General features: G+C 37.9%; 1 protein-coding gene across 1 annotated transcript; it reads left to right on the top strand.

Annotated features, from left to right (window-relative positions):
- Window positions 1–99846: 99846 nt before the first annotated feature.
- BANK1 (B cell scaffold protein with ankyrin repeats 1) lies at window positions 99847–266183 on the top strand. Its single transcript, XM_083367862.1, is given in 15 exon segments — window positions 99847–100006; window positions 133532–133930; window positions 151195–151328; window positions 152306–152444; window positions 154353–154495; window positions 165521–165644; window positions 174087–174283; window positions 247962–248061; window positions 248979–249272; window positions 251394–251657; window positions 254999–255067; window positions 258365–258540; window positions 265918–265968; window positions 265972–265998; window positions 266004–266183. Coding segments are annotated over 15 exon segments (2190 nt in total). The 5' UTR covers window positions 99847–99990; the 3' UTR covers window positions 266061–266183.
- The last annotated feature ends 10034 nt before the right edge of the window (window positions 266184–276217 follow it).

The following is a 276217-nucleotide window of genomic DNA, read 5'->3' as shown; positions in this document are numbered from 1 at the left end:
CAGGGACGGTTTTGCCCCTCACACCTTCAATCTGCTGAACACAGTGCTGTCTAATGTCTATGTGTATTTTCGCACATAATATACCTATTGTGTTATTTTTTATCCTTATTGTCTTTCTTACTTCTGCCATCTTAATAGTATTATTATGGTAATGATGATTATCAATATTTTGTTGCTTTGCATGTACACTGAAAGCTTCTGCAAATTCTTTGTATTTCTAATCATATATGGCCAAATTCAATTCAATTCAATTTCCCCAATCTGCACTTTCCCAATACAACAGGCCTAGCTGTTCTCAGAATGAAGAATAATACTTGCTTACCTGCTACACATTTCTACAGATCAAAAAAACGTTGGAGGGGAAAAGATGGTAACCGTGCTTCAGCATTATAAATCTATCTGAAACTATAGACATTTGTATTTAGACGTTTAAGAGCAAAGCATTGAAAATAACTGAATGTGAGGAAATGTCATTTTTATTTTACTTGCATGGTTGCATTTGTTTAAATGTAGTCATTGCCTGTGAATAAAGAAATGCACGAACACTGGTACAATTCTATAAAACAAAAATTCAGCATCACTAAATGGTAGCAAAAAGGAACATTGCTATAGCAATTCATTCAGCGCAGCTAAGACAGCAAAACTCATTAAATACCCCACATATTTTATAGGTTTGTAATTATTGATTTTTGATTTTCTGTCTAGAAAAAATTAATAGAAAAAAAAGAAAAACTAAGAATTTTTTTTTAAAAAAAGAGTCAGTTTGGTTTAGTGGTTAAGGCTAGAAAAACAGAAGACTGAATTTTAGTCCTGCCTTAAGCATGATGCCCTTGGGCTACTCACTTTCAACCATAGGAAGTGGCAAACAACTTCTGAAAAATCTTGCCAAGAAAACAGGGACTTGTCCAGGCAGTATCCAAGAATTGGACATAATGGAACAGATGAGGAAAAAAAACTACTATTTTAAAAGCTGTTTTATGAATTATGTTATACATTTTGATATTTTTAGATTGTATCTCCCATGATACTACTGCCAAGACTGTAGGCACAATGTTTCTTATCCTTGACATTTTTTAACTGAAAGGACCTTAACCCATAAACATTGTGAAGTCAGCTACATTGTACATGCAAACATGTTTGCTTTAGCAGTTACCACAAATGATAGTAATAGTATTTGCAACAGAAGAGAATACTGTATGGGTAGCTCAGGATTGAACATGCTTACTAGCTCTGATGAAATTGCCTGGTCAGCAAACAACCAAACTCAAGTGTTTTTATCTGTTGATACTTTTATCTGTTCAATGCTTCTTAAATAATTAAACCATACCATTTCTCAACAAAAAATGTGCAACTTTTTTGTTTAAATCAGACGGCCAGTAAATGCTTGGCTCCATCCAGTCACATTGACTCTACCCCAGATTAAGGGATTACAGGATTGTAAAAAAGGGAGTTTTAAAGAATTAGAAAGTAGGCCTTTCAGGCGTGCTTCTGAGAGACAAACTGGCAGAAACTTTATTTTGTTCGTTGACCCTTAAATAATGTTTGCAGCTGATATTAAACCACTTGGTATAGTAAGATTAGAGGGACGCGGTGGCTCAGTGGGTTAGGACGCTGAGCTTGTCGATCAGAAGGTTCAACAGTCTGGTGGGTCGAATCCCGAGTGCCGCATAACAGAGTGAGCGCCTGTTACTCGTCCCAGCTTCTGCCAACCTAGCAGTTCGAAAGCACGTAAAAATGCAAGTAGAAAAATAGGGACCACTGCGGTGGGAAGGTAACAGCGTTCCGTGCGCCTTTGGCGTCTAGTCATGCCAGCCACATGACCACGGAGACGTCCTCGGACAAGCGCTGGCTCTTCGGCTTTGAAACGGAGATGAGCACCGGCCCCTAGAGTCGGAAACGACTAGCACGCATGTGCGGGGGAACCTTTACCTTTACCTATAGTAAGATTAAAAGGATATTTTAATGGCATTACAAATATTTCTTCATCCAGTCTGACTATATGAGCCTTAAAATATCAAACTTCAGTGAAACCATTGCAAGTCATGCATGTTGATACAAAAGATTTCAGACTTCACGTATACTGTGCACTGGTAAGACTTGAACCACAAGTGACCGATCAGAAAAGGGATCTTGGCAGATAGCTCAGTGGTATCAACCTTTCCTCCACTCTACCCCCAAATATTTATAGAGTGATTGGTTGCTGTGCTTGCTTTGCATATATAATCACTTCAGAATGTATTTACTGTACTGCAGTATTTGTTTATTATATATCTGCCAACTAAGAATGATAAATCATGCTTCTAATCAAAGTGGACTTTAGACCATAGAAGTTCCATGATAAATTTACTTTTGGTTCACAAAATTCTATATTGTAATGCAGAGGTTCTGACATACATACGCTGGTAAAGTCCTTATCCAGATTTTATGCTTTTTTTCTTTTTTAAAAAAAAAGAGATCTAGCTATATATTTAGTATACCAGAATTTTCAGAACTCACATTTTCAGGACCCACATATCATTGTCAAATAATTCCATATAAGCAGAACTAAGTCCAATAAAAATTATTTGCATATTTTCCCCTTCTCAGAACAAGAATTTAGGTGAGGAACCAACAACCTGATAAATTGAGTTCAGGCAACTCAATGGCTAGCTACCAGACCACACTATGGTTTCATGTGACCATAAATCTAATATAAACCAGATTAGAACTTGTATTTCTGCTGCATTCTACTCCATTGTAATAGAGAACACAAACACTACACATGATTGAGTTCATTTTGATTTCCTGATTATTTCAAGGACATGAAGGTAGTGTCTAAGTCATCTCTCCTTCATATTTACTAAACAACCCTTATTAAATTGAAAACATAATATCTCTTATTAAATTACTTCTCTTCCCGGTCATTTCCCAACCAGTGACCTTTGGCATATTTTAGTATTGTATCCAAACATTTTCAAAACTGTTTAAAGCCTGTATTTATATTTATTTATTTGCTTGAATTTGTACATCACTCAACTTTCAACAGAGCCAAATGATGGCTGGATGACTAAAAGATGTTACAAACCACCAGGAGGAATTCTGCCTCTCTTGAGAACAAGAGATGAAAAACAAGTATGCCTTTGATAAGGAAGGAAATACAGTTGTATCTGTCAGAAAAGTGAATATAATCTTAGAAAAAGGGCAGTGTACAAATGCACTGCTAAAGCTATATGCTGTAGTAGTGTCATCTCAACAAATACATTTATTTATTTATTTATTTATTTATTTATTTATTTATTTATTTATTTATTTATTTTGCCTTTAGTTTAGTTTAGTTTATTAGACTTATATACCGCCCTTCTCCCGTAGGACTCAGGGCGGTTCACAAGGTTTTTTTAAAAGAAACAATACTACAATTACAAAAGTTAAAACAATTAAAATGATTATATTAAACCTTGAATATAAAATAACCTAGTTAAAAACCAGTTAAAACCCCAATTAATACCCTCAGTCCAGGCCAGAAAGCTCAAAGAGCCAGGTCTTCAGGTCCCAGCGGAATGAACGGAGGTCAGGGGCAGTCCTAAGCTCTACAGGCAGCTGGTTCCCAAGGGCCGGCGCACCCACAGAGAAGGCCCTCCCCCTGGGTATTGTCCGCCGGCAATCTCTTACCGGCGGTACCCTGAGAAGACCCTCCCTGTGGGAGCGCACAGGATGAAGGGAGCAGGTGCTCCCTCAAATATCCCGGACCCAAGCCATTTAGGGCTTTATAGGTCATCACCAGCACCTTGAATCTCTCCCGGAGGGCAACTGGGAGCCAATGCAGCTCGCGGAGGCAAAAAAGCATGGACCCTTCCTCCAGACTTCTCAGACTGTAAGAGACAGCAGGGAATTTGTATAGGTAGTCCTCATAAGTAACACAAGACATATCTAATAGTCCTTCTTTCTTCTATTTTCCCCACAACAGCAATCCTGGGGGAGGGGGGGTTGGACTGAGAGAGAGACTGGCCTAAGATCACCCAGCTGGTTTTCGTGCCTAAAGTGGGACTAGAACTCTCATCTCCTGGTTTCTTGCCTGATGCCTTAACCACTAGAGGGCTCTATTGGTTTCCATTTTGCATTGGTTCCATAATCCTACAGCAAGAAAAGATACACAAGGTCAATATATAAAAACATTAAACTATAAAATGAAGCAAAACTTATAATCAAAGTGAACAGCAGGCAGTTTGTAGGCAGGCCCTGTCTTCTAAGAATGCAAGAATTGACAAGAGACAGGCCTCTTGTCAATTTCACCCCTGCTCCCCTTCTCTGGATTACAGGCAGTCCTCAACTTAGACCGCAATTGAGTCCCAAATTTCTGTTGCTAAGAGAGCCAGTTGTCAGGTAAATTTTGCCCCATTTTATGACCTTTTGTGCCACAGTTGTTAAGTGAATCACTGCAACTGTTAAGTTAATAACATGGTTGTTCAGTGAATCTGACTTAATAAATGACTTTAATCTTGCTTGTCAGGAGGTCACAAAAGGTGATCACATGACCTGGCACATTGCAACTGTCATAAATATGAGTCACTTGCCAAGCATCTGAATTTTGATCATGTGACCACGGGGATGCCGCAATGGTTGTAAATGTGAAAAATGGTCATAAGCCAGTTTTTTTCAGTGCTGTTGTAATTTCAAATGAACTATTGTAAATTGAGGACTACCTTACTGTGCCTATAGAAGGAGTTGCAAAGACCCTGGAAGTCAATCTCAGCTGCATTTTAAAATGAACCTTTTAGAGTTTGTCTATTAGTTTAGGATTTTTTTTCTTTCCCCCTCTCCAGTCATTATAGTGGAAGACAGCTTTTACTTGAATTATTAAAAACTGCAACTAGTGGTAGTTGTAGATGCAAAAGTGCAAAGATGGTATTAGACATTTGGCTGCTTTTATGCACAGTGTAGTGATGGTAGTACAGCAGCTTAAGTGCTTTTAGTATTTTTATTTTTATTTTTTTTAACAGAACACCCTCATACAGCTTTTCATGGGGGTTAGCAATTTATTTCTTGTGTTGAAAAGCTGAATGAAGAAGGGGATTTTCAATTCCTCAGGAGCTGCAACAACAGCACAGGACACTGATTGAGCCTCTTTTCCACCTTTGTACTGGTCAACTGGATGGAGCAAAGATTGGTCAGTGATTTTCTCAGCATGTTCCCTGCATTTTAAGACAGCATCAGGGTAGGCAATTGCTGGTCATTTTCAAACTGCTTTGAAGGATTTGGTGAGTGAAAGCAGTGGCATGAAAGGGCCTATTGTTTCCAAAGAAGTTCACATAATTTAAAAAAGAAAGCTAGGAGCTTTTCCTATGCTCATAATCTTAAACTGACAAGACAAAGGTAGGGAATGAAGGGGAAAGATCTGTTCGTACAGAGGAAAGAAGCAGTAATTGGGAAGCTAGATTTTTTGTGTGTATTTTAGACTCAATCTTTCCTATTGTTTGACTAGCAACTTATGCTCTTGTTCAAAGAGGACAGAGTGTGCTGTCCTTCACTGCCATAGTACCAAAATGATAGTTAAGTGGCACTGGAGATTCAGTTTCGCAGATGACAGAAGCAGCTCCCTGGATTCGGTTGGTCACTTCTTGCTGTGATGGATGCAGCATCCCAGTGGGTTAGTATCCAAGATGAATGTGTTCAAAGTGTTCTGGCTTTCAGATCTTTACCTTGGGATAACAGTGAATGCTGCATGTTCTGTTGGCAGTGAGAAATAAGGTTGTTTTTTAAAAAATATTTGCAATGTGTGCTCCTCAGCTACTAATTAATCCTTTAAAAAAAAGTAGAACAGCAGCAAGTGTAGGATTACAAAAGCAGTTTTTTTAACGTGACATTCCAGAGATGTCTTAAGATATTACAGACTTCTTCAGTTCCCTGTAAGCCTGGAAGATTAGCTTTAGATGCACATACACCTATGTGCATGTATATATACAGTATGCAGTATATATCAAATTACATCTCAATGTTTAAGGTTACAAAAATCAGGTTTCTGAAATATATGTGCAGTTTAATATTTCAATCAATTTTTTTTCAATTACTTATTATTTCCACTTGCAACTGCCCCTTAAATTGTTCTTTGGATCCAACTCTCTTTCAGTTAATCCACATTTTGCCCTTTGGTGGCCCTCCATGATTAGTGTTTTCTGGCTTAGAAACCAGAAAATGTAGAAGTGTTTCACCAAGTCTATCAGAGAAGCAGGAGATAATTTCCCCCTTTTAAGATCTTTTCTGAATTCACAGAAATTCTATGATCTTGGAAGTCATATTAGCAAAACATAATGAACACAATGGTTTTCATTCAGAAGATCAAGATATTCAGAAGTTCAAGATACTCCTGGTACTAAGTGACAAAGAATCATCAGTATTCATGTCTGTCTGGAAAAAAGGGGCTTTCTACTGGTAGCAATGAAATTCTGCAGGATTTGTGGGAGATATTTCCCTTTGGCAAGAAATCTTGCCTCATGTTGTGGATTTCAAGCACCAATTGATTTAGCATTTTGTTCAAAGGTAAAATAATGTGGCTTCATCATTTTGAAGAATCTCTTTGCAATAACTTTTGCATATGCTGATTTCTTTTGCATATGACCTGGAAAATACACACACCTGGCCTGACTCCTCCATAAAATAAACTTGTTGCAGATTCTTACAATTGTTCCTACATGCATAGTCAACCAGGGAAGAAAGCTGGGGTGAAATTTGATACTAATTCATCTAAGATTATATTGAGTTATTTCCAATTACTAAAAATAAACTGCATTAGCTCTTTTCTTAGAAAAAAAAACCCAGTAGAATTAACCAGTGGCATTTGTAGCAAACTACTCTACCAAAATGATGGGACAGAAAGGATTACGCCATCACATAAATACCACCATTATATATTAGCATCCTAATGTCAGACCTAAGTACATAAATTGGATCATTTGTGTGATGAGGTTAGCTAATGTATAATTTGCTGCTTATTATTTCTTCCTGAGGGTGTCCATGCTATTTGATGTGGGGTTTGGGGAAAAAAAACCTCTTGTTTATCTGGTGGATTCTTTCACACTGCAATGCTTTCACTTCCAAATTCCTCAAAAACAGCTTGCCTTCACTTTTCCAATATTGCCATTCTGAGAAAAAGAAACAAAAATAATTGCCCAGCACTGATGTATCACATCTGCTACAGAAAAGAAAATCTCCCTATACTACTGCATGCAAAAGGAAGGAAATAAAAAAAAAATGTCCATGCACTGCCATCCTTACTTCACATTGCATTTATTTATGTGACTATCTGCAAAGACCTTTAGCTGTTTCTAAGAAGGTGAAACTGAATACGGTAATCAAGCAGCACTGTGAAATAGTGACTAGACTCAAGAAGCAGGGAAGCATGGTGGGATCAAGAGTTTCTGCCAATGGAGAAATTCCTCAGATCTACAACATCTCATCCTTCAACCAAGTATATTTCCAGAGATTTCAAGCAGACACCTTATGAGCTGGAAATAAATTAGCATCATTGTGTTAGGATAATGAATTTGAACAGTATTTCAAATTCAGATATTGAGCAGATATTGAACAGTAAAGTGTACAATAGACCAGAACACATAGTTGTAGTTGATTAGTTAGAGCAGGGGTGTCAAACTGCTGGCCCACAGGCTGGTTGCATCATACAGAAGCCACACCACCCCAGCTCTGGCAATGCAAAAAAAGTCACAATGTGTCACGGCATGTCACGTGATGTGGCAAGTTTGACACCCATGAGTTAGAGAGTGCTGACTCATGCATGATGCAATCTACCCTATGTTTGGTTGCTATAAGTATAAAAGGGGACTTTCCCTTTTTCCCTGCCTTTTTTCTGTTTGACCTGTATTCTGTATGTTCTGTATACTGTTCTGTGTGTTCTGTATACTGTTAGATTTACCTCATGATGTTCCTGTGTTCCTTATGTTTTTTTCCTTATCTGGATGATGACAAAGACTGCTGTAAATTTGAATATTAAATATATTTATATAAAAGACTACAAGTTTCTGTCAGTGTCTCTGACATCATCTGGACAACTGCTGTGCAATTCAATAACATGTTTTTTTTGTTTTTTTTTTATTGAAAAGTTTTAACATACAATTTTTCCTTTAAAAATCCCCCCTCCCCCTCCCTTCTCCCTCCCCCCTACCTCTCCCCCCTCCCCCCCTCCCCCCCGACTTCCCAGAGCTAAATACAAGGTATATATATATAAAAAAACAATCATAAACAACCATATACTAACAACCATAAACTCTAAAATCCATCACTCTCTAGCTTATATAGGATAAAACAAACCTTAGTAATATTAAGTATATATAGAAAAACTAAAATAGAAAAAGAAAAAAAAGAAAGAAGACTTATTCAAATGCTACATAAAACTTCTTAACCCTATACTTGTTCTGGATAAACTCAATCCATTTTCTCCATTCCATAATATAGCGTTCTTGCGAGTGATCTTTCAAGTAGGCCGAAATCTTTGCCATCTCAGCCAGAATAACATGTTGTTAAATGGGAATGATGTGAACGGATTCCTTGTTTAGAGATTCCCTACGAGTCTTACCTGCTGTGGTTTGGTTTTACAGTACAGAAGTGCAACATGGAACAGAAGAATTGGCTAAAGATTGTTGCGTTCCATAGAGGCATGTTAAGAACATGGAGCAGCATGACCCAGATAAATTAACAAAGCTTTGTGAGATAGGATTCCTTTCCATGCAATGCTTGCAAATGAACGTTATGCTCCATTAAGTGCGTAGTCAGCTCTTGCATTATATATTATTTTTGCTTTACACATTTGTGACAGCTCTGAAAGTTTGATTTTTACAGCCCAAACAAACTTCTCTTATTTTTATAATGTCTCTTTTGTATAGCAAGTCCAGTAAACTCACTTGCTAGATAGCTTTATCCTTGCCTTGTTGCTGCCATATATAGTCCCATTTACTTCTATAGATGACCAGCAATTATTTTTTTCTAACAGACTGCTGCTGTTGTGCATTACCTAACAAGACACATAGAAGTAAGTGTTTTAAGCTTCCTAATGTTTTGAGTAATAACAATTTGGGCTCTGTGTAGGAGTTTTGTGTGTTAATGTTTGTTTTGTTTCTTTTGAATATTGAGTCAGTAAGGGAAAGCTGGGTTGATGCCTATGAATCACTTATGAAATAATCATGTTCAGGATATCTAAATAAGTGTAATATGGAAGGTAGTATCTGCTAAGTTCAGTCAAAATGCCAGCTGTAGTTTGCTAATCATTTTTTTAAATTGTATTCATAAAACACACTGAGCTGTATTCTCAGTAACCACAATGTGTAGACCAACACATTCTACACTGGCAAACCACGTTGCCGAATTAAACCAAAAGGAGGATTGTTTTATGTTTAGTTAATTAATCAAGCCTTGATAAACTGATTTGTGTTTAACAACAAACCATAACCAGTAGATTCGTACATCATGCAACGTCATTATATGCAAACCAGATGCATGTAAAACAAAGCTACCTTACAAGGATGAGTTCATTCAAGAAAGAATTGCAGCCAGTTATGGAAAACTCAAAGTAATGCTGTATGACATGTTTATTTCATATATTGAATTATAAGATGAATACATAAATATCCATTTTGAATGTCTGCTAAAATAAAATAATATAGCCTCCAGTACTGTATATGTCTGTGCATGGGTATTCATAATCAAGTAACTCTATGTAGTTAGCAAAGTAGTGTGCCAGTTTTATGATCACCCAAGATTAAAAAGTAAACCTTATTTAAATTATGAGAGTATTAATGAACGGCTGTACATATTCTAATAAATGACTTCTCCTCCCTACACCACCCCAGGCAGACTTTTCATAGTACCTTGTAATGGAAAATAAATGCTGGAACAGCCAGATCTCAATCTGTTCCCATAAAAGTCAAATATTTACAAAGCAACACACTGAACCTTGAAGGTTATTGTCAAGTCTAAAAAGCTTTAATGAATATAATTGATTTGAAACATGCCTATTATAATGTTCTTTTCAGAGTCAACTATATGTTATAGTAAAAGAAGCTTTAATACCAACAACAACACAGATTGAAGATAAGATGATTCTCCCTTGATGTGCCCTTTTCCCCAAAACCATACTCAAAAAGGTAATGGAATCCTTGCCCCCAACTTCACTCACTTTCTTGTTGTGGCTTGGAATGCTAGCCAAGTCACATTTACAAAGGTAAATATCATACTCTATAAGTTGATGATTCAGTACAAAAAAATTCCACTCTTTTAACCACTTCTCCATATAAATACAAATGATGTGTAATAATATGAATTATGCCACTGATAAAGTGTGTAAAACATCTAAACACTGCAAGAGAATGCAGTAAAAGAAAAAAATGTAGCTTCATGATACAAGTGTTCTCATATTTTTCATCAAGGGGAGCAGGTTTGGGAATATAAATTATGTACGTTTAGCACAGTATAATTTTAGCACACTTCTCAAAATTGTTACTACAGTATCTATGGTGATTCCCAGTCATTCAGGTCATGGTTGCACTGAAAGTCCTTTTTTTTTCTAAAGACAACTGAACTTGAAACACCTTGAAGACTTCTTCAGTTCTAAATATAAATCCTTCCATTCTCCACCATTCACTCAGAACTGAAGAAGCTTCTTGGACGAAAAGCGAAATGTCTTCAAGGAAAAACAAAGTCCAGTTGCCTTTTTATAAAAAAAGCACCTTTGTTGTTTTTTTTTCTTATCTGTGTTTTTAAGTATACCATTTATAGGCTGCAGTTTTCAGTGCTGTTATGTTACCAGTTGCTGGCATAATATAATTAGTTAATTAAATATGAAGTACAAATATTTTTACACGAACAAGAATTTTCTCTTAAGCAAGTGGTTAAGATATTTTTTTTGTTTTTGTGAAAAATATTTGTACTTCATATTTGATTAACTAATTACCTGCAACTGTCAAGGCTTCTTGTCCATAGGCTTTCTGTGTGTGTGCATGGTGTGTAAGCCTTTAAAGTAAAAGTTTAAAGTCTCAGACTTCCTCTCCCAGGAGTCTTTTAGGTCAATTCAATTTGGTCTATGTTTCCTTTGGTCTATGTCTTAATAGTTTTTCTTGTCACTATCTGTCTTCTAGGAAATGCATCACTTGGAAATATTTTTAGGAGAAGCCATTTTAAAAGCAAATACCTTATGGTTCTCAGATCATACAGGAAAGTATCCCCTAACAAAGATCTGATGACAGGCACTCCAAGTTTCAATAAGTCAACTATGATCCAGGTTCCTCACTGTTGTTTCTCTTCTTTAATTACAAATTGATTTTTTTTCAAGTAGTCTATTAAGTATACAATTAACCTAATGTTGTCTTCTGTTTGTCTAATTTTTATAAATCTACTTGATCATTCTTAATAACAAATTATATTACTTGCCATAATCTATTTGCCAACACTACTGTTAACATCTTTGTATCAACATTAATCAGAGATTAGACAACAATTATTTATTTATTTATTTATTTATTTATCTATTTAATTAATTATATTTATATACTGCCCTTTCCCAAAGGACTCAGGGCGGTTTACAGGGTGGTTAAAACAAAAAATACAAAAGTTAAAAACAGATTTAAAAAAATTATATCCGTCCCTGAACAAATAAAACCCCAGTTAAAATTAAAATTAAAATTAAAATTAAAATTCTCAGCCTGGGCCAGAGAGCTCGAAGAGCCAGGTCTTCAGGTCCCGGCGGAACGAACGGAGGTCGGGGGCAATCCTAAGCTCCACTGGCAGCTGGTTCCAAAGGGCAGGCGCCCCCACTGAGAAGGCCCTATCCCTGGGTGTTGTCCGCCGGCAGTCTCTTACCGGCGGTACCCTGAGAAGACCCTCCCTGTGGGAGCACACTGGACGAAGGGAGCTTGATGCCTGCAGCAGGTGTTCCCTTAGATAACCTGGACCCAAGCCATTTAGGGCTTTATAGGTCATCACCAGCACCTTGAATCTCACCCGGAGGGCAACCGGGAGCCAATGCAGCTCGCGGAGTAGAGGTGTTACATGGGAGTATCGGGAAACCCCCATCACAACTCGTGCGGCCGCATTCTGCACCAGCTGAAGCTTGAAGCACAATATAAGTGGTTTTTACCTGATATGGTATAATAATACTACAAACTGATTAAATGTCACTGATAAATTGTCTTATCAAATATCTCATCATTCAATTGACAAAGTTTAGCTACCAAAAGATCTATAAATACTTTATATCACTCTATAGAGAAGCCATTCAATCTTAATGTTTTACCACTTGCCATTTTTAAATCTCTTCCTCAGATAATTTTACATACATATCTTCTCTGATACATTTTCTGGTTTGCTATATAATTCCGAATATAATTCAGTTCTTCCCAGTTTTGTATTTTTCATCTCTTTCTCCTCTAATAATTGGAATCATTGCCCTACCTTTCTTTTGTTTTAAGTGATTAGTTTATTTCCCTGTTCTCTCAGAGCCTGTTATAAACACATTAGCATAAATTATGTCATGTGATATTATAGTATTTAGTTTATATTTCTTTTTTATATTTTTCCTTGCAAAATAATAGAAGGGCATGTAACCATCTCTGTCCATAACCTTTCAGTTCATCTTTCAAATTATTTCCCTTTTATTTTTAATCTTACTTTTGCATGATACATAAGCAATAATTAGATTTTGATGTAAGTTCTATATGTTCCCATTCAAAAATGTGAGCACTTGATATTTCTGAATTCCAATCAAACTGTTGTAAGAGCTTTACCCACATTTGTTGTACAAATTCTTTATTATTCAATAAGGAGCCATTAAAATACCAATGTCTCAGTACCTTCAGCAGTTTTGGAAATGGACATTTCAAAGTAATTGTACTATTGTCTGATACATAAGAAATATGTTGTATTACATTCTTGAATTTGAAGATATAAAGGCAGTGATGTTAAAAAATAATCACTTGAATAAAATGTATATTTTTGTTGTATATATCAAATGCTAGAGGTCTATTCAATTCAAGTCTTCCCTATTTTCTTAATTGTTTTCCCCACTAATGATTGGTGTTGTCCTGGTGAATTTCTATCAAGCTCAGGATCCAGTGTTTCATTAAAATCTTCTCCTATTATCACTTTGTCATAAATACACTCATCCAAGTATCATAAACTTCCATAAAATGTAATAGAAGTATCAAAATTTGGTCCATAAACATTAACCATAGCTATTGCAGCCCTTGCTATTTTAGCACATACAATTAAATAACAAATGTCAACAATAATCTGTTTTACATCAATTGAAAATCACTTTTGAACTAAAATGGCCAAAACTTTACCCTTTGTCAAAGTATCTCTGAGGTAAACTTCTCCACCTAAACCACAGGTCTGCAACCCGTGGCTCCGGAGCCGCATGCGGCTCTTTTATGGCTCCCAGTCCTCTGCCATGTGCAGTCCAAAAAAAAGTGGGACTAAAAAAGTTCAACCAATCAATTGAAATATCCAGGGTAGGTGCATATCTCTCCTTGGCTCCACTCTTCAGCCAAACGCATGTATGCGCATGTGCACACATTTTCTTGCGGCTCCCAGTTTTTCCTTTTGTGAGGGAACCGGTTCCGAGTCGCTCTTTCACTGTTTCAGGTTGCTGACCCCTGACCTAAACCAATTAGATCAATTAATAGAATATCCTGCTATTTTACTAAAAGTATCTGTCATTTGCTAACATTGTAATTCTAGTGTGAGATTTAGAAATAAGCTGAAAAAGGTCATTGGTAGAGATTTATCCTGTTCCATATTAAGTCTTTTGTAGATAAGCAATGTCTGCCCTTAACAATTTTAAGTAAACTGAACTTGTTTCTTAGATTCTCACAACTCTTTCACATTAAGACTAACTTCATCCATATACAAAGATGCTCATACATACTATTAATTGTTCCTGAAATCCTTCTGTCATATAAGTGACAGTTTTCCATTTCAGTTTCCCCACCAAAAAACAGCACATGTCCAAAAACACCAATCTTCAGGATTGTTCTCAGAATATCTTCAGATTGAGGAAACCCCTGTATTATCTGCCTCCTTATGACCTTTTTGGTATTAAGGTAAAATACACTATTATGTTTCTTCCAAAACTCTAACATGTGGCTCTCATCTTTCCTACTCAAAAATGCACCTTGTCTCCTCTGCACACCATGGCTCCAATTTCCATTTCATGCATTCTAGTTACGTATTTCTTTTCTGTAGGATGCTACTGCCAAATATTTAGCATTGGGAAACTTCTATTATATTTCTGATTTTTAAAAATCTGTGAAATTATTGAAGACTGCTAGAACATGTTGCTTGCGTTCCCAAACTTTGTTTATTTCCCTTAAGATCATTCCATCTGTTGTACTCAGCTGCTCAACAATTTTTTCCGTATTTTACAGTTTTAACTTTGGCAAGGATCATTTTTTTCCTTCTGCCTTTCCAGCCTTAAAGCAATGGCTACAGTTCCAACAGCATTTGGTTCAAATGGAAACGTAAGATCCATTTATCAACTGCTTTACTGAAGCTTAGTCTCCTTTCTTTGTGCATTGTACTTCTGTAATGAAATTAATGTTGCTTCTTTGCTTCCTGTTTCGAAACCAAGAATTCCAAGAGGAAAATTTTCCTTAAGTCTTCTTTAGGACTAAGTGCTTAATATAGCTAAGCGGTATTCTTAGTTAGGATAATTTTCTTGGATTTATCAAGGGAAATAAAAATAACCTGAAGGTGATTGCATAATAAAAGAAGAGGTAAGTCAAGCATGAATGAATTCTGATTAAATACAAAAGTGGGTGGCAATATAAAATACTTACTCTGAGATAGTTTAATCATATAGAGAGAATGAGTGAGGGTGGAACACAAAACAAATTCATGAGGGAAAAGTGAAGGATTTGAGAGGAAGAAGACCAGGAGACCAGAAGGAAAAAAATTATCCATTAACAATTTTTTACAATCTTCACACAGGGAGCCCGTACCCCAATCCTATCCAAGAGCTGGCAGAAAGAGTCATATCTTTAAGGTACATTTAAATATAAGCAAAGTCAGGGCTGTTCAGATCTCTTGAGAGGATGCTATTCCAGAGGGCAGGTGCTATGATAGAGAAGGCATCCATTCCAATTCCCCTTAAATAGTTAGGGCCTGAGCATGCCAGTTCTATATGATCTTACAGAATGAGCAAAATAATGGGACCAACAGAAGAGAATATTTATAGCTCAGAATTGAACTATGGTGCTTTCTGAGCTTGATAGTTTTCTTGCAGATGTTTCAATACCAAACTAGGTAACATCACCAGAAAGAAAGCCAAAAAAACCTTTAGCAAGCACCAAGAACCCTACAGAAACAGTGGAAGAAAGACAACTTCTCGAATAATTACGGTAGGTCCCATGTCAGACCTATGGCTTTGTAAGCAATAACCAGTACTTGGAAGCCTATTGCAATCCAGATAACTTACGTGGCAAATATGTTACTTAAATACTGCAGCATTCTTCCAATTGCTCATGACATGTTGCCACCACATTTTGGTCCACCTGAAACTGCCTAATGGTTTTCAAGAGGAGTTCCATGTTGATTGCATTGCAATACTGTTGTGCAAGGGGCCCCAACCTATGGTCTGCGGCCCGGTACCTGGTCACGGCCTGTTGGGCACCAGGCCCTGGGAATAGTTGGAGAGCCCTGCCCCACTTGTGGTAGCACTGCTGTGTGGGCACTAGCATGCGCGGGGATGCTAGCACAGCCGCCAGCATCACATGGGCGGCGACTGGTTTGCGCATGGGTGTGCGTGGCCCACTTGTGCATGAATGTGAATGCTAGCGCCACCATCGTGTGCATGCCTGCTTGCACATCCATGCACAGCCCACACACGTGCATGCATGTGCAGCCCACAAACACACACATTTCCCTACTGCTACCTTTCCTTCCGGCCCACCAAGCCAGAAAGGTTGGGGAACTCTGTTGTAGTGCACATACAAGATGACCAAGGGACGAGTGACTTCTAAGGGCCTCCCAATCCAGCAATAAGCATATATTTGGTACATAGAACTAATTTGTGGAAGGGCCTTCTTGAATACAGCTACTATCTGCTCTTTGAGCAGGAGCTAAAAGCCAAAAAAATCCCTGAATGGCACACTGATCCTATCTGGGGAAGTGTGAACCTTCTTAAATTAAAGATGGAGACTCCCATTACCTGGATAGTCTCATGTATCAGGAACCACTTGCTTTGGTGGTAGTAGTGGGGAGGGGAGGAAGAGGCAGGTTACGTCTTCCTTTGCTTATCTTCCTTGACTCCTCCTCTTCCTCTGCATTTTTAGTTGCTTCCTGACAGTTATTCCAAGGCCCATTTTGTGACATTTTGATATCTCAATGTTACCATCAGTTAGGTAGGCTTTTTGTTATTCTTGCTCTTGTCTTTGTATTCTTGTTGTCTTTTTCTATGTACAAAAATATCTTCATTTATTTATTTCAGTATCAAAAAGGGAATCCAGCATTAATTTATTTTATCATCTTTTTGAATGAGTATTCTGGACTTAGAATCGAGCTTTTAGTTTAAGAATTGGTAGGGTCCCAAGATATGATCTATGAAGAAATATATTGCAAATTCCTTCTACTACACTTGTTTAGTGGTACAGCTTTAACTTCAGTTATTTTTTTTTTATTGAAAAGTTTTAAAATACAATTTTCCTTTGAAAAACCCCCCTTCCCCCTCCCTCCTCCCCTCCCTACCTCCCCCTATCTCCCCCCTCCCCCTCTCCCTCCTCCCTCCCCTGCCTCCCCCCCCCTCTACTTCCCCTCCTCCCCCCCTCCCCCCCGACTTCCCAGAGCAAAATACAAGGTATATATCTAAAAAGCAATCATAAACAATCATATACTAACAATTATAAACTCTAAAATCCATCACTCTCTAGCTTATATAGAGTAAACCAATCCTTAACAATACTAAATATGTATAAAGAACTAAAATAAAAGAAAACTAGCATCATTCCCATCTATGTTCTTCCACAATTCACTATTACCTAGACATATTCTCACTTACACATCACAAGCACCTATCCCTATTAACCTCTCTAGCCAAAATAGGCTATAATAGATAGTTCTTACACAGATTAACCCGCATTAACCCACAAAACTTCTTCCTCTTCCTCTGTAGTAAATTGTCCATTAATTCCAAATTGAACATTCTGTTACCATACATATCATCCCAAAACTCTTAAAAACACAACTACCACTTGACTATAAGTATATTGTGGAAGTTCCATAGATTTCTACTGGTCTTATTTTTTAATCTTTTTTGAGCGTTTTAAGGCAGCACGCGTCACCCTCTGTTCTCTAGGATCATCCAAAAGAGTTGCAGCTTGATCTCCTCCTGTACCCTTCTCGTCTATCTGTCCATCTTCATCCTCTTGATGTTCTCCTTCTCCAGATCCCTCTGCAGCTTCCAGAAGTGTTGATGGGGTTGCTTTTAAAACATTGTTGTAAAAATCATGCGCTTGCTTCACAGTACCCAAACAGTACCTTTTGCCATCATACATGAAGCTCAACCCAGCTGGGATCTCCCATCTGAACCTTATATCTCTTTGCTTGAGCTCTTGCACAAGAAATATAAAGTCCTTCCTTCTCTTTAAAATCTTTGGAGGAATTTCTTTTAGAACCAAAACTTCTTGACCAGCAATCACAACTTTAGTATCATAGGCAGCTTGTATAACTTCATCTCTAATTTCCCTTTTTACAAAATAAACCACCACATCTCTAGGCAACTTTCTCTGCTTAGCAATCCACGAATTCACACGAAACACTTTGTCCATGCCTTGTTTTATTTCAGATGCTGGATGGTTCAATACCCCCTCAAAAGCCTCAGAAACCAGCTGCTTTAAATCTTCCTTAATATTCTCTTTTAGGCCTCTAATTCTAACAGCAAACTGCATCTGGTAAAATTGAGCCAAACTCTGTTCGCTATCCATTTTGTCTTTTAAATCTTCAATTTCCAATACTTTTGCTTCTAATATAGCATTCTTTTGAGTCAAGTCTTCCACTTGGTCATCCAGCACCTCCACACATTTAGCTACTTTATGCACTGAGGACAAAATGTCTACCTTCATCTCTCTAAGTTTCTGCTCCATCCTTTCTTCCATTCTCTGCTCCAATTTCTCCAATTTCTCCTCCATCTGTGCAAATTTAACACCCATTGACTCCAAAATTAACTGGGTATGTTTTTCAAGATCCTTCGATGTCAATACATCAGGAGAATGCAACGCCTGCAGTAATGATTGTTGTTGCACCGGAGAATTTCCAGCACTCCGAAAAGTTCTAGGGGGAGGTTTAGCCGCCATCTTTTACTTACAATTGTGACGCACTTTCACTTTAAGTTTTAAGCAAAGTCCATCAAGCTTGAGAGTAAAATAAAATAATCCTCTTCATCTCTTCATCTTTCCCTCTTGTACTGCTCTGCCTGCTCTTTTCCTTTCATAGTCTCTCCTTCAAGCAGGGATGGTCGCAGACGCCTGGCTCTGCTCCATAAAGTCCGGAGCAGAGACGCTAGCCAGCTGGGAGCAGCCCAGGCTACGGGGGAGTTCAATCCTTCAGCCGCCCAAGCTCCAAGCTCAGGCGGCCCCGGAGAACTCGACCCCTACCTGGGGGCTCACCCCCTCCTCTTCTCCCGAGGAGGGGGCTTCAAATTCGCCCGAACAGCTGATCGGCGCTGTTTCGGGCGAAAAATCACACAGCTGAGCCGCGGGCAGCCCGGGAAGGCTGTCTCCGGTGCCGCGGAGCCACCGGAAGTCCCAGTTATTATGAGGACTAAAAAGGAGCGCTACTGGGTGTAACTGATATTTCGAGAGAGAGAGAAAAGAAGTGTTGAGACAAGTGGGAAATGAATAACAGAAACAGGATTAACCAGTATGATCATCCTGCTTGCTTAGCTGGCTTGACTTCTCTGCAAAAAAAAAAAACCTGCCAGATGATCTGGCAAGAGTTCTGGAGTAGTTTTGCCTGGTTAATCCATTTCAAAAGGAATGAATCATCAAATTACCACTGTGATTTGATTGTGCAAAAGTGCTTTGTTTCCTTTGATATTCCATTTTTCTTTCTTAAAAAAGATTATTCTCCCCAAAGAATGAATGGAAAGTAGATTAAGGAAAAAGGATGTGGAACCTGTTTGTAACAAAGTGATAAGAATTATGTAAAACATCTTAGCGTTTCTGCTAATGGCAATAATGAAAAGGATGCAATGGAAATAATTGTTTTGGAAATGAGTGATGAGAACTGAATAAGGAACTCAAAGAGTATGTGAAATAAAAAAATATAAAACATGAAATTCTGAAGTGAGAAAATGTTGGAAGGAGCACTTTAGATATTTTATAAAAATGATAGTCATATGCAAAAAATAGAATTGAGGCAAATTCTATAAATATTAATGTCCATGGGAAAAATAGTATTGAAAAATAGTAACTCTGAAGATATAACTGTGGAAATATTAAATTGTGAATTTAGTTTGTTATATAGTTGGGCAATTTGTTTAATTTGTGCATAAGACTGCATCTGTATTTGATGACTAGAAGTATTTCTGTAGTAGTAAGTAAGCTGGAATGCAAGAACTACAGAGTGATTGTTAAGGAGGTCTTAAAGTGTCTGAGCAGAGTTCTGATTGAGAAAATACCGGAAGTGACAACATGCAAAACCTGGCAATGCAGTTTTATCCTGAGTTCTTCAGCAGGTCATTGAGAAATAAATGAATGTGAAAAGAAAATTTATTATACATTTATTCATTTAGAGAAAGCAACAAATAAAAATGAATAGGTTTGAATTACAGAATATTTTGCCTGAATGTGAGCTCAAAATTTATACTTGCTAAATAGTATTAGAGCGTAATATGATGGAAGAAAATATGCATGAGAATAAGTGGAAGACTTATCAAGTGATTCATTCCTGAATAGGGAATAAGACAAGGAAGTTCATGGTCCTTTATTGCATATTAGTACAAGATGCATTAATGGTGATGTTAGAGATCAGTTGACTAGAAAAGATAATATGCATGTACTTTTGTTGCATTGCTAGCAGAGAACCTGAATGAATTGGACTGAATGTCAGATAGATTGTATGATCCAACAAGGAGTATGGATCTGAAAACTAATCTATCAAATTATGTTTGACACAGAAAATGGAGTAGATAATTGCAAGTTACATGTAAGTGGCAAAAAATAATCCCTGGAACAGCTAGATGAATTTGGCAGAATGTTTACTAAAAATGGGAAGACGAATGAACTGATTTTAAGATTTGTGAACATTAAAGGAAAGATAGGGGATGCCATCTATGGGCCATTTAAAAGACATGCCAAAGGTCAAACAAAAGGAAACCACAGCCCAGATGATACAACACTCCCTCTTTATCTTCCAACTATTCTGTAACACCCCGATAAACTGCAGCATAAAAAAAACCCTGATAATAATGCGACAGTCACATAGAAAACCACATCCAACAGCACAGCCGTCCAATTATATACAAACTGGGTATGACAAGCAATTATATATTGCATTGCATTTCTCCAACAGCACAATACTGAAGATGTTACCTTGGTAGTTAATGAAATGTCTACAGATGAAAGCCAACCTGAGAGCTCCACAAACCAATATATCAGTCCTGGGCTGTTTATATTCCCTATCATCACAATCCCAATTATTTCTTTAAACTGAGATTATTTAGTGGAGAATTTATTTCCTTTAGAGGTAGTGATAATTAAAACTATTATGCTTGTTAAAATATTAGAAATTCAGGTCATCATGGTGACTGGAATTCTCTTATGCATTTTTTGTGTAAAAATAAAAAAATGAACTAGTGATTTATAGTTTTTATGATTACATAGGATGGGTTATAGAATGAAGAGTAGTATGATGTCACTATAGGGAGAGATATTAAAATACATTTGTAACAACTACTGTGAAGACTTTCGAAAGTTATTTATATCTTTTCTATTTTTCTTTTCTTGTACTTTTTGGGTTTTTTCCCATTTCTTTCTTTTTCTTTTTTGTTCTTTAGTTTTTACTACTTTGTATCAGTTTGTATGTTCTTGTTTAAAAGTTTTAATAAAAAAAATATAGAAAAATGAAATTGAAATCTTTTTAAAAAGATCCTTACTGTTTCTTCGCTAACAAAAGCAGAATAATTTTATAAAGTTAGCAAATGGGCATATAAGGATAGTCATTAATTTGGAATACCAATTATGTTTGTTGAAAAATTATGATTAATGCAGAATCATGTGTTTCCTAATGCAAAATTATTCAGTTCTAATTATTTTTATCACTGTTAATAACCTACAGACAATATTTCTTTGCAGATATATGAACCTTAATCAAGCTAAGTCACTAGAAATGTCCATTATTTTCTTTTACCTGGAAAACTAACATTAAGCTTCATTCTTTTATTAGAGATGTAATTATCAAGTTTTTCGTTGTAGCTGATCACAATTTTTTAAATGAAAATCTGGTAGCTTTTTACACTGACTACTCTTGATGCTTCAGTTCTACCCTTAAAACAGAAAATCCTTAAATGTCATGTCAATTGTGTTGGTTCAAGATGATCTGGCTTTTTGGTCAACAAACACGCAATTTTTCCTTATCACGTAAAACTTTTCAGAAATGTCTTCATATCACATTATGTAGTGTAACAAAGTGTAGACTAACCTCTTGACACTTGCTTTAATTTTATCAAGATCTGTTTGCAAATTTAAACAAGACTGACATAAATAGCTGTCAACGCTTACTTATTACAGCAATACACCCCAACAAAAGCATTTGATTATATATAGTACATGGAAAGCACTACAGTCTTATCACCAAGCTATTTCTTTCTTTCATCATTTCCTGGTTAGTTAACAAAATCTAAACATATCACTCTAGATATTATTACTGGTTCACCAGAAAAGAACAGCTGGGGAATGATAACCCCCATTTGTTTTATGTCCTTGACCTAATAAAGTAAACTAAACTTTTCCTTATCTTAACAGGTAAAACATTTTCTATAAATCTAACAAACAGATTATCAGTTCAGGTTAGAGTATGAAAATGTGTATTTATAGACTAGAAACACAGAGTATGCTCAATTATATCCTAAGCCAAAATTAATGTTAACTATGGGTAAGCCATTCACCCGTGCTATATAACAAGTCCAAACTCAGACACTAATGGTTTCCTGATCAGCTATTATACAACTACATTTATTGAGACTGGCTATCTTCCAAGTCTAATTATGCTCTACCTCCTTCTCCTTCTTATAGTTCAGTAAATTTAGAATGTGTCTGCCCAAGCCACTTCTGTTGTTGTTGTTAGCTGCAAAGTTGTGTCCGACCCATCATGACCCTATGGACAACGTTCCTCCAGGCCTTCCTGTCCTCTACAATCTTCTGGAGTCCATTTAAGCTCAAGCCCACTGCTTCAGTGACTCCATCCAGCCACCTCATTCTCTGTCGTCCCCTTCTTCTCTTGCCCTCAATCTTTCCCAGCATTAGGCTCTTCTCCAGTGAGTCCGTCCTTCTCATTAGGTGGCCAAAGTATTTGAATTTTAGCTTCAGGATCTGGCCTTCTAAAGAGCAGTCAGGGTTGATCTCATCTAGGACTGACCGGTTTGATCGCCTTGCAGTCCAAGGGACTCGCAGCAGTCTTCTCCAGCACCACAGTTCAAAGGCCTCAATTCTTTGGCGCTCAGCCTTTCTTATGGTCCAGCTTTCAGAGCCATACATTGCAACTGAGTGTTATCTAATTGTTCTGTATTAAACAATGCTTCAGACCCTTTTGTTTAGGCAATCTCCATCATGGTCCATACTATTATATCAATATTTCTTTTCCTTTAAAAAGATAGTAACAGTAATAAAATACTTGTGGGTCTAAATGTTTCAAAGATACAATAGACTAGGGGTATCGAACTGCCAGCCTGCGGGCCAGTTGCATTATGTGGAGGCTGCACCCACCCCAGTTCAGGCAATGCAAAAAAAGTCACATGATGTGGCGAGTTTGACACCCGGGCAATAGACAGTTTGAAGGAAGGCTGAAACTTCCATTCAGTATATTGAACATACTGATTTTACACACTGGATTGTCTTTTCATCTGTATTGGGACTCTTTACCTGTACCCTTTAAGGGGAAGCAATCTTGAAGCTTCTAGCATGAGAACTAGACCAGGGGTAGGCAACCTTGGCTCTTTTATGACTCATGGACTTCAACTCCCAGAATATGCTGATATGCTGGCTCAGGAATTCTGGGAGTTGAAGTCCTTGAGTCATAAAAGAGCCAAGGTTGCCTACCCCTGAACTAGACCAATCAAAATCATGAAACTCTCTAGTATAAACAATATATATATATATATATATATATATATATATATATATATATATATATATATATATATATATATATATATGGCAGGGACACTGTGGCTCAGTGGGTTAGGATGCTGAGCTTGTCGATCAGAAGGTCGGCAGTTTGGCGGGTCGAATCCCGAGTGCCGCGTAACAGAGTGAGCGCCTGTTACTTGTCCCAGCTTCTGCCAACCTAGCAGTTCGAAAGCACGTAAAAAATGCAAGTGGAAAAATAGGGACCACTACGGTGGGAAGGTAACAGCATTCTGTGCACCTTTGGCGTCTAGTCATGCCGGCCACATGACCACGGAGACATCCTCGGACAAGCGCTGGCTCTTCGGCTTTGAAACGGAGATGAGCACCGGCCCCTAGAGTCGGCAACGACTAGCACGCATGTGCGGGGGAACTTTTACCTTTTATATATATATATATATATATATATATATATATATATATATATATATATATATATATATATATATATATATATATAATAAAAACATGCTTGTAGTGATATCATAATAGGTATTGCAAATTATGGTTCAATTAAAGATACCATACTAGATACTAAATTTTAAGTAAATCAATAATCTTTTAATCTTTTACAAAATAATATTTTATACTGTAAAACCCCTTCATGGATTACTGCCTTGTCGTGGCAAAGGGGCTTGCATAATTCAATGAAGCTATGAGCTATGCCGTGCAGGGCCACCCAAGATGGAAAGGTCATAGCAGAGAGTTCTGACAAAATGTGATCCACTGGAGAAGGAAATGGCAACCCACTCCAGTATCTTTGCCATGAAAACCCTATGGATAGTACCAAAAAGCAAAACGAAGATGAGCCCCTCAGGTTGGAAGGCGTCCAATATGCTACTGGGGAAGAGCAGAGGGCTAGTACTAGTAGCGCCAGAAAGAATGAAGCAACTGGGCCAAAGCCGAAAGGACGCTCAGCTGTGGATGTGTCTGGTGGTGAAAGTAAAGTCCGATGCTGTAAAGATTTTTTCTCCATAGGAACCTGGAATGTAAGATCCATGAATCAAGGCAAGCTGGACGTGGTCAAACAAGAGATGACAAGACTGAACATCGACATCTTAGGTATCAGTGAACTAAAATGGACAGGAATGGGTGAATTTAATTCAGATGACCATCAGGTATACTACTGCGGGCAAGAATCCCTCAGAAGAAATGGAGTAGCCTTCATAGTCAATAAAAGAGTAGGAAAAGCAATACTGGGATACAATCCTCAAAATGACAGAATGATCTCAGTTCGAATCCAAGGCAAACCATTCAATATCACAGTAGTCCAAGTCCATGCCCCAACCACCGGTGCTGAAGAGGATGAAATTGACCAGCCCTACAGCACCTTATAGAACTAACACCAAAAAATGATGTCCTTATCATCATGGGGGATTGGAATGCTAAAGTAGGAAGCCAAAAGATAACCGGAATAACAGGCAAGTTTGGCCTTGGAGTGCAAAATGAAGCAGGGCACAGGCTGATAGAATTCTGTCAAGAGAATACGATGGTCATAGCAAACACTCTTTTCCAACAACACAAGAGACGGCTCTACGCATGGACATCACCAGATGGTCAACACAGAAATCAGATTGACTATATGCTCTGCAGCCAAAGATGGAGAAGCTCTATACAGTCAGTAAAAACAAGATTAAAGGAATTAGATTCATACCTGAGTGTCCTAGTGCTTTTCCCTACTTTCTTCAGTTTAAGCCTAAATTTTGCAATGAGAAGCTCATGGTCTGAGCCACAGTCAGCTCCTGGTCTTGTTTTTACTGACTGTATAGAGCTTCTCCATCTTTGAATGAGGTGGCTGGATGGAGTCACTGAAGCAGTAGGCGTGAGCTTAAATGGACTCCAGAAGATGGTAGAGGACAGGAAGGCCTGGAGGAATGTTGTCCATAGGGTCGCGATGGGTCGGACACGACTTTGCAGCTAACAACAACATACTGTAAAAAAGCAACTAAGCTCTATAGCAGGGGTATCAAACTGGTGGCCCATGGGCTGGATGCGTCACGTATTCCCTGGCTCTGCAAAGGGAAAAATGTTGTGATATGTCACTATACGTCACATGACACAATCGAGTTTGACACCCATGCTATATAACATTTAAAGGTTAATACATTGCAACCTGATCTTTTATACAGTATGACAGTATGGTTCATGAGATGGACAATTAACAGTTTTTTGAAATCAGGAAATTAATATATTTGAATGGAGAGCCAAGAAAGTCTTCAGTGATCACATCTTTTCCATTTTATTTTCTCCACATTAACTAAGAATATCTGATAGAAAATTACCACAATTTGGGATTGCGGTTAGTAAGATGACTCAAGTCCACTCAACTTTATCACAATCTCCTTAAAAGCGTATTTGTTTGTGGTGCTGTAGAGCACATGACTATATTAGCACTCTATGTAGATAATAAGAATTTTTGACCAAGAATTTAAAAAGGTCACAGTTATTGTCTTTGGAATTTGTCCTCAAACAAGAAAGCACTATTGTTCTAATGAAGAATTGAGGGCAATTTAAAATGTTGCCAGCAAAACACACTCAAAAGATAAGAAACTACTCCCATATCCTTATGGATGCTATGAAAATCTCACTTGTATGGTGAAAAAAAAATGATACTGCTTCAGTAGCTCTTGCTAGGTTTCAATGATATTTATTTTTTTCTCATATGAAAGGAATCCTACAAATATTGGCTCAGAGCAATGGTGGGATTCAGCCAATTCGCACCAGTTTGGCAGAACCGGTGGGCTAATTTTTTGTTACCCAGGCTCAGAACGGACTTCTGGAAGCGGCATCCACACAGAGAACCAGTTGTTCACATATTTGAATCCCACCACTGGCTTAGAGATCTGAGACATAGGTTAAGCCTAGGACACATAAGAGGCAGCAATTTACTTCCTTCCTTTTGCTTGTTTCAGCAACTGGCAGGGCACTGTTAGACTGAAAGTACACTTGATTTATTTACTGGAAAATAAATTGAAGTATTATATTCCTAAACAACCTAACTATCTCAGTTCTCTGGAAATGGAGAAATATGTTAAAAGCATACAAAATATAATAAATATAATAATATAATAAAAACAGCAAGATTGTACAGATAAAAATAAGAGCAATCATTACCATTTACTCTATTTTTTTGGTGGGGAGCATGTGTAGCTGAAAAGATTGTCATCAGAGAAATCCTAAATAGGCCTGTTTGGGATGGTCACTCAATGAGTAAAGTGCCCTTTCTTATACCAAAGGTCACTGCCCTTTCCTCTAGAGGCAGCTGGAGAAGGATTCTGAACATTGCAGTCATAAACACAATGTCACATGACTGTGCCCTTAGCCACATTAGTTCCGGCAAGCCCTGATTACTGCTATTAAGTGAATCTTCACAAATCATTAAGAGAAGACTTCATGTGACCACCACTTCCAACATCCTGCCATCTTTTCCATTAACTTTGCTTATGAGAAGTTAGCAAGGATCGTTGGAAATCTTGATCATGTGACCATGGGATGCTGTGATGGCTGGGACTCTGAGGAGAAGTCATACGATTTCCTCATTTAATACCATTGCAAATTCAAATGATCACTGAACGAATGGACGGAATCCACGGACTCAATAGGAAGGGATCTCTGAACCTCTCAAGATTCAGTTCAACAATGAGAATCAAAAGTGACAAATAATATTTTAATTTTAGATTCAAAAGGCAAAATTAATTTGACTGAAATGATAATTGCAAAATGTTGAAATAATATGTATGTATGTATGTATGTATGTATGGATGGATGGATGGATGGATGGATGGACGTATTGAGCTGCCATCTATCAAAAAGAATTCTGATATATCAACAATATTCAATAACTTTTATGAGATCTCATCTGAATCAAATTACTCTTCTGAGCTATACAGAGCTGTAATAAATGACATCATCCTTATTGTAAATTTATATGAGTAGGTAGTTAAATAGAATTCAAAATCTCTGTAACTCTCTAAAATCCATGATATGATTAAGGTGGTTCAGATTATTTAATATAATCACATCCTTCAAATAAACTATTGGATATTTCCTTTAATGCCAGGACATTTTTTATACTGAGCTTTTTTATTACAGGAAAAACTTTATTAAGAAATAGTTATTCCTGAAATTTCTAATATCTAATTTCAAAAGTGTTGTACAAAAATAAATAAATTGTCACTTGCATTCAATTTCTTCATGAAAGTTTCAAATGTACCTTTTGATTGTTGTGTCCTGCACTATTATATAAGCTGCAGGTACAATCTCTTATGTTAAAACTTGAGAATATGATTCAATATTGAAAACCCAAACTCTGAAGTTCTTAATGTTCTTACGTTAATAAGCAAAAGTTTGCCAGACGTTTGCAATGAGGATGGGTAGAACATGTGCACTAACAGTCTTAAAATAAAAAGGAAGTACTATTTAAGTTCAAGTACCACAATTGACTATGTACATATTTTATAAATCTGGGACTAGAAGTGTTTACATACCTACACTGCTTTGCTTCCCAAATTAAATTGGTAGGTGCGAATACTCTTTCTGAGAGTTATTTAGGCCACTTGGAGGTTCATCAGTACAACCAGATGACTGCAAGGAATATAAATCCTTTCATTCTCCACCATTCAGTCAGAACTGAAGAAGTTTCTTGGATGAGAAGCAAAACATTTTCAAGCAAAACCAAGAAAGTTCAGTTGCCTTTTGGAAAAGCTCGTTTGGGCTGGTGTACGGGGGCTTGCTGTGCCACAGTGTTCACACCTATATTCTCCTGCTATGTTTTCAAGGGTGCAGGAGGACATACCAAAGAAGTGGAAATGGAAAACATAGGACATGTTTTCCAGCAGTTTGTTTCTGAATTGATTTTAATGAAGAGTCTAACGTGGGGGTGTAAAATATAAATCAATGTGAAATATCTGGAAAGCATCTGATGAATAATTAACATCAACATTTTTCAGAGAACTACTTTGAAGAGCCTTTTATTGAAGCAAAGTGAAATTGTTTTTTAAGCAGAGAATAGGAGTCATTGTCTTAGGCTGCCTACTGTTTCCCTGGCACCCTTAAATATATTGTTGCCCTAAGCAACTGCTTGGGCTGTCTGTGAGGCCAGGCCTGCCAAATTCTGTTCCTTGGGTGCTGATACATGAATGTCACAATGACACTCCACGGGGAAGATATCTGTTATGTGTGGGTGGTATTTTACCAGGATATTGATAAAAAAAATATGGCTATATGGTATGCACTGGCAAGCTTATCAACAACTGTTTTCAACAACTATGTATAATGTGCCCAGAGAAAATGCCATTCAGACATTTTGCATTGACCTCAATTGCTTCTTTTGTTACGATGCCAGTTAAATAGCAGCATATTTTGAAACCTGAACTATGCGGAAAGAGAGCTTGTATATCACTTTGGATGATGTTTTTAAAAAATAGATTATTTATGAGTAAGTAAGAATTCCAAAAGATTGTGTTAACATGATTTTCACAATACGGTACTATCCAAGATGTTAAGGACATCGAATGTATATCATGAAATTCTGTGGCTAAATTCACATACCAAATTATTATGAGCTATAATGGGTTGTATTTACAATTGTGCAGTGGCATGTTTTTAAATTACATTTTGTTAAATAAGCCACTATGGCTTGGTTCATATAACCTGGTGATAATTTTTGGTTGGCAAAGTACAAACTAGCTGGGCTTATTGCACAGGTTATGCTAGAATCAAACAAACCACACTTAGTGTCAGGGGTTAATCCAGTCAGTATCTCAGTCTTTTAATATATCTTAAAACACAATCATATAGTAATAATCCTGTGTATGTCCAGATGATCAGAACAAGGGAACTGGGATATGTAAAAACATATTCTCAGTGATTACCTTGTTCCTCATGCTATGAAATATAAAATGCTAACAAGAAGTGGAAATTGTAGTCTATTAATTAAAGCAGTGACAGTATGTTTCTTATTGTAGATAAGATAACCTTTATTGTCATTTTTTTTACTGCGGGCACAATGGCACACAACTGATGCCCTGACCAATAGAAAACTTAGCATTCAATGGAAACTCCTTATAGATTTAACCATGACAATGAGAAGTGAAAATGTGGAAGTAAGCAAGCAGGCCTAGGAAATTTATTCCTTATCAAATGAAGTCTTTCTGCAGCAATTGCATCCTCTCCTTCCTGAGTATTAAAGGAAAGCTGTCCTTAGATGATTCTCTGAGTAGAGAATATTTATGGGTGAGTATCTGAAGGGCATTGGGTATATAATGATGCAGTTATTCAAATTTCCAGCATAACTGCTTGATGTTTAGTGCCATGTGATATGTCAGGGACATGGAGAAGAGCAGGGAATGAGAATGATGCAGAAATAAATATAGAGGTAGTAACTGTCATGGGAAGATACAATCAATCAGAATAGAGCTGGATGTTGTGATTCAGGGTCAGCCTGTGGGTTTGGCAGTTGGGTCGGACGATTCAGAGGAGGAGGAGGGGGGTGTTGGAGAGCCTCCAGAGGACAGCCCTGAGGCTCCGCAGAGCCCTCAGCCAGGCCCCTCCCATCCGGTTACGACGCAGACCCAGCTGTGTGAGCCTGACAGCGTGGATGAAGATGACCCACAGCTGTTTAAGGACGCCCAACGCAGGAGGCAGTCAATCAGGAGTAAACAGAGGAAGGCAATGGGGCACCTCGGAAGGAGGCAGAGAGAAGCCATGCCTTGAACTGTTTAAAAGGGGAATGTGTGGGAGGGCTGGTTTGCTGAAGGCAACCGTTTGAATAGCTCCTGTTTCATGGTTCGTGTTTCTGTTTGCTCTGTTTGCTCTGTTTTATGTCAATCAATTTGGCAGGCTTAGTTCCAGCCTCTTGCTGTTTTGTAAAGGGGTTGTCCCTGCCTTTTCTGCAGGGCCGGTAGTAGGCTGGTACAGAACACTGGAAGAGACCTTGGAGATCTTCTAGTCCAGGGGTGTCAAACTCAATTTCATTGAGGGCCGCATCAGCATTGCAGTTGCCCTCAGGGGGCCGGGTGGGTGTGGCCAGGGTGGGCGTGGCCTACTGGGTGGGCATGGCTAGAGTGCGTATGGCCTACTGGGTGGGCGTGGCCAGCTCTACATTGTTCGCATCAAGGGTGCCTATGGGGGTCTGGGCAGGAGTGGGACAGATCTGGGGGTCTCTGGCAGAAGGAGGGTCTCTGGGCCAGGGCCAAGGCAGTGGGGGCCGTTCCCTCACTGTTTCCAGGATGGCTTCGCGGGCCACATGAAACCACTTCGCGGGCCGGATCTGGCCCCCGGGCCTTGTGTTTGATGTGTCTGTTCTAGTCCAACCCCCTGATCAAGCAGGAGACCCTATACCATTTCAGACAAGTGGCTGTTCAGTCTTTTCTTAAAAACAACCAGTGGTGAAACACCCACGACTTCTGAAGGCAAGCTGTTCCACTGTTTAATTGCCCTCTCTGTTAGGAAGTTTCTCTTAATTCCAGATTGCTTTCTTCCTTGATTAATTTCCATCCGTTGTTTCTTACCATGTAAACAAACATTGTTAGGGTGGTGTGAGATTTAAGCCAAGGGCCAGGGAAGATACATCAGTTGTGTAAACAATCAATAACCAATCAGTTTCAGGGCCATGAAGCACCCAGCTAAAAATTCTCTGAAATGTATCAGGAAAAAGAAAGAATCATAAATACCAAGAAATGATTTCTGACTTTCTTTTGTAATAGATATAAGTGTAAATTTACATTACTTCTTATTATAACTTTAAATATAACTTTCATTTTTCCCCCAACATCTACTATTTTTTCCAATCATCAATCCATACATCCTAATTTTATTTTATTTTTTTCTGTTTCATATAAAAAGCCCAGAAGGGACTTCCAATTAGCATTCAAATTAATCAATGTCATTTCTCTAATTAAAGCTGTCAGTTTTGTCATTTGGGGCAGCTCCATCAAGCTCACCATCCATTCTTCCATTTTTAGGCAAAGTCAATATCTTTCCACTATTATGTATATGAAAGTTTCACTGTTGTAAATGTATAAAAACAATATTGCAAGAGTTTTTCTCCTCTCTACTTGTCCACCTCTCACTATGGGGGGTGAACTATTACCCCCCGTAGATAGGGCTCGCAACTTGGGAGTCCTCCTAGATTCACGGCTCACCTTGGAAGATCACATGGTGGCTGTGACTAGGGGGGCTTTCGCCCAGGTTCGCCTGGTGCGCCAGTTGCGGCCCTATCTAAGCCGGGATGATCTATGCACGGTCACTCATGCGCTCGTGACCTCTCGACTAGACTACTGCAACGCTCTCTACATGGGGCTGCCCTTGAGGACCACCCGGAAGCTCCAACTGGTACAGAATGCAGCCGCGAGAGTTGTGTTGGGAGTCTCCCGATACTCCCACGTTACACCTCTGCTCCGTGAGCTGCATTGGTTACCAGTTGCCTTCCGGGTGAGATTCAAGGTACTAGTAATGGTATTCAAAGCCCTACATGGCAGGGGTCCGGAGTACCTGAGGGAACACCTGCTGCCGGCATCGACTTCCCTCCGCCCTGTGCGTTCCCACAGAGAGGGCCTCCTCAGGGTGCCACCCGTCAGAGAATGTCGACTGGTGGCCCCCAGGGGGAGATCCTTCTCTGTGGGCGCCCCGGAGCTATGGAACCAGCTACTGGTTGAGCTCCGGACGGCGCCCGACCTTCGCTCCTTTCGCCGCGAGCTAAAAACATACTTTTTTGAACAAGCTGGCCTGGCCTGATGAGGGGATTGGGGGGGTTGCTATTGTTATTTTATTAGGTTTTAAAGATGTATTTTAGTATGTGGGCATTTATTTAATCTTGTTTTAACTTTTGTAATTTGTATTTTTATTCTTGCCCTGTTCACCGCCCTGAGTCCTTCGGGAGAAGGGCGGTATAGAAATAGTATTAAATAAATAAATAAATAAATAAATCCCAAAAGAATATCTCTGGTTTCAATTGCATATGTGTCTTTAATATATTCTGAATTAATGTATGTATTTGAATCCATTTTTTTAGCTTTTTTTACATGTCCATTAAGCATGATAAAAAGATAAAAAGATTTGAAGTATCTTTATACAACTTATACAACTGTCCAGTGATAATACCAACGATACATCATTTTATAAAAACTCTCTTCAAGATTTTAACCAAGTGTAAATTTCAATTTTTTTCTAATATATATTCTATATAGATTGAAGCAATCTGATAAAATGCAAATCAATCTGGAAAAAAAAATCTAGCAGGAAGAAAAAGCATCAACTTTGAACTGTCTAAAATGTTAGAGGGCAATCTGGCAGAGGGCAATTAACCATTTTGTGATATTTCATCCTCATATAGAGTAAAGATTCTTATCCTAACATGTTGTGTGTCTGAAAACATCTAGCTGAGTTCCAACCCAGCAGCCTAGCCAACTAAGCCATGCCAAATAACACGTCTGGAAATTTCTGCCAAGATTTATAATAAGAGGATGCAATAAGGAAAAGAAGCAAAAATGATAGCAAAAAAATGCACCATCAATCCAAAGGTCATGATTCTTAATGCCAGGTCAGTGGTTGATAAAACATGTACTGTCTGGGACTTTATCTTTGAAGAAAGTGATGACCTGCCATGTAATAGAGGGCTGCGGAAGGAAGGAGAGAGATATTGTCAGCTCTATCTGCCTGGTTATTCTGTGATGGAAGAAGATAGGCTTGAAGGATGAGGAGGTGGTGTAGGTGTAGTTTAAAGTATGTTCATCTCACTGACTAGAAGCTCCATATAACGATCTGCCTATACTGAGAATTTGCTGCTGCAACTGGGAAGCCAAATCACCTTATAAGCCTTACATGGCTTGTGGCCAGGTTATTTCAAGGAGTGTCTTTTCCTAGTTACATTTACCTGACCCACCAGAGTGGGTATGTTAGAGGTCCTGTCTCTTAGGGTGGTCTATCTAGTGGGACCAAGAAATGTTTTCTCTGTGGTGGCTCCCTCTCTGTGAAACATCATCCCTTGGACCCCACCAACACACACTTTCAAAAGTCCCTGAAGACAACTGGCCTGGGGACTCTAGGGTGATATGGAGTCTATCAAGTAGTATGTTTGATTGTTGTTCCTGGGGGTGGAAATTTGTACTTGGATTTTTACTTCTATAAGCCTCCTGAAGTCACCATAAGTTGGGCAGCCAAATAAATTTTCTTAATAAATAAATAAATAAAATATATTTGGGAGAGATGACCATCTACTTATCTGGCCATTTCCCTTTCTACTTGGTTTTTCCCATTAAGTTGTATGCTCTGAGAAGGTAGGATTTTGCAATCATTATCTACAGTTCACTTTATTTATAAGGACTCAGTTATAGCTGTCCATGCGGTTAGTTTATCTGGAGCTACCCTTGGAAAATATATAGAAATTACAGTTGATGCAAAACGTGACAGCAAAGCTGCTAACAGGTTTAAGGTACAGTGCGATCCTAGATGTTACAGAAAGCTGCTAATTCTAGTGTGAAATATTTAATGCCATTGGGAATTTTTTCTTCATAAAGATGAGTCAGAATTTTCTGCTTATAATTGAAAATTTATTTGAAATTCTCTTAGCTATAAAATAGCTTTGTCCATTATCTATGCATGAACTCTGCACACCCTTACAGTGGCTATTATATCATCACTTAAGGATTCCTTATCCAGGCTAAGCTTACTCTGCTCTTTGAAACTTCTTACAGAATTATAATGTGATTTCTTCTTTGCCCTGTACTTAATTCACTGAAAGTCAACAAATAATAGGGAAGTAAAAATATCAGTGCCTTGATCAGATGAGCCTTGAGCCTTATTAGAAAACATTTGACAAATGGTAACATGATTCACAGTACAACTGTATAATTGGAACAAAGAGGAATGTTTTGAAATAAAGCTTGATTCATATGCCGATACGGAACCCTGCAGGACATCGATATGTTTGATGAGATTGATGAGTTGCATCAGCTGATGATTCGATATCATACTTTGGCATCAAACATCCATTTAAATAGAATCTAGAGAGATACAGGTACTGTACGGAAGTTAATTATTATTATTCTGTCACATTTCTGACAGCTTAATTTGTAAGAATGATGAATTTTCTTAGCATAGCATTACTTCCTTCACATCATTTTTGTAACCCGTTTTTGTAAGCTGTTTCACATATTCTGATAGCTCTGTTTAGCACTTCAGCATTTAATTGATTTCTTGATAGATGAATACATTTTAAAATGCACATTTGTCCAAATAATTGGTCATCTAGAAATATTTGATACAGATTAGAGAAATTCTGCAGATGACAAGCAATAACAGAACATCTCTCTAATCCAGGGATGTCAAACTCTCAATGTCACATAACATGTCGCGATGTATCACGATTTTTTTCCCATTATGGCAATGGGGTGGGCGCAGTTTCAGCATGACACATACAGCCTGCGACCTGGCAGTTTGACGCCCCTGCTCTAATCTCACTTAGAATGGGATGATCCTTCTAAAAAGATGGTTTCTGTGATCCATTATCACAAAAACAAAGAAAAATATTTCAGAAAAAACATTACTGTACTAAATTTTCAAAACTTGTAACTAATCAAGTATTTTTAACTCTATCAAAGCACTATATTCCCCATTTGAAAGGTTTAACATTTTAATCCTTGATCTCTTTGCTGTTATCCACCCATCCACTAGACTAAAAATATATTTATTCTTAAATATGCACTTATACAGGTAAATTAGTTTATGCATATTTGTGTTCCTTTTATAGTTATGAGTTAAGTGGCAATCCTAAGTAAGGTTGAAACTTTAAGACGTACATTTGTCCTTCTAAATGTGTATTTCTACATGCATCTATGTACATATAGAAATTTAGTATCTCAGAACATGATCTAAAACACCTCTTTTCCTACTCAGTGAGTCTAACAGGAAACCTGTAATGCTACAGCAGACTTCCTCAGGGAAAGTGATGGGTAGCAGATTTATTTATTTATTTATTTAAAGCCCTTATACTCTAAATGGTGGAATGTGAATATTTTCAAGCCTTAGTTGTTTGGCAAGACTGATTTCATGCTTTTGAGTCATCAGACTTATTTAGCTGTTTGACCCAGCTGAAATCAAATTCATTCATATATCCTTGGCCGCTTGAAGACACTGATAGGTTTGGTGTGAATGCTTGCAAGAAAGAAGTCAAGTGGGGTGGAAATGGGCACTTTGGAATAAGCTATTTGTTAGCATGAAGATGAAACAATGCTAAAGCAAAATTCAAGACTAGACTCCAAATTTGATATTATTCTAAAGCTAAAGGTGAAAAATTAATAATCAAAGTACATTGTTGCAATACACAGCATTCACAGAGGATTTCAAAAATGTTTTTCCATTGCCTTCTTTCTAGACCTGAGTGAGAATAACTGGCCCATGGTCACCCAGTTGGCTTTGTGCATTAGGTAGGAGTAGAAATTACACTCTCCTAGTTTCTAGCCTTATGATAAAATAGCTGTGGTGGCACAGTAGTAAGAATGGAGTATTGCAGGCTAATTCAGCTAATTTTGCTGGCTGCCAGCAATTCGAGTCTCACTGGCTCAAGGTTGACTCAGTCTTCCACACTTCCAAGGTCGGTAAAATGAGGACCCAGACTGTTGAGGGCAACATGCGGACTCTGTAAACTGCTTAGAGATGGCTGTAAAGCATGTGAAGTAGTATATAAGTCTACTGTAAGTGCTATTGCTAAGTGCTATGCCTTATAACAAACTGTCTCTCTTTAAGAGCCATACTATAATACTGAAATATCATTTCATTAATAATTTACAATATTATTTAAGAACTGCTAAACAATATTTTATCCCAATGGGCCTTTTCAGTGATTCAAAGTAACAATCAATAATGCATTCCAAGATCTTTTCAGGTGGGGCTTTTCAAACTGTGATCCATTGAAACAACCTGCAGCAAGACAAGGATTACCATTTAAAGAAGAAGAAAAAATCCTGACCAATCTAGTACAAGCAAAATACGAGTTCTGTTAAAACACCCTTCAGCATTGTTATAACAGCTTGCCTTGCAAATGGGAGAGAAGAGTTTTTAGAGATAGCTAACATGTATAAACCATTTACCAGTTATCTGACAACAGTTATTTTTTGTTTAGTCTTCATTATTTAGTTTTATTTATAACACGAACAACACAAATTCCAATCTTTTAAATAAATGCATTTCATTAAATATGAGAACCCTGTTTTAGGGAGCTAATTACCCACAACTGAAGTACTTTATTCTAGACTATATTTTCAGTTTCCGAACAAAAACTGAAGAAGTTTATAGCTGATGCTATTACTAATGTATCATGTGACTGAGGTTAGATATTTGCCCCCCTGCAGGCAGTGATTAGAAAGACATTGCTGGATTATATACCATTATAATTTTTCTTTTACATTTATTTTTCTTGCATTCATTGCCTTATCATGTTGATTATTAACTCCCCAGTAAACCAGACTGTTTTAAGATTTTATATGTAAGTCATCTCATTTTTGAAAGGGGACAAATGGCTAAAAAAGAGCCATATGCTAAAAAAAATTGAACTATAGGAATGGAATACTTGATTCCATATTGTTGTCATCAGGTAAAAGTTGAAGAGCTCTGTTTCATTAAAATCTAACTTGCTCAAATACAAATGAGCAATAGAAATGATGATGATGTTTTCTGCAGGAATTGACTTAATATGTTGCATGAACCTAGCTATTAGCCAATTGTACCTTATTTAATAAATCATAGCTTACAGCAATGAGCAAGTCCAGCCATTTTAAAACATCTTCGATCTCAAGGGGAATGATGGTTGATTGTTTCCCCTATTTGCCAAATACAATGATTTCATAGGCAGAATGTAAAATGTATATCGTTAGAAAACATCTGTATAGAACTTCAGCATTCCTGATTCAATCTAATAATGAAACAAGATGGAATAAATATAATGTTGCCTAAAATGAGAATCAGAACAAAACTGAAGCATCAGTGCTCAGTTTTGTATTATGCCGTAGACTTTTCACTGAGATTTTCAAATGCTGACACCTTGATTTCTAGGTCAATGCATATGTCAGTAGTTTTGATTGGATGCTTCCAGTGTCACTAACAACTAGGTATGATTTCTAGTTCATTATTTCTCCCTTTTGCAACTTCTGTGAAGTTTGAATTAAATTTGGTTTCTTATTATTCCTTACTTTAGGGGTCTGAACTTGATTTTCCAATCTAATGCATGTTTCGGTTTTAAGATTAACAATAAATATCATTTTACTACCATAGTAAGATTGTTAAAAGTTGTAATATGAGCTAAACATATTTTTAGTAGTACAAATATCCCAGTATTTATATTCAGTTAGGTAGGTGAGCATTAATACCATTAAGAAATTCCATGACCTGATTTTTCTTGAAATAAAACTTTTTTTAATTAAACACTTGGCTCCCTTTCTCATATTTGGCAAGGATAAGGATCTGAAGGTTCTGTTGAGATAAATACAATGTAGAAGTGCATGTGCTATATATTAAAACTCTCCCATTATGAGTTAAATACCAAAGGTGGAAAATTATAATATCTTGCTAAAATCTGTCCTAGTTTCCTCCCAAAGTTTCATCTTCTGCAGAATAGACTTCTATTTTTCTACCTTAGAGCATTTACACATTTCCTTACAATTTATTTTCACAATGTCAGCTTACTGTTAATTGCTTCAAAAAGAGTGAAGACTACTTTTAGTGTAGACATAACATACCCAGTATGATCTAGTTGTTGAGGCACAGGCTAGAAAATGGGAGACTGTGAGTTTCTTAGGCATGAAAGCTGGCTGGATGAGTTTGGGCAGCCACTCTCAGCCCAACAAACCTTACAGGGTTGTGGTTATTGAAAATAAAATAGGAGGAAGATGTGTTGGATATATTCACTGCCGTGAGTTATTTGTAAAAATAATAAAGGCAGGACACACACAGACACACACACATACATACCATACTTGGCTATTGCTGTTTTGGTAGTATATTTTTATCCATCTCCCTATCCAGCTAAAGTTGCCACTATTTTGCTTCCTGATCCTAAAAATTCCCAGAGCAGGAATTTCCCCATAACTGTCTTCCCCCATAACTTACCTTAAGCCACATTTGTAAGTGAACTGTTTTTGTCTTGCAGTAAATACCAAATAATTAATTCTGATAACCATCCTCATACAAAGGGTTCCTCAATATTCAGAGAGCAGTTTTGTACTATATCTAACCAAATCAGCAATGGAATTATTCAGGTTGATCAAAATCACAGTCTTCTTTTTCAATTTACAATAAAATCCACTTTAAACAATGACCGTCTCTTAGATCTCACCTATTCCTGATTTTAAAATACTTAAGGGAGAATTCACAGATTATCAGATCTCAGTTATAATAAATAACAGAGAGTGAGGCTGATAAGAAAAGAGACATCACAGAATTTGGGGGATGCGGAAACAAATAAACCTTGCACACATTGAAACAGCAACCAATGGCTGCAACTGATCTTTTCAACAGCTATTTAATATTGATTGCAAGATATATTAAATACTGACGGAGATCTTTTCTCTTTAAAATGCACAAGGATAAGAGATTGAGTGAGAAAGAGACAGCCAGGGGCATTGATAGGGTTAGGAGAAGCTGAAGAAGTAATGTGCCTCATTCCTTAGGAATGTTGTTTGGCTCCAAAGGAATCTGCCCTTTCCCAAAGGGTATGAGCTGACCTGATGAAATCAAAAGCTAAAGACTAGCTCTCTGGATTATGATGTAAATGGCAAATGGATTTAAAGGCGAAAAAGATCAGTTTGAATTGAGCCTGCAGGTGTCTCTGGCTTCCAACCCTTCTTTTGGCACAATATGTTTGATAAGAGAGAAACTAAACTAGCAACATAGAGATTTGATGTTCAGCAAGGTCTCTGAGTAATTAGAGATGGACAGGAACTGTTCTCCTGCTGAGCAGGTCACTGCAGTTCAAAATAGTATTCTATGCTGTTGAAGTGTCACAGAGATATAAAGCTGGCTGAAGAAATAGTCCTACTTAACGGTTCCCTATCCATGAACTCTCTCCATCTCAAAATGCAGTTAAGAGTTTTCTTGTTGGTGTTTTGAACCATTTTCTAAGATTTGTGTTTGATATCAGTTTGATTGAGTTTTCAGTTTTGTAAACTGCCCAGAAATTTTATTGAAGGGTGAAATATACTCTAGTTACCGAAGCATGTCATATAACCACCTAGCATTATATGATGCAGTTGAAATCTGGTATAGATGAGCAGAATTGGGGTAAAAAATCACTCTTCCTTGTGAACAGATTCACATGGACACTTCAACCCCAGAATGTTGGCACAATGCCCCCACACACACTAAAAACTCCACCGAATGCAAAATGATGCCCTGCCCACTCAGTCTCAGATTTGAACTGCTGGAGAAAATATTGTAAACAAGCAATTAAAACCTCAAGTAAATTTTTGGGGGTGGTGGGGGAGAGAAATGCATTTATCATTTTGTAATGGAAAATAATAATGATTGCTTATTATAGAGATGCCCAGCCACCTGCTTGATGTCTAGATCATTGTTGTCTTGTAAACAGCCTCTGGGAGAAGGATAATATAAAAAGGCCATGAATTATGAGATGTTATGGTGAGGACTGGATCATGGTAACATCATTTCTCTTGGGATTCAACACTCAATTGAGTGTTGACGGTGGTCCTGTTTATTATTGCCCAATTCGCTTCCAGTTATTGGACATTTCCTTGGCTATGAATTCTGGGAGTCCACATATCTTAAAGTTCCTGAGATTGAAAAACACTGTCCTGGGTGACCCCCAAACCTATAATCATCACAGCAGCTTTCCTGTCACCTAGCATCAGCTTTTTGATGTAGTGCGGACAAGAAATGCCAATCATGAGTTTTTAACATTGCCTTTATTATTTATTAAATTATTATTATTTATTAAATTTATTAAGGACTCAGGGCGGCTCACAACAATAAAAAATTAAAAAACATAGAATACAAAGATTAAAAAAGAATTAAACAATAAATAAAAAATAAAGGACAATTTAAGCCGATAAAAACCAAATTTAAAAAACCATGATCAGTCCAGGCCCGCTTGTTGGAACAACCATGTCTTCAGGTCACGGCGGAAGGTCCGCAGCTCTGGAGGCAGTTCATTCCAGAGGGTCGGCGCGCCCACAGAGAAGGCTCTCCCCTTGGGGGTCGCCAGCCAGCATTGCCTGGCCGACGGCACCCTGAGGAGGCCAACTCTGTGGGAGCAAACCGGGCGATGGGAGGTTGACATTGGCAGCAGGTGGTCTCGCAACTACCCCGGGCCTAAGCCATGTAGGGCTTTAAAGGTAATTACCAGCACCTTGAATCGCACCCGGGGGCAACCAGAAGCCAATGCAGCTCGTGCAGGAGTGGTGTAACATGGGAGTATCGAGATACTCCCATAAGCACCCGTGCGGCTGCATTTTGCACCAGTTGAAGCCTCTGGGTGCACCTCAAGGGCAGCCCAAATGTAGAGAGCATTGCAGTAATCCAGGCGAGAAGTGACAAGGGAATGGGTGACCATGCATAGGGCATCTCGGTCCAAAAAGGGGTGCAACTGGTGCACCAGGCGAACCTGTGCAAAGGCCCCCCTGGTCACAGCAGTTAGATGATCCTCCAAATTAAGCCGTGAATCCAGGAGGACACCCAAGTTGTGGGCCCTTTCTGAGGAGGGCAATAGCTCCCCCCATAAAAAGAGATGGAACATGTTGGACAATACGAGATGCCGGTATCCACAGCCACTCGGTCTTGGTGGGGGTTCAGCCTGAGCCTGTTCCTTCCCATCCAGACCCGCACCACCTCCAGGCACCGGGACATCACGTCAAGGGCATCACTGGGTTGGCTTGGGGTAGAGATAAACAACTGGGTATCATCGGCATATTGGTGATACCTCACCCCAAAGCCATGTATGATCTCACCCAGCGGCTTCATATAGATGTTAAAAAGGAGGGGGGAGAGAACCAACCCCTGGGGTACCCCACAAGAAAGAGGCCTCGGGGTAGATCTCTGTCCCCCTGCCACTCGAACTGTGAACGGCCCAAGAGGTAGGAGGAGAACCACCGTAAAACAGTGCCTCCCACTCCCAACCCCTTGAGCCGTCGCAGCAGGATACCATGGTTGATGGTATCAAAAGCTGCTGAGAGGTCAAGTAGGACCAGGACAGAGGAGCAACCCCTGTCCTGGGCCTGCCAGAGATCATCTACCAGTGCGACCAATGCTGTTTCCATGCTGTAACTGGGTCTGAAACTGGACTAGTATGGGTCCAGATAGTCCGCTTCATCCAGGAATTGCGGAAGCTGACACGCTCAACAACCTTCACTACAAAGTGAAGGTTGGAAACAGGATGATAGTTATTCAAGGAGGCCAGGTCCAGAGCAGGCCTCTTGAGAAAGGGCCTCACCACCGCCTCTTTTAAGGGGAAGACACCCTCCATCAATGAAGCATTGACAACTGCCTGGAGCCATCCCCTTGTCACCTCCCCAGTGGCCGAAACCAGCCAGGAGGGACATTGGTCCAGTAAACAAGTTGTAGTGCTCAGTCTACGCATGATCCTGTCCACATCATGCAAATACACAGGGTAAAACTCACCCCAAATGGTATAACCAAGACCTGCCCTCTCCACTCCACCGGATTCCACCCAGTCAGAGTCCAAACCAGTCCGGATCTGAGCAATTTTGTCCTGCAGATACTGTACAAATTCCTCAGCCCTACCCTGCAAGGGGTCATTCCTCGGTCGCTGGTTGAGCAGTGAGCGGGTCACTCTAAACAGGGCAGTTGGGCAGTTATCTGTGGACGCAAAGAGAGCGGAAAAGTAAGCACGCTTTGTCACTTCCATCGCCACTAGGTAAGACTTAAGATAAGTTCTTAGCCATGTTCGATCAGATTCGGATTTGCTGGACCTCCAACAGCTCTCTAGGCGTCTTTTCCGGCGCTTCATCTCTCGGAGTCCCTTGGTAAACCTGGGGGCCACCTGGAATCTGCACTGGGTCAGAGGCCGCAAAGGCACAACTTGATCCAAGGCCCCAGCAGCAGCCCTATCCCAGGCTACCACTAGGGCCTCGGCAGAGTCATGGGCAAGGGAAGCAGGAAATGTCCCAATCTCCGTCTGGAACCTCTCAGGATCTATCAGGCGCCTGGGGCGGAACAACCTGGTCGGTTTCTTGTAAGGTTACAGTAACAGAATCTTGAAAGGCTCCTTCTTGTCACCTTTACAGTTCAAGAAACTAGGAGAGTCTTTTCTAAGATCTTTGCCAATTCCCCATTACTTCTGTAGGCTCAACTGCACTGGTGTGATCATTGCCTAGTCTGCAGTTCTTCCTCTGTGTCTCAGGGATATTCTACAAACCATTACATCAAGTCATCTTCTGGTTTTCTGCAGTCCATGTACCATAACCTAGATGAAATTGACACCTTTGTCGGTTTCTGTCTTGATTAACCTATGTAGTGATGGGGGAGGCAGAGAAATGAAGAAGTATTTGCTATTAGATAGCCAACGATGTTTTCTCCTTCATTAACATAATTATGCTCAAGTTTTCTTCTTAATTGAATTTTTACAGGGAATTAAGAATTATTACCCTCTGTACAGAATTAAAACCCACAGTATTAGGTGGATTGGGTATAAATAGACTAAACAGACTAGCCTATCCTAAATTACAGAATAAATGGGAAGCAATTAACTAAGATTGTTAGTCTATCTTAGTGTTAGCTTCCCCTTGGCTTTGGTTGACTGCAAAAAAAACATGCTTTCAATAACATAAGGAAGACAGATTCCCACTGCTAAATGGCAACAAATGAAAGTACCGTATTTTCCAGCGTATAAGACGACTGGGCGTATAAGACGACCCCCGACTTTTGAGAAGATTTTCAAGATTTTTTGTGTTATATGCCAGAAAATACTTACATGCCAGTTGCCAAGTGTCCAACACAAGCCCGATTCAGCCCCGTCTGATGCAGATGCTGCAAAGTTGCCCTTTTGAAGCCCAAGGGGGCTTTTCCTTCCACCCACCCTTTGGAATACACGCAAGAGCTGCATTCACACGATGCGCTCTTCCAGGCCAGACTCTGCAAATGGCATGCCAGAAGCCGCAACCACCGTGGGAACTGCAAGTCCCCACCTTTCGGCAGCTTGCACAGCCGAGCGCGATCCGGCTTTGAGAGCGCATTTGCAGACAGAGCAGCTGCCGCGTCTGGAGCCAAGCCCCGCCTGGGAGGCAGTAGGCCAGGCGGGCCTGGAAGATGTGCTGGAGAGCCGGGCTTGGGGCGGCCATGCCGAGGCCGGCTAGCGAGGGCCACTGCATGGTCTGCGGGCAAGAGGGGTGCCAGGCCACCAAGTACTGCTGTCCAGGCTGCCGGGAGAGATAGTGGGTAGCAGGGCGCGCTCTGCTTATGCTCAGATGCCGCTTGGGTGGGGGGGCTTCCTGCCACTCCTGGGGTCTGGCGTTTGCAAGGGGGAGGAGAAGGAGCTTAGAGGCTCTTAGGGGTGGGAAGGGAGGGTCACGTTGGAGGGGGGACTGGACTAAGGAGGCTTAAAGTTGCTTTGTAAGAACGGGGGTGCTCGATTGATTTATGTACTAATTTCCGGCGTATAAGACGACTGGGCATATAAGACGACCCCCGACTTTTGAGAAGATTTTCATAGGTTAAAAAGTCATCTTACACGCCGGAAAATATGGTATATGAATGAAGTCCTTTCCCCTGGAAAGGAGGGGAAAAATAAGTGTGGGAAGGACAGTATAAAGCTGTTCAAAATGAATTTATTTATTTCAGCTATGCCAGACATAGGATTTTTACCAGGCAGCCTTTTGTCATGAAATCATACTTTGGTAGGAGTGAAAAAAGCAAGATGTGTAATCCATGATAAAACTCCATTTATGAGAGTCAGATCCATAAAAAGGGTTAAATAATTATGTGCCCTAAGTATGCATTTGGTTTTTCACAAAATGTTCCCCTCTTCTAGCTGATATTATCAGTATGAGAGTCTAAGAAGCATGACCGTAGATAATTTGGCCTGACTGACTAATCTAAGCAAACAGCAGGGTGTCAAGCCTGGAAGTAGATTGTTACAGCTACAGCCTCAGAAACATCAATTAAATAATCTCGGAATTCCATCCTGAAGTTTGGGCAGCAAGCCATAATGATAATAAAATAACATGTGCATCACCAGTATTCATGTCCTAACGTCTGATCTCTACTGTACCTACCCTACCTACCTACCTATCTAATTTTAGGCTGAGCACACAGAACAATCCAGATGCCTGAATCAGTATGTAAATTTCAAAATTTCAAAATATTTCAAAATAATTTTTTGTAGAATTTTGACTTGTCTATCAATTAACACCGTATAAAGTGGGAAGTATATTCATATATAGTCACAACAAATAACCTAATACCAGAGTACTCTTCAGTACACACAAAAAAAGAGCCAAGTGAAGACCATTTGCTGCATAGTGTAATGTCACTATCACTGTGACATTACACTGTGCAGTCGAGATGAAGAGACACAAGAATATGGACCCTGAATTCACTAAAGATAGGGCTGTGGTTAACTAGTCCTGGACACACTTCTGTCTGGAATACACCTCTAATTTGGACATAGAATTTTAAGGTGGATATCAATTTGAATATAAGTTTTTAGATATGTTGTTGAAATGAATTTGACAACAACATCTTGAAATTAATCCCAAAGATGCTTTTTCATGAGGCAACTGGACTTTCTTGCTTTTCTTCTCATCCAAGAAGCTTCTTCAGCTTGGAATGGATGGTAGGGAAATGGAAAGATTTATACTTCTGCAGGCAGCTGTTCATTTGCATTCTTTTAGCGAGTCGTTAAAGCTACCTGGAGGCTTATCTGTGTCTTGGGGGGGGGTTCATCTGAGTAAATGTAAATATTGATCCATGTGAGTGAGTTTTCTGTATTTCAATGTTAAGGCTTCTGTCTTCCTTAATGTATACAGCACAATCCAGGAAGGCTAGACTATTTTCCTTAACATCTTCATGTGTGAATTTGATGTTTCTGTCCAGTTTCCTTTGGGATAGATCTGGTTTCAATAAAAACTATTGAATTTGTTATTATGAGCTTTTCTTTGCAATCATATATGTCTGTGTATTATATATGTAGGGACACACAGTGGCTGAACAGTTAAAACACTGGAAACTAGCAACCTCGGTTCAAGACCCGAGTGCCACATGATGGTTGCCCCACCTCCTGCCAACCTAGCAGTTTGAAAGCATGCAAATGCAAGTAGATAAATAGGTATCATTTTGGTGGGAAGGGTGACAGCACTTAGTTCTAAAAACATATATTTGGCTTTATTTATGAGAAAATGTGTGTCTGAGAGAAAAAAATCAAATTCAGGGGAAGAGAGATGGCATAGAATTAATAAATATCCAATCTCTAAATAATTGCTATGAATTACAAGTTGCATTGATAGCAGAAGGTGTGGGCATATAAAACATATTTGCAAATTAACTCTGAAACTTTTCGTAATAACACCTCTTGTGTATCAGAACCCTTTTCTTTTTATCCCTCCCCATTATTTTTTTTCTCCTCATTTATCATCTAATAATAAGCCTAAAAAGTATAAATCATGCAGACAGCTATTATCAATGGTTCAGTGTCAGTAGGGACCAACCCCTTGATGGAATTTTATAAATGAATGTTTTTAATTACTTTAGGATGGAATAGTGATTATGTTAAACTGATTTGAAAGCAGGATAGGAAAGATTGCAGGTAACATGGGAGATGAGATTAAAATGATATGAAAGCTAAATAAATGGCAAGACTAAATTGCAACCTCAGAAAAGTCTTATAAATTCAGTGATAACAAGATTAGAGAAAAAAAATTTCTAGAGACTAAATTGGGTTGCAGTATTATGAAATATTATGCATATATTTATTTGAAACATTTATCCCTTGCAACATAAATAAATATATCTTAAGGAACAATATTGGCTACTTTTTACATATTTTAAAAATATAATTTTATAAACATAAAAGTAGGTGACACTGAAGGTACCTAGAAGCCAGGCTTATAACCCAACAATCTATACTTTCTAACAATTTGGTATACCCACGTATAGAGATTTTGGTTGCTTTTGCTTCTTTATGGGAAGAAACCTAAACATTCACTAAAATACAGAAATTTATTCATTTAAAGACCAATATGGAATATAGAAATTGTTTAAAATAATAATGTTGAGGGATCGCCTCTCCCTATTCCATCAGGTCCAGGAAGAGGGGCCCATCAACCAAGGAGCTTTGTGCTCTCTGTGGTGCTCATTCACCCCTGAGGTAAGATTGTCCCAAACCCAGTGCTTTTTTTGTAAAAGAAAAAGGTGCCGGAACTCACACATGTCATACAACCTGCCTTGCCTACCCTACAAGGTTCCATCCAAAAAAGGTGCCGGAACTCCGTTATGAGAAAAAAAGCCCTGCCCAAACCTACTGGCTTTCTGAGAGGTCCTCAAAATTTAGTTATGTCATCAGGCCTGGAGATCCCATGAAAGTCCATTAGATGGCCTCATTGTATATATGTTTAGACTTCACTCTTCCCTGTCATTTTAATATTAATATTTCTAATTGTTTTTCATTGGTTTTAATGATTGAATTATGTTGGTTGTTTAGGCTGTGTTTTAATTGTGTAAACCACCCTGCCAGAACCAATGAAGCTTCTTGGATGAGAAGTGAAATGTCTTCAAGGAAAAAACAAAGAAAGTCCAGTTGCTTTTTGAAAAAGCATCTTTGAGACACCCATAGTCAGTGCAAGTGAGATGGGTAGCTGTGTAAATTTGATAAATAAATAAATGATGAATAAAAAGAATAAGCATATACCCATTGAGCCATATGGAAGTTTATTTTCCTTGCGTAAAGGGCTACAATAGATCATCTGTTGGTTTTTAGATTGTTTATGCCTTTCCTGTATTTCTGTAATTTGATGTTTCTTTTTTCTTCATCCTGTGTCATTCTGACTTTGTCCTTGAATTTTTTGTTCTTCCCAACCTTTCATTTCTTTTCACATTCTCTTCTCCTTTTACCTTCAGAGTGACAGTTGACCTCTGGTCACCATGTTACCCATTCCCAAAATCCTAGGAGTGGCCAATAAAAAAAAATATGCATTAATCAGAAGCTTGAATTGTAGAATGCAAGTTTACTCTATCTGTGTGCTATGTTTGCCTTAGAATTCTTGTGGTCCCAGAAGAGAGTAATCTCATTATGCATAAGACGGCAGTCAACATATCATGCAGAAAAACAAGATTAAAATGAAGAGTTAAATTATTTGGCAAAGGATTGCTAGTGCCAGTAATCTGCTGAGGAAATCTATCAAAAATGGAATCCAAAGATAAGAATCACATGGGATCTCTGTTGCTAAGACACGAAAATACATTACATGAATGTAATACTATAACATTATTTTTCCTGACTATGGGTTGAGTTTGAAGCTTTTTTAATTATCTCTCAGAACAGAAATGGAGACAATCCTTTTCAAGGCTAAGCTGTCATTAGAGATTTATTATAGATGTTCCTTTTGGAGTATGCTCTTCTATGACATGAGAAGGTTTAAGTGGGACTGAAACAGATTTAAAAAGTGCTTGCAACAAAGCAAATTCAGCAAATGGTGGTTGCATGTGATGATTCACAGTTACATACTTTTTCCTAAAAGTACCAGATCTTTGCCTGGCAAGAACCATGCTTCATCCTTTAAGGCAGAGACAGTAAAAGAGAGATGGAAAGAACAAAGATCATATACATATATATATCATTAGTAATGTTGTGCTAGCCACATCTATTTCTACTTTGTTGTAGCCTGGGTATAATGTATGTAGCTCTGGCTAAAACAGTGGGAGAAAAAAAGAACTAGCCTACCATTAGAAGAATGCTTGTCAGCTTTCTTTGTTGTCAGTCTATATTCATATGAGAAAAGGCAAACTGCAATGATCCTGGATCAAATGTCTCAGCTTTGGAAGAAGAAGGACATGGATTTGGAGGAAATATCAAAACAGAAAGGCTTTTCCTTCTAAATATCAGAACAGGAAGTATGCATAGATAGTATTAGCAATAGCACTTAGATTTATATACTGCTCCACAGTGCTTTACAGCTCTCTCTGGAGCTATTAGCATGTTGCCCCCAACAACCTGTGACCTCATTTTACCTTTGAAGTATGGAAGGCTGAGTCAACCTTGAGTTGGGTCAGGATCAAACACCTGGCTGTGGGCAGCACTAGCTTGAAATACTGCATTCTAACTACTGTGCTACCATGGATACTATTGCCCCTGAATCTGTATCAAAGGGGATTTTGCTGTCACCTCTCCAAGCCCGAATAGAAGACATTGCAGTTCTCAGATTCTAAACCAGAAGGCCACACTTGAATTTGGATCTTCTTTCCTTATAAAGTCTTTCTTGAACTGAACAGGATTTGGTCACCAAAGGTGATGCTATTTGAAGCTGCAATCCTATCAAGCATTAATATGGGATACCTTAAGTGGTGATTTGAGACCAATTTTGGACTTTGCCTTGTTAGAACATGGAATCTGCTTTACTAGATTTTGGCTGACCAAAATTGGATTGCTTATTGCTGTACTATATCTTATTGGAATCGGCCCTTGGATTATACTGTCTTTGTTTAGTTCTGGAAAATCCCTTCTAACTGAAAACATTGTCTGGTATAGAACTGATATATAGTCACCTATCCATAATTTTCATCTCTCATTTATAAATGTTACCAGTTACCATTAATATAGAACAAAGAGTTGAATCATGCTGATTAACAGACCCATTAAAGATCTGTTACTAAAATATATTGAGTGATAGTCAATAAATCATTTTCTGTTTAGCTGTAATTAGTCATGCAAGATATAATATTGTCTCTCCTCACTTTAACTTTAAGAAATATTTTTCTTAGCTTGAAGCTAATAAAAAAGGTGGACATATAATTCCTGCCTGCCTTTACAAAAAAGCAGAAATTATTGAACATAAATCTATATTTAACATAATAGCTTTATATTATATAATAATTATATATTATTATATATTTTTACAGTAAAATAAAATACAAAATAAATTTAAAGAAAGAAATCAGAACAGAAAGGAGTAAAAGATAATCAAACAACAAATCAGTGAACACCTTGATGCGAACAAAGTTATCACTAAAAGTCAACATGGGTTTGTCAAAAACAGATCATGCCAGACAAATCTTATTGCATTCTTTGACCAAGTGACAAAACTAGTGGACCAGAGGAATGCTGTAGATATAATTTACTTGGACTTCAGTAAGGCATTTGATAAAGTAGATCACAACCTACTACTTGATAAGATAGAAAAATGTGGGTTAGATAGCATCACCACCAGATGGATTCGTAGCTGGCTGACAGGCCGTACTCAGCATGTGGTCCTCAATGGAACTGCATCTACATGGAAGGAAGTGTGTAGTGGGGTGCCCCAGGGCTCTGTTCTGGACACAGTGCTCTTCAACATCTTCATCAACGATTTGGATGAGGGGATAAATGGGGAACTCATCAAATTTGCAGACGACACCAAGCCGGCAGGAATAGCCAATACTCCAGAAGATAGGCTTAAGATACAGGAGGATCTGGACAGATTTGAACACTGGGCGCTATCTAACAAAATGAAATTCAATTGTGAAAAAGTAAGGTTCTACATTTAGGCAGGAAAAATCAAATGCATAGGTATAGTATAGGTGGTATCTTGCTCAATAGTAGTAACTGTGAGAGGGATCTCGGAGTCCTAGTAGACAATCACTTCAATATGAGCCAGCAGTGTGCTGCAGCTGCCAAAAAAGCCAGCACAGTGCTAGGCTGCATTAACAGAGGGATAGAATCAAGATCACATGAAGTACTAATACCACTTTACAATGCCTTGGTAAGGCCACACCTGGAATACTGCATCCAGTTTTGGTCACCACGATGTAAAAAAGATGTTGAAACTCTAGAAAGAGTACAGAGAAGAGCAACAAAGATGATTGGGGGACTGGAGGCTAAAACATATAGGGAACAGTTGCTGGAATTGGGTATGTGTAGTTTAATGGTGAGGGGTGACATGACAGCAGTGTTCCAATATCTCAGGGGCTGCCACAAAGAAGAGGGAGTCAAGCTATTCTCCAAAGCACCTGAAAGCAGGACAAGAAGCAATGGATGGAAACTAGTCAAGGAGAGAAGCAACCTAGAACTAAGGGGAAACTTCCTGACAGAACAATTAACCAGTGGAACAACCTGCCTGCAGAAGTGGTGAATGCTCCAACACTGGAAGTTTTTAAGAAGAGACTGGCCAGCCATTTGTCTGAAATGGTGTTGCATACTGACATTATATGGACAATCTCCCGGCCCGAGAACAACCAGGGAATCCCTAACACAGCAGCCGTTGACAGATGACAGCTGTCAAAAGGCTGCTGGAAGAAACCGCACACGCGCACAGGCCAGCAGCAGCCACTGACAGTGACAGCTGTCAAAAGGCTGCACAAGCGCAAGAATCGGCCCGGCTGACAGCCACGAGCTGTCAGAATGCCAGCTCTTGAACACGCCTCCCCTCAGTTGGTAAGCCAGCCAGCTGACGGATTCCCCGGCCAAGCCGCGCAAGCGCAATCGTCCGGGAGCTGTCAAAGCTACCAGCAGGCTATTGGTCGCTGCCCTCGAGGCGGGAGAATACTGTTTCCTGATTTGTTGTTACAGTTGACAGTTCGCTATAAAAGGACGAGTTTCTCCGCTTGTCAGCCATCCGGAGCTGAAGCGAATAAAGCGTTTGGAACCCAGCCTGCCGTCTCTCTCTGATCATTGTCTGAGATAATTTAAATGGTATAGGGTTTCCTGCCTGAGCAGGGGGTTGGACTAGATGACCTCCAAGGTCCCTTCCAACTTATTATTATTATTATTATTATTATTATTATTATTATTATTAGTAGTAGTAGTAGTAGTAGTAGTAGTAGTATTAGGTACAATAAAAAAGAGAGAAGAGAAAAATAAGAATATAGTAAAGAAAAAGAAATATATAATGAAATGGCTTCCAACCTTAGTCATGTATAAACAAATTTAGTAACTCTTCATTGCCTCTGAAGTTACAAACATTTATGTCTTCATCCCATATCCCATCTCTTATCTATAAAGAAATCCATAAAACCTAATAAAAAGAGCAACAATGAAGACTGGAACTAAAAAGAAAAAAAATCATATTAAAGCAACCCAGATTACAAAATCTCTGTGTAGCCATTTGTTTGGTTCAAAATTATAAAGGTTTTACTGGTGATTCCCCCTCCCCCCATCTTTCATATCTATTTCTATAAATCTTTCAATATAAAGTCTACCCCAGTGTTCCCCAACTTTTCCAGGTTGGCAACCCTGTGCAGGGGGGAGGGGCGGGAAGAGAAGATGGTTTTGTGTGGGGGGCAGGCATGCATGTGTGAACAGTTTCATTTGTGTGAGTGGTGGGTGCATGAGTAGGGCTGTGAATGGCAGTGCTTGCCACGTGTGTGAGCGGGGCTATGTGCATGTGCACACACAATGGTCCACCACGCATGTGGCCCGGTTGCAAATAGGCTGCAGCCCACTAGTGGACTGCACAGGTTGGGGACCTCTGGTCTAGCATACTGTAAAGAGATTATCTATTAAGTCACTTTTGGTCCTGGATTTAATGCTCTTATGCAGTGATGGGATTCAAATATGTGAACAACCGGTTCTTTGTGTGGATGCCACTTCCGGAAGTCCATTCTGGGCCTGGGCAACAAAAAATTAGTTACCGGTTCTAGTGAACCGGTGCGAACTGGCTGAATCCCACCACTGCTCTTATGGTAGTCCTTTCTTTGCAGGGTAATGTGTATGGCTTTGCTACTTCCAAATATGCTTAGCCAGCCTCCTATATTTGGGCCAACAGCTCATTCTCCTCAGATGCCTATCCCAGGGGTTCTCTTGGAGTCCTATCCCAAAGTCCTAGTCTGATAGCTCATTGAAAGTGACTCTCTATTCAATCCTAAATGTCTGAATCCAATATCTGTTGTGGAGCACTCAGTCTGGCAGAGAGAAGGGATCAAGCATGGAGCTAGCCTGTGTCACTATGCAACTGTAAAAGGACTAGGTTTGGCTCCCTAGGTTCCTTGTATGTTACCAGACTGGTGGCTGGTGACATTCCTGTATTATAAGCAGAACATAATAAAGTGGTTAGCTCAAGTCTGTGGGTCTGGATGTTCACTGGAGAGATTAATCTTCCCAGTCTGGCAGCCTATTCCTGGGGGAAGTTTAGGGGGGTTCAGACCTAACCCTTTTGTGGTTGCACAATGACTACAGCCTAGCCCTGTGCTTGATGTCTCCTCCCTGCCAGGTTGGGTTCTTTCCAACAGTTACACATTTTCACAATATTCAAAGGGAAAAGCACTTTTAATAATTCTCTTGGGAAGATAAGGCTAGGAATATATTTAACAATAAGGTAGACCCCTGTTTCCCAATATTATATCTCCTTTGGGGGAATTGCAATATTGCCGTTAAACATGTGGTTGGTTACATGATGCCTTGCTTTACAACTGTATTGCTTAGTAACCAAAAAACCCATCCCAATAGTTGTTGAAAGTCAAGAACCACTTGTAAAATCATTCTTTGGTCATAGAACAGTTAAGTTTTTAAATTAAAAAAAAGTTAAATAAATTCCAAACTGATCTCTGAGATGCTTCAAATATCCAACTGCCATACTTAATAGCTGACTAAAACAAAAAGAGTTATTGCATTTTTATTCTATTTTTTCATAAGCAAAAGAGAGACAGAAGAAATCCAAATTACTTTTCTTTCACATTTATCATGATGGTCAGGTTCTCATTTCACAAATATACATTGATGTTTATTGATTTCAATTCAACATCCTGATTTTTCTCATGTGTGTGTTTGTATAATTTTGATTAAGAAGTTTCTTACAGAGTTAAAAACAATACAAATTTTGAGAAACAAAATAGAAAGAAGTGATATATAAGTGAAAGAGATGCAGAAAAAAAACAAGGGAAAAGAAAAAAGGAAAAATAATAAAGAAGTGGCTCCCAGTCTTCTTTTAATAGTAATTTTATTAAAAATTAAAATAACAAAGATAAAAACTCATACACACTAAAAAGAAAAAAGAAAAAAACCAGAAAGTGCAGAAAATAAAAAATAAAAAAAGAACGTGTGTGTGTGTGTGTGTGTGTGTGTGTGTGTGTGTGTGTGTAAAGGAATTACTTCAATATTTATCACAAGTACAATTTTAGTATTAGAAACATCCCTTAAAATACAACCAATGGTCTCTTTTTCTGATATTCTATTTCTTATTTATAAGCAAATCCTTAAAGCCTCACTATTTCAATAATGATCAGCAAAATTCCCTTAAGGATTACCAAAAGGTGGTGACCAAAAAAAAGACGACAATCTGGACTGCAGACAAAGAGAGAATTATAAACTTTAGAAAAAAAAATCTTTTTTGTACCCTTTGGATTACAAATATCTATTTAACTGGGACTCTAAAGCTATTTTCAGATAAGAAGGAAAACTCCAACTTTTGGCCATCATGGATCAGAGACATGTAGACAGAACACACTAAGAAAACATAAATACCTCTCAGGAGGAGATATATAGTATACTGCAATTAATTCAAATAACACTGAGTTGAAATCACAAAGAAATCCAAAATAACTTTGAAAATACAAATCAATCTATCTCTAAGTTAACTTTACAACAACGAAAAAAAACTTCCAGGAAACAACAACAGAGAAGGAGCAGACAAAACAAATAAGTGAAGATAAAATTGAAAACAGAGACTCAAAGATGGAACTTAACAAAGCAAGAAAACATGATTTAATCCTAGTGGGGGGAAATTTACAAGAAATGGAAAAACAACTCATCCCTTAAGACTACAAAATAAATCTGAGGACAAAAAAACAGATTGGATAAAATGGAATGTAGAGAAGTTGAAAACATCAGAGAGAAAGGAAGTCATAAGAGAAGCAAAGAAGGAGAGAGAGAGAGATTTTCAAGACACATGGAAAGGCAAAAACCTCACATAAAGTCACTTTATTCAATTTACTTCTTATACCTACAGCAACCGTCATGAATATATGGAAAACCTTTTTGATTCAGCAAAACACATTGATCAAGAAAGATACTGGTCAAAGGAAAAAGAGCAAAGTGAAAATTAAGAATATAGATGATGGAATATATCAGACAGAATATTTAAAAAAGAAACATTTATTTGAATATGGTTAAAAAAATAGAAAAGATTCTGAATACATATGTCATTCTAAGAGATGAATTCCTTAAATAGTACTGTATGCTTTTTCCCCCTTTTTTATTTTATTTTTTGATATAAGTAATATAATACTGCTGAAATGGCCTAGATGAAGGAAATGTTTTAGATAATTAAATGTGTCTGAATTTAGGGAAATTATAATGTATAAAAAAGAAAAAAATGTTTTGAATAAGAGTTAAAGGGTTAGATGACTAGACACATTAAATGGAATATTTAAAGATTAAATATATTTCTAATCATGGTTAAAAAGAATAAGAAATTTTGGGAATGAATATATATTATCTTAGGAGGAATATATATTTTAAGTAGTATTTTACTTTTTATGTTTCTTTAATCTTGCTCTTTTTTCCTTTTCTTTACTATTTTTACCTATTCTTTAAGAAATGTAAAAGTGTTGAGATGGTTTATAAGGGAAAAATGGATTTAAATCTTTAAATGTAATTATCTGTTGAGAGAAAATCTTAACCAGCAAGAATACTTTGAACTTTATGGGAGAAACAAATCTAAATAATAACTGTAACAGGATATAAGATGAGGCAACCAGAATGATTAGATAGAAAAGAAATATTATATTAATGTGATCATTAAGAAAGAGCCTTGGTGGCGCAGTGGGCTAATGCCTCCTTAAGTAACACCAGCTGCCTGCAATTAGTGCAGGTTCGCATCCCACCAGGCTCAAGGTTGACTCAGCCTTCCATCCTTCCGAGGTACCGAGGTACCGTAGGTAAAATGAGGACCCAGATTGTTGGGGGCAATTAAGCTGACTTTGTAATAATGCCGCTTGGGGGGGTGTATGAAAGCCCTAATAAGCAGGCATATACATAGAATGAAGGCTACTGCTAAGTTTGTAAGCCGCCCTGAGTCTTCGGAGAAGGGCGGGATATAAATGGAATTAAAATAAAAAAAAATTATTTCTAGGAATATTTGGAAAAAATCATATATGTAATTGTTATTTATCAAAATAATAAGAACTGTATTATTTCAAGGTTTGCAAAGAAGACATTTTGGGGAAAAGGGGAAATCAACTAAATGTACTATGTGGATTATGGATTATAGAAACTAATTGTTAATGATTTTTCTTTACAAATGTAAACCCAGCAAACACACTGTTTACCAACTATTAAGTGATTTATGTTTTTAAAAAATCAATAAAATATATGGGAAAAAATATTTTGTTTCCTTATTAGTAAGTCAGATTTAAGTGGTTTTCTCTTTTAATTATAACCTTTATTTCCTTTGCTGACTGGGGTTTTAGCAAGATTACTATTCCCTCATCTCTCAGAACTTTAGAATCCACCAAAAACAGCTGTCTGGCAGTCTCCTCATCAGGAGCAACTGGATGGAGCACTTGGGGTTATCTCAAATCATCTCCTTGTCCAGAAAGGAATGAAAAAGAATCAGTCTACTTGCCAGCTCTTCATTTCACTTCAGTCATTGGCTGTGCTTTTAGTAGAGCCATCTTTAGTTTGCCATTTCTTCCCTGGAAGTCAGAATCTCAGCTTCCTGTGTTCTTAACAGCAACAATAAGTACCTTTATATTTTGCCCTCTCTTTCATCAAAGTTTCCTTCTTTTTAATCATCCAGTCCATAAATCATCAGTTCACTTTTTTTTTCTTTTTTCATCCAAGGTCCATAAGGGGTTTCCAAGTGCTAATAAATATAATTTATTGATCTTTCTCTAAGCAAACAAATCAAATTTACCATCTCTGCTACATCCATCATCTTCATCAACCTTTCCTCCGTTGTGGGTATTTCAGAATCTTTCCATTTTTTTTCCTCATTTTTCTTCACTGTCTTGCAGCAGTGATCTGCCATGTGTTTTTTCTTAAAGTTGGCTGTCCATTTAAAAAATTGTTCTTAGACTTTAAAATTCTTTATATCAGTATATATATTTGATTTCAAAATGTTCTGCTTTTTTTACCAGGTCATCCTTTGTATTACCCACATTTCCAACATAAATTGGAAGTACCTTCATACATTCTAGATAATTTTTATGGACTCATATACCAATGATCCATCATTTTATTAAATATTCTCTTCTAGATTATAACATAACATAATTTTTTTATCTTTTCAATCATGTTTTCCCACTGATCCATTATGTCCAAAATTCTTAACCCATTTTACCGTGCACATTTTTACTGTTCATCCTTCATTTTAAATTTCAGTAAGAGATTATACATTTGGACAATTAGATGTTCATCATTTGTACATAATTCAACTTCGAATTTTGTATTCTGTTGTTCATTTCCAAATATCCTGTTTTCTGCCATAAATCTTTCTCTTAACTATGCATATATAACTATTGAAAACTAAATCTTTCTGATGCCAGTTGCTCTCTTTATTTCAGCTAATATTCTCCATTCCTTAGTCTAACAGATTAATCATTTATCTTTTCCTGCTTCCCGCCCCCCATAAATGCTTCATGTGCAGAGACCCATAAAAGCATTTTCAGGCATAGTCTGGGTTTATACCTATTCCATATTCTCCATTTAGCATTTCTAACATAATGATTTTTCTAATCTATATTACCCTATCATACAATAAGTGGATTGATAATGCTGGAGATGGACTCTGCTCCAGCAGTTCGAGTTTTACTACTGTGTGGTGGGGTGAGCTGCCATCACTTGTCTCAGCTTCTGCCCACCTAACAGTTCAAAATCATGTTCTATGCGACTAGATAAATAGGTACCATTTTGATGTGGAGATGGGCTGGTGCTTCATGTAGGCAGTCAGATTCCTGCTGGCTCTGAACCTTCCAGGTTGCAATGCCCATTTGCAAGGCACCTCCAGTGGAGGGAGGAAGAGAGGTTTTTGGATGCTGCAGGAACAGCCACTTGTAACTCTTTCTGGTGAGAAGCTCGCTCGCCCTCCTGTGTCGCACCTTAGGAAGCACACAAGTGTGTTCCACAACAGAGCTAGTAAATTGGCACCCAAATTATACTCTGCATTAGCACTGTAGTCTCCTGGCTAATATAACAATGCCATATCATCATCATCATCATCATCATCACCATCATCATACCATAGAAAGTCATGCCATCCAAGCTCTTCAGATTCTAAAATTATTTCTCAGCAGAACACACTCTTTCGTCCAAACCAAACAGCAGGCTGAAAAATATCATTTTAAATCAGGCAATCCCAATCATTCGCATTACTTCACATCTTGGAGGAGTTCATATTTAATCTTTGGTCTTAATGTACCATTTTTTCTCAACAGTACTGTGGACACAAAATGGTGATACCATTATTAAATCATGATCTTAAAAAAGCCTTTGTTCTTTTAAACATTGCCTGAAGTACAATATTTTATAAATATGTCACATACTGAAATAATATTATCAGACTCCCACATAACATCTGAGGTACCATGGAAAAACATACATTATTTTGCATATTGTAATCATTTTTATCTCCTGAATATTTGGAGTTATTAGAAAGCTGCAACGCATTCAGTTTCAAACTTTTGATGTGCTCTTATTGCAAACTTCGTTCAGAAGAAGTTAAAGATGAAATGAAGTGATACATTTCTGGTAGGCTGAATCTAAAAGCTAGACATTGTACATATGAACCAAAGCAGAATTTATCCAAAGCAGATTTTATCCTAATCAATACTTTCCTGAAGTTTGCTCCTGTTGGTAGATTCAGAGATTTTTTTTTGAAGGAAAGAAATACACACAGAGAGATCTCAAAGCTTTCTATAAAATCCCAGGTGGGGAATAGGTGAGAAGACAGGACAGGAATAATTTTAAAACAGTCATCCTCAGAGGACCTTTCCAATTACAGTGCAGGATTTAAAAGAAAGAATTTTGAGAAAGTAATAGTAAGACTATTCTCAAATCCAGAACTCTTCGCTAATACCCTAGATTAGAACATGTTTATGTGTGCAGGGACGCAGTGGCTCAGTGGGTTAGGACGCTGAGCTTGTCAATCAGAAGGTCGGCGGTTTGGCGGGTCAAATCTCGAGTGCCGTGTAACAGATTGAGCACCTGTTACTCGTCCCAGCTTCTGCCAACCTAGCAGTTCGAAAGCACATAAAAAATGCAAGTAGAAAAATAGGGACCACTATGATGGGAAGGTAACAGCGTTCCATGCGCCTTTGGCGTCTAGTCATGCCACATGACCATGGAGACATCCTCGGACAAGCGCTGGCTCTTTGGCTTTGAAACGGAGATGAGCACCGGTCCCTAGAGTTGGAAACGACTAGCACGCATGTGCGGGGGAACCTTTACCTTTACCTGTCACATTCATAAATGTATGGTTAAAATATTGTGCCTCCCGGGATTCTGCCATACTGGTAGAAGGAGGGGGGATTGTTTATTCAGTCTATCTGTAGCTGCTTTCAAAGAACCCTTAATCTGGGGGAACAAAGGGGGGGAAATGATCTGTCTGTTGGGGCTGTAGGAAGAAGACAATCAACAAAGGAATGCAACAAGTCCTATCTTCCCATGGAGGGACCTGACAACCAAATTGATGGGATCCTAACCAAATGGAGTTTTGAGGGGAGTGGGTTGAACCGAGAGTGCTTATATAAGATTTGAAATGTGACTCGAGACCAGATCCTGTCTCATATCTCCACAACCAATTTATCCTTAGTAAAAATTTTCCTTTTGGACAACTCAGCTCCAAGAGTCCTTATTTCCTAAGATGTGAATTGGGGTGGGTCCTGACATTACCTTCATGATGTGCCCATGTACAGAAGAATTGAATCCATTATTCTCCTCCAAAAAAGTTAGAAAACCTTTTTGTTCTTCTGAATTTTCTGAGGCAGCATTAACTTTGAAATGTACAAAATATAAAGTAGTTTTAAAAATAATAAAACTGCATTTATTTAGTTATTACATTTAGTTATTCATTCAATCATTTTGACTGAAATTAATTCACTGGAGGGAAAGAGCCAATTGAGCTGGCCTTTCTGGCTAGCTGATGGAGATGGAACTGTTTTTTTTCCTATTTTCTTCTTTGTGTATTGCAGTCAGGCAAAATGATTGCTGGTGGCTGAAAGCTGAGAATATATATATGTATGTATGTATGTGGAACAAACTCAATTAGACCACTGAAATAGACCTGAAATCTCCATCACTACATGTAGCTGCATTGGCTATTGCTAAAATTAGCCTTTGCTCCATAAAGAACATATATGCTAATCAAACTCCGAAGTCTGATTCTTCAAAGATATTGAAATTCTACTGAAATTATACAGTAGAAATGCCCGTTCCATCCATCTGGGTGGGACGGTGATGGCAAGGTTGGGAGAAAGGAGAAGAAACTACCATGGCACATGGCATCTTGTCAAATATTGCAATTTGCAATTTAAAGAAGCTGCAGTACTGAATTATATGTTTGTTCTCAAAGACATATTGCTAGGTGATAAAGCTAGAGGTGGCATAACATTCCTGTCATCTATATTCTGAGGTGGCCCTAGGAGGACACCAGAATCTGGAGATATTAACAGCAAGAGCACTTAGACTTATATAATGTTTCATAATGCTTTACAGCCCTCTCTAAGCAGTTTACATTGTCAGTATATTTTCCCCAACAATCTGGCTCTTCATTTTACCGACCTTAGAAGGATGGAAGGCTGAGTCAACCTTGAACTAGTCATAATCGAACTGATGGCGATTGGCAAAATTAGCCTGCAATGCTGCATTGTAACAATTGCACCACCATGGAGATGGGCAGCGAAGTAATTGGAAGTCTGGAGCAAAGAATGGGAATAAAAATAAATCCAAATGTAGGACAACAGAGGACCTCATAAGTTGGTTTCTTGTGGCTGATAATTGTGTTCTTAATTTTATCTCTGGAATGCTTTATTTAAGAATGTCTAGTACATTCTCATTTTATCAGAATGAGTATGAAGCAGAAGCATTTATGATGTTTATGGTTAGTTTTATTTTGCTTTGTGTTTCACATAACTGATTAGCTTGTTGACTGCAGCATATGCCCAACCCCTTTTTATTTTAAGACACCAATCTCCAGAGAATATCCTCTTGTATTAATAGTTTATACTTTTTCTTTGAAGAGAAATTGAGAACATATCTGCCAATTGGGCCATAGTTTATGTTTAGTTTATTTAATTTGTCAGCACAGAATGACTTTACCTAAAGATATAAAACACAGGAGGAAAAACTCACCACCTTAATATATATATATATATATATATATTTGTCCCATGTCTGGGACCAAGCAAGTGTATTCTGAATGCTTAACAAACATTTAACACATATCTTCCTTGCTTCTCAGCAAACAAAGAGAGAGAGAGAGCCTGTGGCCTAGGGGTTAAAACAACTGCTTAAGATGCAGTCGGCCCAGGTTCGAATCTCAGAAGGGTATGGCTGACTGATGAGAACAAATAAGTTTGAAATGATCATATCGGTCTCCCTTTATTCTTTGTTAGCAAGCCAAAAAATTTACACAAATATGAGCTGCCACTGCTGTGGCTACTGCCTGTAGATTTATTTATTTATTTATTTATTTATTTATTTATTTATTATTTATCAGGCCAGGCCAGCTTGCTGGAATAGGTAGGTTTTTAAGTCACGCCGGAAGGTGCGAAGGTTGGGGGCCATCCGGATTTCAGCTGGCAAGCAGTTCCAAAGGGTTGGCACACCCACCGAGAATGCTCTCCCCCTGGGGGCCACCAGCCGGCATTCTCTGACCGGTGGCACCCTGAGGAGGCCCTCTCTGTGGGAGCGCACAGGACGGGGGGGTGTTGACGCTGGCAGTAGGTGCTCCCGTAGGTAATCCGGACCCATGCCATGTAGGGCTTTGTATGTCATCACTAGCACCTTGAATTTCACTCGGAAGGCAACTGGAAGCCAGTGCAGCTCACAGAGGAGAGGTGTAATATGGGAGTATCGGGAAGCCCCCAAAAGTGTTCGTGCAGCTGCACTCTGTACCAGCTGAAGCTTCCGAGTGGCTCTCAAGGGCAGCCCCATGTAAAGAGCGTTGCAGTAGTCAAGGCAAGAGGTCACAAGTGCATGGGTGACTGTACGCAAGGCATCCAGGTCCAGATAGGGTCGTAGCTGGCGTACCAGGCGAACCCGAGTGAAGGAGCCCCTGGTCACAGCTCCTATGTGATCTTCTAAGGAGAGCTGTGAATCTAGGAGGACACCCAGGTTGCGGACCCTATCAATGGGGGGCAATAACTCACCCCCAATATTAAGGGATGGAATACTCTGAGTATCCTGGCATGCCGGTATGTACAGCCATTCAGTCTTGTCCGGGTTGAGTTGAAGCCTGTTCCTCCCCATCCATTCCCGGACCGCTTCCAGGCAACGGGACATCACGTCGAGGGCATCACTGATGGCCTTGGGCTAGGCTGAAACAGGAAATAAGATTTGTCCCGTGTCTGGGACTAAGCAAGTGTATTCTGAATGCTTAACAAACATTTTATATATATATATATATATATATATATGTGTGTGTGTGTGTGTGTGTGTGTGTGTGTGTGTGTGTGTGTGTGTGTATGTATGTATGCTCCATTTAATAATGGTGCCTCTCTTTCAAGGGGGCAGATGTACAGATTAGAACTATATGCAGTTTTATGTCATTGGGTGAATTTGTCAGTTTTGGGAATTCAGTATGTTTTTATGCAGTGTCTTTTGGGAAATCTTTAGCTTGAGAACAAATTATGTGTGAATAAGAAAATAAGGAAAGAAAGTTTCAGCAGGTGCAGGGAAGAATGGAAATAGTAGTAGCTTCCCTTCTTCAGTAGAAGATCTCATGAGCTAGTGTGGTTGAGTCTCTAGAATCAGAGGAAGAAAGAATGGCAAAAATACAAGATGATTTACAACAGTTTATTTAGTGAATATTCAAAGTTATAACGGCACTTAAAAATGAGACTTACAAAATTTGGATGCTCGGCAACTGGTTCATACTTGTGACAGTTGAAGTGTTCCAGGGTCACGAATTAATATTTTTATATTATATGCTGTAAAATAGTTTTAAAAGGTACAAGGAAGATGAGTGAAAGCAAAATGAAACAGTTCAGACAGAACTTTCACAAGTACACCTGGGTGAATTGTTGGATAGACATCTCTCAAACTGAGTTTAGGTTTCTTATAATTGCTCTTTTTTCTGGCAAACTATCATTTTGAGACTGAAGTGCCTTTCAGTTGTTAGTGTCCAGGATCTCTCTGTAGTTTTTGTAAAATCTGATATGTCCTTGTGCACATTATATTCTTTTTCTTCCAATGCTTTCATTTGGCTTATTTTCAGATACATGCTAACATTTGCCAGGGAATTGGTTAATCTTCCTTTTTTCATGAGCTTTCAGTGTAAACAAATAGCTTAGTTTATTTTAGCAGTGCCAAATCAGTCATTCCATTTAGGACAGGAAAATTAATTTTCATTCAATCAATAATAATAATAATAATAATAATAATAATAATAATAATAATAATAATAATAATAATAAGAAGAAGAAGAAGAAGAAGAAGAAGAAGAAGAAGAAGAAGAAGAAGAAGAAGAAGAAGAAGAAGAAGAAGAAGAAGAAGAAGAAGAAGAAGAAGAAGAAGTTGGAAGGGACCTTGGAGGTCATCTAGTCCAACCCCCTGCTAAGGCAGGAAACCCTATACCATTTCAGACAAGTGGCTGGCCAGTCTCTTCTTAAAAACTTCCAGTGTTGGAGCATTCACCACTTCTGGAGGCAGGTTGTTCCACTGATTAATTGCTCTAACTGTCAGGAAATTTCTCCTTAGTTCTAAGTTTCCATCCATTGCTTCTTGTCCTGCTCTCAGGTGCTCTGGAGAACAGCCTGGCTCCCTCTTCTTTGTGGCAGCCCCTGAGATATTGGAACACTGCTATCATGTCACCCCTCACCCTTCTCTTCATTAAACTACACATACCCAATTCCAGCAACCATTCCCTATATGTTTTAGCCTCCAGTCCCCCAATCATCTTTGTTGCTCTTCTCTTAAGGAATGCAGTGCATGGGCTGCCTTTAATATCTTCATTTTTCCTCCACCCAAAGTCATGATTTTGCAGTTCTGCTTCTATCAGAATAAGTGATTCCAGTCAGTAACTATGCAGAATCAAGAGTTAAACCTGGGTTGAGGTACCACAGGCTTTCCCCTATTATTATTTTACTAGAAGACTGGAAAAGAACTGATGTGATTCCAATCTACCGAAAAGGTGGAAAAATGGATCCAGGAAATTATAGACCCACCAGCTTGATAACAATACTTGGAAAAATTCTTGGAAAGATAATCAAGCAAAGGATTTGTGAGCAAATAGAAAGAAATAAGGCAATTACTAGAAGCCAGCATGGTTTATAAAAATACAGATCATGCCAGACAAATCTTATTGCCTTCTTTGAAAAAGTGAATAAATTAGTGGATCAAGGAAATGCTGTGGACATAGTTTACTTCAACTTTAGTAAGGTATGCCAAAATCCTCATTGGAGATTTTTAAGAATAGGCTGGACAACCATTTGCCTGGGATGATATAAATTCTCTTGCCTTGAGCAGGAGGTTAGATTAGAAGATCTCTGAGGTCCCTTCCAGTGCTGTGATTCTATGCCCTATATTATTAAACATTAGGAGAAGTCATATGTCACTTTGGAGTGAGATATCATCAATATGCTGATGCCACTTTGTTGCATCCTGATCCCCAGAGCTGAACTGGAGACGCTGTAGTAACATGAACCTGTTTTAAGAGGCTTTGAGAATCTGGCTTAGAATCAAGCTTAGACTAAACCCTAACACCATACCATTGCTATATGTCTATAAACATAGGAATTCTTTGGTAATAATCCTGCCCTCTTTATCAGTTGTGTTTCCTATAAGTATTAGCCTTCCCAACAGTTTTAAGTAGTCAAAATAAAATGCAGTAAGCAAGCCAGTAGATTGACTTTCAATGCCCAAATTTCCTTGTTTTTCTATTATTCCTTTTTACCTTGAGTTGTGCCTGTTAGACTGGAATACTGAGCCACACTATACTGTTTTTCTTAAAGCTTGTGGACTGCTTATAAAACTTTACATGCTTCTAAATGAAATACATTTTTATGAGCAGAACCATACTACCACTTTAATTTAAACATTAAAAAAGTGGGATTCAAAGATTTTCTCTTTAATGCACAGGTATGCATTAATTTATACAGTTAACTGCATTGGTGTTAAAAATGGAAATAATTAATAATAATAATAATAATAATAATAATAATAATAATAATAATAATAATAATAATTTTAATTTTATTTATATACCGCCCTTCTCTCGAAGGACTCAGTAGGCAAAGAAGTGCAAGTATTACTGATATTTAAAAGTGAATATCCAGAAATGTCATATTTTTTCCTATTAGTTCACAGTTCCAGCTATGTCTAATATTGTTGGGATCAACAAAATAAAGGAAGTGCAGAAGATTGCACATTTCTTTTTTTTAACACTGAAAAAAGATTTTTTTAAACACTGAAAAAAACCATAATGTCTTTTGTTGCAGTAACACAGGAACATTTTGAAAAGTTCCACAGATTACCATACCATATCATATTGGCAGTAACATATCTTTAATGCAACATAACCAATATCCTATGCGTTACAATTCCAAGCTTGTAAAAACTGAATTTGCTAAAGAACATCAATTCCTTGACATTGCTTTTTTAACAGTATACTAGCCATGTTTATGTGTATATTTACATTTATCATTTGCTATATTGCATTTTAAACTTCTTGTATGCATTTGTTTGTGATCTAGGGATCCTCCTGGGTTCATGGCCAATGCTTAAACAAGAGGTGAAGACACTGGTTGGGGTGTCTTCATCCAGCTATAGATGGTGTATCATTTATGACTCTATCTGAACCAGGATAACTTAGCAACAGTAATCTGTTCCTTCAACACTACTCTTGCAAGGGTCTTTATTTTGAGCCACCTTTGGAGACAAGAATCTGCAGCTCCAGATTAAAGGAGACAGACTGCTGATTTACCATTCCTTCCACTTCAAGGCAACACCATTTTAATATCCTACATTGGCTCTCAGTAGGCTTTGGGGCCCAATGCTGGTCATCACCTACAAAACCTTATATGTCATAGTATCAGGACTCTTCAGGGCCCACCTTAGCAGAGTTCAAGCTGTCTTTCCAGTGATTTGCTGACAATCCCCACTCATCATGAGGTTTGAAGCAAATAGCTAGGTCGTAGGCCGTTTTATTTGGTTTCTACAATAACTTTTAGAACGACTTATCCCAAAGCTTTAAAATTTTCTCTCCTTTATAAAGCCACTGAAAATTATTTAGTGGCAACCATCTTGGGAGAATCTTTACTTTGATGTTTGTTTTTTAAAGTCTTATTTTGTTGTACTCAGACTACAATGATTGGGACAGATTTCAAAAAACGGGTATAGCAATTAAGATGCTGGACTAGAAGCAGAGAATATACAAGATTAGTGCTCTCTCTGTAATGGTATGTAGGAATGACTTTGGAGACAGGGAAAAAAGTAGGATATTGGACAACTGGCATGTAAAAGATCCTCAGAAGGAGACAAGTGTTGGTAAGCATTTAAGAAAGGACTCTAGTTTTCCCAAGAGTAAAAAGTGAGGAGGGGAGAAATACTTGCTTTCTTACAATATTTTGATAATGTAACATTACAATAAATGTGGAGCTAGGCTTCATTATTGGGCTTCTGGTCTGGTCTACCTTGAAGGGCTAACACTCCCTTATGCATAGAACATGACTAGGTGATAGCAATAGCACGTAGACTTATATACCACTTCAGAGTCAGCATGCTGCACCCAATAATCTGAGTCCTCATTTTACCAACCTGGGAAGGATGGAAGGCTGAGTCAACCTTGAGTCGGTCAGGATTTAAGGAATTGAACTCCTGACAATGTGAGCAGAGTTAGCCTGCAATACTGCATTCTAAGCGCTGCACAGCCATGGGTCTTGATATTGGGCTAACCACTCAATCCAAATCAGGTTGAAGATCTGCAACCAACTGGCTCGGGGAAAAAACTTCATTGCATTATGCAGTAAGAGCTTTACTGTAAGAACCAGATGACTGCAGTGCAAAAACAAGCAAACCCTGCATCCATATAGGATAAAATCTAAAAAGAACAAAAGCTGTAATAGAACACTTAATAATCTGCATTATGTTAAAGCAGGTGTTAGTTTTAGATTCTTTTGATGCTACATCTACATCTTAGGGCTGATATTCATTCTTATCAACTCTTATTGGTCCATATTCAACCTCCTACATCATTTTAGCAAGCAGATCAATTATATCTCCTTTTTTCCCCACATGAAAAGGGCCAATCAGAATACAAAATGCAGGATGATTATTTAAGACAGACCTCAAATCCAAAGGGGAGATCAGGTTTGATTTTTTAACACTTCTCAATAATACAGATAACTGTTTCTATAAAATAATCTTTGGTGAGTGGAGTCATCATTCAATGAAAGCATTAATATGACATGTGGCTACTGTGAAAAGGGGAGAAAAATTGCTGGGGATTATTAGGAAAGTGTTTGAAAATAAATCTGCTAACACTATAATACCTTTCTTCAAATCTACTGACTGATGGATTGCAGCACCAATATACCTGTGGACAGCTTCCTTCATGCCCACCAGACCTCTTACTTTTATTCCTTATAATAAATAATGCCTAAATCGCCCACTGCAAAGTTTGATCTTTGAGCATCATCTTTATTTTGAGTCATATTCTTGTCCCCAAATTGGCCACATGGGCATTAGCAATTGACCCAAAAGTTGGGGAAACCTTTGATTTGGTCATAGCTACAATACTTTCAGCAATGCCAGGACCATATATTAACATTACAAAGTTGCTCCACATCTTCAGAGCTACAGCAGTTCTAGAACATCCTGATACTTTGAGAAAGATATATTGTTACTTTCTTCATCTATGTCCGGGGTGTCAAACTGCCGGCCCGTGGGCCGGATGCATCATAGCAAACCGTGCCCCCCCCCATTGCCGGCAATGGCAAAAAAAGTCACGATACATCACGACACATCACGTGATGTTGCAAGTTTGACACCCCTGATCTATGTTTTCAGACTTGGCTCTGTTGTATTTAAGAACATATAAGAAATCTGCTATTTGCATAGAAATCCCTATTTAAATTAGAGATTATGGCATATCCCTGGAGTTTTGCAGCCAACTTTTTTCAGCCAACATGTTTTCCAGTAGTTGCCATCATGCTTGTAGGCTGCAGAGTTGAACCTGTACTTACATGGAGGAAGGTGGCATAATGACTTAGTTGAGTCCCAAAGCTGAGATGGAATGTGACAAGAGTTTCATAAATACTTTGCTTGCATAAGGAGTGATAAATCAAGCCAGATTTTAATTGTGGATGCCAGACTGACTTGTAGGATTAAGAAAGGTAGTTTGTGAAAACAACTACAGAGCTGTACTTTCAGACAGGATAAGATAATACAGATGAGGAAACAAACCTCAGTGCTACACTGATATCAAATCCACATGATACTGGTAAGGTGGGGAACATTTTAGACAGGAATGGAGGAAAAAATAATGGATGTTATTGTTTTTGTAGAGCATGGCTACAGCACTGCAATGGTCAGCACTGGCAATGCTAATACAGCATGTGTTGAGTTTTTTTGTTTTGTTTTTTTGGTTCTACAAAGTGGTCAATGACCCAAACATATGACAAGGTTACAAATTTAAATATTGGCAAAATTCCTGTAGGACTTTTCAAAGGCTTATTATAAACATTGAATCCTTCTCCAGTAATAGAAAATAAATTACCATATGTTAATTTAACCCCAATCTCTTTATTTTCAGCCAGCATTCTTCAGTCAAAATCACACTTACTTTGGGGAGTTGAATTCCTAATGCATCTTGGCCAGGTTAAGAAAGGCTTATATATGTATTTCACCAGCCTGAAATCAGTGTTTTCTTAATCTTTCCCAATTCAGTTAAAGAAAAATGGAAACTGTTATCAGGTTTAGCTTATTTTGTTATAGAAAATACAATAAATTATTTCTAATTACTTGCTGTGCCTGAATGTTCCTTCTGCTAAGCAATACGTGAGTATTGGATCTGCTACTTGAGCAAGGGATTGGACTAGAAGACCTCCAAGATCCCTTTCAATTCTGCTGTTCTTTATTCTGTAGTATAGTTAAATTTTCATTCCAACTTTTATAAATATCTTTACATTTTTGGAGGTGTTTAAAAAGCTGAAAGATCACTCACAAGCCTACTGACCTGCAAAGTCATTGTCTTCAACAAACAGGGCTGTTTGCTGGAGGACTGTTATTACATACGCAATATATGTTTGTAAAGATCTGAAGGCTTAGACTTTTGGTCACCTGGGAAATGTACTGATAGCCTAAAGGTGTAACACTGCAGTATTTATTGCAGCTGAATGATGACTCATCCTCGTACATGTTTGCTGATGTACTGTGAGGCTGCTGTGAGTTTCTTAAATCAAAGGATGGTAGATAGAAAAAAAATAGGAGCTACGTGACATGTATTTTTTTAAAAAAAATCAGCCAACTTAGCAAGTCTGAAGTTTGAAGTTTTATATCAAAACTTGATGAAAGTTTTTATACAAACAGGGTTATTCAGGTTGCAAATCAAATCCAGAGCTTTGTATCCTAGCAATCCGATAGAATTAAAAAAAACTAGGTTTTCTGTTTATAGAGGATCTGCTCTACTTGGAGAGCTTTTAACAAGAAAACATTGCATAAAACTATTCTTTTGTTTTGAATCTTTTAAGCCTCTTCCCTGTTAAGGATACTTCCACTCTGTTTCCATTTCCATTTTCCAATCCCTCAAAACCAGTTTGTAAGCTGCTCACTATCATCTTCACTTCTGCCAAATGTTTGCAGAAATGCTGCAAACAACGTATAAAGTTCCCTGCTCCTCCCTCAGTTCTGCATGTCTTAAAAAAACAAAATCTTACCCTCCCTTCATAGAAAAGAGGAGAAAAGAATGAACTTTGCAGATATTCCCATTATGTCAAGGAGAAAGGTGAACCTTACTTAAATAATTTCACTAATTGTTTTGCCTCAGTTACTCAGAGAGAAACTCAACATTGTCAATCCAAAGTTTCCCTTACAAACCTGATTTTGTAAGGGATAAAACCTGAATCCAAGGAGAGATGAAATAAAATTTGCCTTTCATTGGGGATAGGCCTTGTTCCCAAACTCTACAAAGCTGCAGAGCTTCCAGCTACAACCAGTTTCAGAGTACTTTTTCATATGCCAATGTTGAGTCAGACATAAATATCACACAGCTGCTGAAGAGAAATGAGTGCAGAGGATCACACAGTTAAGGAACTAGACTAGAGAAAAGCAAAATACTGTGGCAAAGTTTTCTTATAAGACACTGGGCATATCTCTATTACTTCTTTCCAGAACTGAAACCTAGAAGCGTCTTTCTCTGAATCACCAGACCTAGAACAGATATAATGAGCAAACTATCTTACTATTTAAATCACTCCTGTGCTATATTTCTTTGACTAATACTAAAACAGTTACATTACAACTTTTGCATAACTAACTCATTATTGCAATTTAAGACATAGCTTTTCAGAGGCTCTCATTTTCTTCAGACAATTTTCCACATGTAATTTTCAATACAGGTAGTCCTCAACCTACAACAGTTCATTTAATGACCATTCAAAGTTATAACTGCACTGAAAAAAAAGTAATTTATCACCTTTTTCACACTTACAACCTTTATAGCAGGGGTCTTCAAACTTGGCCCTTTTATGACTTGTGGACTTCAACTCCCAGAATTCCTCAGCCAGCATGCCTGGCTGAGGAATTCTGAGAGTTGAAGTCCACAAATCAAAAAAGGGCCAAGTTTGAAGACCCCTGCTTTGTTCATGTGATCAAAATTTAGATGCTTGATGACTGACTCATGAAAGTTTCCTGTGGTCATGTGAACACTTTTTGCGACCTTCTGAAAAGCAAAATCAACGGGGAAGCCAGATTCACTTAACAAGCCTGCTATTAATTTAATTACAAATGATGCAGTTAACAACTGCGGCAAGAAAGGCCATAAAATGAGGCAAAACTCACTTAACAAATGTCTCACTTAACAACAGAAGAGTTGTGCTTGATTGTGGTTGTAGATCAAAGACTACCTGCACAAACACCAATCACTTTTCATTAAACAAAAACAGCAACATTAAAGAATCTCAATAAAAAATTGTCATGGAGACTTAGATTATTATATTTTTGAGTTCAAAATACATGGAGTATCATAGGCTGTTTTCCTTAGGCAGCTGAGCTGACAACCCAGTCTCTTCAGAAGATCAGACAATTAAAAAATAAGTGATTGCATGCAAGCACTTTCAAAATTTCTCAGTTCTCCTGCTGTTGCTGATGTCTGCGATGCTGTCTTTTTATTGTGTGTGTGTGGGAGAAAGAGATGGAAATCATCTCTTATTCTTATAACTTGCCTTTTGGCAACATGAATAACTATGATCACACAGTGAGCTTTCTTCAAATCTGTTTAACCCAGGTAAAAGAAAATGTCCTTCCCTTAAATTATGTGTGAGGTTTTTTATTACCAAGAATTTATAAGGCTGTAAAGGAAGAATTAGCTTTGAATACCTGGAGATTTCAGTTGGAATTTGATTAGGTCAGAATGAAATAAAATAAGTTCATTGCATCTACATAAGACAGGGATCACCGAGACAATATGAAATCGATACAGTATTTCTCAGTAATGAGTTCTCTTCAGGAAAAGGGGAAAAATACATTTTTTTAATTTGTCACGATTTTGTGTATGTGTGTGTGTGTGCATGTGTGCATGTTTTATTATTCAATATATTCTTATCTCCTTTTCAGCTCTAAGGTGGGCTTGAAAACCTGAACATTTGTTAGCAAATGATAGCATTCCTTGGAGCTAAACCCTTTAAAACAGGGGTGTCAAACTCGCAACGTCACGTGATGTGTTGCAACGTATCACGACTTTTTTTTTGCCATTGCCGGCAATGGGGTGGCATGGTTTTGGTATGATGCATCCGGCCCGCGGGCCGGCAGTTTGACACCCCTGCTTTAAAATAAGGCAGTCAAAATTAAATATACCTTAATTAAATATACATACTAACTACAGTATGGACAATAAAGCTTCAGTTAAAACCAGAAAAGCAACTGCAGAGATATACGGCCAACATAAACTAGTCAAGCCATCTATTTTCAAGACTGAACATCTTGTGGTAGAACAGAAACCCCTAAACCTTGGCAGTGATGGTAAATGTAGACAGTCAAAATCATCCAGGTTCCTGATGGAGCTTAGGATGTTGCTCTCCAGCACCATGTCAGCTTTCCTCAGTGTTGTTGTTGTTTCTGGGCAAGTGGACCTACTTCCAAACAAAGCACTGCATGGAAGCCACCTATCATTTAATGCCTTGGGACAAAGGCAGGTGTAGAAGCCTTCTTGTAAGCCAAAGTATGCTACCTTCTAATCTAGGGGTCTCCAAACTTGGCAGCTTTAAGACTTCAACTCCCAGAATTCTTCAGCCAGCTATGAGGAATGGCTGGGGAAATTTGGAGTTGAAGTCCACAAGTCGTAGAGTTGTTAAGTTTGGAAACTCCTGTTCTAATCTAATCTTCTAAAATAAAAATGCTATAGATGAAATAAACAGGTAGAACTAGGAGGAAAAGAGCACTAGGAAAGTGTGGATCTATAGATGTCATATTGAGGAATTACCTAATAGAAAGTATTACTAAATGCCCAGAGCAGCATCTATGCATATTGATCATACCCAATTGTCTTTTGAGTAGATCATCACTGTGCCTATAAGTTTCCTATGCTAAATTGGTAGTTCTGAAAGGATAAATTTTACATGTGTTTTTCTGGGTGCTCATAAACAACCGCACAAAATCTTTTGCCATTCAGAATCATGTATATTGAAAGTCTGCATGCATAAAACATATGTATATTTTACTCAAATATGTGTTTGCTCTTAATATATGCCACTCTGACATTGTTTTTCCTAATATACACATTATTGTGCACAATTTCCATGTATATTCTAATTTTCATAGCCATCTTTAATTAAGACCTGAATGGCCTATTTCAGAACAGTATGGAAATTCAAGGATGATTGTATTTCTTTTAACATGAGTTTGAAACATGCAAATTGGATTGATGCTTATTTAAATGCAAACCAAACAATTTTTCTCTACCTCTAGACCCTCTAGAATTTAAATGTGGGGTTGGTTAATGACTGGATGCTTCTTGGGAACCAATTAACAGATACTTCCCATGAAGCATCTAATCATCAAACAACCTCACAGAATTCAAACTCCATGCAGAATGTAAATACTATACTGCAACGTAATCCTTTGTTCAAGAGCATTCTGGAAGGAAGCCTTCCTGGAATGCAGGGCAAAACATTTGCAGAATTGTGATTTGCACCTCGGTACTGATCTCCCTGCCCGAGGACACCAATGGAAAGGCATGTACAATATATAAATATGCAGTGCTTTATGGGTTTTTTTCCCTCTCTGATTAATTTTTACCATAAAGTAGGAAGCAATATAGTCTAAAAAGTGCTAACGTGCTCAGACTTAGCCAGTGAACTTTATAGCTATGGAAAGTTTTTATCTTTTTATCTAGCTGATGAGTAATATAATGATGGAATTATAAACAGGGGAGTCCTTGGTACTGTCTGGACTTGGTTGTTTGCTTGCAGACATTTCATTACCCAACTAGGTAATATCATCAGTGCCAAACATTCTCTTCTATTTGAATTATAAACAGCCTACATAACCCTCTGCATTTGCAGCCCAACGATCTTCTTAGCAAACTTCCCTAATTAGGAGACACTGAAGACTGGATGAAAATTGTCCAGTGCTGTTTAATACAGTGAAGGCTCCTTGAGGAAGAGATTCATCAATGCTTTCTTCAAGGCAGCAGGAATCAACCTATTCATCAATGAATTAGATACCACAGCATGGACCCAGCCGGATGTTACCTTATTGGTGGCCTTCATGAACTAGGAGAGTTGTGGCTCAAATGACTGGGATCTTATCTACCTCCCTTAAGAATTACAGACACGTGTCATTGCAGCTAACCACACAAAAACCTGTTTCCATCTGCTTGTCAGGACCTGCCCAGTTGGAGGCCAACTGAGAGCAAATCCAAAAGAAATTTTGGCTAGAATATTCCTTTCAGTGGCTCTGTAGATGATTGTGAATTGTCCCTCCCCAGGATATTATTAATCATTTTTGATATTGTACTGAATGGCTATCTGAGGATACAATATCAGCAAAAAATGCAATTCATGTTTCTCTTATCACCAGAACATAATCGCTAATATGGATTTTTACTGGTGTTTGGTTGGATTCACTGGTCTTCTTCCAGCAGCAGTCTAGGTATCTCTTCCAAGGTATCCTGGAACTGACACACAGTGAGAAGCTACACAGAAGCAATCCATACCAAAGACACTGTTGCATTCCATTCCAGGCAGCAACCAAGGTCTCAGCTGAATCACCCATCAGTGTCTTGGGAAACAAATAAAGAAACTTGCTCTGGAACCTAATAGATATCTGAATATAGGTATATCTAGATACAAAAAAGATGCTGAGGCCCTAGAAAGAATGCAGAGAAGAACAACAATGACAATAAGGAATCCCAAGAATAAACTGTATGATTGATGTGATTCCGTGCCAGCCTGTGATCCCGGCAGCTGAGTCCGGGGAATCAGAGGAGGAGGAAGAGGAGCTTGGGGAGCCATCAGAATCAGAGGATCACTCTGATGAGTTACCAGACTTACAAAGTGAGGAAGAACTTGCCCCCTCCACTCGTGGTCAAGCTGAAAGCCAGCTGGGCTGGGAGGCAGAGTCAGACTCCGAGGAAGCACAGCTGGAAGACCTCAGAGATGCTCAGAAACGTAGACAGGTCATACAAGTAAATCAGAGGGAAGCAATAGGGCGACTCCAGGGGAGAAGGAGAAAGCAGTGAGAAGCCATGCCTTGGGGGCTGCGTAACAAAAAGGGAATGTGTGGGCAGGGCTGGTTGCTGGAGGCAATGGTTTGCAAAAGAACTTCTGTGTTAAGCGATGATGGTCTGTTTACGTTACCACTGAGTTATTTCCTGTTGGCTCGTGCTGTGGTTTTTTTTTATTACATTTATATCCCGCCCTTCTCCGAAGACTCAGGGCGGCTTAAAGGTTTAGCAGTAGCCTTCATTCTATGCATATGCCTGCTTGTTAGGGCTTTCACACACACCCCAAGCAGCATTATTACAAAGTCAGCTTATTGCCCCCAACAATCTGGGTCCTCATTTTACCTACCTTGGAAGGATGGAAGGCTGAGTCAACCTTGAGCCTGGTGGGATGCGAACCTGCACTAATTGCAGGCAGCTGGTGTTACTTAAGGAGGCATTAGCCCACTGCTCCACCAAGGCTCTTGTTTGTGGACAAGGTCTGTAACTTCAATAAAAGGGGTTTATTTATCCAGTCTACTGCTAAATTAGGGGTTGCCTTGTGAAGTAACAAGGATGTAGTAGGCTGGGACAGAACAATGATGAACAGCTAAGGGAACTAGATATGCTTAACTTAATGAAGAGAAGGTTTAAGGGTGAACATGATTGCCATCTTCCAATATATGGAGGGCAGTCAACAGGGAATCGGGCTCGATTTATTCTCCGAAGTGTCAGGACAAAAAGCAAAGGGTGAAAACTTGTCATAGGTAGATTCAATTTGGAACTAAGGAGAAATTTCCTGACTGTGAGAACCAAAAGAGCCTTGGTGGAGCAGTGGGCTAATGTCTTCTTAAGTAACACCAGCTGCCTGCAATTAGTGCAGGTTCGAGTCCCACCAGGCTCAAGGTTGACTCAGCCTTCCATCCTTCTGAGGTAGGTAAAATGAGGACCGAGATTGTTGGGGGCAATAAGCTGACTTTGTAAAATTGCCGCTGGGGGGGGGGCGAAAGCCCTAATAAGCAGGCATATACATAGAATGAAGGCTATTGCTAAGCACATTGATTTGTGCTTCTTAGATTGTAAGCCACCCTGAGTCTTCGAAGAAGGGAGGGATATAAATGGGATTTTTTAAAAAAAATAGTCAGTGGAACAGTTTGCCTCCCAGAGTTGTGAGAACTCCATTGCTGGATAACCATTTGTCCAGGATGGAATAAGAACTTCTCTTTGGTCAGGGGATTGATCTAGAAGACCTCCAAGGTCCCTTCCAGCCCTGAGATTATGTGATATCAGGTAAAGGATGAAGATATTTCTCTGGAAGCATTAAGTTTGGTCAGGTGTGAGGAAATAAATAATTTAAGTATCCGAATCATTTGTATGCATATATTCACAATCCCCAACAGATATTGCATCCTTTGGAATATTACTTTCTTTATGCAAATAAAGTGATACAATAAAAATATTGCATTGCAGATGGTTGAGAGCCCTTTGGTGTAGTGGTTTAAGGTGCATACACACACAAAAATAAATAGGATACTGTGAGACCTAGTCCTGCCTTAGATACAAAGTCAATTGGGTGACCTTGGGCTATCACACTATCTCAACTCTAAGAAGGAGATAAGGGCAAACCACTTCTGAAATCTTGCCAAGAAAACTGCAGGACTTCTCTAGGTAGTTGCCAGGAGTCAACATTGACTCAAAAGCATCAAAACAAAAACAAACTAAAAAAACCACCCACATGTGGCATCTATAAATTCTGATTCAGATAAATATAGTACAATCTATGATTCCTAAAGAGTTAAATGCCTTGACTATGAGCCTCAACTACAAATAAAATAGCTAATGTGTGCAGATTCTAGAAGCCCTGTGCAATAATGTGATTAGAAAAACATAGTAATTTCCAAAAAATATTAAGCTAAAACCCTAAGTTAATAAGTTTTTCAATTACTGTCTCATTCTTGTTTACCCTGTTAAAATGTGCTGCTTCTGTTATATGAGATCACGGTGCTTTAACTCAGTTCTTACATTTAAAACCTATTATACTTGGAAAAATATTGTATTTAAGAATGTAATAATTCAAATATTTCTGTTTGAGAATAAATAAAATGAGGACATGGATGCAGCAGTAACTACCATATTTTCCTTAATGTATAAACTGAATAGACATACCATATCTGGATTACAAAAATCAGGACAACCACTGGATGGGATCAAAGAAATTCAGATAATTCTAACTCTTTGCTGCCATCTAATGGTCTTATCTATTTATACAGCCAATGTATGATATACATTGCATACCATATATACAGACCATAAAGACAAAAAATCATGTATGCATTTGCACTTAGTCCTTGACTTGCCACCACAATTGGGGCCAGAATTTAAGCAAGGCAGTTAAGTGACTTGCATCCTGTTTTACTAGCTTTTCTGCCATGGTTGTTAAGTGAATCCAGCTTCCTCCATTGACTTTGCTTGTCAGGACCTGGCTGGGAAGATTGCAAATGGTGATCATGTGACCCTGCCACCATTGTAAATTTTGATCACATGACTGCGGGGTTGTTATGCTCATAAGTGCAAAAAGTGGTTCTAAGTCACTTTGTTCAGTGTCACTGTAACTTTGAATTGTCACTAAACAAATGGTTATAAGTTGGGTGTCAATGTTTGCAGCTTACTACTTGTAGTAAGAACTCATATCAACACTCTAGTCCACCCCCTGTCCAATGTAGAATTCAAATTAATCATTCCACAATAGACAAATACCTGACTTGTTTGAACACGTCCAATGAAGGTGAGCTACCATCCCTCAGAGTAATTGGTGAACTGTCAAACTAAATATAAGGATATACTTTCTAATATTCAATTGGAATCTGATTTCTTGCAACTTAAACTTATTATTCCACGACTGGCACTTTGTGACAATAGAGAATAAATCTTAAGCTTCTTCTGCATGACATCCTTTCAGTTATTTGAGGAGATTAAGGGATCTTCCTCCTCCTCTTCTCCCAATCTTTTCTTTCCAAAGCTAAATACTTTCCATTTCTTCTCTCGCTCGTCATAGGGCTTAGTTTCTAGTCACCTTAACTAAGTTTGGGGTTTTTTCTCTGAACACGTTTCAGTTTGCCTGAATCCTCTTTAAAATCTGGAACTGACCATGCAGACAATTTTCCTACAGTTCACTTATTTCATTTGCCTACAGATGCACTACGTAACTATTGGGGAAATCAGTCTGTTCTGATTTAGCTCTTGATGTCCATCATAATAGGCAAGTGTGATCGTAGTAAAGAAACCTTCCTGTGTCCATTGCTTACATGCAGGTTTTTCTCTGTTTGTTTGTTTGTTTGATGAACACAACTAAACAAACCTATGGAGATTCGCAGTCATCCAGGTCATGGTTGTCCCAAAAGTGTTCTTTCAAGAGGAAACTGGACTTTCTTGTTTTTCTTTGAAGATGTTCCACTTCTCATCCAAGAAGCTTCTTCAGCTCTGACTGGATGGTGGGGAATGGAAGGATTTATATTCCTTGCTCAGATGGTCATTTGCATTCTTTTAGAGAGTCGTTGAGGCCGCTTGGAAGTTTATCTGTGTCCTCAGGGTTACTTGAGTAGTGCAAATGGGTGTGAAGCCTTCTTGGAACTGTGAAAGGACTGTGTTGTAGACTGAAGATTTATTTATTTATTTATTTATTTTTATTACATTTATATACCGCCCTTTCCCGAAGGACTCAGGGCGGTTTACAGGGTGATTAAAAAACCAAGATACAAAAGTTAAAAACAAATTTAAAAAAATTATATTTGTCCCTGCATAAATAAAACCCCAGTTAAAATAAGATTAATCCTCAGCCTGGGCCAGAGAGCTCGAAGAGCCAGGTCTTCAGGCCCCGGTGGAATGAACGGAGGTCGGGGGCAGTCCTCAGCTCCATTGGCAGCTGGTTCCAAAGGGCAGGTGCCCCCACTGAGAAGGCCCTATCCCTGGGTGTTACCCACCGGCAATCTCTTACCGGTGGCACCCTGAGAAGACTCTCCCTGTGGGAGCGCACTGGATGAAGGGAACTTGATGCCGGCAGCAGGTGTTCCCTCAGATATCCCAGACCCAAGCCATTTAGGGCTTTATAGATACAGTAGATAATGTCATATCCCTTCCCCTCTGTTGAGCAAGGGCTGTTCAGTTTTAACATGGATGGCCTCTTTGACCCCTCTTTCAAACCAGCAGTCCTATTTATCCAAAACGTATGTAGGGTTGGAGCCAATCACACTCGGGGGGGAGGGGAGAGGCAAGATGTTCCAAATGGCAGCACAATGACTAAAAAAGCTCTTCTCCTGGATCCCACAGCTGGAATTCTTGCAGTGTTTTTATTCATAGGACTTCATTTATAAGTAATCCATAACCTACAAGGCAAATCTTATTTCTCAGACTGAATTCCTATTCTCTGCTGGAAATGCTACTTCAAGCTGGTTAAATGTGCAGATTCTCAGTCATCCAGGCCATCGTCTCAATGGTGTTTTTTCAAAAGGCAACTGTTTTGCTTTTTCTTTGAGGAAAACATATTGCTTCTCATCCAAGAAGTTTCATTAGTCCTAACAGGATGGTGGGGGGAGAAAGGTGGAAGGATTTTTTTTTTTTGCAGTCATCTAGTCATTAGCATTTTTCTTAGGAGCTCTTGAGCCATTTGGGGGTTTATCTATGCCCTCAGGGTCATCTGTATCAGAGTGTGGAATCTTCTGCTGAAAGGATTCTGTTGTTGTAGACAGGAGATAGGTAGTGTCCTATCCCTCCCCCCAGTTATGTTAACATAAATGGCTTCTTTTACTCCTCTTTCAAACCAATGGTGAATCCTGAATAGCTCAAGCTGGCTAGTTCTGAATCAAAATTGGGGGTAGGTGTCTGCAAGAAAGAATGGAGACTCCTATTTTTTCTCACATTTCTGAAAGTATGTATGTCTGTTCTGGTAAAACACCACATACTTTTTATTCATCTGCAGGCCTCATTATTACTTTCCTAGATTACTTTAATACTTTCAATATACCTCCATCATGATTTGCAGGATTTTGTTCACAAATCTTTTTTCTATGATCTACCATTTGGACGTTGGTTTAACTATTATTTTAATGAACTCTGAATACAAGCAGTGCTCCTATCAATTGTTTGTATAATATATAGTAAACGACATAGTAAGATGGCTCATCAGAAATGCCAGTAAAACTGCAAGTGCTCAGATAAACTTTATTGATATTTTTTTTCATAAACATCCCTATAAATTAACAGACAGATGGCAAGCGTCAAGGGTCAGAGTAAGCGTCAACAACAAAACATTTAAGGCCTTTCGTTCATCTGCAAGTTGAGATACACTTACCAGTAACTAAATATAGGCATCTTCTTCATACTCAGAAGCATAACATCCAGTGAACAGCCACACTAGAGTAGTGGTTCTTAAACTAATCTTTATTACCTCTAAGTGGCCTATCCTGAGGGCAACAGAACAATCTGTAATTACTTACTTTTGAATTGAACATCCAGTGAGGGATTTGCAGTACTGAGATGCTTGTGTAAAAACTATGTAAAACAACATAGTCTGTTTTGTATTGGGGGAGAGGGCTAATGACTTTATTCAAGACCGGGAAAAGAAATAATTGAATCAAATATTTTAAGAACTACTGTTCTAGAGCAGCATTGCTTACCATATAACGTGCTAAATTTCTCTGACAGCTAAGTTAGAGCCTTAGGTAGAGGGCCACAATAAGTGGTTATAATCCAAGTCCTCTCAGGTAATGTAGAAAATGTGTCTTCTTTGCTGCAAACACAGCTCTTTGGAAGGTGTGCCCCCTGTGATAGGTATCACATCCACTCTTCTAGGATTCCAAAAAGCACTTAAGACTTGGCTATCTTCCCAGCCTAGGATCAAAACTTTAGTGGAACCAGGCTGCTACAGTATGCCTTATTTTGTTTTTAATTGTTTTTAATTGTATGTTTGATATTTATTTATTTATATTTCATATTTCCTAACTGTCCATCTCCCTTAGGGAGTCTTTTTGGCTGGGTGGCTATAAAGTTTTTAAATAATAATAATAATGAGTAGGGCCAGGACTAGACATTTAGGAGGCCCAAAATCAGAATGGGCAGTACCCATGAATCCATGGAGAAATTCAGAAAAAAGATCATTTGAAATATAAATCGACACAGGAACTTTGTTTTAATTTTGACAATGAAGACAATATGGAAGTGAGGAGGTACCATGGGCTATATAAGAAACCCAACTGGGTGGCATATTTTGCAGTCTGTATCTAAACAAAGGCCTTGGGGAAGAAAGAAAGAAAGAAAGAAAGAAAGAAAGAAAGAAAGAAAGAAAGAAAGAAAGAAAGAAAGAAAGAAAGAAAGAAAGAAAGAAAGAAGGAAGGAAGGAAGGAAGGAAGGAAGGAAGGAAGGAAGGAAGGAAGGAAGGAAGGAAGGAAGGAACTGTACTCTCTAAGATAGGAGATTGTATACACAAAGGGTGGTATGGGGTAATTTTAAAAGAACCCTGTCTGAAAGCCCAAGGGAAAATTAAGTAATACAAAATTCAGCCATGTCCACAGTTATATATAAGTTATATATAACAGTTTGTATAAGGGCCCTTGCCTTGTATAAGAGCCACGGTGGTGCAATGGTTAGAATGCAGTATTGGAGGCTAATTCAGTTCACTGCCAGAAATTTAAGCCTCACTGGGTCAAGGTTCACTCAGCCTTCCATCCTTCCAAGGTTGGTAAAATGAGGACCCAGATTGTTGGGGGTGATATGCTGACTTTTTAAACTGCTTAGAGAGTTTAAAGCAATATATAAGTCTAAGTGCTATTGCCATCTCCAATTGCAGGCATGGCTCCCACTCAATGTCCAGTTTGGCCCTTGAGTTTTTAATCTTCCATCTAGAGTCTACTATTATCTAACTGCAAACCCAGGAGATGTGACAAATGCAACACTTCCATATGGTAGACTATCCTAATGGACAATGAAAGTGACATTACTAGTTGTAGCAGGTCTCCAATAACATTTTTTTCCTTAAAATAAGCATGAATTGATTCAACTTGAATAATTTACATTGTTGACATTTTTGTTTAATTTACATATTTAAGCATGCTTCATCAACCAGCACACCACATAACAGCAAATAACCATCCATGTAAATTTAAGTATGTGGTTCCAAGAAACACCTGCTTCCAGTTCAGAGAACAACCTCTAAACACATGCACAAATAATAATTTGTTTGATAATTTACTTCTATTTTTAATTCTGTCTTATATGTTAACTACATATATTTTTTTAAAAAAACTGTTACCTGACATTTTGCTAAACAGATGGCAAATATTCAACTGATGTTTTCAAAACAAACATGAGTTTATTTTAATAATTTAAAACCAATTGTTTAAAAAGAGGTAATTTAAAAGGGCTCCCAATATTAAAAAACCCTCATTCTTTGTTACCACAAATAATCCTTATTACGTGTTTCAAAAGGAAAAGAAAACATGCTTATACAATTCTCTTTTAAAATTAATTTATTTGGTATCTGTTATTCAAGCCCAAACCTTTAAGCTCAGTAGTGAAGATTCTTACGATCACAAACATTTTCTCTCAATTAAGGTTACAGCATACTTCAGAGACAGACATATGACTACAGTGCTTTCTCCATCATACTGGTTAGAAAAAGCAGCTGTTAGATTTTTAGGCTCTTTTCCACCCAACTGTTTCCATCAGTACTGTAGTCATTCCACTAATGCAGTGTGCAACTTTGAGGTGCCTGGACTTCAATTCCCAGAATTCCCCAGCCAGCATGTCCACACATCTTAAAAGTTGCCAAGGTTGAGACACACTGCACTAGTGCATCAGTACGTAGAGAGGGGAGAAAGTCATGGGCTTTTTCACTGCATTTTAGCTATATTTAGCTCAATTGGCAGTGGAAGTTTTACCTGGTCATTATAGATGCATTTTTAATATTTATTTTATTTATTTATTTTATTTTAATTTTTAATTCCATTTATATCCCGCCCTTCTCCGAAGACTCAGGGCGGCTTACAAACTTAGCAGTAGCCTTCGTTCTAAGTATATGCCTGCTTATTAGGGCTTTCACACAACCCCCAAGCGGCATTATTATAAAGTCAGCTTAATTGCCCCCAACAATCTGGGTCCTCATTTTACCTACCTCGGAAGGATGGAAGGCTGAGTCAACCTTGAGCCTGGTGGGATGCGAACCTGCACTAATTGCAGGCAGCTGGTGTTACTTAAGGAGGCATTAGCCCACTGCTCCACCAAGGCTCTGAATATAATTTTGCTGAAAGTATTTTTTTTAAAAAATGAATGAAAACTAACATAAAAGAAGAAATGAAAAGTAAAAGAGAAAGCTAACATACAAAAACAAAAAAGGGAGGAAAAATAGAAAACAAAGAACATATAAAGTGGCTTGTTACCAGTTATTATTATAGAATTACCTCTCTAAAGTGACATTGGAACCTCTTTTTCTATAATCTATCCTAATTGTCAAAACCATCAATCTAAATTAATTTTTTTCTGTTTTCACCCAAAAGTCCATGGGGATTCTAAATCAGCCCCCAAAATAGATATTATATTTGCTGTCATCAAACTGGCCATCTCAGCAAGTTCACCAATCATTCCTCTATTATAGTATTGCAAATCTTTCCATCTTTGTGTCTACAATAAGCTCACTAGGGCCATCATGATAAAAACACTTTTCTGGCTGTTTTTCACCTGTTTATCCATCAGTCCCAAGAGGAAAAGTTCTGATTTCAGTTGTATATTAGTTTTTTAAAATTTAGCTTTTTTTTTGCAAGTCCATTAAGCTTAGTGAAATAACCTCTTCTTGTTCAAATTTCCAAAATAGATTTGAAGTACCTTTATATATTCTAGATAACCTTTTTTGCTGTCATATACCAACAGTACCTCATTTTATAAAAGTTCTTTTTCAAATTATAGCATAGGGCTGAATTTTAATTGCTTCCATCTTGTATTTCCCCATTGTTCCACCTGCATATTATAAACAAAATTTTAGCCTATTTTATCATATGTTCCTTCACTTTTTCTTATATTTCAAATTTCAGTAAACATTTATACATTTTAGCAATCATATGCTTATCTTTGGTACACAATACTACTTCAGAATTAGTCTTAAAATATTTGATACCACAATTGTAAATAGGAAGCCCCTTAACAATTCTATTGCTCTGCCATAAACTGTTTTCTTGATTTCATTTATTTCCTCTTTAGAGAATGTTAGTTTATCATGGTATGTTAACCATTTGTTTTGCCTATTATTTCTTGTCTATAAAATGCTTCTTGTTGTGAGACCCACAAAGATGTTTCTGGGCAAAACATTTGCATCTATTCTATTCCATATTCACAATATGGCAAGTCTAACACGTTGCTGTTTTTAATCTACATTCACCTTAACCTTCACAAATATCCATGCCACCCAAATGTTAGGTCATGTTTCCTCAGCAACACCCACTCTTTCATATATATTTTATTTTATTGCTTTTTTAAGTTTCTTTCCTGCCTTCTTTTTCATGCAGAGTTATGCATCCTCCATTTTTATTTCAACAGTCCTGTTAAGAAAGAAGGACAAAACTGCCTCTTTGGATTTCTATGCCTTGAACCAGCATCTTCTGAACTGTGGTATATCAGACTCTTATTAATCAGTAATAGGTGAATAATAAATAATACTGTTTATTTGGGCAGCCTGATAAAAGCAAGCTTGAAATGTCCCCTAATAAAAAAACAAATACAATAATTAAATAATATTATTTCTGGCAAAAATTGTAGTATCATTTAATAAATATGCCAAGTAATAAAAAAGCAAAAGTAGACTATTGTTTAGTTATGTATTAGAAAAAGTAAAAAAACAAAACAGAAAAAGATCATTTTGATTGCCAAGCCAAATGCTGTGTGAAATTTTGTTTTGTCAGAAGTCCATAAAGAAATAAAATATTACGTGACACATAGAAAAGTGTTCTGCTCGTGTTTACATAACCAACTAAGATTATCTTAGTTTATTGGCAGATTATTCTCAGAAATTGTTTCCTCTATCCACCATCCTGCAAAGATTTGTAAATACCAGCTTCTCAAATTGGGCCTAGAAACTAACTATTTAAAACTGACATAAAATTAGTGTAATCTGATCTAGAGTACTACAAGGGAAAGTACTCTGATGTCACTTTCCATGCTGGTCAGGTTTCCAAGAAGACCCTTCTAGAATATGTCACAAAAATTAATATGTTATTTTACTTGGAATGAAGGATGAGGAATACTGGTTAAGGAAATATAATGCAGTGACAAGGTCTGATGTCATATTATGTGTCTCAGCATCAGCAACTTTGATGACTACCAGTAGGAATTGGAAATTCTCTGCAAAATGGCAGATGAATCCATGGGATACACAGTTTTAACATAATGTTGCAACAGGAATGATGACTAATGCCTGAGATGCTGTTTAAGGCCCACAAACTGCCACACACAAAGGCCAAACAGCACACACACATAAAAAAGAAATTAAAAGGTTAACATCATATAATGAAACGTTAAAAACAGAGCAAACAGTCAGGGGTCCAGGAAACAAATTATGATGACCTTTTAGTCTTATCTCCCCCTACAACAGATTAATCTCAAGCAAAAAGCACAGTAGGGGAAGTGGAACTGGGATATTTATTCTCCAGCTAGATAAGACATAAACTTACGATCTGCTCCATATGTTATAATTTTATTTACTTAACTGTAAACAAATAATGGCTTAATAGAGATTAGGATGACCATGGAGAAAACTAACCATTTTCTTTAATCATTGTTTTAAAATCACATTTTCCAAATTTGTGTGTGTATACGTGTTTAATCTACTGGCACTAACTGAGTATAAAAAACAACAACATCAACATAGGTAAGGCAGGCTGCTTTTAAAAGGAAGGCAACGATGGGAGTTTTACACTATTTCTACATTATAGCCACAGTCCACATCAGGCTATTATGTGCTGAAAATTAATAAGTAAAATTAGAAACTAGAGCAGGATGCCAGCAATTTGCATATCCTCTACTTCAGCTCTCAGGCTCACTTAGAATTGTATTTTATTACTTCTTTTAGTACCAGCAGAGAAAGGCTACTTAGTAGCTGATGAAAGACAATTTGATTCTGATTTTTTTCAGAGAAAAAGAGAATCTGGAAGAAATTTGAATGTGTTGGAGGTGGTATTCTCTAATTTTTGAGTGTCAAAAGTGTGTGAGTGTGAGTTCCTGTTTCTCATATGCCTGTTTCTCATCTGCCACTGTTCAATTAGTCTCTCCAGTTTTGTGCCATTCCCTTTCTTCCCAAGGTTTCTTTCTTAAGCGGTATATCTATCTTTGTCCTTGAAAAAAACTACAAGCAAATTTCTTCTTCCCCTGAAGAAGCTAAGAGATGTAAAAAGGTAAAGGTAAAGGTTCCCCCGCACATGCGTGCTAGTCATTTCCGACTCTAGGGACCGGTGCTCATCTCCGTTTCAAAGCCGAAGAGCCAGCGCTTGTCCAAGGACGTCTCCGTAGTCATGTGGCCGGCATCACTAGATGCCAAAGGCGCACGGAACGCTGTTACCTTCCCACCGGTGTGGTCCCTATTTTTCTACTTGCATTTTTATGTGCTTTTGAACTGTTAGGTTGGCAGAAGCTGGGACGAGCAACAGGCGCTCACTCTGTTACGCGGCACTCGGGATTCGACCCGCCAAACTGCCAACCTTCTGATCGACAAGCTCAGCATCCTAACCCATAAATCCTCTACTTGAATATTTTATCAACTACTGCAAAAAGTCCATTTGTCCCAAGCTCTGATTTCTTTCAAACTTATGCATTCCTTTTCATCTTTTCTCAATTAAAGGGTGGGAAATGTGAACTAATTGCTATCTTCTGTCTGTTAGGCTTTGTAAGGCCTATGGAGACATCTCACATCTCATCTTTTTCTCTAAGTCAGATATTGCCTCCAGAGAACTAATAGCCTTTTTAAAAAGAAATTCAACAAGAAGTCCAGAACAAAAAGGTACAATTGCTTTCATTCCAATATTTATATCAGGATAAACTATGTGGTCAAAGATGTCCAGTTATTTCCTGGAATATTTACTTTGTATTGCCTTGTGGGTTTTGACCCATTTTCTCCATTCACTTTTAATAAAAATGAGCCTTTCCCTAGTGCACACACTTTTTTTGTTGTCACTTTGTGACAGTGATTTACCAACATCTAATCCAGATCCACAATGTTAGTTAAACCTGAGAAAGACAAGACAAGACAATTGGTTGGGATTTTGCAAGGTTTGTTTTCTTTATTCTACTGATCTCTTTGATTTCTTTTCTCAAACTTAAAAAGTGGGATGATTCAATTGCCTTTGCCAGTAGATTCCAAAGTGAGAAATAATCTTACAGGCACCCACAGATTTTATTAAACTACATTTGTTTGGGGGAGGAAAAGGAAGAAGTTTGCTTAAAGCAGCATATGCAAATTTGGGTGGTGAAATTATTTAGAAAAAATGGTATGTAAGAGCAGAATAATTTATATAACAATTGAAATTTTAAATGAGCTTCTTTTCTTGGCATACCATAACTCAATGCCCATGATCTTCTAAAAGGCATCAGGTATCTTTTATGCTTAAAAGTGGCCACTGGTGATTTTTAAAATTATAATACTTAGCTTGTTGTTGTTTTTTAACATCCCATTCTCACTAGGAAACTATATCCTATACAGCTTAGCTTAGTTTAGCTCTCTGGTGTTACTCTGAGTGCAGATTAAGAATCTGAATAGATATTTAAAATTCATAATCAGAAATTGTTGTTCAGAGAATACATAAATTGGACTGCAAAGCCCACTCTTATAAGGGTATTTTTTTCTTGACTTGAATAAGAAACATCTGACCATTTATCTCAGTTATAAGAGAACACATTTACCTTCCCTGTTTTCAGTCACATTAGCATAGGAATTATATCACCGTTTATTATGAGCAGTTTTTTAAAAAGTATTGCAGAAAATAATAACCCCATTTCCTCGCTGATTTTCAACCCAGGTCAAACAGCACAGAAGATATGGATAGAGATGTTGAAAATATAATAATGTGGTACTGTGAATAATTTAACAATGGAGTTCGCTCAAATGCTTTTAAGCAGGAACGATACAGTATAATGAGTCTTTCTTTGAAAAAGAGGCAGAACTAGAGGCAGCGCTGAAGGTGGTGGTATGGATTACAATATTCCACCAGAATATCTTTATTACTGTAATTTTGACATATAAGCCACCGGCAGATTCACACAGCAAACTGAAGCATGTGCTTGTGTATATTTTGTATGTAGAAACCTGTGCAAAGGAGTCCCAAAGGTGCTTTTTCAAAAGGCACCCGGGCTTTCTTCTTTTTTCCCTAGAAGACATTTCACTTCTCATCCAAGAAGCTTCTTCAGTTGAAAAAAGCTTCTTGGATGAGAAGCGAAACATCTTCAAGGAGAAACAAAGAAAGTCCAATTGCCTTTTGAAAAAGCATCTTTGGGACAACCAAAGTATCTCCATAGACACTGTGCAGAGAAACATTCATGGATTCTGGAACTTTTACTTCCAGTTCTTACAGGAAAGTTTTCTAGCCTTTAGTGTGGTGAAAAGAAAAAAATATATATTTTAATACCAAAATCTAATACAAACTAAACATAAGAAAACAGAGAGAAGGAAAAAGAAAAAAGGAGGAAAATAATAATAACAATAACAATTATTATTATTATTATTATTATTATTATTATTATTATTATTATTATTATTATTATTTTATTTATATACCGCCCTTCTCCCGAAGGACTCAGGGCGGTGAACAGGGCAAACATATAAAAATACAAAAATACAAAAGTTAAAAAAAGAATTAAACACAATGCCCAAGCTAAAACAGTAAATACATATATTAAAAACAACAGTAAAATCCCAACCCATCCCCCATCAGGCCAGGCCGGCTTGTTCGAATAAGTGTGTCTTCAGATCACGTCGGAAGGAGCGAAGGTCGGGCGCCATCCGGAGCTCAACCGGCAACCGATTACATAAATCCGGGGCGCCCACAGAGAAGGACCTCCCCCTGGGGGCCACCAGACGACATTCTCTGACCGGTGGCACCCTGAGGAGGCCCTCTCTGTGGGAACGCACAGGGCGGAGGGAAGTTGATGCCGGCAGCAGGTGCTCCCTAAGGTACTCCAGACCCATGCCATGTAGGGCCTTGAACACCATTACCAATAAAGAGAAAAGAAATAAAGAACTATCAACTTTCATCAGATATAAAATATAAATGAATTTAGTGATTCATTGTTTCTAAAGTTACAGTTATCTCTTCATTCCCTATCTTATCTCTTATCTATAAACCAAGTACATAAAAAGTTATCCAAAGTAATAACATACTGTCAGATAAAATTTATTCTATATCTGTCATTTCTTCAATGTTATCTTTTGGATATAATCTATCCAATAAAATCAGACATCTTTACTGACATTCTTAATACTGTGGCTATTGTTTTCTGATTCCTTTCTTCAAAAGTCTCCTTCAGTATTTTTATTGTCAAAATAGTTTGCATCATTTTACAGGCCTGTATATCTTTCTTCTGTCTAAAATCTTTAGTCCCCTCTAGTGTCTAGTTTTTTAAATCATCTTATCTTTGTTATGTCTTGGAAAAAATAAAACAGGATGTATTTCCCGTGGGAAGCTGTTTGTTCTTTATAACTGATTCCAAAATCTTATTGTAAAAGTTTCAATGTTGCACTTTTATCTGTGCCCTTAGTCCATTTATAATTTTATAAGATCAAAATCTTATTTAGTTTTTTGCTCTTTATTTCAGATTCTTTAAATTCTTTGATTATTATTATTTTTTTCTTTCATTCAGAATCGAAGGTATACTTACTCAGCATTTTCGAACTTGCCATTCCAAAGATATTGAATGGCTTAGAACTAGTTAATGAGCAATTAGTGCAAGTGATTAGAAAGTAAGGTTTGAGAACTTAGTGTCCTTTAAAAGTCTCCAACACAGTTTTGAACAAGATGGCTAATCCATCTTGGGACAGGTACGTTTCAGGAGAGTCTCATTCTGTACATTAACTAAACGAATTTGAAAGTACTGGTGTGTTTTCTTAGTATATTACGGAAAGCAGTATCAAGGTTACAAAAAGAAGTGGATGCATTTTACTATCATAACCTTTCAGTTCCTTTTTCTTCTAAAGAACTATCTGCTTTCAAATCAGATCATCACAGTAGTGAGGCACAGTCAATTTGTATCATAGAAGTGGAATACTGATATTTTATCATGAGAATCTGTTGTATACTAATAAGTCAGTAAGCAACTAGTCAGACAGTGAACCAGGATATAGGAACACAATGTTGAGGGGTATAATAAGGGGAGGGGGAGTGTATTGTTTATTAAGGTTGTGTGAGTGCTCAGTCTGAAGATTCATTTCAAAGGAGATCGATCGAGTTCAGCGTGAATCATTGTATAAAATCATTGTACACCTTTAAATCTATTCAGTCTGAATGCTTTTCGTTTATTGAAACACAAGCTTTTAAGATCCAGATCAATTTAAATCAAAGCAGCCCAATGTCAAACTACTTCATTTGGGATTCTGAATCAAGTCAGATTAATTTTTGGTAATCAAACTGATGATTCAGAATAGATTGATTAGACAACAAAAACCGAAACAGCTATGGATTATCCAGTCCGTGTTTTGCACAAGATTATTGGATATGCAGTTTTAAATGTTTTAACAACAGTACAGTTGAAAAAGAAAACTCTCATGATGTACAATTTAAAAAAAGTTTTAAAACACAGTAAAGAACAAATTTATAAAATATCAAAAAACAAATAAAAACATAAAACTGGGAAGAATTAAAAAACACTAACTCAATTTTTAAAGACCAGAATAACCCTTACATCTCAAGAATCATATGCCTGTTGTATAGACAGAGAACCAATTCTAGAGCTCTCAATTATCCACATGAAATATATCCAGAGTTCTTATAAACAGATAAATCTGAACTCAATGGAGATTTCATGTCCAAATAGTATGTCTTACAGTAACATGGCATCAACGCCAATCCTTTATGAGACTTCAGCCCGCTAAGGTGTGAAAACTTGATACTTTTTGTTCCATATCTCAAGTAAATTATCAATATTTATTGATGGTTGATCCAAAAATGTAGACACTATCACTACTTCAATAGCTTCATTTTCAAATCTGAGACTGAATGTTCCATCATTATCATTAGTTTGGGCTTCTTTTATTTAATTTTAGTCCCATTTTTTCACTTCCTCTTTTTACTTTTGTTACTAATTGATGCAGATCCCTTGCATTTTTAGCTATCAGTTTAGTGCAGGCAACATAGTGCAACATAATGCAGGTTCATCCAATTTTAATTCCAATCTATTTTCCCTTACTATATATTCAGCACATTGGATGAATAAATAAGGGGAGGATATACAGAGTTGTCATACTCCTTTGCCAACATGGACCCAATCTGTTTCACCAGGCAGTGTCCATATTGTGGATTCTTGACCTGTATATAAGTTTCTCATGAAGACAATGAGATATTCTGGGACTTTCATTTTTGTCAGCACATTCCACAGTTTTGTGCACTCAACACAATCAAAGCCCTTTCTATAACAAATGAAGCACACAGTGACTTTTTTTTTAATTCCTTCCACATAAATTCAAAGGTATTTTCAAACCTCTGTACATTTAATAGTTTTCAAATCTACTAATTACGTTTTGGTAGGTGGTTATTCCCATCTATTTAAAACATTATGCACATGAAAGTAATACGCATCTTAACATATGCTCCAGCCAGCTGGATACTTTAAAACATTCAAATAGCACAAGGCAAAAATTCCAAGCAGTGATATCCATGGGGGACAGGTCAAAAACTCAAGCTGGTGGTCATGGCTATATAAAATTACACCCCTTCTTATTTCTATTATATGGATCTTTGGAACCATACAAGACCTATTTTAAGAAGACATCCAAAATGGGTTTCTGAGAACCTTTAACTGCATGTTTGGTTTCATCCACTTTATAGAGCCCTCAGCTGTGCAGCTTGTGGCTACTAAAAGGTTGCCCACCATAAACTTCACAGGATTGTTGTTGTGGAGAAAATAAGAGGAGAAATGTGTGTTTGGATATGTTCACTGCCTTGAGTTATTTGTAAAATAAATAAAGAAATAGCTCATAGTTTTACTCTATGTTCCTCTTTAGACATATTAAAGCATCCCTAATATTGTAGCTTTATGCTGCTTTAATTATCAAATTTATCTTTCAGGATTTGGTTATGCTATTTAAGAAGCAGAGTTTTGCAGTAATAGATTTTAAAATATAAGACAAATAACTGAATTATCTATTAAGAGAATAAATCACAAGATTATAACAGAGAGGAACTGAAATTTTATCATAAGAATAAATATAGAATTCGCCTGCAGGGTTTTGTTCTCTGCGATGAATATTTTTATGCAGCCCTGTAATTATTATATACAGTTGGGTTCCTGTGATTTACAAACTCTATCATAATTCTGCTGAATGAATAAATTATGTTTGATATGATCTGGTTTAGAAATGCTCTTAGCTTGTCTCTTACTAATGACACTGAAAGATGGTTATTTTCTTCTTGTGATTTCAGACTTTATCCCCAGTATATATATTCTCTGTTAGCTAACTGATGTTGGAATACTTAAGCTAAAACGACTTATGAGTACATAAAAACTTAAACATATCAATGGGACTTAGTCCAAAGCAAATGTTTTTAGATTAGATTTTAAAAGCAAAGCCAGCTGGGAAACTAATATGAATGGTAGGGGGTTCTTCTCATATATTCAGAACTACCTGAATACAAGACAGATGGTATGACAGAAGTTTTTAATAGAAGAGAATATATGTAGTTCAAGGTTGAACTGTGGAGTTCTTGATGCTCTCTGAGCTTGGGGGTTTGTTTGCAGATGTTTCATTACTTAACTAAGGAATTTCATCAATGGAATAGCCAAGGCAAGTTTGTTTGGAACTTTTTGGATATAAAATTAGCCACAACATTTATTAGGGATGCCTAAATGTATTCATTGATCTAAAATATTTATGAAGCTTTCTCTACAAGGAAAAAATGTTAGCACATTATTCTCTTGCTGCTATGTATTAGTGGCCATATTTGGATTTATTGGATTTATTTGGATTTATTACTATGACATCCTTATCAATGCTAATGCTGTAGGAAGCAATCACATACAGTGTTACATTGGTTCTCATCGTTAATTGGTTCCAGGTGGGTGCAATGAGTACCAAAAACAAATTTTACAAACATATTTTTTCCATAAGAATAATATAATGAGTCACAAGGTAGCCAATACCGAAAAGTTCTAGCTTGTGCATTGAGTACCAAACAAACAACGAGTACCAGGACAAAATTGTCACATCAAAATGTTTTGAGTACCAAATATGATGAGTTTCAAAACAGTTGCGTAGCAAAGTACCACTGTAATTACATTTAAGAATCTACAGTAGATATTTTCTTATCATGTTGAGGGTCCAGATATTGTCTGGCGACCTTAGAACAAGAATTTTGGTTGTATCATCTGTCCTATATTTATGATTGATTGGTTGGTAAGTGACACTAATTTGTTAGCAATCACATGAATAGAGTCTCTCCAATAATTACTTGATCCTTTCAGTGACTCAGTGGTATATGTGAAACAATTTACCTCTGCTGCTCTCTAACTTCCTCATTCAGATTCTTATTTAACATGATGAAACAGAGTATGACCTTTGTGTTGTAGCTTGTGGGTAGATTCTTCCTCATTTTCTGGCTTTTGCTAACGGCATCTAGTTTCTCTGATTTTTTTTTCATTTGCTCCATAAGGTGGGTATGGCCAAACAGTATATGATAGGCTGCCACCATTGCTCATCCATACACTTGCCATAGCTAAACACATTCTTAATTTATAGATAAAGGTAATATACTAAGTGTGTTATATAATATGCTAAGTGATTTTAAAAATGGGAACATCGTTTTCCTTCCTGAACAGCTTACCATGTAAAAGGAAGTATTTAAAAAAGAGAAATGGAAGCAGATGAAACAATTGCAAGGTAATCCTAAGGAGCTTTCAGATTAAGTGATCTGAAAACAATATGCATTTAATAAAGGACATATGTTTAATGAGACATATAGTAGAATTTGCAGAAATAACTGTCTAGAAGACTAAGGCAAATAATATTAATATTAATAATAACAACAACCATCATTATTAAACCTGTTATTTACTATGTACTTAGATAACTAAGGGTAACCTGAATATATACTTATGGGTGCAGAGGTATGCATATTTTTAAGAGCAGCAACTCCAGGGAGGAAAGTAGAAAGGATTCTACAGAATTCTGCATTATATGCACAAAGCAATCTGCCTTCTTCCTCTGCTTCATGTAGTTACTGGTTATTGTTTTTAAAATGTAATTTAAAACAATAGTGCTCTCCCATCCTAACAATGAGAGTACTCCATGTAACATATTAAAACCATTTTTGATCTTTCAAACTTGGTCTATTTCTGCTGCTGTTAGAGTATTATTCCTTTCTGCCTGCCTCAAAACCACATTATAAACACAGTAGCTTCATGAACAATTTTTACTACTTTAAAACAGCAACAACAGTTTAGTATCATCTCAGAAACAGAAACGACTTTGGTGTAGATCCTGCCCATATCCAACGAGAAAGAGTTGAAAAGAAATCAACAAGAAACCAGATTTATCACTAAATATATGAAATACAGTTCCGACAGAGCAAAATTGTCTCTGTTGCTCCAGGAAGCAGAAAGACTGGAAGAATTTGGTAGAAATTACTGTTGTGAATTTTCAGCTAAATATTAAAAAAAAACTTCCTACTGGTAAGGGCTGCCTTGGATAATGGTGAGTTGTCGTTCACAAAGCCAGAGAGGGATTGAACTAGAAGCTTAGTTAATGATAGTAATAGAATTCTGTGAGAATGAAGAAATTGCAGAGCCTCTGTTGTGCAATGGTTCAAATGCTGGAATAACTGGGAGTTTTAATGTATTTGATTCAGTCACCCTGTTCAGCTCAACCTACCTCTCAGCGATGGAGGAAGGAGGACTATGTATTTCATCTTAAACTCATTGAGAAAAGGCAAGTTTTAAAGCCTACAAACAGAAATAAGGGGAAATCTGTCCTTTCTGTTTGTCCCATTGCCAATGCAAGCCATTTTCCACTTCCCAAATTTAGAAAGAGATGATGTCGCCTGCCTGCCATTCTCAGCCCATTCCACATGCATGGAATGCACCCGTGTTTTTCCTTTTCTACTTAAAACTCTGTTTTCCAACCACTGCTATCTTATGCCCCCTGGAGTGCATATTCAGCACTTTGTTCTCTTCTCATAACAGCCTAGAATCAGCTATGATTGTTCAGTGTTGGCATGCTCCATGCAGAAGGACATTTCATACTGATATTGCCCTGTATATAATACTGTGTACATTTTATCCCGGACTTCTATGTTCTCTCCTCATTAGCAGTTGCTGGTTTCATTTGGTTTTTAGATAACCTGGTGAGTGATCTAACAAGGGCCCATTAAGACAATGAATTTACTATAGAAATTTATGCACCTTTCAATATTTACACTTTCTAGTGGGCAGCCTTTCCATTTCTGCCCAGGTGGAATAAATATGACCTGCCCCCACCTGGCTTTACATCCCTGCATGCAGTGCTGCAAAACTTCCCTTCCCCTGCTTTTATTTTTAAAAATGTCATATTATTATTATTATTATTATTATTATTATTATTATTATTATTATTATTATTATTATTATTATTATTATTATTTCTATGAAGCCTAAGTATCAGTTTCTCCTTGCTACATAACCTCCGTGCACCTATAGAGGAATTAGGAGTGAAATAATGACTTGCTCCCTGTTATTTTGATTATCATAACATTGGGGCTATGATGATATCATAAGGCAGGGATGTCAAACTGCTGGCCCACAGGCCGGATGCGTCACATGGAAGCTGCGCCCACCCCAGCTCCAACATGGCATATGACATAGCGAGTTTAACACCCCTGCAGGAAAAAAAAGAAAGGATCTGTGTTAGTATCAAATGACATAGTGCAGACATGTCAAACACAAGGCCCGGGGGCCAGATCCGGCCCGCGAAGTGGTTTCATGTGGCCCGCGAAGCCATCCTGGAAACAGTGAGGGAACGGCCCCCACTGCCTTGGCCCTGGCCCAGAGACCCTCCTCCTGCCAGAGACCCTCAGATCTGTCCCACTCCTGCCCAGGCCCCCATAGGCACCCTTGATGCCAATGATGTAGAGCTGGCCACGCCCACCCAGCAGGCCATACACACTCTAGCCACGCCCACCCAGTAGGCCACACCCACCCTGGCCATACCCACCCGGCCCCCCGAGGGCAACCGCAATGCTGATGTGGCCCTCAATGAAATTGAGTTTGACACCCCTGACATATTGGGAAGGGGTATGAAAGCATGCATGCATGCAAACATGTGAGAAAGCAAAGGAAAAATGCTAGAGACTAGTGAGCAAAGAACTATCACTGAAAATTAAAAAATAACCAGACTGAATAAGAGTGCCTTTGTGTCTTTAAATGCTTTTTACTATTATGCTTGTCCTCTTTTCACGGCACAGAATTAATATGTATTAATTAATATTTATGGGTTGAATATTACTATTAATTAATATTCAAGTACATACAGGGCCAGATTACTTGCAGGGGTGTCTGTTCCTATCCCATCCAATCCAACTGGGTGGATTTTTTTCCAAATTTTCTCTACTAAACAATGACATCTTACAAGACAAAAGAGTTGCACCTTCTTGGTTGCAATTCCTAGCCTATAAAAAAATCTCTACCTGGGATTTGAAAGGTCCCAATACTTTTGGCTTTCTGGAAAGCTGCGATTTCCCCCTCAGGTGCTTGACCGAAATAAGCTCAAAGTAGGTGTGATTTGTGTTGCAAGTTTGTTATACAGTGCCTTTATTATTATACTAAAGACATTTTATTTTTTATTTTTTATTTTTTTTAATTTTAATTCCATTTATATCCCGACCTTCTCCGAAGACTCCGGGCGGCTTACAAGCTTAGCAGTAGCCTTCATTCTATGTATATGCCTGCTTATTAGGGCTTTCACACACACACACACCCAAGCGGCATTATTACAAAGTCAGCTTAATTGCCCCCAACAATCTGGGTCCTCATTTTACCTACCTCGGAAGGATGGAAGGCTGAGTCACCCTTGAGCCTGGTGGGACTCGAGCCTGCACTAATTGCAGGCAGCTGGTGTTACTTAAGGAGGCATTAGCCCACTGCTCCACCAAGGCTCTTTAACTGTGCATTCTGGTTGGTTTATAGAAAATAAATGCAATCAATGCAATGCAATCCAATACAATACAATGCAATCCAATCCAATACAATACCACAACTTTATTAATAATATAACTTTATTGTATTTTCTGAGGGAGATGAGTGGTTAAGACATATGAAAAATAAATAAATAAATATTTTTTGTTGATTGTTACCGGCCAGAGTTGTTCATATTCTAAATGGGCAGGCATATCTATCTATCTATCTATCTATCTATCTATCTATCTATCTATCTATCTATCTATCTATCTATCTACACACACACACACATACACACACACATATGTTATCTCATTAATTTATTTAACATATGCATATTAACAATATATGATAACATGGAGAACATGTTTTTGGATAAGATGGAGCAAGCACCTTCAGTTCTTCCATGTTTGACTTTTGGATTAATAAAATCCATAATAATTTGAAAAGCGGACGTCTGACTTCTTGAAATTTCTGGTTTTTTCCTCTTTCTCTTTTAAGTATAGTTAAAGCACCTCTACAACCTGATAATCATGTTAGGTCCTTAAGCCTTTGTAAATATCAGTATTCTGGTTTTATAAGATTTGATAATTGATAAATCTGACAAGTTTGGTGCATTTTAAAGAGAGTTGTAGATTTTTTTTTAAAAAAAGAGAACCATGGATAGGGTAGGGAGAAGGAGTCTTAATTAAACTCTACTTACTAAATCAATATTGACTCCCTGGGTATAAACCAGAACTGTAAGAAGACAAACCAGTACACACAATTAAAAGTAATCTTCAAGATTTGAAAAAGTTTATATATCTTAGAAACTGCCTTATATGATATTTCTGCTGTCCATTGGCATTCTTGCATAGAATTTACACAATCTTATTGAAAAATTGCATTGCATAGCATTATTAGACTTCTCACAGTTGGCTGCCATAGATAATAGGAAACTGTTTTATTTTTTTATACATAACCATAGAAAGAACTTTTCCTTCTTTTATCAATTACAACTCTTTTTAAAATAAAACTAAATGCGTATCCTGTTTGTAAATGAACAATAGCTTTCATCACACACATTCCATTAAATGACGAAAGGATATTAAAGGCGTGCAATAAATTGCTGAATAAGAAGAAATAATTGGAACACACCCAGATAGTTGACAAAAGACCAAAACCATCAAACAGTAAAACCTGTTTTATGAATAGTGTAAAAGAAAAGGGGAAAACTTTACTACTACTACAAATGAAAGGCAGCTTCTGTGAAAAGGAGGACCATTTTTTCCCCATAGAGGAGATTCTCCATAGTCTTTTGCAGCCAAAAATAAACTGACTTTAAAAAAGAATTATGTGCAGGATGATGTATCCATATGTTCTGCTATGTCAGCTGAATTCATCTTAGTCCAATTATGAATACACACCCAAAATAATAAGCAGAAAAAAAAACATAAGACTGTATATTCAGAATATAAATGAGAGATTTCATCTTTCAATAAAACGCTACTTCAAGGAGAGGGTTAGGTTCAATCTCACTGTACTGAAGTGCTTGCTTTACAGATTTAGATAGTTTCTCATACAAATAAATGCTCAGTTTACATCATGACCCAATTGCATTCAAAACTGGTAGCATCTTGAGTCAGCTTTTAGTTGAAAAACATTGCAAGCATCCAGCACTGAGGAAAGATGAATCTTAAGAGTTTGCTAATTTTGGATAACTGCTCAAAATCAACCACTCTAGTTGGTTCACATGGTGTGGTAGGATGGAGGGTTTGTTGTCACTGTGTGTTGGGGGGAGAGAGCACGGGGGGAGGCTCAGCTAATCTCAATGTACACATGTACTTTGACAATAAAGGTTTATTTATTTATTTATTTATTTATTTATTTATTTATTTATTTATTTATTTATTATTGATCTTTAGCTTGTTTAGCTTTTTTTTAAAAAAATGTAGGAATGTTTTATTGTAAATTATTTTAATTCATCATATATCTACTTTGGAGTAGAGTAGTTGCATTGATAAAAAAACAGTTGAATTGTACCTACACTTAGAGAGAGGGGATCTTTACATTGATTTAAAAAAATGGAATATCAAAGTGGGAGTACGCCTTCCAAAACATTCTGACCATGTTAATGGGCCATAGAGGGGGGAAAACAATTGTGTAAAAAGTAATCCAAATGACCCAAAGAGTTATTCCTAAGTAGGTTAACACCAGACAGAACATCAAACAGAACTGTTTGTTTGGGGCTGATTTTCCTTCAGTCAAATAATTACCCACCAAACAATTTTTTTAAAGTTAACTACCTCTTCCAACATCTATGATTGAGATGAATTCCTAAAAAATCCTATAAAAAGACAAATCCTTCTGGTTTTCCACTTTTGTGGCCTTCTCAGTTTTCATCTGTTACAGACACTGTGGGTTGTATATATGAAAAAAGGCACGACAGAACAAACAGAAATAGGTAAGGCTTTCTCATTCCAGATGCAACAATACTATTTCAATGAAAATATATCTATTATTTTTTATTTATTCCAATGGGAGGTGGGGGGAAGTGAAATAGTAACTTCCTAGTTTTCAGTACAAGATTCGGGAGACACACAAAATATAGAAATGATATCTAGAAAGGAACATCTCACACTAGGTGCTACCAGTGTATGAAGCAGAGTTAATTGAAATATGGATCTCTCACCAATGTGTGAATTTGGCCCAAAGTTAACACTCAGTGATTATTCTGCTACCTTTATAACATGCATAAACATTTCTATATCCCTCATAGGTTATATTTTGCATTTTTTCAGTGTGGAGAGAGGAAACCTAACAAACCACAGGGCAGGTCACAACACTCTAAGCTCCTGGGGGAGCAGTTTCATTTCAACAGGAAGGCAAACTTCCCCCTTGAGCATTAGCTGTAAGGGAGTCTGTGAGGAACTGAATGCAGCAAGTGATAACATGAACAGAATCTATTCAGCTTGTGCATCCTCTTTCTGCTAGACAAGTTGGGGAGGCTTGGGAGCAAGAAAACATCAATCCCTCCTTTGGCAGACCTGCTCTTGCTCTGCCTCTGTGGCAAAGGACCATATCTACCAAGAAGAATAACAATGGATGGCAGTTCAGGTGGGTGATACAGTTGGCGTAGCTGTCACCAGCAGGAGATCAGTGCTTCCCAAGAAGCAATTCTGAATTAGTCCAATGGGAGTGATTTTTCAATGAATGTTTAGAGATCTGAACCTCTGTGGTCTTTTGATGGGCAGTTCACAGAATGGCCTATTGAACCAAAACATTCTTTGGAGGGGTTTTTTACATCTCTTGTCTCTCCCTAACTTAACTAAGATGTCAGAGAGAGATTGAGTCTGCTAGCCTTCTAATGGTTGCCATAAAAAAATAAAAAGTAAAAATTGTTAATAGGGGTGATAACTGAGACTGCAGGAGGCAGAAAAAAAGGAGAAGCTGGAGATAAAGAGTAAAGGAGCACAGGCTTGATACCAACATATAATATCTGCCCCATCCAGTGGTGGAATTCAAATACGTGAACAACTGGTTCTCTGTGTGGATGCCACTTCCGGAAGTCCGTTCTGGGCCTGGGCAACAAAAAATTAGCTACCAGTTCTGCCAAAGTAGTGCAAACTGGCTGAATCCCACCAGTGGCCCCATCACTACTAGAAAAGTGCAATTTGTTCGTTCTATCAATATGCTTTCCAGAAGCATCAAAAGTCAAGTTTGGGACTTAATTTTTCTTTATTTACATGTACGTAATCACTCTAAGTTTTTTAATCTTTTCTTTTTAAATATTGTTTTGACTACTCTGAGCTATTTTAGAATTATTTAGTGTGCCTTAGTTTATAACAGAAAAATAAGGATCACAAAGAGCATAATCTGCATGACTGATTTTGACACTTGAGTTTTCCATAAAGCCGCCATCTCTGTTAGTCATTTATGAATTAGAATTTGATTAAGCACTGGAAGGTAATCAGTTATAGGTAGGTTAAACATTCTGAATTAAGAGACTTAGCAAAATCTTTAGTTATGAATATAAGGTGACAATATTACTAAGAGTTTCATTTCTTTTATTTTTGAAATAAAGCATTAACCAGGCCACGTTTTCCTAATAATCGTAGATTTTAGCAGATTTATATAGAAATGGCTGCTTAAATTAAATCTTATTTATTCAGAGACAAAAAGAAGAAGGTGAAGATGGGGAAAATTTCATTCCCAATTCTCCCCAAGAGGAAAATAAATAATTAGTCATAACTTCCTCCAATTTAGGTTACTGCAAGTATGGTTAACTTTAATTTCTGTAATCTTCCATTGAACACAACCTCAAGTCATATTGCTGGGGATTATGGAAGATCAAATACAGTATTCTTCACTACCATCGCTTGCTTTTAAAAGAAAAAAATCTGTTATTTTTAATTTATATTTTACCTCTCACATATTTCCAGTGATGATCTGAAGAAGAAATGTTACCTGTTAAATGTCCATTCAAAAAGGCAGAAGCTATTCATAATTCCGTGTGTCCATTGCCAGTTCTAACACTGGTAGCTGTATTTGTTGTCATTAGTTTGTTCTTCTTGGTATTTAATTTTAGTTCAATTTTTTCACTGGGCTTCTTTGCTTTCACTACCAGAACTTCCAACTCATTTGCATAGTCAGCTACAGTATCAGAGAAGTGTCATCAATATCAAAGTAATGTCATCTTCTTCCAATCTTGCCTCCCTCGGTGTAAATATATTCAGCATATAGTCTGAATAAAAAAATGATAAGCATATAGCACTATCTCTTTGTTGACAATCCGGGGCCAGGCTGTTTTGCCATTTTCTAATATCTTCAGATAAGTCATATAGTTCAAAGGGAATTAAAAAATAAAGTGGGAAAGTGAGAGACCTGACTGAAATTTAAAAGCTTATAAAATTCAGAACACTCGTTGGGCCTTATTTTTAAATAATTACCAATTTATGATAAATATGTTGAAGAAACTAAACAAATCAAAATCTGTATGTTAAATAAATGAAAATCTAAACGGGAAAACTGATATGCAATGAGAATACTGATGGATGAATATTATACTTACTGCAAATATGTCATTCACGATATTTTCATTTGTCATATTATGCCTGTATCAATTGCCAAAAGATATAGTTCAATTAAAAATTCTGGTAGAAATGCAATGTTTAGTTAAATAATATAGTTAAATAAAGCCTCTCCCCACAACCGTGATTCATGCACTGTGATTCAGTCAAGGACCATTATGTCAATAGATGTGCCCTCACAGCACTTAGAGGCCTACAGGTAGTCCTTGTCTTATTTAGGGACTGTTTGAACTTACAACAATGTAAGAGACAAAGCAGCTTTGCAACCAATGCTTGCATTTACAATCATGTTCTGCAATTATATGGTTGCCATTTGCTTGCTTCGCAACTAGCTTCCCACAAACAGCATTAATAGTGAATGCAGAAGTAAAAGCAGAAGTCACAGTCACAAGATGTCTCACTTAATGACTGAATGGGAAGTGACATTGTAAGACTCTCAAGGTTGCGTGTGATTTTTTGCTTAGCTATGGAGTTGTCATTCACAATTCTGGTTGCTAAGTGAGGACTATATGAAATGAAATGAAACTAACAATTCAGAAACAGTTCCTCACCACTAATTTATAGGGTGGCTCAGTGGGTTAGGACGCTGAGCTTGTCGATCAGAAGGTTGGCAGTTTGGCAGGTCGAATCCCGAGTGCCGCGTAACAGAGTGAGCGCCTGTTACTCGTTCCAGCTTCTGCCAACCTAGCAGTTCGAAAGCACGTAAAAATGCAAGTAGAAAAATAGGGACCACTGCGGTGGGAAGGCAACAGCATTCCGTGTGCCTTTGGCGTCTAGTCATGCCGGCCACATGACCACGGAGACGTCCTCAGACAAGCGCTGGCTCTTCGGCTTTGAAACGGAGATGAGCACTGGCCCCTAGAGTCGGAAACAACTAGCATGCATGTGCGGGGGAACCTTTACCTTTACCTTTATATTTTTCTAGAACTGTTTACTTTCACATTTCTCTTTGTTTACCATTCTTGCCAAAATCAGATTTTCAGGAATAAACACCCCTCCCACTTTTGTGAGTGTGTATGAACTTTCTTTTCTTTGAAGAAGTCTAATAGCATGATTTTATGCATCACAGTTAATATTGAGTATTATCCTTGTGTCCATTTATGAGTGAACTTAACAAACTGTCCTAATTGGAACTCTCTGTAAGGTTTCTACTTTAAATCTTCTAGTTTAGGATATGGATTATGACAGATTAAATCATGTGAAGAATTGTCACATAATACAATAACGAGGCTTTGCAAAGCAGTTTTCTGGAATAAATTGAGCATCCAGGAGCAGGCTACAACTCCCAAACTTTGACAGACTACTGCCAAATTTGAAGGCAAAATGTCCATATTTGGGTAGCACCATTTTTTTCTTTTTCTTTTTTCAAAGAAGATAAGAAACCTTTGGGAGGTACTGCTCCACTTTTATCCTGACCCTTCTCCCATGCCATCCCTCCAAATGGTTCAAATTATCACCCAATTTGTAATCTGGGGCTGTTTTGTGGAGTTGAAGAGTTAAGGATTGGAATGGGGGTAGTATGCTCTGAGATGCCTAGTTAACATGATATTAGATCTTTATTCCAAAAGTTAGCAGTTATCTTCTTAAAACCATCAGCTCAAGCAATCTAAATAACATGTAGAGCAATCTAGACAAAATTGCAAAATGATATTTGTCTGCTGGAACTGAATGAAACCTTTTACTTGTCTAGCCAGGAAACAACCTGTTTTCTGCAATTATCTTGGAAACTCTCGATTTTTGGATTCAAGATAGTATGAAGTGAAATGTTGAAAACCTCCTGAACCATTTCTGTTAAAGGGTTCTTTGTCCTGAAATGCACATATGCTGAAAACTAGAATAGCATATTCAATGTCTCACCTTACAAGATAAATTAATTTCACTACCTGCTGAGTGACAGCTATTGCACCAGCCAGCTCTAGCAGCATCAAGTCAGTCCATAGCCGTGGGGGGATAATCTTAATAATCTCCATATTTTCTTAATAATCAGATTTCTTGTTCTCTATCCTTTGTTCTCTTCAAGCAGTCCACTGAAGTCACCTAGTACTGTAGTCAACATTTTATTTACTGAATAAAAAAAGCAAAATGCTCCAAATATTTGTTTGTTCCCGAGCATACTCCAATACTTACAGTAAAGCATATGTATGCCATTCTGTCCAGCATGCAAATTGGTTCTCCCACAGGGATGAATTTTGGGCTTTTTTTACAATAATAATGTGGCTGCTTCTGACTTTTTTTTAAAAAAAGCTTCTGTTCTTTTCTGTACAGCTTTACACATTATGACTCATCTATTATGACATCCATCTTCAGTTCACAGGAGAGGCAGTGACAGAATATTTCACTAATGGTTATGCCACACTTGAGTTACTGTTTCTCTCTTCATTCATGAAGATAAATGTCACAAGTATAATGCACATCAAACTTATCTTGTTTTATATTGTTTTTCAGCCTAGAAACATAGTTACAAAAAAGGACCAGCAGATAAAATTTGAAAAAAAATTATTACTGTCTCCTGGAACAGAAGTCTATCCATGTTGTATCATTTTAATGTGAAATAAAGATCTTTTAGATCTTTTATATTCCTTTTACATCTTTTGAGATTTTATTGGGTTATATATATATATACATATGTGTGTGTATGTGTGCGTGTGTGTGTGTGTGTGTGTGTGTGTATATATATAGTATAAATGTATGTGTGTGTTGAGATATACAGATATAGATATAGATGTAGAGATAGAAAGATAGAGATAGAGACAGAGATTTGTTGTTGTTAGCTGCGAAGTCGTGTCCGACCCATCGCGACCCTATGGACAACATTCCTCCAGGCCTTCCTGTCCTCTACCATCTTCTGGAGTCCATTTAAGCTCACGCCTCCTGCTTCAGTGACTCCATCCAGCCACCTCATTCTCTGTCGTCCCCTTCTTCTATTGCCCTCGATCTTCCCCAGCATTAGGCTCTTCTCCAGGGAGTCCTTCCTTCTCATTAGGTGGCCAAAGTACTTGAGTTTTAGCTTCAGGATCTGGCCTTCTAAAGAGCAGTCAGGATTGATCTCCTCCAGGACTGACCGGTTTGATCGCCTTGCAGTCCAAGGGACTCGCAGGAGTCTTCTCCAGCACCACAGTTCAAAGGCCTCAATTCTTTGGCGCTCAGCCTTTCTTATGGTCCAACTTTCACTACCATACATTGCAACTGGAAAGACCATAGCCTTGACTATACGCACTTTTGTTGACAGGGTGATGTCTCTGCTTTTTAGTGTGCTGTCTAGATTTGCCATGGCTTTCCTCCCCAGGAGCAAGCGTCTTTTAATTTCTTGGCTACAGTCCCCATCTGCAGTGATCTTAGAGCCCAGGAAAATAAAATGTGTCACTACCTCCATTTCTTCCCCATCTATTTGCCAGGAATTGAGAGGGCCAGATGCCATGATCTTGGTTTTCTTAATGTTAAGTTTCAACCCAAGTTTTGCACTCTCCTTCTTCACCTGCAACAAGAGGCTCTTTAGTTCTTCTTCACTTTCTGCCATTAGAGTGGTATCATCTGCGTATCTTAGGTTGTTGATATTTCTTCCGGCAATCTTAATTCCAACTTTTGATTCATCTAGCCCTGCCTTTCTCATGATGTGCTCTGCATATAAGTTAAATAGGCAGGGCAACAGTATACAGCCTTGCCGGACTCCTTTCCCAATTTTGAACCAATCAGTGGTTCCGTGTCCAGTTCTCACTGTTGCTTCTTGACCCGCATATAGGTTTCTCAAGAGACCAATAAGATGGTCTGGTACTCCCATCTCTTTAAGAACTTGCCACAGTTTGTTATGATCCACACAATCAAAGGCTTTAGCATAGTCAATGAAGCAGAAGTAGATGTTTTTCTGGAACTCCCTAGCTTTCTCCATGATCCAGCGTATGTTGGCAATTTGATCTCTAGTTCCTCTGCCTCTTCGAAATCCTGCCTGCACTTCTGGTAGTTCTCGATCCACATACTGCTGAAGTCTAGCTTGTAGGATTTTAAGCATGACTTTACTAGCATGAGAAATGAGTGCAATGGTGCGATAGTTTGAACATTCTTTGGCACTGCCTTTCTTAGGAATTGGAATGTAAACTGATCTTTTCCAATCCTGTGGCCACTGTTGAGTTTTCCAAATTTGCTGGCAAATTGAGTGTAGCACTTTTACTGCATTGTCTTTTAAGATTTTGAATAGCTCAGCTGGAATACTGTCACCTCCACTAGCTTTGTTGTTGCTCAGCTTTTCTAAGGCCCACTTCACTTCACATTCTAGGATGTCTGGCTCCAGGTCAGTGACCACCTCATTGTGATTATCAGGGACGTTAAGCTCATTCTTGTATAGTTCTTCTGTGTAATTTTGCCACCTCTTCTTAATCTCTTCTGCCTCTGTTAGGTCCCTGCCATTTTGGTCCTTTATCATGCCCATTTTTGCATTAAACGTTCCCTTCATTTCTCCAATTTTCTTGAAAAGATCTCTGGTCCTCCCTATTCTATTGTTTTCTTCTATTTCTTTGCACTGTTCATTTAAGAAGGCATTCTTATCTCTTCTAGCTATTCTCTGGAATTCTGCATTCAATTGGGTGTATCTTTCTTTTTCTCCCTTGCCTTTGGCTTCCCTCCTTTCCTCAGCTATTTGCAAAGCTTCCTCAGAAAGCCATTTTGCTTTCTTGCATTTCTTTTTCTTTGGGATGGTTTTGGTTGCTACCTGTTGTACAATGTCACGAACCTCTGTCCATAGTTCTTCAGGCACTCTGTCTATCAGATCTAATTCCTTAAATCTATTTGTCACCTCTACTGTATATTCAACAGGGATATGATTTAATTCATACCTGACTGGCCTAGTGCTTTTCCCTACTTTCTTCAGTTTAAGCCTAAACTTTGCAAGGAGAAGCTCATGGTCTGAGCCACAGTCAGCTCCTGGTCTTGTTTTTACTGACTGTATAGAGCTTCTCCATCTTTGGCTGCAGAGCATATAGTCAATCTGATTTCTGTGTTGACCATCTGGTGATGTCCATGTGTAGAGCCGTCTCTTGGGTTGTTGGAAAAGAGTGTTTGCTATGACCATCGTATTCTCTTGACAGAATTCTATCAGCCTGTGCCCTGCTTCATTTTGCACTCCAAGGCCAAACTTGCCTGTTATTCCAGTTATCTTTTGGCTTCCTACTTTAGCATTCCAATCCCCCATGATGATAAGAACATCATTTTTTGGTGTTAGTTCTATAAGGTGCTGTAGTGCTTCATAGAACTGGTCAATTTCATCCTCTTCAGCACTGGTGGTTGGGGCATAGACTTGGACTACTGTGATATTGAATGGTTTCCCTTGGATTCGAACTGAGATCATTCTGTCATTTTGAGGATTGTATCCCAGTATTGCTTTTCCTACTCTTTTATTGACTATGAAGGCTACTCCATTTCTTCTGAAGGATTCTTGCCCACAGTAGTATACCTGATGGTCATCTGAATTAAATTCACCCATTGCTGTCCATTTTAGTTCGCTGATACCTAAGATGTCAATGTTCAGTCTTGTCATCTCTTGTTTGACCACGTCCAGTTTTCCTTGATTCATGGATCTTACATTCCAGGTTCCTATGGAGAAAAAATCTTTACAGCATCGGACTTTCCTTTCACCACCAGACACATCCACAGCTGAGCGTCCTTTCGGCTTTGGCCCAGTCGCTTCATTCTTTCTGGCGCTACTAGTACTAGCCCTCTGCTCTTCCCCAGTAGCATATTGGACGCCTTCCGACCTGAGGGGCTCATCTTCCAGCGTCATATCGTTTTGCCTTTTGGTACTGGCCATAGGGTTTTCATGGCAAAGATACTGGAGTGGGTTGCCATTTCCTTCTCCAGTGGATCACGTTTTGTCAGAACTCTCTGCTATGACCTGTCCGTCTTGGGTGGCCCTGCACGGCATAGCTCATAGCTTCATTGAATTACGCAAGCCCCTTCGCCACGACAAGGCAGTAATCCATGAAGGGGAGAGACAGAGATAGAGATGGATTTTTTTTATCCTTTTAAATTCTTTGCAACTTGCATTTATGAACATGAGGACATTCCTACCCATATCCGATGTCATGCATGACAGCTGTATGCAGCCTGAAATCAGTCTTGATGCAATGAATAGCTATTTTCATTACATGGCTGAGTTTCAAATAATGATTGCCATTATTGTCCACACATGCATATCCCCAACTCCCCCACACCTGTTAATGATCAATTCTATAAAATTGATTTTCTTTTCTCTTTTGTCTAGTAGTTTGAGCTACCATTAAAATACTGTGGGACAGTTTATTTAAGGATTATGGTTCTGAAGGGAAATATATATATATATATATTATTGATTAGCCCATATAGCCATGCTTAGAATTAATGGAGCTAAATAATCCACATAATATCTGATTGCTCAAAATACAATATGAATTGTAATGCAAAGCTCAGGAGAAGTTTAAGGAGTTTCAAAAGAAATAATAGGAAATATTTTGGATACAGATCTTAAATTCAGATACAAGCCAATGGCCCCCAGGAAGTTATCTCAGGAACTATGGATTATGTTTGACCATCTAGAACAGGGGTAGGCAACCTTGGCTCTTTTATGACTCATAGACTTCAACTCCCAGAATTCCTGAGTCAGCATAATTCTGGGAGTTGAAGTCCATGAGTCATAAAAAAGCCGAGGTTGCCTACCCCTGATCTAGAAGATTAGAAAGAGGTCTGATTCCAGTCTGTAGGTAGCAATGGAAGCATCCAAAGCCAGTGCTTTTCACTGTCAGAATTCCAATAGAGGAAATGTTGACAAGAAAATGAACAGCCAAAGTTATTAGTGAGTTTCTATATAGCATTGTTATGTTGGTGGGATTGAAGCAGATTGATTGATGGAGTCTTTGTGTAGGAAAATTTGAGAGAATTTAAAAAGATATGAGGTTCGAAGACTGCAGCGTACAACTGGGTCCTCCTAATATGCACTACTATCTTAATCTAGTGATCTACTTTATCTCCACATCTACTTGTACTAAAGATGTACTGAATTGTAATATTTTTGTCATATCATTAGATAGGAATTGGGAATGTATCTCAATATAATCTCTTAAATCCTAGGTATATATATCCTGTGTACCTGTGTGTATGAGTATGTGTGTGTGTGTTTGTGCATGTCTCTCTCACTGCTTACATCAGTGCCATGCCTGTTTTGATCACTGATATTTCCTATTAAAATTTGATCAGGTATTAGGAGGGACGTATGGCTGAGAATTTGAAAAGGAGTGACCAATATGATTTCAGATTTGTGCTTAAACTGAGAAGAGTATAGGAGACCTTTTTATTTATTTTCAAAAAGTAATTATAAATAAAAAGGTCTCCTATACTCTTCTCAGTTTAAGCACAAATCTGAAATCATATTGGTCACTCCATTATACATTTGGTATCTAAACTTTAGTAGAATATATCTCTGAAATAAAAAAGGATTTCAGCATAAGATTAGAATTCAAACCTGTAAATACAAATATATTTCTACCAGTATTCATAATATTTTATTTTGGTGAATGGATAAATGGCCCCTTTCTTTGTCTTTCTTCATTCTAGAAACTACACGAGCTGCAATGGATAAATAATAAATAATAAATAATTAAGTCCAGAATATTTCTGTAATTCAACAGAATTTTAATTAACTGTTGCAGTAGTTGCCAAGGAGCAATTTTTGGTTGACTGAATTCTTAATGTTCTGTGTTAATTGAGAAATTATGTTTTGATATTCAGATTTAATCCCCCAAATCAATCCCATGTAATAATTATGCATTAAAAATCAACTAGTGATTTCAGTTGGAAAACAAAACAAGAAAACCAATATTATCTGTCAGAATCCAGTCTTTGAACTTTTCAGAGTATTAAAAACATTTGGCCAATTTTTCACTAAGAAGAAATAATCATTGAAATTTCCTTAATGTGAATTGACTTGTAATGATATGCAGAAACAAGTTATGGCCCACATTTTTTTAATGAAAAAGTCCAATTAAAGACTCCAAATTAACTATCAGTTTATGTAGTTATATAATTTTGCAAGTGAATCTTTCAATAATTTATAAGTAGATAATTCTATTTATTTACTATTAATCAAATATAATAATAATAATAATAATAATAATAATAATAATAATAATAATAATAATAAAGTTGGAAGGAACCTTAAAGGTCATCTAGCCCAACTCGTCCTTCTCCTCATTAAACTAGACATACCCAATTCCAGCAGTCGTTCCTTATAGGTTTTAGCCTCCAGTCCCCCAATCATCTTTGTTGCTCTTCTCTGTACTCTTTCTAGAGTCTCAACATCTTTTTTTACATCGTGGTGACCAAAACTGGATGCAGTATTCCAGGTGTGGCCTTACCAAGGCATAGTAAAGTGGCATTAATACTTCATGTGACCTTTCTAACCCTCTGTTAATGCAGCCTAGCATTGTGTTGGCTTTTTTGGCAGCTGCAGCACACTGCTGGCTCATATTTAAGTGATTGTCCACTAGGACTCCGAGATCCCTCTCACAGTTACTACTATTGAGCAAGGTACCCCCTATACTATATCTGTACATTTGGTTTTTCTTGCCTAAATGTAGAACCTTACTTTTTTCAGCATTGAATTTCATGTTGTTAGATAGCACCCAGTGTTCAAGTCTGTCCAGATACTCCTGTATCTTAAGCCTATCTTCCTGAATGTTGGCTATTTCTGCCAGCTTGGTGTCGTCAAATTTGATGAGTTCCCCATCTATCCCCTCGTCCAAATCATTGATGAAGATGTTGAAGAGCACTGGGCCCAGAACAGAGCCCTGGGGCACCCCACTACATATTTCCCTCCATGATATGCGGTTCCATTGAGGACCACACACTGAGTATGGCCAGTCAACCAGCTATGTATCCATCTGGTGGTGATGCTGTCTAACTCACATTTTTCTATCTTATCAAGTAGTACTTTGTGATCTACTTTATCAAATGCCTTACTGAAGTCCAAGTAACTTATATCCACAGCATTCCTCTGATCCACTAATTTTGTCACTTGGTCAAAAAATGCAATAAGATTTGTCTGGCATGATCTGTTTTTGACAAACCCATGTTGGCTTTTAGTAATGACTTTGTTTGCCTCTAGGTGCTCCCTAATTCATTGTTTGATTACCTTTTCTAGAATCTTCCCAGGTATTGAGGTCAGGCTGAGACTACATCAGCTCTTTTCCAGTCCTCTGGTAGTTCCCCAGTGCTCCAGGATCTTTGAAAAATATAGTTCAGTGGTTCTGAGATCACATCTGTCAGTTCCTTGAGAACCTTGGGGTGTAACCCATCTGGTCCTGGTGATTTGAACTCGTCTAGGCTGGACAGGTGCTCACTTACCATTTTCTTGCCTATCTTAACTTGTGTTTCTATTCTGTTTTTTATGGCACTATTTTTGATAGGTTGGTCTGTTTTTTCCCTTTGTGTAAAGACAGATGCAAAAAATGAGTTAAATAGTTCTGCTTTCTCCCTGTTGCTTGTCACCTTCTTGCCACTTTCACCACTAATGGACCAATCATTTCCTTCACTTTTTTCTTGATTTTACATGTTAAAAGAAGTTTTTTTGTTATTTTTTGATTTTGGTCACAAGCCTTAGTTCATTTTGAGCCTTAGCTTTCTTCACTTCATCTTTGCAGGCTCGGGCTATTTGCTGATATTCTGACCTAGTTATGTGCCCCTCTTTCCACTTTCTATACTTGTCCTTTTTATCTTTCAATTTATCAGAGAGTTCTTTATGCAGCCATGCTGGTTTCTTTTGAGAGCTGTTATTTTTCCTCTTTGTTGGTATTGTGCTAGACTGGGCTTTTATTATCTCACTTTTCAAAATTTCCCAAGCTTCTTGAGTTGTTTTCCCCTTGAGGATTCTCATCCATGGAATGCTTCCCAAGCTCTCTCTAAGTATATTGAAATTAGCTCTCTTAAAGTCCAAGACTCTAGTTTGACTGTATTCTATTAATAATTATTATTATTAATAGCATAAAGTAATTGAATTTATATAAACACTTATCTCACTAAAACATCTCCTTTTAGAAGGAACAAATTTATTTAGTGACACCTAAAAGACTAAGATTGGACAAAATATTTTTTGCAAGAATATTCAAATAAGTTGTTATATGTGCTAGATTACTGTAAGCTAATTGTGTGCTCAGCAAAATTTAGGCATATTTGCATTTTTTGTGCTTAATTACTTTGATTTTGAAAATACCAAACTGTCATTCTGACATTTTCCTCTAAAATAAATCCCCAAAATTTTAAGTAGTAAAAAATCTAATCATGTTGCCCAGGCATTCCTCTATTAGAACAATACATGTTTTGTATTTGCAAATTAAATAAGTTATGAGTAAATTGAGTTTCTGTGAGACATTTATAAATTAATAATAGGCCAAAAGCCCCATCAATAGCAAGAATATATTATTAAAACTGGATTTTACTCAAGATTAGAAACTATCAAAATCAAACTGATATAAAACCTAAACCGTCTGACCATCAGAAAGGATAATTTATAATTAACAATTTCCCATGTCCTTCTTGAATGACCTCATCAAATTCATACCAGAAAGAAGTAACCAAATAAGAATCATGCTTCTTGTTAAAAAAAACCTATGAAAATCAACCTAACAAAGAAAGGATTTCTGTGCTTAAATTTCCTTTCATAGAAAACAAATTTATTTTACTGATTGACAATTTTGGCTAAATTATTTTGTAACAGTAAGGTCAAAATGAACGAACATGTACAAATCTTATAATTTACAATTCACTATCTAGAGGTCTTCAGAGTTACTAACATCATTATGCTTTCTGTCCGTTATTTGTGTTGCTTTTTTCTATGCCATCCTAATTCTTTTGCATTATTTAGATGGCCTACTCTATTTTTTAGTTAACAATTGTATTTATTCCACTTAGTAAACTGCTGGAAATACAATAGGTAAGATGGGAAAGTATTCAATGATCTCCCATTTCCATGAAATCTATGATATAGTGGTCCATTTTTAAAATTTTATTTTTATTTTATTAATTTGTACCTTTGAGTCAGAGTTTATTCCTGGCCATTACCTGGACTAGTTCTTGCAGTTTTCTTGGCAAGATTTCAGAAGTAGTTTGTGATTGCCTACTTTCTAGGGCTGAGGGGGTATGACTGGCACAAGGTAGCTCAACTGGCTTTGTGCCTAAGGCAGGAGTAAAGCTCACAGTTTTTCAATTTCTAGCAGAGTGCCTTAACCACCATACCAAATTGGCAGTGGGCCATAATCATTGTTTATTGGTGGCAAAACCTATTCCTCAAAATAATCTGAAAGAAATCAAGTTGGCTCCATTTTTTTAAAAAAATTAAGCTATTCAAGAAGAGTTATGGTAACTGATAGAATGTGCAATACTATATTGTTAATTTATTTTATGTTTAGGGACTTAGTTTAATTGTAATTTTAGCCTTACCAAGGATGTTTTAATTTTCAGTAACCAATTTTTGTCTGCTGTTAACCTTCAAGAAACTTTAATCAAGATTTTCATACTTTTAGCTCAGCCGGGGATGGAGATTTAAAGTTGCTTTTATAAGACTAAAAACAAAAACAAAAAACCTACATCAGCTATTCCAGCATGGAATTGCACCTTACATCAGGATAGAGTAGCTCAAGGATATTTAGTAAGTTTCCCAGCTAAGAAGAATAATCAACCAAAATCAAATAATTGTCTATATCCCACTAAATGTGTGTAGACAATGGAATGAATGGGTATTATATTTTATGCCTCCCAACAAAGCTATTATTTCAGGGAAAAACAAGAATTTAATATTTAAAATAAAGCAGTCTTCTCTAAAGCAGAATCTCTCTAAAGATTCACAGCAATTACTGTGAATCCATATGTTGGAGGCTATCAAGGTTAAGAAAATTTGATTTATAGTTGTAGTAATTAGGTTAAAAATGGATCTAACTGATCAGATTTCAGTGATGTTATTCATTAAGGGCATTTGTTATGATTAGATATTCTGTTGTCCAGTGCTTTTTTTTTGTAAAAGAAAAAGGTGCCGGAACTCACACGTCATACAACCCGCCTGATCTTCCTGAAAGTAAATTAAACTAAAGAACAAAAGGAATAAAGGAAATTATTTGACAGGAGAGATACCATGTCAGTTAAAGGGAAGAGAATGAGGAACTACAAGAAAGAAGAAGGAAGAAGAAAAAAAAGAGTATCTCATATTGATTTTAGATTTAAATATACTTAAGATAAGGTTTCCACTTTTTGAACAATCATTTTATTTAACTTACCTCCAAAGAAAAATGAACATTATGAAGATTCATAATGGAGGGTGTTTATACTTGTGGGGAGAGAGAGACAGAGACATAGAAAGAGCACACTTTCAGGGGAAAAAGAGTAAGTAAGGGGACAATTGGAAGCAGAGAAATATAGAACACGTTTTTTGGAGCATTGAGCATTTTTAAATAGAAATCATATGTTACAGTTTAACTTGTCTGTTATAATAACAATTAATTCCTATTGCGAGGAATTTTAAAAAGTGAAAAAGAGACATTTATAAGGATGTCTATTAGTTATTCAAAGTTTATTATAGAACAGACTTCCTCAATATAATTAATCTCAAATTCTCCAGCCATAATCTCCATTGCACAGGATTCTGGGAGTTGAACCTATATACATGACGGCAGCCAAATCTTAGGAAGCCATTCCCTTAGAAGAGATGGCAACTATCTAGCACAACCACTTTACAAAACACACCAGTTGGTATTAGCTAATGACTGATGTGAAAATTTTGTGGTGACTTTTTGTCATACGTTTTGTCAGCTTACAGCACAACTTCTAGAATTAAGTCTTAATTGCATAATACTGACTAGTTTAATTTGCAAACAAGTGGCAATTAATTTTCAAGCAAGTGGCAGTTATGTAGTCATAACCATTCTGAAATCAAGATCCAAGTCAAATAGAAAAGCAATGTACCAGAAACAAATTTCTGATGGATATAATAATAATAATAATAATAATAATAATAATAATAATAATAATAATAATAATAATAATAATAATAATAATAATAATAATAATTTAATTTCTATACCGCCCTTCTCCCAAAGGACTCAGGGCGGTGTACAGGGCAATACAATAAAATACAACATACAAAAATTAAAAAATATTAAATATTACAGCCCAATTCAATACAATTAATACAATAACATTAAAATACCCCTAAACCCATCAGACCAGGCCGGCTTGTTCAAATAAATATGTTTTTAGGTCACGTCGGAAGGAGCGAAGGTCGGGAGCCATCCGGAGCTCCACCGGTAAACGGTTCCACAGGTCTGGCGCGCCCACAGAGAATGCCCTCCCCCTGGGGGCCGCCAGTCGACACTCTTTGACCGACGGCACCCTAAGGAGGCCCTCTCTGTGGGAGCACACTGGATGAAGGGAAGTTGATGCCGGCCGTAGGTGCTCCCGTAAGTAATCCGGACCCATGCCATTTAGGGCTTTATAGGTCGTAACCAGCACCTTGAATCTTACCCGGAGGACAACCAGAAGCCAATGCAGCTCGCGGAGTAAAGGTGTTACATGGGAGTGTCGGGACACCCCCACCACAACTCGCGCGGCTGCATTCTGCACCAGTTGGAGCCTCCGAGTAGTCTTCAAGGGCAGCCCCATGTAGAGAGTGTTGCAGTTGTCCAAACGGGAGGTCACGAGTGCATGAGTGACTGTGCGCAAGGCATCCCGGTCCAGATAGGACTGCAACTGGCGCACCAGGTGAACCTGGGCAAAGGCCCCCCTAGTCACAGCTCCTATATGATCTTCCAAAGAGAGCTGTGAGTCTAGGAGGACACCCAAGTTGCGAGCCCTATCTACGGGGGGGTAATATCTCAGCCCCCCATAGTTAACGATGGAATAATCGTTAACGATGGATTCAATTTGGGTCAGTCTGATCTCCAGGACCAAATATTTTGCATCCTGGAGTATGAAGCAACTAGATAAAGATCTGATGGAATATTTATAAATTAGCCCTTGAAAAATCCTTGAGAACTAGCAAAGTGCCAGATTAATGAATTAAGAGATCTTTTTCATATCTTTAAAAATGACTTGGATGAAGAGATAGATGGAATGGATATGAAATTTGCAATGACTGCTAAGCTTGTAAGCCGCCCTGAGTCTTCGGAGAAGGGCGGGATATAAATGGAATTAAAATTAAAAAAAATAAAATAAAAAGAGGGAAAGGACGTATTGACGGATCATTCAGTCTGATATTGATACTTGATGGGATTTTTTATTAATTTAGATTCCCTATTTCTTAACCGCCCATCTCCAATAAATAAACTGATCGGTAAGGACCTTATAAACAATGTGATAATTGCCAGAAGTCATTATTTTGATACAAATGGCATCCCAGTTAAATTGCACATTGGTGATTATTTTATGAAATTGGAAAGAGGAATTGAATAGGGTGCCACAAGGATTAGTTCTTGTTCCTTGGTAAATTTATTAATGACTTGGATAAAGAGATAGATGGAATGGATATGAAATTTGCAATGACATAATGGCTGTGATAAATAATACCCTATAAATATCCTAAATTCAGAGCAAGTTTGAAAAGATAGAAAGAAAAAGAGTGAAGGTAATAGAATCAAATTTACCACAGGAAAAGGCAAAATTCTTCGTTTATAAAAGAAAACTCAAACACACAGTAATTTAATAACAAAGTTGTTTTCTATTACAGAGAGAAACTTGATTATTCCTCAGCAACATTTGTTCTTGTACAGCCTTGACGGTTTTATTTTCAAACATACTTAATAATACTATGTATAGTGTCTCTAATATAAATTCCTGAGCAATGCTCAAGATTAAATCCAGATTGTATCCCCCTTATGTCAGTTCTATAGTAAACTTTCTCAGGGCATAATCATTTAGTTTACATGAAACTAATGGAAATAATATTTTACAATGTTCTACTTTGGATGCTTTTAAAATTAATTCTTATTGCCAGATCTTCCTTCTTTTCTCTTTCTTTTCGCTTTTCCCTTTCCCATGTCACTACCCTTATTTCCCATAGATTCGGGGCTCTTTCAGACAACATGTCAAACATTGAGAATCTAGTTTAAAATGAATCTGGGATGTTTTGATTATTCATAGATATAGACCAGGGGTCCTCAACCTTGGCAACTTTAAGACCTGTGGACTTCAACTCCCAGAATTTCCTCAGCCAGAAAAGCAAAGCTGGTTGAGGAATTCTGAGAGTTGAAGTCCACAAGTCTTAAAGTTGCCAAGGTTGAGGACCCCTAGTATAGACTGACTCTATATACTGTATATGTATGTTTATGTTTGTATTGTTAAAGCTCATAGTCTAATACTAGCCTTTCTGGCTAGTGGTTGATATCTTCTATCAATCATGGCTTCTTGCTATCCAACTATTGATTGCCTCATATCTCCCGACTCCCCAGATCTGTGTCAAAGTTCATATTTTTCCTCTCTTAGGAAAAAAAAACTAAATTGTTAGTGTTCCTTCTGGTTTCTATGCTCAACATTTTGGCAAATCACCTTGACTTCCAATCTCAAAAAGTTGGCATGTAGTCAGTTCTATACCTGGGCTCTATATCAATTTCAATGAGATTCCAGAAACAGGCCAAGCATTGCACCAATATCAGCACAATCTGCATTTTCATGTACAATAGAGTCAGTGCTTTTTTTGTAAAAGAAAAAGGTGCCGGAACTCACACATGTCATACAACCCGCCTTGCCTACCCTACAATGTTCCATCCAAAAAAGGTGCCGGAACTCCGTTCTGAGCGTTCTATGAGAAAAAAAGCCCTGAATAGAGTGATGATGTTGACATTTCTAAACCAGACATTTGCTGCCTTGTAATTGCACTTGTGTGACCATGAATCACACCCAATGCAGCAAAGGATCCAATCTTATTTCTAGTCAGTCTTTTTCCCAATCAAAACCTGAATTTATCCAGAAAGTAATCCTATGCATCACTACACCAGAATCGGTACAAAGGACTATTCATATTAATCATTTAATGTTTGGTTGGACTAGAACAAAGGATTTTAGTAATGCTTTCAGTTAATGGGAAATTATTTGGGACTGAAGTTGTATGCTTCAAAGAAAGTTGCCACTAAAGAGAATAAGGATGATAAAGGTTTGCTTATTAAAAGCCAGGGTGCATTCATTTACTAGCAATGTGCTTGCTTTTCTGGGTCAATATTTTTCTAGAGGAAATTTCTTACTTTGATATTATAAAGACATCAGTAACTAAGCCATGGATGGCCATACTGCAAAGTTGCCTTAGGATTCAATGATGCCTTTGGCTTAATTTCAAAATGAAAGAAAGAAATCTATTCATATGTTTGCCAAGATTGATCAGTGCTTTCCCCAATAGCCTGCCAAGCAAGGAAGAAGAGGGGAAAACAGATGGGTAATGCAAACACTGAGAGAAAAAGGAGAAAAAGAAGGAAGAGGTTTAAAAAGGGAATGGCATATACATAAAAATGCCCCATTCAAAGCAACCAATAAAATCTCTTTATCACAGTCGGATCTCCACATTTGTTTAAACTCTACCTTTTAGACTGATTCTGAGACCTTTTGACTACAGAATGTGTTTGATGATGTTTGAGTTTCCATTGGAAACTGATTCATATGCCTGGTCTGTCTTTGAAATATGTTCTTCAGTTTGTTTGTGAATATTGGCAGTTTATTACATTTTATGGTTGTTTAACTTCCCAGATAACTAAACCTGGAGAATGTCTATTAATAAGCAAAAAGAGAAATATTCCAAACCTAACATAGACCTTTAGTACAGAGGGTAATCACATGCTCTGCACCTTAGAACTTTCCAGTTTCATTCCAATACATTAACTTTATTATTTGCAGCAAAACTGAGAACTCTCCTACTTATAAAGTATCAACTAATGTACACAATTTCCCTCTTTCATATTTTTTCACATTGTTTCTTATAAATGTATTATAAATGATACATTATAGACCTTAGGTATTATACAAAGAGAAAAATGATCGTATCCATCTGTTTTTCATCCCAACCTCTTTTTCACCTTACCAATTAAATCAATCAACTAAATATTATAATGTTCCTATTAGGCTGTAGGTCTTGTTTCCTTATTTTCCAGGTTAAAACTAAGCTAACTTTATTAGCTTAATTAGCTTAAAAGAAGCCCAATGTCCACAACCTAGAAAATAATTTTTCCCATAAAAAGTTCCTATACTGCATCGTGTGACAGGCTACAATTGTCTGTTCTTTCACAATATGGTCCTAACAATACATCTTATTGTATTGAGTTTCCAAATGCAAATCAGTGAACTATGGTTTAATTTGATAATAATAACTATGATAATGTTACATTTTAATGATGCAAAATTCTTTTTAATTTACAATTCTATCCAAAGTGCTATCTTATATAGATCATAGATACAGTAAAAAGAGCTACCTAATAGAGATCAGTGCTCAAATTGACTATGACATTTGGAATCCTGTCATATGACTCCCTGACCATTCCCAATTTTTGCCAAATTATTTCTCCTTGCACTACCCACTATCAAAGCAAGAATGTTCATCAAAATGGAGATAACCTGAGTGCCACTTGATGGGGTGAACTCCCGTTACTTACCCCAGCTCCTGCCCATCTGGCAGTTTGAAAGTATGAAAATATGTGGATAAATAGGTACCATTTTGATGGGCAGGTAACAGCATTCCATGTGCCTTGGCATATAGTCATGCCAGCAACATGACTACTGCTTGATTGTTTGTCTGGTGTTAATTCCTATTTATCTGGGTGTTGGCTGATGGTGGGGATGTGTTCTGATCTTTTTTTCCTTTTTAACTTTTTGTTATCTCTTTTGAATGGTGAACAAATATGGTTTATACTATGGTATCTATAATGAAATCTGAATTTTCATCATATTTTCTGATTACTAATTGGTGTTTATATTGCCAAGTGGTAATCAGTGTAAGAGTTGCAGTATTTGTATTAAATTCTCCAAATGCTACGTGGCAGTTAACACAAGGACCACAGCCTTCTGGACTAGCTGTAGTTTCCAAATAGTCTTTAAAGGCAATTGCATGAAAACTTCATTATGGCAGTTTAATTTGGTGGCCATGATGTCATAGGTTACTGCAACCAGATCTTCCTACACCAGCTAAGGCCATAATTGGTACATCAGCTAAAGCAAAACTGAGACTTATACAATGCAATAACTTGAAAATTCATAGTGGAATATACATGTGTTGAATAATTGAATCAAATGGATTTCTTGCTCTTATCTGCAATAATAAGAAATTAATATCAACATTGATAAAGTAGCACAATTCAGACTAAAAGTTAAGTATAATATCAAATAAATCTACTTTACTTAGTGCCTGAAACTCAGACTTCACTTTCTGCAGTTTATTAGGGCCAGTTCTCTCAGTCACATCAATAAACATTACTACAACCAACATTATGAAGAAATACTGTTTCTATCCAGTTCTTTCTAAAAATCAAATAGTCACACAGAAAACTGAAATATAAATGTTGTTTACATCTAAAATTAAAGCATATTCACACATGTCTTTGATGAAGAAGAATACTATATATATTTTACAGTTCAACTGTTAAGAAATAAGTAAAATTATCAGCTGAATTCTGACAATGTGGGTTGTGCATCTAGAATTTTTGGCTTCCCAGAGCCATGAAGTATGTTGCACTTACATTCTGAAAATAAAATAAAAAATAAATTTCTCTCCGCATGTGCTCTTTTTTTTTCACCCATTAAGTCTCTTAGAAATGAATTGGTAGTCAATAAGTTCTAGGAAACATAGTGCAATCATTGCCATGAGACAGAGTTCCATAGCAAATCTATTTGGCTCACAGCTAGTAATACTTTCCTGGATTGGTTAGGCCCGATGTAAATACTAACAGGGTGATATAAATATTAGATTCAGTCTTCCTTATGAAAAGAATATGTTTCAATAGCCAATTATGTATATCTAGTAGCTGAAGGGGATGGGCTAAAACCTGAAACTAATAGAAATATGGTGACAGAATGCCTGTTTAGATTTCCAAGGCCAGATGAATAGGATGCTAAAATGACGAATGAAGTTGCTGATGCTCTGACCAAACTTTTATGAATTATCTTTAAGAAATTTTGAAGAAGTAACAAACAAATGAAGGTGGTCTCTACCTTTAAAAAAGAGGAAATGAAAAGGATTCAAAGAAATATAGATAGTCTGACATTAATACAAGGCAAAGGTTCTACAGAAGATAATAAAGAGTTTCTTCTCTAAGCACTTTGAAACAATTGAGTAATTATCAGTAATCAGCATGGATTTCTCAAGAAAAAAAAGTGTACTACTGCCAGATAATTTCTCTTTTCATCCTTCAGGCAACTTTCATCATAGATTGATTTATGTAGATTTCTTGATTTCAGCAAAGTATCCCTTGACATTTGATTAACAGGCTGGTAGAATGTGAGTTCAATAGCATGACAATTAAGTAGATTCAATGAGTGCTCATCTATTATTCTTCATCAAGTAGAGTGTCACAAAGTTTAGTGATGGAGCTTCAATTATTAAATATTTTTATTGATTACTCAATGAAGCAATGGAGGGAATGCTTATTGAATTTGCAGATGATGTGAAACTGGATGAGATAACTAATATTCTAACCACAATTTTTCAAATGGGTTTCTGTAAGAAACTATGAACAACAACAAAAATGCACCAATTTTTCTGTCACTAGACCATGGCCTCTAGATGAAGGGTCCAAGATTTTTCTTAAGCCAGACAGAAATAATGTTCAAAATTATTATTATTATTATTTTTAATCCCATTTATATCCCGCCCTTCTCTGAAGACTTAGGGCGGCTTACAATCTAAGAAGCACAAATCAATGTGCTTAGCAATATTTTGATAGCTAGAAAAAAATAAAAGTGAAATGTAATTGAGAACAATGCAAAGACCTTTTCTTAGGACAGCAACCAAAAGGATAGGTATAGAATGATGGAAGATTGGCTTGAAATAATAAGTAAAATAGTTTGAGGCTGCTGCTGAAAAAAAGACAAATATAAATTTAGGTTGCAGCAATAAAAGTATATTTTTAAATGCATAATAGTAATAGTGGATGTAATAGTTTTTATTTTGCACCAGTCAGATCCCATCTTGAGTGTCCTATTCTGTCTTAAGTCCTATTGTGGGCAGTACATTTTAATTAGGATGCCAAAAAACTGGGAAAGAATACAAATATAAAAAGAATTAGAATTTAAGTCCTATGATGATAGATTGAAGTATCTGAGAGTATTTTCAAGAGAAGAAGGCAAATCTCAGCTGAATTTTATTAATAATGTTCTGAAAGTAAGAGCAATTTGTCTCCATGACCCAAGGAGGTAAGGAGATATGTTTAGAAATTGACTCAACAGCTCTCTGGAAGGATTGCTTTCATTGGGAGTCTTGCATTGTGTAGGGAGTTGAATTCAGTAGCCTAAGTATATCATTTTAACTCTATATTTTATGATGAATAAAACAAATTGCTTAAAGTCTTTCAAATTTTAATACCTCTGCATTTCAGTAGTCAATGAAGCTCATTGCAATACATGCTAAAGTTGCAACTCATCTTCTGTATCTCCACACCTTGTGCTGATTTGTAAAAATCTTAATTCAAGGAGACGTTCAGTTTTTCATTTGGATAATGTTTAGGCTGGAGAACATTCAGTGAAGATCTGGTTCTGAAAATGATATTATGGAAAATTAAAGAATAGGAAATGTATGCAGAGAAATGCATATGTATCATCATGGGAAAATATCTACAGGATGCACATGTTTGGGTTCTTACACTGTACTACTTTTCGTTTTTTACTTCTCAGTGTCAACCTCCAGCTGAAAAGCCCAATCAAAGCAAAACACGAGAGCCATTGTATTCTCTAATGTATACTTTATTGAGCAAATACAAACCGGCAGGGTTAAAGGAAAGCTAGCTCTGAGGAAATAGCGGGAAGCAGTTAATTAAAAGGATGGAACTATGCCTCCCCTCTCTGACAGGTTTGGGTCACATTGTCCAATACATTGTTCAGTAACTATTATGAAAAGAAACCTTAGTTCACCAAAACAACATTTCAACAGCTCTGGTTCTCACACTGATAAGGACATCTGTGGATTTAAAATTTTCCCCTCTCTCCCTCCCGCACTGTTGGCAAGTTAGAAGCATGTGGCGGTCCTAAAGACCGTAGGGTTCATAACACTCAAAAGGTCGCACACTGATAACCTTGTTTTTTATTATGTATTGCCCTGTTCACCGCCCTGAGTCCTTCGGGAGAAGGGCGGTATACAAATTAAATTAATAATAATAATAATAATGATGATGATGATGATGATGATGATGATGATGATGATGATGAAATGGGAAGAAACAAATGAAGGGAAATGAGGTTGACCCGAAAGGAAATTAGTAGGTCTGGTTATTATTGTTTTTAAATGGCTTGGAATAATTTTAACAAAATAATTTCTTAGGGCTATTTCTCTTAAAGGAAAAAAGAAATTTATTGATTTATTTATTCATTTACATCCTATTTGTTAGATCTGCCCAAGGCAGCAAACATATAGAGCATACCTTCCTCTTCCTATTTCTCCATAACAACAACCCTGTTGGGCTAAGAGAGAGAAATAATTTATTATTGAGATCTGAGTACTCAAGGTGGAACACAGCTCATCAAATTAAACTGAGCTATATCCAACAGTTAGTATTAATTACACATATGAAAAACATACCGGTACATAAATGATAAGCAGTCTTACCCAAACCTATTCCACTAAACTTACACTATTACAGGTAAAACAAAGTTGCATTTTATGCCACTTTTTTAAAAACCTAAAAACATGTCTTTGGGCTGATTTCTTTCCAATTTACAACTGGCAGAGTATGTGACAAAATGTGTCTGGAAGAGAGGTCTATTATGCTTCTTGTAGAAATAAACCTGAGCTGTCAGGCTACCAGTATAGATTGTTATATAAAATGGTGTCTTGTCATTTTGTTGATGATCAATACACCTGGTGCAATTAACAGGATGTTATTCTTGATGGTATGCACATCACAGGTAGAATTAAACTTCATTTGTCTTTTTATTTTATCTCTACCAAAAATAAACACTAACACATGCATAGTTTGTCTGCATATTATTGTCTAATTTAGAGGGATCTGTAACGTAGATCTAACAAATGAGTACAAAATATCCCAAGATAGCTGTAACAAGAATCCAAGATTAATTCTTAGTCAAGTGATATTAGCACAGGCAGGCCTCGACTTACAAACATAATTGAGCCCAAAATTTCTGTTGCTAAGCAAGAGAGTTGCTAACTATTTTACAACCTTTCTTGCCACAGTAGTTAAATGAATCATTGCATATTTTAAGTTAATAATATGGTTCTTAAGTGAATCTGGCTTCCTTATTGACTGTGCTTGTCAAAAGGTTGCAAAAGATGATATATGACCCCAGGATAACACAGCCATAAATATATGCCAGTTGCCAAATATCCAAATTTTGATTAGGTGACCACAGTTGTAAGTGTGAAAATCAGTCAAAAGTCATAAGTCAATGCTGCTGTAACTCTGAACAGTCACTAAATGGATGGTTATAAGTAAAGAAACACCAGAATTTAACTTCAAATAATTGAGAATTTTTCTTTCAAATAGCTCTAGTTGTAGCATCTGACTGGTTCTCTCATTGTAGTTAAGAGCTTTCATTCTTAAGCTTGTCTAATCAGGAAGAAATGAAGTTTATATGAATTAAGTGAACCTACAGTATGTCTCTCATAGCAAAAAAAACCCAAAAAACAAAAAAAACATGCCAAATTCCTCTATTTCCTGCTAAATGGCTAAAGGACACTCGATGACTTGATTTAAGAAAGTGAAAGTATAATCACTTTCAAGAGAAAGTATTGGCATGTCACATGTGCTAGTGAATGACTAAATGAATTATGAACTCTCTCTGTGTACATGAGAGAATCATACTTCCTTGATTATTTTTTTAAAATACTGATAAAAATATCTTACAGCACACTTTGTTCAGAGTGATATCAACTAGCCTAGTCTGAGGATTTTGCTGTCCATTTCTGAATCAGTCCATGAAAACAACAGCTGAGAAAAAAAATGGTGGAATGAAGTAAGGGTAGAAAGCAAATAGTGGAGGGACTTCCGGTCCTGCGCACAGTGCAGCAGTTGAGGGGTTAGGGACTCCATGCCCTACAGCTGGTTTCTTCCTGTTAGGGGACCCTAAATGGGCCAGAAGCCACCCCAGAGAGGTGGAAATGAAGGAAGTCCAGGGGTCCTCGGAGAGATGATGGTCAACCTGATCAGTCCAGGAGAAGCCTTCCAGAAACCAACAGGAAAAAGTCTAGCTTAAGTTCAGAGTCTAGCCCAAGCTGCAAGCAACTGAAGTCAAAAGCACTATTTTAAGCTGATTGTAAACAGTGTGCTTGAATCTTGGTAATAACATCGATTTTCTCTATCCTACCTATCAATTTTCCTGAAGGGGAGAAAAAAAATTCCCAAGAAGCAAAAAAAACAAAACCCAAAAAACCCTCCAAAAGTGAAGGAGGGGGATTTTTGGCCCAACTTTTTGTTAACAGAAGTGGCAAAATGAACCTTTTATGGAGGACTAAAATTTGAAAAATGAACCAGTGCTGACACCTACTGGTGGATGAAGATTATGACAGCTATGGCTTGTATGTAGGACTTGGTAAAATCTGGGAAAAAACTAATCTCTACTTGTGACCATCAAAGCTTTAACAATAGAGAACAGCTGTGACAAAAAAGAAAATAATCCGGGCTGCAGATAAAGTGAAACTTACAAACTTTAGGGAACAAAAAAAGAACTTTTTTGAACTCTCTGGATTACAAGTAATCCAGAGAGTAGTTAATGCTGATCTGAAAACTATTATCAGAGGGTGGGGGGAATCTGGATTCTTGGTCATCATGGAAAATCAGATTTATAGAAAGAACTTATCAAGAAAAAAATAAATACTATTCAAGAGGAGACATATGATACGTTGCAACTAATTCAAATAACAATGATTTCAAACCACAAAGAAATCCAGAATAACTTTGAAAATATAAACCAACTCAACTGCAATTCAATTTTATAGCAAAAAATCCCAGGAAAATACAACAGAGAAGGAACAGATAAAACAGATAACTGAACATAAATTTGAGGAGACTTAAAGATGGAATTCTACAAAACAAAGATGTATGATTTAATCCAAGTGGAAAATTTTTACAAGAAATACTGGACTTGGAAAAGACAACCTATATTTCAACACTACAAAATAAACTTGAAGAAGACTGGATAAAACAGATTGCAGAGATGCCAGGAAAAACACTAGAACTGGAGAGGCAAAAAATGACAAGAGAAGCAGAGAGAAAAAGAAGGAAAAAGATTCTCAATAAAAATGAGTGGGCAAATGCCTCTAACAAATATACTGTACTTGACTTACTTTTACATCTACAGCAGGGGTGTCAAACTGCTGGCAATGGCAAAACTGTCCCGATATGTTGCATGATGTCACATGATGTCGCGAGTTTGACATGTCTGATCTACAGTAACACCTATAAGAATATGGAAAGTTTTTTTGACTCAGCAGAACATATTCATTAAGAAAGGCATTGGGCAAAAGAAAAAAGCTAAAGTGAAAATTAAGAAAATGGATGATAGGGCCTATCAGAAAGAATATTTTAAAAAAGAAACACTTATTTGAAAATGGTTAAAGAAATAGAAAATTTTGGATATGAATTTGACTTTAAGAGGGAGGAGCCCCTCAAGTAATATAGTGCTTTCTTTTTCTTTCTCCTTTTTATTTTATTGTTGGATATGAGTAATATAAAAGAGTTGGAATGGAGTTTCTGGTTTGTCACACAGCCGCTATGGACGGCTGGGAGACTTGCTCTCTCTCTCCTGTCCAGTTTCGCATCGCTGGAGGGCCCTGAAAAGGGCTGAAAGTCACCATGAAGAGATGACCAGTAAGGAGGGGTGCTCGCTGGATCACAGGAGAGCTGCAACTCTCCCGTTAGACCTGGCAATCCCGTTAGACCTGGCAATTTCGTCCAGTGGACGAAACGACCGGCCATTATGGCTTGTCCCTAGGCTATGAACAGCCAAAGTCACATTTTCCACCAGGCAACTCTTAAAGCAGCGCAGAAGAGACTGGGTGAGATCTACCTCTTTTACACCCTAATTACTTTCTGTACCTCCTTAAGCTTCTAAGCATTTTTCCTCCTGCGGTGAGGGAAGGGGGACTTTTGCACTCGCTCCAGAAAGAGCGGCGACTAAATACACAGGGGCGTTTTAAATGTTGAAAAAGTAACTGAATCCCAATTGGAACTTTATTTCTTAAAGCATGTGGATTGAAAGATTTTTTGTTTCCTATTTTTCATTGTCTACTTCTGTTGGGAATCTGGATTCTTTCTTATGAAAAAAAAGAAAGAAAAACTGAAAAGATTAAGACAACTTTGGGACTCAAAGGGAAAATTTAAAAGGGGCCTGGCTGACTGCCCAGGGAAATAGATAAGAAACATAACCTTGAGAACTTTGAAACAACAGCTCTGAAAGGCTTTGTGTTCCTTACCTAGAAAAAAAAACCTCTCTCTTTTGGATTTTCTAAGTGTAAAGCCTTTAGCTTAAAATACCAATATGGAAGAAGACCAGGAACAAAATGTATTTATGGATGAAGATCAGCAAACTCTTGCTATGTTGAAAACACTAATCCAATTTTTTACCACAACCAATGAAATAATAAGAGGCTATGTGAAGGAACAAGAAGACAGCCCAGATATGAAAGCCCAAACTTTGTCCACAACTAAAGAATCATAAAAAACCATAAAAACGGCTGAGCACCAAAGAATTGAGGCCTTTGAACTGTGGTGCTGGAGAAGACTCCTGCGAGTCCCTTGGACTGCAAGGCGATCAAACCGGTCAGTCCTAGAGGAGATCAACCCTGACTGCTCTTTAGAAGGCCAGATCCTGAAGCTAAAAACTCAAATACTTCGGCCACCTAATGAGAAGGAAGGACTCACTGGAGAAGAGCCTAATGCTGGGAAAGGTTGAGGGCAAGAGAAGAAGGGGATGACAGAGAATGAGGTGGCTAGATGGAGTCACTGAAGCAGTAGGCATGAGCCTAAATGGACTCCAGAAGATGGTAGAGGACAGGAAGGCCTGGAGGAACGTTGCCCATAGGGTCGCGATGGATCTGACACGACTTCGCAGCTAACAACAACAACAACAAAGAATCATCTATACAAAATACAATAGAAAAAATGAAACATTCAAGTACGATGACAGAAGAATCTACTATTAAACAAATATTGATATTTGAAAATCCAGTAAAGACATTGTCAACTTGGAAAAAGGAAAAGGTTTCTTATACAACTCAGAAGGAACTAGAGGATCTAGAAAAAGAACAGTTGGATGAGAAGACAAACAATTCAGAACAACTACGTTGATATGGAAGAATAAAGAGACGACCCACTAGACCCACAAGTCCTCTCAAAAAAATGGTGATTGGATGATTTTGCCAATATCAATCAATATACATGATATTACAAGGAGATTGCTTCGATGACCTAAAAACAAGGACATGGAAGATGATTTGGCAAAGGAAAAAAGCCAGAATAAGACTCAAGAAGAATGGAGTTTTGACCATCTTATTGAAATCTGAAACAGAATGTACTTAAATAGATAAGATGTGTATGCTGAACACAAGACATTGTTATGAACTGAAATAAATAAAAAATTTTGGTCATTAAAATTTAGCAGTATAAATATTAATAGCTAATTTGAATATTGATTTGTGCATAAAGATCATGTAAAGGTGAATAATGTAGACAAGCTAAAAACCTATTGTTGTAAGTAATAAATAGGTCTATATGGAATGTTAAAAATGAAAATTATCAGTTTAAGCAAGAGATAGCAGATACAAAGAGGAAGAGAGGAAGTATTAAATATTGAAATAAAAATAAATTTTGATTACTACTTTAAAAACAACAGCTGAAAATTAGCAAAAAGGAAGCATATCATATTGTATCCTTAATTTGTTGACAGAGAGGGTGTGTATTTTGAATATTAGATTTTGTGAAGAATGGTGATAGATGAATTGGGAGTATACTAAAAATCTTGAGAATGATAAATATCAAATGTTAAATCTAAATGTTAGTGGAAATTAAAATTGAAAAATCTATTAGGTCATTGATTGTCTAAAAGATTGTATCTTAAAACAATTAGAATATGTATAAACTAAAATCTATGGCTATATGTAAGAAAGTTAATTTCTATGTGATGGATAGGATAAAACTTGTCTTTTAATTTACAAATAGACAGTATATATGAAGGGAAAAAGAGAGGAAATGTTTATGGTAGCAATTTAAAATCTGTACTAATATCTGCATGTAATTGAATTAGTATTACCCAGCCACCACGTTGCTTTTGAAATATGTGAACGTAATATTAGAAAATCAATAAACTTTGTAGAAAAAAAGAGTTGAATGGCCTATATAAAGGAAATGTTTTAGATATCTAAAGGTGATTGACTTTAAGAAAATTATAAATGGATTAAAAAATGTTTTGACTAAGAGTTAAAAGACTAGAGGATTAGGTTTAGTAAAGAATATTTTAAGATTAAATACATTTTCAATTATGGTAAAAAAAGAACAAAAACTTTTTGGAAATAAATATGTGTTAGCTTATAGGAAATAGGGATATTAATTAATATACTATCTTTTTATTTTATTCTGTTTCTTATTCTCATTCTTCTTCTTTCTCTTTTTAGTCTTATTTATTCCTTAAGAAAAGTAAAAGTATTGGGTTGATTTACATGAGAAAAAAATAGATTTAAATATTTAAATATAATTAACTCTGAGAAAATCTTAACCAGTAAAAATGTTTAGAACACTGTGGGAAAAACAAATGCAAACAAGAACTGTAAACAGGATATATATTGAGACAACCAGAATGACTAGATATAAAATGAATACTATATTGCTGTAATTATTATTTGTAGAAATATTATTTATTTATTTTTATTTTAATTCCATTTATATCCCGCCCTTTTCCGAAGACTCAGGGCGGCTTACAAGCTTAGCAGTTAGAAATTAGAAAACTTTTATACTTAATTATCATTTATTAAAACAATAAGAATTGTATTAACTTAAGGTTGGTAAAAGAGAACACTATGGGGAAAAGAGGAAATCATGTAAAGTTATCATGTGGATTATAGATTAAAGAATTTAACTGTTAGTGAATGTTTGCTAAATGTAAACCCAGACAATGTACTGTCTACCGAATATTAAGGTGATTATGTTAAAAAATTAATAAAACACATTTTTTTAAAAAGTATGCAAATAGTGGAGGTAGAAAACTTCCATCAACTGAAATTAGAGCAGAGTGAACAGAATGAAATGGCTAGAGAGAAAAAACCCAGGGAGAAGCCCCCAGGAGGATCTTATTCAAGACACTCTCAATCTCTAACCCTCCCTATTCACAAATAGAACCATCACAATGCACAACATTTACACCAATATACACCAGGAGAAGAAGGCTGATTCTGCTTCTGTAGAATATCATGAGCAATTGTGGCAACGGATCCATCAACTGCACAATCTAATTTGGATTAGAATATTAATGGCTCAAATGCAGAAAATCTCCAATAAAAGAAATTTGGCGACAGGCCAATGAAATAGGATGAATTCCAGAAAGACCCAGCTTGCCAATTTGACAGAAAGCAACCCAATTATTTACCCCAACCTTTCTGTCCTAATTCTGATGTCCCTGACATCTACTAAGATAGTATTAGTGGAACTTAATGCTAGAAAAGAACATAAAATTAGAGGTGCCAGAATCATAAATCCTTGTGTGGTTCTTAGGGAGGCACACATTCTGAAAGTGACCAAAAGACCTGAAATAAGATACTGTACCGCAGGTATTCTATTGTCCAAAGTAACTGAAGGCAGGAGATGAAGTAACAGGTGGAAATTTATCAAAGAGACATCCACCTTAGAATTAAGGAGAAATTTCTGATTAATGACAACAGTTAATCAGTGGAATTGCTTTCTTCCAGGTATTGTGGTGTTCCATCACTGGATGTTTTTAAGAAGAGATTAGACAGCCATTTGTTTGGAATTGTATAGGGTCTTCTGTTTGAGCAGGCATTTGGACTAGATGACCTCCAAGGTGCCTTCCAATTCTTATTTTGTAATCTGTAATATATTCCAGAAATTGGAAGTATGATTTTGCCTTGGTTGATTTATTTCAGGAAAATGTATGTGAAAAACAGTAATTGACAAAAAATATTTTTTCACTTTTTATGTCAAAGAATGATTTTGACTTGAATGCTGTGGGTTTAAGGAACATATGTCATCAGGATAGTTAATGGTATACTTCGACAACAGCTATGTCTGGTAAACTATTCATCTGGTTTAACTACAACTGAATGTTGGATTATAGGGCAACTGCTCACATGTCAGCTTGTAAAGTCTTATATAACATATGGGGCAATATTCATCCCAATAGTCAGCAAGTTAAGGAGGTGGTTGTCTTATAGAAAGGTGGGAAAGCTCACAAGGAAAATGTATTTTTCATGAATATCTCATGAATTTTCAGAAGTTTCATTAGCATTAATTTCATATTTTATGCTTCTAATACCTGCATCCAAAAAAACCATGTAGGCTTAAGAAGAATAAATTTACTTTGGAAGCGGCATGCACATCTAAAACCAGACAGCTTATAGCTCAGTTTTGGGTTTCATGGGAATTAATTGAAATTCAACCAGCTATTTGGAAAATTAGTTACCTTCATTACCATCTCTATCAAACCCTCTACATAAAGCAATTGAATGAGAGAACTATTTTCCCCAAGAGTAACAAAAGCCAATTTCTTAAAGGATAAGAATAAGTTCTTTGGGTCAGAGCACATGTGGAATTGTTTATTCAGATATCCTATGATATTATCAAAATTGTAAAACTGAAAAGTTTTTCTGGTGATTTCTTTTCACAAAACAAGAAGTTTTAGAATGAAAAAAAGAAAAGTTTCTCCCTTATTCTCCAGGAACCATTTGACAGTAGCAAATATTTATTATGTATGTATGTTTCTACATATATACATACATATGTATTTAAAACATTTATATAACTTCCCACCTTTCAGACACCTCTGGGGGGCTTATTGTGCATGTGTTATCTCAAAAGGCCTTATCCATCATAGCATTCTGCAGTTAAAATGGAATTATGATTCTCAGAAATGTTTGCTTGGCTAGCTGATCTGGCATTAATGACACAGCAACAAGGATGAAAGGATAAAGTTCCTTTATTTTGCCAACAAAATTATTATCAATCATAGTTTGGACTTCCTGAGATTTGTGTGGGACACCCCTGAAATCATCATTGCAGCAATAGAGGGAAGGGAAATTTTCAATCCCCTCAATCATCTCCAGCTGCCCTATGAGTAAATATCATCCAACAATGTTTAACATTTGGGCCAAACATTTCGCTAGATATGGGTGGTGGTCCCCATCCCTGCTCCCAAATCATTGTCACAAAAAAGTTATAAATATAAAAGTTCTCCAGCTTTGTTGGAACAGTCTATTTTAGTTATTTTGCTTTAGAATTTAATTAATACAATTATTATAAATATTTGTATATATATATCACTGAATTTTGTCTTTGGTGTCCTAAGAAATTTAGAAGCCTTTTTTCAATGAAAAGGTGTATTGTCAAAAGAGCAAGATATTTAATCAAAACAAACCTCCAATTTCTCAGGGCAGAGGATGTTCTACAGATCTCTGCTAAGTTTTATCCATGCTTACCTCAAGCTACTTCTATTCTAGTGGTTTTTATTTATGGCAAACTTTTTGAGTGCGTACTGAAGTGGTCATGCAAAGCCACATTATATTGCTAGTTCACTGCTCTACATACAAAAAATTGGTGGGCAAACTGTTCATTACGGAGAGACAAAGTTTGGGTATAGACAATAACCTAATCTGCACATGTCCTCATTTTCGAAAAACAATAATCTGTTCATGGCAAAAGATGACATGAATTGGCTAAACAGAAAAGCCATCATGTTCTAGAGATCTGCCAGTCAGACCATAACACTGGGACCAAGAAATATTGTCCAGAAGCACCAAAGATTGTATCAGAGCACTCCACCCCTAAACTGCAAAAAGTTCATGAGATTCTGAGCAAAAGTTAACAGAATATAGAATAACAGAGTTGGAATGGACCTTGGAAGTCTTCCAGTTATAAGTTGCAAGCTTCCAGATAATAATGCTGAAATCTTGTGATATCCCCTTAAGTTTTAACAGTGCAATGGTTTGTACTAAGTGTGGTGGGAAAGTTTGCCAACCTCTTAACTGTATCTATATACATCTGTTTTTGATATTAAATTCTTCCTTAAAACAACACACAAGAACCTAGATTGAACCTCTTTGAAATATTAGCTTTTGAAATTATTATTATTATTATACAGTAATGCAATGTGACAATTGTTCTGAAAAGTTTTCTTTTCTCCATTCCCTCAGAACATACACAGAGCATTCTTGTTATCTATGAAGAAGCTGCAGAGGAATGGGCTCTATATTTAAAATCAATTTTCAAGCACATTATACTAGAAGACAGGATCTTACTTTATGACTTAGAAGCTGCATCGGTTCACCATTCAGAAGTGCCATTTCTCTGCTCTTACAGATGCAAACTGTTGATAATATCAAATGGTCTTTTAAAGGGCCTGAATCTGAAAAAAAGATATTTTCTGAACAAGATTCTTCAGCCTCCTGAAATGGTGGCCATTTTGCTTTGTGGGGTGGAAGATTCAACCCTTATCTATCAGACACTGAACATAGACAAATGCAACCACTTGATGACCACGGATCAAGCCCCAGAAGATTATCTTGCTGTTATATCTGATATTATTCAACAAGGTACTATCCTCCCTCCCTCATTTTTTCTCTTTCTAATTTCTATATTTTAAGGTAAAATATGCAAGCTCAGAGATCGTGTTACTATATTTTATGTCTAGACATTTCCTCAAATAATTTAATTGTGATGAAAAATACTTTGTCACTATGGTGAAATATTAAGTGTGTACAACTTGATAGAAATATGGAAGCCCCCACCAGCTATATTGGAGAAAGCTGAAGCGAGGCAGTGGAGAAGAATGAAGCAAAACTAGATGATTTTTTCATTTCATATTTAGAAGAAACAGCTTTGAGAAAATCACTTCACTAGAGCTTTTGTTGAAGCACGCACACACACACACACAATGTTTTTCACAGGGTCATAAATATTCGTCATGCCAAGAAAGAATGTTATTGAAGCTATCATTATTCCAAAATTTGGTACAATGTCATTACATAGTGGACTGCAATAATAAAAGGGGAGAAATGGCAAATTCCACTGAAAAATCCAGGCTTAATATATGTAATAACTGAACATTATGAATGCCTGGATTATCCCCCAACCAGAAGGAGCAGTTCATGATCCAAGTTGCACACATGGTCCACTTAGTTAATCTTATTTTGTTTTAAAAGCCTCTTTGGATCAGGGTGTTCAAATGTAGTGCATTTAAGAAACAGAATATGCATTATACAAATATAAATAACATATTTATGTCATATTAACATATTAAACTAAAATAAAAAATACAATAGCCATAGCACTCAGTACAACATGATTCTGAACCAATTCGTTCATTCATTCCATTTTTATCTCAAACAAGTGTCTCTTGAAGATATTGTTCAGCAAGGTTTAAAATCATTACTTGTTGAGTTTCTTGACTATGAAAAGCTTGTTGGAAAAATATTATGAATGTCAAAGAAACCCTTAAGTCATCAAATAACCATTCATAATGCATAGACAAGAAGGCTATGCCAGTTGTTCTGGATTAATAATACTAGATTTCTTTCAATTAAATGCATGTACCAGAAACCATTGCTTTATAAGATGCCAGCAAAACTATGCATGCACCTCAAGTTTCCAGAATGCATAGCAGATCATATCATGTGGTTTTTATGATGCCGCCAGAAATATTTTACAATTACTTATAGATTTAGAATTTTTAAAGAGTTGAGATATGAGCACTGATGGATCAAGTTATACCAAGGATCAAATTACAATATACACAAGTTTCATAGTTTTGAGTTATAACTATTACAATAGGAGTAACCAACTATCCCCTCCAACAGATTAATCTTTCAGTTCCCACTGCACCTGAAACAAGATAGTTGAGTTGATCAATTGTTGGCCATTTCAGTTGACAAGATGAGTCAAGTGCAAAGCTTTGGAAGGGAGCTGTGATGTATTAGAAGTTGTTTTATAAAATATTCCACTTCCAAAAGCAAAGAAAAGTGGTCATGTTTCTCTGTTTTATTTCTAAAACCTCTTCTGGAATAGGAATTTGGAATTGGAATAGACTTTGGTATAATACAACATAGACACAAAAGCTTCTTGTGGTTACTGAAAAAGTCATACTCACACATTACTTTGTGAATCAGTTTTGAAGAGTGATTTTTTTCTAAACCTTCATCAAAACAAAGCATGCCCTTTAAAGTTTTGTGAAGTCCTATAAAGTATATGTCTATTTAAAAAACAGTTAAGATATTATTGCATGTAATAAAATTTTGAAGCACCAAAAGAATGCAGGCAGAGAGGGCTATAAAGTTCTAAGAAAGTGGTTTTAGTATATTGAACTCATAAAATAAGGTAACTTACATTCAAACTACAAATGGCACAAAATATTGGATGAGATGTCTAACATGCTAGACAAAGCTGAAATGGAATTTGATAGTTTGTTGTTGTTAAAACAAGCCATAACCTTACCAGGTTATATGAACAAGGGCATATATTATACCATGTCATGTGAACACAAGGGATGTCATTTATTAAACCAGATTTAAGATTTAGTTTGTGGTATTAACATTATCAATAAAGCTCAGCATGTGATATGATGTTCACCTGTATAGTGCTTCTCTGCTCCTGCATATAGCTCCATGCAGCTATTAATATGGAGCAAAACAAGTGAATAATATGTATTCTAGTTGCATTCTGGAATTAAACCTGAATGAGAGCATGAGACTGAATATGACTGGTTCAATTCCATGATCATTTTGCTTACAAAGCTGAATGACAAATCTTGAAAAGAGATGGTTCATGCCCTCTTGAATAAAAATAGAGAACTATACGATGACAAACCCTTGAAGTCAAGTAGAAACCTTATTAAATCTGGAAATGTTGGGGTTGAAAAGATATGCTCCTTATCTGAGTTTGAAAGCCAATGTGATACAGTGATAAAAATGTTGGATTTGTATCAGGGAAATCAGATTCAAAAACTCAGTTGATGACAGGTAATTTTGGGCCAGTAATTGCCTCTCAATCCAGAGGTTGTTGTGTATATATAATTAGGAGATACATCTGACTATGCTGCACCAAGATGTCAAGGGCAAAATTGGGCAACAAACAAAAAAGCTTTCTTTTTAATGGTTCTGTTCAGAAAAGATGGGCAATTCAACTACCCCCTCAAACAGATTAACCTTTGAGTTCCCACTGCACCTGAAACAAGATGTTTGAGCTAATCACTTGTTGGCCATATTTAGTCCTCACTGTCATCTTCCAAGAAGAAAAAAGAAATCTCACAATGAATAAAGTAAATAGTTTGCCAATATATGTAGCCAAGAAAGTAATATTCTATATCCATATGCATATAGCAATAGCACTTAGACTTATATACCACTTCATAATTTTACTGCCCTAAGTGGTTTACAGAGTGGTTTACAGATTGCCCCCAACAATCTAGGTCCTCATTTTACTGACTTTGGAAGGATAAAAGGCTGAGTCAACCTTGAGCTGTTCAGAATCGAACTCCTGGAATGAGCAGTGAGTTAACCTGCAATACTGCATTCTAACCACTATACCGCCATGGTGCAGTAGTAATATACTGTAAATTCAGTAACTTAGAAGCAGAGCAGATTTCTTCCTAGACAGAACTTTTATAAGAATCTGATTACAGAGTTTGATATAGGAACAGAACTATTCTGTATCTCATAGGGGCATAAATATATAGCTTTTTATTCTTTGAATTGAATTCATCTGTTTGGTTGTCTATTTTCATAAAGATACATGTGCTTAGAGGTGTTACTCACAACTAGGGAGGAATCTTGCATGAGGCAAGAGGTTTCTGGGTTATTCAAGATATCCAACATGATCAGTGTGGACTTTATCGGGCCCTTGATTCCCCTTGACACAAATCAATCAACAGCAGCCATATCTTTTATATGTCAAGGATGAGATAGGATGGAGAAGACTAGAAACTTTCAAACTATTCTAATTTATCACCTTTTTTAACCACTTCCATTTTATATTTTTTAAAGAATAAATTTGATAGAAGAAAAAATGTGATACAATTCCCAACAAACTATGCATTCTGGCACTTGTTTAAATTATTTATTTATTTATTTATTTATTTATTTATTTATTTATTTATTTATTTATTTATTTATTTATTTATTTATTTATTTATTATATTTTTATACCGCCCTTCTCCCGAAGGACTCAGGGCGGTGTACAGGGCAATAAATAAAAAAACAGGATACAAAAGTTAAAAGCGATTAAATAAATGCCCAAGGTTAAAACAATAATTAAGATGTATTAAAACCCCAACCCTAACCCATCAGACCAGGTCAGACTGCTCAAATAGATACGTACCAGAGGTATCAAATAGATATGTACCAGAGGTATCTAAAAGTTTCTCTTGTACAAAAACTTTCCTAAATTTTGCTGCCTCATTGATTTCCTTTTTATAATACAGTCGCAAGGCAAGACATCTTGAGCAACATCTCTTATGGTTGTTTGATGGTGGGTTTTGTTTTCACATATCAGAATGCATAGAAAATTGGACAGGTAGCAAAATGAGATGCAGTAATAGAACTAAATAGGGAAGCCCAGCTTTTGTTACAGAAACCCATGGGTAACTTTAGATGTTGTTCCTTAGTCTTCCTACTGCATATGATTGTTTTTGTGGGGGGTGGGGAAGTAGAAAAGGGAGAGTAGATGACTCCTTCAGCTCCTGAGGGAAAAAAAGGCAGGCTATAAATAGAAATATAATAGTGACGTATAAAAGTCACTAAAATTAAAATTAAAAAGGCTATAGCAGAAAACAATCATAATAGCAGCATTCTCTACTCCCCTGCAGGCCACCTGAAATACAATAAATAAATAAATAAATAAATTGAAAACCGCCATTAAAAGAAACATTCTGAAAATTAGAAGCATCTTTCCCAGGGGAAGATCATTTCTAGGCTGATTTTGACACAATGTTATCTGGGACAAACTAAAGGCAAAAAAGACAGTGAATAGAAGTGCTGATCAGGCAGAGTTCAAAGAGAGAAAGGATCCATGTCAGAAAAAAAGCATTCTAAATAGAATCTGTGGGTGAGCCAGGCAATAGCGTCTTCTGCTTACAAGGTCAGAACAAATCACTATTCCTTCTAGCAAGCTTGTATTCCAATGCATAGAACCATTTAGAAGGAATAATATTAAATCAAATGCAGATTGATTGATTGATTGATCGATCGATCATATGCTGTCAAACTGTTTTTGACTCCTACCAACCACACAGATTTTTTCCATGATGATCTATCCATAACCTAGTCTTTCAATGATGCGTTCATTGCCACTGTAACTGAGTCCATCTACCTTGACACTGATTGCCCTTCTGTTCTCTTTTGTTCCACCTTTCCCAGAACAAGGGCTTTCTCCAGAGAGCTAGGTCTTCACATAATGCGTCTGAACTGAGCAAATCTACTTATCTTTTAAGAAGCACTTTTTCTAACAATATGAATCCCAACATTTAAAAAGGTAAAAGTTCCCCCGCACATGCATGCTAGTCGTTTCCAACTCTAGGGACCGGTGCTCATCTCCGCTTCAAAGCCGAAGAGCCAGCGCTTGTCCGAGGACATCTCTGTGGTCATGTGGCCAGCATGACTAGATGCCAAAGGCTCACAGAACGCTGTTACCTTCCCACCGTAGTGGTCCCTATTTTTCTACTTGCATTTTTATGTGCTTTCGAACTGCTAGCTTGGCAGAAGCTGGGACGAGTAACAGGCACTCACTCTGTTATGTGGCACTCGGGATTCGACCTGCCAAACTGCCGACCTTCTGATCGACAAGCTCAGCGTCCTAACCCACTGAGCCAAGTTTGCAAAGGCAGGTCTGGTTCCTAATTTTCCTGTTCCAGATGTAGATAAAGATGGATTTTCAAGGTAGGTTTTGAGGGCAACAGTCAGTCCCTGAAAATTAGGGGCATTCATCTCATATCCCACTTTTCAATATCATCTGACACTGAGTTGGATTTCTTGCCAGAATACCCATTTCTTGGGGAGTAAATAATTGGAGGATTAATTTGTAAGAAGAAAGAATGCTTTTGTCCCCTAGCTGCCAGCAAAGTATCAGATTTATAAGTATTACAGAGTTGTGAGACGTTATAGGAAAGCAGGATTAAGAAGAATAGGCACAGATAAAAAAAGAAGAAATCTTTTGAACTGTATTTTTGAAAACTAAGCTTGAGGTATAAACTGCTTGAGAATGGAGCCAGATGAATTATTTCATAGTCAAATTATGATAACAATGATAAATAGGATCTTGAGCTGCTAATTCAGCAGAACAACAGGAATGATTTTGCAAGGTTTAAGCATTGAAAAATAGTTGCGGGGGGAGCCTGACCGTAAAACCCTATAAAAGTATTTGGTTCCTTTTCTACTTGTCCATGGAGAAAACATATCCATGCATTTGAAACATAAGAAGGAAGATTATCTTAATCACACTTATATACAAGCAGCAAACAGGTAATATCCAGTCCTTGATCTGAAGTGGCCTGATTCAAAACAGTTTGTGTGATACAATTCTGATCTTTAGCTAAAGTGTTTTATTGTATTGTACATTGCTGTACTGTTTTATTCTACTGACTGAGATAAAAGGAATTGAACTCCTTCTGTGGTTCTGTATTTAAACATTTCAAAAGTAGTACTCAAAAAACATATATCTGAGTGTATTTCTCAATTATTGTTGCTGCTTTAACTGTGACATTGAAATCAATATTACCTTCACCTTCAGAACCTTAATAAAAATTAGAACAAAGATTCATCCTGGATATATTGAAAGCATTCACTTAGCTTAATATATGCACACATGGCTATTGTGGTTTGTGCATCATGATATTTTGCTTAGTACATTATACAAACTCAACAAATCATAGGTCATTTGATAAATTATGGATAGCAAACATGTAACATAATGTGTGAAACTTAGTCTATTTATAATATTAGAAAATGAGATATTCATATTCAAAATAGCTATCATGCAAAAGTTTCCTATTTATCTTTTATTTACTATTTAGATTTACATCACTGTGCAGCTAATATACAACTCTGGGTACCTAAAAGACAACATAAAGACATAGGAAAATAAATTTAAAAATTTAAAAACAACCCAGTGCTCATGGAACAACTCACCAATTTACAGTAAGGCAGGCTCAAATCACAACCTGGCCCAATGCCCAGAAGAAGAATCAGATCTTCAACACCTTGCAAAAGTATGCCAAGACTGGTGTCATCCAAATCTCATGGAAGGTATGCATTTCACAGGGTGGTTGTCATACAAGAGAAAGGCCTCTGTCCCATTAGATGGCACTATTTAATGGAAGAGATCCAGAACCTGCTCAATATGGCAGACTTTGTATGATGGGCTGAAATGATTAGAAACAGGCAGTTCTGCAAATAATCCAGTCCTATACCATGAAAAACTTTACGAACATCACTTCAAGTTGTACTCAAAACTTTACTCAAAGCCAATGCAGCTTTCAGAGTAGAGGCATGATATAGGCATAGCAAGGCAATCCATAACTAGCTACAGTAATGCATCCTGAATCAGCTGTAGCTCCTGAGTAGTTTTGAAGGATAGCAAATTACAATAATATAGAGGGGAAAAGCATGAGGGACTGTGAATAATAAGTGTAACTGGCATAGAAGGTTCTCCTAGCCGGAGATGCCATTTGCTTTTAGCAAGAGCTGAAAGTCTAGAATGATCCCCAGACTCTTCACAAAACTCAGCCCCATCTAGAGTAAAAAATGATAAGTTCCAAGAATTAGGGATCCCAAACACTGCAAAAGCATCTTGACATAAGCATTTGGTTGGCCCAGGAAATCGAGCTACATACTGATGATATCTAATCCCTTACCATTGACCTCATCCTATGGTCTCATGTAGATATGAAATAAGAATGGGCCAAGGGTAATGGCTTGAGGTTCTCCACATAGTAAACGTTTCCAGCTAGTTTTCTCCCCAACTATCAACACTAAACAGAACTGACACCAAAGGGAGAAGGAGCACTCCATAACTCTGTGCCTCTCTAAATAGGCCCAGAAGGATATCATTGTTGACGTTATCAAAGGTCACTGAGAGATCAAGAAGGATCAAGGTGAAGATCCCATCACAATTTCAGTTACTACTGCCATCTTAGAGATCATGCACAGTATGTGCAACACCATTATGAGAGTTTGGGCTGCAACTTTAGAGGACTTCAGATTTTTCCTGAACAAGGATTAACAATTTTCTCTAAAATGTATGAAGGGTCCTATCTTATAAAAAAATCAAGGCAATTCTGTATCTCTGCTTTTTCATTTTTTCATTTCAATTTTTTCTCCTTTCTTTAATTTCCCTTTATATTATAGTACTTTATGTTTATCTTTGATATCTTAGAATATTTAAAATAAAAATATCATAAAAAAATAAAAAGCTAGACTTGTCTAACATTCTGACAGTTTAAATTCTTATTTATACATGGCAGCGAACTGTGCGCTAATGAAACACAGATTCAAGTATTTGATGTTTTATTCTTCTTTTCAGCCCTAATTGGATGAAAACAGCTTACGTGAGTTGATGTAATTGAAATTGAACTAACATGAGCTGAAATTGATAGAATAGAGTGGCTTCTTTTGTATTGGAGCTCAGTAAAACCTAACTTTGTGTTGGATTAAATAATTTGCATAAAAAGATAATAGCTGGTCTACAAGAATTCTGATCAATTCATCTTTATTTTCATTATAAAAAGAATCATGTAGATTATTTTCTTTGTACCTTAAAGTACCTATAAGCATATTCATGAATTCATGATTTATTTTATGTGTGTGTTTTACATATGGAAATAAAACATACATTGTGAGGGTAATGCCTGCTAGTCTGTGGTAAGAGAGTTTTTTTAAAAAAAATCATAGAACATAATCCTTTCTGCAAACCATTATATTAATGTTAAAGCTTTTGAGAAGAAGCAAACCAAGGTCAGTGAAAAACTTTCTGTTAATTTCATTGCATATAAGAGCATACCTTAGGTTCCACAGGACTTAAACATCCAAAATAATTAAAACATTAATATATTTTATACATTGGCAATGCCAAATATCGCATATTGCCTAAAATGTCCTAATTATTTTTTTAATTATTTTCATCCATAGTTCTTATCCATAGACCATTGGATGGAAATCACTGTCATAGAAATAATTAAGACTAAAAGTTTATTTTCTGGATTATTAGGAATTATCACCATCTCTTGAATCCTAGAACCTCTTATGTTTAATAGAAATTATTACCATGTTGGATCCTGCATAAGGATTATCTATAGACTTTGTCCATTCATTTACAATTAGAAAATGTACAGTAAGAGAAGCAAGGAATAAGAAAGCATGTGGATCATTGTAATTGTCATGACTTACCCTCAAAAGCTGTATGGATTTTGACTGACACTCATCTGAGTCTTGCCTCATCAACCAATTTTATACAGGATTGTCCCTTTTATACAGGCAGGATAAAGCAGGACTCCCAGCTAGCTTATGCGTAAAGAGCACAACAAAGCATTGGAAAATAGTTTAATGTAATTATAGTCTGCCTCCTCCAATGCATCAGTATGGAAACAAGATTCATGAGTTAGTTCAGTTACGTAGCTTCTGTAATGTAAGACATGGCTTACTGGCCCAACTGCCTTTTTTTCAGACAGAATTTTTTCTGTGTTTGTACAAAACTAGCCAACCCCACTTTAGATTACCATGCTGTGGGAGCCCAGCCAAAATGTCTGTTCACAGACTATGTGCACATGTGTGGGCATGTGCTACCATGTTCCTACCATGTGCTACCATGTTCCTGTCACAATGAGAAAAATATTTTGGACCAATGGTCTGCAGACTGTTCACAATGATTTGTAAACTGTAAAGAGAATCATGACTTAACCTCAGAAGCAATATGGATTTTGACTGACACTTATCTTGCCACATCAACAAGTTTTATATAGGATTGTTCCTTTTATACAGACAGGATAAAGAAGGACTCGCAGCTAGCTTATGTTGTTTTTTAAATAAAAATAACATTAAAAAATAAAAAGCTAGACTTGTCTAACATTCTGACAGTTTAAATTTTTATTTAACCATTGGCAACACTGACAGATATCAAACAAACAAATAAATAAACTGGTGAAAGAATACTAAGATACTGTTTGGCTAACTTTGTTTTCCTGAACAAACTTTATTTTTCTGTTTGAAACCTTGATTTATAAGCAAATTTTCAGAACATCAAACAAGGAAGCTACTTAATGCTGTGCTTATAGACAGTGGAACTTGCAGTCTTGAAAACTTGGAAAAGATGAAAACCTGCCAGATATTCAAAGATAGATACTATTATTTTCTGTATAGCAGTAAATTAAGATAAAGTTCAATCATTGGTGGATGGAAGGAAGGATTTAGAATCAGGGAAGGGAGGGAAGGAGGGAGATAAAGAATGCAAAAAGGTGTTTACAATTTAAGTTGCATCTGTGTTGGCCATTCTATAATTAGGATGCTCTAAGAAAAACAGTTATAATTGATAATAGCTGTATATTTTGGGAATGAGATTTAGGTCCTGATAATTATATGAATTTATCTACAGAATTTACTTCATAACAATAGGGAAGAAGATTGCAACTGCATTTTTACAATATTTTTTTCAATGTGGCAGTCTAGATTATAGCCCAAGGATTTCCTGGTAGACTCCCATACAGAAAATTAATCAAGTCTGACCTTGTTTAACTTTTCAAGATCAGCCAAACCTGTCAACCAAACATGCAATACAACAGCATAAAAGCCAGATTTATCTTAGGGACAGTATTATTTTAAAAACACAGAAAATCACTATTAAGTTGCTCAAGTTTGCAACAAAAGTTACTTTTAAAGGTTTGTAATTTACTTGAAGAAAGCTATGCAGTCAGAAGGAATTCCAGGTAAGCATCCAACAATATTTTCTACCACTGTCTTGAATATTCTTAAATCAAAGTAAATCTCATTGATTTAATATCCTTCCACATAAATAAACTTTTAACTCAAAACAGTGTCTCTATAAAGCACAGCAAGTGTGGAAAAGCTTTCAAAATGTATGTTTAGAGAAAGAAGATAAATGGATATATTTTTGCTGGCAATTTTCAAATATTGAACAAATGCCAGAAAGACAATGGAAAGCAATAAGTTACCTGTTTCACTGAATATATGATAACAAGCAATGTACTAAAATATAGGAAAATAGATTTAAGTAAATGAAATTACATTTTAATTGTAGAAGCAAATCTACTGTACATCCCACACTATCTAATAATGTCTAAATAATATCTAAAATGTCCAAAAATGTTTTAAGAAAGATTTTTTTACAGAAACATTCAAGTTTACGGTTTTTTGCCTTAGAATTCATAGAACCATGCATGCACATTAAGTTGCATATACTTTAAAAAGTCTGTTGAGAATCATTGTTAGGTTTATGTAATTATTTGCTTATAACCTGTCTACTTTTTTCCCAAAGAATAGTGCTCAATGAAACTAATGAAATTTGGTTTCAAAATGCAACATTAGGTAAATGATAGCTAAATGAATTTGTTCCCCATTCTTACCAGCCTTCACTTGTGCAGGTCTCATTTGTAGTATAGGGATTGTACAAAAAGGTATTCTTGTTATTAGCCTAATGACCGTCATTTTTGCTTCTATACACTGTACTTGCACTAGGGACGCCATTTTGTGAAGGCAGGAAGACCACGTACACAGACCCAGAGACAGGGGAAAGAGCGGGAAAGTAATGAAAGATGATTGGGTAATATTCTGTGTGCCAACAAGTGTCACCTTGTGATTGGTTGTTATCTGTATATAAATAGAAGTGCCTAACAGACCACTGTTTTGCACTTCTGAACGCAGCTGCCAGTGTTTCAGACAGGTTCCACCCAGCAACTTCACTTGGCCAAGTTCTGTTTGACTTGGAAGCCTCCGCTTGAGTCTCCTTATTTGCCCTCTTGGAACCTCAAATTCTTTGGGTAGCTGCTGACCCTTACAGTAGAAAGCAAGGAGGAGAGTTTGGGAGCAATGTGGCTTTCAAGTTTTCCCAATTCTCCAACTTTTTTTTTTTTGTATTTCATGGGTAGACTGGCACAATATGAAATGGAATGATATTATTATGCCAGATGCTAAATCACCCATATCAGCAAAGGAGAAAATTTGTCCAAGCAGGCATACGCATTAGAAAATGTTAAGAAGAAACATTTACTAGGTATCATATTTCAGAGCTCAAATATACGTGCTTTCTCCATGCAGAGAGAAATACAGTTTTGGTATCAGAACCAAGCAGTTTCCTGCTTTTTATTTTCACATCTTAATGAAATTGTAGTTTTCTTCTAACCAATAGTCTTATTTCAGGTAAAAATGTTAAATTATTTATAATAGAAGAATCACTATAGACAGACAGACAGACAGACAGACAGACAGACAGACAGATAGATAGATATAGATAGATAGATAGAAATAATATACAGAGAAGTAGATATTTATATATTTATATATTATCTATCTGTATCTATATATCTATATACATCCAAACATCCAGACAGACAGACAGACAGATCGATAGATAGATACAGATACAGATACAGATATAGATATAGATGATATAGATATAGATATAGATATAGATATAGATAACTAAAAAGGTATGGTCTCCCAGCTACCAAAGATTCTCAGATCTGGTATCTAAAGTTCTTCAGTATAAGTAATACAGGACAAAGAAGGTTTTAATGCATTTGTATTCCTTTCATTTGCTTCATATCAGGATGAAAATGCTGATCACGAATGTTTTCTGAATATGGAACAGTATGGGACACGTGCCTGTGTTTATCCACTTACATTTCTACCACCCACATATTCTTCCTTGGGCTATGGGAAAGAATAGACTAATAACTGAGTTTTTGTCTCCTGCAAGTGAACAGAAATGATAGTGTTTTAGTTCTCTGTATTCTTTTTGCCTGGCATGTGAGCTTCTTCTGATTTTTACTAATCCTGCTAAGAAAACTAGCTCTTTATAAAGAAATTTGACGCGGGGCTGGTGAGAATAAATGGGACCATTCTTCTTGCAATAAAATGTCTGCTACTCCATCTAGTGGTGGACAGCCTCTGTGTTCATATACTATAACGGAGCTGCTAATGCTCGGGAGATTTCTTTACATAACCCAAGAGAAACATGCCATTCAACGCAGACTTTCTCAATTTACAAGATTAGAGGTAAATTATTTTTCTACTAACTTGTATGCATTATTGTATCCCCCATGCCTTTGTTTAATATGAATTATTAAATATATCCAACTCTAAAACTACTTACTTTAAAAGGTGGGTAAAGTATTAATGAACTGGTACCTAACAGGATGACTTGTTTGTATACATCTACATCTAAATCCAAATCTACCTATACCATCTACGTCTATATCATCTGTATCTATGTCTATCTACACACACTTATAAATACACACACACACACACACACACACACACACACATGAGACTCATGCCACTTTTTATATGGTGACCTTCAACCATATAGTTAGATGTGCCATCTTGGTTTTTCTGAACCTTTCCCAGTGGATTCCTCTAACTGGTAGGCTTTTCAAGGATATGATTTTTTAGGGCTGTTCACCTAAAAATGTCACCTATTTTTCCAAATATTTATTTATTTATTTTATTGCATTTATATACCGCCCTTTCCCTGAGGACTCAGGGCGGTTTACAGGGAGTTAAAATCAACCATACAAAAGTTAAAAACCAATTTAAAAAAGATTAAACCAACCCTGTACTATTAAAAACCCCAATTAAAATAAATTAGTCCTCAGCCTTGGCCCGAGAGCTCAAAGAGCCAGGTCTTCAGGCCCCGGCGGAATGATCGGAGGTCGGGGGCAGTCCTCAGCTCCACTGGCAGCTGGTTCCAGAGGGCAGGCGCTCCCACTGAGAAGGCCCTATCCCTGGGTGTCACCCGCCGGCAATCTCTTACCGGCAGGACCCTGAGCAGACCCTCCCTGTGGGAGCGCACTGGGCGAAGGGCATTTGATGCCGGCAGCAGGTGTTCCCTCAAATACCCCGGACCCAGGCCATGTAGGGCTTTATAGGTGATAACCAGCACCTTGAATTTCACCCGGAGGGCAACTGGAAGCCAATGCAGCTCGCGGAGTAGAGGTGTTACATGGGAGTATCGGGAGACCCCATTACAACTCGCGCGGCCGCATTCTGCACCAGTTGAAGCCTCCGAGTGGTCTTCAAGGGCAGCCCCATGTAGAGAGCGTATTGATAATGCAAGTTTGCAAAAATGTTTTGGTAAAGTATTTGTGCTACCTGTCTTGGTTTACCTGCTGCTGGTTTCAGAGGATATCACAGCTGCTTTTCTAAAGGTATAATTTTATGATAGTAATATCTATACAGTAAATATTTGCTGTAGCTTTTAAGTGGGAGCTTCCTACTTAACAGCTTAATACTTAGACCAAATAGAGTATTAGCAAATAATTGAGAGTATTAGAAAGCAACAGAGGTTTCAGTTCCATCTATATACACTTAAAAGATTAAATTATTAAATTATCAGGGAGAAAGATTCTAGCTTAGTCTTCTACATCTGCTGTTAAGTTTCTGCTCCAGTTTCAGAGTTTTTGCTACATTCTACTTTGCTACAATCTATTCAATCCCTCCTAAACTATATAAAAACACCCTTCCATTCCTTCTGCTTCATATGTGAAACATCATGCTTGACCAAGGCATAGGACATCACTCTCTGTCAGTCCGACCCACCTCACAGGGTTGTTGTGGGGAAAATAGGAGGAGGAAGATGTTGGATATGTTTGCCACCTTGAGTTACTTGTAAAAATAATAAAGGCATGATATAAATGAATGAATGTATGAATCAAATAATCAATCAATAGCAAGTCTTATGAAGTTGGAGGTGGAGTCTGAGATTTGGATTAGCTATTAATTTATGAAATAATATGAACAAACCCAAGTCACCTCCCAACTGACATTGGTGACTTACATAAATGCATCTTTTGCAGCTTTTGTGGCATGATATGGAAGTGATTTTTATTATGGTTCATTGCAGTCAGCCAGATGTTCACACTGGATTTAGCATTTTTGTCCACCAATCTAGTCCTTCCTAAGGATCTGGGATAGGTAGATGTGGATGTTTGATGGTGTCACAAATATCGTCACAGGATGTAAGCTGTTCCAAGTAAAGTTGCCTTTTGCAATTGACTGAGGGTGAAATCGTCAATGCCAGTTTTTGGGATTGCTTCCAAGGCACCTACTGTGTTTACCTGAAAGTAAGACCTACCCCTAAAATAATCCTAGCTTGATTTTTGGGGGTGGGCCTAACATAAGCCCAATCTCAAAAATAAGCCCTAATTTTGGGGCAAGGCGCAAGTCTAAAAATCAAGCTAGGGTGGGGGTGGGGGGGTCGAGCTGCCCCACGTGCCTTGCACCTGCTTACCATTGCAGCCAGGCCTCCCATGAATCAACACCTGCCTCACCTCACTGGCCCACTTCTTCTTCTTCTTTGCAGAAGGCCTCTGATGGTGAAATGCAGATGGAGGGGAGGGGCACCACCCACAGCAATCCGGAGCTCCATTCTCAACTGCAGAGGCATTTCCTTTGGCTGCATAAGAAGTGGGCCAGCTGGGTAAAACTGTTGGTGCCGCTGCCTCAAAGTGAGACTGTGGGAAAGAAACCCCCCCCCCCGCGCCCCCAGAATAAGAGCTTGGAGGCAAAAAATAAATAAAATAAGACCGGGTCTTATTTTCGGGAAAACATGGTATTACTATTGGTACTACCTTTGCTTTCTTTTGCCAGAGTCGTTCTATTTTTATTGGAAGGTCTTTGTATTTTGTTATCTTTTTTCAGTTCTTTCTTTTCTATTCTGCTATCTCCAGGCATTGCCACATCCACTATCCAGACTTTTTTTTGTCTTTCTTATCGACAGTTGTTAAGCCTGGGGTGTCATTATTATTATTTATTCTGTCTTTGTTACTTTTATAAATAAGGTAGTGAACATACCTCATACTCTTTCCCCCCCTCCTATTTTCTCCATAACAACAACTCTGTGTGAGAGAATGAGTGACCCAAAGTTAGCCAGCTGGCTTTCATGCTTATAAGGTGGGACTAGAATTCACATTCTCCTAGTTTCTAATCTGGTGCTTTAACTTCTAGACTAAACTGGCTCTTGCCATTGTCTTCTCCTGGGATGTTTTCAACTTTTCAACTAGCCTATAGTTTAACCTTGCAAGGTAGCCCCCACCTAAGCGCTAACCAGGGCCAACCTGGGAGATAGGATGAAGGAAACCTTGTGGAAAATCATTGATTTGAGATAGGAAGAGAAGACTGTGGCTGTTAAAATAAGTCTTTTAAAAAGAAGGGTTCCATATTATCAATTTAATACAAGGGTCTTTAAACTCGGCCCTTTTATGACTCGTGGACTTCAACTCCCAGAATTCCTCAGCCAGGCATGCTGGCTGAGGAATTCTGGGAGTTGAAGTCCACGAGTCATTAAAGGGCCGAGTTTGAAGACCCCTGATTTAATAGATCGATAATGAAAGCTGACTGGAGAGGAAGTAGAGCTCTTGAATGAAAAAGATGAAAGGGCCATGTTGAAGAGAATAGGGCAAACTCCTGACAAGACAAATGGTAAGAAAGTAAACAGTATATCCAATAAAGCAAAGACAGATGGGGAATGCTCCAGAGCCAGCAATCAATGTGGATTGATTGACTAATGTGAATTGTGCAAGGGCTGGAGAAAAGGAAAAGGTTAGTGTGCAAGTTGAAAATGAAAAACAATATGATATTGGAACTCTTTGGGGAAATAAAAGGAAAAGACAGATGTGAAAGCAATTGATTTGCTCAGATCTAGGGATGATGAAAAAGACTCAGTGATGCCATACTGATTATGCTGATAGGGATTTATGAGCCTGTTTATAGTAAATAATATGTGGATTATCTGATGGAATTTTATTACTTTATAGTGCTCTGTAAGTATGAGGAGGCCCAAATAATCTTTACTGATCTTTTGCTTAGCTACCATTTTTATTTTTTTATTTTGTTTTAAAAGATATTTTGGCCCAAGTACAAGCTTTGCTTGAAAATGTAATCACAACAACTTGAATCTAAAACTGATGTTTGCTATGGAGGAATTTAGATATGTTGAATTTCTCAACAGATATATTTTTTTTTATTTGAACATTACTTCATAATGCTCTGGCTAAATGATCCGTTTGATTCCAAACCTGACATCTGGAACATAAACTTGGAGAGTTTTGTAGAAAAATGTTTTAATATCTCTGGAAAGCCATTAGAGGTATAGCTGATCAATGACTTTACGAAGTAAATTCTGTGTTTACTATCATGCAAAAGGATATCTTGAAATTAAACTCATTGTTGTTTAATCATAATAGGTTGCAACTCAACTACCACCTGATTTGAACTTCAAAAGATGCATTTAGATTGTAGGTTCCCTCTTTTTTGGTTGGCACTTAAATCCAATTATACATTTCTAGTGAGGACACTAACACTCAGGATTTTGCAATCCCCTGGGACTTTTTTTTACCAATTTTTATTTTGATGCCTGCACAAAAGACCACTACCATGTCAACAGAAAAAGAGGCATTTACAGTATGACAAATGCCTAATTATAAATCAAAGACAAAGTGTAGCTCAGAAACAAATATTTCTGCTCAAAGACCACCAGTTAATATGGAATTTCACAAGTAAGGAATGCTTCAGCTGGTGGGAGATAACTTTGGCAATCATTAACCCAAATCCTCTATGACTTAAAATAATATCTTTGGCAGGTGCACATGATCCCTTATCTTCGGACCTAAAAAGGAGCTTGAGGATAAATAATGGAAGTGTGGAAAGTGAGGAGGTGACGGAGACGGTGGGAAGGCCAGAGGTGTTAGTGTTGCCAAAAAGGATACCATGCGAGGTAAGCTGTATTAAAGAAAATGCAATCCCCCCAAGTGCATTCTTTTTATTCCATTTAAAAGAAAAGTGCACAAAAATAAATAAACCTCCTCAAAGTTATGCTGGGTGGTGGGTTTAGACTTTAGCTTAGGAAAAAGGAGCAAGATTCACTTTTTACAACTTAATCTCTGCTAAACAGTCATGATAATGAGTTTGGGTTTAAATGTTTTGAGAATAACAGAATTAAAAGGGGCCTTAGAGGTCTTCTAGTTCTGCTCAGGCAGGAAGCCCTATATACCGTTTCAGACAAATGGTTGTCCAATCTCATCTTAAAAACCTCCAGTGTTGAAGCAGCCACAACTTCTGGAAGCGAGTTGTTCCATTGATTCATTTTTCTCACTATCAGGAAATTTCTCCTTAGTTCTAGGCTGCGTCTCTCATTGATATCCTTAGTTTGCATCCATTGCTTCTTAAGAGGTCCTGTCTTTGAGAGGTCCTGTCAAAATCAGTAAGTCTGCAAGTTTGTTACTGCACTCATTTTAGCCCTAAAACTCATGGTACAATAGCAAAGCAAAAGAGGTAGACATGTTTGCATTATCTCTGTTCCCAGAAAAGGATGTTGAAAGTTGTTACAACAGTTATTAGTCTTTAAGAGGCCACAATGTCTATTCCATTTACTGAAAAAAGGGAGGAAAAGAATAAGATAGCCATCTAGAAATCTACGTCTCCAAAGGAAGTGATCTGACCCTGACCAAGTCCTACAGTCTGAGTTCACTATTGCCCTAAAATCATTTCAAGGGTGCATCCTACTACAAAGAGCAAATGTTTTGTTGAAATAATCCATGTTCTCGTGCAGGCCAAATAATTGCTTTATAAAAATATGTAGCTGGATAACATACGTTCTTCTGCTAATGTTTCAAACAACTTCCATGGAAATATGTAATTCACATTGTATAGGTTTGATTTATTGACCCAAAGGATATAACTCATACTTTGCAGTACCCTGGAGAGATGTTCATTATTTTAAGAGATGATGTCCCTGAAGATTTAGTAATCATTGAATTTATAACAGAAAATGAATGGATCAGGATTGAGCCAGATTTTTGGAATCAGAAAGTCAGATTCATCAAAGCTCTAGGTAAGAGTTGGTACTAGTTCAGGAAAAATAAAAGTAACATAATGGAGTGCTATACGGTGTTTCCCATTATAATTCAATACTGCTTTTTATGTATGAGCTTTGGATTTCAAATTCTACTTTATTAAATCAGAGCATAAAAGTTTTTGACTTATTAAAAACTGGAGACATTTGGTTGTTTATTCATGATAAAGTGGCAGTTGACAGTCTTTAAAATGTCATTCATTAGTCATAGTTTGCTAGCCTTAATCAGTTCCTGCTGCACATATTATTTAGAGTAACCCAGCATAAATCTGTAGCACATATTATTATCACTGCATGACATTTATGAAGATATTGTCTTGCTTCATGTGGGGAGTTTTTCAAATTCTTTTGTCATTTATTTGTGCTAATATCTTTGGCCATATTTTGGTGTTTTATAGTCTATCTCAACCATCTAGTCATCCTTTTTTATTGTAACATTAAGTAATATTTATTAAATCAGTAGTTTCAGCTTAGTTGAACAAAGGATTGCCCCAGGGCTTTTTTTCTCATAGAACGCTCAGAACGGAGTTCCGGCACCTTTTTTGGATGGAACCTTGTAGGGTAGGCAAGGCGGGTTGTATGACATGTGTGAGTTCTGGCACCTTTTTCTTTTACAAAAAAAGCACTGGATTGCCCAATGTAGCAAGTGAAACTTTTTGTGGCTCTTGCATGTGTCTCTGACCATTGCTAAAAAATTGACATCACATCTTTATTACGAGATGGGAAGCATATGAAAAATAAGCCCTAACATTGTGAATATTATAATTTTAAAAAAAGAATTTTCTCCAAATCTAAAATTGCCTGTATGTTGGATATTGTCATAGCCATTTTGCAGCACTAAGCTCCTTCAAAAATATTAAGTACTGCCAAAGTTGAAAACATTCCTGCTGAAAACCATTTTCTCTCAACTGCTTTTTAAAGATGTTTTTCTTGGTGCTACTAAGAGAGCCTACTTGGTAGAGGAGTTAAGGCAACAGGTTAGAAAAAGGAAACTCAGTTCTGAGCACAAAGCCAACTGGGTGACCTTGGGCCAGCCACTCTTTGTCTCAGCTCTAAGAATCAGGCAATGGCAAATCACTTCAGAAATATTACCAAGAAAACTTCAGGGACTAGTTGGAGCAGTTGTCAGGAATCAAAATCTGACTAAAAGGCACCCAAAAAAGTCATCAAGATAGAATTGTGGTGTAGACACAGTGGCATAGCGTGGGGGGTGCAGGGGGGGCAGCCGCACCGGGCACAACATCTGGGGGGGCGCTCACACTCGCAGCTCTCTGCCCCTGCCTGGCTCACTCACTCTCTCTCCCCGATCCGAGCCGCCGGGTCACCGCCCACTGTGGAGGGGGGGTGCCAGGCGTGCGGTGCGGTGCGGAGAGAGAGAGCGAGGGACTATCTGGGGGAGGGACAGTGCAGCGGCCGGGTGCTTGCCCCGGGTGGTGACAACCCACGCTACGCCACTGTGTAGACATTCAGGGGCTAAGCACAAAACCAGCAAGTTTAGCTTATCACATTTTTCATTACAAGAATTAATACATAGATTATCAAGTGTGCAGCTGGAAATTCTTCTCCACCCTGAAGCACTCAGAAATGTCCGTAAATATTTCCAAGTATACTGCATATTTTAAAGCTTTCTTTGTTTTCCTTTGTTCTCTAGCCTCCAAATATATTTTAATTCTGCCTTCTTGCTCCACTGCTACTGATTCTCTTCTTCCATTGCTCACTGCTTCTTTGCACATTTGTCTCCCCTGTGAATTGTTGACTTCTCAATCTGGAATAGATAGCATAGAAGCATTCTGAATGCTAAATCAGTGTGGAAAGGTTTTGGCAATAATTCTGTTTCTTTTTCTTCATTTTTTCCACTGAACTTTTAAAATGTTCTGTTTTTGTAAGATTTTCCTGCTGGCTTTGTAAATGTAAATATCTACTGTGGAGGAGACATTAAAGCCACAGTGCAGATTGAATACTATTCAACAGTTGGAGAGCTTGAGCAGATGCTTCAGAAAGTGGCTGATCCAATTGCATTTGCCTGTCAGGTAAGCTGTTCTCTACATTAACTGTTAATAAAAAAAGTTAATAAACTATCATCTAACTTAATGGAGTACATAAAATGAGAAGGGTTGATAGTTCGAGTTTTTTTTCCTATCGAAACATTTCCTTTTTATTTATAATGTCTAATGAAATACGTAATATTAAGCAGTAGATTTTCCCCAAATGTTGGGTATTAGCATGTTAGAATATCAATACCAGAAGGTTAGTATTTCAGAGCTGTGCAAATATGAAGTAGAAATGTATAGAGGTAGTCCTTGACTTACAGCAGTTCATTTAGTGACCATTCAAAATTACAATAGCACTGAAAAAAGTGACTGTATGTTTTTCACACATGCAACTATTGCAGCATCCCCATGGTCACGTGATCAAAATTCACTTGACAACTGGCAAAATGCTTGACAACTGGCTCATATTGATGGCTCATATTTGGAATGTCCTGGGGTCATGTTGTCACCTTTTGCGACCTTCTGAGAAGTCAATGGGGAAGCCAGATTCACTTAACAACTGTGTTACTAACTTAACAACTGCAGAGATTCACTTAACAACGTTGGGAAAAAAGGTCATAAAATGGGGCAAAATTCTCTTAGCAACAGAAATTTTGGTCATAAGTTGAAGGCTACTGTATTGCCTTGTAAAATGATTTACATTGATTGGGTAATAGTGAGAATAGAGTCATACTAGAGATGTGGAATATGGACTATAAGAAACTGTGTTACTCTAAAGCAGGGGTGTCAAACTGCCGGCCCGAGGGCCAGATGCATCATAGCAAAACCGCGCCCACCCCATTGCCGGCAATGGCCAAAAAAGTCACGATATGTCACGACACATCATGTGACGTTGCAAGTTTGACACCCCTGCTCTAAAGCTACTATGTCCTTTAATCATTCCAACTCAGTAGTGTCAAGTCACCAGTATAATTTTTCACCACTACTCAACATTTGTAAAATTTCTATGCCCAAGACAAAGGAGCAATGAAAAAAATTGATTTAAAATACATGGCCAATATTTTAATGCAGGAATAGGCAATGGGTGACATTCCAAATATTGATCACATTCTGTAAGAATATTGAGTGATACAGGTGAGTAACATCTTGTGGCCTTTTTACTAAAAATGGCCAACCAGGAAATTAGAAAAGAAATATAAGGAAATATAAGGAAAACAGAAGTAGGAAGAAGAGAGGAGTTGTATAAAGGCTTCAGTAGGCAATCCACTGACTAAAACAGGAGGGGAAAAACCCAAAACATAGCAATAGGGACTGGTGTGCACCCCTATATAGTACACGGTAGGGGGTGCAAGTGAGTTCAATCCTCAATCCATCACAAAGAGACACATGGAAACATAGAAGACAAGCACACTCGAATCCTGCTTTATTCAAATCTGTTACTATAATAATTTATAGTTTTCTATTTGTTTATTTGGAAATTAGGGGGAAAAAGGGTAACCCAATATGCAAAAATCAGGAAATGAAAGCAAATGCCTTGCAAACAAAGAGTTACAACATAGAGGGCAATTTGGTCAAGTGTCTTAGGATTTGGAAATTGGGACTAAGAACAAGTAAGTTTCTTTATACAGCGCAAAGTGCTACCATTAAAATGGCAATTGCCATCTATTTACCTGTTTAGAAGGAAGATTAGACACATTCAGGAAGGATAAATTTGTTTTAAAAACAAAAGCAAGAGTCTTGTTCTCATGTCCATGAGCTTTCTGTTAGAGTCAGAACCTTGGCTAGACAGGTCTTTGTCTAATTCAGTAGGTCTCTTGTTATATTATTCAGTTTTAAAATTATAGTTTCTTTTTAGAATTTCTTTTTTATGACTGTCCACTTTGATCTTGTTAATCCTTTGCCATAAGATTTTTGCTATATGATTTAGAAAGAATCAATATTGTCATAGCTTGGTGCCCATAGGATTTATGAATGTCAGAGACGCTTCATTTCTTTTCCTCATGTCATAATGGAAAAATTATATCATCACATTCCTTTATTTCACCCTTGGACTGACCAGTTCGGAAACTTGTTTCTTGCTATTGGTGAGATATATTAGGCATGTTATGATGTTCCTAGTTTCGCTTATTAATTAAATAAATAACCAATTAATAAGTATCAGCTTATTAAAATAAATACTTCAAGTATACTTTACAATTATTTAATGCTACTAGATTTCCTTGCACAAATTATACACACACACACACACATAGAAAGAGAGAGAGAGAGAGAGAGAGAGAGAGAGAGAGAGAGAGAGAGAGAGAACATATATAATCATCAGAATGAAAATAGGTGCAGATTTCAAAGTCTGTATTCAACAGAGTAAACAGATCTCTTTATGAGCATCTTGTTTACAAGAGACAGCTATGAGGACTACCTGTACAGATTTCAGAAGCTAACCAGATTCTGCAACATCTTTTGAATTACTCTCTGTAAATGAATAAGAAGACGGAATCAGATTATTTATTTTGTTGTTAGCTGCGAAATCATGTCCAACCCATCGTGACCCCATGGACAATGTTCCTCCAGGCCTTCCTGTCTTCTACCATCTTCTGGAGTACATTTAAGCTCACGCTGACTGCTTCAGTGACTCCATCTAGCCACCTCATTCTCTGTCATTCTCTTCTTCTCTTGCCCTCAATCTTTCCCAGCATTAGGCTCTTCTCCAGTGAGTCCTTCCTTCTCATTAGGTGGCCAAAGTATTTGAGTTTCAACTTCATGATTTGGCCTTCTAAAGAGCAGTCAGGGTTGATCTCCTCTAGGACTGACCAGTTTGATCGCCTTGCAGTCCAAAGGGCTCGCAGGAGTCTTCTCCAGCACCATAGTTCAAAGGCTTCAATTCTTTGGTGCTCAGCCTTTCTTATGGTCCAACTTTCACAGCCATAGATTATTTATACCTTTATGTTATCACATCTGTAAGTCCATTCCTAGCAAGCAGATCTGTTGTTCAAGAATCCGTAAATGAAATCAATAATAAACAAGTAATGAAATTAGATGAATCAATAGAGTTTTTAAACTAACATGACTGACACGTGTTAGTCATATATAGCCATTCAATCTCAGAACAGTTCACATTATTTCCCTGCAAATGTCCATTCTATCTTTTAGAAATCCAACACAAGAGGACAAAACCTGTAGTACAAAGGCTTCCTGTTTTCCTCAATATAATAAAAAGGGAAATCTGTTTCAGAAAAGTAAAGAAATTGAAATATCATTTTTACTGCAATGGCCAGTCTGAGGGCACTTGACATGTCTATATTGTAATTGCAATGCAAGAACAAAAATAATAGCTGTGTTTATAATTCAGACAGCCTCATTTTCCTGTGACAAATCTACCATGTCTATAGCCTAAGGCATTCTGCTCATAACAAAGTATTAATAAAAAAATGATGCATTACATTATTAGCAGTTGTTTAAAAACAGAAGTAAATTCCTTCCAAATAAATTTTTAAGAATACAAAGAGTCTGTTCAACAGCACAGTTATAAAGCAAAAGCAAAGTGGAACTTTCACACTTTTCTCATCTCATCAACTAATTATTGAGGACATTACAATTATCACCATCATCACATTTGTACTTTCTGTACATTTTAGGAAAACTTTGAGGTTAAAAGTCTACTAATTAATGAGGTTGGCAAATCACAACTTGATGCAGATTGTTACACAGTTTTCATGCAGAAGATCCCAAATTCAACTGTAAATTTCCAGTTAACAAACATGGGCATCTCCTATGTGAGTCTGGATATACTGTCAATTATAGCAGACTAGAAAATAAATCTGACCTGGCATCTTCTAGCTAGCTAACCTACTGTAGCTATCCTAGAACTCATACCAAATTTTCTTCAAATATTTTTGTAAGTTTAAATCATAACCCATGTGACTTAGACACATTGTGGAGCTTAGCATAGTCACTTGTAACCCAACTTCAAGGAGTTTGGAAATAATCATTTCCGGTGTCTGAACTGACCGCCTTAGTACAACTTGGTTTATAACTGGTTCTAAATGAGGTCCATATTGTCAAAGTCCTCTTACTCAAAAGAATTTTCAAATAACAACCAGGAATTCTTTCTTTACGTTTTTTAAAAAATATATTCAAATGTGTGCTTATACAGTTTTAGATTCCCACTTTATTATTTTCCTTCAGAATATATTATATTTTTAAGGGAAACAAACATATAAATGGCTCACCATCTTTGATAATTAAAGACAAATTCCAAAATTATCTAGCTTACAAATTAAATCTACATAGTAAGGCCAAACCTTACAGTTTTAGATTTCCACTTTATTTTTCTCCTTCATAATATATTATTTTTAAGGAAAAAAATAAAACGTATATATGGCTCACCTTCTATGATAATTAAAGACAAATTCCAAAATGATCTAACTAACATAATTAAGTCTACATAACAAGACCAAACCCAATTATTCTGGAAAATGTGTTACTAAGTTTCCTTGGCACATGGAATACAATCAACTGAGCTCAGTCAAGTAAGAATTACTTATGTTTGTTCAGGGTATAAAGTAATGTCCAAAATATTATTGACTTTCAAAGGGTTTTTCCCCCAAATGTGAGGACAAATTATAAGATTTTAAAATAAAAAATGCTTCTGCATTTTTGCTAAATGTAAGATTTTATAGTATATTCTTTTTATGTTCTTGTAGACCTCTCTGGTGTAAAGTCAAAAGTAGGTTATAATTTTCTGAATAAATACAAAAGCTCTCAGAAATTTCCAGTGAGACCAATTAGCTAATTAGTATTATTTATTTATCATAATATCACTAGCTTGTTTTTATGAGAGATTGTGTGTTGTTATATCAGAACACTGAAATGTAAGTGATGTAGAAATAAAAAGGCAACAAATAACAACATTTTATGAATAACAATAAAATCACAGGAACCATTAAACTGTTAACATTCTAGAAGCCAAAATAAAGCTATTTTTACCCAGCACTAGAAAAGTAAAGGTGTGTGCTATGGAAACAGAAAAGATGTGTACAAGCAAGGCACTCAAATGGGATGTTCCTTCATCTGAGAAATAATCTGATAATGGAATAATTCTGATATTTGAAGAAGATGGACATCTTTTTCATCAGACCATATAGTAACTGTTTAATTAATTGGTTGATTGATTATATGCTATCAAATCAGTGCCAACTCTTAGAGACCACATAGATCAGTTTTGTCCATGACCACATAGTAACTGCAGGCCTGAATTGCAATTAATTTCAGTATATGTCAGTACTGTTATAGCCATGTAAAGAGACAACATCTGATGTCTCCAAAAATCTGAAAATACTCAAAACAACCCAGTTCAGTCTAGAAGTATGTTTCATATTAGATTCAGAAAATTGAGAAACAGAAAGTCTGATCATCTGGAATTGCCATCTTATAAAAGGGCTACAAAATGGGGCCTCCACTGACAACTGATATGTTTCACTTATTCAACTGTCTACTGAATATATAGATATTTTTATGCAATTTCACAAAACATGCATACCTCTGAGCTGAGGAGTGCTTGGGGTATTGGAAGCAAACACTGGAAAATTACATTCATACAAAGCAGATCCCATTTTGTTATATCACACAGTGTATATGAAAACTTTTCCATGTTGTATTTCCCAATAGTCCTAGGTGAATTACTGAAGCTGCAAGAGAATGCACACCTAAAATTTTCCAGGGAGTTTGTGATTCAGAAGATTCAGAATAAAGATCTCCTATCCTAGTAGTTCAATCTCTTATATTTTGCCACAACAGTGTTTAAACATGTCTTACTGATTATTCATTTCAGTTTTTGAAATTACTCATATTGCTCAGGTGAATATCTGTATGTTTTAAAAACCCTTTCATTCTGTGACTAAGTCCCATATGAATGTGCTTCTGAGAAAGTATGAAAAGGAAAACTGTAAATAAGCTGAAAGGCACAAAATCTTGCAAACCAGAAATGATAGACTATCACAACTAAGAGGAACTAATAGCAACAATCCGCTAGGAAGGGGAAAGAGGAGAACCACACAAACATGCATAAGAGAATGGGGTGTCCTACTAGATTAGATTCAAAACTTCTGAACCAAGTGCAACCCTTAGAAGTTGCACTTGGTATCACTAAGTGCTCAGAATAAAACTCAAAACTTCTACCATCCTGGGAATAAGATTATAAAATGCAAAAACCTTTTTCTGAGGAAGGAAACATTTGAAAAGCTGACTAAATCTCCAAGCTATTCTAAATACAGCCAGTTTGGTGGCTCAGTCTCTCAGTGAGAGAGTAGCATCTATGCTATCTAGACACCCTGGAGTGGTATTTCTCAACTTACATTATTGTATGATGTTTTGGACTTCAACTCTCAGAATTCCTCAACCACTAGGGAATTCTGGGAGTTGAAGTCCATGCATTTTAAATTGACAGAGGTAGAGAAACACTGCTCTAGAGAAAAGAAATTAAGCTACACAGTGGTTACTTTGCTTTATTTCTGCTTCCTCTAGTCAGGAATATGAAGACATAGATGTGGCCATCCAATTTGCTGGAATCAAGACTCCAATCGTGCCTCAAGCCCAGGAAAAACAATACTCAGCATTGGCTGGAGAACAAAAAACAGAAAAACAATTTGCATTGTGAAAGCTCAAAATGTGTCTTGAATGACATGTTGCTTGTCTTCCTGGTGATAGATTGCCCTGTTGATGGATGGAGAGCTGACAACTAATAAAATGTAAAGTCAAGAGAGCACAGTTGCAGTTACCAAAACAATGCCTTAAGGCAATGCAGGACTAGCAAATAGTAGCCTGAAATGTTGGCTTACAGTTTCTCAAATGTTTTCTTCCTCAGAAAAAAAGGTTTCTGCATTTTATAATCTTATTCCCAGGATGGTAGAAGTTTTCAGTTTTATTCTGAGGACTAGTGGTACCAAGTGCAACTGTTAATGGTTTCTATTATGTACCTTCCACCAATCTAAAACTTGCCCGGCTACTTGCCAACAAAGATATTTGCACGCAAGTGGCAAAACAAACAAACAAACAAGATAGCAATCACAACCTTGCCACTGAAGCCACATCCTTTTACATATGACAAAGGGATGGGTCTTTTATTTCATTCAGTTATGGCTACCACCTTTACTTTCTCAACTTCTGCCCTGCACATAAACCTGATTCCCAATGGGAAAACTAGAAATGACATCCTACTGTGTAATTAATTAAAAACACACGGCAGAGTCTGGTGATAGTGACACGAGGAAATGGTGCCATGAAATTCACATAACAAATCGAACAATGAGGTAGGTAGTGATGAAAAAAAGAAAAACTCAGACAACAATCAGGAGATACAGGAAACACCCATGGACAGGCATAAAAGTCTTAAAGTTTGTGGAGCAAACAGGGCAAACTAGAATCAATAGTACACAAGGGAGGGTATGACATAGTTGGCATAACAGAAACCTGGTGGGACAAAACCCATGAATGGAATGGACTGATGGTTGGATACAAATTGTTTAAAAGAAACAGGTCTACAAAAAGAGGAGGGGGAGTTGCACCATATGTAAGAGAACACTACATATCTGCAGAAATGCACATGATCAAAGATAAAATCTCTCCAGGAAGTATATGGGTCAACATAAAAGAGAAAAGAAGTGACATTACCATAGGTGTATATTACAGGATAGCCAACCAATCAGAAGAAATAGATGAACTTTTTGCCAACCAGTTAATAAATGCTTGTAGAAAGCATACCACAGTAGTAATGGGAGACTTCAACTATTCAGATACAGTATCAACTGGGAGACAAACTCTGCAGTGAGCGGGAGATCAAACAGATTCCTAACCAACCTAGCTGACAACTTTCTCACCCTAAAGGTGGAGGAGGGAACTAGACATAAAGCTATACTGGACTTAATCCTTACAAATAGAAAAGAAGTGATAGAGGGAATAAAAATTGCCAGAACCTTGGGTGAAAGTGACCACGTTGTACTGGAATTTAATATAATGCAAACACAAGCAATAGAAAACAATCCAACCAATGTCTGAAACTTCAAAAGAGCCAATTTTAACAAACTCAGAGAGAACCTAGGAAAGATCCCATGGATGAAAATCCTAAAGGGGAAAACAACCCAAGAAATGTGGGAAACCCTGAAAAATACGATCACAAAAGCCCAGACCAGCACAATTCCACTGAGAAAGAAAAACAAAAAATCCAAGAAGAAACCAGCAGGGCTGCACAAAGACCTCTCTAACAAACTGAAAGACAAAAAGGACAAATACCAAAAATGGAAAGAGGGGCACATAACTAAGGTCGATTATCAGCGGACAGCCAGAACATGCAAAGATAAAGTCAGGAAAGCAAAGGCTCAGAACAAACAAAGATGTGCAACAGAAATCAAGGACAATAAAAAAAAGTTTCTTCCAACATATTAACAAGAAGAAAAAAGTCAAAGAAACTATAGGCCCACTAAAGAGAGAAGATGGCAAGGAAATTACAGGCAACAGGGAGAAAGCAGAGCTGCTTAACTCATACTTTGCATCAGTCTTCACACAAAAAGAAATTATAGCCCAACATGCCAAAAAAACCACTGCAAAAGACATACTAAAAACAAAAATTAAAATAAGCAAGAAAATGGTAAGAAAACACCTATCCAACCTTGATGAATATAAATCACCAGGACCCAACAGATTACATCCCAGAGTTCTGAAGCAGCTGGCAATGTTATCTCAGAACCATTGCACCACATCTTTCATAAATCCTGGAGCACCAGGGAAATATTTGAGGATTGGAAAAGGGCTGAGGTGACCATCTTCAAGAAAGGGGGGAAAATGGACCCAGGAAACTACAGATCAATCAGTTTAACCTCAATACCTGGGAAGATCCTAGAAAAGATAATTAAAAAACAGATCTGCAAACAACTAGAAGCAAATAAAGTCATAACTAGTAGCCAGCACGAGTTTGTTAAAAACAGATCATGCCAAACAATCTTATCTCATTCTTCGATAAAGTGACTAAACTAGTAGACCAGGAAAATGCAGTGGACATAGTATACTTAGAGTTCAGTAAGGCATTTGACAAAGTAGACCACAACCTACTCCTTGGTAAGCTAGGAAAAGGTGGAATAGACAACATCACCACCAGATGGATCTGTAGCTGGCTGCAAACTATACTCAACAAGTAGTCCTCAATGGCATTACATCCACATGGAGAGAAGTAAGCAGTGGGTAGCACAAGGTTCCGTTTTAGGCCCAATACTCTTCAATAGCTTAATCAATTACTTAGATGAGGGAATTGAAGGGGAACTCATCAAATTTGCAGATGACACCAAACTGACAGGAGTAGCCAACACCCCAGAAGACAAGCTCAGGATCCAAAAAGATCTTGACAAACTTGAACAATGGGCCCTAGCCAACAAAATGAGTTTTAATGTGGAGAAAAGCAAAGTTTTACAATTAGGCAGGAAAAACCAAAGGTACAAATACAGATTGGGCGAGACCTGGCTTAAAAACAGTAACTGTGAAAGGGGCCTTGAAGTCCTAGTGGACGATCACTTGACTATGAGCCAGCAGTGTGCAGCAGTAACCAAAAAAGCTAATACAATCCTGGGTTGTATAAACAGAAGCATAGAATCAAGTTCATGTGAAGTATTAGTACCACTTTATAAAAGTAGTAAGACCACACCTGGAATACTGCAGGCAATTTTGGTCATCATATCACAAAAAAGATGTTGAGAGTTTGGAAAAAAATCAGAGAAGAGCAACAAAGATGATAAAAGGCCTGGAGACTAAAACATACGAAGAACAGCTACAGGACTTGGGTATGGTTGTCTAAAGAAAAGAAGAAATAGGGGAGACCTGATAGCAGTGTCCAGTATCTGAGGGGCTGCCACAAGGCAGTGGGGGCCAGGTCGTTCACCAAAGCACCTGAGGGAAGGAAACTGATCAAAGAGATAAGCAACCTGGATTTAAGGAGAAACTTCCTGACAGTGAGGACAATCAAGCAGTGGAACAGCTTACCCCCAGAAATTGTGGGCGCTCCATCATTGGAGATTTTAAGAAGAGATTAGACATTCACCTGTCTAATAGGTTCTCCTGCTTGAGCAGGGGGCTGGACTAAAAGACCTCCAAGGTCCCTTCCAGTTCTATTCTATTCTATTCTATTCTATTCTATTCTATTCTATTCTATTCTATTCTATTCTATTCTATTCTATTCTATTCTATTCTATTCTATTCTAAATAACTGCAATGCCACCACACTTTGCCTGAAGAAATTTCTCCAACATCCTCTTCTCCTTTGAAATAAACTTAAAAAGCAATGTGGCTTTTTTTTAATAAATCAAACAAATCTGGTAGAAAAGGGGCAAAATATTTCTTTTTTTAAAAAAAAGAATATTTCTCTTCTACATGTCACTATCCTGAAGTATCTTGCATCTAAACTTCAAAGTCATATTTACCTTTCATAGCCAGCCTGTGACATTAGATAACCTTATTGAAAAAATTTTTATCTGGTAACATTTTTAGTCAGTTGTGGGAGTCATAACAATGCAGGCATTGCTGTTCAGTATGAACATACTGTATATAACCTGCCGTCACTTCTGAAAACAGATTTTGCAGGGGGTTTTTAACATTCTCTATCTGACTTCTGAAAGGTAGGAAAAGATTCTGTTCCACTACTGGAGGATCTTCAGAAGTAGCCCACTTCATTGAGTGTTGTAAATTCCATTAAAGAAGCCCACCCAGGACATCACAGCTGCTGTCTCTGGCATATTAATGTCTTTTAATTACTTTAATTACTTTTCAGGACTTGTGTTTCTCCAGGAAATAGTTGCCATGATAAACTTCCACTGATCTTCAGTGATTTCCTATGCCCTTAAACCAATCTGAGAAAATATCCTTCTTTCCAGACCACCAGCAACTCTTTTAAAAACTAATAGCTGTTTCCACCTTCAGTGGTGCAAAATATTCCCACATGAGCTTGTGCTTTTTGCTTTTGGACGATGCTACAAATCTGCATGCCCTCAGGTTATTCTTTGTTTTCCTTGCCTCTATCTCACCCCACAGGCTTTCAGGTTTACCTCAGCAGAGAAAATGGATAACATTCTCACACTCTTGCTGAAAAGTTCAATCATTTCTCATGATTTTAGCAGTTTTCCAAATGAAGTCACGGATCACGACCAGGAAACTGGTATGTACGTATATTATCCTTTGTCTGCTTTGTTTACTGAGAAGGTTCATACCAGGGTCATTTTTCATATATGCTAATACAGGGCATACTTTGTGAGAACCTCAAGTGTTACAAAACACCATGCCCCAATTAAAAAATGTGAAGAAGATAGTGTTCATAATTTATTGTTTTTTATTATTGGCTAATAATTGTTTCATCAATATTATTTGGCTCAAATATAATATTAATTTATAGGGAATATAATATTAATTTATAGATTATTATTACATTATTACTGTGAATGCTTTAAATTGTTCATTGATTATTTTAATCTTAGGATGTCTTTAGTGTTGATTTATGACTGTAAGCTTCCATAATGCTAGAAAGAGTTGGAAAGATATAACTGGCATAAATAAATAGATTGAGACTGCCTAGGCACAAGAGATTGGAGAAAAATATAAAAGGAGAAATGAAGTGAAGAATTATATTTGATGATGTATACTAGAAATATATTTCGCTGACTGGCTGACTACTTTTAAAATTAAACAGAAGCCCCTCACAATGACTTTTTTAAAAAGATTTCACCGGTAAAATAAATGAATTTTTGTTCGTTTCAAGTAAGGTAGTGAAATTATAATTAGTATTCAAATGTACCTTTTCTTACCACAACAGTGCCCCTGGAGAAATTTAGAAAATCTGAATGTACCTATGAGAGTAGGATAAAAATAGTTAATGGCCTATCCACTTTTCTTCCACTGTAGCCACTCTTCAATGTTGTATTTAAGGAATGATAGAAAATCATTTCAGAAGTGCCTTCAAGACTAGCAGCCATAAATAGATAATCTTCCATGAATTTGTCCGGTCCTCTTTTTTCAGTGGCTTCACCAATCCATCACACAAGATATTCAAAAATAGACTAGACATCCATTTAACTACAATGGTATAATGTCTGGATAAGGGTTGGACTACAAGACAAGAGTCCTTTCAGCCCTGTGATTCTGTGTTCCACCACATCTGATGGCAATGAAATCACATACCTAAACTGTGACATCTAAAGAAATACTAACTTTGATTGGTCTTGAATCTATATTTAATTTTAAAGGACAATACCACATAATGGGAGTGGGAAAACACTTTTGTCCATATTTTTATTCCATACATTATTTTATCTAGGTTTATCATATCTCCTATTTTCTCTTCACTTCAAACTAAAATACTGCAGATATTCTAGTCTTTCTACAGAGAGGAACTGCTCTAATGCTGGTAATAATTTTGAATAGACTTTTTACAACAGCTGCACTCTGAGTTGGCATTTTCATTGAGCTGTCCTCCGTGACTCTAAGATCCCGTTGCTAATTACTCACCAATAGCTTAGATCCCATTAACATCTGGGTGAAAGTGGATGTATGTACAGGCCATCATGAATCGCTTTTAATTCCTTCCATTGAATTGGATTTGAAAGTAATGGGCAAATGTGGCATCATGTTAGCTGGCATTTTCTGCCCACAGCAGACTTCTGAAAAAGCGGAGAAAAGAGGTAAACTGAAGTCCCATTTAGATCCCCTCTCTTAAATCTTAGAGCCATGGAGAATGACTGCAAAGTAAGGTCCACAATGAGATCTATTTAGCTAAACCCCTATGGAGTCTTCTGAAATTGTTAACTGAAAAATAATTACTGTGTACACATCAGCACAAGTAGAGATACAGATACCTTATTGGTATCAGGTAGTACACCAGCTCCAGTTGTCCTTCCTTTTCTCTTCTTTGAAAGGGTAACAAAATGTTACAAATGTATTCACCCCATGTTTCTCCAAATTAATCCAAATTAAAGTTTATTGTTATGGTACTGTTTGGTAGATAATTTGTGCATGTTTCCAATAACCAACTATACATACTGTACACAGTACTATACAGAGAGTCTTTTATCTGCTTCACTACCTCCCTCCCTGGCTCACACAATATCCACTGGTACTTTGACCACTGAGGTCCCTTGCAGCGTGGAAGAGGGGGCAATAAGGAAAGAAGAAAATTTCTGGGCAGGCTGGGTTTTGATTCCTTTGACAGGCAATCCTCACTAATGTCTTCCAAAAGCTAATGTTATTGTTCTGACAGATGAAACTCTTTAAAAGAACTTTGAGGCATTGTTTACTTTAAAGAATCTTTTTATTTGAGAAACAAAGCATCGGCACTACATACTGTAGTTAAAGCCAAAAACTGAATTCCCCCCCCCCCCCGGCCCGGGCACAAACTAGCAAAGCACAATTCTCTCCTCCAATTAACAGTCATAAATCACATTCCCCAATTAGCTTGAAGTGTGGTTTTCTCCCCAACTCTTCAGCCCACCAAATCTCTATCAGCTCTGGACGCAATAACCTTGATTCCCACGGCTGAGTTATTGTTGTTATGACTAAGTGGACTCTCATCCCCCTCACCCCTCCCAGTATCATCTAACTCTAAAAGCGAAAGAGAAAAGATGGCTACATTTTCATCTGTTGTCAAAGCAAGAACATTTGATGTTAGCAGCGTTGACAGCTCCACAAAGAGCCTGTTTGGCAGATCTGTTGCTTGGTGCTGCCTGTTCTTGCTGGGTCTCCACCTGCAGATTCCTCTTCCACCTGTTCCTTGTTATACACAATATCTCCAGGCTGTATTATACAAAAATAATTTTAGGAATATCCAATAATCTCCTTCCCCTTGGATGATCATTTCTATCTTTCCCAATGTGATTGCATCAAGATATTTTGATTAGACATGAAGCTTCTCAGTGTCTACATGACATTGAGTCTGATTTTGGCCCACAAGAAAAAAAATGCAACCTTGAGATTATGCCCTGATTGTCTTACTCTGCCATAAATCTTTTTCTCCAAAATGCCTTCTTTTCTTAAGAAATAGGAGAAGGAGGAGGAAGAGGAGAAGGAGTCACATGCTTTGGTCACCCTAGGTAAAGGTAAAGGTTCCCCGCACATGCGTGCTAGTCGTTTCCGACTCTAGGGGCCGGTGCTCATCTCCGTTTCAAAGCCGAAGAGCCAGCGCTTGTCCGAGGACGTCTCTGTGGTCATGTGGCCGGCATGACGAGACGCCAGAGGCACACAGAACGCTGTTACCTTCCCACCGTAGTGGTCCCTATTTTTCTACTTGCATTTTTACGTGCTTTCGAACTGCTAGGTTGGCAGAAGCTGGGACGAGTAACAGGCACTCACTCTGTTACGCGGCACTCGGGATTCGACCCGCCAAACTGCCGACCTTCTGATCGACAAGCTCAGCGTCCTAACCCACTGAGCCACCGTGTCCCTTTGGTCACCCTACTGTTTGCTAAAATTACATCTGAAACTGGGTGTTTTAAACTTTTTAAAGTTTTAAACTTTTTAAAGTGTCCACAATCACTTTTAGAAGTTTTAAACATAAACTGAACATATCCTAATAACCATTCTATATTTTATTCCATTCATATTCCTAGCATAAAACCACTGTTTTCATAGAGGTAAATATTCTCTCTGTGTGTTGACTTTCCATGTTCTTTGCCATCAGTGTTTTCATTCAAGTGCTCTAGTTAATCCATACATGTAGATGTAGATGATACATGCAAATACATGCATAGATATATCCCACCTATAAAACAATATTAATATTCATAAATAAATCCCATTGAAGGGCAGTGTGTATCAAACACAAAATTTAACTGTCCATATTGACAATCTGAGGATCATCATAAATTAAGGCTACCCCTACCATTAAGATAGTGTGAAGCAACCACCTCAAACATGAACAATGGAAAGCAGCAGCAAGCTTTCCCCTTTACCCAGCCTCCTTGGTCCAAGATGTATTTTAGCAGTGCTGCAGTTCAGTACAAAGTATATATTCTTCTGTGGGCCCAATAATCATGGAGGAATAAATAAAGGTAAAGCAATAACAATATTTTCCAGAACATTATTTGCACATGTTCCTTGCTGAGTTCTTATCCAATTCATCTAGATTTTAAAAAGCACCTCATGCTGTGGTGAACTGTGGTTTTTCTGAGATAATTGCTGTTTGTGCATTCAGATTTTCCCTGTTGATACTGAAAATGTAGGTTTACAGGTCAAGAGTTGTAATTAACAGTAATTACAGTGGGATCTGAATAAGGTGGTGATGATAGGGAATAAAAGGCTATCTGTTTGGGAAGTGATCCTAGCATAAAAATGTTCATTCCGTTTAATAAGTAAAATATACTTGTTGGTTCTGACTTGACAGAGAAAATAATGGACATATCTGGTTTTGTAAGTGAAGTTTAAAAATCGGAGGAAATCCAGTGCTGACACCAAGAAAATTATAATACACAGTAATAAACTATAATACACAGACCCAGCGTAATATAATGTTGAAGGAAGTGTCCAAATTGCTTCTCATCCAAGAGTTCCCTCCTCCACAAGGAGCACTTCAGGCATTTAAGAGAGCTCAGACTACCGACAGCATGCAAGCACTTGTACTCTATGTTTAGACTTGGGCCAGGAAGTCAAGCAAATGTCCAATTTCATAGATGAAGCTGCAGTACAAAAGTTTTGTTTATCCACTAGCACCTAGACTTATATACTGCTTCACAGTGCTTTACAGCTCTCTCTAAGCAATTTACAGAGTCAGCTTAATTGCCCCCAACAATCTGGGTCTTCATTTTACCGACCTCGGAAGGATGGAAGGCTGAGTCAACCTTGAGCCAGTGAGAATCGAACTGCCAAACTGCTGGCAGCTGGCAGTCAGCAGAAATAGCCTTCAGTACTCCACTCTAGCCACTAGGACACTAGAAAGCCCAGTGTTGGTGGAAACAATAGGCGGCAGCTGCTTTGAGCTGAACCAGTGTTATGAACCATTATTTCCTACAACTGACAATACAGGATAAGATCACACACAATGTTTGCCATTTGTGTGACTACTTCCTTACAGATTCCCACTATGCCGGAAACTGATTGGTATCAGCTCTTCAAGGTAGCTCAGACTAGGAATCCAATGTCATGTAGATCAGTACTAGCTGAAAGGTGCTTTTTGCTTCAAAAGGCAGCTGGACTGGGTTGTTGTTTTTTTCTTTGCGGAAAAAGAAGAGAATATTTTGGATAGAGAGGACCATTGTTTTGAAAGAGGAGTAAAAGAATCCATCTACTTTGAATTGAACACCCATCCCTCAACAGAGGGGGAGGAATAAGATACCACCTATCTCCAGTTTACAATGCAGCCCTTTCAGCAGTTCCAAGAAGATTCCACAACCAATTGCACCCTGTTTCAGGTGACCCTGAGGGCACAGATAAACCCCCAAGTGACTGCACACTCTGACATTCTCTGAGACATTTAGTCATGTTACATTCCTGCTCTGGACTTGGGTCTCTTTTATATGAATGTTATATTGGTAGCCACTCTTCCTCCTGTCCCTTGAGGCCTTTCTCTGCTCTCTGCAATGGACTGCAGTTGCATAAGCCATATGTGTACTGGGAGCAAGGAACAATTTCTTTCCCATCATCAAGCTATTAACAGCACTGTCACCCTACCCCAAACTGGTTCAACAGTGTCACTCTCCTGCCTTGCCAAAAAAAATACTTAAAATTTGCAAATTTAATTGGAAAAACAGGGAGCAAATGCATTGTGTGTGACTTTGTGTGTGCCCAAAACCCAAATGTCTGTGAAGAGACGGTACTCAAAGCTTACATGAGACTTAATGATTTAGAAAGGATTTCTGGATAACAGTTTAAAGAAAGGATTTACTTACCCTTTCAAGTCTCCAGCATATGCACTTACATATTTCATCTCTAAAGAAGATGACAACTTATATCTTACCTTTCATAACTATAGGTTTCTTAATAGAGATAAGTTAGAGACCACTAGTCATTGCTCATTATTTCAGATCTTCTGGACCATCTACAAAAGCCATGCAATTTTACAAAGTTGGCCTTGAGAAATACTTACAATTTGGTCTGAATGAAAGTGAGACAGGACTGTTTGAATGCATTTGACATCAGATACAGCAAATTTGAATACAGGTAGACCATTCTTGCTTATAGAGGTTGTACAGAAGTTATAACAGTGCTAAAAAGTAAGTTGCTCATTGGCCCTCACATTTATGATCACTGCAACATCCCAGTCTTGCGATCACCAGAAGGTACTTTCCCTAGTTTCTTGGATTAACAGCGAGGACAGAGACATGATCTTTCAATTTTGCAAGATAAAGTTAATATAATCTTGCAATGAAGATAGATGGCATCTCTGGATATTCTTCTTGTCTGGACTACCTCTCAAGGCTAATAGAATTAGAAGCAATCTGGACTCAAGACACAAGAGGAATTGGTTTACTGGAAGGGCTATCCAGAATCAAAGAGATCATGGGAAAAAGTAACAGACATCCATGCCCCACACTTAGTACACCAGTTTTACTTACAACTTTGAGGAAAACCCTATGATCTGTCAGCACCACAGAATGGCTATGGATCCTAAAATTAAAATAACTTTTAATTTCCAAGTAAGAGACACTCACTGCCCAAATGAATGTGCAGCTTTTTGTTTAGCTTACTGTGGAACTCTTGGCAAATAAAAGCAACATTCTCCCAAAGTCTTATTTAATCAGATTTATTGAAATAAAAAAGGGGTGGATAGCAGAAATCTTGACAACTGGATGCTTTCACTTAATAAATATGTCTAAATTTGCTAGGGTAAGGATCTCTTAATTTTCTTGCTAACAGCCATTTGATAGACAGGGGAAGTGGTTAACTGCTGGATTTTCCTGGTATTCAGGGAATATACCAAATTTCTGCGAATCTTTATTATTTTTTCAAGTTCTGAGAAGCCTATAATATCAAGTTGCTGGAGAACATGAGCAGGAAAGTGCTGATGATTTGTATGAACTCTTGGTTAGCTTCTGAGAAAGGACAGGAGTGCAGAACTAGAGAGAATTTGGTTTAATATAGCACAGTTCTTATTTCTTCATATTACCATGCTATTGTTATTACATTGTGCAATTTATCCCTTGTCTTTTAAAATGCATGATCCCAATGATGCTGAATAAGAACTCAGTGAATAATGTTATTCCAGCTAATAACAATATGTGCCTTGTAATGAACATTTGGTTTTGGTTTGTTTTTTTTTCACAAGGACTCAAGTGACAAATAAAAGGAACAGCCTCAGTTCTTGACCTATTTCATGACAATGTTTAAAAGCCCCATCCTCACATGTATAGTGCCTATTACAGAAGCCTTTAAATGGTCTATATGATTAGCAAACTGATATTCTTCACACATTTTAGCTGTATTTGTTACTCTATGCCATTGAAAGAAACTATTATCTTTCCAATTACCACAGCACATCTCTGCAGAATTTTGTTTAACTAAGCAACAAAAAGACAAATGTGCAATTAAAATTCATGGATCATAAATATATATCAGGCTTCTTTGTGCTGTTTGTACTATTTCCTTATTTCTATTAACACACACAATTATTATTCAGTTGTACTAAGTTGTAAATAGAGTTCCGAAAGCATAATGATAGCTGTTCAAAAAACCATTATTAATTTGAAAGGAATGGTAACTGCCTGTAAAATGACATATATAATCTATCTATATGCCCAAAAATGTTGTCTTGTGTCCACCTTTACTGAAGATAATCTTGAATTTGAAGGGCTGTCCAATGGAAGCTCAGTTCAAAAATGAGACATCAGGGAAAGCAGGGGTCAGCAATATTTAGCAACTGAACAGTTGGTCTTCATCTACCATGCTACATGACTCTTTAATGTATATATTTCTTTGAGGTGAGGGTTCGTTCTCCAAGCTTGTGGGTTGGTTTCTGAATGTTTCATTACCAGCTAGGTAACATCTTCAGCAGAGTTTAGGGGATGTCAGTGTCAGTGTTCTTCTGTTTGTAAGGGCTTCAAGTGTGGGTGTGTCAAGTAGGGTTTATGATGAGTATTCTGATGGGCCAAATGTGAGACATCAGTGAGTCTTGTGATGGGTCTTGTGATGAGGAGATTACCTCAGGTCAGGAGGTGAATTGCTGGTGGGAGGGAGGCTTGTGTGGGTTGGTTGAGAGTCGGGGCTGTCTCTGGTTGGTTGTGCGGTTGATTTGGATCCTGAGGGGTTCATAGGCTGGTTGTAGATCAATGTGTCTGTTGATGGAATTGCTTGTGGAGTGCCAGGCTTCCATGGACTCACAAGCTTGGCTGGTGGTAATGTGGCTGATTTTTGTGTTGCTCCAATCGAACTGGTGCTGTTTGGTGCCAGTGTGGGTAGAGATTAAGGGTTTGGGGTCATGGCGTGTGACTGCCAGCCAGTGTTCATGGATCCTGGTTTTTAATTGATGTGATGTTTGTCCCATGTAGAATTGGTTGCAATGGTTACAGTTGATTTTGTAGATTACATTGTTTCTTTCATCCTTCTGTATTTATTTCTTTCCCAGTCTTCTAAAGGAATTGTTTAATGTTTTGTGATATATATGCACATTTGTTTCTCAATCCAGATTTGCAGTTAGAGGAACTTCCCACTCTTCTCCATTGTACAGCTAAATTTGGATTAAAGAAACTTGCTGCACTTCTTCTCCAAGATCCCAAAGTCATTCAAGCATGTAGAATTACTAATAAATATGGAGAAAACCCTGCTCATGTTGCAAAAAAGTATGGCCAGAAGGAAATTTGGAAGATCCTTACAGAATTGCCAGTAAGTATCTGCTATTACACATGAAAATTACAACCATAACATGCTGTGAAATAAATGGGAACACTAGTTACATTTTGTGAATTTTCATTGTGATAAAATATGCAAAGAAATCTGTGAACAGACAAATTTGTGAATATTATAATCAGATTTATGAAAAATTACATACAAACCTATAATCATTAATCCTAATGATACATAACTCCTAGAACTAAGGAGAAATTTCCTGAAAGAACAGCTAATCACTGAACAACCTGCCTCCAGAAGCTGTGAATGCTCCAACACTGGAAGTTTTTAAGAAGAGACTGGACAACCATTTGTCTGAAATGGTATAGGGCAGGGTTGTCAAACTGCCAGCCTGCGGGCCGGATGTGTCATGCCGAAACCGCTCCCACCCAGCTCCAGCAATGGGGAATAAGTCTCGATACGTCACAACATGTTATGTGACATTGCGAGTTTGACACTCCTGGTATAGGGTTTCCTGCTTGAGCAGGGGGTTAGACTAGATAACCTCCAAGATCCCTTCCAACTTATTATTATTATTATTATCATTATCATTATCATTATCATCATCATCATTATCATTATCATTATCATAAATTATACTGTTTCATAATAATTTGATGTTTTTGCTTTTTGAATCAGAATAAAATGCATAATTATAGAGAATGAAACACATCATATGACCAGCCATTATTTAGATACGTTTTGCATCAATTGCATATTTGATTTTGCAAATTTAGTATTATAAAAATGTACGGTATATTCTAAGATATTATATAGTATAATCGGGAAGGATTGTCTTGTTTTACATCACCAAATTTATTCTAAGTTTCATTGAAGGAAGGCAACAAAGTGCTTGTCTTCTTGAATTCCTAAAGGTTGGTATCTGTCAATGTAAAGCAGACATAGTTTATTTCTTGAAAAAATATTGATGGGAATAAATATAAGTATATTTTATATAATTTATATTAATATAAATTAATATAAATATAATAACAGGAGGGGAGGGGAAAGGAGGGAACAGAGGGAGGGGAAAGGAGAAATAGAAGCTGATATATTACAGTGCATGTTAAATTACAACTTGAAGATGGTTCAACATAGAGTATAAGATAAACTTCTTTGATTTATCTACGTCTGTATAGCAATCAAAGAGAAATCTGATTTTAAAAGTTGAGGTTGAAAATAACTTTGGAAAATGAAAGCTTTCAGCTGAATCTCCATCATTCATAGATATATCCTTCTGGCCAAAGAGATATCTAAAACTAGAAAAAGTTATTATACTATTTGTGTAGGGGGAATCAAAGCATATATTGGAAAATCATTTAAGTAACATAGAGAAATAGACAATGTGTGTGGACTAACAGTAACATGCAGAGTAAATCAGCCAATGGCAATAGCCATGAAACCCTTACTTTGAGGGGGGGGATTCATTTTTGGCCAAAAATTCAACTAAAAATTCTCCAGATAATTTTCATCTCAGAAACAGACTTGATTTAAAATATTGTGTTCCTTCCCTTAGTTCATATGCTTAAAACAATTATAGTTCTTTCTCTTCATAATATTCATCCTGGGTTGCCAATAAAATGGACTTTGGCTGGATTTTTTACTTTAGAGCTTTTTGCCAGAATAATTAAACTAAAAGGTAGAAATATATGCTAGTGCCAAATGGTTTTCAGTAAAGCTGGAAGATTTTAAAAATCATGTTCTAGCATTTTTGTAGTATTTACTTTAAATACTATTACATTACATTACCCATTTTCACCCAATCTTTTTCAGGGAGAGCTCTTGTATGAGGCTGAACCAACATTCTCAAAAGAGGAGGTAGGAAAAGGCCCAAAGAAGAAAATAAATAGTTTCCCCCTCCCTCTGTTAGGTGTTTTGCTACTACTGCTAATTTAACATTACAATCCATGTGAAAATTCTAATAACCAATTTTTTTATCCAAAAGTCATCTGAGAAAGTTAATACATTGTGGCATAAGAGATGCTTGTGTGGGAGATGGCACCTGCTGGGATCAGCTACCATCTCATTACCTCCTAGCAATTCCATTTGCCAAAAGACACAGCATAACAGACCTTTAAACAGACCTTTAATTGGAAGGGATAGGCCAAGAATGATTAAGTGATATAGGTTAATGGAAAATTGCTATTGAACACAGTGATTTAAAAGTGGAAATCTACTTTGGATACATCAAACAATGGAAAACTCTGATACTGATAATACAATACGCTAATAAAAAGTAATGTGTTGATTTTTCATGGGGCACCTGAGACTTCTACTACCCTACAAACTGATCACTTATCTGTGTTCTTCACAACCACAGCAAAGTATATCCAAATCAATGTATATAAATCAACTGAAATATATAAGTCCAGGATATAATATCAAATTAGATCTGCAGATCCTTCTCTACTAAAAATTAGAATGAATTATTATGTTGGAATTCACTACCTGGAAAAATAGCTGATCCTTGTCATTTCCCTTAGTTCATTAAAAATTGAAAAATGCTTTCTTTTTGCTATGTTAATGGTAGGGATATGGAAAAGTAGCTTTTCTTTCCATATGGCCTTGTGCCCAACAAACAGCTCAGCTTAATCTGCTTCCAGGAATTTCCCATTAGAATTTTAAAGCTGATCCTCAGATAGAACTTACATAAAATGAACATCAGGATACACTTTTTAATACTGTGAAATAGTTCAAGGATATACAAAATATTCAGGTTCCCCAAAGTCACACAAGAAATTGGCAGAGGTAGAAAGCCTACCTCAAAAACAAGCCAGACAGTATTAAGATGGTACTATTGATCAAAGAACAAGGAGACTCAGGTTCAAATTTCTATTCAGTCATGAAACTCACTGGGTGACTATATTTCTACCAGCTTTGAATGTTTCTCTTGTGGAAATGAGATAACAGGAAATCACTATGAATTATGTATGCCTCACTGAGGTTCTGGTCTGAGGGCTCTACTTGCCTTCATATTGTCACATTAAGGGCAGAATTGCAGAAACTAAAATTCCCTGAACAGATTTTAAAAGTAGATGTGCAACCAAAATAATTTATATTTATTTAGCGATATTAAATATATACACTTAGTCTGAAATGCTTTGCTTGTTTGTTTTTTTAAAAATGACACAGACTATCCTGATATGAACAAAATTATTTCAATTTGACATTTTCATCAAGACTTTGCAAATATTTTAATTTTGCAGCTATTAATATAGGTGTAGTTATCTGTTGTTGTTGTTGTTGTTAGTTGCGATGTCATATCCGACCCATCGCAACCCCATGGACAATGTTCCTCCAGGCCTTCCTATCCTCTACCATCTTCTGGAGTCCATTTAAGCTCATGCCTACTGCTTCAGTGACTCCATCCAGCCACCTCATTCTCTGTCGTCCCCTTCTTCTCTTGCCCTCAACCTTTCCCAGCATTAGGTTCTTCTCCAGTGAGTCCTTCCTTCTCATTAGGTGGCCAAAGTATTTGAGTTTCAACTTCAGGATCTGGCCTTCTAAAGAGCAGTCAGGGTTGATCTCCTCTAGGACTGACCAGTTTGATTGCCTTGCAGTCCAAGGGACTCGCAGGAGTCTTCTCCAGCACCATAGTTCAAAGACCTCAATTCTTTGGCGCTCAGCCTTTGACAACTTTCACAGCCATACATTGCAACTGGGAAGACCATAGCCTTGACTATACGCACTTTTTTTTGGCAGCGTGATGTCTCTGCTTTTTAGTGTGATGTCTAGGTTTGCCATGGCTTTCCTCCCCAGGAGCAAGTGACTTTTAATTTCTTGGTTGCAGTCCCCGTCTGCAGTGATCTTGAAGCCCAGGAAAATAAAATGTGTCACTACCTCCATTTCTTCCCCATCTATTTGCCAGGAATTGAGAGGGCCGGATGCCATGATCTTGGTTTTCTTAATGTTTAGTTTCAACCCAATGTTTGCACTCTCCTTTTTCACTTGTAACAAGAGGCTCTTTAGTTCCTCTTCACTTTCTGCCATTAGAGTGGTATCATCTGCATATCTTAGGTTGTTGATATTTCTCCCGGCAATTTTAATTCCAACCTTTGATTCATCTAGCCCTTCCTTTCTCATGATGTACTCTGCATATAAGTTAAACAGGCAGGGTGACAGTATACAGCCTTGCCGGACTCCTTTCCCAATTTTGAACCAATCAGTGGTTCCATGTCCAGTTCTCACTGTTGCTTCTTGACCCGCATATAGGTTTCTCAAGAGACAAATAAGATGGTCTTTTACTCCCATCTCTTTAAGAACTTGCCACAGTTTGCTGTGATCCACACAATCAAAGGCTTTAGCATAGTCAATGAAGCAGAAGTAGATGTTTTTCTGGAACTCCCTAGCTTTCTCCATGATCCAGCATATGTTGGCAATTTGCTCACTAGTTCCTCTGCCTCTTCGAAATCCTGCCTGTACTTCTGGTAGTTCTCGACCCACATACTGCTGGAGTCTAGCTTGTAGGATTTTAAGCATAACTTTACTAGCATGAGAAATGAGTGCAATGGTGCGATAGTTTGAACATTCTTTGGCAATGCCTTTCTTTGGCATTGGAATGTAAACTGATCTTTTCCAATCCTATGGCCACTGCTGAGTTTTCCAAATTTGCTGGCAAATTGAGTGTAGCACTTTTGCTGCATTGTCTTTTAAGATTTTGAATAGCTCAGCTGGAATACTGTCACCTCCACTAGCTTTGTTGTTGCTCAGCTTTCCTAAGGCCCATTTCACTTCACATTCTAGGATGTCTGGCTCAAGGTCAGTGACCACCTCATCGTTAAGCTCGTTCTCGTATAGTTGTTCTGTGTAATTTTGCCACCTCTTCTTAATCTCTTCTACCTCTGTTAGATCCCTGCCATTTTGGTCCTTTATCATGCCCATTTTTGCATGAAACATTCCCTTCATCTCTCCAATTTTCTTGAAGAGATCTCTAGTCCTCCCTATTCTATTGTTTTTTTCTATTTCTTTGCACTGTTCATTTAATAAGGCATTCTTATCTCTTCTAGCTATTCTCTGGAATTCTGCATTCAGTTGGGTGTATCTTTCTTTTTCTCCCTTGCCTTTTGCTTCCCTCCTGTCCTCAACTATTTGCAAAGCTTCCTCAGACAGCCATTTTGCTTTCTTGCATTTCTTTTTCTTTGGGATGGTTTTAGTTGCTACCTCTTGTACAATGTTGCGAACCTCCATCCATAGTTCTCCAGGCACTCTGTCTATCAGATCTAATTCCTTAAATCTATTTGTCACCTCTACTGTATATTCATCATGGATATGATTTAGTTCATACCTGAGTGGCCTAGTGCTTTTCCTTACTTTCTTCAGTTTAAGTCTAAATTTTGCAACAAGAAGTTCATGGTCTAAGCCACAGTCAGCTCCTGGTCTTGTTTTTACTGACTGTATAGAGCTTCTCCATCTTTGGCTGCAGAGCACATAGTCAATCTGATTTCTGTGTTGGCCGTCTGGTGATGTCCATGTGTAGAGCCGTCTCTTGGGTTGTTGGAAAAGAGTATTTGCTATGACCATCTTGGCAAAATTCTATCAGTCTGTGCCCTGCTTCATTTTGTACTCCAAGGCCAAACTTGCCTGTTATTCCAGTTATCTTTTGGCTTCCTACTTTAGCATTCCAATCCCCTATGATGATAAGGGGTGTTTTTTGGTGTTACTTCTATAAGGTGCTGTAGGGCTTCATAGAACCAGTCAATTTCATCCTCTTCAGCACTGGTGGTTGGGGCATAGACTTGGACTACTGTGATATTGAATGGTCATCTGAATTAAATTCACCCATTCCTGTCCATTTTAGTTCACTGATTCCTAAAATGTCAATGTTCAGTCTTGTCATCTCTTGTTTGACCATTTCCAGCTTTCCTTGATTCATGGATCTTACATTCCAGGTTCCTATGGAGAAAAAATCTTTACAGCATCAGACTTTCCTTTCACCACCAGATACATCCACAGCTGAACATCCTTTCAGCTTTGGCCCAGTCGCTTCATTCTTTCTGGCACTACTAGTAGTAGTCCTCTTCTCTTTCCCAGTAGCATATTGGATCCCTTCATATCTTTTTTTCATTTTGGTACTGTCCATGGGGTTTTTATGGCAAAGATACTGGAGTGGGTTGCCATTTCCTTCTCCAGTGGATCACATTTTGTCAGAACTCTCTGCTAAGACCTGTCCATCTTGGGTGGCCCTGCACGGTATAGCTCATAGCTTCATTGAATTACACAAGTCCCTTCGCCACGACAAGGCAGTAATCCATGAAGGGGGTAGTTATCTACATATCTTCAATAAATTGATGAAATTTGCTATTATCTTTAGGTCAAAGAACAATTTACACCTATAATAACATAGTATCAGATTTTTATTCCCATTCATTTGAATCAGTTGTGTCACTGAAAAAAAACCCCCACTATCAATCTTACTTCAATTAAAGTTGACCTGGGTATTGAGATTCATTAAGGAGACTCTATTTGTGGCCTCATCTGTTATTATGACTCATGAAGTCAGAGCTTCATTAAGGCCATAGCACTACATCTTGCTGAAAATGTAAACCGTCATTCAGGATCTAGCATGGACTAGTCAAGGACAAGGCTCAGTATATAAGTGGGTTTTTTATGTAAATACAAGAAGCTCTAATAATGAAAATTAGCTATTGCAAAGTCTAGCAATCAAGTCCACTATACAGTTCCAGGGTTTAAATCTTACATCTACTTCACCAATCTTACCTTACATGGTAATAGGCTTCTTGCTTGTTTTTGAACCAAGTGTAAGGGTACCTGACCATGTTCTGTTGAGAGTGCTCTTTGCTTTTAGTCATGGCAATTTCAGCCCTCCACATGTTGTGAGCATTCAAAACAAGGCTTTTTCAGTGGTGGCACACCAATTTTCAAATTCCTTCCTGGGGGCACTCTGCAAAAACCCAAAGTTGTATTGCCATCAACAAACAAATCTGTTTACCAGGTAATTTAAAATATTACTTTAAGAATGAATTGATCCTTACAGTGATTTCATTGCATTCTAAACTACATCCAAATATGTGTATTATTTTTAATTTTGGTACAGACATGCATTAACAGTGTTTTGTGCACAGTTCTTGGCTGTTGCAAGAGAAAGAAATATGTGTGTTTGTGTGTAGCCAAACAAATATACATAAATAGACACACAATCAGGATTTTTTTTCTCATAGAACGCTCAGAACGGAGTTCCTGCACCTTTAGGCAAGGCGGGTTGTATGATATGTGTGAGTTCCGGCACCTTTTTCTTTTACAAAAAAAGCACTGCACTCTCTCTCTCTCTCTCTCTCTCTCTCTCTCTCTCTCTCTCTCTCTCTCTCTCTCTCTCTCTCTCTCTCTCTCTCTCTCTCTCTCTCTCTCTCTCTCTGCTACAATAGAGTAATAGAGCTTCCTTCTGTAATGTCTGAACTTTAAAGGATACTGTTATGCAATCATGGCATGAGACCATTCACTAAATATTATTTATTTTCAAATTAAAACAGCAGTTTTACTCAATAGCACATTAACCTGAGTATACAGGAGAAATTTATTCTAACAACAGTATCTGGTTTTCTGAACCCAAAATACTTCATTCAGTTTTGCAAAATGTACATTTACAGTATGTAGATGCAGAACAGTGAGGGAAAAACCTTATTAAAAATATATACTTTTTTACAATTTAGCTGCCTGGATAAATATGTACTCAAGCATTACATTAGTTAATTTACTATCAGTTGAAGACAAAGATCTAGTTTTGTGTGTAGATGTATATTTTATATGAAAAAGAACAGAATCCATCAACTAGGGAAATTTTCAGAATATTATATCAAAGGATGAAATCATGGAACACTGCATGGTCTTCCAACAAATTCCACTTTGTCAGAAGTGTGATTTTCTTGCAATAGGATTATACTTGTAGATGTGTTTTGTGTGTGCTGGACCATAACAATATAGGTCAACGTGCTCTTGAATCTCGAAGATAATCTAAGGCAAATATCTTTTTCAGAACTTTTCTTATTTGAAGCTGAGGGATGGAGACAAAGAGAAACATGTTCATTAGTTCTATCACAGTTTCTATTTTTATGGTCCAGTAACAGTTTTGTTCACACTGCTGCTTATTTCTTCAATGCTTCTTAGTTCCTTCCTTTCCAGAAAACATTACTACTATACTTGTTCTTGAGGGTAAAAAGGCATTATTATTTCTTTTTTGAAAGGAAGATCTCCTTGGGATCAGAAAACTTTACATTTGGGGAAAGAGTGGCATGCCAGAATGTATGGCTATCAGACCATCTTCCCATAAACAATACTTTTTAATCAGTAAATCTTGACATTGCCAATTTATTTTTGTTCAATTTTAGCATAATGTCCATGAAGAGTTTCTGGTTTTTATAAAAGTAAAAGTAGTAAGTGTGAGAGGGATCTTGGAGTCCTAGTGGACAATCACTTAAATATGAGCCCTCTGTGTGCTACAACTGCAAAAAAGCCAACCCATATCTCGGCTACATCAACAGAGGGTTAGTATCAAGATCACAAGAAGTAATAGTACCACTTTATTCTGAACTAGTAGGGCCACACTTGGCATAATGTGTCCAGTCCAGTTTGTAACATGATACAAAAACAGAAGTTGAGACCCCGAAGAGAGTGCAGAGAAGAGCAACAAAGAGGATAAGGGTTTGGAAGCCAAACTGTACAATAAACTCTTAATGGAACTAGGTATGTCTAGCCTAACAAATTAAGGGTGACATTAAGGGATTAAGGGTGACATGATAACTATCTTCCAGTACTCGAGGTGCAGTCACAGAGAAGTGAGGTCAATTTGTTCTCCAATGCTCCCAAGAGTAGGACAGGAAGCAATGAGTGGAAACTCATTAAAGATGCTCCCACCCACTCTGCAAGAGCTTACAGACCTGGGTCTGTCATTTGGCTTGGGGCTCCAATGGGGAGGGGCTTCACATTGGGGGTTTGGTAGATAAATAACAGATTCCACCTCCATCCCTGCTCATCCTACTCCCTTCCTCCCTCTTTTATTCAGAGTTGAATATTTATATTTTAATAGTATTTTATTTATGTTGTATAGCTTATATAATTTTATCCTTTTAAATATTGTAAGCTGCCCAGAGTTACCCTGTGGTAAGATGAGCAACCAATAAACAAACAAATAGCTATCCAATCTGGAACTTAGGAGAAATTTCCTGACAGTGAGAATAATTAATCAGTGGTACAGCTTTTGTCCAGTATTGTGGTGCTCCATTGGTGGAAGTTTTCAAAAAGAAATCAGGCAGCCATACGGCCAGGATGGTATAAGGTCTTCTGTCTTCAGCAGGCAGTTGGACAAGAAGACCTACAAGGTCCATTCCATTCCTATGATTCTATGTCTATCTTTGATGCCCTTTGATGCCCTTTGATGCCCTTTGATGCCCTAATCAGGCAAATCAGTTTAGCCATTTCAGCAAGAATGACTATCTTCTCAGTTCACTCCACCATTGTGGGTGTTTCTGCATAGTTTAGAATACCATTTCAAAAATCTATTATGTTTTGAGCAGTGTAATATAGGAAACAATGGAAACTATTATTGGTTTTTAATAGCACTCCATAGTAAATAAGCAGGACCAAAAACACTTTTTGCACACTGCCTGCCTGATCTTAAAAAAGAAAACACACATACTTCCACATTTGCCCTGCTAAACAGGAATTATAACAAGGGTCCAAAGATTTCTAACTGACTTCTGGTTTTGCGCAGTAGCACAGCAGCTGAAGGATCGCGGGGCTCCGCACCCTATGGCTAATTTCTGCCTGCTAGGAGACCCTAAATGGGCCTGAACTTGCCCCGTAGAGGCAACAAAGAAGGAAGGAAGTCCTGCTGATTGTGGAGAGACAGCGGTCAATCCTATCAGTTTGGGAAAAGCCCTCCAGAAACCATCAGGAGAAAGGCTAGCTTAACTTCAGAGTCTAGCTCAAGCTACAAGCAGCCAAAGCCCAAAAGCAGTACTTTAAGCTGACTGTAAACAACATTTTTGGAACTGGGTAAGAACAATGATTTTCTCTCTTGTACTTGAAAATTGATTTCATGGGGGGGAAGAAAAAAAACCAAGAAACAAAAAGCCTCTGAAAGTGAGAAGGAGGGGGAACTTTGCCCCAACTTCCTACAGATGGAAGCAGTGAATTAAACTTTTCGGGGGGAACAGGAATATACTGAAATGAAATGAATATAAGACTTAATTTGGATAAGTTTGAAATCGCTGGAATCTACTAAGATTTTCCTTTTAAATCATGAAAATAGAAGTAAACAATTATTACTGACTGGTGCTGACATCTAGTGGTGGATGAAAATACACAGTAGCAGTTGCTTTATTACAGGGACCGGCAAAGCCCAGAAAAAGATAACTTGGTTTTGGTGACCTTCAATGTCTTAATAACAGAGAACAGCTGTGACAAAAAAGAAAGAAAACATTTTGGGCTATTTACAAGGTGAGAATTATAAATTCTAAAAAAAAAGAATTGACCTTTCTGGATTACAAATACCAACTCAACGGTGACTCTAAAGCTGTCTGCAGAGAAAGGAAAACCCTGACTTTTAGCTGACTTTTATGGAAAACCAGAAACCTGCAAAAAGAATATACCAAGAAAAAACAAATACTTTCCAGAAGGAGATCTATGCTATGTTGCAACTAATCCAAACAACAATGATCTCAAACAACTAGGAAATTAAAAAATAACTTTGAAAATATATATTTTTTTATTTTTTTATTTAATTTATATACCGCCCTTCTCCCTGGGGACTCAGGGCGGTTCACAGGGCATATAAAAATAACAATACAAAAGTTAAAAAAGATTAAACCAATGCCCAATTAAAACAATAATACCATTCTAAAACAACAATTTAAAACCCATAATCCCCCATCAGGCCTGACCAGCTAATTCAAATAAATGGGTCTTCAGACCGCGACGGAAGGTTCGGAGGTCTGATGCCATCCAGAGCTCCACTGGCAGTTGGTTCCATAATGCCGGGGCGCCCACAGAGAAGGCTCTCCCCCTGGGGGCCACCAGTCGGCATTCCCTGACTGGAGGCACCCTGAGGAGGCCCTCTCTGTGGGAACGCACAGGGCGGAGGGGAGTTGACGCCGGCAGCAGGTGGTCCCCGAGATAACCCGGACCCATGCCATGTAAGGACTTAAAGATCATAACCAAGACCTTGAACCTCACCCGGAAGACAACTGGTAACCAATGCAGCTCGCGGAGCAAAGGTGTAACATGGGAGTACCGGGAAACTCCCAAGACAACTCTCGCGGCCGCATTCTGTACCAGTTGGAGCTTCCGAGTGGTCTTCAAGGGAAGCCCCATGTAGAGAGCATTACAGTAGTCAAGGCGAGAGGTCACAAGCGCATGAGTGACCGTACACAAGGCATCCCGGTCCAGATAGGGCCGCAACTGGCGCACCAGGCGAACCTGGGCGAAAGCCCCCCTAGTCACGGCCACTATATGATCTTCCAGAGTAAGCCGTGAATCTAGGAGGACTCCCAAGTTGCGAGCCCTATCCACGGGGGGTAAGAGCTCACCCCCCATAGAAAGAGATGGAACATTTTGAATGTCCCGGGATGCCGGAATGCACAGCCACTCAGTCTTGTCAGGGTTGAGTTGAAGTCTGTTCCTCCCCATCCAGACCCGAACCGCCTCCAGGCAACGGGACATCACAGCGAGGGCATCACTGGGGTGGTTTGGGGTCGAAAAGAAAAGTTGGGTATCATCGGCATATTGATGATACCCAACTCCAAAACCACGAATGATCTCACCCAGCGGTTTCATATAGATGTTGAACAGGAGAGGCGAGAGAACCGACCCCTGAGGAACTCCACAAACGAGAGACCTAGGGGCCGATCTCTGCCCCCCTGCCAACACCGACTGCGAGCGTCCCAGGAGATAGGAGGAGAACCACTGAAGAACTGTGCCTCCCACTCCCAATCCCCTGAGACGCCGCAGCAAGATACCATGGTCGATGGTATCGAAAGCCGCCGAGAGGTCTAATAGGACTAGGACAGAGGAATGTCCCCTGTCCCGAGCCCTCCAGAGATCATTCACCAGAGCGACCAACGCATCTCCAATTTAACTTTACAACACAAATATTCTCAGAAAATAAAAACAGACAACTGAATATAAGATAAGATAAGAGATAAGATAAACTTTATTGTCATTTTTTTTACTGTGGGCACAACGGCACACACCAAAAATGAAATGTAGTTGCCCGCTCTCAAAGTGGAACACATACCTGACACTTACTTAACCATACTATATACACATATGTATAAACCCACACCCCTACATATACATAACAAATAAATAGTAAATACTGTCCATCTTGAATATATAATGGAAGGAGGAAGCTTGAGAATTCACACAGTTAATGCTGTATGGAATGAAACTATGGCTGAATCTTGATGTTCTGCTGCGGATACTACGAAGCCTCCTCCCAGAAGGTAACAAAGAAAACAGTTCATGAAGATGATGTGTAGTGTCCCAGATAATCTTATGGACCCTGCTCAAGCAACACTTCTGTGCTATGTCCTGGACAGAGGGGAGGGAACTACCAATGATCTTTTCAGCCATTCTCGCCACTCTCTGCACCGCCTTCCTGTCTGAAGCAGTGATGCTTCCAAACCAGACTGTGATGCTGTATGACAAGATGCTCTCAATCGTTCCCCTGTAGAAAGTGGTCAGGACAGGGGAAGAAAGATGTGCTTTTCTCATGCAATGCAGAAAATGCAGGCGCTGCTGTGCCCACTTCACCAGTTTCTCACTGTTGAGCGACCAAGCCAGCCTACTCATTAGCTGAACACCCAGGAATTTGATGCTGGTAACCATTTCCACAGGTGAATCATTTATGCACAAAGAAGTGTGGCTGTGCCTGCCTTTTCTGAAATCAACAATGATCTCTTTGGTTTTTCCAGTATTTAAAACTAGGCTGTTTTCCATACACCAGTTCACCAACCCCTCAACTTTTTGCGATAAGCTTCCACCTTGTCATCATGAATAAGGCCCACTACTGTTGTATCATCTGCAAACTTCACAGTATGGTTGATGGCACACCTAGCACAACAGTCATGGGTCAACAGAGGAGAGAGATTTCAAGATGGAACTTAACAAATGAAGAAAGTATGACTTAACTCAGATGGAAAAATACCTTACAGGAAATACTGGACATGGAAAAGGTAACCTATACCCTAAAATTACAAAATACATTTGAGGACAAGAAAAAAGATTTGACAAAATGGATTCTGCCAGGAGAACTACAACAAGTTGAGAGACAAAAAATGATAAATAAAATCAAGAATGGAAGAAAGGAAAAGATTCTCAATGAATATGAAGGGGTGAAACATTCCTATAAAAACATCTTACCTGTTTTGCCTTTTGTACCTGCAACAACATTTTTAAGGTTATGGAAAGATTCTTTGATTCAACAAAGCATATTGATCAGGAAAGATGTTTGGCAAAAAAAAAAGAAAGGCTAAATTGAGAATTAAGAAATTAGATGATGGGATTATCATAGGGAATATTTAAAAATTAAACATCTGTTTGAATATGGTTAAAGAAATAGAAAGATTTTGGATATAAATGAAGATTAGTTTAAGAGGGATGAACCCTCAAGTAACATAGTATTTTTTCTTTATTTTTCCCTTTGTGTTTTGTTTTTTGACATAAGAAATATAAAAATGTTGAGATGGTTTATATAAAAGAAATGTTTTCTCTTTTTTTTCTTCTTTTTTTAAGATATGAGAAATGTAAGTGTTGGGATGGCTTGTATAAAAAAAAGACTTAAATACTTAAGTGTAACTAATTTTGAGAAAATCTTAACCAGTAAGAATGCTTTGAATATTGTAGGGAAAACAAATTTAAATAAGAATTCTGTAAACAGGATCTATGACGAGGCAATTAGAAAAGAAGTCTTATATTGATGTGATTATTATTTGCAGAAACATATTTAATTGTCATTTATTCAAATAATAAAAATTGTATTAATTTAAGGTTGGCAAAACAGAATATTATTGGAAGAGAAAACCAAGCAAAGCCTTTATATAGATTATAGAATTATAGAAATTAATTGTTATTGTTTTAAATACTAACCCAGACAATACTCTGTTTACCAAATATTACGGTGATTATGTTAAAAATCAATAAAACATATTTTTTAAAAAAGATTTCTCACTAACCATATGGCTGATAATTCAAGACATTTTGAATTTTGTTCCACTGAAACATGGAACACTCAAAATGTTCTGTTAGTATATTTTAATATCCTGAGCTCAGAACAAATCTTTTTCCTTTTCAGTCCCCCCAACTTCCTCACTCAAGGATAATGTAATGTAATGTAATGTAATGTAATGTAATGTAATGTAATGTAATGTAATGTAATGTAATAATATAATATAATATAATATAATATAATATAATATAATATAATATAATATAATATAATATAATATAATAATATAATATAATATAATATAATATAATATAATATAATATAATATAATATAATATAATATAATATAATATAACATAATATAATATAATTAATATAATATAATTAATATAATTAATATAATATAATATAAACCATTATTATACTGTAAGAAGAGAGCTATATCAGTCTGTTATGGCAAAAAAATGGTATCTCTGGTATCTTCTTTTCTAACTAATACATTTTATTATAAGTCAGGGAGGTTGCTATCAGACTCCTGTTTTAAATCAGCATGATGAAATTCACATGAGGGCAAGAAGATGAAGCAATGCTTCCTATTGTTACTCTGGCATCTTCTTGGCACGAAAGCATAAAGAAGAATCAATGCCTAGCAACAACAGATAATACAAATAGAATCAATTTTTCAGAAAAAAAGACACTAGTAGTAGCTTGCCTACTGTGATTGCACATGAATAAAACAGAGGTTTCTATACCACCTCCATGCTTTGCTACCTCTATAGTGTGCATTTCAAGAGTACTTGCAGACAGAGAGATCGAAAGCACCCTTAGTCAAAGGAATCTTATTTGTATCGTATTCTTTCTTCCAACCTCTGCTTTGTTCGATTATCCTGTTTCTTATTGGCAGTTTTGCACCTCTGCTTAGTGTCAGTCCCACAAGACCTTATAGCGATTTGTTAAAGTTGTGGTGACATCCATTCTAATTACAAAAAAAGTAATTAGAATGTAGTTCAGGACTTTCCCAGATGTGGCCTGATTGGTATCTGGGCAATAAACATCTATCTGTTGTTTCCAAAGCTGCCAGTGAAAATTGCTTATTGGAAAAGAAAGAGAACTTTAAAGTCCAAGAGAGAGAGAGAGAGAGAGAGAGAGAGAGAGAGAGAGAGAGAGAGAGAGAGAATGACTTGTTGATAAAGAAAAGCTACAACTTTTATTACTTTAACACCGATTTTAATAGGCAGGTCATTTCAAAAATTGGACAGTACTTCCACAACTCATATCAGCAATTGACAATTATAACCTGATTTTTAAGCTAAAATCAATAGGAATTCATCTCTAACTTTTGCTACACAATTTACTACTGGGCTTCTTGGCAGAGCTAAACCAGGCAGTATTTCCCTAGCTAGACCTATCAATATGAGATTGTAAGGTAAAAATGGATGGGATAAATTCATGTGTTATTTGACTCAATGTTTCTTGTGGGGTGGGAGCCACATGCTTCCAAATATCAGTTGTAAGGGAAGAATGGGTGAAGAAAGGTGTGTCTTTTTATCCTGTTTACAAGCTTCTGAAGCCATTGACAGAAACAAAAGGCTAGCCAAGATCATCCTATGCTGATCTAGCATAATAGTAAATGAATGTTGTTGTTGTTAGTTGCGAAGTCGTGTCCGACCCATCGCGACCCTATGGACAATGTTCCTCCAGGCTTTCCTGTCCTCTGCCATCTTCTGGGCTCCATTTAAGCTCACGCCTACTGCTTCAGTGACTCCATCCAGCCACCTCATTCTCTGTCGTCCCCTTCTTCTATTGCCCTCAATCTTTCCCAGCATTAGGCTCTTCTCCAGTGAGTCCTTCCTCCTCATTAGGTGGCCAAAGTATTTGAGTTTTAGCTTCAGGATCTGACCTTCTAAAGAGCAGTCAGGGTTGATCTCCTCTAGGACTGACCGGTTTGATCGCCTTGCAGTCCAAGGGACTCGCAGGAGTCTTCTCCAGCACCACAGTTCAAAGGCCTCAATTCTTTGGCGCTCAGCCTTTCTTATGGTCCAACTTTCACTGCCATACATTGCAACTGGGAAGACCATAGCCTTGACTATACGCACTTTTGTTGACAGGGTGATGTCTCTGCTTTTTAGTGTGCTGTCTAGATTTGCCATGGCTTTCCTCCCCAGGAGCAAGCGTCTTTTAATTTCTTGGCTGCAGTCCCCATCTGCAGTGATCTTGGAGCCCAGGAAAATAAAATCTGTCACTACCTCCATTTCTTCCCCATCTATTTGCCAGGAATTGAGAGGGCCGGATGCCATGATCTTGGTTTTCTTAATGTTTAGTTTCAACCCAACTTTTGCACTCTCCTTCTTCACTCGCAACAAGAGACTCTTCAGTTCCTCTTCACTTTCTGCCATTAGAGTGGTATCATCTGCGTATCTTAGGTTGTTGATATTTCTTCCAGCAATCTTAATTCCATCTTTTGATTCATCTAGCCCTGCCTTTCTCATGATGTGCTCTGCATATAAGTTAAATAGGCAAGGCGACAGTATACAGCCTTGCCGGACTCCTTTCCCAATTTGGAACCAATCAGTGGTTCCGTGTCCAGTTCTCACTGTTGCTTCTTGGCCCGCATATAGGTTTCTCAAGAGACAAATAAGATGTTCTGGTACTCCCATCTCTTTAAGAACTTGCCACAGTTTGTTATGATCCACACAATCAAAGGCTTTAGCATAGTCAATGAAGCAGAAGTAGATGTTTTTCTGGAACTCTCTAGCTTTCTCCATGATCCAGCGTATGTTGGCTATTTGATCTCTAGTTCCTCTGCCTCTTCGAAATCCTGCCTGTACTTCTGGTAGTTCTCGATCCACATACTGCTGGAGTCTAGCTTGTAGGATTTTAAGCATAACTTTACTAGCATGAGAAATGAGTGCAATGGTGCGATAGTTTGAACATTCTTTGGCACTGCCTTTCTTTGGAATTGGAATGTAAACTGATCTTTTCCAATCCTGTGGCCACTGTTGAGTTTTCCAAATTTGCTGGCAAATTGAGTGTAGCACTTTTACTGCATCGTCTTTTAAGATTTTGAATAGCTCAGCTGGAATACTGTCACCTCCACTAGCTTTGTTGTTGCTCAGCTTTTCTAAGGCCCACTTCACTTCACATTCTAGGATGTCTGGCTCGAGGTCAGTGACCACCTCATTGTGATTATCAGGGACGTTAAGCTCATTCTTGTATAGTTCTTCTGTGTAATTTTGCCATCTCTTCTTAATCTCTTCTGCCTCTGTTAGGTCCCTGCCATTTTGGTCCTTTATCATGCCCATTTTTGCATTGAACGTTCCCTTCATCTCTCCAATTTTCTTGAAAAGATCTCTGGTCCTCCCTATTCTATTGTTTTCTTCTATTTCTTTGCACTGTTCATTTAAGAAGGCATTCTTATCTCTTCTAGCTATTCTCTGGAATTCTGCATTCAATTGGGCATATCTTTCTTTTTCTCCCTTGCCTTTTGCTTCCCTCCTTTCCTCAGCTATTTGCAAAGCTTCCTCAGACAGCCATTTTGCTTTCTTGCATTTCTTTTTCTTTGGGATGGTTTTGGTTGCTACCTCTTGTACAATGTTGCGAACCTCTGTCCATAGTTCTTCAGGCACCCTGTCTATCAGATCTAATTCCTTAAATCTATTTGTCACCTCTACTGTATATTCAACGGGGATATGATTTAATTCATACCTGACTGGCCTGGTGCTTTTCCCTACTTTCTTCAGTTTAAGCCTAAACTTTGCAACAAGAAGCTCATGGTCTGAGCCACAGTCAGCTCCTGGTCTTGTTTTTACTGACTGTATAGAGCTTCTCCATCTTTGGCTGCAGAGCATATAGTCAATCTGATTTCTGTGTTGACCGTCTGGTGATGTCCATGTGTAGAGCCGTCTCTTGGGTTGTTGGAAAAGAGTGTTTGCTATGACCATCGTATTCTCTTGACAAAATTCTATCAGCCTGTGCCCTGCTTCATTTTGTACTCCAAGGCCAAACTTGCCTGTTATTCCGGTTATCTTTTGGCTTCCTACTTTAGCATTCCAATCCCCCATGATGATAAGGACATCATTTTTTGGTGTTAGTTCTATAAGGTGCTGTAGGGCTTCATAGAACCGGTCAATTTCATCCTCTTCAGCACCGGTGGTTGGGGCATAGACTTGGACTACTGTGATATTGAATGGTTTGCCTTGGATTCGAACTGAGATCATTCTGTCATTTTGAGGATTGTATCCCAGTATTGCTTTTCCTACTCTTTTATTGACTATGAAGGCTACTCCATTTCTTCTGAGGGATTCTTGCCCGCAGTAGTATACCTGATGGTCATCTGAATTAAATTCACCCATTCCTGTCCATTTTAGTTCACTGATTCCTAAGATGTCAATGTTCAGTCTTGTCATCTCTTGTTTGACCACGTCCAGCTTGCCTTGATTCATGGATCTTACATTCCAGGTTCCTATGGAGAAAAAATCTTTACAGCATCGGACTTTCCTTTCACCACCAGACATATCCACAGCTGAGCGTCCTTTCGGCTTTGGCCCAGTCGCTTCATTCTTTCTGGCGCTACTAGTACTAGCCCTCTGCTCTTCCCCAGTAGCATATTGGACGCCTTCCGACCTGAGGGGCTCATCTTCCAGCGTCATATCGTTTTGCCTTTTGGTACTGTCCATAGGGTTTTCATGGCAAAGATACTGGAGTGGGTTGCCATTTCCTTCTCCAGTGGATCACGTTTTGTCAGAACTCTCTGCTATGACCTGTCCGTCTTGGGTGGCCCTGCACGGCATAGCTCATAGCTTCATGGAATTACGCAAGCCCCTTCGCCACGACAAGGCAGTAATCCATGAAGGGGAGTAAATGAATAAAGGGAAAAAAAGCCTTAGAAACCAGAGAACCTCTTCCATTTAAAAAATTGTATTGATAAAATCTATTTCCAACCTAGCCCACTTTCAGAATTAAAATGGGAAGATAAATTAATAGAGACAGGGCCTTCTCTCTGGTGGGACACAATACATAAACCTCTTTCCAGGCACAGAATCAAAATTTATTTGTTTCTGTCTACGGAGATTCTCAGTCATCCAGGTCATGGTTGTCCCAAAGATGATTTTTCAAGGGGTAATTGGACTTTTTTATTTTTCTCTGAAGATATTTCGCTTCTCATCCAAGAAGCTTCTTCAGTTCTGACTGGATGGTGGGGAATGGAAGGATTTATATTCCTTTCAGGCAGCTGGTCATTTGCATTCTTTTAGAGAATCGTTGACTCTCTTTATTTGTTTCCTTCCTTCTTTAACATCCGTTAATCTTCTTTTTACATATGCTGACCCATCTGCTATGTGTTTAACTATTTGATTATAATTAGCAGTTGAACAAGTTTTTATTTTATTTCTGGCTTGGTAGTGTTAGATTCAATTGTTATATCAGTCTGCTATGATCCACTTAGTGGTCTGTATTGGGTGGATATAAATATTACATGTGAATTTCAGAGCTTGTCAGATTTTTACTACCAACCATCAATCTGAGTCTGTTTGATGCTGGTTATTTCTGATTCTGTATCCTGTATCCTCTTCCCAATCCTCAGTTCTTTCTTAAAGAAAAGAAGACAATATATATATATATAAAACAATAAATATATATAGTGTAGGTCAGGAATTTAGAGAAAGAAAGCATTTCTTATGCTAGCTTACCTTAAGCAAATTTCTACTAGTTAATGAATTCAATTTGTTTCCACGTATTTTAGTTGATTCTGCCTGGAGTAACTAAATCATTAACATAACTAATTTAGGAGTAATTATAGCAAGGAAAATAGACACACATAAAGTATGCAGTCTGACATAGAAACAACTTTACCAATTGACTGCATGATAAACCAACCCCTATTACAGGCTTCTCTACATATTTTATCTGTATATTTTTCCTTTTGTATTTTATATCTATTTTGAAGTATCATGATTTTCCATGCTTGTAAAAGTAGTAAAATTCCAGTAGCAATTCTTCTTAAAATTGAGATCCCAGAAGATATCCTTTTTAAGGTAAATTCTAAAATGTATTTTCTAATCATATATCCTTTTCTTAATTTTGGTTACTTTTAGAGAGCTGCCTCAGTCATTTCCATCTATTACATAGCCCAGTATAAGTTTGACATCACCATCTAATATCCTTCAGAAGATAGTGGGGGCTCTGCTTTCTTATATTATTGTCAGGCACAGGCAACCAGAACCATTCATGAATAGTTTTAAACAGTTTTTGTTTTTGTTTTTTGCTACTCATCCATGTTACAAGAATCTCTCCAGACTAACTATTCCCTTGAGAATAGTTAGATAAGGCTTCAGGAATTCTGAAGGAAGTCAGGCCTGTACCACTTCCTACAACGCAAAAAATTAATAATAATAACCTCTGCCCTCTCTTAACATTCCCTCCAGTCTAGCCGTAGATTCCACCACAACTAGCTCTAGGTTCCACCATAGCAAAGAAGAACAGCAAAGATGATTAGCAGACTGTAGGCTAAAACATATAAAGAACAGTTGCAGGAATTGGGTATGTCTAGTTTAATGAAAAGAAGAACTAGGGGTGACATGATAGCAATGTGCCAATGTCTAAGGGGCTGTCACAAAGAAGAGGGGGTCAAACCTGTTTTTCAAAGTACCTGAAGGCAGGACAAGAAGTAATGGATGGAAACTAATCAAGGAGAGAACCAGTCTAGAACTAAGGAGAAATTTCCTGACAGTTGAAACAATTAATCAGTGGAACAACTTACCTCCAAAGTTGTGATTGTTCCAGCCCTGGGGGTTTTTAAGAAGAGATTAGAAAACCATTAGCCTGAAATGGTATAGGGCAAGGGTGTCAAACTCACTGTGTCACGTGACGTGTCGTGATGTATCGTGACTTTTTTTGCATTGCCAGGGCTAGGTTGGGCGTGGCCTCCGCATGATGCAACCGGCCCACAGACCAGCAGTTTGACACGCCTGGTATAGGGTTTCCTGCCTGAGCAGGGGGTTGGACTAGAAGACCTTCAAGAACCCTTCCAACTGTGTTGTTCTGTTAACTACTACCTTCTGAAGCATACTGGATAGTCAACTGACTAATCAGTCAAGTATACTACTACTGCTTTTCCCATTACACAAATTACTCACATCTGGGTCTACAAATCTAAAATGTCAGTTAACCACAAAGACTCCAATGTTTTTTACTTTGATACATACAGCAAATGCTATAAATATTCATAAAATAATTTCTAATTCTGCCTTAAATCAAGTATTTACCATGAAGGCTTTTTTTCTCAGTGATGGCTAACATTTTTTTGCATCTGCATACCTTTGTTTAATCCTTTCTCAATCAAAACAAAATTAATTATATAGCAATTCCTTAGTCAAAAGCTAAAATGGTTACTAGTCAAAATAAATTGTTTAATGTATAAAGATTTTAATTCACACTGATAATATGTATTAAATGCAAATATAAATTGTTTCACACAATATGGATATTCTAGCAAATATTTACATGTAAGAGTCCATAACATTTGTAAACATAGCAATCTTCAAAATTAATACAGAACTATGGCAAAGAATTATACCTAATATCTGTGTCGCTTCTCATTGTAAACTGTAAAAAGGCATCTGATTTAGGACATTAGTACATACAGACATGAAATTATATCCTGAAATATTTGAAAATTGCAATTTTGGAGGTTTTAAAATGTATTCTCACAAGTCAGTCACAGATTGTTCTAAACTTCCAGCTTCTAGAGAAAATATCAGCTAACATAAGTAATATAGTTTAGCATCTATATAATATCTATATTATATATAGAGAGAATCATTCATATTGGTATCCCAATGTTTTCATATTATTTAAGAGAATCTTATGCAGATTTATAAAAAGTTTAACATTTGCAACACTTTTATCAGTTTATATCATATATTGTTTGGGCAATTTTATCTTGAAGGAGGTCAGTGCTTTTTTTCTAAAAAAAAGAAAAAGGTGCCGGAACTCAGAAGTGCTGTCACTGGGAGCAATGCTGGGGTCTGTAAGAACCCCCTCTTGCTACGGCATCACCACCCATTCTTTGCACCCCGTCCCTGTGGCTCGGAGATTCCCCTCCCCGCAGTTGCCATGCCATGGCCCGTGCTGAGCCCCCACCCGGAGCTGCTCCGAACTCTGACCCAGAGTTGTGTTCCTCATGGCAGTGGTCTCCAGTGCTGAACAGCTGATGACCTTTGGCACCAGCCCTGACACCAGCTGAAGACGCCCAGGCCGTGGGCCGCCCAGTGTCTCCGGTGCCAAACAGCTGATGGCCTCCAGCACCGGCACTGACATTCATTCACTTACTGCCCCATAGCTTCCAAACACAGTAAGTGACCGAGCGAGCAAGTGGCGTTTGGAAGCATTTGGAAGCATTTGGAAGCGACGGGACAGTAACTGAGTGTGTGAACGAGCAAATGGCATTTGGAAACGATGGGGCAGTGAGTGAGTGTGTGAATGAGCAAATGGTGTTTGGAAGCGATGGGGCAGTAAGTGAGTGAGTGAATGAGCAAATGGCATTGGGAAGCATTTGGAAGCATTTAGAAACAATGGGGCAGTAAGTGAGTGTGTGAACGAGCAAATGGCATTTGGAAGCGATGGGGCAGTAAGTGAGTGAGTGAATGAGCAAATGGCATTGGGAAGCATTTGGAAGCATTTAGAAACAACGGGGCAGTAAGTGAGTGTGTTAACGAGCAAATGGCGTTTCATTTCATTTCATTTTTACTAAATTTATATGCCGCCCTTCTCCCTGAGGACTCAGGGTAGCTCACAACAATAAAAATTAAAAAACATAGAGTAAAAAATTTAAAAGAGAATTAAACAATAATACAAAATTACAAAACAATTTAACCCAGTAAAAGCCTAATTAAAAATCGTAGTCAATCCAGGCCCACTTGTTGGAACAACCAGGTCTTCAGGTCACGGTGGAAGGACCGAAGGTCAGAGGCCGTCCGCAGCTCTGGAGGCAACTCATTCCAGAGGGTCAGCATGCCCACAGAGAAGGCTCTCCCCCTGGGGGTCACCAGCCAGCATTGCCTGGCTGACGGAACCCTGAGGAGGCCGACTCTGTGGGAGCGAACCGGGCGATGGGAGGTTGACAATGGCAGCAGGTGGTCTCGCAAGTACCCCAGGCCTAAGCCATGCAGGGCTTTAAAGGTTATTACCAGCACCTTGAATCGCACTTGGAGGGTAACCGGAAGCCAATGCAGCTCACGCAGGAGTGGTGTAACATGGGAGTATCGAGATACTCCCATAAGCACCCACACGGCCGCATTTTGCACGAGTTGAAGCCTCCGTGTGCTCTTCAAGGGCAGCCCCATGTAAAGAGCATTGCAGTTTGGAAGCGACGGGGCAGTAAGTGAGTGAGTGAATGAGCAAATGGCATTTGGAAGCATTTAGAAGTGATGGGGCAGTGAGTGAGTGAATGAGGAAATAGCATTTGGAAGTGTTTAGAAGTGTTTAGAAGCGACGGGGCAGTAAGTGAGTGTGTGAATGAGCAAATGGCATTTGGAAGCAACAGGGCAGTAAGTGAGTGAGCAAGCAAGAGGCCTTTGAAAGAGATGGAGTGAGTGGGGGAGAGACTGAACCAAGTGCCTTTGAAAGAGATGGGGGAGTGAGTGAGAGTGAATGGAGGCTTTTGTGATCAAAGTGTGAGTGAGGGGGGGGCTTTTGCGAGCGAAGGGTGAAAGAAAAATGGAAAAGTGAGGGGGGGAAGGGAAAAAGAAAAAGCACTGACTTCTGACTTCCTCTGTTGCAGGAGTAAAAGGAAGCATTAACATTGAACCTCAACTTTTTACTTTTATATAATATAAACTAGCCATTTCTATAACAATAAATGAATCTAACCAATGAAACCCAAAATACCCCACGTTTTTTTTAACCATCAAGTTTTTGACACCTTGTTAAGCACTGGTGGTACTTGAATATTGTCATGTCCTAAAAGTGGTACAATTTCTGAAAAAGTTGAAAAGCCCTGATGTAAATGCAGCCTAAATTGTTTATTGCCATCCTATTTACAAATAATATCTTACTTACCTAGTTGAGATGGTGTAGTTGGGCAGCAGGGAGAGGTGCAAAGTTCCTGCCTTCGCTGCAGACAACTTGCCTGTGCAACATTTGCCGGCCGGGTCTTTTGGCACGCTCAGCTGCAATTCCTATTGGCTTTCAAAAGCCAATAGGTTTTTGAAAGCTAATAGAGGGAGTAGCACAGCTTGTGCAAAAGCTTTTTTTTTTGCAAAAAAAAGGTGCCAGAACCCCATTCTGAGCATTCTATGAGAAAAAAAGCCCTGAAGGAGGTAATATGCAACATTAAGAACCATAACCCATAACTTCAACTGGAGCTTTTAATAACCTGCAAAAGCCTGGTCACTTTTTGTGTTAGGAAAATTGTGGATGAATAACACGGTGGACATGTAGCAGCTGCTGTGCCTCCGATTTGGAATATAACCTGAGCAAAGGTCAGGGCACAGGTTGATCTGCTGGGGAGTACATAGAAATTGTTCCCAGCTATAGCCCTCTTCTAAGCCATTTTTTTTAACTTTCTAATCATGCCAAGTTGCTTCTTACCCAAATAGTACTAAATAGGGTCAGCCTTGCTTAACCCTAAAATCAGGCTAAAAATTGCCACCAGGATAAATGGACAAACAGTTCTTCTTTCTCATGTTCTAATTTCCTGACTAAAATTCTTTCTCATTTTAAAAACATTTTGAAAGTCTCCATCAAGATATACTTTCCTGACTTCTTTCAGTATTTTATATCTGTTTCCCCACAGATTCCCAACCAAAACAGTCCACAGCTCAGTTCTGTGATGGGAAAAAAATCCAGCCCCCCAAAATGAAATAATAATTATCTAGGGTCCCTTAAGCCCTAGTGTGGTATCAATAAATTACGAAGCTTGCTGACTACCACAAGAACTAAGTGATTTATAACCATCAAGAGTTTAGTATGCCAAACAGCATCATCATGTAACAGGCCTCAGACCTTATGTGGATCACTAATTGGTTTCATTTGTCTTAGTAGCAATAGTATTATTTCTTCAGCTGCATAATGACTGCATAAAAGCTTGGACATGTATATTCCCCCTAAGGAATCCAGATTGTGAAAAAAACTACCAAATTCCAGAACAGCTTCTTCTTTTATCAGAACTTTTTGAGGGCCTCACTTTAGCACTCATGCTGAGGTTTATTGCAAACTAGTTTAGGGAAATGAACACCGATCCCTTACATACAATGTTTTTACAAATGGAAAAAGCTATGTGGCTGCCCCCAGTCCACACTCCATTATATGTCTTTTGGGATGTAATGCAGATATGGATCAGATTCATTGGTATAAATTTGTTACCACATTGAAGGGGTCCCATGTGCATAGAAAAGCAGGACTAACATTTTTCCAAAATTCCTAGGAAGTACTTTTTACCAAGTAAGATCACAGAATAAACAATTCTCATTCAAGACAAATTCATTTATCCCTTCTTTTATATAATATGTGGAGGCAGAAGGAGAGAAAATAAATAGACCATTTCTGAAAGTTATTAGAAAGTGAGGTTTGTGAACTTTAAAGAACTCTGTCCTTTAAATGATTCAACCATATTGTAAACAAGATGGCTGATGTTGTCATCTTTCAGAGCTAAAACCCACAGAAAATTGCTATTCTGCAACCTCCTCGCAAGGACTAGCCATCTGGAGTACATGTGGGAAATCTTCCATCCTCTCCTTAACTTGGGAGTTTTCAAGGAACTGGTTGTTGCCATAGTCATCAGTTTGCCATAACTCCCCAGAAATTAGACAGAAAGATTTCTTGAGTGGTCTTCTGTATTTGTGAAAATGAAGACTGAGTCCACCTAGCTATGCCTCTGTGGCTAAAGAGTATCCAAAACATCTTGGAGCAGAGTGAGAAATTAAGTTTTTCCTAGTTTGTTTTTGTTATGTACTGGGCTTTTTGAGGGAATATCACGTGGGTTGCTGGAGGAGCTAACGGCTCTCCAGCAACCCAGATTACAAGTCTCCTGTGCTGCAGTTGGCTATCTCCAGGTGGCAATGGTTGATTCAAACCTATTGGCTGCTGCCTAGGGGCTAGTTGCGGCTGGTTGCAGCCATTTCCCCCAGTACAGTCACAGCACAAAATAAATGATGAGTTACCCTGTACTCCGTTTCGCATCTTCATTCCAGCCTCAAAGAACCCGCTATTTAACAGTTTTAGTAACATATTTAAGTTTGAACACATACCTACAATCTCATAAGTAATTTTCCAGAAAGTAAGATTCTTACTCCAAATAAGGCCAAAGTTATCTGTTTTCAAAAGATTGGCACACATTGTACAAATATAATTTTGTATGTTTTACTATTGTAGTTCAACAAATTTGTAGGTCTACTGGTTCATTATCATTAGCTAAATGAATAAAACTCTGTTGATCAGACAAGAAGACCGTTTCTTTAGAGGTTTCAATATTTTTGTTTGTTTGTTTGTTTCATTTGGAACATAGATGACCAATTGCAATTGGAGACAGTGTTAAGCGATTATAAACATTGCTATCAGTTTCAGCAGCTGGCAACTCTGAGTAGATGTAACTAGTTTTAATTTGTTGCCCAACTGTATTCTTTAATTAATAAGGAGTAGGATGCCTCCCAAGGTGAAAAAAGCATATGCTGCAGCTGCAAATATTCCCTCTCATCATAATGATGATTTTTGCAGTAGCCAGAAATAAAAACATTTGTTTGATTCACACAAATTACCAAGCCATGATATGATTTTTAAAAATTTTAATGTAATGTATTGTGCAAACCATGCTATGGTGTGCATTATTTAGTGCAATGTTTGAGCCCAGCCAGTTGTATTTTACACAGTAAAACATGGTCTCTGAGTAAATAAAATCCATGTACCTAAAATATAGCCCTTTTCAGCTAAATTGGGACTTCAGTTCCAATGCTGGATAACTCTTTTCTCAAGTTTCATATTACCTCAGTAGCTTTGCAAAATGTATTTCCTTTCTGGATGATCTATTGTTGCAAAGCTTAAGGACGATCTGCCTAATTAAGCAATAAATAACTCTTGCAGAAAAATGTGATGCATCACTTTAAAGCTACACATAATTCTCTTAGTTTAATTTGCAAAGCCCAGAGTGAATAAAAGTGAGAAGGGAATAAAGCTGTGTTTTCCTTCCTGCACACAAAAGATATAGGCATAAATTTTTAGAATGTTTTGCATTAAATCATTCACAAATGATTGTAGGTCTTTCAAATACAACATTTTGTACTTCAGATCAACATATTAATGACTATATGGCCATTTAGAAAATGAAAAATGAGACTTTGAATGGGAATTTGACTTTGCTCATAAGAGATTGGCCAATGACAATCTCCACTGACTAGTTCCCAAACAATCAAAAGAAAATACTGGAGAAAAACCAGAGGAATCGATATATCTCAGTAGCAGTGCCTGAGCAATTTATGTGTGCACCCTTTCCTGCCAATAACTGTTAAGTTATGAATTCTTATAGTTCTTATAGTTTCTTATGACAAAATTCAGGGAACAAATGAAAGGTTGAAAATGGGATATTTCTATATCTGTTGCCCAGCCATCGCTCTACTTCCTTAAAAAAAGGTTTTATCTTCTACTAATCTACTAATCACTGGAGTTGACATTTCTGCCTTTTTCTCCTTTGGTAGCATCTATACTAAAGGTGAATAATCTGAAACTCAGTGAAGGCATGGATGCGGTCTTAAACATCTGCTTTGATTCTGTCCTAAACATTGATGTCATTAATTATCATGCTTTTATGTACAAGACCACAAATTATTCTCATTGTCCTCCATGGGCACCCTAACATGATTATTTTTTGTGTTATCTGCCTCTTAATAATCCTAACCTTAATCTGTATACCTCCTTTTCCACACTGTCTCTTTCTGTTACTTGTATTTCATTTAAAACTTTGTGCATTGCCTTAACTAGTTAAATTATCTAGCTAATTTTGTTGAAATTACAGATTTGTAGGAAATTTCATGTCTTCCCTTTTATCCTGTTACTTGTATTTCATTTAAAACTTTGTGCATTGCCTTAACTAGTTAAATTATCTAGCTAATTTTGTTGAAATTACAGATTTGTAGGAAATTTCATGTCTTCCCTTTTATCCCACCCTGATGGCCAAACTTGAGACTTTTGGTTTAGAAAATGGTGAATTTAGGCATAATAAGCAAGGTTAAAAAAATCACTATTCTATATTTGTCTTATGTTTGACTGTTATATAAGATCTTTGTTTATAGGACTACGAGTAAAACTTTGCATTGAAAAGTAAATTATATAATGGGATTATATAAATTATATAGTGGAAATCGTTTGGGGAAAGGTTGAACAACGGTTTGTGAATAGGGCTATCATTCTTCCTGTAACAACTACATTAGACTGTTGAGACTCATCCAACAGTTTGGGGTCAGGAATTATCAGTGCATTGATGATACCTGTTTATACATCAAACTCTGGTTGATAGTGATGCCATCATCCTAGACACTGCTGTTATCTGAATGGCTCAGGCTCAGTGCTAGCAAGTGGGCCAAATACTTGAGTAGCTTGGGTGTTTGGCCTTTCTAGTTCTAAGAACTTTTCATATTTCATGAGACTGGACTACACAGCTCAGGATCTGTACATAATTTGGGAATATTTCTGGACTCTCACCTGCTGCTCAGTTGTGGCCAGGAAGGTTTTAGCACACGTTCAGTTGATGAGACAATTACAGGTCTTCCTGGATTAAGAGACTCTCTTCTTCAACTCTTAGTCACCACACAATTAGCCTCCAGCAGTTTATTCTATGTGCAGGTGCCCTTGAGAACCACTCAGAAATTACAGCTGGCCTAGAATGCAATATCCCAAAAAGTGTTGATCAATCTTCTCGGTTAAAATCCTGGATTTTCAATATCCATTTGTATGTTTTATTGTGTTTCTTGATTTGTTATTATTATATATTTATTATGTTTTAATTGTATATTGATCTTAGCTGCTTTCAGAAAGATAGATTAAACAGCAAGACATAAGGAAAGGAAAGGTTCTTAAAATGTTAGCATTCCTGAACTCACAGTGTGATTCTTTACATGTGAAAAAAAGTCCCACAGAGCTGTATAGGATTTATTGACAGGTAAATGAATATGAGATTGCTGCCTTCAAAATCACTATTTTGATTGGGATGCCTATTTCAGACAACTTTTACTTATTTAATTTCGTTAGCTTTCTATTATGAACATCTGACTCTGGGAGGTGAACAATCATACATTTTGTAGTACAAAAGGCCAGCAAGGTTGAAGTTATCCTCAATCCCAGAAGGCAGGAGTTACAGCAGAGAAGACACATTTCCTACTCTCTTCCAGGTGACATTTCTTGTTAATGGGACCTGTAACATGCCCAACCTGATAAAACTGGATGGCTAGAAACAACTGGGAAGAAGACAATGCTGCAGTAACCCAGTCCCAAGCTATGAACAGCTTTAAAGGTGACAACATGCACCTTGAATTGTACCTGGAATTGGACAAGCAACTAATGCAGCTCACACAGTAGCAGTATTATATGTATTGAATATCCAACACCTTTTACTACCTGTGCAGCCACATTTTGTATCAGTTGTAGCTTCCAAATGCTTTTCAAGGGCAGCCCCATGTAGAGTGTGTTGCAGTAATCTAATCCTATAATCATAGTCCCATATCCTAGGCCACAGGTCAGCAACCCGGGGCTCTGGAGCCCCATGCGGCTATTTCAGCCTTCTCCTGCGGCAGTCATCCTCCGCCATTTGCAGAGACAGAGACACAGAGAGAGGCACTTGCACTTCCCTTCTCTCTCTCTCTCTCTCTCTCTCTCTCTGTGTGTGTGTGTGTGTGTGTGTGTGTGTCTGTGTGCGTGTGTGTGTGTGTGTGTAAAAAAGAAAGTGGCCTTATGCTGTTCTCCAAGAAGCTGACAAGCTTATTGGGCAGGGCTTCTGCCTTTGCTGCATCTCCACAGGAAGCAGGAAGCAGCAGAAAGCAGGGCAGGAAAGCCAGCCCAATAAGAATGTATGTCAGCTTGTCCGAGAATAGCGTGAAGCCAGCTTGCCAGGTAAGCAGAAGATCAGAGAGGGGGAGAGAGTGGGGGGGAGAGAGAGAGGGAGGGAAAGAAAGAGAGGGAGAGAGAGGGAGGGAGGAAGAGAGAGAGAGAGAGAGAGAACTCATGCACAGCAGCCTTTATTTCTTTTTAATTGAACTCTTCAATCAAGCTCTCCCCTTTGCGTGCACGCACGAAAGCACACACAAGTTTTGCGGCTCCCAGTGGTTTTTTCCCTCTGGGAAACAGGTCCAAGTGGCTCTTTGAGTGTTTAAGGTTGCTGACCCCTGTCCTAGGCCATACTGATTGAGCCTGAATAGAATTAAACGTTTGGAAGAAAATAGATTTCATATTATCATATTGCTGCTTCAGTGTTTTCCAAGTTAACAAAGCATGCTCTCTATGAAAATAGGAAGGGAAAAAGTTAGTCTTTAAATCAATGAAAAAATCTTCATAGATGGAAAAGCACATTAATCATAGTTTTACAAACCTGATAGAGATTCCCAATTAAGTAGAGAACCTGTGGAGCAGATGCAGCAATCGGCCCAATGAACCACTTCTAATATCCATCCGCTAGTTTAAAAATGCACATTACAATAGATTATTGTCAATCCTGTATTATTAGGATCTTTCTCATATTTGTATCTTGTTAACAAATTATGGCTGGGCAAAAATCATGGCAAGAAAACCTGGCATGATTTTTACAGGAGTAAACAGGTTTTGGAAACATAGCCAGAGAGAACCAGTATGTGTGAAATTTTGGTGGACAAGTTGGGGGGAAGAAGTTTGAATCCCTATGAACAGTGGTGCTAAACTGAACCTAAATCGATGAGGTTAAAATAGAGTGACTCATTTAATATATGCTTGTATATCAACTTGAGAACCATCAGTTTGAGTAAGGTTGAGATATAAATTAGAGATATAAAGATGGCTCTTTCTCATTAGCAACTTCAGCTACCACATAAAATAGATGGAGAAAGTGTTTACTGCTTTTCAGCCCAGGGGTATTTATTTATTTATTTATTTTTGTAATATGCTAATTTTGCCCATGACAATAATGGGAAGGGAAATTGATTAGCCGATTCCAAGAGTAGCAGAGTTGATGGGCCCTGAATAGACTCTTTTTGCAGAAGACAGCAGCTGAATGCTGTGCTGAGTTAATATGTTTGTGTTAGGATTGTGCTCTAAAAGTAGCTGAGGATTGTACAGACATGTATACTGTCACACTGTATACCCATTTCTCTACAGCTGACTAATTTTGTAACCAAACCATCTTGTTCATGTCCTCAGAGAAACATTTTTTTTCTCCTACAATGTCCAATAATTTAATATTTAATAAGGCAGAAAATGTGAACACATTTGAAGTGGTTAAAAATGATAGGTGATGAAATCTGATTTAAGGCTGAACTCGTGTCAAAGATGCCATAGAAATTCTGCAATTGTATTGCCATTTGCTGATTATGGTGTTAATAATATTTTTTTTAAAAAAAGCTAATAAGCCATTGTCAGCTAAATTACAAAGTGCAAGCCTGTAGAAAATGCAGTACACAATTTGATCAATAAAGCTGCTGCCTCTGAATATAAATTATGTAGATTGCTTTCACTCTGTTCTCAATGAGGAATTAAAAGGTTAGCAAGATACAGGGTGTCTGGGAAAGTAATTTGCAATACTATTTTCCAGAACCCTCTTTTTTAAAAAAAATATTTTTAATTAAGTTTAAAATTTACAGGATCTAGGTACATTTTAACTTTGACATAATTTTTAATGCAGACCATTGCAAAGATATCTAGCTCTTATGCAGAGTTCTGCTATTCTTCACAGAATAATGGTTGGATTTTATTTTCAGAAACTTTCTCAAGCAAAACTGTAGACCAGATCTTTCCATACCATCTACCCACAAAAATATTATCTAGATATTTCAATTGTTTAGCAAAGTGGTGCAGTAGCCTAGAGGTGAAGACACTCACCTCCCACTCAGAAGGTTGAGGGTTCAATCCTAGGCAGATACAGATGTTTCCTTATCAGGGCTAAAAGAGTAAATATCTGCTGTCAACTCTGTGCAGGTGTCAGGAAGGGCATCCGGCCAGTAAACACTCAGCTCCATTCAGTCGCCCCGACTCCACCCCAATAAAAGGGATTACATGGTCATAAAAAGAAAAAAAATCAATTGTTTAGCAATAGCAATAACTAAACTGGCTGCTAAAAGTACCAGTGTGGTGAGTTTTTTTTACTTTGCCTTTTTGTTGTGCTTCTAATCATGAAATTGTTGTTGTTGTTAGTTGCGAAGTCGTGTCCAACCCATCACGGCCCCATGGACAACGTTCCCTCAGGCCTTCCTGTCCTCTACCATCTTCTAGAGTCCATTTAGGCTCACACCTACTGCTTCAATGACTCCATCCAGCCAGCTCATTCTCTGTTGTCCCCTTCTATTGCCCTCAATCTTTCCCAGCATTAGGCTCTTCTCTAGTGAGTCCTTCCTTCTCATTAGGTGGCCAAAGTATTTGAGTTTCATCTTCAGGATCTGGCCTTCTAAAGAGCAGTGTGGGCTGATCTCCTCTAGGACTGACTGGTTTGATCCCCTTGCAGTCCAAGGGACTCGCAGGAGTCTTCTCCAGCACCATAGTTCAAAGTCCTCAATTCTTTGGCACTCAGCCTTTCTTATGGTCCAACTTTCACAGTCAGACATTGCAACTGGAAAGACCATAGCCTTGACTATATGCACTTCTTCTATTTTGTTATACAGGACACCTCATTAAAAATTTCCTTCTGCAAATATGAAACTTTATCACAAACCCACAATGTTTCTTTCATCTTACAGCCTTACCAACAATTCACTGAATTAATTGCATTGGTGCTTTACTGCATACTTTCAGTGCAGCTGCTGATAAGAATCCCCCATTCTCTCATAGAGACTGCCAGGAATTATTTTCTATTTTTTCCCCAAAACCAGATCCATATTGATGATAGATTCATCAAAATCCATTTCCAGAAAGATCAAATGATTTTTTTAAATTATACCAAAGGGCTCCATGAAAGAAAATTAACATTATTTTTTCATTATTAGATGTCTATTTCCAATCCCATTGTGTGTTTTTTTGTAATTTTCTAATATTGAATGAATGACATCACAAAAACCAGGACACGTTAAGTTATAATATTTAAATATTGCTCATCTTGCTCTGGACTGCAAGGTATTGAATTTGAAAAAAAAATTCTATAAAGCTTTTTTTTCCATTAACAAGTCAATTAATACTTGTTAATCTATTTCATAATAGAAAATATAACAAAACAATAGGTTAAGAATGGAAAATATTACTTTTTTTCTCCAAACTAGATTTTTATAAATTGGATGAACCTAACAACCATTTCAAACAAATAATTTGCTGAATGTCAAGAATGTCAAGTCAATATCCAGACTTATTCCAGCATCTTTTTGTCGAATTACTGATGGTACACATTTCAAACAGGACAGAATCACAGAGTTTCCAGAACAAATATGTCAAACAAATGGAATTTGCAACAAAATAAAGTGACATGTTCTTATTGCACTTCTTAGACCACATCTGCCCAAGCATCCCCCTTGCCCCAAAATCCAGTTTGGGTTCCATCCCCCCAAACCTATCCACATTTTATGGTTATTGAGCATGTTCAGGCTTACTTGCTTAATTGATGTATTTCCTAACAAATTTTTCTACATTTGCAAATGTTGGAATTTTTTTCAAATTGCTGATTCAAGTCAGAAACAACTACGGAGTGGCAACAATGAAACATTGCTGTTTATAAATGGAGGGTCTTCTGCATTGTTTTTGTGGTCCAGTATATTCTGTGTTAATTTTCTTTCATAGAACCCATTGTTATAATTTCAAAAATTCATCTGATTTTACTTGAAACAGATTTTGATGAATCTACAATAAAGATGGATCCGGTTTGGGGGAAAGAACTGATGTTATGATAGCTGTGATCCTGAAACTCTATTCTTTTAACTTACTGCTTTTGGGTATCATCTTCACAATCACCAGGATTAACCTAACATGTTCTGAAGTCAATTAAGAAATGTACCATTCCCAAATCCTCCCTACCATTAATAAAACCTTTGAGATCTGGGATCTACAGTAATCTGAATTTCTGCTAGCTGCATTTTTGTTTCAATAAAAAATAGGCAATCATAATGCTTAGACCAGATATCAGCTAGGAAATGGTACTTCGCTGCCAATTTCTCTTAAATCTTATAAATCTTTGTACTGATTAGGCTAATGTGCTTAAGCATATTGCAACTAACATTAATAAAACAAGGGAGAAATGTTTCAAAAATGATGCATGAGTCAGATTTAATATGCTACATTTCACTGGGATACCACTGGGATTAAGTACTGCCAGGTTTTTGCCTTTAATTTACTTTCCTGCATCCTCAAAAGGTTTTTGATTTTCAGTGAACTTGGCAGAGTACACTTATCTTCAGGCAGTGAACAAGGAACAGAGCTAGCAATAAGAATACCTTGCCAGAGAGCTAGCAATAAGAATACCTTGCATCCTTCTTGATCTCCAACTAACAAAGACTGTACTCAATATGCCCTTTCTCTACATCAGAGATGGTATTGACTGAAATGGATTTAAGTTGAAAATAGCAACATGAAAAGAGACTCTTGCACACATAAAAAATCTGGCAGTTAATTTATATTATTTGCATTAGTTTAAATACCATATGGTCATTAATCAGACACAGTGCAGAACTGCCTCTTGAGTTGGAGCTGTCTAGAGTTGGTTAGAAGATGGGGGAACAATGTAAATGTTTTAAATTAATAAATATATTTGAAAACAGAGAGTGAGCAAGCTCAGCCAGTGCATAGGTCCATGAACTTCCAACAAAATGGAAGTGATTTATCAGAGCCTTTGGGGATTTTGTTTTGTTTTGTTATTACTTTCCTATTTAGCCAATAGCCATAGTTTTCTTAATGGTCTTTCACACTCAAGCACTCTCCATACAAGCCTGGCACTGCTTAATTTCTGAGCATAAGCAAAGTAGAGCAGGTGTTGCTATCTATTGAGAGAGAGAAAGAAGAAAAACAATAATTAAGGTCAAGTATATGTATGTCACTTCCAAAGGCAAGTCTAGGTTGCATCATGAGAAAGTGGAATAAGCTGCTGATTTAATCACATCTGTGATCAGATCACTTCATAAGAATGATAAGAACAGCTGGATGCCATAAAAGCCCACTTTATAAGGACACGAGACTTAATCAAAAGAGATTTTAATTTTCACTTTTTCTCTGTTTGGTGAACAGTCAGAGAATGGTCCTCCTCTAAAGATACCATTGGATCAAAAGACATAACAGACTAACAAGAACCTTGCCAACCAGACGTTAGTATCTAGACAGCCAACAAAGTAGACACTATGGGAAAACTAACCAGTGATCCATGTGACTGGTGAATATCTAGGTATAAACTTCAATTTACATGACAAAATAATGTTAATGAAAATAGCATTAGCAACATGATTAAGAAACTTAAGTTAATTGCCTCTCCTCAAATGTTTGTATGACTAAAATCTTGAATTTGGATTTTCTTATGAGACAGACTTCCCCAACCAAATACAGAATTCAGCTGCAGAATTGCCCAACCAGCCTATCTATTACTGAATATTCAGGACCCAAAGTTGAGAAGACTCATAAAAAAACTCCACTGAGTGCCATTACAATTCCTCCTTTGGGGTTTTAATCCAAAGCTTTTAGATACTACATACTGGACAGTACTTAGAAGGAAGATCACTAGAAGGCACTAAGACTGTAAGCTTATAAGGTATAAGAAATAGAGATTCCAGAAGAAGGCAGTGCAAATCACTACAACATTGTTGTCAAGAAAACTATGAGGGAGTATCATGAAGTTACCAGAAGTCACATGCAACTTGAAAGAAACATTAATTTGCAAATAGGGAGGGCCAATATTACCACGTTAACACATTCACAATAGTTTTATATGGAGTAAGCTTGATAAATATGGACAGCTTCAGTACTGCAGAAATAAAAATGAAATGTAGGCTACACATCTAGTAGAAGATGTTTATTTGGTACTATGTACATTTTGACCAGCAATTTTCCTCTGGGATGCAAGAGAAAAGCATGCTTCCTCTGAATCTTAAACAAATAGAAATATTTTTTTAAAAAAATTGTTTGTGCTTTATACAGTAGCTATGGTAATGAAGCTATAAATTAATAATATGGTGATGACCTGGTACAACACAGTAATACAGTATTTGATTGCATTGTTTTTATCATATGCAAGATTTTATGAATGACTTTTAGCCATTCAGCAGAGAATTAATTCCTGTAGCCTTCCTCTGAAAGTGGTCACTGTCTGTATTTCTCCTATTCAGGATGTTCCTGATTAATTCAGACACTGCAGTGGAAATATGAAAGCCTCATCAATTCAGATTAGTCTAAAGCTAAAAATATTTGGTACTGTGATCATATATTCCTGACCAAGCATCTGACAAGCTTATCAGAACCTGACACTGTTGATTCTGACTCAAGAACTGCAAGGGCAACATCTTATTTCATGTAAAACATATTTGTGGAAGTATAACCACTGGTGGCACAGTGGTTAGAATGTAGTTTTGCAGGCTAACTCTGCTCACAGTGACCAGCTCAAGGTTGACTCAGCCTTCTATCCTTCCAAGGTCAGTAAAATGAGGACCCAGATTGTTGTGGGTAATATGCTGACTGTAAACCACTTAGAGAGGGTTATAAAGTAATGTGAAGCAGTATATGTCTAAGCGCTATTGTTTTAATGAAGATAGTCTATAAGCCATTAAAAAAACAAATAGACAAAAATTCTATATAGAGAAATTGTACCAAAGTAGTTCAATGATTACATTCACTTATCACATTAAAGTATTATATGGTTAACCAGGATTTGTTGACTAAATCAGAAATGGTTAAGTTATTATAGCATAATAATAAACTATGGTTGGCAAACCACAATAATTCAATTTACATAATTGCCTAACATAAAAACAAACCATATAAGGACTTAATGTGCAGTGCATATAACAAGGAGTGAGCTTCAATCACATGATTCTGGCTGCAGTATTGACTTTTTTGACCCTCTCCCTGGGAGACCACTAGGATTAGGAGAAAAAAAGGTGAACAATGAAAATAAGAGAAATGGACAAAAGTTCATACAGTGTGAAAAAGGTGAATAGGGAATTTTTTGTGTGCATGTGTCCTTAGAGTATACAGTAATCTAGAGTCATTCAGTGAAACTAAGTGAGAGGGAAAAATTGAGGAGACTCCTTTTTCTTAATTCAATTGTGCAGCTCACTATCATAAGTAGAAGTGGCCATATTTAAAGGAATTAGACCCATTCGTGCTGAAAATCAACAGCTACCAGTAACAATAGCTATATAATATCTCTAATGTATTAGGCAGTAGCCATTCCATCATCAGTTCCTGAGGACTGGTTACTGGGGAAACAAAATTTTGGCTTACAAAAGCATTTTCATATATTTATATCTCTATTATATGGTGGTACAGTATTATTAGTCTGATAATCACAATTTGTATTATAGAATTTGACACGTTACACTTAATTTCTCCAGAAAGAGAGAAATATATATGTGTAATTTCCCAATCTTCCTTGGGATAACTTTTCCACTCCATGGGAATTGCTCTTCATAATGAAAGTAATGTCAATTTTCTCAACTGCTTTGAAGACTTCTTTATTTCATTTACGGGGATTTTTTGCGTTTCTTGTTAGCTAGCTATCTAAATGGAAAAGGCACATTAAAAACAACTGAGCAGATGCAACTACGTAATGCAAAACAGGTGATATTGCCATAGCTATAAAGCTTGTTCTCGACTTACAACCATTAGTTTAGTGACTATTTGAAGTTACAACAGCACTGGAAAAAGTCACTTATGACTGTCTTTTTATACTATTGCAGCATCCCCATGGTCACATGATCAAAATGTATGGCGGTTGCAATGTCCCGGAGTCATGTGATCACCTTTTGTAAACTCATGACAAGCAAAGTCAATGGGGAAGCCAGATTTACTTAACAACCATGTTACTAACTTAACATCTGCAATGATTCACTTAACAACTCTGATAAGAAAGGTCATAAAATGAGGCAAAACTCAATATGTGTCTCACTTAGCAACATAAACTTTGGGTTCAATTGTGGTTGTAAGTCAAGGACCACCTGTATAGGTTAGGCCATGAGCTGCTCTAGATACTATTTTGTTCAAAAGAGTTGAGTGATCATAAAAATATCTTAAATGAACCTGATAGACTTTTGACAAAACTTGGCAGGACAAAGAACTGCATTTTGATGTAGTGAGCTGCTTTGTTAAGTATCTGTTAAGCAAACAGTTTGTCTTATCATAAGAAAATTCTTTAGTCTTTGAAAAGACATTAACTCTGTGGAGCAGTTCCATGATCACATCATGGAACAGGATAAAAGTTGTATTTGTGGACTTTGTTTTATCACTTCCTTTTATGGTCAGAATTATTCATCTTAATTTTCCTATAGTAAAAACTGCTGATATAAAATCACCAATATTAAGGCAATTTATCATCTCTTTTATAGAGCTGATATTTATATTAAGCCTTCTGATCTAGATTATATCCACTTTTCCTATAAGACTATATTTGTGTCCCCACATGAGTTTCCAATGTGTCCATTTTATTGGTGATAGAACATGTTGTGCAGAAGTTACAATATGGTTGCTCCCCCCTGACTCCCCATTTTAAACTACATAAGCTCTGGTCAGCCCAGACCTATTGTCTTATCTCCATGTATTTGGTCACAATTGTTCCTGGTAATTGGTAGCCCAAAGAATTCATTACCTTGAGCTATCATCTATTGTTGTCTATCTCAGACAGGGAATAATGACACTAACAAACCAAAGACTTGACGATACCAGAAGTCCCAGGGATTTAAGTTAGGTTAGAAAGGCAAACAAAAATTCCAAAGAAGTCATTGATTTTTCTATATTATTGCAAAGAAAATTCTGTGGACATGGCCATGCAGCCTCTGGAAGTACACCTCCTTTTTGTTTACTTTCTGAATTTGAATGGATAAGGCTTACAGTCCTCTTCTTCCTTTGTCGCTTTTTATTTTAACTCTGAGAGAGTCAATTTTGGTGTAGTGGTGAAAGCACCAGGAGATAATCAGTTCTGGTTCAAAAGTGGTTTTTCAAAAGGCAATTGTATTTTGTTTTTGTTTTTTTCCCTGAAGATATTTCACTTCTCATCCAAGAAGCTTCTTCAGTTCTGCTTCTTGGATGAGAAGCGAAATGTCTTCAAGGGGAAAAAAAGTCCAGTTGCCTTTTGAAAAAGTACCTTTGGGACAACCATGACCTGGATAATTGAGAATCTCCATAGACACTGTCAGTTCTGCTTTATTCATAAAATCAGCTGGATAACCTTGGGCCAGCCACTATCTCTCACTCCTAGGAAGCAACGGCAAACTACTTCTGGGAAACCCTTGCCAAGAAAACTAGAGGGTCTTGTTCAGGCAGTCTCTGAAAATTAGACACGGTTAAATGGAACAAAAAAATAACTATAAAATATTCTGTGATTTTTAGGATTAATAGGATACCAATACTCTTGGAATGCATTTATGCATGAACTTTATAAGTGCAAACAGTATGACTCCTTTTTGTAGGACATGTGTAGAAAGTAGATTATATTGACCAGTTTTGGACAACAAGGATCACAACATCCACACTGTTTAAATTAGCTTTCAGTAGCATGAAAATTTCACTACTCAAAATGCAAATGTTGTGTTAGATTGGCTAAAGTGAAATGGGACTGAGGAAGTAATTTAGGTTTTTTAAAAATATATAGAGGAAGATCCTGTTAATGAATAATACTACATCCATTTAAGGCAATAGTCTGCCAAAGCAATTGAAGTTTAAAGAATAATAAAAAAATACTTACCGTTACAATTGGATCCTAAGTAGCATATCTTCTAATGACTTCAGCTTCTCAATGTAATTGGGGGAAAAAGAGTTGATGTCAGAAGGTCATGGAATTTTGAAATTCCTGCAGCAAATCTGGCATAATACGTTGGCAGGCTCTCAGTTTATCAGAGAAACAGTATAAAATGAGAGAGCCAAACCTCTATAGTGGAAAGAATAAAGTTAAATAAACAATTTCCCTGCAGGAATGGAACTCTATGTTTTAAAAAAATGTCTTACCTAACTCCCACGACCTTTCCATGAAAAGGGGTGATTCAACACTAAACCATGACAACTAATATTATATGCTGATCTATGGCCAAAATAAAATTGATTGATAATTGATACTTTTGCTTCTTTAAGAAGCATGGTTTTGTTTACATATATTGATAAAAGTGCTACAGGAGTAACCTCTCTCCCTTCTCTGTTTTACCTTTGAGAAAAAAATATAATGTAGAGACTATAAGTATGACATGACATTTCCAAAGTAATAATTCATACATTAAATTAATGTATACTATGTTTTATTCACTATACTTGACAATATATTTTATTCATTAAATTTAAAAAAGGAACTGTGATTGATAATTTCATCAAGTCCATTTTTCCAATAATTTTAATTGGTTTTTCTTCTTTCTTTTTTGAAGAGGCATAAGTTTTCTAAGTTCCTATTGTTCCTATAAACTTTGTTGTTGTTGTTAGCTGCGAAGTCGTGTCCGACCCATCGCGACCCTATGGACAACATTCCTCCAGGCCTTCCTGTCCTCTACCATCTTCTGGAGTCCATTTAAGCTCACGCCTACTGCTTCAGTGACTCCATCCAGCCACCTCATTCTCTGTCGTCCCCTTCTTCTATTGCCCTCGATCTTTCCCAGCATTAGGCTCTTCTCCAGTGAGTCCTTCCTTCTCATTAGGTGGCCAAAGTATTTGAGTTTTAGCTTCAGGATCTGGCCTTCTAAAGAGCAGTCAGGATTGATCTCCTCTAGGACTGACCGGTTTGATCGCCTTGCAGTCCAAGGGACTCGCACGAGTCTTCTCCAGCACCATAGTTCAAAGGCTTCAATTCTTTGGCGCTCAGCCTTTCTTATGGTCCAACTTTCACAGCCATACATTGCAACTGGGAAGACCATAGCCTTGACTATACGCACTTTTGTTGACAGGGTGATGTCTCTGCTTTTTAGTGTGCTGTCTAGATTTGCCATGGCTTTCCTCCCCAGGAGCAAGCGTCTTTTAATTTCTTGGCTACAGTCCCCATCTGCAGTGATCTTGGAGCCCAGGAAAATAAAATCTGTCACTACCTCCATTTCTTCCCCATCTATTTGCCAGGAATTGAGAGGGCCAGATGCCATGATCTTGGTTTTCTTAATGTTAAGTTTCAACCCATGTTTTGCACTCTCCTTCTTCACCCGCAACAAGAGGCTCTTTAGTTCTTCTTCACTTTCTGCCATTAGAGTGGTATCATCTGCGTATCTTAGGTTGTTGATATTTCTTCCGGCAATCTTAATTCCAACTTTTGATTCATCTAGCCCTGCCTTTCTCATGATGTGCTCTGCATATAAGTTAAATAGGCAGGGCGACAGTATACAGCCTTGCCGGACTCCTATAAACTTACCCAATGTATATTCATTATGCTGTTGATCCCTTTCTTGTTATACGAATCAAGTTAAGCAATATAGCAGCTTATATAATTGCAAAAAAAATTACTTCTAGCCTGAATGATCCATTTTGCAGAAATCTTAAAAAAATATACATAGATGATTGATATAAGGTACTCAGAAAAATGAATTAGCATCCATCACCATAAAAGTTTTTCATTAGAGAAACTTGGATTTTTTCCTATTCAATTCCTTTATTATCTTATTCTTGAAAATAGCATTATTAGCTGAAACAAGGAAACATTACTTCTGTTTAGCTTACTTTGCTTCTGTTTTGAAAAGAGATAGGACGAACATAAATTTATGGCCATATCTCTTTCCTGATTAAGTCCTTTTCCTATTGTCTATTTAATAATTGGAAATGTGTTTTTTTCCAAAGAACTTAACAGTTTTTAGATCATCAGGTATTATATTATGATATTTTCAATCCTTAAATTGGATTTTTCCAATTTTTGGCTTCAAAGAATCTTGCATATCAAATCCATTTGCTGATTACTTCAATCTTAAGCCAAAAAAACATGTGGCAACAAATCTAACTAGTGTTTCAAGAATGTAATCTGGATTTGTACCATTTTTTAATGTAATGATAGATAAAACAACAATGTTGATCCAAATTTGTAGGGAACTGAATATTGGATACCAAAGTACTGACTAACTCATCTCAAATCTTTCTGTGAGAGTTCACTCTCAATCATTGCCAATGCTGGCATCCTATTTAAAAAAATGTCCATTGTCCGTTGTGCTCCCTACCAGAGTCCAACCAACAAGATTTGTCTGATGCCTCACATGACTGAAAACGAATAAAACCACTTCCTCTAAATGCTGGGAGTGAGATATTCAGTCCATAGGGTGCTATTGTAGTTTCATTGCACATTACTATAGAATAGGTAACAAAACATGGCCATTCGGCTGACCACAAAAAAAATGGTATGGTCTCTCTTTCCTAATATACAAAAGTACATTCAAACCCTTTATCAGCAACCTCAACACACAAGCACAGAAAGACACAAACACATGCCCCATACAAGCAAAGTTTTTACCAAAATTCATGGTGGCCTATCATTCTTTTTAATGTATTAAAAAAATTAATCTCAACACATTAGTTGAAATCTAAGAAAGGAAATAAAACTAGAGAAAAATAAAGCTCTGGAAGATGCATTATAAGGTGTCTTCCAGAGAGATCATCTTACAGGAAATAGGCCAAAGAGTTTTGCAGGATTTTTAAAGCTATACTCATTTGACACTAAGCTCAGAAGATATAGTTCATAGTGTAGTCCAAACTCATTCTAGCCATTTGGGATTTCTGAAAACCAAGAAGTATAGGTTTTCACAAACCTTGGATGCAAGTCATACTTTCAGAAACTTCAAATAGCAGTCATTTTTCATTCAGATGATATGATAAGCCACCAGCTTTGGTTAAGTAGCCAAGAGTGAATACTGTAAAAATTAGGTGTAAAGTGAGCATTTAACTGAATTATTCACAAACGAACCTACAGCCTACACATCTTATTACATATGTTTCCACAGATTCTAATTCAAGCTTATAGTATCCATGTTTTACTTAAACTGTAAATCTCCCCCAAGTGAGTGAATAACAAGCCACCTAAGTGAATAATAAAAGTTTCTGACCTGTCATTGCAGCTTTATATACATCTGCACATTGCTAAAGATATCATTTGGGAACGGGAAAATTGTGCCACTAGTATATTGCTGAAGTACAACTTTGCATTTCCAGATGTTGTTCAACTATCAAATCTGTTCAATCCCTTTACCATTGGCAATGCAAGTTGGGGATGATGGAATTATACTTCAGAAACATATGAATGGCCAAAGGATCCCTATGTACTGTATGATATAATGATAAAAGCTGCCTTTATTATTATTGTTGGTTGCATAGTCACCTAGATGTTTAGAGTTGATTTGGCATTTTTATTCATCAATGGAGTATTTCAAAAGGATACTGCTCTTTGTTATAGGTCAGTGGTGGAGAACATTTTAGAGACCGAGTACGCAAACCACAACCCAAAACCCACTTATTTATTGCAAAGTGCCAGGTGCGCATCAGCATTATGGTGCCCTCGGGGAGAGAGGGCAGGGAGGCACCTCTGAGTGACACCTCTGGCACGCAAAAACCAGGGGCACAAAAATGGGCCACCGTGCTGCAAGGCGCCAATACAAGGCACTGCACCACGCAAGAATGGGGCAGAGGTAGTGAGTATCACGCAGGCACTAGCCCCGTCCCATTTGCAGCACGTGCAAGCTCATGGCTCCTTGCGTGCACGCACGCATGTAAAATGCTTCCCCCTCCCTTTTCTTCCAGGCCGCCAATCGACAATGGTTGGTGACCTCTGCTCTACCATCTCTACTTGAGCTTGCTAGTCAGCCGCTTCGCCTCCTTTGTGCTGGACGGGGCTCCTGCTCTGGGTGGTGGTGGCGACCTGATGGACCTCCTGCTGCCGGCAGTGGCGCGCATGCCAACAGAGAGGTCTCTGAGTGCTGCCTCTGGCACACGTGCCATAGTTTCACCACCACTGTTATAGGTATTGTCACAGGATGTAAGCTGATCCAATAAAACTGCCTTTTGCAATTAACTGGTAGTGATTATATCAACGTTGATTATTATTACTATGGTTTGTCAAGTCAGCCAGATGTTTAGACTGGGTTTGGTGTCTTTATCCACCTATCAAGGTCCTTCCCAAGAACCTGGCATAGACAGATGTTGTTTGATGGTATTAAGGGTATTGTTTCATGATATAAACCAGACATGTCAAACTCGCAACATCACGTGATGTTGCGCAATGTATCGGAACTTTCCCCCATTGCTGGCAATGGGGTGGGCGCAGTTTCCTTGTGACATGTCCGGCGAAAGGGCCAGCAGTTTGACACCCCTGATATAAATTGTTCTAAGTAAAGCTGCTTTTTGCAACTGAGTGATGGTGAATTTATCAGTGCTGATGGTTTTTAAGCAGTGGTCCAGATGTTTAGGAATTCAACCCAAAGGGGCTATTACTATTGGTAGTATCTTTGCTTTCTTTTGCCACAGTTATTCTAATTCTATTTGCAGGTCTTTGTATTTTGTGATTTTCTCTTCTATTCTGCTTTTCCGGGTATTGCAATATCCACTATTCAGACATTTTTGTCCCTCTTATTGACAGTTTTTAAGTCTGGAGTATTATGTGGCAAGTGCCTGTCTGTTTGAATTGTAAAGCCCCAGAGCACTTTAGCTTATTCCTTTTCTACTCTGTGATCCCACCAGTTCTTGCTTGCAAGCAAATGGAATTTTTTGCAGATATTCCACTGCAAAAAAGTATATATGGGAATCAATTTTTTTAGTTCCACAAAGCATGATAAAATGTTTCTTCATGTTGTACACATTTCCAACACATATTTGAAGTGCCTTTGTATATTCTAGATAATTTCTCTGGCAGTATGTACAAATAATACATAATTTCCCTTGAGATCATAATGTAAATCTCAGTCCTTTTAACCTTGTATATTCCCATTGATCCCTGTTTGTTGTTATGTTTGTGTGCAGTTAGATGCAAATGAGAGTAAGCTTTAAGTGATCAAATGTTCACTCTTTAGCTGCAAGTTAGCAAGGAAATTAATTGTAAGGGATCTAAGAAGGATGAAGCTGTTTAATACCAACCTTGCTTGTTCACTGAAGTTTACTTAATGGAGCTTTGATCAATATTCAGATTTCTTGAATTGAAATCAGTGCTTTTTTTCTAAAAAAAAGAAAAGGTACGGGAACTCTCATCTTGGTGGGTGCAGGAGGTGGGGGGCAGGTGGGTGGCGCTGCTGCAGTCACGGGTGTGAGGGGTGTTGGTGGCGGGCTGCCCCCCGGAGCCAGAGCCGGCGCGGCTGGTGCTGTGGGAGCAGCAGGGCCCACTTTATATGGGGAGGCTGCGCAGGGCGGGTGGCGGAGGCGGTGTGGGCCAGGCAATGCAGGGCGTCCACTTAGGCACACAGGGCAAGGCGACGGTGGTGCAGGTCCAGCACCAGGTAGGCCACCAGCCTGGCTGACACGGGTGAGCACAAGGAGTGCACATGGACTCCACAGAACCCACCTCCCACTCCTTGTCCTCTCTTACTTACCTAGTTGAGATGGTGTAGTTGGGCAGCAGGGAGGGATGCAAAGTTCCTGCCTACTTGCCTTCTCTGCAGACAACTTGCTGGTGTAATGTTTGCCGGCCAGTCTTTTGGCGTGCTCAGCAGCAATTCCTATTGGCTTTCGAAAGCCAATAGAGGGAGTAGCATAGCTTGTGCAAAAGCTTTTTGTGTGTGTGCAAAAAAAGGTGCCGAAACGCCATTCTGAGTGTTCTATGAGGGAAAAAAGCCCTGCTTTTATGTTTTAATCTTATTATTTTAAAAATATTTTTTCTATTGTAAGTTGCCCCAAACCTCGCCATGTGGATTGCATACAAATATTATATAATCAGTAAATAAAGGTAGAACATATGTTAAATATACATCAAATGATAATATGCTTCCCTACAAAGTCAATTCTTGCTCAATGACAGACCAAGGAGTTAACTTGGAAAGGCAAGAGGAAAATCTAGAAGAGATCTGTGCAACTTGTAGAAGGGAAAGGCCCACACTGATAAATTAAAAATCTTTGTGGTCTGCAAAAGAATGCTGGTGGCTAATCAATGATTTGGTGACTAGAGGAGCATCTACAGTGTTGGAGCTCGTGGTCATGGTAAGCCATGGAGGCACTAGGCAACATGACTTTCAGGGCAGTGGTGGTGATTTTATTACTTTCTTTTTGGAAAAAAAATAGTCTGTGCTCTGTCCAAGGGTGCTTGGTAGGCTGCATGTACAGGCCTGATCTAGAATTTATTTTGGAGCATTCAACTATCTAGACCAAGCATGTCAAACTCATTTTGTTTGAGGCAACTTCTTATAAAATAATTGCCATTAATTTGTGTTAATAAAATAATTTAAATCAAATTTTCACTTGATTTCAAATTAAATGAATTATATTGGTTGACAATGAGGATTTTTTTTAGTACAATTGCCAAATGCAATAAACTGGTTTTAGGTATATGTTACTGGAAGGAAAAAGCAATCCCTGCTGCGTTACTGATCCCAGAGAAGCATTTGCATGTATGCAGGTATCCTTAGGGTGCCATAGTTATGGATGAGAAATATTGGTTGCAAAGTTGGCATTTCTGGATGTAATACAGATATTTTGGACTTATTTTTGTTTCTTTGCATGTTTGATATTTTTAAAAAGGCATATGCTACTGACTACGCTTATGCACATATGTAACATCTTTTGCTAGAATACATGACCAGTGCTTGTCCAGAATGTGAAAAGTGAAAGATTGTGACTAAACAAAATTTTAATGTACAAATAATACCCCCAGAAATTATTTTAGACTTTTTAATAAATGTTGTTATTGATGTTAAGCTATGTATATACTAGGTTAATTATTTAAAGACTGAAGTGCAACATAACTAGATTCTAAATAATCTATTTTTCAAAATACACAACAGTCCAAACAGTAAAAGTAAAGTCCAAATCAAGAATATTTCATTCTTAAGAACTGTTTAATTTAAAGTGGTTTAGTTGTAATAGATGGTTAGATTCAAAATAGTTTTCAAGAGTATGTACAAAAGATACTATTTTTTTTCTAGCATCAGCAAAATTAGACATATTACATTGAGAAAAATGTTTCTCATTTCTTTCCTGTTACATTTATTGATTTCATTGCAGAGATGTTAACATAGGAAATAGATTATTTTGTTATCTAATTTTACCTTCCAAAAGACAGAAGCAGATGGAAAATGTGAGGTTCTTTCCTGTTGGCTTTTTTGAATTAGCTGTTTTAGATTCTAAAAGTTTAGTTCCTAAAGAAGTAACCCTGTAAATAATGTTAATGTCCTCCTCTAGTGCAGGCTCTTTTATAACTCAAGGACTTCAACTCCCAGAATTCCTGAGCCAGCATGGCTCAGCTTGGAAACCTCTCCCTTTTCCCTCAGCATGGCTGGCTCAGGATTTCTGGGAGTTGAAGTCCACGAGTCATAAAACAGAGCCAAGATTGCCTAGCCCTGCAATAGGCTTAGGAAAGCCAATAGAGGGAGCTTTTTTTGACAAAAAAAGGTGCCGGAACGCCGTTCTGAGCATTCTATGAGAAAAAAAGCCCTGATTGAAATAATGTTATATTTTACTTCAGTGTTTCCACTTTATCTTCTCTATAATACAGATAATCCGCAACTTACAACTCTCATAAAACTTTGTGTCATTTCCCCTCCCCTTGTCACATGACCATGTTTCAGGCACTTGCCAACCTGTTCACATTTACAAACAGTTGCTAAGTGCCCTGTGATCATGCAGTTGCCATTTGCAATATTCTCTGCTGGCTTTCCCAGAAAATAAATGGGGAAGCCAACAGGGGAAGTTGCAAGATGATAGGCTGTGGATTTGAAATTGTTTCCCACAGTGCACCAAAGGATTTCTTCTTCTTTCCATACAGGGGAAATCCTTCCATGCCCTGAAGAAACAAATCTCAAATCTGGAGAAAACATTAACGAACACCATCTTTCTGAGCCTTCCAGAATGATGGAAAAATTTTGCCAGATTTGAGGTTCATTCCTCCAATGTGCCATTCCTCTCCTGGAGGCCAAATCCCTTGATGTCCTTGAAAAATAAACATCAAATCTGGTTAAAATGCTAGTAAATCCTAGCAAATGTCATTGTTCTCACAATCATTCTACCCAATTCTCCACACCACATCTGAGGGGCTTATTGTCCTCTACCTGGCACTTCACTATACTGGGAAAGCCAGGATTATGGTTGTTTAGCAAAGCAGTCATGTGGCATCTCACTTAGTGACCTCTTTACTCAACAATTGATATTCTAGGCCTAGCTATGGTTGTGCATGAAGGACTACCTGTGAATCCCATTGATTCTAGAGAGTCAACTTTCCATGGAACATGCTTAGATTACTTAGTTGTAGGAAAGACTGGCTGAGCTAAGAAGAGGAATCAAATGGGAACTCAGTCTAGAATCCTTATGTAGCTGAAGAGGGAAAAGTCCAACCCCCTGGAATGATGTTGAACCTTATCTAGTCTCACCCAGGTGCAAGCCATTAGTCTGAGAATTGTGTATAGGCTTGAGCAACAAATCAATTAATTAAATTCTTCACATGTGGACTTGGTTGTTCACCCCTGAGAGTAGCCTAATATAAGGTCCAGGCATTAGGCAGCAAAGAAGAAGGGAAATTTTAGAGGCAAATTGTTTAAGAAGGCAATTTCCTGTCTTCTCCTACATATTGGTGGGTTAATCTCATTAGCCTTTGCTCACTAAAATACTCTTTGCCTCCTAATATGCTCTTGGAATAGAATAGTTTAAAATCCAAAAATATTCCCATTCCAGTTCAAATGTTTGTCCAGCTATTATAATTTCAATTTTTTATATCTTAAATCATCATTTATATTCAGTGATTTATCTTTACCATAAAAGTAATAATGCCATCCCTTGACAAATCTTATAGAGCAATATCACCACAAAATTAAATGGCAGTTGTTCTCCATCTTTTATGTGAGCTTTTTTCTGTTGCAATTCCATCTTTTGTAAACTTAATAGGGTGGCTTACGAAGTGATATTTGCTTCAGGGATATTAAAACTGTTTCTTTGTTCTAGCATTCATTTTTTCTCCTTTCTCTCTCTTTTTATCACATTGATTAATTTGCCATGGGTCTTCCAGCTTCTTAGACCCCCATATTGTGGATTCTACCAAATGTTGTTTTGGAATCAATAAACTTAATTAAGATTGGATTTGCCAAGCAACAACTTTTTCAATAAAATAATGGAGACAAAATATAACTTTGCAGCCTATAATCTATATGGGCAATATTTGTCTATTTGGTATTTCATCAGAGTTATTCCAATTCAATTCTCTACCAGAACTGAAATTATTGCTGCTCATTTCTAGTTTAAATCTTTATATTCATTTAATTACAATGTATATGTATCTCCTCTTGAACAATGTGAAATTCATTCATTCACTTACCTTTTCTTCCTTCACTCTCTCTAGCAGAATTGTTTATACAGTAAGTCTTCCTGTTCTCCAGCACAATGGTTATGAACTGTTTTATAATTATGATGGCTTGGACCCACAATAGCTGGGGGAATGAGAATAATAATCTAACATGCCTAAGGGATTCATATTGAAAAATAAGTAAATGTAAAGGAGTCTCTGTGAATTTAACTCCACTAATCGTTGCGGACTATAGGGAGCAGTGCTCATTTCTGTTTCAAGGCCATTGAGCCAGCGCTCTTCAAACTCATTTCTGCAGTCATGTGGCCAGCATGATATCACAGAGCATTGTTACTTTCCCACCAAAGTGGTACCTATTTATCTACTTGCATTTGCATGCTTTCATTGACAGGAGCTGGGGCAAGGATGGGACCTCACCCCATTGTGTGGCGCTCGGGTCTCAAACCTGGACTTCTGGCTTTCCAAGTCCAGATCTTAACCGCTGAGCCACCATGCTGCCCTCATATTGAGAAATGCTACTGCAATATTTTACGTGAATTTCTCAGAGTATACTGTATCTACACTTTATACCTAAATGGATTTAACATATAGTTCCCAAATATATCATAAAGATTGGATTGAGAAGCAAATGTCCACAATCACATGGAAGAGAGTGAGAAGAAAGAGATTCTAAGTAAAACATGTTCTGGATTATCGAGCATGCAGTATTTTTAAATAATTGAAGTACAGATAGTCCTCAGCTTACAACTATTCATTTAGTTGACCAAGTTACAATGGCCCTTGGAAAAGTGATTTATGACCATTTTTTCACACTTACTACTGTTGCAACATCCCCATGATCACACAGTCAAAATTCTGACACTTGGCAACTGGCATGTATTGATGACAGTTCCACTGTGCTGGGATTATGAGATCACCCATTGTGCTCTTCCCAGCTAGTTTCCAACAAACAAAGTCAATTAGAGAAGCCAAATTCACTTAACAACCATGTGGTTCGCTTAAACAACTTTGGCAAAAAAGGTCATAAAATGGGGTACAACTCACTTAACAACTGTCCTGCTTAACAATGAAAATTTTGGAGTCAGTTGTGGTGGAGGCCTTTCCATAATGCACACTGCTAACTCCATAACTTTGTTCATCCAGATTCTATACTTCCATTCCATCTAGTTTTACAATTATCTCATTTTACCAGTATTGTTCTCTGTTGCCAAAATCCCTAGGAACTAACGTGTGAAAAGAATTATAGATAACTCTAATAAAAGATTCCAGGCGGCTTTTCCAAATTGATGAGTAAAGAAATATAAAATCAATTGACGCTTGTAGTATAGAGTAGCCATATGTTTCTTTTCATATTTTGTAGGTGCTTGTACAAGCTGATCGATAGAACCAGTTTTCATAAAAATGAAATTGGTAGTATCAAGAAAGTTGTTTTTTGAAAATGTAACTAGCCTTTTGTCTATATTGTATTCCATATCTATGATAATTGTTTTGGGAAATTTGATGTACAAGAATCCAGTAGCTATTTGAGGGAGGAGGGGAAAGATTCTAGCAATGTTAGAAATGGGATATGGAATAGAGAGAATGTCATGTTTCCTGACTTCAGCTAATATTTCTTCCAAATATCACTGCTCAAGAATCGGCATATCATAGTATCCCTACAAACTTGTTTATTTTATATTCTCTGTGCCATTCCTTATTACACAATTATAGAAACAATAAATTAAATAGAATCTAAAATCACTTTTCTAAAGTGTTTGGGTCCTGCTCAAAATATATTATTATAATTAGGCAACTCAGCACAAGGCAGGCTCAACAGCAAGAACTGCAAGATTATTTCTATTTAACCTGAAATCCCAAAAAACCAAGAAAAATATATTAGCCTCAAAACCCACTTACAGCTTCAGAAAAGATGGAGCTGAAATGTTCAAACCATTTTCTTATTTAATTATGAGATGATGTATTAAGAGCAAAACTGACACTTTGAGCATCCTTTTTCAATTCCAAGCTCTTTATTTTTAATAATAATAATAATAATAATAATAATAACAACAACAACAACTTTATTGTCACTTTGAATATACACCAATCAGCATAAATCAAAATGAAATTTCGTTGCATACAGCTCTCAAAGGGTCACCACCTCCAATATACACTCCTTGTTCATGGACAGCTCAAGTTTCAGAGCATCCAGTTTAGTCTCTAGGGAGCAAACAACGGCAAAAAGGACAGATGGAAAGGGTGCTCCATGTGCATTAGCCCTCAAATTAGCCTGTATTTCTGCATGACAACCTCAACAACCTCGCCTCCTCTCCTTTTTCTGATCCTGTCTCTTCCACCTTTTCCTTAAAGGGGTCTGGCTCCTTTTCGCCCCTGGAGCATGCTACCACCTCCTCCAACTGCTCCAAAAGCTTCTCTCCCTTCCTCTGGGCCTGCCGACAGCCTTCTCCAGTTCCTCCACTCCATAAGCCCTGGGACCTCTCCTCCTCTGCCTCCTTCGGAAACAGCCCTGATTTGCAATCAAATCCATCGCTGTGCCAGCAGTCAGATCTTTCTGCTGGCAGAACAATTTCAAACATCACAAACGACTTTTAACGGTCTCACCAGCAGTCCCGAAACAGCTAATAACTCGCCATACCAGCAAAGATTGTCAGTTGTATGTTAGCTCAGTCCCACTACATTGCTCAAACACATTAAAACCTTCCCGATCATGTCACCTAAGTCCCTTATATCCCTCCAAAAAATTTTCACCTTTGAGAGCCAATGAAGCCGCAGCCGATCCAGGTGCCGCCATCTTAACTTCATTTTTAAAAAAGTGAATTGGACAAACGTTTAAGGGATAAAAGCTTAAGGAGAGTCTATAGTCCCAGATGTTAAACTATGTATGCCCTGCTTTAGAGTAATCAATACACCTTGCAATTACTAGTCAATTGGAATAAATTTAGGCATCCAAGTAGTCCTTGACTTATGACCACAACAGAGGTCAACATATCTGTTGCTAAGTGACACAGTTGTGAAGTGTGTTTTGTGCCATTTTACAACCTTATTTGCCACAGTTGTTAAGTGAATCATCGCAGTTGTTAAGTTAGTAACATGGTTGTTAAGTGAATCTGGCTTCCCCATTGAATTTGCTTGTCAGAAGTTCATGAAAGGTGGTCATAAATATGAATCCGCTGCTAAGTATCTGAATTTTGATCACATGACTCTGGGGATGCTGCAACGGTCGTAAGTGTGAAAAACAGTCATAAGTCACTTTTTCCATTGTTGCTGTAAGTTCCAATGGACACTGAATGAATGATCGTAAGCTGAGGACTACATGTTTTTATATATTTCCTATATTGTGTGTCTCTCACATTAGAAATGAAGAATTAAAACAAACACTAAAGATATCTTTTCTTTCTACTGAAGGATGCTTGCTTAAATATCTGAAATGGGAACACGGGCCTAAGAGTTTTACAGTACCAGTGAATAAAGAGCTGAACCAGTTCAATATTTTTAATTCTTTGTGTCCTTTCCCCGAAAGCATTTCCCGAGAGAATGTTTTGTAATGAAAGGCCATTTGATTCTTCATCATATGCAGCGAAACTGTTCCTATGGGGGTTGAAGTGTCCTAATTTATAGAAGACAATCCTTTGGTTGAAATTAATCCTGATATAGATTAAAAATAAGGAACCAAAGAAAAGAGAGCACAGGGCACCAATGACAATGGTTAGTCCCAGAAATAAAAATTATCTAGCTTTCCCGCCCCACTTATCAATTCCTACTCAGTTTAATGAAATAAAATGGGCTTTTGAAATTCTACTACTCACTGGAGCGAGGTGTTCTTTCCCTTACTTAACTTTCAGGAGAAGAGTCTGCCTAAAAGTGCTGCATTTTATGTCTGCAGGCTTTTTGTTTTCTATGCTTTAATTAAATCTCATGAAGAAACTCCTCCCACTGGGCTGTTGTCACTCTAAGGAAGCATCTTACCCTTGGGCTTTGCTAGAGTTGATAGAAGCAAACAAGTTCTGACTTCCTCGTTTTTTAATTACATTTCTGTAAGACACAAGGCCTTAAGAAATGGGGCACTTCTGACCTAAATGCTTGACTTTAGAAGTTTAAATCTGAAACTCATGCACAGTTAGACAGTTAAGTAAATTTTGCCCCATTTTATGACCTTTTTGCCACAGTTGTTAAATGAATCACTGCAGTTGTTAAGTTAGTACTACCTCCCTGGATTTACATCTGCATCTCTATAGAGCTGGTCCCTGCTTGGGGGAGGGAGACTTGGGGCTATTAAGAAAACTGGGCATGCTTTCCTGCCTCTTTAAGATCCTTTGAGGAAATATATTTTTCTGCCCTTTTAATATTTCCTTCTCTAGGGAGCTGAGTCCCCACACTTACAACCATTCATTTAGTGACCATTTGAAATTACAATGGCACCAGAAAAAACTGATTTATGTCCATTTTTCACACTTATGAGCATTGGTGACATAATCAAAATTCAGATGCTTGGCAACTGATTCATATTTATGATGGTTGCATGTGATCATTTGTCATGACAAGCAAAGTCAATGGAGAATCCAGATTCAATTAACAACTGCAATGTTCTGCAAACCATAATGACAGCTGTCACAGGCCGCATTTACGCGGCCGCACTGACAGCTGTCAAATCTGACACATGCGCTACACACGCGGCCGTTTGACAGCTGTCAAACGGCGCGCATGCGCACACAGCCGCAAGCTGTCAAAATCGCGGCTTCCCCACAACGGCAGCCGCAAGCTGTCAAAACTAACGCATGCGCACTCTCGTCTCAACTGTCAAACTCGCGGCAACCCCGGCGGCCGCCGCGAGCTGTCAAAATTGGCGCATGCGCAGTCGCGGCGACGAGCTGTCAAACGCCGGCCGCCCGCCAAAACCAGCTGACAGGATTCCCTGCCTAAACACCTACTAAGCGCTGTCGCTGGGGGTGAATTCTGCCCTACAGCTGTCTGATTGGCCCCCTATTCTTGGAGGGAAATTGCGCCCAGGTGATTTGCTGCCCCTAATTGACGGCCGCCTATATAAGCATGTTGTTCTCTGTTCCCGGTGTCCGGGCTGACTAATAAACCTGTTTCAAGGAAGATGCGTCTCCCTTGTCCTTCCTGCCGATAATCTACCTGGCGACGAAGGTGGGATCCCGGTACTAGCTGAAGTCACGGGCCAGGAGTGTTGCTGTCCGGTCAACCGCTGAAGTCACTCGCTAAGTCACCGACCGGACAAGCCAACCTACCAGGCGCCCGAGTACCGCGGACCCAGAATGGCAGCCCTAGGACACATAAGGGAGTTCGACGTCCGGCACCCCGAAGGATGGGAGTCGCATTTGGGCCAGGTCGAGGGGTACCTCCTCGTGAATAAGATCACGGAGGACCGCCACAAGGCCGCCGCGCTCCTATGCCTGAGCGGGCCAGCGGTGTACGACATCGCCGTTGGCCTCTGCAGCCCGGACCCGGTCACCACCATTCCGTTTGCCGAGCTCACGGACCGCCTCAGCAAACACTTCGTGCCAAGGCGGTCCGAACTGTACTGGCGGCTCTCGTTTGCCCGTCGGAAGCAGCAGCCGGGGGAGACCGTCATCGCGACCGTCAGGCACGCCGCCCGCAAATGCCATTTCCCCGACCTGGAGGGCCGGATCCGCGATCAAGTCATCGCCGGTCTCCAGAACCCGCGCCTGCAGAGGAAACTTGTGGCAAAGCCCATAATGGACCTCGCAGAGCTCACGCTAGAAATAATGGCATACGAAGATAGCCACCGCGAAGAGGCCGAGTCTTTTGGCGAAAACCCGGGCAACTCTGTCCATCAGGCCAGAGAACTCGACCAGGGGCCGCCGGAGCCCGAATCCGGGGTCGACGCAATTCTCTCCCGCTTCAACCGGTTGACCGCCGGCCGGGAAAGAAGCCGCAACCAAGACCGACAATCGGGCCCCAACTCGAAGAAGCCGCAGACCAACGCCAGGGCAAAGTGTGCCAGTTGCGGCGGAAGCCATGCCCGAGCCACCTGCAGGTTTAGGAACGCGAAGTGCCACGGCTGTGGCAAGACCGGCCACATCCGATCAGCATGTCGCAGCCTAAACCGGGAGACCCTCCACGACCTTGACGAGGTCCCCGCAGGTAGGACAGTCCCACCCCGCCCTCAACCAAGAGTTATAGGGTCCATATGTTCCTTAACAAAAACCCCCGCTAACAACATCCCCAGAGCCAAAGTTAGGACGTGGGTCAAAATACAGGGAATCCCCTGCGAAATGGAGGTCGACTCTGGATCCTCCGTGTCAATCCTGTCAGGAGACACCCTCCAAAAGATAGCCACCAAAACAAATCACCGCATCCCTATCCAGCCCTCCAGGGTCTTGCTGGCAGATTTTCAAGGGGCGCAAATAGATTTAAAGGGACAAGCCGTCCTAAAAGTAGACTTTAAAAAATTCTCTGGCCATTTAACAGCCCAAATAACCAAGCAACCAAGAACTAGTCTGATAGGGTTAGATTGGTTTGAGGCATTAGGCATTCGCCTCGAAGGAACTAACCGCATCCAAACCGACTCTTTAGATAATATCTGCAAAAAATTTGCGGATGTTTTCGACGGCTCACTGGGCAAATATAATGGCCCCCCCATCGACCTCAAGTTTAAACCAGAGGTCGGACCAATTAGGATAAAAGCCAGGAAAGTTCCTTTCGCCCTAAAACCGAAAATAGACAAGGAATTAGACCGGTTGCTCAAGCTAGGAGTCCTAGAACCAACGGACAGCGGAACTTGGGAAACCCCCATAGTGACACCTGTCAAACCCAATGGTGACGTCAGAATCTGCGCAGACTATAAGGCAACCCTCAACCGCGCACTTAACCCGCATGCGTACCCAGTCCCGTCAGTAAGAGACGTTCTAACAGAAATAGGGTCCGGCTCCATTTTCGCCAAACTAGATTTGGCACATGCCTTCCTGCAACTCCCAGTAACCAGGGAAACTGCAGAAGCCCAAACCATAGTGACGCACAGAGGGGCGTTCAAAGTAAACCGCCTCCAATTTGGCATCTCAGTGGCACCTGGAATATTCCAGGAAGTCATGGAGCGCACCCTCAAAGGCATCCCCGGAGTCTGCCCGTATTTTGATGACGTCCTCATCGCGGGCGATTCCACCCAGTCCCTAGCAACCAGGCTGCACGAAGTCCTCTCGAGATTCCGCGCAGCTGGCTTAAAATTAAAACGGGAGAAGTGCTCAATCGGAGTACCCTCCGCAGAATTCCTGGGGTACAAGATAGACAGCAAAGGCATTCACCCCACCAACGCAAAAATCCAGGCAATACAAGCCGCACCCCCCCCCAAAAATAAAACGGAGCTCCAGGCATTCCTAGGGCTCCTAAATTTCTACCATTCATTTCTACCTGCAAAAGCCACTATAGCAGAACCCCTGCATAGGCTTCTGGACAAGGGGGCCCCCTGGAAGTGGACCCCACTTCACAATGACAGTTTCAAACAACTGAAACAAATACTTTCCAGCGATACAACCATATCGCACTACAACGAGACCAAACCTCTATGCATCGCCTGCGATGCTTCACCTTATGGCATCGGGGCAGTTCTCAGCCATTCCCTTAACGATGGCACGCAAGCCCCAATCGCTTACTATTCAAGGACACTTTCAAAGGCCGAGCGCAATTACGCGCAAATAGATAAGGAAGCCCTGGCTATCGTAGCTGGAATTAAAAAATTCCACGATTACCTCTACGGCAGACCATTCACAATCTATACAGATCACAAACCCCTCCTAGGCATTTTCACATGGGACCGCCAGACCCCGCAAATTCTATCCCCGCGAATGCTTCGCTGGACGACCTTCCTCTCAGCTTACTCCTATCAGTTAAATTACAAGCCTGGAAAGGAAATGTCCCACGCAGACGGCCTTAGCAGGCTCCCACTGCCCCACATAGACCCCGACCCAGCCCCAGCCGGCCAGGTCCTGGCCATCCAAGAACTAACAGAATGCCCAGTAACAGCCAAGGACATTGCAACCGCCACAGCCAGAGACCCCACCCTCAGCAGGGTACTCTCATGGGTCACATCGGGTTGGCAATCAACCTGCCCCTCTCCCTCCATTCAACCCTATTTTGCAAAGAGACAAGAGCTTTCAACTCACTTAGGCTGCATTCTTTGGGGCTGCAGAGTAATAATCCCCTCTTGCCACAGAGCAAGAGTTCTCCAAACACTTCATGAGGGCCACCCTAGCATTTCAAAAATGAAGGCTCTGGCTCGCAGCTACATTTGGTGGCCTTCCTTAGACAGGGACATCGAGCAGCATGTAGCCGGCTGCTATCTCTGCCAGCAAACCAGACCCTCCCCTCCGCACGCACCAGTCCACAAATGGGAAACCACTTCCAACCCTTGGTCCCGTATCCACCTCGATTACGCAGGACCATTCCAGGGACAAACATTTTTAATTATTGTAGATAGTTACTCTAAATGGCTGGAGGTTCTCCCGGTTTCAAGCACCACCTCAGAGGCCACTATTCAAGCCTTAAGGGGAGTTTTTGCAACCCACGGTTTACCAGATGTCATAATCACTGACAACGGACCTCAATTTACCTCCCGTGATTTCCAGATCTTCACGAGGAGGAACTGTATTAGACACGCAACATCGGCTCCGTTCCACCCGTCCAGTAATGGCCTCGCAGAGGTCATGGTAAAAACCACCAAAGACTCTCTGCGCAGAATGATCGTCGGAAACTGGCACCGTCGACTCGCCCGCTTCCTCCTCGCCCACCACTCCACCCCTGTATCCACCACCGGTAAATCCCCAGCAGAACTGAGATGGGGTCGCCGACTTGTCACTCGACTTGACAGACTGCACCCAGACAGGCCAGCGGCCGAAAAACCCAACAAATTGCCACACAAAACATTCTCTAAGGGACAGAATGTATGGGCCCGAAATTATGGGGGAAGGGATAAATGGACCCAGGGGGTGGTTCTCGATCAAACCGGCCCCTTGTCATACACCATCAATGCTGGCTCGGGACTCACACTACGGAGACATGCCGACCAACTCCGGCCCAGGTCACCCCCAAACCCCCCCACACCAGAAACAGCGGCAGAAGATCCTGCACCCCCCAGCACCGTTCACCCAGAGAACGTTTCCGCTCCAGCCGACCTTCCTCCCGAGGAAGCCCCCGCAACAACGGAGAAACCATCGCCTCGCAGATCCACGCGACAGAAAAGACCGCCAGCGTATTTACTGGACTTCGAATGGGCCGGGAACGCGCCAACAAGTTCTAACACTGTTAAAAGTTAAAATTAATTTACCTTGTTCAGTTCAAGGGGGGGGGAAAGGGGTGCAATGTTCTGCAAACCATAATGACAGCTGTCACAGGCCGCATTTACGCGGCCGCACTGACAGCTGTCAAATCTGACACATGCGCTACACACGCGGCCGTTTGACAGCTGTCAAACGGCGCGCATGCGCACACAGCCGCAAGCTGTCAAAATCGCGGCTTCCCCACAACGGCAGCCGCAAGCTGTCAAAACTAACGCATGCGCACTCTCGTCTCAACTGTCAAACTCGCGGCAACCCCGGCGGCCGCCGCGAGCTGTCAAAATTGGCGCATGCGCAGTCGCGGCGACGAGCTGTCAAATGCCGGCCGCCCGCCAAAACCAGCTGACAGGATTCCCTGCCTAAACACCTACTAAGCGCTGTCGCTGGGGGTGAATTCTGCCCTACAGCTGTCTGATTGGCCCCCTATTCTTGGAGGGAAATTGCGCCCAGGTGATTTGCTGCCCCTAATTGACGGCCGCCTATATAAGCATGTTGTTCTCTGTTCCCGGTGTCCGGGCTGACTAATAAACCTGTTTCAAGGAAGACGCGTCTCCCTTGTCCTTCCTGCCGATAATCTAACAACCATGTTATGAACTTAACAACTGCAGTGATTCATTTTTGTGATCTTCAAAATCAACTTTAGTTTCCCCCCATCCAAATGCACACGTTTTAGGTCCACAAATAGGATCTGACAAGGAAGAGGCATTTTTACCAATCCTAAGAAGAATGTCAAAAATAACCTCTTTATGTTTGGCCCTCTGGGTTTCCTTACCAGGAAGAGCCAAACAACAAATCTGGGGAAGGGAATTTGATATCTAGCTGCTTTAAATCCAGAATTCAGTTCCACATAATGTATGCAGGGCCATGTTATTCTCTTCAAGGTATCTGAAATTACTTTCTGGGAAAGCAAACAAGTAAAATGCTGTGATGCATTTTCAAACGCATATGAGATCATTTTATAACCACAGACAGCTTGTACATTTCTGTTGTTTATGAGACAGTGATTTAGTGCTAATCCAATTGCATGCTTTAAAATGTTAATTGCTTGACTACAGTGCTTGAGTAGAAAAAAAGAAAGAAAATCCTCTATGGTACCCCAACATCGCTCTCACTTGCTCTTCCATTATTCATCTCTGTATGTGAGATTCTGTTGACCGAGAGCCTAAAACTATATTGTGAAGAATATGTGATTCCCACCAACACATGATTTTGTTCCCATTTCTTGTTGTTTTGCAAAAGAATGATACTATTTTCTCACTTTCCTCTAATTCACTGGGTCTTCTTAATTCCAGGAAAAAGTATCCATCATACTATGGATATATTAAATTTATTTTTTACATGACTCTTGGAAAAGGTGAGAGTATTTTTTAAAGAAGGTTAACGTAATTGACATATACATGAGAAAGATATAGGTCAACAGTCATATACTCCACAATTTTGTTTTTTATTCTTAATTTGCTGTTAGATCAATCAGGGGCATAAAGCTTAAACTTTGGCTGCAGTCTAGCACGTATACATGCAGGTTTAAATCCTAAGATTCAGATTTGGCATTGTTGCTTTTAGGATGCAGAAAACAAGTTTCCTAAGAACTGCCAAACTCCACACATGGTCTACTCTTCAGTGAATGAGATTCACAATGGCCTTGGTTGGTGATTTGGTGATATTGCCAAAATGAGCATATTCAGACCTTCATGCATTTTCTCATTTGGAAAGATGCTAGGTTGTTGATTTATTTCAGCTGTATGCCTTTATTTATTTATTTAATTTATTGCCACTCTATTGATTTCTCCCTTCAAAGAAAAAAAATAGAGGATTAAAAACAATATGATAATAATAAACAATACGTTTTATAATGACATTGACCAACAGGGGTAGATACTAAAATCTAACATCCCCAAATGCTCCCCCCTAGAATCAACTTTCACTTCTTGATGGAAACTCATTAGGAAGGAAGCTGTTGTTACATATAAAATCAAACTATTCCATAAGACGGGAGGAGGACACCACTAAGAAGTCCCTATTTATATAGATGGGACTCTTTTGGAGACAAGACCTTCAGCAGGATCTCTTACTAGATGGGAAAATTCACTTTGGAGTAGCTATCGTAGAGACTACTTGATGGATTTTAGGGTTTCCACTTCCCAGTCAAACCCCAAACTATCAAAACCAATTTCGCCATGTCACCCATCTGCAAAACAGGAGGACAAAAGAGGGCTCCAGAATTATGCTGTTCCCAAAGCTTGGAAAATAATGAATCTCGAGCAGGGTGGGGGAGAACAGGAATTGCCACAGAGCAGGCATTCTTCCTGGCTCTCACATGATGACATACTTTAACTAAAGGCTCTGGGAACACATCTACTCCTCCATGAAATGGGACAACTCACTGTGGCCAACTTACTGTGGGACAACTCACCACAGGACAACTCAACAAATACAAAAGTTAAATTAATTTCAGCTGAACCGGGAGAAATAATAAAAAAATAATAATAAAGTTAGTCGAGAAATACAAGAGTTACAATAATTTTGATAAAACATAGCCACCAATAATAAAAATAACTAAATGAAACAATTAATACAGTGTTGAATTGTCCTGCAGTTAGCCATGGCAAGATGGCCATGGCAAGTTGGCTACGGCAAATTGTCCTGGATTTCCCTCAGGTGTGAGAGACCAAGACACTATGCACTCTGACAGCTGCAAAGAGGGGAAGGGCTGGAAAGTAGCCAGGATTGCCAGGCATTGATATCAATGGGAAACTAGTTTGCCACTAAAGAACTTGCATGAAAAGGTTTGCTGTTGGGATTTGGAGCAATAGAAATAGAAGCATGTTGGTTCAGCCAGTTGCTAACATAAGAGTCTGACACAGAGCACCAATTCTCCATGTGGAAGAATTCTTGCTATACAGATCTTAAAAGGAGACCCTCAAAACCAAGAAAAATAAGTTATGGTAACAACAGTAATTGGATTTTTCAAGTTTTCCTCTTCTGAAAAATACTATCAAAAACCTGATGTACAGTTTGTGAAATGTTGTGTTTGGACAACATTCATCAATATGTATCAATTTTGTAATAGCCCAATGATTTGATTTGATTTGATTTGATTTGATTAAATTTATATGCCGCCCTTCTCCCTGAGGACTCAGGGTGGCTCACAATAATAAAAATTTAAAAACATAGAGTAAAAAATTTAAAAAAAGAATTAAACAAATGCAAAATTACGAGACAATATAACCCAGTAAAAAGCCTACCGTAATTAAAAAACGTAGTCAGTCCAGGCCCGCTTGTTGGAACAACCAGGTCTTCAGGTCACGGAGGATACTATTACTGTACAGAATTGGATGTTTCTTTGTTTCTATTAAATCTTTCCTTGAGGTGCAATTTATTTATCTGCTCACTCACAGTCAATTAATTCATTTTGGTTATTGGATAGTGGCAATAATTTTGCTTTAGGTCATGAAACAATTCTAATAACTAGCAATTATAGGCATGTTCTTTAATTGTAGAGGGTATACAGAAAACTTCCTTCTGCAGCTCATTTCCAAATCAGAGGATATTAGTTTTGGGTATCTACATTTTTAATAGAAAGTCACATAGTTGTGGATAGTATTGTAAGATTTTAGTTTTTTAGTCATGTATTTCATTATGAATGAAGAAAAGAAACAATCAAAATTGTTTATTCAGAAATGAAACACCCAAGTAATTTGAACAGAATTTATCATGCTATTTTTAAAATAAAAAGAAATTCTAATACATGGATATTATCTTCTGGTTTCCAAAACTGAGCTAGGGAGGGACTCTGAGAATATTCAAGATGTTTAGCAGCCAGAAGAGTTATTCTCACTGGTATTGTAGAAATACATATTACAATCAAATCATTATGCATAAGGAAGAATTCACCAGTGTTCATATTAAGCTGGAACCAAATCATCAAATGCTAATTACTATATGTCTGTTAACAATATGAGAGTTAAATTACCCATTATATGCCACCAACTCAATATCCTTACCTGTGACCTCAAGGGTTCCAAATTTGAAGAGCTGGGTGGCACTGTGTTTGACAGTTTATACAAGAAAGACATAGATGACATATCTTTTCACATAAAACAGGTACATATTCTAAAATGTTAAATATTAAAGTACACTTCAAGCCAGTAAAAATCTTGCTCAACTCAACCAACTTGTCATGGCCCCATCGGAGCCTGGTTTGGAAGAGGAGGAGGAGTTGGAATTGGAACCGTCTGACAGGCATGGCACGTCTCCCTTGGCATGTTTGGAGAAGCCAGGGGCTGAGGATGATGCTGTCCTGGGCCCCTCATTGGGGGAGGTGGTCGACCAGACAAAGATCTGCCTGCTTGCACCGACACAGGGGAGAATCGGCTGCTGGCAGGCAGTGGTGCTGATAGGCAGCAGATCTCCTCCAATGAGGAACAGCTGCCTACTCCATTCAATCCAAGGGCAAGGAGAGCAAAGTGTAGGCAAGCCCAGAGAAGGGCTGCAAGACTACTCGGGAGGAGGTCACCCCACCCTTCCACACAGGGAACTCCTGGAATGGAGTGACTTAAGGAGAAGCCGTGGGTAATTACTCTTAGCTAGGATTTTTTTTTTCTTTGGCTTACACTTCCTTAGCTTCGACTTGTGCCTGTTGCTGTTTGCTTTGCCTTGCTTCCAAGAGAGTTTAAGTTTAAGTTTAAGTTTATTAAATTTTTATACCGCCCTTCTCCCGAAGGACTCAGGGTGGTGAACAGGGCATATAATAAAAATACAAAAGTACAAAAGTTAAAAAGAATTAAATTATTGCCCAAAATAAAACAGTAAAAATATACAAATATTAAAACCCTGAGTTAACTCCCCATCAGGCCAGGCCAGCTTGTTCGAATAAATGGGGCTTTAACCCGCACTCTTCGCCTTTTCTCTTGGACCTTGCCCTTATCTTGTGGATTGCTTTTTGGCCTTTGCTTTGCTGTGCCCTTGGAATTGCTTCTTGCCTTGGACCTTTTCTTTGTCCTGAGCACTGCCATTGTCTTGTGCCTGGACTTTGCCTTGTGGACTGGAACCCTGGACCTTGCCCTGTGAGCGTGCTTCTACTATGTAGACTTTATTTGTACTATAGGGCAGGGCTTTTCAACCACTGGTACGGGTACCACCTGTGGTACATTGGCACCTGGCAGGTGGTATGCGACCATCCTAAAAAAGTGGTAGCGGGGGAGTGGAATGAACTGAACCAGTGGCCGCACCTATTGTGATTCTGTGCCAGCCTGTGGTCCCAACAGCTGAGTCCGAGGGATCTAAGGAGGAGGAGGAGGAGGAGGGGTTTGGAGAGCCTTCAAAGTCGGAGGGAGGCTCTGAGGCATTGTAAGACTCACAGCCAGAGGAAGAGCCGGGCTCCAATCGTGTTCTGTATGAGGCTCAGCTGTGTGGGGAGAATGACTCGGACTCGGAGGCTTCACAGATGAATGTATTTATAGACGCTCGAAGTAGAAGGCAGCTTAGCAGAGCAGAGCAGAGAAAAACTATGCGGCAACTCAGCGAAAGGAAGAGAAGGCATTGAGAAGCCATGCCTTGGGGCAGCTAATAAAAGGGGAAGGTGTGGGCAGTGCTGGTTGCTGAAGGCAACCGTTTGTAGAACTCCGAAAGAAATCGTGGTCTGTTTGTGTTCTTGCTGAACTTCTTGTTTGACGCTTGTTTTTGCTGTTTGAAGCATTTATTTGCTAAGGAAAATATTCTGTTGTTTTTTGGACTTAAGTATTTGAACTTTATATAAATAAAAGGGTTGGATTTTTCCAGCCTATTGATTAAAAGAAAAGAGGTTGTCCTTGACACGCAAACAAGGACGGTTGTAGGCTGGAACAGAACAGCACTGCACAAGCCTGAGCGAGAGATGGCTGGAGCTGCAGGGCTGTCAGGGCTCAGCAGAAGCCCCAGGATCAGTGCCAGGGTCCAGCTGGAGCTTGGCGCTGATCCTGGCACTTCTGCTGAGCCCAGAAGAAGCACCAATCAGCTGGAATGTTGCACCATCTCCAGGATCTTATGATTTACATTCAGATGCTTGGCAACTGATTCATATTTAAGATGGTCACAATGTCCTAGGATCATGTGAACTGACCAAAACCTGCTGCAACCACCCAGCAGAGGGGGGGGGGAATAAAAACCAACCCCCACTGCCCCCACCGCCCCCACCCCCTCTGCCAATCCTCAACAGAAATGCACAACAATGAAAACCTCAGGCAGGAGGAAGAGTGCCACCGGGTGGGCAGGCAAGTGTCTTGCTCGACTGTGGCTTGGGTGGCACTTTTTTCAGTACCATTGTAACTTCAAACAGTCACTAAGCAAACCGTTGTAAGTCGAGGACTACCAGTACTTCATCACTTTTTTCCTTTTTTTTTTTTTGGTCATCAGGTTTTTGACACTTTGCTAGGCGACTGATGGTACTCAGATATTGCCATATCCTAAAAGTGGTACAATTGGTGAAAAGGTTGAAAAGCCCTGCTATAGGGTCTGTTATTTGGGGGACTGAGGTGTCTCCTTCAGGTTGTTGGAGGGCCATTTGCTGGACCATTTGTTGAGATAAATAAAGGACTCTCTAGAGGCCTGCCTTGCCTTGACCACCTGGGTCATAACACAACTTTAAACCTGTTATTCAAGGCAATGGCTCATAAGATCTTACAGTCCCTATGGAAAATACATTTTCAGATTTGGGACTCAAGATGTTAGATATCAAAACAGTACACAGTTTATGTATATAATAATGTAGATAAAATAATGTTGTAATGCACAAGTGATTAATTATCATGAACTAAAGGCAGTTTATATGCCCAAGCATTGCACAAATATCTGCATAGATCACTAGATCCTTCAGCTTCTTGCAATATAATGATCAAGTCCATGAACTATTGCATCAAGACCATATTTTCCAAAGGTCACAACAGGAAAGTAAAGCTAAAAGTAAAATACAAGAGCACCACCTTATGGTTTTAACCTGATTTATATAAAATGCTTGGTCTTCATTATGGCTGCATTCCATTTTGTCTATCCATGCAAAGCACTTAGACCACAATAAAGCACAGCAAAACAAAATAAAAAACAAAAGCATCATCATCCTCTTTGTTGAAATCCCTTGTTTTCTTCATTTGTGTAAAAATAATTTAAGAAAGAAAACATTCATTTAAATCAAATCTTATTTTATACTTTACAATCATATTTCATACTTTAATGGGATTGGAAACACAAAGAAGGAGGTGTAATTCTAATTATCTAGCCAAGACAAGAGGATATGTGTTACATATTGAATGTTTTTAGCTATAAATCTTATTTTGCAGTCATGTGGGCAGCCTCAATAATAGAGTAGTGTAATAATTACAATCAACAGTGCTTTGATTTCTAATTTGGTTGAGAATTTTCTGGAAGCTCCTATCAGAAGCCAGCAAAGAATGGGATTTAAAGTCCTAGAAACAATATTGTCATTTGTGCACTCCCCATTTCTGATAAGGCCAGGTTCAAATTCTCTCCATCATAACATTTTATATCCATTAATTATGGATCAAGAATGAACTATGAATCTTGTTAATAAAAAACAGCAGAAATATTTGCAGGGCTGCTAAATAGCAATGCTCACAATATCTGCAACAATGTTACAGTAATTTAGAAGTGCAGAGAAAAAAATGTCATGATATATTGGCACAAGAGTTCTAAAAGGAAATACCTTTACCTTCTTTATAAACATAACTTCCATTCAATTGTATTGTTCATCATCATGACTGTACAGTCCCCCCGAAAAATTCTGTGAGTCTTTTACATTTACATTTGAAACTTGGCCAGGAGGAATCAGCTTTTCCTACTCTGAGCAGTAAAGCATCAAAAGCAATGATAAGATTTTCCTTTTCACTGTTTTAAGAACTTTCTCCCTTGTGATGGAAATATTACTAGCCTGCGGAAGGGAAGGGAAGGGAAGGGAAGGGAAGGAAGGAAGGAAGGAAGGAAGGAAGGAAGGAAGGAAGGAAGGAAGGAAGGAAGGAAGGAAGGAAAATTTCCATATTCCTTTTATAAAAGACATGGTGAGGAAGAGGAGCTGAGTTATTAACAAGGTTATGTTCATGTTCTGATTAAAAGAATGACCATCTCAGAAGGATTCATGGCTCTGAACATGTTACTGTAGGTAGATACCCCTTTGCTATATCTACTGCTCTATCACAAGAGTCAATAATTGGTAATGTAAGTGGGAATTGTTGAGAAGGAGAGATGTCAGTGCAATATTAGTTTGTAAAGATCATCCTTGGATTCTAATATCATTTGTAGCTATCAGAATGATTGTGCAGAGGGTGTCTTTGAGGAGAAATTGAAGGTATTCCATTTTTCTTTAATTTGGATGCTTTTACCAATTAGTCATGCCTGCCCAATTCCATCTGCATAATAGTATCTGTCTCTGGCTAAAAAGGGAATTGTTTCCTGCCAATAGAGTTCTTCTTAAGTAGTATAGCACTACCTGCAAGTTCAGTGAAGTTCCTAATGGACATAAAGATGTTTTGTGTGCTGTAAACTCAACCATTGTTTTTTTTAACCAAAAACCTTTAACTAAAAAACCTTTCTTAGAAAAGTGAAATCTCATATTTAGAAACGGCCATGCAAACATATGAACTAATTGCATTGTAAACAATTTCTGAGACTATTATATGATCTACATTTCTCTTATCACAGAGCTTTATGCTTTAAAAAAATAGGCTGTTCAACATAAGAACCCTAGACCTTATCAGGACCAATAAGTCTGTGTCAAATAATTTAGCCTGAAACATCCCTCCTGCCCTTTCCACACTTCAATTATCTTCAAAGTCTAGTAACTACAAATGGCATTATGACTTATAGTACTTGCTGAAATATTTGCTGCTGAAATACACTTAGCATGCCATTTATTTCATCAGGAACAAGCTTCTTGTAACAAACAAGTGTTCCCCTAATGTAAAGGTGAGTCCAGGTCATGCTAGACAATGAATTATGTCTATCAATGCCATTTTGCTTTATCATTCTTTGTGGTATTTCCCTGCTTGAAAAGAACATTGGGCATTATAGTATCATGAAAAAGCCAGGAAGACCCATCAATCTGGAAACCATTCTAGGCATCTTGAAAGTAAATTTTTCAGCTACCCAGCTGCATTTAGTTGTATGCCCAGATTTAAGAGCTTTACTGATATCCATCTCTTTTCATCAAATGCCAACAACGTGGGATGCCTCTGAAAGATTCCTATTTAGTACATCTGAAAAGTTGTTGTTGGAATAAATGGATGAAGGAATGCAGTGTAAGTTCCCTTAAGCTCCTGGAAGAATAAGCAGCATACATATCTAATCAAACAATTAATTCAAGTAGATGGTTCAAAAGCTACATGCCACACCTTTCTTCGTTCTTTAATGAGAGATTGTCAAGTCCAGGGAGGAGGGCAAAGTGGTGGTGCTCTGAAAAGTTTGCTCCTTAGAAATCAGACTTGTCCTTTCTTGTCTGGCTTTTAAGAATTGTTAATTTCAGGGGAAATTGTGAACCTTCTTTACTGTAGTGTGCACTTTTTATTTACTTATTTTTATTTATTGTCATTTATGTTATTTTACTGTGGGTATTTTGTTGAGAGAGAATTGTTTGCAGTAGGATAATAGTAGTAAACAAAATTACTGGACCACTATTTGAACACCGTCAGTATTGACAAAATCACCATTAGTCAATTGCAAAAGGCAGCTTTACTTAGAACAGCTTACATTCTGTAACAATAGCTTTCAGTCCTTGGGATGGACTCGAAAGGATAAAAATGCCAAAACCTGTTTAAACATCTGGATAAATATGCAATTAACCATGATGCCCAATAGGTGGATAAAAATTTCAAATCCTGTCTAAACATCTGGCTGACTATGCAACCAACCCTAAACTATTTCCTAAAGGAGATTCTCTCTACAACTTTTATTAAAACAATTAACTGGATTTAAATGCCTCTTTCTATGCGTTCTTAATTTATTAGTGTGATTTTCAGTTTTATCTTTTCATTACATTTTTATGCTATAAGTGATGGAAGTTAACACGTCTTTTGAAACACCAGACATACACTCATAATTAATGAAATTAAATATTTCATACAAGGTTTCCTTATACTGCTTTTCAGACCATTATTGTTCCTCTAATGTAGTATACAATACTTTGTTCTGCAGCTTCATTGTATTTGCACATAAATACATGTGCCCAATTACTCATCCATCTGGGGGCTTCATATCACATATTTCTGAGTATGCATTTGTATACAAACTCAGCAAGTGTGACTAGCAAGCCTTTGTGATGGTAGTGCAAAGCTAATACAGACTCATTCCTTCAACAGCTGAAGGTTTACATTGAAAGGACTACACTCTACAATACAGAAAGGCTATTTAGTTCACTGTTTCAGATGTCAGTGCAAGAGAAACAGTCAGTGGTCAGGATCAAAAGCAGCAGAAAGTACTTACAGCAAAGTCATTAAGCAAAAGCACTGTCAATATCCCAAGGAAATGGGATAATATTGGCATTTAAGGTTCTGAAGGTTCTATTTCTGGCAAAGAGTTTTCAAGAAATAAGACAAGGCTTCAAGGTCAGACTAAAGAAAAGTTCTAACACTTAACTGATCACAAGTAAAGATATTAACATTGAAATCTCCTGAATAGAACTAATGCTAAGTAAAATTCATTTTTAGAAATTGAGCGAATCCACCATTATTCCCAAGTAGACTACTAGTTCTGAGGCATTCTTTCATACAGTCTGGGACCATTTTTCTCTCTCTGCTATTTGGCTTTTGACCCAGTGATATCACTGTTCTTGCATGGCTTAAGCCATATTTGAATCATGTCTAGCATTGGAGAGTTGGGGCAGTAAAGAATGGTTGTGCACAATCAGTGCGGGGGTGGTGCTGCACTAAGACCTCTGCACACTTGGCCCCCACCATCCAACCTCGTCCTCCAGCTCCACTGCACATACAGGATGAGCCTCCCACCTACCGCCCCGCCTGCAACGAGCCCATCGAATGGGAAAGGTGGGGAGTCTCTGTCCTCAAGAGGCCGCACCCACTCTGGCCATGCCTACCAAATCAGCGGTGACCACCCAGCCATGCCCACTTCAGCCATACCCATGCAGTTGGCCGTGCTTACCCTGGCCACACCTAAGGGCAACCACAATGCTAATGTGGCCCTCAATGAAATTGAGTTTGAGTTTCAGAAAGAAAATATATAAAGGAATAAGGGAGAGGAGAAATCCTTTGAAGTAGAGTTGTACCTAAAGATGCCGAGAATAATAACTGTTTAATTGTAATATACAGCCATTCAAAAAGCAAAATACCTTGAGCCAATCATGGGGTGTTTTCAGCTACGCCTGAATGTTTTTTGAACAGAAAATTAAAGTTATTGAAGCTACACAATCAGATAAATGACTCAATTGCATTAAAGAAGGATGCAACTTAATGGAGACTGAGTAAACAGCATTGGGAAGACTATTTACATTTTGACAAATACATGTCATCTTCTAACCATGCATAATTAAGCTTCATAATAATTTTAATTTATTAAACAATGTACATTTTGTGTTACATTGGGCCTTGTAGGTTTATCAAAGAATGTAGTCTACAGTATTCTTTTTTTATTTTTTTCCCTTACTACCATACAAGATATAAATAATGTATATACAGCACTTGCATAGTCCTGTATAACAATTTAGCTGCATGCTAATTGTAAGCTAATTTAAATGACTACAGAAGGAATTAAGCACCTTCATAAAAGGGCCATTGCTGAAGATTCTCTATTAATCATTGGTGGAAATAAACTAAGGGACTAGATGTGAATTGCACTAAATGTTGCCTTTTACATGTATTGGTACTGCAGTTCTCAGATTTCCTAGTTACAGTTCCCAGTGCTTACACTGTTTGGGAATTCTGGGAGTTATATTCCTAGATAAATGATTCAAAAGGCTATTAGATGAATCAAGACATTTTTCTATATGAATGAGCCAGTTATATCAAAGAGGCCCCAGTAGCAAAAATATACAAATCTAAGAACAGATCAGTGACCCACCTAGACCAGCATTCTGTCCTATACTGTGGCTACTTTATATTCCTAAGCATTAACAAAATAGTGATTGCACTGATGATCTTGCTTAAATAAATTTACTTGGAGTAGACCTTTCAAAAGAGGAAACAGCTAAAGTTATAGCTCTGCTTCTGCCAAGCAAAACATTATATGAGGAGTCACATATGAACATCTTACTCTATCTGAACTGGAAAATAATCTGCTGCTGCTATCAATCAAATACTGAAAATTTTGCAATCATCATGTAGCCTCCTAAGAGCAATGTAATACTTACTTTTATAAAAAATATTGTAAGTGTGTGAAAAGTATAGAACTGTAAAAAAAATACAACAAAAATACCAAATGAATCTTTAAAAAAAAACTCATTACTTGATGCAAGTGTTTTCCAAGAAGAAATGTCTTGCTATTTTATATTAAAATGATACAAACACTGAAAAAATGTATCTCAGATATGAATTAAATAAGTTGGTTGTCTTTTCTCTAATCTAATTTAAAATTTCCCCCAATATAAGCATTTTGGTATATAGCTTTAAATTCAATTTGCCAAGATCAAGTTATATTTCCTTTTATTATTTCTGAAAGCAATAGTGCAAAAGCATCTGCCGTTATTTGAAATATGTGCAGTAAAACAGATGGCCACATATGATGAAAACCTATCTCTCATTTTACTCACTTGGCAATCGGAGCATAAATGGGATCCATGCATTGACATTAAAAATTGCCAAGGAGCTAAACTGAGTTTGCAATAGTTGTTCAAAAGCATATTTTTTAAAAAAAAAAACAGCCCCCAAACTTTTATCAACAATTTTATGTGATTCGATGTGCTGGGCAGAGACCTAAAGACTTATGATAAGTCTTATTCTACACACACTGGGAGAAAAAAAAGGCTATTTTTCCTTGGTAAGGTCAAGGAAGGAAGTTGCTGTAGAAATGGGGAAGAATGTGGGTTTGAGAAACATTGAAGAATTTCAGAGCATCTCAGATGAGAGAGGAAACTATTAACCATTCCTAGAATTAATTAATTTTCTCTGACTGCAAACACAATTTTGGGAAATTCCCTAATGCCATCTTCTTCAGATTAGTATCTCAGCTTCATGATTCATAAACGGGTGAGGAAATCCTGAATTAGACAGAATGTTTTGCTGTTGTTTGGTTTTTGTTGCCAATTATGCATTTGGAATAAAATAATGAAAAGTAAAGATAGATACAGACCAGATAACCTGAAAGTATTTCCCCAGGAAATCAGTGGGATCTAAAGTTAGCATACTGAGCCTAGATCCAACCCAATCTATACCCAATAGTTTGTGAATTTCTGCCTATTGAGATGGACAGGTTATGGCAAAGAAAGGTTTAGAATTTAGATGCCGCACACAGAAATCAAACCCAGCAGCAATAGAAGAAAAGTAAGTTCAGCCGCAAAAGATCAATGCAGAAGTAAAAGCAGAAGTCACAGTCACAAGATGTCTCACTTAATGACTGAATAGGAAGTGACATTGTAAGACTCTCAAGGTTGCGTGTGATTTTTTGCTTAGCTATGGAGTTGTCATTCACAATTCTGGTTGCTAAGTGAGGACTATATGAAATGAAATGAAACTAACAATTCAGAAACAGTTCCTCACCACTAATTTATAGGGTGGCTCAGTGGGTTAGGACCCTGAGCTTGTCGATCAGAAGGTCGGCAGTTTGGCGGGTCGAATCCCGAGTGCCGCGTAGCAGAGTGAGCGCCTGTTACTCGTTCCAGCTTCTGCCAACCTAGCAGTTCGAAAGCATGTAAAAATGCAAGTAGAAAAATAGGGACTACTACGGTGGGAAGGTAACAGCGTTCCGTGCACCTTTGGCATCTAGTCATGCCGGCCACATGACCATGGAGACGTCCTCGGACAAGTGCTGGCTCTTCAGCTTTGAAATGGAGATGAGCACTGGCCCCTAGAGTTGGAAACGACTAGCACGCATGTGCGGGGGAACCTTTACCTTTACTTTATTCTTTAGCAAACACATCCAACTGAAAAATTGCAGGTTGAATACAAAGTGCCATTTATCAGTTTAAAAATGAAGAAGGAAAGTAGTCTAAGAAATGGCAGAGATTTTTCTCATCTCCTAATTGGTAATAAATACCAATATTGTTCAAAAAAATCCAATGAGCTCATGTTAAACCCCATGTAATTGTATTCAGAACAGGTGTTCTTAAATCATGGCCAGGAGCATCACTAAACAGCTGCTAAAATTCTTCTACCTCTCTATTCTAAAGAAGGGATTGTGTGGATTAAATCCATCTATGTTCATATTAGGTGCTGGAAGAAAAGGATAAATAGTTGGAGATGGCTTCCAGCATTGTCTTCTGCTATCTGACCTCCAGCTGTTGCTGTTATCTGATATCATCAACTGCTATTTGACTTTTTTTTATCCCCCATCCAGATAAATGAAGACAAAAACACAAGTGATGAGAAGGAAATAAAAGCTGAGGATGACATTTATGTGTTTATGATGAGCTCAGATTCTCATTTTAATGAACTTGGTAAGTTTCTAAAATGGAGCATTTCACTATTCATTTATTATTATATTTTTTATAAAGTAATTCTTTGATAATATTGTTAAACGTACAGTATACATCAATGCAATTTATATGTATTACTTTCCCAGAGATAGTCAATTAAAGTATATATGGTAGCCATTTCTCCACATTATTAAGAGACATTCCAAATGTTTTAAATTTCAGGATAAAGCCTAAATGACTTCAAGACTAGAGGAGAAACCATGCCTATTTATGCTCACTCCATTTATGCTTTTCTTCTTGCATTTGTGTAATCAGTGGTGCAGTCCATAAAGTGCAGAGTTCTCAGTAATTCACATTTTTCTCCCAATTGCAAAATGTATCTGTGTTAAAGACTGTAAATTTATAGGTTGGCAACCTAGTCTAGGGTTCTGCAAACTTGACAACTTTAAGACTTGTGGACTTCAGCTCCCAGAATTCCTCAGCCAACATAGCTGCCTGAGGAATTCTGGGAGCTGAAGCCCACAAGTCTTAAGGTTGTCAAGGTTGCAGACCCCTGACCTAGACTGTTAAAAATAATCGGGCACAGCTGCATAACGTATAGCTTACCGTACTCTTGCATTTGTGCTACCGTACATCCACAATTGGATAGGATTAGGGAAGAGGTAGAATGTTGCATTTCCATAGTCATTTAACATCGCATCTTTATGTTGTTTAGAAATGTTACAAATTAATGAGAGCCTTTTCTATTCATTGATAAATATTTTAGATGTTTCTTCACTGAAGTTATAGATGTGACAGCTTTCCACTATACTCTATTCATTCATGAAAGTTTAATTAGCATTGTGACTGTGTCTCTGTAGAAATCTGTAAGAAAGTGTAAAATGCTTCCAGATGGTTATTTTAAATGAAAGAATAATATATCCTCCCAACATTAACAGGCAGACCAAGCATAGAAGAACCACCTGGAGCCTATTTGAAAATCCAGAAGAAGAAAGAGATGAATGCCGATGCAGAACCGAAAGAATATAATGAGGAAGGAATGGTAGAAAAAGAAGAAGGAAATAAATTAGAAGAAAATACATGTCACCTGAGAAATAGTTGTTACGGCTTGTATAGTAATATACTTAGGGATGTCCCAGAAGCAAAGACTGAAGGACCAGAGGGACCACCTTTGCCACCCCGAAATCAATCTGTTCCCAGTAAACAAAGTGACTTGTTCTACTTGTATTCAGGTATAGACTCACAGAATAACACAAAACATTTATAGCAAAATTACAACAGTATTCAAGCTCCTGGCTACAACAGATCAAAACCATATGTATTCCCGCATTGTCTGCTGCATAGTGTTTGATCCAGGAAAGTAATTAGTAGGCTAGGACAGGAAGACCATATTCAATGGCAGTTTCCTAATTATTGCTATCAATTCTACGTTTGTGTTCTGGAGTTTGATTCAGTACCCTTTAATGCCCTGTCCCCATTACACTTGCTGATATGTCCTATAGGAACCTGAAGGGAATGCTCTTGCATTGGAATAGGAAATAGCTCTTGTATTTATAGGAATTAATTCAAGTATTCACAATGATGATGCACAATGTGTAGTGATGCTGGGAACTGAAGAAGCATTAAGGATAAGCATGACATGATAGTCATTAAATGGGTCACCATGTGACCATGCCCAATTTTGTGACCTTTTTTTTGCAGCAGTCATGAAAGGCCACAATCATTAAGCAAATATGGGTTGGGCTAAGAGAGAGTGATTGGCTTAAAGTCACCCAGCCAGCTTTCATAGCTAAGTCAGGATTTGAACTCATGGTCCCCTGTTTTCAAGTATGATGCCTTAACTACTAGACCAGACTGACTCCCCTTGGTCTCTCTAGACCAAATTTGGTTTCCTCTCAGAGTCTGAAAAGAACCCTGTCTATTCCTATAAATTTGTCTGCACTGATGGGAGATGGAATTAAAAAGCTATTGGAAAGAATCTGCCATGGCTTGCTATAATATCAGATTTTCACATGGCTGCATTGTGGTTGAATAAATTTGTGGTGTCATGCAACAACTTGAAGCAGTTACACACCAAAGATGAAAGCAAATCCCTTTGAATTCTTTCTGAATAAATCAGTATAATTATGCAGTATTTCCTTGAAACGTTAGGATAGTTTCATCTTTGGGAAAGTATCTGTAATTAGTCATCTTTCTCCTTCTCCTTTTTGGGAGAACAACTTGCAAAAAGCTCTGCAAAATAGCTGAAAAGGGGGAAAAAGGAAATAGTGGTGTGAGTCCCACTACAAGAAGTGTTTTCTGGTGAGAAACCCCAAATATGGGACGGAACATACTGCTTTCGCTTTCGCCTTTCAGCCCCAATCTAAGAGCCTTCACAGGCAGTCACTTCTGCAACAGACAATTTGTGTGTTAAATTTAAATTTACCAACAAAGAATTAAAGGATTAATTCTGCCTTTAATTCTTTGTCGGTAAATTTAAATTTATCCCACTAGAAGAGTTCAGAGATCAAGTTATCACTGTCAGTAGAGCATGAATAAAAAAAGAATTTCAGCCTTTTCTTCTGCCACCCCTAACATGCCTAGCTATGAGCCTCAGGGAGCTCCAAACGTGGTTAACAAACTGGGACTGTTGGCAAAAGGGAGTAATCGAACAGAACTATATGCCTGCTTCATTTTATTCTTGAGCATCTAATATCCCACCAGCAGAATCTCTACCTCTTCCTCATCCACTGACTCTTTTTATGACTTTCACTTCCTGGGAGGATCTTTTGAAACTTCCACTAATATGATGAGGAATAATGACATTTCTATGTTATTCCTTAAATGTTCAGAACATAATTTATAATTCCCATTTTGACTCCAGTAGAAACTCAGATGTTGCAGCTTAAAGAAAATGATTTCTGACATGAGGAATTTACAAACCTAGCTATGGATCTTTCTGTGACATAGAAGATGATAGATAGATAGATAGATAGATAGATAGATAGATAGATAGATAGATAGATAGATAGATAGATAGACAGACAGACATGGAATGTATGCATACCAATCATTCTCATTTAGTGATTGGGATTGACAACTCGTTTGTTAAGCAAAGTGGTTGTTAAATGAAACCATGACTGTGATTATGATTTTACATCAGCTTTCCTTTTCTTTATAGACCTGTGAAGGTCATAAATTGAGCATTGGTCAAAAATTTATTTTTTCATTGTTGTTGTAACTGCAAACTGTCACCGAACAAGATAATAAATGAGGATTACATGTAATTACAAAGGTCCATATTAGTGAACTTATGTCGAAGCTTTCATTCAGAGTTGTGTTTAACAACATTAGTGTCATTCTGTTTGTTTTAGCCTGTAAAAGAGTGGAAGGCCAAATGGAAAATAAGGGGCCAGATGGAGAGCTAAAGATAAATGATTATTCTGATGAAATAGATGACGAAGATCCATACACTTCTGCTGTAGTAAATGATGGTGTGTATGATACAATTATCGATAATGAACTTCAAGAGCAAAGGAAAGATGGTAGATCCTTTATTATGAATCGGCCACCAGCACCTGCACCGCGTCCTTTGTCTGTTGCTGCGAAAGAGGAGAGCACTTCTTATATAGCTCAAGGTAACACTCATTGGCATTCAGTGTTCAAACGTTTTGATGAACTTTGCTGGAAATGAACATATACTTGTTTATTTCTGACCATCTGTCAGACTTCATTTTAAGCACAGTAATAAATCTTGACTTTCCAAATACTTCAGCCCACATTCAACAACTTGCTTATAGAAGCACCTCACAGACACAAGACAGCCAGATGTTCTGGCAGACAAAATGGAAGCCATATGGGTATGCAGAAAACCTGTCTATTACCGAGCACAGAAATCAAGTCCAGTTCTAGAGATATAAGGAAGGTTGCACACCTAGCAAAATTTATACCACAAGTAGGCAAATCAGTGCCCTCCAGATGTTTTGAACTTCAGTTCTTATTAATTCATGCTAAACTGACCAAAGGCAAGGGAAAATAGGAATTGTAATTCAAAACATCTGGGTTGTATCAGCTTCCCTAGAGGAGGAGGGGAACCCCAGCTCTCTACATTGTGAAGTTTATAGTAAGAAATAGTAGAAACAATTTGGATCACTAAGTCAATTTGCCAATAATTTGCCAACAATGGAATTTGCCAACAATGAGAATCACACATATTAGAACAAATGCAAAGTTATAGACTTTATTAGCAACCCAATCCTTGAACCAGTTAGAATAGAAAAGCCATTAACACAGAGAGCAAACAAGCAAATTGAATCGTGCTAATTTATGCAGTATGTGGGATAGTTAGTGCCTTCTGAGCTTGGTTATTTTTTTGCAGATGTTTCAGTTGTTGTTGTTGTTAGTTGCAAAGTCGTGTCTGACCCATTGCGACCCCATGGATAATGTTCCTCCAGGCCTTCCTTTCCTCTACCATCTTCTAGAGTCCATTTAGGCTCACGCCTACTGCTTCAGTGACTCCATCCAGCCACCTCATTCTCTGTCATCCCCTTCTTCTCTTGCCCTCAACCTTTCCCAGGATTAGGTTCTTCTCCAGTGAGTCCTTCCTTCTCATTAGGTGGCCAAAGTATTTGAGTTTCAACTTCAGGATCTGGCCTTCTAAAGAGCAGTCAGGGTTGATCTCCTCTAGGACTGACCGGTTTGATCACCCTGCAGTCCAAGGGACTCGCAGGAGTCTTCTCCAGCACCATAGTTCAAAGGTTTCAATTCTTTGGCACTCAGCCTTTCTTATGGTCCAACTTTCACAGCCATACATTGCAACTGGGAAGACCATAGCCTTGACTATACACACTTTTGTAGGCAGGGTGATGTCTCTGCTTTTTAGTGCGCTGTCTAGATTTGCCATGGCTTTCTTCCTCAGGAGCAAGCACCTTTTAATTTCTTGGCTGCAGTCCCCATCTGTGGTGATCTTGGAGCCCAGGAAAATAAAATGTGTCATTACCTCCATTTCTTCCACATCTATTTGCCAGGAGTTGAGAGGTCCGGATGCCATGATCGATGTTCTATTAACAAAGTAGATAACATCATCAGTATAAAGTAGGGAATGGGGTTTGCTCTCATTTTATATACTCGTGGCTTGCCCTGTCAGTATTGGTGGGAAGGAATCTTGATAATTCCTTGATTAGGCTGTTGTTTACTTTTAGCTTTAATTATATGTACTTTTGTGAATAATTGTGCCCATTTATCTATCATGATTTCCCATACACCTAATGGGAGCTTTCAAAAATAAAATGTTGGGGATTCCCAACTCACTTAAAAATCTAAAATTCTTTAAAGAAAAAGAAAAAAGTTTGCTTGTAGCATAAACATTTATAGATAATGTGGAATGCCACCATTTTCATTTTTAGCAAGGGAACTACTGTTCACCTGTGGATTGAAGGAAGCAAAGATGACAATCCGCTGACTTGTTTCTCATATTCAACTTGCATAGTACATGGAGATGTAAAGACCACTTCAGGAAATGGAAAATATACAAATACCACATGCACAGCACCCATTTTGGGGGGAGATGTTTTTTCCGATTTTATTTCACTCCACAAGATTGAACAGTCCACAACTGTTCCTTCTATAGAGAGCTATATAATTATCCTTTTTGCTATTGTCTATAATCTACATAGGATAAATATTGTATGATTCAGCAACGTCACATCAAGATTCAATCAGCTCTACATCCACTAGAGTGCACTTTAAATCTATCCCCTTTCTATTTTTAAAAGGTGGGTTTTTTATTTTTATTGTTCATTAAACCATTGCAATACTAGCTCCTATTCTATGGTGTCAGGGAAATATTTGAGAAATCATATTATTTCCTTATGCATTGTAAATGTTGCTGTGTATTGGCTGAGGCATATCATCCTAGGAAGCTAAAGTTAGTATCATTTAACTACAGACAGGTGCAGTTTTGCTTGCAACTTAGCTATGACTTTTCAGAACTGTTTCAGGCCTGAGGGAGCTGCTTCAGTGTCTGTTCTTGATGACTCCTTGACATCCCAGATACAGTTGATAGTGTGAAAAGTCTGTCATTTGAAGTTCATGGTTATAATTATAAGTGTGTTTCAGATCATTTTCCAATAGGCATGTGAACTACAATTCAAAGTCACATATATATTCACTTCCTCAGAAATGGACTTGATGTGGTCACCAAAAGTAAAGCGTATGTCCAAGTTATTGTGCAGAATAACAGAACAATAGAGTTAGAAGGGACATTGGAGGTCTTCTAGTCCAGCCGTCTGCTCAGCCAGAAGATCCTATAACATTTCAGACAAATGGTTGTCCAATCTCTTCTTTAAAACCTCCAGTGTTGGAGCACCCACAATTTCTAGAGGTAAATCATTCCACTGATTAATTGTTCTGACGGTCAGAAAAACATTGTGACTCTAATCTGAAAAAAGAGTCACACTCTTAACAGCCCCTCGTTTTCATGCATTCACCTACTCAACAAAATGAATTTATATCCGAATCTTTGAAAACCTTGGAGCCATATCATCTTAAGAAAGCTTCATATGCAATTTCTCATGATAGCATTAGAATCTCAATCCAGTCTTCCATTGCATCCCTTTTCTTTTTCTCACTGAGCCCCTGGGCAGTAATAAAACAAAGCTAAAACAAAAAAAGTGTTCAAGCACTCTTGAGCCAAGTAAGCCACATTCTGGAAAGCATTTTGGAGTTGGGAGAATCCCCATCTATCAGAAGGTAGAACAGCCATCTCAGCAAAAGAGAGGAATTGTGTAAAGGGAATTCAACTGGACAAAGTTGTAGCATTCTAAAAAATAAAACCAATCTGCACTGTGGGCTTTCTTCTTATACTCTGTTTTTAAGAGTCTTAGGTTGTTCTATCAAGACATTAGAATTGTGATGCATAATCAGCTTTCTTGTTTTCCTGCTGCTACTAGTAACTTCTTAATTTGTTTTTTTGTTACAGTCTTTCAGCAAAAGATGACTAGGACTCATCCTGGTAATGAGAAGCTGTTGAACGCTGTCAGGAAACCAGGTACAGAATTAAATACTTTTGTCAATTTTGCTGGTTTTTAAAGTAATATAAATGCACTTTAATGGCAATACAGGATTCATTTCTCTTATTGTGTATAATCAACCTGGCTATACAAATTTTCCTACAGAGACATTTAATTCATGGACCGTTGCCCTTCATATAACTATACCCAATTAATTAACTTTAGGAGCTATCCTTAAAAAGACAATTTTTTTCCTCTTCCCTCCAAGGAGCAGGATCAATATCATGTACTGTAAAGCATCATATAGAGATGCATAACTTAATGTAGCATCTTTCTGTGCTTAAGAAAAGGTGGATTGTATATATCATTCTGATAGATCTCTTCCTTCAGTACCACTGACCATCAGGACCTGGATATTCCCTTAAACCTTGTGCCCAGTATCTAGTTATGTAAAGCACAATGGTCCATGAAACATAGTAATATACATTTTGATGACTCCCAATAAGGATAAAATGGTCATTATTGCCTCCTGGTAGTTAGTATTCCTTTTCCTTTCCATCAGCAAGTGGAGTAAATATTGTCCACTTTCCCTACATGGATGAAGTAAGAGGAGTTTTTTTTTAAGAAAAAATGTTGCTGTCAAGTCAGTGTCGGCTCCTGGTGACTCCTGCACAGGTTCCTGCAGATTTCTTAGTAAAATTTGGAAATAGTTTTATATTGGCTCCTTCCTATGGCTGAGAGTGATTGGCTCAGCATAACACAGCTGGCTTTGTACCTGACTATGGCTCTCATACTGTTCTGAAAGAGTATTAAAACAATGTCCCAAAATAGTCCAGTTGTCATCATACAGGAAAGGGATGAATGAAATGGGAGGAAACCATCCATAAAGAGCCAGCCTTATCCCCGATCACTCTCACAATGGCAGGAGAGTGTGCTTAAGCTTCCAGAGGTAGCCTGTATAGTATGCAAAATTGTATAAAAGTGCACAAAATGGCACTTCCACTTTTCACAATTATAATAAAACCCATAAAGGCCAGCAGAACTCTTCATTGGCACTTGAGTATCCAGAGCATCCAGAGATAGCCCATATTGTGTAAAAGTGTACAAAATGGCACTTACACTCTTCACAATTATAATAAAACCCATAAGAACCAGCAGAACACTTATAGTATACTCTTCAGTGACAGAACCAATAACGCACAAGTGGCAAAATGCAGCCCACTTTCCCAATTGACTCAGAATTTTCTGAAGAATGCACAAGTCCTCTGTTTAAAGTACAGGTGTAGCCTAGCATTTATTCAAAAGAGTCCTAACTGAGTGTACACAAGAAGCCAATGTTTTATCTGGCAAGTCTTAGCCACATCATCAGTAAAATGTACTAGATCATATCAATAGCCAAAATTGTGTCAGAAGAAGAGGAAAACATTTCTCTCAAATTACAACTAAAGACAATTTTAAGCTGTCTCAGCAATGGCCTATGGATGCAGCAAGAATACTTTATGCATAAAATGGGAGGAGACTTTGATTCTCACAATGGACAAATGCCTGCAAAAGTTGATGGAGTTCACAGAGCTTACTAAATTGACTGTTTTTTATTAAAGAAAAGAATACAATTAATTTTGTTTCTACTTGGAAACCACTTTTGGATTTTGGGCTTGAGGTAGAAAAAAATGAAACTTTGATTTTGGGCTTTGCTGACTAGATAGGTTTGTTGTTACAGAAACGGCTAGTACATATTATTATGAAAAGTTAAAAAATTCAGGTTGTGTGTTATTACCTTATTCTACTGCATCAAAAGGAGTTGGGATTCAATGCTTTTCTTTGTTTCTTCCCCTTTATCCTACAGTTTTTCCTGTTCCCCTTTTCCTTACCTGTTTTCCCATTATTTTCATTTTTCTTTATATCTCTGTATTTTACATTTTGATAAACTAATGAAATAGTTAAATCATTAGCAATGGCCTGTGGATGAAGACATAGCATAAAAATGGTTACCAGGAAACAGGATGGTGATCAAAGTAGGCACCCAATGGTATCAGTAAAATCAGTCCTGTCCCCTTTAATGTTCCTCACAGTTATCTAACCAGTCCTACCTCAGCCACAGAAGAACCTCCAAACTGGATCTTTAAAAGCAGGCAGGCTTGTATAGGCAGCAACTGCTCTTTAGTTAGTGTGAACTTAAGCCATCCAGAGCTCTGACAACATATTGGTTTATTCTCCTACACCATTTGCTGTGACTCATTTTTGCAACATGCAGATTTACAGACAATATTTTATCTTCTCTATATAGTTGAATATAATTTGCTTAGAAAAGAGAAAGAAGACAGGATTATCTTTGTAAATGTAAAAATCGGAGATATTATCTGATTTCTGCAGGACACTATCTTGACAGTTCTGCATTTTCTGTTTTTATTTTCTGAACCAAGCTGCCCAACCTTAATGTAATGTGTCAGTACTTCCTGACTTGTGTTTTATAATTAGCTAATGGCATTGTGCTATCTCTTAACAGGAACTCCAATGACAACTAAATTTAATGAGAGTGAATTAATCAAAGAAATGGCCATAAAACTGAATGGTAGATATAGAGCGCTCTCTCTCTCTCTCTCTCTCCCTCTCCCTCTCCCTCTCCCTCTCACCCTCCCCCCCCTCTCTCATACATTCCCTCTCTCATACACACACTCTCTTTCTCTCTCTCTCTCTTACTTTCTTACTTTTTCACAATTCAATGTAGCATGAATAAGTTCATTTATCAACACAATTAAATCTAGAATATTATATCTCAATTAGATGTTGAGCATGGGACAAATTTGTGTCTATACAGAGTGAAGGTAGTTTGCTGATGATGAGTGAAGAATGAGGCATATGGCTAAATGTCCTATTGATTAGTAACTTTGAAGAAGGATAAAATAATTTACCTCTGAGAACTAGGGCTTACTGGACAAGATCCAGTAGGTCCCAGACCCATCCGGGGACCCCAGACATCTTTTTTTTTAGTTCTTGGTGAAACTACAGAAAAAGAGCAGCACAATTTCCCAACATTTTAGTTAGAAAACATTGAAAATTATAGTGTGGCCCTTAAAGCATTGTGAAAGTGATTAGGAAACACACACATGCACAAACACACACATATGCACAAGCAAAAACAAACAAACCCCAGGGATAAAAATTCTGGCGCATTCACAAAAGTTCTCATCTTTTGCTCTCCAAATATTATACCCAAATGTGGCTCATCCCATGTGTTCAGAAATAGCAATGTTGTGTTGAAATAGATTGTATCTCACTTCCTTACCAAGAAATCCAAGGATGCTTTTGGTGATTTTCCCTCATCATTTCCACAGACAGAAGTTATGAGGACAAGGTCACATACACCATTGTCAAGCCCAAAATCCCACCAAGCCAGGAAGAACACCTCTTGTTCCAACAGCAACTGAAAAAGGGAAACAGTTCCCTGGATGAAATTCAGAAACTCAAGCATTGGCAAATCCATACAAGTAGACCGGAAACTACTCAGCAGGTAAATTATTCATAGATCTTGCCAATATTTATACTGAACGTTTGAGGATAACATTTGGACCACTGCCAGTAAATGGGATTTGCATTCCTTGAGTGTCAAATGAAAAATCCTTCTTCTGGAATAATTATTGCTATTAAATGTTATACTGGGTTGTTCAAATGCTCAGATAAAGCTCAGCAAAAAAAAAGTCGCTGCAGCAGTGTTTACCAAATTTGCAGGCAGGAAAATGGGGTGAAAGAAAATGTAAACAAATTCATAAGGTGAGGACTTCCACCTGGGCAATAGCCTCAGTGGAAGAGGTTTCCTGCTGTCATTGTATCTTTTATTATTATTATTATTATTATTATTATTATTATTATTATTATTATTATTATTATTATTATTATTTCAATTTCTATACCGCCCTTCTCCTGAAGGACTCAGGGCGGTTAACAGGGCATATATAAATAACAATACAAAAATTAAAAAGAAATTGGGCTTCCGGTGGCGTCGCGGCGCCGAAGACAGCCTTCCTGGGCTGCCCGCGGCTCAGCTGTTTGTTTTTTCGCCCGTAACAGCGCCGAACAGCTGTTCGGGCGAAATTGAAGCCCCCTCCTCGGGAGAAGAGGAGGGGGTGAGGCCCCAGGTAGGGGTTGAGTTCTCCGAGGCCGCCTGAGCTCGGAGCTTGGGCGGCTGAAGGATTGAACTCCCCCGAAGCCTGGGTTGCTCCCAGCTGGCTGGCGTGTCTGCTCTGAACTTTTTGGAGCAGAGCCAGGCGTCTGCGAACCATCCCTGCCTGAAGAAAGGACTATGATTTAAAGGAGCAGGCAGAGCGATACAAGAGATAAAGGTGAAGAGGCTTATTTTATTATACTCTCTAACTACTTGAACTTTTTAAACTCTAAGTGAAAGTGCGTCATATTTGAGGATTAAAAGATGGCGGCGAAACCTCCCCCTAAAACTCTTCGGAGTGGTGGATCCTCGCCAGTGCAACAATCATCTTTACAGGCGTTGCACCCTTCTGAAGCGCTGACAGCGAAGGAGTTTCGAGATGCTGTGGATAAACTTTTGGACTCAATTAATCAATCAATGGCTGACAAATTTGCGCAGATGGAGGAGAAATTGGAGAAACTGGAGGAGAGAATGGAAGAGAGGATGGAACAGAAGCTCAGCGTGATGAAGGTAGACATTTTGTCTTCAGTGCATAAAGTGGCGGAATGTGTGGAAGAATTAGATGAAAAGATGGATGATTTGGCTCAAAGGAATGCTATATTAGAAGTTAAAGTAAGAGAGAATGAAAATGTAAGAGACAAACTGGAGAAGGACTTAAGCTTAGCCCAATTCTACCAGATGCAGTTTGCTGTCAGAATCAGAGGCTTAAAAGAGGATACTAAAGAAGATTTGAAGCAGCTGATCTCTGAGGCTTTTGAAGAAGTATTAAACCTGCCAGCATCTGAAATAAGAGCAGCTATGGATAAAGTGTTTCGGGTGAATTCATGGATTGCCAGACAGAGGAAGTTGCCTAGAGATGTGGTGGTTTATTTTGCAAAAAGAGAGATCAGAGATCAAATTATACAAGCTGCCTATGATGTTAAAGTGGTGATTGCTGAACAAGAAGTTTTGGTTTTAAAAGAAATTCCTCCAAGGATTTTAAGGGGAAGGAAGGATTATACATTCCTCGTGCATGAGCTCAAGCAAAGAGATATAAGGTTCAGATGGGAGATTCCTCAGGGGCTGATGGTGATGCATGAAGGTAAAAGGTACCGGTTGATTACTGTGAAGCAAGCGCGTGATTTCTACAATAATGTCCTAAAAGCAACCCCATTAACGCTCCTGGAAGCTGGAAAAGGATCTGGAGAAGAAGAACAACAAGAGGAGGAAACAGAGGAAAGTGGCGTGGGAGGAGATCAAGTTACAACTTCTTTGGATGATCCTAGAGAGCAAAGAGTGACGCGTGCTGCTTTAAAACGAGCAAAGAAAATAATAGAACAAGATCAGCAAAAGACTTCAGTTTCTTCGCAACGTACATACAGTCAAGCTGTGGGAGGGGCACGGCCTAAAGAAGTTAGTCCTATCAAGGCTGTGGTCCAAGGGCTTCTGGATGATATGCATGGCAACTAAATTTTTAACTTGGAATGTTAATGGACTAAATTCACCGCAGAAGAGGAAGAAAGTTTTTCAATATTTAAAGCAATTTAAGATAGATGTTATATGCTTGCAAGAAACGCATATTAGAGTTTTGGATCAAAAGTATTTACTGAACTCGAGACTGGGTACGCATTTTGTTGCCTCTGCAGAGAATAAGAAAAATGGAGTAGTTGTTTATGTTAAAAGTGCCTTAACAGCAGACTTAATTGAAGCAGATAAGCATGGAAGATATGTTATGATTGAGCTGCTGTTAGAAGGAAAAAAGATGCTTCTAGTTGGACTATATGCACCTAACCAACAACAAGCTGATTTTTTTAGCTTACTTCATACAAAGCTTACCCAGTTGGATTATAAATCTTTTATTATTATGGGAGATTGGAATGGTGTTCTGGATGTACACTTGGATAAAGCTGGAGCTTTTAAGCGTATTCCAAGCCACGCCAGACTGCCTAAAACTTTTTTTGAATTGAAGGATGATCTTGAATTGCGAGATATCTGGCGGGAGAGGCACCTGCAGGAGAAGGATTATACTTTTTACTCTGACAGACACCAATCTTTCTCAAGGATTGATTTTATTTTGTTGACTAATGATTTCTTTTTGAGAACTAAAAAAGTGAAGATATGTGCAAGAACTATTTCAGACCACAGTCCAGTTTGGTTGGAGATTGATAAGGAGAAAAGCGACAGGCGCTCGTGGCGCGTAAATGAGAACTTGTTTAGAGATCAGAGAAATGTGGAAGAATGTAAACAGCGGATGAAGGATTTTTTTGAGATTAATATGAATAAGGGTACCTCTATGGATATGGTTTGGGATGCTAGTAAGGCCTATATGAGAGGTGTGTTGATATATATGAATAATAGACGTAGGCGTGTAGTGGAAACCAGAAGGAAAGAACTGGAGAATGAAATAAAGGAAAAAGAAAGGGCTTTGATTTTGAATCCAGGGGACGTGAAGATTAAAGAGGCTATTAGGCTGTTAAGAGGACAATTTGATAAATTAATGGCAGACCGAGTGGCAACCAATCTGCGGTTTGCTAGGCATAATACTTTTTGTAACGCTAATAAACCAGGCAGATGGTTAGCCTATAGACTGAGGAAGAAACAAAGGGCCTCTAATATAGACAAGATTGAATATAAAGGAAGGGTCGTGTTTCAACAGAATCTTATTAAGGATGCTTTTGTGGATTTTTATTCGAAATTATATACCAAAGAGGAAATTGAGGTAAAAGACATTGATAAATATTTGGAGAATGCTAATATTCCGGTCCTTACGCAAGCACAAAGAGAGGGGATTAACCAACTGATCACAGAAGAAGAAATCCTTACAGCAATTAAGGATTTGAAGGTTGATAAGGCGCCCGGTACAGATGGCTTGTCTGCGGCTTTTTATAAAAATTTACAATTTGAGATGATAAAACCGTTAAAGGAACTGTTCCAGACAATCCAGAGGGGGGGAAAGGTGCCACCGTCTTGGAGAACAGCTTTTATCTCATTGATTCCGAAGGAAGATCAGGATGCTACTCAAGTTAAAAATTACAGACCGATTTCGCTTTTAAATACAGATTATAAGATATTTGCTAAGGTTTTGGCTAATAGACTGATGAGGGTTCTGCAACAGGTGATTCATGGGGATCAAACGGGGTTTATTAGTGGTAGGCAAATGAAAAATAATGTTAGACATATAGTTGATGTGTTAGAGTATTTGGAAAGGCACAACCAGATCTCTGCAGCGCTAATTTTTTTAGATGCTGAAAAGGCTTTTGATCAATTGAATTGGCAATTTCTGTTGAGAATGTTAGATAAAATGGATTTTGGGGAAAATTTCTTACAGCCGATTAGGGCATTATATCAAAAGCAAACTGCCCAAATCATAGTTAACAATAGTCTGACGGCAGTATGTAATATTGAGAAGGGTACAAGGCAAGGATGTCCGTTATCGCCCTTGTTATTTGTATTAACTTTAGAGATATTATTGAACAAGATTCGGAATTCGGAAAAAATTAAGGGGATACAAGTTGGAGATCAGGACTATAGATTGAGAGCATTTGCAGATGATCTGGTTGTTACAGTGACCCAGCCAGAGAACTCTGTTGTGGACCTGATAGAGATAATAACACAATATGGGAAGGTTTCTGGATTTAAAGTAAACATACAGAAAACTAAAATTTTGGCTAGAAACATGACAGTTTCACAGAAGGCCTTCTTGGAAGGATTAACTGGATTTGAGATTGTTAAAAGGGTTAAATATTTGGGGGTAATTTTGTCGCCCTCGAATACAAAGCTATATAAAAATAATTATGAAAAATTGTGGGGGAAAATTCAAAAAGAATTGGAGAGTTGGCAAAAATTGCAATTGACTTTGTTGGGACGGATTGCAGCAGTGAAAATGAATGTCCTGCCCAAATTTTTATTTTTATTCCAAATGATACCGATTCTTAAGAAAGACTCTAATTTGGAGGAATGGCAGCGTGGTATCAATAAATTTGTGTGGGCAGGGAAAAAGCCACGAGTTAAACTTAAGATTATGCAGGATATTCGTGAGAGAGGTGGCCTTAAATTGCCTAATTTTAAATTATATTATGAAGCTGCTGCATTAGTAGGAATAAGTGATTGGATCAATTTGACGCAATCGAGGTTATTAAATCTTGAGGGCCATGATTTGTTGTTTGGCTGGCATGCATATTTGTTGTATGATAAGAAGGTAGGTACTGTGTTTAGGACACATATTTTAAGACAGGCATTGCTGAGAGTTTGGAAGAAGTATAGACATAAGCTAAGTTGTAAGATACCATTGTGGGCAATTCCAAAACACGCAATAGAAAATATACATGCTGGTTTCAAACACGATGAGACTACCTACAAGGAAATTTTAAGTTTGGAAAGGAATGTTTGGTGTTTGAAATCATATAGCTTCTTGCGAGAAGAGAAGGTTGTTCAAACATGGTTTCAATATACTCAGCTACGGGCCAGGTGGAAAGAAGACCAGAAAATTGGATTTGCAACGATTGATGAAAATTTGATAAAGCAAATTAGAAATCAGGGACCTGCACACATTAAACGGATATATCTTGCATTGATAGAGATTGATTCAGAAACAGAGCTTGTTAAGGACTGTATGATAAAATGGGCCCAAAATATCCAGGAAGTTATTACAATGGACATGTGGGAGAAGATTTGGGTGAGGAATGTGAAATATACTCAAGCTCAAAATTTAAGAGAGAATTTTTATAAGATGTTTTATAGATGGCATTTAGATCCTAAAAAGCTTGCAAGTATGTACCCGAATTATCAGCCTAAGTGTTGGAGGTGCGGGGTTGAAGATGCAACATATTTTCACATATGGTGGACATGTAAAAAGGTTAAGGCCTTTTGGATTAAAATTTGGTGGAATATACAGAAGATCTTTAAAAGGAGGATAAAGTTTTGTCCGCAATTTTTTTTGTTGGGAATAATTGTTGATGCTACAGTGGTGGACTCCAAGTTGATGCTGAATTTAGTCACGGCAGCAAGACTTTTGATAGGACAATATTGGAAGAAAGAGGAGCTGCCGACTATAGAAGAATGGACTTTAAAGGTTTCCGACCTGGCAGAGATGGCGAAGATATCGGCTTATTTGAAAGATCACTCGCAAGAACGTTATATTATGGAATGGAGAAAGTGGATTGAGTTTATCCAGAATAAGTATAGGGTTAAGAAGTTTTATCTAGCATTCGAATAAGTCTTCTTTCGAGTTTTTTCTTTTCTTTTCCTATTTTTTTTTTATATATATTTAATAATGTTAAGTTTTGTTTGTTCTTATATAAGTTAGAGAGTGATGGATTTTAGAATTTATGGTTGTTAGTATATGGTTGCTTATGATTGCTTTTATATATATATACCTTGTATTTAGCTCTGGGAAGTCCGGGGGGGGAGGGGGGTGGGGGGGAGGGAGGGGAGGGAAGAGGGAGGGGGGAAGGGGGGAGGTAAGGGGGGAGGGAAGAGGTAGGGGGGAGGTAGGGAGGGGAGGGTGGAGGGGGATGGGGGTTTTTAATGGAAAATTGTATTGTAAAACTTTTCAATAAAAAAAAAATTAAAAAGAAATTAAACAAATGCCTAATTAAAATACAATAACAATAAAAACAGTAAAAAAACCCATTAAAAAACCCTAATGTTCCCCATCAGGCCAGACCAGCTAGTTCAAATAAGTGGGTCTTCAGCCCGCGCAGGAAGGAGCGAAGGTCCGATGCCATCCGGAGCTTTTATTGATATATGGGTAGCGGAAAGGCTATAAACTACTGGAGAGCTGTCCAAACAATGGAAAATTGGCATTCAAAAATATGTCACTAAATAAGTGCAATGAAACTATTATCTTTTGAAAGATCTTCTAAAAAAATAATCTGCCAGCAACTGAATGAGAGGTGATAAGGAAAAAATGCAAGACAACTGGTCTGCACAATATTACTTTGAAGTATTGCATCCATATTAACTTATGGCACTTGTACCTTGCCAATATTTCATTCCCCAATCCCTTGAAAATAATTTAAATTCAATCAAATCATCCAAAGTTCTTAATTTTTTTATGAGTTTATTCCATATATTTTTTGCTCTGTTTCTCTAAAGTGTTTAGAGGTATTGGCAGGCTGAAATAAGGTTGGGAAAATAAGGCAGAAATATTTTTGCCATTGGTCTAGGTTGCTTGCTGGGAATTATGAAGTAAATAGTAATGCAACATTTCTGGACTATGCTACTTCCTTCTGATTGAAACAGAAAAGATCGAGGTTGATCTCTTCAAAATAATTACTTTTGTCCTTGGGGAATGGTTAGCAATAGCAATAAAGTTTCGGGGGGTTTTCTTGGATAATTTTTCTCCACAATTCATATGGTAGCAAATAGTGAATTGAATAAGGAAAAAAATGTTTTTGTAAGGATTTCTTTTGGTATAACTTTTATGAGTGGGCTATTAAAAAGCTTGTTTTGAATAACCAACTGCTCTTAATTATTTTTTTGTTTCGCTTGTTTCTGTGTTGTTTCTTACTAAAAACAATACGGCATTTCAAAGATTCTATTCTCAGAAAATATCAGAGGTGGAAAAGATGTATTACATTGTAAAATTACTTGTAAAATTACTTGTAAAATTACATTTTACAAGTATTAAAACTGTGTTACGAAAGTGGCTTGACTAAATTAGTAAAGTCCATTGAAAGACCTCTCTAGATTTTTCCAGAATGTTGTAGGCAACTGCCAATTTTTGCCTTCTTATTATCATTCTAGGTGATGGAATATTTCAGGGAGCAACTCAATACCGACAATGAAAGTGGACTGTAATTTCCTTTACAGCAGGGATCATCAAACTTCAATCAAATTCTTCAATCAATTGTGGGAATGTTATTAAGGAAATAACTGAACTTAGATAGCACTGATGTCTTGATTTATGGATTTCAAATATAAACATTTATCTGGACAGTCTCTGATTTATTCTAACAAGTATTCATTCTGACAGCTATTTCAGGAATCTAAAAAAGACCTCTGTAGTGCTATTCCCCAATAAACAGAGGAGTTACTTGATTTTTTTTCATAGTTATGCAACTGATTCCTTTTGTATTATTTATTTAGTGTATGGTGATAGTACAATTAGCCAAGTGACTACAGTGTTAGTACAAAGTAGTTATTTGGCTGCTGATCTTTTTGGCAAATTATATCTTATTGGCACATTGGAATATAATCCTGTAGCAAAATCCAAATGGACAAGGAAATATATCTGTTAACGAAAAAAAATCTCAAAATGTTTATACTGGAATATTTGAGTAAAAAAATATTCTATAGGGATAAATTGGTGGGAAAACTGCACATTTTATCTTGCAAACATATACACATTATTATGCATAATATAATGTAAAGATTTTATACTAACACTTTCCATCCAAATTACCAAAGAGAAACTCAGATGACCAATCAAGAAAAGATCTCACAAATCAAACCAAATCAAATCAAATCAAATCTTTATTGCGATAATAGACTAGCATAAGGAGGGTGAGTTACAGTCATTAAAAATCCTAGAGAATCTAAGAGAATTCTTGTGGGTTTATAGAAATTTAAAAGGTTAGTATGTGGAAGACTAGCAAGTTTTAGAGCATTGTATGTGGCAAGCTAAGTGCGCATTAAATCTAATTTATAGCGCAGATTGTCATTTGATGAATGTTGAGTGCTGCTGAACGTTGTATGCTCTAATAGTGTTGGTATCTGAAAGCGGCAGGGTAGTGTATTTACACATACATACACAGATACAGAGAGAGAGAGAGAATGCACACACACACAAATTCACACAGATTGGATTTTGTTTTTCATTCCTGACCAACAGAATCACTTTTATTCACATTTCAGATGATAAGTCATATTACAGGTTGTCCTTCACTTGCAACCACAATTAGGACCCAACTTCTGCCATTAATGCAATCGCTAAGTGTGTTGTGCCCTGTTATTATTATTATTATTATTATTATTATTATTATTATTATTATTATTATTATTATTATTATTATTATTATTATTATTATTACTATTACTATTACTATTATTATTTTATTCATTAGACATGAACCTCAGTCAACTGAACATTCAAATTGACTGCCGCTGATGGTTGACACGGGTTGCTGCCAGTATCCTAGGTATCAACCAGGTACCTCCTCAAATGTAAGATGTTCCACGTAGCGCAGTTTGTTGTAGCATTGCTGGAGTTATTGCAGGAAGCTGCAGTTTCTTGAAGTATTTTGCAAAGGTTTTGGACATACCGTATTTTCCGGCGTATAAGACGACTGGGCGTATAAGACGACCCCCGACTTTTGAGAGGATTTTCAAAATTTTTCGTCTTATAAGCCGGAAAATATTTACATGCCAGTTGCCAAGTGTCCGACACAAGCCCAATTCAGACCCGTCTGATGCAGATGGTGCAAAGCCCTGCCGGTTCCCGCCCGACACCGGACAACTCCGCCGGTGCCGCCTCGAGAGGGAAGGGCGTGAGGCGCCTGCCACGGCTCCCTGAGGACTCCTTAGCAGCCGGGGAGCGCGCACATGCATAGGACTGCCCTGCCGGCTCCCGCCCGACGCCGGACGACTCCGCTGGTGCCGCCTCAAGAGGGAAGGGCGTGAGGTGCCTGCAACGGCTCCCCGAGCAATCCTTAGCAGTCGGGGAGCGCGCGCGTGTGCAGGACTGCCCTGCCAGCTCCCGCCCGACGCCGGATGGCTCCGCCGGTGCCGCCTCGAGAGGGAAGGGCGTGAGGTGCCTGCCACGGCTCCCCGAGGACTCCTTAACAGCCAGGGAGCACGCACGTGCGCAGGACTGCCCTGCCGGCTCCCACCTGACGCCAGCCTGCCCTGCTTCCTCCACAGTGAGAGGGGAGGGTGTGCCTTCCTGGGCTCGTCAACTTGCAGCCACGCCAGAGCCAAAAGGGGCTTTTTCTTCCACCCACCCTTTGGAATAAATACAAGAGCTCCCGGGGTCTGGCGTTTGCAAGGGGGAGGGGAAGGGGCTTAGAGGCTCTTGGGGGTGGGAAGGGAGAGTCACGTTGGAGGGGGGACTGGACTAAGGAGCTTGAAGTTGCTTTGCAAGAACGGGGGCACTCGATTGATTTATGTACTATTTTCCGGCGTATAAGACGACTGGGCGTATAAGACGACCCCCCAACTTTTGAGAAGATTTTCATGGGTTAAAAAGTCATCTTATACGCCGGAAAATACGGTAGTTCCCAGTACAATGGGTATCACTCTTACATGTTTCATCCATAATCACGCAGTTTCGATGGCCAGGTCGCGATATTTCATAATTTTTTCCAGTTCTTTTTCTTCAACTCTGGCATCTCCTGGTACAGCGATATCAGTCAGCTGTATGCTTCAGTTCTCTACAACTGCAATATCTGGTGTTTGTGTTCCAAATGGTGATCTGTCTGTATTCGAAAGTCCCAACAGGACTATCAGAATTAAATAAAGTTCTCAAAGCAAAACTATTAAAGGACTTTTTGACACAAAACATTTATTTATAAGAAGAGGCCAAGACAATCTAGTTCAGGGGTGTTAAACTGGCAGCCCATGGGTCAGATGCATCACATGCAGGCCATGCCCATCCTGGCTCCGCAAAGGCAAAAAGCATCACAATACGTCATGATACATCATGTGACACAATCGAGTTTGACACCCGTGATCTAGGTGCTAAAAGTATTATATGCTACTTGAAAATAAAGTATCTATCAATATTTTTTTAAAAAAATGTATTTGGCGTGTTTTTACATATTAAACACTAGAAATGCTAATTTTTGAACCTAGGCCAATAATTAAAAAAGAAAAGATAATATTTTTTTAAAATCACCGTATATCTCTCCTACTGTGGAGTTGCTTCATGTAAAGCTCAGATAGCCGTCCCTGCCTTAGAAAAAAGTAACTGACAGAATTCTACAGTTGCCTTTCCACAATATTTATCCCAATATGTTTAGAGGGAAATTATTTGAGATCTAAAAGAAGCCACTCTTTTTGTCAGCAGGAGATGCATTAAGCACCTGGGGTGGGTGGGGGGAGTGTTAAAGATCACAAAGAAAGTAAATTTGGTTTGAGGTCAATTAAAAGGAGTTTTGTGTTTTCACTGTGGTGCACTTATTTAAGACTTCCACTAAAGCCTTCATATATTTCCCATCTTAAAAGGGCAAGAAATGGTGCATGGTCAAAGACAGCTACTAAACTTGCTGAGGGCCCTTGGTCCTATAAAGTGCCTCCTCCTGTTCAGAGGTATTTTTCCCCCTTAAAAAAACCAAAAACCTTTCCTGTAAATGGATGTGATTTATAACCTGCAAAATATTTCTTGGGTATAAAGTTTTAAAATGTAAATAGAAAACAATCCTGCATTTATGAAATGTGTGGCAGCATTTTTTTTTAAGGTAACCTATTTCTCCAATGTTTCCAGACATGGACAGAAGCATCTGCCAAAAATGCATAGCTCTAAATATAGATTTTACTTTGAAGCATAAGGAAAGTGGGCTTTCAGATTTATATGGCTTTTGAAATTTAAATATTTCTAAACCCTTTTAGGCACATTATAGCAATAAATGTCATAGTTGGGAAATATCATAATATAATATCAATAAAACTCACAAAAGCATACCATGAAAGCATACTAATAAACCACCATCACTTAAACTTCTTGCCACTCTATTAAAAGCAGAGTCATAGCCAAAACCTGAAACAACAATAAAACTTTTCCAGGTATTCGCAAAACCCATTACTCTTACAGTTAAGGTGTCCACGTAAGTGATAAAGACTTTTGAAATGTTATTAAGAGAATATCTGCAGCTCAGCATTGAATTGAGGAGTTCTTGGTGTTCTTTGAGCATAGTCTCTTGCAGAGGTTTCATTACCCAAGTAGGCAACATCATCATTGCATTGAAAATGATGGATTTCATAGAGGACTGATATTTACACCATGTTAAGGATGTAGTAATTGGCTGAAGCAAATAACACCGTATCTTATAGCAGCAGTAATAAAAATTTAGTTTGTTTAGGCATAAGGCTATATCAGAATACAAAATACTAAGACCATGTATCATATATACGACAATCTATTAGATACTTAGCTCCATTACTTTTTGTTAAATGTAGTGTTGGTAGTCAATTCTTTAACAATATTAGAGCAATCTAGATAGCATTAAATGGATTTTTCAAATGTGCTAAGCCAAACAGTGACTTGTAGCAATAAAGTGTAATTTATTTTAATTAAAATTGCCCATACAAGTCTTCCTAGATCCAATTTCTTTTTGCCTTCATCAAAAACTTTCAGGATAGAGTTGAATCTGTTTGTAAAAAATATTATTTAATTATTATGAAAACTAATTCTGATTCTGAGGCTGCAGGACCATATATTGTTATAATAACGTTGAATGGGTCTTAAGTAACAAGCTGTTACATGACGTATTGTATTAGCCCCAAAGCAATTTAACTGATATCCTTCAGAATTTCAAAGTTTCAAGTATCTTTGTGGGGAAAGAGATAAATTAATTCATAAACTGATTAATAGCATTCACTAAATGTCATTTAAAAGTGAGCATAAGCAATTTAATCACTAATAGCTTTACCTGAAGTAGAAGGTGTCAGATGTATGATTCATCAGAGTGACTTGGTGCATGACTTTTGCTCACATGTTAATATGAAACATATAGGACAAGGTTTTTATCTCTTAGATGCTTAGGTAAGTAATTAAAATTATATTGGGGTGAATTCATAGAGCACTCATAGTGATTTATTATTTGTCGTGAATATAATTGAAACCTCTAGTTGGCTTCTGTTTGCTGCCCTCAATATATTTTAAGGGCCATCATGCTTTCCACTTTGACTATCTCCACCATTGTTAAGAAGACAAAGTCTAAAGGAAGCCAGAATTGTTTGTTTCTTTGTTTTGGTTTAGCAAGAGGGATTTTTCTGCTACCAGCCCTGCTTTGTGGAACATCTTGTCCCCAGATGTGAGGAAACCTTGCCCCAAACCTTCTGGTCCTCTGCAAATCTAATTATGCAACCTTATGGGGGACACAGGGGCCCACACAGCCATGGTGCTGGTTGACCCCTTGAGCCATTGCAAATGGCTCCCAAAACTCTTGGAAGCCCTGCAGACTTATAAAAATTGTCACTGAAATGTAACCATAGAAGAATGTAAGACTGAGAGTAATCACATTGGTCATTGTTCAATTTAATTTAGTATAATTAAAATCAAATCAAACCTGGCCCATGTTTTAAATGAGGCATACAGTATATCACTCAAAAGTCAAGTGCAACCATTCACACATACACCATAAATTGTTTGCCATCCCTAATATAAACCATGCTGAATATGCTGTGTAAATATGATTTTTTTAAAATCTCTATTTGGTTAAAATACATTTTCTGAAACATCTCTTTCATTGTTCCCCGTAGGGTCACTTTTGGCATCTGAATCTTTCCTGCTTATCCAGCCATACAGTATATCCATGATATCTCAGGTTCTGCCAACTCAGCTGGATCTCATTGAGCCAAACACCCCAGTTAAACAAAACTTTCTTTTCATCAGTTCTTCCCCCTCCTCCCTTTTTTCAGATTTTACATACAGAATCAAGAGGAATAATGTCCCTTTCATTCATGTTCTACTTGGAAAATTGCTCAGAAGCTTTACAATTGCAACTGGACCATTTTTTTTTCCACCCAGCCCCAAATTGTCCCTTACAGTTGCAGAGATCCAGTCTTTGTAACGGTTCCAAGGTGCATTTAAACTTCATGTGGCTGCCATTGTTCTAGAGACCTCAGACTGAAATCACCCTGGGAATTACACAAGGATTAGTTCGTCAGCCTTAGGATATAAGCAGGAAGATTTTCAGTGCATTGGTACAAACAGTGTTGAGAACCTCTTTCTCAAAGAGAAAGAAAATGAAGGGTATCATAGTATGCCATCAGTCATTTGTTTACTAAACGAAGAAATCTTTGCTGGAAAAGAGAGCTATTTGCAAAACAGAACTGCAAAGCACCCATTTCAATTCTGCTTCATTAACCAGAACACCAATATTTGATTTTATTACTGGGCTGATATGTCATCTGTTTTCAGAATAACATCTAGGATGATATAATTATGGAAACTCATTCCAGAGCTGCTGAAATCCTGCTTTTTAATCCTCTCCTTGCTGAGCAGAGAGATCTTTTTTCCGTCAGGTTTTTATTTGTTTGCTTTCCCTTCTCTTCTGTCACTTTGCCCATGCTTAGCCTAGCGGTCTCCTCCTCCTCCTCCTCCTCCTCCTCCTCCTCCTCCTCCTCCTCCTCCTCCTCCTCCTCCTCCTCCTCCCCACCCCCCCTCTACAGAGCAGGAAAATCTTTGAGTCATATAAACGTAGACTGGCATAAATGTTGCCAGTTCAACTGCCAGATTCCAATTTTCAATAATCAAGCAGGCAGTTGGTGCTGCCTTTAGTAATTTTGGACAGGTTAAGGGAAATGGTTGCTGGATTCCCCACCTGAATGTTACTTGCCAGAAGAAAAAGAACCATGGGGTTGATAGAGTGTAGATGGGCTTCTAGGGGGGAGCATTTAAGCATATTTCAAGTTACCCAAGTGAATGGTCACCAGTATGGAAATGCTCCATACTGGTAATCTGTCATGCTGTTTCTGAACCCAAGTCTAACGCTTTTCTGAAAAACACTAAGCCTATATTTAAAAACTGCAGCAGAAGGTTGTGGAGTGGAGGGGTTGTGTTTGTTCATTCATTTGCTTCATTTGCTTAATTAATTTGTATGCCACTCATTCCCAAAGGTTCTGAATATCTAACCATCAGGAACATTATTTTAAAAACCCCAACAGCACTGTAAAGGACAAAGAGAAGCATACTAAGTCATGAGTCTGCCACTTTATCCCCCTATTCATAACATATCATCTTCCTGAGATACATGGACATCTGCTATCTAATAACCAAAAAGGAAAGGAAAAACTAGATTTCTGAAGAGGAGCGTCTCAAAATCTAGGAGCAGCATTCCAAAATGCTCAGATCTCCCAGTGCATCAAAGGATTCTTCTCCCTCTTCATCTCAATTTCGTCTGGTATGCAAGAGACCTGCCAACTGGGTAACGGGGCTGTCTGGAAGGGTGAGGAAGGAAATAGAAAATAATTATTGATAAGCTCTGCAAAGAAGCCACTGTCCTAAAAGTTACGGCAATAGCAATAAGGCAACCCATGGCTAGCCAAAATAATGTAGGAGCAGCAAAATGGAGCAGCAGCAGCAGCCCTCTACACCCCAGTAATATAAATAATAAAAAGCATGCTCCCAGATTACACCCTAGGTTTGTCTGGGGCAGTGAACCCGATCCATGACCAAAGATGATAATTCTCCAGGAACTAAGAGAACACCAAACCATTCCAGATTCCATAAGACATTCTCTCCTTGCTTTTCCAGCCACTACTCCATTAGTGTTTACAGCAGACTTCTCATGTTTCTTCTGTCCAAATGAAATAATGGAGGAACTGGACTGATTATTAACAGCAACGATCCCAAAGACTTCAAGGCCACATGGGAGTCCTTAGATCGGAATTTTCTCATTTTTGTGATACAATTTAATTGTCTCTAAATGTTGATTTCTCATTTATTTATTTTCCTACCAAAGTCTTTCAACTTCATCATTTTCCATGCCATCATTTTCCTTTCTAATGGAGGAAATCATCTGAAGAAGAGCTGCATAGAAATATCAATAATTAAATAAGTTGTGAACTGTTTTTAGCTCTATAATAGGTAAAAGATCCCTATATCAACAGCATACAGGAAATTAATGTTAATAGAAGTCTTACTGAATTGTAATTTTAATCCCACAATTGCAGAGGTTTCTCTCTCATTTGGCAAGAATCTTTGCCTAAGAAAAGGGAGCTTTAAAAGTCTTCTTCCCATTCCTCTACACTGTAAATTATTTTACATTGAAGCCTTCTCTTGTTCGTTCAAAATTATAATTTACAGCCTGTTATAGAAATGTCTCTCTTTCACCAAGAAGAATGATTATATCCTAATTTTAGCAACATTACCTCCTTTCCCAACGATTCAACTGTATTTTTGTGTGGCACATTTGCATGCAAATCTGAACTAATTATCAGCACCTATTAGCATGATTACACAATACAATGTTTATACACAGTATTCAGATCTCGGTATTTGTTTAATATGAATCCAGGATAAACAATTAACAGAGTGATAAATTATATGAGCACATTTCCTATTTTGATACATTTTTAATCCAAATTCACAGAACTGCAGCCTTGGTCACAAACCAGCTCTTTGGAAGAGCTAGCATAAACCAGATAAGATGTACCGTATCTCAATTAACATTTAAATCTTGTATATTTTACCCAGAAGTCTTGAAAATCCAATCAATCTGTGTTAAAGAGAATCAATCCATAGCCTAAAGTTCAATAAGACCTATCAATTTCTGTTTCTAACATGCAACACACTGAGCTAAAAACATTTTTGCAACATCTGCAATTTTTCAAATATGTAGCAAATGGCTAAAAAGCAATTTGTTCCAGTAAAATAGAGAGCACCAGCTATCTCAAGAATTATTATTGTATAATAATAATAATTTGTTTTAGGGTTTGTATTTTAAATTAATTTTCCAAATAAAATAAAAATTTATTCAAAACCAAAATAAATTCCACTAACTTCAATGTAAGAGCCTTGGTGGAGCAGTGGGCTAATGCCTCCTTAAGTAACACCAGCTGCCTGCAATTAGTGCAGGTTCGCATCCCACCAGGCTCAAGGTTGACTCAGCCTTCCATCCTTCCGAGGTAGGTAAAATGAGGACCCAGATTGTTGGGGGCAATTAAGCTGACTTTGTAATAATGCCGCTTGGGTGTGTGTGTGTGAAAGCCCTAATAAGCAGGCATATACATAGAATGAAGGCTACTGCTAAGCTTGTAAGCCACCCTGAGTCTTCAGAGAAGGGCGGGATATAAATGGAATTAAAATAAAAAAATAAAAATGGGATTTAAACATCCAAAACTGATGTATGGCATCACAAAAAACAATAAATTTGTGATTATGTGATTATGAAGGATTTTTTTAATAAATCGTAATGTATTTAAATTAGGAGCTGTAGCAGCAATAGATAACAGCAATCAGGGATATGGAAATTCAATTTAAATTTTTCATAATGTGTTTCACTTGGCACTGGTCCAAGGCATTTGGGAAATCTTAAATCAGTTTCAAACCTAGCTTGAGAAGAGTGGCAAAGAAGGGGGAAAAACATGTAAGTGCCAAAAGAGAAGTTAGTGGTAATAAAAAAAAATCCAATCTCTACTGTCTCACAATCACCATTGACTGGTTCCTAATATTCTAATATATGGGGGTCCAATCTTTCAGCTTGCCTGGGCTGCATTGAGTGAAGAGAAATTGTTTTGGGCTGCATATAAAATATATAACATAGTTAATGTATATCAATAGTTGGTATTGTAAAATGAATTGTTTCAGTCTCCACTTGGCCATTTCTGCTGTATACCTCTCAAAAAGTTTGATATTGAATGAAATCGGCTTATATCAGCTTTCTTTAACTTGATGCTCTTCAAATGAGCATTCTAGAGGTTTTTCTTCCATCTGTTCTTGAAACTAATCAAATTTTGCTTGTATTAAAGCAATACTTAAGGTTCAGCCGACATAAATTTTGTGGTTATGTTCTATAATGTATATCCAAGTCACTGCATCTATTTTATTATTGACTTATACAGCTTGAGGGATACCGTAAGTACTTTCGAAAATGGTCAAGAAGATGTTTTGAGCCATGACAGAAACAAAATCAAGATGATTAGTCTGCTATTGACAATTCTCCATAACATTGATAACAAAGGTGAGATCAACCATAATCTGGTTAGACTGTTCTTTCCTTGAGTGCATATTGAAGATATATTGGCATTTACCCCAACAAACGTCAAAACTGTGCCTTACAGAGAAATTGCAATGAAGGATTTTAAAATCAAAACTGAAAACTATATAAAATATATAATGAATTCTTCTCCCAACTTTTTTTTGTCTTTTCAGTTTTGATTTTAC

This window comes from Vipera ursinii (assembly GCF_947247035.1).
Source record: "Vipera ursinii genome assembly, chromosome: 7".
Classification (NCBI taxonomy): domain Eukaryota; kingdom Metazoa; phylum Chordata; class Lepidosauria; order Squamata; family Viperidae; genus Vipera; species Vipera ursinii.
This window is presented reverse-complemented; position numbering and strand designations above follow the sequence as displayed.